Source organism: Lytechinus variegatus, chromosome 13 (genome assembly GCF_018143015.1).
Source record: "Lytechinus variegatus isolate NC3 chromosome 13, Lvar_3.0, whole genome shotgun sequence".
NCBI classification, from domain to species: domain Eukaryota; kingdom Metazoa; phylum Echinodermata; class Echinoidea; order Temnopleuroida; family Toxopneustidae; genus Lytechinus; species Lytechinus variegatus.
In genome coordinates, this window is record NC_054752.1 from 33,959,025 (window position 1) to 34,247,382 (window position 288,358).

General features: G+C 36.4%; 11 protein-coding genes and 1 non-coding gene across 14 annotated transcripts; 5 read left to right on the plus strand and 7 right to left on the minus strand.

The window, feature by feature from the left end:
* Window positions 1-633: 633 nt before the first annotated feature.
* On the plus strand, window positions 634-75,699 carry LOC121426874 (ATP-binding cassette sub-family B member 6, mitochondrial-like). 2 transcript variants are annotated; one of them, XM_041623277.1, is made up of 21 exons: window positions 634-1,031; window positions 10,164-10,338; window positions 10,899-11,396; window positions 12,240-12,435; window positions 15,603-15,689; window positions 19,364-19,466; window positions 23,167-23,256; window positions 25,421-25,542; window positions 33,361-33,470; window positions 34,145-34,210; window positions 34,833-34,958; window positions 37,808-37,884; window positions 38,748-38,811; window positions 41,312-41,397; window positions 42,164-42,221; window positions 44,078-44,182; window positions 44,898-44,971; window positions 46,556-46,656; window positions 68,242-68,354; window positions 70,693-70,856; window positions 73,590-75,699. In XM_041623277.1, exons 2-21 carry the CDS (start codon window positions 10,210-10,212, stop codon window positions 73,657-73,659), a joined length of 2,439 nt encoding a protein of 812 aa, XP_041479211.1. In that variant the 5' UTR covers window positions 634-1,031; window positions 10,164-10,209; the 3' UTR covers window positions 73,660-75,699. The 2 variants fall into 2 exon arrangements, with proteins under 2 accessions (XP_041479211.1, XP_041479212.1); XM_041623278.1 differs by having other exon boundaries at window positions 10,209-10,338.
* LOC121426873 lies at window positions 49,537-61,142 on the plus strand. Its single transcript, XM_041623276.1, has 6 exons — window positions 49,537-50,163; window positions 52,363-52,473; window positions 53,888-53,965; window positions 54,143-54,220; window positions 54,521-54,595; window positions 55,602-61,142. Exons 1-6 carry the CDS (start codon window positions 49,810-49,812, stop codon window positions 57,651-57,653), a joined length of 2,748 nt encoding a protein of 915 aa, XP_041479210.1. The 5' UTR covers window positions 49,537-49,809; the 3' UTR covers window positions 57,654-61,142.
* Window positions 63,155-66,612, minus strand: LOC121426876 (P2X purinoceptor 7-like). The gene is made up of 2 exons (XM_041623279.1): window positions 66,048-66,612; window positions 63,155-64,838 (listed from the first exon to the last, which is right to left on the minus strand). The coding sequence occupies exons 1-2, from the start codon at window positions 66,446-66,448 to the stop codon at window positions 64,640-64,642; spliced, it is 600 nt and encodes a 199-aa protein (XP_041479213.1). The 5' UTR covers window positions 66,449-66,612; the 3' UTR covers window positions 63,155-64,639.
* An 8,555-nt stretch (window positions 75,700-84,254) lies between the features above and the next one.
* TRNAI-UAU lies at window positions 84,255-84,360 on the plus strand. The gene is made up of 2 exons: window positions 84,255-84,292; window positions 84,325-84,360. It is a non-coding gene; the product is annotated as a tRNA-Ile (tRNA).
* A 557-nt stretch (window positions 84,361-84,917) lies between these two features.
* LOC121426905 (2-hydroxyacyl-CoA lyase 1-like) lies at window positions 84,918-129,797 on the plus strand. The gene is made up of 17 exons (XM_041623312.1): window positions 84,918-85,079; window positions 85,923-86,027; window positions 86,767-86,807; window positions 88,122-88,202; window positions 89,145-89,217; window positions 89,698-89,775; window positions 90,703-90,797; window positions 91,509-91,621; window positions 92,993-93,128; window positions 122,236-122,341; window positions 123,649-123,738; window positions 124,447-124,614; window positions 124,924-125,024; window positions 126,980-127,138; window positions 128,392-128,496; window positions 129,097-129,286; window positions 129,696-129,797. The coding sequence occupies exons 1-17, from the start codon at window positions 85,023-85,025 to the stop codon at window positions 129,729-129,731; spliced, it is 1,734 nt and encodes a 577-aa protein (XP_041479246.1). The 5' UTR covers window positions 84,918-85,022; the 3' UTR covers window positions 129,732-129,797.
* On the minus strand, window positions 97,216-107,988 carry LOC121426906. The gene is made up of 5 exons (XM_041623313.1): window positions 106,963-107,988; window positions 103,540-103,716; window positions 101,964-102,110; window positions 100,184-100,255; window positions 97,216-98,426 (listed from the first exon to the last, which is right to left on the minus strand). Exons 1-5 carry the CDS (start codon window positions 107,005-107,007, stop codon window positions 97,440-97,442), a joined length of 1,428 nt encoding a protein of 475 aa, XP_041479247.1. The 5' UTR covers window positions 107,008-107,988; the 3' UTR covers window positions 97,216-97,439.
* Window positions 112,575-119,385, minus strand: LOC121426907 (methylsterol monooxygenase 1-like). Its single transcript, XM_041623314.1, has 7 exons — window positions 119,043-119,385; window positions 117,937-118,014; window positions 117,237-117,385; window positions 116,097-116,223; window positions 115,446-115,494; window positions 114,035-114,190; window positions 112,575-112,993 (listed from the first exon to the last, which is right to left on the minus strand). The coding sequence occupies exons 1-7, from the start codon at window positions 119,190-119,192 to the stop codon at window positions 112,848-112,850; spliced, it is 855 nt and encodes a 284-aa protein (XP_041479248.1). The 5' UTR covers window positions 119,193-119,385; the 3' UTR covers window positions 112,575-112,847.
* Window positions 129,798-135,364: 5,567 nt separating the features above from the next.
* LOC121426486 (coiled-coil domain-containing protein 93-like) lies at window positions 135,365-155,283 on the minus strand. Its single transcript, XM_041622814.1, has 17 exons — window positions 155,147-155,283; window positions 153,325-153,438; window positions 152,591-152,685; window positions 152,099-152,210; window positions 150,451-150,549; window positions 149,127-149,281; window positions 148,516-148,714; window positions 144,063-144,149; window positions 143,659-143,778; window positions 142,685-142,818; window positions 141,597-141,678; window positions 140,422-140,568; window positions 138,851-138,959; window positions 138,110-138,230; window positions 137,661-137,745; window positions 137,078-137,191; window positions 135,365-136,075 (listed from the first exon to the last, which is right to left on the minus strand). Exons 1-17 carry the CDS (start codon window positions 155,237-155,239, stop codon window positions 136,025-136,027), a joined length of 1,917 nt encoding a protein of 638 aa, XP_041478748.1. The 5' UTR covers window positions 155,240-155,283; the 3' UTR covers window positions 135,365-136,024.
* A 5,830-nt stretch (window positions 155,284-161,113) lies between these two features.
* On the minus strand, window positions 161,114-191,924 carry LOC121426949 (sterol regulatory element-binding protein cleavage-activating protein-like). The gene is made up of 24 exons (XM_041623367.1): window positions 191,810-191,924; window positions 186,738-187,019; window positions 185,644-185,797; window positions 184,134-184,291; window positions 183,104-183,297; window positions 182,355-182,469; window positions 177,177-177,282; window positions 176,649-176,727; window positions 176,061-176,187; window positions 174,588-174,700; window positions 173,497-173,591; window positions 172,681-172,779; window positions 171,955-172,161; window positions 170,397-170,872; window positions 169,587-169,742; window positions 168,686-168,884; window positions 168,079-168,194; window positions 167,168-167,795; window positions 166,537-166,702; window positions 165,828-165,976; window positions 165,252-165,332; window positions 164,316-164,528; window positions 163,092-163,154; window positions 161,114-162,691 (listed from the first exon to the last, which is right to left on the minus strand). Exons 2-24 carry the CDS (start codon window positions 186,875-186,877, stop codon window positions 162,512-162,514), a joined length of 4,014 nt encoding a protein of 1,337 aa, XP_041479301.1. The 5' UTR covers window positions 186,878-187,019; window positions 191,810-191,924; the 3' UTR covers window positions 161,114-162,511.
* Window positions 191,925-194,284: 2,360 nt separating this feature from the next.
* LOC121426709 (bifunctional coenzyme A synthase-like) lies at window positions 194,285-204,600 on the plus strand. Of its 2 annotated transcripts, XM_041623082.1 has the most exons (10): window positions 194,285-194,367; window positions 196,491-196,806; window positions 197,491-197,880; window positions 198,627-198,847; window positions 199,686-199,817; window positions 200,472-200,658; window positions 201,626-201,775; window positions 202,433-202,530; window positions 203,105-203,251; window positions 203,923-204,600. In XM_041623082.1, the coding sequence occupies exons 2-10, from the start codon at window positions 196,518-196,520 to the stop codon at window positions 203,992-203,994; spliced, it is 1,686 nt and encodes a 561-aa protein (XP_041479016.1). In that variant the 5' UTR covers window positions 194,285-194,367; window positions 196,491-196,517; the 3' UTR covers window positions 203,995-204,600. The 2 variants fall into 2 exon arrangements, with proteins under 2 accessions (XP_041479016.1, XP_041479017.1); XM_041623083.1 differs by lacking the exon at window positions 203,923-204,600 and having other exon boundaries at window positions 203,033-203,164.
* A 6,365-nt stretch (window positions 204,601-210,965) lies between these two features.
* LOC121426020 (uncharacterized protein C5orf49-like) lies at window positions 210,966-213,973 on the minus strand. Its single transcript, XM_041622149.1, has 4 exons — window positions 213,878-213,973; window positions 212,723-212,857; window positions 212,126-212,236; window positions 210,966-211,185 (listed from the first exon to the last, which is right to left on the minus strand). Exons 1-4 carry the CDS (start codon window positions 213,971-213,973, stop codon window positions 211,012-211,014), a joined length of 516 nt encoding a protein of 171 aa, XP_041478083.1. The 3' UTR covers window positions 210,966-211,011.
* A 17,995-nt stretch (window positions 213,974-231,968) lies between these two features.
* LOC121426527 lies at window positions 231,969-232,982 on the minus strand. Its single transcript, XM_041622868.1, has one exon. The coding sequence runs from the start codon at window positions 232,646-232,648 to the stop codon at window positions 232,187-232,189; it is 462 nt and encodes a 153-aa protein (XP_041478802.1). The 5' UTR covers window positions 232,649-232,982; the 3' UTR covers window positions 231,969-232,186.
* Window positions 232,983-288,358: the final 55,376 nt, after the last annotated feature.

Consider the following 288,358-nt stretch of genomic DNA (forward strand, 5'->3'; position numbering starts at 1 on the left):
AATTAACAGATAGATAGATACTCTAGTTAAAAAATAGATAAATAGATAGAGAAAAATAGAGAAAGACAGACAGATAGATGGATAAAGAGATAGATAGAGAATTTGAGAGATAGATAGATGTCAGATAGATCAAGAATGAGAGAGTAGAGCGACAAATTAACAGATAGATACTGTAGTTACATAGGTAGGTAGAGAGAGAGAAATAGAGAAAGACAGACAGATGGATGGATAGATAGAGAGAGATAGAGAATTTGAGATAGATAGATGTTAGATAAAGAATGAGAGAGACAGAGAAGATTATTAGATAGATAGATACTGCAGTTACATAGATAGATAGAATTTGAGAGATAGATATATAGACAGATAGAGAGAAAGACAGACATCAGCAAATCGGCAAAGGCAAATGATCAAGGCAAACATTCGTTTTGAACCTGGAAAGTATAAGCTCAGCTGTGCACATTTTCAAGTACGGTATGTTCTGCGGATAACTTCGGTGCGGACTTTGGATCGCGCGCCCAGCTGATAATGTAAACAAACGTAGACGTAGACTCTTCACTAGTCGCTTTTTGGCTACTTTTCCGGAAAATGCCTTCGCCAGGGTGTAAAACGGAAACGCGCGGGCGGGGTCGATCTTTGGCGTGAGTGCACATGTGCAGCGCAGAGTGAGATCGTGAAATTTACATCATACATGTATGCCAGTTGTGGTTTTAATTTTGAAGTTTTTGTATTCAGTACATTCAGCTAGTTTGGGTGACAAAATAAACACAGACCTCCATGAATCGATCACGACGACTGACTGGAATGTAATGATTTAATGACGTTTTTGAACATTTTGGAGCGGTTGGATTAAAGCCTAGGCTAAAGGCAAGACCGTAAATTTGTTGAGTTATGTTTACCGGCGATCGAGGGAGTAGCCCTGCCCTGGGCCGCATCGGCAGCAGCCAGGGACCGGAGAGACTGGAGTAGAGCGGGGTAGATGGATTGTGCCTGGAAACTGAGTGAAGACTGCGTGAAGCCAAGCCAAGCCCAAGGTACGTGATATGTTTCCCAAAATTATTATCCCAAATTCAAAATTATTTGAATTATGTTGAGTGTTGACGTTGACGATCCAAAATAGATGTACGGTACCGGTACTGCCCTATAACTTATATAAATATCATGTTCGTGGCATTATTGTAACTGATATTTCAGATCATTTCCCTATTTTTGCTGGAACATCTTTAGTATCAAGGAACTCTGGCGATGCACTCAGTAAAAAGCTAACACGCAATTTTACTCAACATAACATTTCACAATTTAAGAGAGAATTGGAAAAAGCTGAATGGAGTGAAGTCCTTAATGAAACAGATGTTGATAAGTCTTTCAATAAATTCATGGACATGTTTATGTAATGTTATGATAGATGTTTTCCTATAGTGCAGAAATGTAGACAAAAATATAATAAAATACCTCGAATGCCATGGGTTACAAAATCTTTACTTAGGTCAATAAATAAGAAAAATCGTTTGTTTTGTAGGTATAAAGCAAAGCAGACCACTGAATCTAAGTCAAAATATACCCAATACAAAAATGTACTGACCTCTGCTCTGCGCCAAGCAAAGAAAGACTACTATCATTCTCAACTGCAGTCTGCATGTAATGATGTTAAAGGAACATGGAAGGTTATTCGTAATGTTTTGAAATCCAATCCTAGACCACAAACTATTACAAAACTTGTCTAGAAAGATGATTGTACTGAAGATAAGAAACTGATGTGTGAAGCATTTAATGATTATTTTTCTAATATTGGTACTACTCTATCTAGCACTATACCTAATATCCAAGAAACCTTTGATAATTATTTGGACAGTCCAAATGAAAAAAAAAAATTTTTGTTCCTGTTGTCAATACTGAGGTTATAGGTGTTGTAAGTGGCTTGAAAAGGAAGAAGAGCCCAGGTTTCGATGGTATAACTAATGACTTGATAAAAGATGTAATTTCATTTGTAGTTATACCTCTCACTCACATTTTTAACTTGTCTTTAGTGCATGGAAGTGTTCCTGCAAAAATGAAAATAGCTAAAGTTGTGCCCATATATAAAAAAGGAAACCCTGTAGAAATGGGTAATTATAGACCCATTTCTCTACTCTCTGTATTCTCTAAAATCTTGGAAAAACTTGTATACATTCGATTGATTAAGTTTTTGAAGTCTTGTCAAGTTTTCTCAAGTTCCCAATTTGGTTTTCGTGAGAAGCACACAACTTCTCATGCCATTCTATGCCTGTTAGATAAAATATCTTCTGCACTAGATAAACATCTTCAGGGCAATTCCACAGGTTGGTGGACATGAGCTTAAAAATTCAAATTCAATATTTTCTTGAATTTTTTAATACTTTAAGTCCTTCATTCATGATAGTTTCAGGAACAAGAAATAAAAAGTTTATTTTCATATGTATACTTTGGAAAAAAATGGTCAAAAGTTGTGTCTTCTATTTTGTACCAAAATACAAGAAAAATAGTGAAAAATGAAATATGCCTTATTACCATTTTGTTATTGCAACAACATACCACTTTATATATTTCTGAAGTTTAGAAGGGTCAAATTACTTAAAATACACAACAGCTTTTCAAGTAAATCTGTAGTACTCATTCAAAACTGAATATTGCAACCTGTTGAGGTGATGTAACGTGAGTAACCAAAAAAACTGACTTTGTTTTCTGAGAGAAAAATTCTTCACAGTTAATTGGTGGAATTTTAAATTCTCTTCCTTCAAACAATCTTTGACACAGTGATGACTATCAAAATCATTAAAAAGTACAATTTTTTATAAAAATGATGAAGAAAAACTGTAACGTGAGTAACTTTGTAACGTGAGTAACCATCATGTAATGTGAGTAACCAGTAAAAATTATTCAGTTAGGTAACATTTTCTGTGGGATGTCAAGTTTTAAGTCTCATGGTGAGTTGTGAAGTTATTTTTGATTAATTAAAAGCAAAATGAGGGTACACCTCTTTGATGTGACTCTTTGTTCATCAAAATATCAGTAGTCATACAATCACACAAAAAAATGAATATTAGTAGAAGTATTCACAATGCGAGAGTGCATTAGTAAGGCTTGGTTTTGATTAACGAAACTTGCGAGTGTTCGAACAACACAATTGAATGCCCTTTATACCTGTAACCCTATCTAGACCGGGGTATTTTGGGAGTTGATATGGCCCGGGGGGGGGGGCCTCCTAGGCCCTTCTTGAGATCTCGGCCATTGGCCGCACGATCATGCCGAAAATTTGTGTGCAGGTTGTCTTGGACATAATCTACAATACTATACAGTAATTTATTTCATGCAAATTGGTACTAGGCGATTATGCTAATTTATGCATAATTAGTAAGCTAAAATCATACTTTCCCTCCTACACCCTAATAAAGCTCCAATTGTTCCAATATTTGGTATAAAATCTCTTTTTGATGTTCCTAGCAATGAATTTTACACACATTATTGAATTTTTAATGACATGTGTGTTGTTAACCATACATGGACAAAATGTAACGTGAGTAACCGTAACGTGAGTAACCGCATTATCTGCACCCCAAGTAAAAACCATGTGTTCTTTATTTTTTTAATTATATACAAAATTTGTCTCCCTAATATACTTCTTTGAAATGGATATAATCAACTTTCATAAAAGCCTTGCATGAGGAGACTTTTCACTTATGTCGACTTTTCATTTAATGCATGTCCAAATCATGTAACGTGAGTAACCAACACATTCCAAAGATTTGCCAGGAGCATAATAAAATTTCCCAAGTTTTGTTTTTATACAAAGGATAGTCAGACTGTGTACTTTGTTGTGATCAGAAGATGTTTAGTTCCTATCAATAATAATGGAGTTACAGGTCCAAGTATGAGTCAAGGTGTCTCCAAATGTAACATGAGTAACCGTGGAATAGCCCTTCACACGATTGGAATATATTTGAATTATTCCAAAGCTTTTGATACAGTGAACCATGATATTATGTTGCACAAACTCTCCTATTATGGGGTAAGAGGGACTGCACTGGAATGGTTTAGAAGCTATCTTAATAACAGGCAACAATTTGTGCAGCTTAATGAAACATCTTCATCTATGCGACCCGTCACATGCGGAGTACCTCAAGGCTCCCTTCTGGGTCCCTTGCTTTTTATTTTATATGTAAATGATTTTCCTAAATCTTCAGAGATGTTTTCTTTTTTTGTTGTTTGCAGATGACACAAGTGTTTTCTGTTCTCACAGAAAATTAGAAACTCTTTTAGGTGTTGTTAATAGAGAGCTTGGTGTGCTGACGAAATGGATTCACGCAAATAAACTGTCCCTTAACTTATTGAAAACGAAATATATGTTATTCAGTAACAGTAAAACAGTTATGCCCGCTAATGTAATCTTTGATCAGGTAAATATTGAAAAGGTATCATCTATTAAATTTCTAGGTCTTTACATTGATGATAAGTTGTCTTGGAAGGCGCATGCATCCCATTTATGTAAAGTACTCTCCAGAAATGTTGGTGTAATTAACAAGCTGAAGTTTATATTCCCTAGGAGTGTACTTCGCACATTGTACTCTTCCTTAATTTTGCCCTACCTAAATTACGGTGTGCTTGCCTGGGGAACCACAGCCAAATCTTACTTAGAAAAAATCCTGCTCATTCAGAAGAGAGCAGTGAGAATTATCTCGGCGGCTGATATGCGCGCTCACACTGATAAGCTTTTTTACGAAAACAAAATGCTGAAGGTCCAAGATATATATCGTCTATATCTCGGATGCCTCATGTTACAGTTGGAGAAAGGTGGTGTACCCATGGCTATAGCATCTATTTTTGTTAAGAATAACCAAATACACAAATACTCTACGAGGCAAGCTGCTTTATACCATGTATCATCAGTAAGAACTCAGCTCAGAATTAATTCACTTGCATATGCTGGACCAAAATATTGGAACTCTCTAGACAATTCTATCAGGCAGTGTGTCAGCTTATCTGTTTTTAAACATAAACTAAAATTTTGTATATTGTACACCTACATTGAAACGTGACATTTCGTGCTACATGTCGTGTTGCATTATTGATATTTTCATTTTCTTCTGTTTCTATATACTACAAGTATATGAAGTATTTATAGACTGTTTTTTTTTCTTTTCTTGGATTTATATATGTAATGTAAATAATGTATAATTTTAGACTTATATATATAACCTCTGTAGGCCTAAACTCCTCTTCAACTCTTGATTCTGAGTGTCTAACTAAAAAAATCCTCATAGCGATATTTAAGTATTAATGCTAGATCTGTTATGTATTCATTTATACTTACTACAGACAACTGGATTAGTACCCCCCGCCCCTGTTTTGTCGTGTGTACTTACCTTCCTCTACCCTACTCTAGTTAGTTGTTCTTTTTTATGTTACTACTGTATATATATGTATATATATATACTTTTTTTTTCTTGCTTATCTGCTTTTTTTTTCAATGCAGACGTTTAATTATATTGTATCATACATATTTTGTTGTTGTATCAAAGGTGATCTGTGCTTAACAAGCGTTGCTTCTATACAGACCACCTCTTTCCCATATTTTCGATATCTTTTTAGCTCATTGTCCATAAGCTTTTATTCCTCTTGTGTTTTTTCTTTTAACCTTATTGATATCGTACATGTATGCATTGTATTTTGGTTGTGGAAAGAAATAAATGAACTTGAACTTTCCTGAAGTTTGCTGATCAGTCAAAACAAAAGTAAACCTGAGTGAGAGTGAGCAGGGTGATCAGACGTCCCGTATTTCCCGGGATTGTCCCGTATTTTGCTCCTGTGTCCCGGCGTCCCGACAAACCCTTCCCGGGACGCCTATTTGTCCCGTATTTCAGAATATTGAACAAAATGTAGTTTTGAAAGTGACAAATTTTCATTAAATAATCAACAGCTGACGAAGCAGGGAAAACAAATCGATAACTGTAAATTTTTGCAAGTTCTGCAGTGATTTCTTGCTAACCCGATACATTGCAAACGAACTGGCTTCTAGCCTGTGTGGCAGGCTACTAGCTAGGCATGTAGGATCAAAGCAAATTCTTAATGGTGCAAACAATCTCACATGATAAACAGTTTTTCCACCAAAATAATCCCAAAATCGGCGGGAAATTCTTATAATTATACTATGGATTCTCAGATTAATGATTTGGAGATGTAATCGGAGGAACAAGTTATTGACTTTTCAAAGATCTAGTTGTTTCAGCTTTCGTTTTGGGTCTTGGTGGCTATGATGCCGCGATGTTTCACCTAATTTTAAGTTTGACAATATGTTTCACTTTGAAATTTTATTAATTTCTAAAACATTTTATTTTTTAAGTTTTAAAAATACATAAAAAAAACACCAAATAGAATTACGATTTTTATTAGATGATTGGATTTTTTGTTTACTTGAAGTTTGAACTTTTCCCTTTTTCTTTCTTTTATATATACCCTATCTTTTCTGCTTGCCCTTTTTGTTCCATCTATCTTTATTTCCTCTCTTTCTTTCCTAGACATTTTCTTTTCTCTCTCTCTGTTCATTTTTCTTTCTTTCCTTCTTTCTCTTAATACTTTCCTTCTTTATCAAATGTCATTTTTATTTCATTTTTTCTATCCTTATAATTACCGTGGCTTCCTTCTCTCTTTGTCTCCTGTTTCTTTTCGTTCTTTCTCTATTATTTTCTCTTTTTTGCGTTCTCTCCCTTCATTCTTCCCTTCCGCTCTTTCTTCCTTTCTTTATTTTTCCCTTCTTATTCTTTCCCTTATTCTTTCTTTCTTTTGTTTCTCTCTTTCCCTACCTTCGAGTCCTTCCTCCAGTAAAATGAAGGAAACATGTTTATTTCCTTCGTTATTTCTTTCCTCCTTCTTTTTCTTACCTTTTCCCCCTTTAATTCTCTCCTTTATTTTGTCTTTCAGACATGTATTCATCATCGCTTCCTTTCTTTCTTTCTTTTTCTTTCTTTCTTTTTTTTTTTCTTTCTTTTCTTTCTTTCTTTCTATATTAATTTCAAAGAATGACGGAAACCTTATATTTTATCTCTTTTATTATTTCTTTCATCCATTTATTCTAACTTTCGGGTATTTTTTTCTTTTTCCCTTTATTTTCTTTCCTTCTCAATCATTCTATTTTCTTTCTCCTTTATTCTTTCGTTCACCTTCTCTTCCAATTCTTTATATTTTTCACAAGTCTAATACTTTGTGTGGGCTTTGTTGATCTTCGTTTGTCAAATGTCCCGTAGTTCATTTTGTGAAATCTGGTCACCCTGAGAGTGAGAGAGTGTGAAGATTGTTCTAAAATGGGAAAATTAGACTGAGGTAATTAGACTATTACCGTGTTTACACTTAATCGGCATTTGAATTGGCTCGCGTTTCTGAACTGCGAGCCGATGCAGCATCGGCTTTTTTACTTCGTGTAAACAGAAAGCCGATTCTGCATCAGCAATTTGTGCGCATTACATTTACTTTACCATTGTGTTTAAAGCACACTGATCCAGCGTTGTCTTTATTATGACGTATATTGTTGGTGTGCGTATCATTTCAGGTTTTTGCGTCGGCTTGCGGTTCTAAACTGCCAGCTGTAACAATGTGTAAACGCAAACCAAAAGCCGATTCTGCTTCGGCTTTTGGTTCTGAACCAAAAGCCGATCAAGTGTAAACACGGTATTTGTTTAGACCAAAAGCTTCAGTTTCTGTATTTTGGTTGTTCCGCTGAACTACATTACGTTGGCTCCAATGGGGATTAAAGTAAAATGTCAGAAATTGTTGAATAAATCCCCAGAAACGACGGTTATTCCTGTCTAGTATTTGTTATGATGTCTGCACTCTGCAATTACCCTCTCGACTCCATGAAAACTTCATGATGAAGAACTTGTGATATGTTCCAAATTTCTGTGAAATATTAAGGCATATTATTTGAGCCGATCTAACGTTACACAGTAAACAGCTGGCAGCCGTCTGTTTTGAGGAGTTAAAAAAAAAAAAATTTCACCTCGTACACGCAGACAGCTCGCTATCGTGCAGCCACCATTAGGGGATTAACAATGCAAAATCCCCCCAACGGGGCTCATAGATTTCTGTCTTTATTTCATTAAAATATATAAAAAAAACTAAAGATTATTATTTTGTTTTGGCCTGATATGCACCAAAACGGGGAAAAAACAGTGACTTACTTCGGCTGTCGCGCAACTTCACTTCCCTGTTTTATCCAAACTTAATACATAAACATATGGCCATTGAGTCCCCTGTACAGATTGTGCTAGAACTTTGATCTTTGTATTTGGTGAGTGGAAACAGTTCAGCGGAACAACCAACATTAATAGCGACCGAAGCTTTTTGGTCTAACGTTACAGTTACTGTTTAATACTAGACAGCTGGCAGCCGTCTGTTTCGAGAAGTTTAAAATAAAAAAAAATTCTCCTCTTACACAGACGGCTCACGATCGTGCAGCCACCATTAGCAGGGGCCGCGGAAATGTTTTCAAAGTGGGTGGGGGGCTGACCATGCAAAAAAAATCACAATTGTATGGTAATTTTTATGTTTTTGTACATTCCGCGGCCCCTGATTATAGAGGGTTAACAATGCAAAATCGATTTTTGTCGCTATTTTATAGAAATATATTAAAAGAACTGCACCAAAAAAAAAAAAAAAAAAAAAAGATTATTATTCCATTTTGGCCTGAATTGCACCAAAACAGGAAAAAATAAACTTAATAAATAATAGTAAAATAACAGCGACTTACTTCGGCTTTCGCGTAACTCCCACTTCCCTGGTTTTATCCAAATTTGATACATAAACATATGGCCATTGACTCATTGAATTTGCATTTTTGTCTATTTATTCATGTTATTCTTTTAACTTGGCATTCTCTTTGCAGTTATTGACATAGGCCTTTATGGAGGCTACTGTAATTGGGGTTCTCTTTCATAAACTTAGTTGAACCTCATTGAACGTTGAAAATTGACCGCTCAAGCTGAGCCTGAAAAAAAAAACTCATGCAAATGCTTAAATGCGCAAGCAAATGATTCACTTTTTGCTTTTCAGCAATTGCCCAATTCTTAAGCAGTTAGCAAATTTTGCTTTTGCTTTCTAGCAAAAGCATTTGATCACAGGCAAATGCTCATTTTTGTCTCGCCCATCGAGGTGAAGGCGAGACTTGGGCCTGGCTTTAGGGATCCAAATGTCCATCCGTCACAAACCTTATGACACAACCGTAAGTCACTTTTCAAAACCAAACTTGGATGGTAGATGGACATTGGGGGACCTGCATGTAATGCTGCAGTCCGAGGTCAGATGGTAAGGTCAAAGGTCATTTTCAGGTCAATGTTAAAGTTTACATGCAAGACTCTTATGACACCTAACTCCGCAACTGCAAGTCACTTTTCAACCAAACTTGGATGGTAGATGGACTTTGGGGACCTGCATGTTATGCTGCAGTCGGAGGTCACATGGTATGGTCAAAGGACATTTTCAGGTCAACATTAAAGTTTACATGCAAGACTCTCTTGTGACATCTACATGTAACTCTGCAACCGCAAATCACTTTTCAACCAAACTTGGTTGGTAGATTGACTTGGGGGACCTGCATGTTATTGCTGCATTGGGAGGTCACATGGTATGGTCAAAGGACATTTTCAGGTCAACGTTAAAGTTTAGATGCAAGGCTCTCTTATGACACCTAACTCCGCAACCGCAAGTAACTTTTCAAACTTAACTTGGATGGTAGATGTACTTAGGGGACCTGCATGCTATTGTGTTGGGAGGTCACATGTTTTCTATGGTCAAAGTTCATATTAAGCTCAACATTAAAGTTCGAATCCCACCATGGCCTAGCGTCCTTTGGCAAGGCGTTAATCCACACTTTGCCACTCTCCACCCAGGTGTTAAATGGGTACCCGGTAGGAAATGAAAGCCTGTATGTAGTATGCCTAGCAATTGAGTCTTGGAACTCTTGTTGGAATGCTCCCCAGGGAGTGGAGAAGGTGCATACATTGTATGCAGGCATGCACGGATCCGATGACCGGGGTAATGATACATGTATGTCATTAAAGCGCTTAGAGACGTAGTTCCGATGTATTAAGCGCTATATAAATGCGGAATATTATTATTATTGAATGTATTGTATGTACTTTCTCTGCCATGAAATAATACAGATCATCTGGATTTTAAGAAGAACTTCTGTCCTCTGATTGATACAGGATGGGTTTTTGTCCAGGAAATTCTAGTCTGGTTCCAATCTGGATCAACCATGGACTGTCCAGATGCTTCATGGAGACCTTGATATCATCTGTCATGTTCTTTATTGTCGTTGTTCTGGGAGGAATTCAGGTAAGAAGTAGTATTAAACTCTTGAACAAGTAAGTGTGGGTGAAAATAGAATGACAAATGAGAAAATTGGATAAACAAGAAGAAAGTTATGAACATTTAAATGCCAAGAAAGCTAATGCTTAATTATTGTAGATATCTTACCTTTGGGAAAGCAACCAAGACCACACATATTGAAATACTGTAAACGCTTACCTCTGAACAAACCCCCCCCAAAATATATTTTCTTGCTCATGCTTCCAGTAATAATAGGAAGCTCTTTGCCCGTGATGTATTTTGTGAAACCTTTGTTATAGTTCCTTTGTAACATAAAGACCACCAGATTACTGATAGTCTTGTGAAATTTATAATGGGACGTACAGGTACCATATATTTAGTATTGATTCATCATTGAAACTGATTATTTTCATTGCCATTTTAGTGAATAATAGAAGTAAAATATAACACTATGTGTGGATGTGACAGAACTTTTAGCTTCTCCAGAGAGAGACATTAATCATGTAGGTAGGCTCTGACCAACAATTTTTGGTATTCTAAGAATTTTTTGACATTATGTTTCCCAGGTTTTAGTATTCTGGAAACGTGCACTTAGGAGGACACAGCGATTCCGCACCAACCCTTTCTGGTTTCGCCTCCAAATCTTCTTGTCCGTTGCCATGATAACCCAGTACATCCTCCGCATTGTGATGTATGCTGTCTTCTTTGAACCTCTTAGCGGTGACATTGAACTGGCCACCTGTTTCTACATTGCTTCCTACATTGTTTCCTTCTTTGTCATTGCCATCGAGCGTACAAAGTTCCTGGGTAATCAAGTACATGGTCATGGATTCATCCTGCTGCTATTCTGGTCCTTGGCTTTCCTCAGTGAGAACCTGGCATTCGTATCTTGGGGAAGTCCGCACTACTGGTGGAAGTTGGATACCCAGTTTCACCAAGCAATGTTTGGCCTCTGGGTGGTACGCTATGTCATCACGTTCTGTCTGTTTGTTCTTGGTCTTAGAGCACCAGGGCTGCCTCAGAAGAGCTACATGCTTATCATCAATGAGGATGCTGAAGATCCAGTGAGTTCTTTTGATCCTTTTCTTATATTCCTTCCTGAGCATTTTTAAAGGAGAATGAAACCATTGGAACTAGATAGCTTGTGTGAAAACAGAAAAATCAAAGAATAAGAACAAAGAAAGTTTGAGAAAAATCAGACAAATAATGAGAAAGTTATGAGCATTTGAATATTGCGATCACTAATGCTATGGAGATAGCAAATTGGCAATGCGACAAAGATGTGTGATGTCACTTGTGAACAACTCTCCCATTACTTTAGTATATATTTCACTTGAATTGCCTATTTTATCACATCTATCCATAGATCATAATGTTCTTTCTACATGAGGGCATGTAATACATATTTTTTAGAATACATCATGGATAAAGAGTTTGTATCATCATAAGAAAAAGCAAAAAGAGACATTTTGAGGGTATTTTATAATCCACCAAAGGGAAAGTTGTTCATCAGTGACATCACACATCCTTGTCGCATTGCCAATGGGAGGATCTCTATAGCATTAGTGATTGCAATATTCAAATGCTCATAACTTTCTCATTATTTGTCCGATTTTTCTCAAACTTTCTTTATTATTCTTTGATTTTTCTGTTTCTACACAAACCTATTTGTTCCAAAGGTTTCATTCCCCTTAAGGTATTGGCTCAATCACAAAGAAACTACAGGAAGTTATTAAACATCAAAATTTAGAATGACCCTCACCCATTCTGGCCCATTTTGGCCCTGTAAAACATGTTGCCCTCATAAGCTTGTGACAACGTCCATGTATGCTTTATAATCCACCTTATTACACGCGACCAAATGGTTCATCACTGTTCTGTTTCTCATTATTCATTCCTCTGAGTAGATTGAAAAGACACCTCCGACTATTGCAGAAAACCGTTCAACATGGGCCAACATTGTGACGAAGCTTCGCATCCTATGGCCTTATATTTATCCCAAAGGAAGCTTCTTGCCACAGCTCTACTTGCTCATCTGTATCTTAATGATTATCACAGGAAGGGTTATTACTGTGTATATTCCTGTCCTCAGTAAGAACATAGGTAAGACTTGTGTTTTATATTCATTTGGTATGCAAGAAGTTGATCTTCTCTGAGGCTCTTGTTCTGAAGTCAGGTTTAACTTAGACCATGGTCTAACTCTGTGCTAAAATTATGGGAAGCACTTTGAGCTTCCATGGCTCCTCACGCAAGCTTATGAAGTGGTAATTTTCAGCAATATAATTATTAATCCTACAAGAAGCGACCGGGAGTTGCAGGCTCGCTCCTTCTTCCCGTACCAGATGATGATGATGATGAAACATGTCAAAATTTGTATTTAGTTGTATGTTTCTTATGTTTACTGTGCTCTTTCCTGATTCATCGATGGTGAACACAATTTTCTGTTTATACTTCCTAGACAATTTATGAATGATTTGAGAGCCAAATGAGCTGAAATATGATATCTCTAAAAGTGATTTATGTAACAATTGGCTATCCATACTTAAACCACAACTTTAAACCTGAGTTTAAGTTAAACCTGCTATCAGAATACGAGCCAGAAAGTCTAATACCAGTGAGGTACAGTCCGGGGGGGGGGGGGGGTAGGGAGGGGGCACTCAGTATATAATGCATAAAAGGTATGTGAGCAGAGGGGACCCCCATTTTTACACTCAAATTTCCATTCCAAGTAATAACGTTTTTGTCTTATTGAGAAAAAGAACAAAGACAGCCTCTCCAAGGCATAGCATTTTCTTCTTATCAAGAAAAAGAAAGAAATCCGCTCCAAAGCTTCGCATATTTTCTGTTACGCCATTCCAGTTGCAATTTTGGTGAAAGCGGCCGCAGCTCGTGCCGCCGGGTTAGCTGCATGCATAGGGATGCATAAGAACCCGTACCCATATGACCCGTTCCAAGGACCCCGTTTTCACAAACATTTGTAGTTCCGAAGCCCGTTCCGAGGTGCCTCCTTTTTACAATAAGCCCGCTCCAAGGCCCCCGTTTTTTGTCTCTCCCGCTACACATACCTTCTACTTTTTTGGTCGAGTGCCCCACCCCCCGGATACAGTTTACTTTGGTTGTTGGATGGAGAGGGGAGTGGATCAAGCAAGGGGGATTCAAACACTATCTTCAATGTTGTTCTACTGGTGAAGTTGGTGAATGGTGTTATGGACTTTATTCAAATGATTTTGGTCATGTGACCAGTCATTTTATTTTAAAGCTAACATGAAAATGTGCTAATGATTGGTATAATATTGACTGGTTCTGTTGACCAGGGTAATAATATGTAAAGTGATTAAGCTCTATATAAAAGCTGAATATTATTATTATCATTAGGAGTGGGCTATACATGGGTCAAAAATACTTTTTTTGTAATTTCAATATGGGAACAGTTTTTTTTTATTCCTTGTAATGTATCTCAACATGAAATGACAATATTTTTTGTCTTGGGTCCGAGAAAAAAGTGTGCCGGGCCAAAATCCAAAATGGCCGCCAAAACCACCCAAAATCACAGTTTTGGCCACAACTTCTTATTTTGGTGGTCTTTTTCTTTGGTTTTGGTGTCTATTCATATGTATTTGGGGGCAGGCAATTTGTTTTTCCTATAATTAGTACTTTTAAACCATTATTTGTAGAGTTAAAAGGTAATCATACCTAAATTTTTCAATTTTTATAGCCTTTTTTCAGCCAAAAAGTAGATTTTATCGTCCTGGGGTTCTTGGATATTAGATGGTATGAGGTCAACAATAGCAAGCAGCTTCATAGAGCTATATCACTTTTATTCCTCTACTATGGGTTTTACGGATATTTGTGAAATATATCTTAAATTTAAAAAAATGTTAATTATCCATAGGGGCTATACAGTATACAATGTACTGTACATACTGCACTGCATAAATGCATTGGCCACCATGACAAGGCATGTATAAACTATAGTGTTATACATGTACATGTAGAAATGAGCTCTTGGGTTTAGAATTAGATGCCTCAGAAATTGAAGATATGTTTTGTCTCAGAAACTGAGGACATGTTTTGTCAAATATGCTAATTCAGGGGGCGGAGAAAGCTAATTAACCCCACATCATGGCATTTGAACTGTAGATATTCTGGGCCCCGTTGCATAAAAATTTACCATTATGTTAACTTAATGGTAACTTACATGGAATCCTTGGTTCTGATTGGCTGTTGATCAACGTTACCATGATTATATAGTTACCTGACCCCATAAACATAGGCCAGTTAGACACCACAACCAGGTAAAAAAAGCCTCCAAATGAAGAAGATATAGCTACATGTAGATATGTGATATTTTATGTGCAATTTACGTTGCTGGTTTCATCATGTACATCAGCTGACAAGCAATCAAATTCACAAATTACAATCTAATTTTAAACCTTAAGAGCTTATTTCTATGACTTAAGAGCTTATTTCTATGACACTATAGTTTATATACAGGCCTTGTCATATGTCATGGTGGTCAATGCATGGAAATATGCAGTGTAGTGTGTACAGTAACAGTACATTGTATACTGTATTGCCCCAATGGAAAATTAACATTTTTATTTAATAAGATATATTTCACAAATATCCGTAAAACCCATAGTAGAGGAATAAAAGCAATATAGCTCTATAAAGCTGCTTGCTATTGTTGACCTCGTACCATCTAATATCCAAGAACTCCGGGACGATAAAACTTACATTTGGCTGAAAAAAGGCTATAAAAATTGGAAAATTTAGGTATAATTACCTTTTAACTCTACAAATAATGGTTTAAAAGTGCTAATTATAGGAAAAACAAATTGCCTGCCCCCTAAAACATATGAATAGACACCAAAACCACAGAAAAAGACCACCAAATAAAGAAGTTGTGGCCAAAACTGTGATTTTGGGGGGTTTTGGCGGCCATTTTGGATTTTGGCCCGGCACACTTTTTTCTCGGACCCGAGACAAAAAATATTGTCATTTCATGTTGAGATAAGGTAAAAGGGACACAAAAAAACTGTTCCCACAGTAAAACCAAAAATCACCCATTTATAGCCCACTCCTATTATCATTAGATTTCAAAAAGGATTTTTTTTATCAGATATCAGTGATCGAAATTAATATTTATACTTTTATTTTGCCTGGGTATTCAATGTTCGCAGGAACCATGTGTGTTAATTCTTGTTTTTGCCCACTATAATGTGCATTATTAAGTACTGATTTAATAACATTGTCAATTTCATTAACAGTGGAAGCCCTTTCCAGAGATCCTCCATTATTTCCAGTGAGATACATCATGTACTATCTCGGATGTAGGGTTCTTCAAGGAAACGGTGGTAGGTATTCAAACTTTGAACGACAAGTCCACCTCCAAGAAGAAGTTGATTTGAATAAAAAGAGAAAAATCCAAGAAGCACAACACTGAAGATTTCATCAAAATCTGATTAAAGATAAGAAAGTTATCACATTCTAAAATTTCATTAAATTTCACAAAACAGTTATATGCACATCCTGATCGGTATGCAAATGAGGAGACTGATGATGTCATCCACTCACTATTTCTTTTGTATTCTACTTTAGTATGAAATATGAAATATTCTGATTTGCTCCACTTGTCGTATGAAATCGAGTTTTATTCCTCCCTGAACATGTGGAATTAAATGTGTTTAACATTATGTGGTTCAGTCAAGTTTTACATAATTGTCAATTCTGTGAAATTTTATGTATTGTATAATCCAAACAATAAAAAAACAAAAGAAATAGTAAGTGATGGACATCATTGACTCTCTCTTTTGTTTATTACTGAGTTGTGCAAATAAGTGTTTTTTGATGGATATTGACTTATTGTTCAGATGTGTATTGTATGTAAATAGTGTTTGTTGTTCTGCTCTGAAGCGCCTTGAGCATCTAATCAAGATGGAAAGTGTGCTATATAATTCTTATGTTTTATTATCATTATAACTATTTAAAGAAAAATAAGCAAAACTTTAAAATGTCACAGCTTTCTTATTTTACATCCGATTTTGATATTTTCAGCATTATGCTAGTTAGATTTTTCTCTATTGATTCAAATCAACATTTGTCTGGGGTGTACTTGACCTTTAGTAATCAGATCATTTGTTTGTGCCTGGGAGGCGAAAGGAGAACTGAATCACTATGACCTGCAGGTCTCTCCCCACTGTAGTACAAACTTAATATATCATATGGTTCCTAACCATGAACCAATTACTTTAAATACTCTAATCTTTATGTACTAAGTTAAAAATCATATTTTTCCATTGAAGTATTGCAATATGTTTTCACTCAATTCAAATGTTCATTCTTACATGTATGCTACTAGACAAGATAATTTCCATTTTCCGAAAATGAGACTTCTTTAAATTCACTAGCTTTAGTCAGTATAAAAATGTAATCAACTCTCAATTTCACTTAAAGATTGTTCAGCTGTATCCTGTTTCAAAAAAAATGTGTAGGGCCTACTTAATGGAAAATCTATAAAATTACCATGGTTTGTGTGTGTGTGTGTGTGTATGTGTGTATGTTTGTACATTTATGTACATGTATCTGCTGATAAAATTTGTGTTTTCTTAGTTTTCTGTTTGTGATATTATGTGAATGCTATTGTTTTTGGGGCCATTATCTACAAGCAGTTTGCTTTTTTATGGTCCTAGCCATATAAGCCAGTTCACGGTTAGCTCATGATCAACTATTCTCAAATGACCTTTGTGATTTTTCATTAGGATAAGCACTATCATTTTCAAATGTAGATGTTGCGTAAGCTTTACCAGTAGAGTATTCAAATTCTAAGAACAAAAGGCATTGTATAGACCAGGTGACTAGAATAGTACATCAGGGATAAAGTTTGGAAATCTGTTTTATTGTCTGCCTTTGGTATATTTGACTATTTTTAGGCTACTGTATACCAGTGATTATGAAGGCTCTATTTGATTCCTCTTCAGCTTGGATGTGATAAAATGAATATTTTGAAAGGAATACATGAATAATCATCAAATCACAAATGCCTATGTCAGTGAATTTGAAAGCCACCTTCATGGTTTTCTCCAATGACCTTTTTCTGCTCGTGCGCAGTCTACAACCGTGAACAGGCTTATTGTGTACCATTTGTTGCATAATTATGTACACTGTTTGATTTGTATGGTTAAACAAAATTGAATTGAATTGAATGATAGAGCTTGGTTGTACGTCTGAACTCATCTCACAGAGTGTGCGGGGGGGATCTTGGCCATCGGTTGTATTTTTGCAAAAAAAAAATCAGCACGTATATTGACCACCCATTATGTAATCTATGAGTTTTTGTATCTAGACAATTAACTGAAACATTTCGATTTAAAAAAAGAAGTATTAAACTAAGATGTCGTGGGGGGAAAGTAGGCTCATTTTTAACAGGAAGTACTTGCTTGGCTTAGATTGATACAAGGATAAGCTAGTCTGCAGGCACAGACCCTGATTGAAACTTTGATCAACAAGTGGGTCTCCACTCTCCACATAAAGACTAACACATATAAAACTTGTTTCAGAGGGCCTTCAGAACACACAAGGCATTATACAAGTAGGCTGCACATTCAGACCCTTAACTCAAGTGAAGGGTTTGCATAGCAGACTAAGGATAAGCTATGCCAAGTGCCATGATTTATGGGGACTGTCTCATCAATACTTTTGTCTGACAAGTTGTCAGATCTCACATCTTTCCTTGATTCTGATTGGCCAAGAGGCACTGTTACTATATGGTAATTGTCAGATAAATCCTTTCATGAAACACTCCCCAGGTCTATTCTTTCAAATTTTGTGTAATGTGAATTCAATCAAACAGCTGATCATATGGAAAAGTCATGAAAACCTCCGTTTGAGAACACTTTACCCCAGTTTTTCCATGGACCTACTCCATGGTTTTTCTCAATCAATTACTGCCCCAAGTAAGTATCAAAACACCCGTTTCTTGACCTGTTCGAAGATAACATAATAGCCCGAGCGCGGTCCCTGGCAAAGCATGCTGCCATTTTTATTCACTTTCCTTATTTCGAGGTGAATACAATATGCCTTATAAAACGTGATTAAATATCGAATACAATAATTTCATTCCGAAGGTCCTACTACAGGCAGAAGTCTTACGTAATAGCACAGCTGTTGTTTATCATTTCGTCCCTGGCCCAACGCTCATAATCTGGCCTGTGGAGAGAGCGGGGATTACCTGGCCAAGCGGGGTTGATCAGGCGGGTGTTTCATAAAGCTGTTGGTAAGTTAAGAGCGACTGGTGATCCTGTCTTGCGGTAAATGGTACACACCATTGGCGATGATCACCAGTCGTTTTTAAAGTCGCTCTTAACTTACGAACAGCTTTTTGAAATGGCCCCATGATCTTAAACACGATTTGGGTCTAATAACGCAGTTTGCAGTCTGAACTGCGGTCTTCAAACGGGGGTTTGACGTAATGAATAATAAGCAACACTGCCAGACCAAGTAAAGAGTTTGTTATGTAATCGGCGTCAGTATGTCTGGGAAAGTGAAGCGATGGTTTTCAGGAATAAGCATAGACTGACCAGCTAGAAGTAAAAATAATTTTTATACCCCGACCCAACCATAGGTGGTGCGAGGGGGCATGTTTTGGGGGATTAAGGTCAAAGGTCATTTGAATTCCATTCAAAGGTCAAGTCCACTACAGAAAAATATTGATTTGAAATAAATGGAGAAAAATCTAACGAGCATAACACTGAAAATTTCATCGAAATCGGCTGTAAAATAAAGTTAGGACACTTTAAAATTTTGCTTATTTTTCACAAAACAGTGTCGTCCGTCCACAATTTCAAAATGCTTCTTCGCCATTTCAAGTCTGATTTCAATTCTGTCTGCTTTATATGATAGCACTAGGTGGGGCATTCAAAATTTCTACACAGAATTTCGAAATTCATTAAATATGCTAATTTATGCACATTTTTCAAAATTCACAAGTGGGCGAGACACAAAATTGCTTTTGCCTTGTTTTATGTTACAGGTCAATACAGCATGTTTGCTAATGTTCATTTTCTGCTGTGGGTTCGAGTCAGACAATATACTATGAAAGGTCTGAAGGCCAGGCTATTAGATCATCTTCACAAGTAAGTATTATTTTTCAGTTTAAAAGCAATTATGAACCAGGAGCGACCTCAAGTCCTCAACTACTCTACAAGCTGTTATTTTCGCGTATAGAATTTTTTGCATATAGAATTTTTCGCGATCACGGGTGTCCCAACATTTTCGCGGGTTGTTTAATTAGCAATCGGAAGATGTACGAAACACTTCCACACCATTTCAAAGAAGCAAAACTAGTGGAAATCTTGTGCAAAACTATGCTCCTCAAAGTCCCTATGCTGATGTGTGTTTTCTACGTAAATGTGTCCCTGTATAAACAGTTACAAAGTGTGAAAAAAAGTGGCTAAAATTGTTCTTTTTGTACCTTTAGACCTGAAAATTCATCATGTCACAGTTTGATCTTTAAGAGTAATCTTTTGAAGTTTTATGCAAATAGCTGCCAATATGTTTACATATAAAGTGGCTAAAATTGTACTTTTTGTCTCACCTGCATAGCAGAGTGAGACTATAGGCGCCGCTTTTCCGACGGCGGCATCAACACCAAATCTTAACCTAAGGTTAAGTTTTTGAAATGATAGCATAGTTTAATATAGTTTTATTCAATATGTTTAGTACCAAATTAATACCATGTAATGATATATGTAAATTTAATGTTTATTACAATGTAGCACAATACTTAGTTTAATGTAGAATAATTTATTCTTTAATGCAAACCATATTAATGATTTGATCTCTTATGTAATAGATAATTCATTTGTTAAGCGCATAGAGATTACCAATATTATGCGCTATATAAGTACAATATTATTATTAACTAAGAAAGTATGTGGACCTAGTTCATAAAACTTGGCCATTAGGTTAATCAATATTCAGGTCAACATTAAAGTTTGTGGCTTTCATGACAAGTGTTATTCCATCCCAGTCATTTCACAATGAAGTTTCGATATAATTCTGTTGCGTGCTCTCGCAAATCACGATATTTCTGGTTATTTTCATAAGTGGGCGAGACACAAAATTGCTTTTGCCTTGTTTTCTTCAGCAGTGGATTTTTGGAAATATTTTGTTTATTGATATATTTAAGGTACAATAAAAGCCATTTTCATTTTTGTCTCACCTGCGAAGCAAAGTGAGACTATAGGCGCCGCTTTTCCGACGGCGGCGGCGGCGTCAACATCAAATCTTAACCTGAGGTTAAGTTTTTGAAATGACGTCATAACTTAGAAAGTATATGGACCTAGTTAATAAAACTTGGCCATAAGGTTAATCAAGTATTACTGAACATCCTATCAGAGTTTCAAGTCACATGACCAAGGTCAAAGGTCATTTAGGGTCAATGAACTTAGACCATGTTGGAGGAATCAACATCGAAATCTTAACCTGAGGTTAAGTTTTTGAAATGTCATCATAACTTAGAAAATATATGGACCTAGTTCATGAAACTTGGACATAAGGTTAATCAAGTATCACTGAACATCCTGCATGAGTTTCATGTCACATGACCAAGGTCAAAGGTCATTTAGGGTCAATGAACTTTGGCCGAATTGGGGATATCTGTTGAATTCCCATCATAACTTTGAATGTTTATGGATCTGATTCATGAAACTTGGACATAATAGTAATCAAGCATCACTGAACATTTTGTGCAAGTTTCAGGTCTCATGATTAAGGTCAAAGGTCATTTAGGGTCAATGAACTTTGGCCGAATCGGGGGTATCTGTTGAATTACCATCATAACTTTGAAAGTTTATTGGTCTAGTTCATTAAACTTGGACATTAGAGTAATCAAGTATCACTGAACATCCTGTGCGCGTTTCAGGTCACATACCAAGGTCAAAGGTCAATGAACTTTGGCAGAATTGGGTGTATCTGTTGAATTACCATCCTAACTTTGAAAGTTTATGGATCTGATTCATGAAACTTGTACATAAGAGTAATCAAGTATCACTGAACATCCTGTTCGAGTTTCAGGTCACATGATCAAGGTCAAAGGTCATGTAAGGTCAATGAACTTTGGCCATGTTGTTTTTTTTTTGTTGAATAACCATCATATCTCTGTAAGTTTATTGGTCTAGTTCATAAAAAGTGGACATAAGAGTAACCATGTATCACTGAACATCTTGTGCGAGTTAGAGTAGTATTCAAAGTCAGCACTGCTGCTATATTGAACCGCGTGATGCAGGTGAGACGGCCAGAGGCATTCCACTTGTTCCCCTGTCGTCCATCCACAATTTCAAAATGCTACTACTTCGCCATCTCAAGTCTGATTTCAGCTCTGTTTGCTTTATATGATAGCACTAGGTGGGGCATTCAAAATTTCTACACAGAATTTCGAAATTCATTAAATATGCTATTTTATGCGCATTTTTCAAAATTCACAAAAAATGCTACTTCTTTATTAATTGACCGATTGTGATTTTTTTGCTTCCATCTGGTAGAGCTTCATGAGGTTCACCAAACTTCTACACAGAATTTTGAAATTTTTGACCAGAACGATTTTTATGCTAATTTATGCAAAATTAATTTATGCATATTTTTAAAAATTCACATAAAATGCTTCTTCTTTATTTGTTGACCGAGTTTGATTTTTTTTCTTCCATCTGGTAGAGCTTCATGAGGTTCACCAATGTTGTACGCAGAATTTTGAAATTTTGACTAGAATAATTTTTATGCTAATTTATTCGAAATGAATTTTTTCATATTTTTAAAATTTCACATGAAATGCTTTTTCTTCTTTAATTGTTGACCGATTTTTACTTTTTTTCTTCTTCCATCTTGTAGAACTTTATGAGGTTCACCGAACTTCGACACACATTTTTGAAATTTTCAGTAGAAAATGTTAATTTATGCAAAATTTATTCATAAATCACAGAAAATTCCTCTTTTTCTTAATTTGTTGACAGATTTTGATTTTTTTTCTTCCATCTGGTAGAGCTGCATGAGGTTCACCAAACTTTTACACAAAATTTTGAAATTTTGTCTGGAAAATTATTCTAATTTATGCAAAATGTATTCATAAATCACAAAAAATGTTTTTTCTCCTTCAATTGATCATCAATTTCAGTTTTGTTTGCTTTATATGATAGCTTGAGGTGGTGATACAAAATTCAAATATAGAATTTTGAAACTCATTGAATCTGCTATTTATTCATTTATTTTCAAAACTCACAAAAATTGCTTACTTATTTGTTGATTTATTTTGGTTATTTTTGTTCCATCTGAGAGCTACATTAGGTTCACCAAGGTTCTACACAGAGTTAAGAAACTTTGACTAGATAATAATTAAAACTTAATTCATGTGAAATTTATTCATACATCGCAAAAAATGCTTCTATGTCATTTCTTCATCAATTTCAATTCTAAATCCTCAATTTATGTCACCAATATAATTCACTACAGTGTCAACTGGGCTGAAATTAAAATTGTGTTAAATTGTGTTGCGAGATGCCGGATGTGCTCCACATCATTGATGTGCTAGTTAAGATAATGACATTTCTTTTTTTTTAATTAATAATATATGGGAAAGCTGCTTGCATATATGATATCATGAATTTAAAAAAAATTATAATACCTTCTTTAATCTTTGATAGAATTTCCTGAAACCCCTTCTTTCTGCTAGTGCTACAATAAACTTTTTTCCGGGGTGAACTTCCCCCTTTAAAAGTGTTTATTTATGTTCTAAGATTTCATATTCAAAGAGTACTTTCCTTGTGCATCTTTTCCTTGCAGTCTGTCTTATCGCTGGCATCAGAATCGCAACACAGGTGAAGTCCTGAGGATGATGGACAGAGGAACACTAAGCACCAATCAAGTATTTGGGTATAGTATGATTGGCATTGTAACTTCATTTCAATTCATCACAGTAATCCACTTCAGTGCATGTCTTTAGCTTTGGTAATGCACGTATCATTATTCCAATTCATTGCTAGAGTGTGAATGCATATGCCCTATTACAATTGTAGTTTGGAAGATATCAAGTGAACATATAATTTATAGGATAAATATTTGATATTACATGAAATTGTATTTTGATCCAGTGCCCAATCAAAATAAATCATCTCCATTTTTTTTTGCCTCGCCCCACCGGAGACTTAGGGATCCAAATGTTGTCCGTCCGTCACAAACCTAATGACACATAACTCCACAACCGTCAGTCGCTTTTCAACCAAACTTGGATGGTAGATGGACTTGGGGGACCTGCATGTTATGCTGCAGTTGGAGGTCACATGGTAAGGTCAAAGGTCATTTTCAGGTCAACGTTAAAATTTACATGCAAGACTCTCTTATGACACCTAACTCCGCAACCGTAGGTCGCTTTTCAACCAAACTTGAATGGTAGATGGACTTGGGGGACCTGCATGTTATGCTGCAGTCGGAGGTCACATGGTAAGGTCAAAGGTCATTTTCAGGTCAATGTTAAAGTTTACATGCAAGACTCTCTTATGACACCTAACTCCGCAACCATAAGTCGCTTTTCAACCAAACTTGGATGGTAGATGGACTTGGGGACCTGCATGTTATGCTGCAGTTGGAGGTCACATGGTAAGGTCAAAGGTCATTTTCAGGTCAACGTTAAAGTTTACATGCAAGACTCTCTTATGACACCTAACTCCGCAACCGTAAGTCGCTTTTCAACCAAACTTGGATGGTAGATGGATTTAGGGGACCCGCATGTTATGCTACAGTCGGAGGTCACATAGTAAGGTCAAAGGTCATTTTTAGGTCAATGTTAAACTTTACATGCAGGACACCTAACTCCGTAAACGTAAGTCGCTTTTCAACCAAACTTGGATGGTAGATGGACTTGCGGGACCTGCATGTTATGCTGGAGTGGGAGGTCACATGATAAGGTCAAAGGTCACTTTCAGGTCAACATTTAAGATTACATGCAAGGCTCTTATGACAAGTGTTATTCCATCCCAGTCATTTCACAATGAAGTTTCAATATAATTCTCTTTCGTGCCCTCGCAAATCACGACATTTCTGGTTATTTTTCATAAGTGGGCGAGACACAAAATTGCTTTTGCCTTGTATTCAAATAAAGTATTTGTTGAGGTGGACTTGTCCTTTAAACAGATATTACACTTGTCTGTTATGTTGCGGAGTGTGGTATCCAGGGCCCGTTCATAAGGAGTTGCAACTGTTGATACTTTGCCATTCGGGCACTTACAATGGTAACCTTGGTTTTGATTGGCTGCTGAGCCCTGTTGCCATGGTAACAGTTGTGACTCTTTGTGAAGCAGGCTTCAGATCTGTTAAAGGGGAAGTTCACCCTGACAAAAAGTTTATTGTAAAAATAGAAGACAAATTAATGAAAAATATTGCCGAAGGTTTGAGAAAAATTCATCAAATAATCAAAATGTTATTAGAATTTCAATTATTTGATTTGTGACGTCATATGCGAGCAGCATTCCTACATAGCGAATGGTAAAAAATCAATGAAACGTCATTTTCTCAGAAAATTGAAAATGGTTTTCACTGTAACTTTTGTATATCAATAGACAAATCGTTTCACACCCGATCATGAATAGAAAACAAAATTAAGTCATCAGGAACCATAGAAACTTTGAAATTTATGCATTTTATGGGGGATTGGCCTCGATAGGTCTTTGGCCTTTGCCAATCCCCCACATCCACCGCATGTTGGTCTTACTTTTTCTATTTTGTAATTATATTGATTTGTTTATGTATTGTTTTTTATTGTTCATATAATATTGTATGCTGTATATTTTTCTTTTAATGGATGTGAATAAATTGAATTGAATTGTATATTACATAACACATGGGACAGCTGCTCGTTTATGACGTCACATATCCAAAATTTTGAACTCTAATAATTTCCTTACTCTTTAACGGATTTTCCTCAAACCTTCACCAATATTTTTTACTATTTTTTCTGCTATTTTTACAACAAAGTTTTCTTCAGGGTGAACTTCCCCTTTAAGTAGCAATTGATTAGATTTTTCCTCTTACCTTCCAACAGCTACATTCTCTTTGACATCCTTCCAACATTAGCTGATCTCTTTATAGCTGTAGTCTACTTCTACAGTGCATTGAGTGCATTGTTTGGCCTCATCATGTTTCTGGCACTGACCTTGTTCATAAGTAAGCTCAGGTATTTTTATTTGTTGATGGTGCGATCAAATGTGGTATTAACCCATTGAGCTCTATCTCAGGGACCCGTCTTACAAAGGGCTGAAATCGATCCAATCAACCGCGACTATGGAAAGCCAGAAACAACAACATCTAAAATGCATGTTTGTTCAAAATGTTTTCTAGTAATGATGCATTCATACATTCATTGTTTTATTGAAAATTCAGTGTGCTGCTCTTTGATTACAATGTTATGACATTGAGGTATATTCTTAAAGTTGGGTTGATTGGATCGATCGTAACTCATTTTTTTGTTAAGACGGTGCCCTGAAATAAGTGGAGATAGGGTCTAATGGAAACATCTAATGAAGTGAATTCAATTTATGTTAAAGGGATTAACTCTTTGCACGCTGAATTAATTTTTGGGGGATAATAATGATGATTTTTTCCATGTTATTTTCTTAAATTCAAGCCACCCATATTGCACCATTTATACATATTATTATGTAGATGTTGTCAAAGAACTGTTGCATTTTATTAGCTTATCTAATTTGAAGTTAGGGGACAAAACTAATTATTATGATTGTTGAATTTAATTGTACAAATGTGCAAAATTGCAACAGTGCACAAAGGGTTAAGTTATCACAACCAGACTTCTGAGTAAAAAACAATTGCTTGTATCTCATTTTTGTCTCACCTGCATAGCAGAGTGAGACTATAGGCGCCGCTTTTCCGACGGCGGCGGCGGCGGCGGCGTCAACATCAAATCTTAACCTGAGGTTAAGTTTTTGAAATGACATCATAACTTAGAAAGTGTATGGACCTAGTTCATGAAACTTGGCCATAAGGTTAATCAAGTATTACTGAACATCCTATTAGAGTTTCATGTCACATGACCAAGGTCAAAGGTCATTTAGGGTCAATGAACTTTATAGACCATGTTGGAGGAATCAACATCAAAATCTTAACCTGAGGTTAAGTTTTTGAAATGTCATCATAACTTTGAATGTTTATTGGTCTAGTTCATTAAACTTGGACATAAGGTTAATCAAGTATCACTGAACATCCTGTGCGCATTTCAGGTCACATGACCAAGGTCAAAGGTCAATGAACTTTGGCCGAATTGGGTGTATCTGTTGAATTACCATCATAACTTTGAAAGTTTATGGATCTGATTCATGAAACTTGGACATAAGAGTAATCAAGTATCACTGAACATCCTGTGCGAGTTTCAGGTCACATGATCAAGGTCAAAGGTCATGTAAGGTCAATGAACTTTGGCCATGTTGGGGTTTTTGTTGAATAACCATCATATCTCTGTAAGTTTATTGGTCTAGTTCATAAAAAGTGGACATAAGAGTAACCATGTATCAGTGAACATCTTGTGCGAGTTAGAGTAGTTTTCAAGGTCAGCACTGCTGCCATATTGAACTGCGTGATGCAGGTGAGACGGCCAGAGGCATTCCACTTGCTTATGCATAGGGCTCTAAAAATAGACTAAGAAGATGGGGTAGGGGGGATGGCTGAATCAGCCCCCCCCCCACTTTCAGGTCTTAGTAGGGTTAATTATGATACAGTTAATGGTATTAAAGAATGATATGAGGATCGAGGTGAGGGTTACTGTAGTTAAGGGTGTATACATCAGGGGCTGCAGAACCCCCCCCCCCACTTTTTTCCAAAACCGTGTACAAAAATGTGAAAATGACCATATGATTGTGATTTTTAGCACGGTCCGCGGCCCCTGTACATGTGTGTTTGGCACAATATTCAGATTTTCTCTCAGAGAGATAATTGTTGGCAGAGCATACAGGAGGGAATCAATCAAATATTTATCTCTGAAATTGTGTGTACAGGACCAGAAAAACATGTATTGTGAACAATTCAAGGTCTTTCGTCTTTATTTAAGGTCAGATGTGATTTTGATATCATACTGCATTCTTTTCAGAAATTGCACACAAATTCATTGGAAATCTATAAGAATATCAGATGATCTCCCATATGTTTCTGTTTATAATTGACTTATGTGTATGAAATAAAACAATATGTATTAAAATAGATTCTGATCGATATTTTCTTTCTTAATACTGGACACACCAGCTGAACGAGAAGTTGGACGGTAAATTTTGGTAAATTGTAACTTTCCTTTTTTAATAGTTCAACCTTGCATGCCTTGTATCTATGTTGCTTTGCTGTTTAGCTTGTTTTGTTTTGTTTCTTTTTACACTGCATGAAAAGTTTATTCATAGTTTCATCTGAACTTATAAGTTTGACACACTGTCCATAGATTATATGTGACCTGCCATCTCAAGCCAACAATAAATCACTGATAAAGAACATGGGAATTATATTTAGCGTGAAAAAGCACTTTCAAAGCTTAAAATTGGCATTTTCTTGTCAAAATTGATAAACAAGAACCCCAACAATTACTCGATTGAATGTTGAAATATTCAGTGAGAGATTGGTATAATAAGGAGAAAATTTAGGTTTTGAGTTTGTTAAAGTGATTGGTTAACATTGGTTTGACTTTTTAAAAAAATCTGAGGTAGAAGGTCACACTTGTCACCTGTGTCTGTGTGTTACAAAAATGAAGCCCAGAAAAAATTGCATTCGAAAATGATTATTAAGTGCTTCAAAAATTAAAATATGAAGTGACCGGAAACACCATCTTGATTTCATCCCATACACTTATGTGTACTATTTAGGTGTCTATAAGACGCCTATTTACAAAATTGGGGTTTGCCTTGTAGTTTTAGCTTTTCATTCCCAATAATGGTTGTTTTCAGGGTTTATTAGTTCTAATACATACACTTGTACACATGTTTCAACTTGGATTGATAATTTTTAAATCGGCTGCTCACAAAGTTAAACAATACCTTCAAGCATGTGATGTGCCTACTGTGCAATCTTGGTGAAACTTCCAAGCTGTCTGAAAAAGATTGTATCAAAGAAACTCCTGTATCTTTTCTTCTATTCAATTTTAAAACTTCAAATTTTACAGTATGAGGAAGAAGGATGACTCTCTTTTTTTATAAGCCAAATTTCTAAATTTTGCTTTTTGTGGACCAAATGACTAATTTGGTTATTTAAGGCCACCGCACACCTTACAACCCGACCGGTCGCCGACTGGCTTGCGACTGGGTGAGGGGAGATGTGACGTCACAGCTCTTGTCAGCTTGAGCGTCGCAGACCGGTCAGAGACAAGTCGCAAGGAAAATCAGAAGGATTTGACATGTCGAATCCTTATGACTGGATTGCAAGCTCAATCCAACCTCCAGCCAATCAGACAGCAGAGTTGCATAACGCGTATTATGATAAACAACGCGCATACGCAGTAGTAAGCGCAATTTCTCAGATGCTATGCCAAAAAGCAATAAGCGCGTGCGTGAGTCGCAGATCGGATCGCAAGGTGTGCGGTGTCGAGGCTTATGACTGCCTTGCGACTCATCTCCCCTCACCCAGTCGCAAGCTAGTCGCCGACCGGTCGGGTCGTAAAGTGTGCGGTGGCCTTTACAGAGAACTTTCCATGATGCCTTATTGTTGGTTTTGGGGTGGCAGGTTCCTTGTTAGTAGTATACAAATAATGAATGTTCATGAGTGCAATGGACAGAATACTTCATGAGGTGACAGATGAAATGACCAATTGAACAAGGAGTAGCCGAGTTTAATGGATTGTTTGTTTCATCTTTCACCGAATGAACTATTTTTTCCATTACACGAATGACAGAGCTACCAAGTCTCATGCATTATGCGTGAGACTCAAGCATTTTGGACTCTTGTTCATCCCCTCAAATCTCTGTCTCACGCAACTATCACAACTTATCCCCATATACATTGTACACAATGTCTGTGATCTCACTCAGATTCACAGAAAATCTCACGCATAGCTGGTCTTTGAACTTGGCATCTCTGGAATGAAAAGGACGTTGATTATATGACACCTAAAAATGAATTATTTTTCAACTGAAATTTATCATTTTCAATGCAAAGTAATATGATCGTGCATTGCAAGCTCGGTCTTTTTATTGTCGCGTACATACACGCTGAATGCAAACATGAGTGTTTTTACTTGTGGTGCCTGTAGCGGCCTGTAGTCTTTGGCCCGTATTCTGAAGTCGGGTTTAACTTAAACTCAGGGTTAAAGTTGTGGTTTAAGTATGGCCAGCTGATTGTTACATAAATTACTAACAGTAGAGATATCATACTTCAGCTCACTTTGCTCTCAAATCATTCATAATTGTCTAGGAAGTATAAAAAGATTATTGTCTTCACCATCGATGAATCAGGAAAGAGCACAGTAAACATAAGAAACATACACTCTAATAAGAAAAATGATACTTTTGGCTTCCCATACTTAAACCACAACCTTAAACCTGAGTTTAAGTTAAATCCGACTTCAGAATACGGGCCTTTGTGTGCTTGTGCAGTGGACAAATCACATGGATCCAAAATTGCACGGTTGATGACGTCATTGTAAATGTATGATCCATATCAACTAAAGGCCAAGAATCTATCTAGGTGTCATAAAGTGAGTAATGACCTTTATAGAAATAACCAATGATTTATAATGATACGCATTTATGTAGCACCATTTATCTAGAAATAATCCGCTCTGAGGCGTATTTTTATACCCCCGCCAAACGAAGTTTGTAGGGTGTAAATGCATACTGGGTGATTTCAAGTACGGTGTTCGGTGTTGGTGTTGAGAGCGTAGAAAGGCTGCTGAACCGAGCTGGGTTCAGAGGAACGATACCGATTGCGCTATCGATGGCATATGACGTCACGCCTCTGCGCTGCGCTGCTAAATCATCTCAACTTCACGCCAGAAGTCTCAACGACAAAAATGATATCGGAGAGAAATGCATTAAATTCTCATCGTACAGAATACCAATCATTTAATTCAAGCATTCGAAAGAATGAACATTATTCTTCATCAAAATATATAAAGCTCAAATGATTTTTACTCATCGCAACTGTAAAAGCTTATTTTACGTGGAAGATGTTTCATCGTGTTCGCTGCCTGTTCACGAGCTTGAGATTGCCAAAACCAAAACCAAATCCCTGGGTGTTGGTGAATGGGGTAATTGCACGTAGATCGTCAACACCAGCTGCAGTCCTGGGTTCAGCAGACGACATTCAACATTGTACAACGCCTACTTAGCTTGTTGTACGCGATCAAATGGGAGGCTGAATGTCACACATTCGTACCGTTGCACACAAGACGTACTATCCAAAATGTACCGTCCAAAATGTACCATTGCACGGCTGTAGGAGGTGATGTCACAATCGAATAAGGTGACAATGCGCGTACAGCCCGCTGGCTAAATTATGCGCAATGCTGTCCAAGTTTATGTGTGCTTGTGGGATTTTGCTTTTCGCTTTCAATATTTTTGCTCCCTTTTCATAGATTACTGGAGGGAAAAACTTTTTTTCATATTTTTGCTAGATTCCGAGGCGTTGTACAACACAAATAGCGAATATTTGATATATATAATATGACGTATTTCTGGCAGATTGTGTTGAAGGATAGTATACAAATAGCGAATAGGCATTCGTGCAATGGTGCGAGATTTTTCATTCAGTGAAAGAAAGAAACGCTCTATTCAACTCGGCTAATGCCTCGTTGAATAGAGCAACTTTCTTTCACCTCATGCGAAATGTCGCACCATCGCACTCATGCCTATTCGCTATTTGTATACTATCCTTCAACACAATCTGCCAGAAATACGTCATATTTTCCGAGGTCAATTCCAACACCCGCCTGATTAAGTACTTTGTTGTGGCTGGTGTTGTTGTCACAACACCAACACCAGATTTCAACACCGTACTTGAAATCACCCATTGTAGGAATCAGCATACGGTCGGACCCTTGCAAATCTTGCACATCAAACCACTTCCTCAGTTTTAGCGATTTTCATGAAACTTGGTGTTTGGGTGAAAATGTGCAAGTCATATTTTGTGTGTGTCAGAAATCATGTTGCCTTGGTAACAGCATGTATGGCAAAAATTGGGTAAAAAACTTTGTTTGAATTACCACATCAATTTTCAACCAATGCTCAAGAAATTTGGCTCACTTATTGGGTTTAAGGTAAAGGTGTGAGAGACACATATTTTGCATGTGTGTGTCGGACATGGCAACAACATATCATAGGCCCCAAATTGGGTAAAAAATATTAGTTTGAACTACTTGATTAGTTTTCAACCAATCCTCATGAAATTTGACTCACACATTGGTCTCGAGGTAAAGATGTACATGACATATTTTAGCCTATGTCAGAAATTGTGTTGCCATGGTAACAATATATAATATGTCAAAAATTAGGCAAAAATCTTGCAGTTGAAACTACTTCATCAGAAGTTCTCATGTTTTGTTCACACACAAGTGTGAAGTCTTAAGGGTAAAGATGAACAAGAGATATTTTGTCAGCATGTTGGAAACTGTTGCCATGGTAATGGCGTAGGGCAGGGGTATTAATCACCTTCAGTGAAGGTTCTAGTTATTATTATTACCCCGGCTTTAGCTCGAGCTGCCTTTCAGCGCCCGTGCATTCAAGGAATAAATCCTACCAGGTACCCATTCACCTCACCTGGGTTGAGTGCAGCACAATGTGGGTAAATTTCTTGCTGAAGGTGCCATGGCTTGGATTCGAATCCATGTTCCCCTGATTGATAATCATACTATACTACACAAATTACTCATCTTATCAATATTTTTATGATCACCAAACATTGCATGAGAATGTTGTTCACATTTATTTTCTCCAAATTTTCATGTGTTATAGCCAGTAGTGGATCCAGGGGGGGGGGGCATCCAGCCCGTGCTTTTCCCCCTTTTAGGAGCCTTAATCAAATTTTTTTAGATCTATGTAAATATATGCTATTACACAAGTGTGTCCCCCTCCCCTTTAAAAGGCACGACAAATAATTTCAATGGAAATATGTTGTTCATACACAAGTGAGGACTTATTTTGGCTTGTCAGATTTTCTAGGGGAAAATGTGCCCCCGGGCCCCCTTTGCAAAATCCTGGATCCGCCCCTGGTTAAAACTGAAAGATAGTAAATTCATTTTAAGAGCTGGTATTTTTATGCGTCACTGCTCAGCATCCTCAAATCCTAGCTTACATTATTAGCATCTAGAATACTAGCATACTTAGTTATTTGTTTACTTCTGTATTCCCCATTCCTTTGCCTGCCACCCTCCCCAATCTAACCATACCTGAATTGTCTGTATTTTATGAACTTTTCCTCTTTATTTTGTGTTGATTTTTTTATTGTTATTATTTTGATGTGCATGTATTTTACCAATATCTATTGTGTTGTTTCCTTAAGTTGGGACAGACATTGTCTCATGTGTGTCCCTCACATTCCCAATAAGACAATCTGGATTTGTGAAGGTGATTTTGATACTGTTTGATGTTGTATGTTTTTAAAGTGATGTAAATCAAACACTGGCGTAAATCCATGATATCACTCTATGATGCAGTAGTTCTCCCCCCCCCCCCCCCGGAACAAAGGTTTACTGCTTAAATTTATGCCAGAGAAACTAAATGGATTACTGGCGTACAGATGGGGGGGAGGCTTGGGGGGCTCTTGCCCCCCAATTTTTTCATGACCAAGAAAAAAAAGGAAAAGGAAAGAAATGCAAAGGGATAAGGATAAAATATGATTTTTTATGTCACAATCTATCACAAAATTGGATTTTTGTAATAAAAGTGTCAACATTTTTGCTCACTCCCAACTTTTTATTAATTTTACGTGATGTGCCAAATTGTCCCCCCTCATATTTTTAGGCTCATTACGCCAATTAAATGAATTAAATTGATTGTGTTTCAGTCGGTACTGTTGCCGTTACGGAATGGCGGACCAAGTTCAGAAGGAGGATGAATATCAAAGACAATATCGTGTTGCACAGAGCCACAGACTCTTTGCTCAATTTTGAAACTGTGAGTTTAAAAATGTTCTTGTTTTGCACCCATTGGTAGTTTTCATTGCAGACTGACAAGGTCTTGCCGCAGTGTTACATGATAGAATTCTTCTGCTCAGCCAGCGATGTCATTGCATGGCAAACACTTATTTGGCAATATAATAATAATAATAGTAATAGGCATTTATATAGCGCCATCTGTCTAGAAATATTCTATTCCGAGGCGCGTTGTTATTATTATTATTACCCCGGCTTTAGCTCGAGCTGCCTCTCAGCGCTCATGCATTCAAGAATTAATCCTGCCGGGTACCCATTCACCTCACCTGGGTCGAGTGCAGCACAATGTGGATAAATTTCTTGCTGAAGGAAATTACGCCATTCCTGGTATTCGAACCCACGACCCTGTTTCAAAGTCAGAAGACTTATCCACTGGCCCACAACGCTTTACATTATATCAATATTATGCATTGATGGAAAAAGCTGTAAACCACTTTATACTTAAAAAAAATATTCCTGGATTCTGTAAATGTAACTTTTGTATTCTAATGTATCCTATATAAGCTAGTTATCTCAAATATACAATAAATCGGTCATTGACTTTGAAAAGACTTCTACATGTGCAAGCTATACATTGTAAGTCTGTTTAATTTCCAATCTTTATATGTATTTGTACATATGCCCATTGCTTACTAGGTGAAACACTACAACAATCAATCATTTGAGGTGGGCAGGTATCGTGAGAGCATCACAGACTTTCAGGTCAGTTTTCTTTCGTATATGAATAAACAAGTATCGGTAGTAGTAGAAATAGTAGTAGTAGTAGTAGAAATAGTAGTAGTAGTAGAAATAGTAGTAGTAGTAGAAATAGTAGTAGTAGTAGAAGTAGTAGTAGTAGTAGTAGTAGTAGTAGTAGTAGTAGTAGTAGTAGTAGTAGTAGTAGTAGTAGTAGTAGTAGTAGTAGTAGTAGTAGTAGTAGTAGTAGTAGTAGTAGTAGTAGTAGTAGTAGTAGTAGTAGCAATGTCAACTTTTGTGTTCTTTTTTGTTCAGCATTCAATATCTACGATTTAGTAATTTGGGGGAAAATTTATTTTTCTACTGAAAATTCAGTAAAAAAATTGTAGTAATCTCTTTCTTACTCTAAATATGTATTTAAAACATCAAGAGCTTAAATCATACTGTATACACAAAATTGCGTAACTCGTTGGAAAAAACATTTTATTTGTATTTTTTTTTTATTAAAAACATTTTTTATCACAACCCTGAAAAAGTTTTGCATATCATATCATTAGCATGTACTTCAGCATGAGCAGATGAAAACAAAATCTACCTTTCATAAACACCATGTCTTCTAAATATTCTATTTCTCTTTTGTATCGTGAAGTTGAGTGAGTGGCATTTTACAGTAGTTGGTGGCGTACTTGGATTCTTCCACAACTTTGTCGTGAGCGGCTGTCTCCTCATTTGCTCCATGCTCTGTGCTCACTACATCTGTGAAGGAACCCTCAAAGTAAGTCTAAAAATCATAATCAGAATTGGGTTATTTTTAAGGGAGTTTTCTGTGCAGGGGGTTGTACATAAACGGGGCTTTGGGAACAATTTTTGTTTGCTGGGGTGCTGAAGTAAATTTGACAAGCGTCCCCAACCCTCCCCCCCCCCCCCGCAAAAAAAGTTCCCAACCACTAAGTGTTGGTCTTTTTCCCTATACAGTGCGTCCCAGAAAAAAGGAAACCGAGATTTAGTGATCATTTATCATTACTTAATCATAGATGAAATAGACAAATGACCTACCAATTTAAAGCTTAGAATCTCCTCTTTCATCTGATATTACTAGATTGTTTTTCCTTCACGCATGAGTGAGCAAAGACAATTTGAAGAAAGGATATCAAAAATGCATTTGGCGGGGGGTATCTGGGTTTCAAAGAGAAAACCACATTTTTGAAAAGTTCAATATCTGCTCTTTAATTTGATACCTAAATGACAGAAAATGGTGAAGAAATAACAAAGTTCTGGTCATTTGAAATAAGGCTTGAATTTCAATAATTTCATAAAATGAAGAGGTTCTCCATGCTGGCGTTGAAACTCACTTGACACTCCGTTTTGTTGACGATCAGCCATGCATTAAACCTTTTGTTCACCATGCGATAGCTTCTGTGGGAAAATGGTGAAAACACTATATCATGAAATTATGGAAATACAAGCCTTATTTCAAATGACCAGAACTTTTTATTTCTTGACCATTTTCTGTAATTGTGGTATCAAATTAGAGAGCAGATATTGAACTTTTTAGAAATGTGGTTTTCTTTTTAAAACCCAGATATGGCCCGCCAAGTGACTTTTTGGTATCCCCTTTTCAAATTGTTTTTGCTCATTCATGCGTGAATGAGAAATAATCTAAGTAATTCCAAATGAAAGAGAGCAGATTCTAAGCTTTAAAATGGTAGGTCATTTGTTTATTGTATTTGTGATTAAGTTATGATAGATCATCGATAAATCTCGGTTTCTTTTTTGTGGGACGCACTGTATTTCTCAAATTTGCCACGCCTACCAGCATTCCAGAGGGTGCTGCCTATGGATGAATAATACATGCAGCACCCCCTTGGAAATTCCTTGGGGTGCTTCAGCGCCCTCCCTTCCCAAGGCCATGTAGACGAACAGGGGAGCGTTTCATGAAAGGACTTGTCGGACGTTTTATCCGACAAGTCCTGTTTTATCTGACAGTTACTATAGTAACTATAGTTACTATAGTTACTATGTTACTATAGTAACAGTGCTTCTCAACCAATCAGAATCCAGGAAAGCTGTCAGATCTGACAACTTGTCGGACAAAAAATATTGATGAAACACCCCCCTGGTTGTAGACGAAGTCGGATTAGACCATGTGGGAGGAGACGGAATGTTGATGAATCGGCTGTAAACTAATCAACAATGTACCTGTTTAAAGGGGAATCCAACCCAAATAAAAACTTGTTTTTATAAGGAAAAGAAAAATCAGACAAGTTGATAGCTGAAAGTTTGAACAATATTGGACAAACAACATGAAAGTTAAGAATTTTTAAAAGTTGTAACTATTGGTAATCACTATACCCATGGAGACTTCAAATTGGCCACATATGGGATGTCATAGTGATGTAAGGCAAGGACTACTCTTCCATGTACTCCAATACATATTATGGCTAAATTGTCATTTTTCCCAAAAGTTTTATTTCAAATTATATTTTTCTTTCATGAGGACATAAAACAATATACTATCTGGGTTATATTTAGATTACTGCCCCAGGGGAATGGGTACTTAGGAGAAAACCACAAATCCCTGATAATAAAGTACATGGCCTATGGGAAAGATGTCCTTGCCCCTTGTCATAATTTACTTACCCAGTTGCCAATTTGAAATCTACAAAATATTAGTGATCTCAATTTTAAAACAGCAATAACTTTCTTATTGCTTGTCCGATTTCTTTTAAACTTTCACCATTCTGTTTAATTTATTTTTCTCCTTCCCAACACACCATTTTATGGCCAAGGCTGGATTCCCCTTTAATTTGTCTTTTTTATGAAAAGAATTGTTGCAGAATTAACACTATTGTCTTATTGTCTCTGGAGGTTGTGTGTGCGCTCTATAAAGGCTTGTTCTGGAGTGTGTTTCATGAAAAAAAATTGTCAGACAAGATGTCAGATCTGACAGCTTTCCTTGATTTTGATTGGCTAAGAAGCACTGTTACCATGGTAACATGTCAGATAAAATAGGACTTGTCGGTATAAAACGTCTGACAAGTAATTTCGTAAAACTCATCCCAGGGGAGCATTTCATGAAATGATTTTAACCGACAATTACCATAGCAACAGTACCTCACAGCCAATCAGAATCGGGGAAAGTTGTCGGATATGAAAAATTGTTGGACATAAATGTTGATGAAACGCTCCCCAGGTGTTCAGTTGACGAAACTCGGCAAGAAAGCTCTTCAAGATTTTTTTTTTAAGTAATAGACCCAAATAATCTTGTCAGGATAGTGAATTCATTATGACAGATGACAAGCCACGATGTAATATGTTGATTTCATGAGTTTTTTGTACAAGTTCAGACCTTTTTTATGAGACTTGACGTGTACAATACACATTGATTTGCGTTTGTGAAATGCTCTGTTATACCTGTATATACCTCATATAATGTTGTGAGCATATGAAGTGAGGGGCCATAAGGAATTCCTTAATGCCTCCAGTCAACCCGGCATCCTCACACCTCAGTCTTATTCTGGGTTAAACGTAACATGGAAGATCTGATAGAAGACCAACTTTTACTTGTGCATCGTAGGCACAATATGAATTATTCTGACTGATTTTTTGTTCCAATTCTGACAGGTTGGAGACTATGTATTGTTAGCAACGTATTTCACTCAGCTGTACAACCCGCTTTCTAACTTAAGTTTATTCTATGTGTGAGTATTGAGGTTATATTGTGGTAAAAGTAAAGCATTGGGAGATAAATCTGCAACATGAAAAGCTTGCACTGTGATGTTGCATCACTTAACTTTTAGAGTCTCGTGCCACCTTCGAGACCAAATCTGTGGTGCCTTGTTAGCATTTCTGGTGTTGCGCATCATGTAAGCAATTTTCTAAAATGCTTCTCGTTTCAAATGTGTAGGTTTTGTACACGGTGTCAGACAAAAAAATTGTTGCAAAATGTGATTTCACTTTGAAGTCCAATGCAAATTGTGTTGCATAACTGGAAACCCATGTGCAAAACTATTATAAATTTGGTCTCTTTGACTCTGATACTTGAAAGACATTGCAGAAATGTTATGTAAAATGTCGGGCGGGCACATATCTTAGTGTCCATGAGGTTTAAACTTCTTTTGTACAATTTATTTGTTATGTATTTGTCTATTTTGATTCTTATTACATATTGTGTATTTGTATATTTATATGATGTTAGAGAGGAAGACGTACAACGAAAACAGATGCGATGAATAATTTTAACAAACACAATGTAGTATTAAAGAGAAAGGTCAATGTCAGGTTGTATAGAGGTACATGTATCATCCAGCTTTATAGGTTGAGGACTTAGATATCTTGAGAACAAATATTCACCTTTGTTTGAAGTGTAATTTCATTAGGCTAGAGGTACTATCACTTCCTCTTTGATCTATATTATTTTTCATTTTCCTATTTTCTGAGTATACCGTTAGATGATCTGGAAGTTTTGTTAGTCCCATCATGTTCTTATTATTGAGAAGTTGCCAAATTCACTTCAACAATGAATACTGTGATGTTTTCTTATTTGAAACTTTAATTCCTTCAGCAAAATACAAGATATTCTCATCGACATAGAAAATATGATTGATCTATTTGAGGAGAAGCAAGAGGTAAGTAGATATGAAAGCCTATTTCCAAAGGAACGATATTTATATGCATTATTTAAAGCTTATCTTTAGCTTTGGTATGAAAGGATTAGTATAAATGTGAACTATACTTGAGTATCATCAAGTCAAGCACTACAATGTTACAAAAGTGTAGTAGTCATTGAATGCATTTTTCACCAATTATGATATAAATATGTCATCCCCACCCCCCCCCCCCGCCAATATTATTTGAATTTAAATCTAGCGCTCTCTACAGTGCGTATCAAAAACAAGTTTACACTTTGAAAAAATCCTGTAAAATTATGTAATTTCCTGAAGATTTTTCCACACTTTAACATTGGTAGAGATCCATTTAAGCAAATGACGATATAACTGTCGAAAAATATTTCCGCTTGAGTGAGCACCACTCACTTTTGAAAAGATAGTGAAAAATGATTTGCGCAGAACTTTGAAATAGTTATGAGGATAAAAGTAGACCTTCATCATGAAGAACATGTGGAATTTCGCTACAAAAATTGATTTGAAGATATCTTTTACCTTTTTAAACTTGTTTCCTTGCCAAAAACACTTCGAAGGGTGCATTTCGCCTCACCCCACTTCCCCACACACCGAGGCCATTGTGACGATATTTGCTTTACACTGAGCTGTAATTTACATGAAATGGCTAAGGCTTGATTTTCATTTTGATAATCATTTTCAAGCTTGGGAAAAGTGTGGAGAAACAAGTATTAAATGAAAAATGAAATGTAAACCCACTTTATATGATAAAAACTTAGTGAAAAAATGCTAGAGATGTCTGAAATAAACTTTTGTTCAGATTCAGTTATGTCCTAAGATCCAGCTGGCACAAAAAGGTTAAAGGGTATGCTTACTTAGTGTTGAAAGGTCAATTTGGGCGGCAAAATTGTTACAGGATGCTTGAATGTATCCGTTTTATTTCAATTGACTAAAAGTGCAAGGGAAATGTATGAGAAATGTGTCGCAGGGTAAGTTTGATTTCGCCCTTTCCACTTGACACAGCGTGAAAACGAGCATTTCGCACAAAAAGGTTTCTGCGAGCTTTACAAAAATGGACAGTGCTCACTCAAGTGTAACATTCTGTCAAAACTTTTACCATCATTGGATAGATGAGACCCAAACCTAAGATTATATGTGAAAAAAATACCCACATGTTGTATATTTTTTAATTCCCAGGTTTTTTTCAAAGTGTAAACTTTTTTTGATACGCACTGTATAATTATGTTTTCTAGTTCTTTTATATAGCACTTTACATATTTAGTACTTGGATATTAAAACAAATAATGGCAAAGATCATTATCCTGAAATTTTCAGCCCATTCCGTGCTTGAGAAGGTCATTTATATAGTCAAGGCAAAAATACCAAGATACTACATTTTGATTAGATACCTGATTGAATCCAAATCTAATGTAAAATGGGTAAATTTACCCAATAAAATCTATTTTTAGACTATATCATTCACACTGCAACCATTTTCGGGGGTGCATCCATTAATATGATCTACATGTAGTATTGAAATAGAATAGTGACATTCACTTTTGGGAGAATTTACCAATACTTAAGATAGGCTTTATTCCATAGAAGTACTGATTTGCCGCTAATTTGTGCATTTTTGTCCTGTCTGTTGAGATCACAGATGTGCCTGTACAACTATCAAATTCCAATTCCACTAATTTCTGTCCTTAATGTATTATATGACACCCAGTATTTTCATTTGATTGGTTGTTTGATGTCGATCGTTCAGCCCAATTTACAATGATGTCATCATCCATGAAATTTTGGATCCATTCATCATGCAAATTTGGATCCATACGATTTCGTCCATTGTACGATTGCCGATACCATTGGCGCAACACGTAAGGCACTCGTGTTTGCAGTGTGCAAGTTGTATGTATGCGGCAGTCAATAGACCTTGTTCGCTCTATATGCACTTTTGCATTCAAATTTATTATGACAAATGACAAGGATAAATTTTTATGAATCTTTTAAAACTTATAATGAATGTTCCTTTCATGAGTGCTATGGACAAAATACTTAATTTGGTGAAAGATGAAGTGAACAAATCATTCAACTCGGCTACGCCTTGTTGAATGGATCTTTCATCTTTCACCTCATGAAGTATTCTGTCCATAACACTCATTAACATTCATTATTTGTATAAATATCAAATTCAAATCCCATTTGTGGAGCGTTGTGGCCCAGTGGATAAGTCTTCTGACTTTGAAACAGAGGGTCGTGGGTTCGAATCCCAGCCATGGCATAATTTCCTTCAGCAAGAAATTCATCCACACTGCTGCACTCAACCCAGGTGAGGTGAATGGATACCCGGTAGGAAGAAATTCCTTGAATGCTTTGAGCGCCTAGGCAGCCCAGCTTAAGCCGGGGTAATAATAATAGCAGGGCCCGCTGAGAGAACAGTTTTCGGAACTGAAGCGGCTTCCCTGGGTAAATATTCCTATATTATTATTATTTTTCATCCTTGTAGATAAAAGATGAACCAGACGCTTGTGATCTGATTATTAACAACAAAAAGATGGAGTTTGATAACGTCTCCTTCTACTATAACAAAGAGTAAGTGAACTTCAGGGACTCATTTCATAAAGAATTGTTATAATAACAAATTTTACAATCAACCACGAGTTATACTATTTTGCTTTTTTAATCAGTAATTAATTAATTATGCATTTCATATTTTATAAAGATATTCTATTCATATAATTTGTCTATGAAAATTTATGTTTCGTCTATTAAAACTTAATGAAAGTAGTTGCAGTAAAATACTGATTTAGTGAGAAAGTCTGTAAAACCAGGGTTAAGTATTACTATACCACTATGGATCTAGATCTGGTCAGTTACATAAACTGAACTTCGTGAAATAAAAAAAATCTAAGCTGAAAAACCATCATCCTGAAGATCACCAACACAGATAGGCACACGTGGAACAGTGTATATATATTATTACTGCTGGAATAAAGACCCGACTGAAGTGCCTGAATCCGCGCTTATTTTGCTTATTTCTCAGCAATTACACAATTTCTTCCAGAATCATTTGGCACATATCTTTTATTCATACAAGAAGGCACTTGGGTGGTCATTATATTGGATTCTGTAAAAAGTCATTTTGAGATTGTTACTACAACTGGCATTTATCTTTAAGTTATTGTTGAATTTAGTTGTTTGTGTAACTATGAAAAATATGAATGATATGAATAAAATCTTGTACCTTGAACTTGTTAGCGCTAATAACATCCTTTTTTTTAGTCATTGATGTGTTAAATTAAACCTGTCATATACCATGCAACTTGCCCTATTTTCCTTTTCTTTTTTTTTACTCCAGGAAGCCTATCCTCCACAACGTCTCTTTCACAGTTGAGCCAGGACAAACACTTGCTATTGTAAGTTAATGTAGAAAATTTGTAAGTTACACTGGCTCCCTGTAAAACAACATATCATTTTAAAGATTTTGTTAATTTTCCACAGCATGCATAGTTCATCTCTGCAGTACCTCAGTTAAAGGTCAAGTCCACCCCAGAAAATTGTTGATGAGAATACATAGAGAAAAATCAAACTAGCAAAACACTGAAAATTTCATCAAAATAGGATGTGAAATAAGAAAGTTATGACATTTCAAAGTTTCGCTTATTTTTCACAAAACAGTGATGTGCACAACTCAGTGACTTGCAAATGAGACAATCGATGATGTCCATCACTCACTATTTCTTTTGTTTTTTATTGTTTGAATTATACAAAATTTCATTTTTTTTACAGATTTGACAATAAGGACCAACTTGACTGAACCCTATAGTATTAAACAATGCTAACTCCACATGTTCAGAGAGAAATTGATTGTTGACAATGAGGAGAAAATTAGAATATTCTCTATTTCATATATCAAAACACAAAACAAATAGTGAGTGGATGACGTCATCAGTCTCCTCATTTGCACATCGACCAGGATGTTCATATAACTGTTTCGTGAAATTAAGCAAAACTTTAAAATGCCCTAACTTTCTTATTTTACATCCAATTTCAATGAAATTTTCAGTGTTATGCTTGTTGGAATTTTCGCTTTTTGTTCAAATCAAGTTTTTGTTGGGGTGGACTTGTCCTTTAAATTTAAAAATGCTACACCCCTTTATGATAGTTAATAATAATATACCATTTATAAGATGCAGATTATCTAGTTTCTTACTGGAGCGTTGTGGCCTAGTGGATTAGTCTTCGGACTTTGAAACAGAAGGTCGTGGGTTCGAATCCCAGCCATGGCGTAATTTCCTTCAGCAAGAAACTGATCCACGATGTGCTGCACTCAACCCAGGTGAGGTAAATGGGTACCGGTAGGAAGTAATTCCTTAAGAAGCTGTGTGCGCTATGAACGCCTAGCTTAGCCGGGTAATATAGGAGCGCCTTGAGCACCTAACAAGGTGGATATGTGCGCTATATAAATATCCTATATTATTACTCAATGGCGCACTATGAATTACCCAAGCTATAGCTCCAGCTGCTAAAAGCACTTGGTTCATTCAAGGAATTGATCCTGCCAGTTACCCATTCACGTCACCTGGGTTGAGTGCAGCACGATGTGGATGAGTTTCTTGCTGAAGGAAAACACACCGTGGCTGAGATTCAAACCCTGGTCCCTCTGATTGGAAGTCAAGATTCATAACTACTCAACCATGACACCTGCACATTACATTCCTCCACTTCTCGATATTACCTCATTATCTCATTTGAGATAAATGTTAAGGTGGTTTTCAAATTCACTGAAAGAAGCATTTCATAATTTGATGATTATTTCATGTATTCCTTTGAAAATATTCAGTTCATCACATCCAAGCTTAAGAGTAATACAGTCTTCAAAATCATTTATATTGAAGTAGACAATGCAATGACTGTTTGATCTTCTAGCCACCTCGTCTGTACCATGTGTTTCTAGAATTTAAATGCTTTTCCGGGAAAGCTTAGACATCTTCACTTGAAAGTATTAGTGCTCATCTGAATTATAAAAAAGGGAAAGCGAATCCCAGCCATGGCATAAGAAACTTATCCACCTTGTGCTGCACTCGACCCAGGTGAGGTAAATGGATACCTGGCAGGAATTTATTCCTTGAAATGCCACTGCACTGTAAAAGTCTTTTGGGCTAAAGCCAGGGTAATAGTATCCAATAAAGCGCATAGGGATGCATTTGGCAGTGATATGCGCTATATAAGCATGTTGGTAATATTATTATTCTCTATCCTTGGTGAATAGGTTGGTCCTTCTGGATCTGGTAAGAGCACTATTATCAGGTTAATGATGAGGTTCTATGAGCCTACAGATGGTCACATCCGATTAGACGGTCAGGATATCAGTAAGGTAGGATAGAAATCTATTCGTTGATATTAATCTTGTTAACATAAGTTTGACCTAACTCTTTATCCGATTCCGTCGCACAGGCCCGTATTCTGAACTCGTATTTAAATTAAACCCTGGTTTTAAGTAGTGGTTTAACTATGGAGAGCCAATTGGGGTTAAAACCTTTAACTGTACACATCCAATTTATTGACTTGTATGACATTCAAATTGTTCATAATTGTTTAGGAATGACAAATGAAGTATTTTTTCTTTATGAAAACCAAATAATAAACATAAGAAATGTACATTAGAAACAGAATTTTTGAATTTTTGGCTCCCCATAATTTTCATAGAGTTAGACCGTGGTCTAAGTTAAACCTGACTTCAGAATACGGGCCACAGTCTTTAATAGGATATTCCGTATCAGTTTTTCAAAATACTCCATGTCAAGAGACTTGCTTCTTTTGCTATGAGCCACAGTTTCCAAAGACAATTACTAGTTTCTATAAAAGCTTTTCTATCATTTCCAAATCATGTGACCTTTTAGTTTCTGCATTAAAAAATAAACATTTAAGCAACATTAGTTGGAAGAAATACAGCTTCTAGATATCTAAAGCAAGTAATAATTTGATAAGCTTATGTTGAGGGAGGGGGCAAAGACTTTCACATAGTTTTGTACATTTTTATTCTACTATAACACTGATTGATGACATCGCTCATGTTGTTTATTTTGCAGGTAACACAGAGTTCTTTGAGGTGTGCCATCGGAGTAGTTCCACAAGATACAATTCTTTTCAATGATAATATCAGGTTAGAATCAATTAACTTCTTATTACATCTGTAGGTGTCATTCCTACCAAAATAGTAGTAATAATAATAAAAAAAATAAAGCTGTTCGTAAAGTAATGCACATTTTTAAGATAATCAGAGTGTTTTTTGTCTCGCCTGCATCGCAAAGCAAGACTATTGACGCCACTTTTTCGATTCTGGTTGCGATTTCATCAACATTGAAATCTAAACCAAGGTTAACCTTTTGAAATATCATTACTTTAACCTTAATAGTATGGACCTATTTCGTGAAACGTGGACATACATGTAATCAAGTATCGCTGAAAATCTTGCATGAGTTCAGGTCACATGGTCAAGGGCAAAGGTAATTTAGGGTCAATGAACTTTGACCATGTTGTGGTATCAACATTGAAATCTTAACATAAGCTTTTGAAATTTCATCATAACTTTGTAAGTACAAGGAGTTATTTCATGGAACTTTGACATAAAGGCAATCATGTATCACTTACCACTTGACATATGATTTGTTGGTCACATGATCAAGGTCACAGGTCATTTGTTGGTCAACAAACTTTGACCATGCTGTATCATTAATTCCAATCATCTATTTTATAAAGCTTTCCTATGATGGCTAGCCTGTTTCGGCAAATGAAAACTGTAATTTCAGGTCAATGCCCATAGGTCTTTGATAATAGTAATAATTCTAATAATAACGGTATATTTACCCAAGCAAGCCACTGCAATTTCCAAAACTGTTCTCTCCCAGCGGGCCCTGCTATTATTATTACCCTGCTAAGCTAGGCTACCTATTCAGGTGCACACAGCTTTTTGAGGACTTACTTCCTGCCGGTACCCATTTTCCTCCAACCTGGGTCGAGTGCAGCACACTGGATGAATTCCTTGCTGAAGGAAATTATGCCATGGCTGGGATTTGAACTAAGACCCTCTGTTTCAAAGTCCAGAGACTAATCCACTGGGCCATGACGGTGTTAATATTTCGCTTACGAATCCTGTCTGTATTCCTTTATTTCATTTTAAATCAACAAACTTACAAGGATCTTTATATCAATTGACTGTTATTTTTTCCTTGTCTTTTTGAAAAATCATTCATCTTAGTTTTCTCAAAGTCAGCACTGCTGCTACACTGAATTCAGAAATGCAGGTGTGACTGCCAGAAGTGTTCAACTTCTTAGGAGCTAAATTAACAACCTAGGGACATATTAAGTGGCATGAGAAAGGGTCACCGGTCTTTTGTAAACTCATTTGTAACTTTATTTTATGAAACACCAACAAAATATTAATGCCAAATGCCAAACAAATGTGTTATATACCTATTCTATCAAATCAAGCAGATTTCTGTGGCCTCAATTAATTTGACTTGTTTCTGTATTTCACTTCATTATAATGCTGAAAATACTGGAAATTATTGTTATTGCTTAAATAAAAAAACGACTTTACAAAAAATACAGTTTCTTAACTGAAAACTGGCTTTGTTAATGTTTCGCTTACGAATCGTATCTTTATTCCTTTATTTCATGATTATGATAGTATCATATTAAACATGAAAGAGTGGATTAAATATATATTTTGTTGCCCCCACTAAAGGCATAACATCCGATATGGCAACATGCATTGTGCATTAGAAGAGATGGAGGAAGCAGCGAAATCGGCTGATATTCATGTAAAGATCAAGTCTTTTCCTGAAGGTGAGCTCACACATGTTGTCCTCTGCATTTTAAATAGCAAGTTTTTGATTTGCACGTCGACTAGTGGACTGCGACGAAAGTGCGTCATAATAGTCTTTGTGTTTACGGTATACAGAACCGCTGGAGTAAATCACCACGTGGCTTCAATCAATGGGCAAGGATTTGATTGCTTGTTTACTACATTTCGAACGAGCGTGATCTGAGCGAAATCCACGGTCGTCATGAAGTTGACGTGTCAGGAATGGCTTGCACATGCTCAGTGTCTTCCAATCATGTGCTCGACTGACTTTATATACCATCAACACAAAGCAGACTATTATGACACACTTTTCACAGCAGTCCACTAGTCAATGTGCAAATCGAAAACTCCCTACTGTTACAGAGCATGATGGTATTGATAATAAATGGGTTTAGAGATGCAGCTTATTGTGTGTACATACAAGTCACCTTTTCATGCTTTTATCATTGTATGCAACCTCCCAGCCATGCATTTGTTGTGCGGCAGTGTATTTTGCTGCATCATATTATATTACCCACGGCATGGTCCCTGGGGAGGGGGGGTACTCAAATTATGACATGATACATGTGTGCCACACCAAAGGTTAAAATAGGGGGCTCTGGAACTAAATCATGGTGTTAAAATAAGGGGGGGGTCTGCGGAATGGCTCTTGGATCAACAATTGCTAAAAATGCAATGTTACGCAACTAACCACATCAAAATGGGGATCTTTGGAACGAAGCATAGTTGCCGCTAGCGTTAGTGGCTGTGTAAAAGTGTGAATCCCTGACAAAACCACGAAAAACCACAAACAAATTTCATGATCTCTAGAACAGGAATAAATAGGAATTTTGATGGCTATCTGAATATTGGTAATGCTGATTTAGGCTGTAAGTGGGGGTCTCCACCACGGCACATACATGTACGTATCACACATGTATACTAAGTACACCCCCCACCCCATGGCGTGGTACAAACAGAAATACCATCTGAAGTACTTGTCCTATTTTGATCCACTTACCTCTTCACCCTTCTCAACAACAGGCAATATCTTCAAAGCTACTATATAAAAGGATTAAGCTCTACCAGTCTATTCAGAAGTGCTTGATTCTCTCCATTCAAATTATACAAAAGAGAGATTAGATAGACCTTGATAGAATGTGTCTTGCATCAGTAATCAAATTGTGTCTTGATTTCTCTGTCTTCTTGATTTTTACAATGCAATTCTATTTAGTTTACCCCAGAAACTGTTATGTAATCTTTAGAAGCTTCAAATTGCTGCAGCTTGTGTCATCATGCTGTCAAATAAATACTCAAATAATAAAGGGAAATCCAGCCTTGGCCATAAAATGTTGTGTCGGACAGGAGAAAAATAAATTAAACAGAATGGTGACAGTTTGAAAGAAATCGGACAAGCAATAAGAAAGTTATAGCTGTTTTAAAATTGAGATCACTAATACTATGTAGATTTCAAATTGGCAACTGGGTAAGTGAATTATGACAAGGGGCAAGGTCAACTTTCCCATAGACCATGTACTTTATTATCAGGGATTTGTGGTTTTCTCCTAAGTACCCATTCCCCTGGGCAGTAATCTAAATATAACCCCGGTAGTATATTGTTTTATGTCCTCATGAAAGAAAAATACAATTTGAAATAAAACTTCTGGGAAAAATTACATTTTAGCAATGTTATATATTGGAGTACATGGAAGAGTAGTCCTTGCCTTACATCACTGTGACATCACATATGCGGCCAATTTGAAATCTCCATGGGTATAGTGATTACCAATATTTACAACTTTAAAAAATTCATAACTTTCTTGTTTGTCCGATATTGTTCAAACTTTCACCTATCAACTTGTCTGATATTTCTTTTTCCTATAAAAAAAGAGTTTTTATTTGGGTTGGATTTCCCTTTAATCCTATCTGAATGCACACTGCACTGGCTCCCTATCAAGAATATAGTTTTTGTCTCACCTGCGAAGCAGAGTGAGACTATAGGCGCCGCTTTTCCGACGGCGGCGGCGGCAACGGCGGCGTCAACATCAAATCTTTGAAATGACGTCATAACTTAGAAAATATATGGACCTAGTTCATGAAACTTGGACATAAGGTTAATCAAGTATCACTGAACATCCTGCACGAGTTTCACATCACATGACCAAGGTCAAAGGTCATTTAGGGTCAATGAACTTTGGTCGAATTGCGGATATCTGTTGAATTCCCATCATAACTTTGAAAGTTTATGGATCTGACTCATGAAACTTGGACATAATAGTAATCAAGCATCACTGAACATTTTGTGCAAGTTTCAGGTCTCATGATTAAGGTCAAAGGTCATTTAGGGTCAATGAACTTTGGCCGAATTGGGGGTATCTGTTGAATTACCATCATAACTTTGAAAGTTTATTGGTCTAGTTCATTAAACTTGGATATTATAGTAATCAAGTATCTCTGAACATCCTGTGCGCATTTCAGGTCACATGACCAAGGTCAAAGGTCAATGAACTTTGGCCGAACTGGGTGTATCTGTTGAATTACCATCATAACTTTGAAAGTTTATGGATCTGATTCATGAAACTTGTACATAAGAGTAATCAAGTATCACTGAACATCCTGTGCGAGTTTCAGGTCACATGATCAAGGTCACAGGTCATGTAAGGTCAATGAACTTTGGCCATGTTGGGTTTTTTTGTTGAATAACCATCATATCTCTGTAAGTTTATTGGTCTAGTTCATAAAAAGTGGACATAAGAGTAACCATGTATCACTGAACATCTTGTGCGAGTTAGAGTAGTATTCAAAGTCAGCACTGCTGCTATATTGAACCGCGTGGTGCAGGTGAGACGGCCAGAGGCATTCCACTTGTTAAAAGAAAATGAAAGGATAAATTTATTATCTAGTTATAAGCAGATTATATTTCACTGATTAAAATAAAATTAAAATGAGGCAAAACGGTTTCCTATTTCCCATGATATGCCAAGTCAAAGTTATCAATATTTTGATATTCGAAAGACCCGTGGAGGTCGCCATTTTGCTCAAACTCCCCGTATCTTCATGGGGGGTTGTGACGTCAGCGACGTACAACTCGGTTGTCCGACCTTATCGCGCGCTTGTTTGCTAGTGTAGAAACACATGGGCTAAAGCTGATCAGGATGGTTTACTGCCAGGCGTTTGGCTGCCGAAATCGGTCAGGAAAGGGCGCAAAATGCAGCTTTTACCGAATTCCCGATCCGGAGAAGAGGCCAGAAATCTCTAAAAAATGGGTGGCTGCACTAAAGGTAGAGAAATACAACAAGCCTTCCTACAAAATCACGAGATGTGATGTTGTTTGTAGCGAGCACTTTACCGAGGACTGCTTTGAAAAGAACGTGATAGAGTTGCCTGGGAAAGTTACTCCAAAACGTCTGAAATTGGATGCTGTCCCTTCAATTTTCCTCCATCATGCCCCCCAGCCGAAAGTCCGGGAAAGTACGGAGAAGAGATTGGCAAGGATAGAAGCTCAAAAAGTAAGAAAAATGATTTTTTTTCTGTTTTGTCGCTTGTATGTACATATGTATCTTCGCACTGAGGTGGCAAGACGATCGTCTCGAGCAACGTCAGCTGTACAGTGCACCTCTCCCGAGCGGAGGCTGTGCCGGGCGTACCGGCCCAGGTTGCGGACAAGTAGCTTACTATCTCCGATAAAATACATGTAGGCCTACGGTAGTCAAGAAGTAGGATGGAGGGGGGGGGGGGGTCGGGTGTCCGGATACTTTATATTTTTGAAGCCTTCTTTTTTGTCTTTAGATTACACTAAAAGTACAAATTAAATAGTTGTCATCTTCTATTTTGTTCTAGATATATTCCCTGACATTTTGTACTAAAAATTGACAAGACCTCCCTTGTAAATTTTTCGAAATGACTTTCTAAAATTGATTGTCTGGACACACAACCTGTCCGGACACACAACTGGGTACCGGTATAAGACTTTCGGTGTTGGGAAACAGGCCTCAGCCTGGGTACTACTAGCCTACTACTACTAGTTCGGGACAGGGAAGTCTTGCTGCCTAACGGGCAGAATTAGACAAGACTAGAAAAGTAAATGTGAATAATTTTTACTGTTGTGTTGGTAATTTTCAGAAAAATAATACTGATTACAGGTACCAATTAATGGCAAGGTACTACTGATACAGATTTTAAAGAAATTTGTGTGATGCCTGCGTAGCTTTACATTTAGGCCTACTATACCACTCACACTTTTGCAAGGTTAGTTGCACTAATAATGCCAACGAGCCTATACGATTGTAGCAATATAAGTGTTTAGATTTTTTACAACTGAGTTGTTTTTGTTGTATTATTTTAACAATATTATCACCTCCATGTCCATGGTGTTATAAAATAGGTGTGATGATATTATAGCATGTTTTTATTTTTGCAGTAGTAATTGCCTAATTTTAGATTAGCATTTAATTCTTGATGTTATTGGATTTTGTATGGAAAGAATTATATTTAAAAATTCTTTACAGTATTCTGATACATGTAATTTATTTTGCATATTTTTTTTTATATGTTAAGGTATTTTTATTAATTTTCATATTTTTCGATAGAGGGGGAGGCCATTAAGTTAAAATGGGATTTTGATTACACACACACAAAACCCCTAATTCATGTTTATGTTCACTGTAGTTGATGTGAGAGCTAATATGTGTTCGGGTCATTTACTGGTCCGCCCCGCAGTCCACGTCTGCCATGTTTCGATTTTATGATAACTTGTAACTCGACAATCCTTTAACAGATCAACTAACTTCAAAATAGCCTTGAGGACTCCATGTCTGATATTTCTAAATATTTTTATACTTCTTCAGACATGGAGCTTTGAACCTCTGGCCATATACATGTATGTATAAGAGACACATGTGAACAAAGATGGATTTCCCTAGGAAATCCATACATGTAGTTAACTTAGAGGGTGAAATCGGTTTGTAGGGGTGAATGAACCTTCATGCGCCCAATGCTTATAAAGGAATAAAAGTTATTTCACTATTAATGGTAAAAATAAGACGTTTCCTACAAAACCGATCTCCTGTAGATCCCTTGATCCGTTTGTCAACAAAGCAACAGCGTAACCCTTGAACCGCTTTGTTACATGTATGACGTACATGTGATTGGTGATGCTGTTTTGAAGAACAATTAGTATATGAAAATAATTATTTCACAAATACTAAAATTGATTCTAAATTAATTCAGAAAACTTATTAGAATGAAGATAATCATCCTTACATTTTTTTTATGAATTTCATCACGTATTTACTTACACTATAGTACGCAGTCTCCTAAAAAGTGTAAATTTGGTATCAGCAAGTGCAAAAGACTTCATAGTTGGGAATTTCTCAATGCTCTCATTGTGCTCTCTGAAGCATTGGGGGGAGGTAGGCCATCAAGTTTTCTGAGGGCCGTTTCATAAAACTGTTAGTAAGTTAAGAGCTACTTTAAAAACGACTGGTGATCCTTTCCAAAGGACTAAACAATTGCCCAATGAACATTTTGGTGTAAACCATTTACAAGAAAAAGGTTCACCAGTCGTTCTTAAAGTCGCTCTTAACTTAAGAACAGCTTTATGAAACACCCACCTGATGTATGATAGCTTACAAATTGATAACATGCGATAGGGTAACTTGAATACATTGTATATCATAATACTAATAATCTATTATTTTATGTTTCAGTATATCCAAACAGTCTTGGCAGCACCAACCAGTGGAAATGATGACCAAACTTTTCAGAGTAACATCCAATCTACACGTACATGCACCTCTGCTTTTGCATCTCCTGCACCGGTAAGAATATTGCACATTTTGTTGGGGGAAAAATATGGGGAGTTACATGTACATGTACCTTTTGCCCCTAACTTTTAACTTTCATGTATTTTTTATGTCCATGAGTCTTGAAGTTGCCCCACAAAATGGTGGTTTTGTTACACTTTTTTTTTCAATGTTTATTTGGTTTAACATACATGTAGAATATCTCAGTTGAACGTTGAGATCTTGTCATAAAATTGGTATCATTTTAAAGCTAGAAATAAAATGTATAACTCTGTCATGTCTGAAAAACTTGTGTAATAGCACATAAATTCATGACACTGCGATTGATAGAGCAAGACATGGCGAGAGTGGTGGGGGGGGGGGGGTACATGAATAACTTTGGTATCCAGGGGGCTAGAGGCTTTATTTTGGTTTCATTTTAAAGCTTGAAGTGGGTAGTATAATATCTAACACTCTTCACAATTATGTCCATTATTAAAGGTCAAGTCCACCTCAGAAAAAGGGTGATTTGAATCAATAGAGAAAAATCAGACAAGCACAATGCTGAAAATTTCATCAAAATCGGATGTAAAATAAGAAAGTTATGACATTTCAAAGTTTCGCTTATTTTTAACAAAATAGTTATATGAACGAGCCAGTTACAACCAAATGAGAGAGTTGATGATGTCACTCACTATTTTTTTTGTTTTTTATTGTTTGAATTATACAATATTTCAATTTTTACGAATTATTTGACGATTAGGACCTCCTTGCCGGAAGTACAATATATGTTAAAATAATGGAATTCCACGTGTTCAGGGAGGAATGAAACTTCATTTCACATGACAATGATTAGAAAATAAAAATATTTCATATAATAAAATACAAAAGAAATAGTGAGTGATGTCATCAGTTCCCATATTTGCATACTGACCGAGATGTGCATATAACTGTTTTGTGAAATGAAGTGAAACTTTAAAATGTCATAACTTTCTTATTTTACATCCGCTTTTGATGAAATTTTCAGTGTTATACTCGTTGAATTTTTCTCTTTTTATTCAAATCAAGTTTTTGTTGGGGTGGACTTGTCCTTTAAAATGTCATAACTTTCTTATTTTACATGTACATCCAATTTTCATGCAATTTTCAGTGTTATTCTTGTTAGATTTTTCTCTTTTTATTCAAATCAACTTTTAGTTGGAGTGGACTTGTCCTTTAAATGTTTTGACTCGGCTCTAAAGGAAATGCCAAGCTCATGTGATTCCCTTTCTCACACCAGTTTTCCATTTTAATAGGTGATGAAAGATAATCTACAATTATAGTTCTAAGAGAGTTGGGAAGTTGATGCATAATAGCATAAGTACATGCGAATGATTTTTTTCCATGTGTGATTCCAGTGAAATACAATTATTTTATTGAATTTCTTTATTCTCTTTGTTGTTCTATACAGTCAACCCATTCTCATCCAACTAATGATGAGCTTCGAGAGACTGCTGAAAAACTGCACACTCCTTCATTCCTATCAAAGGTTTGTAAAAAAAAATTGTTTCACGATATCATGTTATAGTTGTCAGTATCATATTTCTTTTTTGTTTAGCATATAAAAGATGGGGTTCTTTGCATTGCACCATTACTATTATTAGGAGCCTATCACTTTCACAGTTCATTGTTTATTCATATTTTTTCCACATTTTGAATACTACAGCCAACACAATCTTATCCAGGACGTGGCAAGCGTGAACTTACTAGCGATGAAGAACTCACTCCTTCATTCCCTATAAAGGTAAAATTTCTTGTTTATTTTAACATAATAATCAGTGTACATGCTCTTGAATTAATATAAAGTGGACTAATTCAAAGAAGGGGGGGGGGGTCTTCTGAGGTGAGGTGAGAACATTGAATACTTTATTACCAAATTATAATTGTCGTAAGGGAGAATCAGTTGGGTACCAGAAAGATGCTCCTGTTCTAAAGCTTATTTTAACCAGCTTCATATTAGAAATGTGACACTTTGCAGTGTTGCTGGTCAAAACCAATTTTATAATCGAATGATCTAACATGTACTTCATTGTATTCCTAACAGGGCCAACTTTCGCTGCAATCTCGGCCTCGTAAGAAGCGCAGACGAGGATCTAAAAAGAAGATGTGCTCCGATAAGGTAATATTCCTTTAATTATAATTATGTTAATTTTATACAATGTTTTGATGGAATCACAAGGGAAAATAAACTATTTTTTTCCAGTAATCTCCATATGGAATCATTCAAATTGAAATTCTTGCATGAATGTGTCCGGATTCATTTTCAAAAGTTAGATTCTGGGGTAATATTTTCAATTTGTTTTCAGAGAGCGTAGAATTTGGTTATTATAGTAAGACATTCTGTGTCCAAAAGAGCACTTAGATTTCATGACTCTGCTGAAGTAAGTAGACTTGAATAACTACACATTTAATGAACAACCTTGTTTTTCTGTCAAAAGTGCTGAGCAAATTGTGAGTTTGTCAGGAATGCAACACCATGATTTGAATATTTATATCAAATTTCATTATTGAGGAAGACAGGATTCAAATAAATTGAAGAGAATTTCTGCCATTCACTGCACTTGTACGTGTGCACAAGTGTCCTCCCGTGTTAAAATGATCTGAATGGAGGAACTGTGGGCAATTTGTCTAAAATCTTACCTATGAATTTTGTTGATTCAATAAAAGAACATTGGCGGTGAAAGCCAAAAAAATTAGTGGGGGGTCTAACTGAAATTTTGTGATGGACACGAGTAAAAACTTTGACAAGCAAAAAAAAAGTAAAGGTCATTAGTCTAAATTTTAGGGGGGGGGGCAGAATTTTTAAGGGGGTCAACCTGAATTAAGGGGGGATGCGGGGAAACAAAACTGACAAGCAAAAAAAAAGGTTGTCAACAAACCTATTTAAAAGAATATATCTAATTTAAAAATTGCTATATGTTTTTGTTACTTTATTTTTGTATGATATTAGTAATAGAAGTATTAGCATTGCTGCTGCTACTGTTATTACTATTGGCAGCTATTTTTAATAACATATAAATATCATCATTGTAAATATTGCGTTCCTAGTTTGTGCTATTGTTATCTTGATTATTAGTTTACAAGTTTAGGGAACTAATCTATGCTTCCATTTTCTTACTTTTCAGGAAAGAACCTTCCAATCTTCAGACACAAGCACACAGACATGCCTTGAAGACATTGATGACAATGGGCTGAGGGAGAAGAGCACCCAGTGGCCTCCAGACTTTGATGCTATCAACATTGACCATAATTACCCACAAACACAGTTGCCAGTTGTGTGGCCATGCTGTGCAAAAAGTAAGCTCAACAGCAAGGCTCAAGGGTCATCTCCTTTGACCGAGCCGTCAATGGCTATGCCTCCACCTCCACCACCAAGCCAATCACCATCCAGGACCCCACCCACTGCACCTGGACCACCATTACCCAGCGTGACCGTAACTACCTCTCAAGAATCGGTATCATCTAGACCTCCACCAGAATCAGAATTGCACGCTCAGCCCAGTGAAATATTGACACCTCTTTTGTCTCCCAAGAATTCTTCGATGTCAGATGAATCATCTTCTGATGAACAAACATCGTCGCAAGATAGTTCAAGTTCAACTTCTTTTTACAACACCGGCACATCAAGTGACCCTTCTTACGTACCTTCTGATGAGGAATCCTCCAGCTCAGAACCAGAAGATGAGCCACCACAGCTTCGCTATGTGAAGGAAAAGAAGTTTCTGGTGTTTGAGGAATGTCTTGACACTTTGTTATATTCACAAAAGTGTGCTAAGTGTGGTTCTGGACAGATATGCGAGATAAAGAAGTACTGTGTGGGCACAATGCTTGTGGCAGACCTAACATGCTTTTGTGGAAACATATTCAAATGGTCCTCACAACCGAAGATTGGGAAACAACCAGTTGGCAACCTTCTGACAGCGTCTGCAATACTTCTCAGTGGCAAGACTTATGAACAGGTGCGATTCTTTGCCGAGCTTCTCAACCTCCAGTTTATTTCCCATACCACCTTCAACTCCATCCAAAATGCAGCCCTCCTCCCAACAATTAATCATTTCTACGAAGAAAACATCTCTTCTGTAAAAGAGGAAGTGAAGAATAGAAATGACAAGGTTGTCTTGTGTGGAGATGGGAGGTGTGACAGCCCAGGCTATAACGCCAAGTACTGCACATACACATTTATCGACATGAAGAGCCACAAAATCCTGGACATGTCCGTTGTCCAGGTGACTGAGGCAACAAGCTCGGTTGCTATGGAGAAGATCGGATGTCAGCGGACATTAGAGAAGATAATACAAGACGGGATCGATGTAGCGACAGTAGCAACCGACCGGCATACAGGAATCCGAAAGATGCTCAGGGAACTCTACCCGTACATCATCCACCAATTTGATGTTTGGCATCTCACCAAGTCAATAGGAAAGCGGCTGATAACGAAGTCCAAGCAGAAGGGATGTAGTGAGCTTAGCCAGTGGACCCAGGCCATTAACAATCATATCTGGTGGGCTGCTCAACATTGTAGAGGAGATCCAGAATTGATCATTGAAATGATCCAATCTATCACCCATCACATATGTAATATACACCATTGGAATTCATGTGATCTGTATCATAACTGCGCCCATAGAGAATTCACCGAAGAGGAGATCGAGGCAAGGAAATGGTTTGTTCCGGGATCCAAGGCGCATACAGCTCTCCAGGAAGTCTTATTCGACACCAGGTTGGTCAAGGACATGAGACACCTCACCCAGGCTTGCCATACAGGGTCCATAGAGGCTTACCACAACCTGTATCTCAAATATGCTCCCAAGCGTCTCCACTTCAAGTATCCAGCAATGCTTGGTCGTTCCCAGCTTGCTGTTCTGGATCACAACCACAATGTGGAAGCCAAACAAGCCACTGTCAAGTGCCCAAGGAGAGGTACAGCACCAAAAGGTAGCCTAAGATATCGGTATGTGTTCTCCAAACACACTAAGGAGTGGATACGGAAGAAGGTCCCAGAAGACAAGGACTACACTTACCTCTGGGAAGTTATGGTTGCAGTGCTTGAGATGAAAATGGGCGAATTTCTACCAGAAGATCCCATCATTCCACATCTTCCAGAGAACATTGCGCCAGTACCTCGTCCTCCTCGTGCTGAAATTGACTCTCGCGCAACGACAAGGTTCACCTCTTAGGAAGAATTTAGCTGCAGGTTGGATGAGAGGTCACCATGTAACTCCTGGTGATTGACCCCCAGCCAGTACCTCGTTCTCCTCGTGCTGAAATTCACTCTCGTGCAAAGAAAAGGTTCACCTCTTAGGAAGATGCTACTTAGCTACAGGTTGGATGAGAGGTCACCATGTAACTTCTGGTGATTGAATCCCAGCCAGTACCTCGTTCTCCTCATGCTGAAATTGACTCTCACGCAACGACTAGGATCACCTCTTAGGGAGATGCTACTTAGCTACAGGTTGGATGAGAGGTCACCATATAACTTCTGGTGATTGACCCCCAACCACAAACTTGGTCTCTTCAATGTCACTGATGTAAATACTACCAGTAGTTTTATGTGGACCATTTTGTAAAAAAAAGGAAATATAAAGGTTTTTATCGTACATGTACTTGTATGTCACCACATTACTTCCATAATTGATTCTAAAAGTAGATGTACATGTATGGATTCAAGACGAGAACAAGCGTTAGTTTACCTTGCAGAAAGATGACACGCTTGAGATTGGATGAGAGGTCACTACAGTAACATAACTTATGATGAGCGACTCCTAACAAATACACGCAGTATTTTCGCTTTGAATGTTAAGCATAAAAGTTCACGAAGGAGATGCATTCAACGTAGTTGCTGGATAGTTACCCATGCAAATTCATTTATGTAAATGGGCCTCAGTTGTGAAAATTTCTCTGATGTAGCCAACAGGTTGTTAGTTGTAAACGTCAGCAAGTCATACATTGTGGGATTGAAGATCCAATACATTATTATACAGGAAAGTCATATGTGTTATGGACAAAGTGTTTGGGATTTTCTTTTGAGACAGGAAATGTACATTATTGTATTTTCAGTTATTTTGTGTTCCCATTCACTCCTGGTGTCGATATATCAAGAAGTAAATCTTTGATGTTCAGATGCCAGAATCGCAGAAATAACACTGCCAAAAGATTAAATTGATGCAGTTTATACTCTGATAATTGTAGGTTGTAAATTGAATTACTGATGTAATTTATATTCATATTTTATTATCTATGTGAATAGGACCTCAAAATCCCAAAGTCTTACAACTGGCTATGAGTGGATGACAAAAGTAGGAACACTCATACGAAAGAAGGGCCCATTCTTTGTAATTTGTCTATATTGTGATCCTACATGTAAGTAGCATCCTACATGTACATGTTCTTTTACAACTGCGGGAGTTGGCAATGCAGTTTCTAATATGTGCAGGCACATTAGGGTACACCGGTACACTACTACAATTGTCAGGGTTCCCAGCCCATCAGGGATTTTCTTTTTACTTTTTTTCCATTTGGGAAAAAAATCAGGGAATGTGATCAGACCCAAAAGTTGAAAATTCATGTACATGTACCTCAAATCAGGGAAATTGCCTTAAATGAGGGAAAAATCAGGGAATTTTGATCAGCCCCAAAAGTCGAAATCATGTTAGTAGTTAGTAGACTCGGTTATATTTTGTTGCATATTAACCTCTTGCTGTATAAGGTGAGAAAATGATGGCTGTACGGGGAGAAGGGAGGCCATTACATGCCTGTGTAATAGTACCTACTGAATTTTACATTATTTTTATGCTGAAATACATGTATTTCACGGCAATGACATAGAATACATGCAAACCTTGGAATGGGTATAATTATAAATAACTATCTGAATTTGTTCTATCGAAAAGCTGGGAACCCTGATTGTAATGTTTGTGAGGTTGGACTCCCACATAGCTGTATAGCTATTCATTGCAGCATTTACATGTAGCTACATGTATCTCTTCATTGCATGTCAAAATGGTTTTTACCAAAGTTATTGATGGAAAATAAAGTTTGTCATAAGTTATGTGTAATTTCTACATGTGTTCAATTGATTGCAGTGCACTTAAACTTGGTAGTGAAAAGTGTTACGTGAATGTAAAGTTTGACAGAAAATAGTTTAGTGTGTTCAAAAAAGAAAAATCAGTCACACCACACACTTGAGTGATACATTTTGGTCTGAGATTGCCAAATCCAAGCATTCTTTTCTGTGAATGATATTCTCAAAAAGTGCACTTAGAGAATACACTGGTTCAACATGAAATTTGCAATGGTCACTCAAGTGATTCTAACAGAATGTATTAGAATATAAACCGTTTTCAAATTTAGAATTTGATACTTTGTATTATGATTCCTTCAGAAAGTAATTGCTCAATAATTTGCAGAATAACTCAGTCTGTTTTCTATCAGGCCTTTCCTCTGTTATTTTACAACACAACACCTGGCCATGTTGGTTTACAAACTTATTTCAGCTTTACTGTTACTCGGTTTTCACACATTTTCCTTATTGATTTGCAAATCTTTTTTCTTGAAAATGTTGCTCCCTCTGACTATGCAACTTTGCCTCCAAGTAAGAACCGCATGTTTAATTTGTACATACATTCAGAAGAGTATTTTTTGTAATATATAATGGTTCATGTATTAGTATTTCTGTTCTAAGCCTCAAGGCACACAGAAGAGAACTATTACTCTTGGTTATGTATGTAATCTACATGTATGTTAATTAGAGAGTGCCCTTTTTCCATGAGAGAATAGAATTTGTCATACTTACGTGTTTTTATTGGAAATATTCTACTTTTTATACTTTGTTTTGATGAAAGGACATTTCTTGCTATGGTAAAATGAGATTGACAAGAAGTGATTAATAAATCTGTACAAATAAATGTGCATTTTAGTAGATAAGTGAATTGTAAATTTTAGTTTGGACAACTCAACCATTTGTATTTATTGTGCCTGTAATTTTTAGTTTTACAGATTATCACCAATGCCTTTTCTTTTTGGCCAGTGATTGAATGATAGAAGGCATCTTGCCCAGTCCAACTTCTTATGGGAAGTTGAACTTGGATCATATGTACTTAAACAATTCTTTGATCCTAATTATCCATGTACTTGTACCTGTATGCATAATTACTACAACTTTTCAGAATTTGTAATGCTCTATAATAAACCTGTCAGGGTTTGCTTGAATTCTCATTTGACCGTTTCACTGCATACTGGTATATAAGTGACCGTTGAACATGTAAGGGAGTAACTATTTTTCTCAGTGAATCATTTCAGGCTACTTCAACATTTCAAATCTCAAATTTTGTTCAAAAACATTGTGCTTCTCATGCAGTTTAATTTACCCATCCAAGGTTGAAACTTGTATATTTTTGCTCTGTAAATGTCATTGACCCATGTTTCCCCCCTTTACTGATGAGAGACTGCCACTTTTCCTTCTCCCTATAAAGAATGAAATGTATCTTGCAGGGGGGGGGGTAAATTTAAGTGGAAGATGTATTCCGTAAGATTAAAGGGTGGTGATTGAGGAGTATGTGCATACATGTATATTCTGTCTTTTTGTGGTTTTGATGGGTTTCCCCCAGTTAATATAATTACTGCACTGTTTGTGAATTTTACAAAGTAAAGTTTTTTTTTATATAGCATTGCTCTATGTTCTGCCTTGTTTATTCTTTTTTCTAGTAATGGTTTACATTCATTATCACATTTTAGTGAGGAATAGTGCATAGAAATATAACTTGAAGCATGTCAAAAAGCAATAAAAATTATAACACTAATAACAATATTTTGTGTTGAAAAAAATTCAAGCACCAAACTTTGTGATCAGTACTCAAGGAGAGAGGGCCAAATTAGCTGGAGATGTAAAAGAGAGAAGAGCAGAGTGAGCGAGAGAAGATGAGAGTGAGGGAGAGTAGATGAGAGTGAGGGAGAGTAGATTAGTGTGAGGGAGAGAAGATGAGAGTGAGGGAGAGTAGATTAGTGTGAGGGAGAGAAGATGAGAGAGAGAGAGTAGATTAGTGTGAGGGAGAGAAGATGAGAGTGAGAGAGAGTAGATTAGTGTGAGGGAGAGAAGACGAGAGTGAGGGAGAGTAGATTAGTGTGAGGGAGAGATGAGAGTGAGGGAGAGAAGATGAGAGAGAGTAGATTAGTGTGAGGGAGAGAAGACGAGAGTGTGAGAGAGAGTAGATTAGTGTGAGGTGAGGGAGAGATGAGAGTGAGGGAGAGAGAGGTTATCTGGCGAAGTTGAGATCATCTTGTTGTGGTAATATGGAAATATATACAAGTTGACATAAAAGGTCAATTCCACCCAACATCAAGTTTATTCTATTTGGAACAAAGGGGCCACATGAAGGAGGTCCTGAAAGTCATGCAAAATACATGTACACAAGAATTATATTTCCGATTCATGATGACATTGTACATGTACAGCAGTTTTGGAGAGCAGTTATAAAATGGCATAGTCAAAAAAATTATAAAAAAGAACATAGTAAAAAAAAACTGCTAAAAAGTTTGTCAATGTTACATCCCTTTATGTATAAGTATAAATTTTAAAATTACCTTCAATATTTCTATATACTTATATGCGAAATGTATATCTCGGGATCAACTTGATGTTAGGGTGGATTTACTTTCAAACTGCTCCATTGGAAAGAAAAAAGCACTGCTTACAAGGGATTACCCTGTGATCTGGGGAGCGTTTCATCAACATTTTAGTCCGACAAGTTGTCAGACCTGACAACTTTCCCTGATTCTGATTGGCTGAGAGGCACTGTTACTATGGTAACTCGGATAAAACAGGACTTGTCAGATAAAATACTTTCATGAAACGCTCCCCTGCTTACTCAAATGTTTGTGTATCAGTTTACACATGTACATGTATGTTAACATACATATGAATAGCTTGATTCCCAAAGGGGCTACATGTAAATGCACTTTTGACCAAAATTGGTCTTTGATATAAATTTTCACCCCCAAAATGGGAAGGTTGGTATATTTTTTTGGTCAATTGTTTTGTTCCAAAAACAGCTAAATCCAAAACCGTTTTGTTCCAAAAGGAGTTTACTCCATAACCAGGTCAATTAATTTTCATATAGTCGTGCATTCAAATTTTTAGGTACATGCTGTGGATACAAGTTCACACCACAAGTGCATATTATGTTGAAAATTACAGAATTTTACCATTCTCATGAATATATATTTCTTATTTAGCTGCTTTTGGAATAAAACATCAAAAGGTAACTGTAGAAAGATTTTTAAATTATAAATGGATAAACATCCAAGATGATGTAAAATGTACTCTGATTACAATATATGTGTTGCTTGTTCAATTTCCAATGTTTAAATGGACAAGAATGGGCATTCAACCATTCATAAAGGAGCTAAATGCATGAATTTTTTTTAGTTATTAAAAATTGATATTGAATGATACATGTAGATTTTTTCAAACAAGACTAATTCATCTGAGATGATAGTGCTATATATATATATATATATATATATACATAGCAGTGGATCAGGGAAAACGGTGAATTAAAAATCCTTGATTTACAGTTCATAGCTTCAAAAGTGGATTTAGCTCCTAATGGAATAAAATTCTTCATACATGTATACATGTGTTACCCGACAGTGTACATAATGCACATCAATACGTTTTGAGTCAAGTATTTTTCCAATTTTATTAACATGACACACATAAAATGACACATATATGATAGAAGTAGTAAGTTTGTTCTACAATAATGATTTTAATATAAAACAAATGAAAATGGCACTTCTTACAATATTAATTTATATGTACAGAAACAACTGAAAATAAATTGGTGATTGATAATCCTAGCCCCATGTGTATATAACAGTTCACAAGCACTTTACAAAAAAAGGAAAATGAGCAGTTTTCTCTGTTTAAGTGACTGTTACCACTGCAACTAAATGACTGATACATTCTAAAAGTGTGTCGTGCACCTTTTCATTCAAAGACTAATAATACAGTAATGTGTGCTGCATTTTCAAAACGATACTCCACAGTTAAAAAAATTTGATTCTTATTTTTTACCATAAGCATTGCAATAACAGGTTGCCATTACAAAATACCCATACATGCATAATATATGTTGCATGTATGATGTACATGCACATTCTATTTGAAAATTGCTTACAAAGTAGTACAAGCTACATGTGGTGAACCAACATCTACATTGTATGATGAAATGCAAGGTTTCTTTCCTATTGTAATATATTCCAACTGTACATATATTTGTCATATTTTTTCTGCACAGTCATATCCAATCTGAGAAATGTGCCAAAAATAAATGGAATTACTTCAAAGAAAAAAAAGGGACAGAGTACCTGACTGCATGTCCTTTTATCTGCAAAATAGAATGACTGAGGCAAGGCTGACCACCCCCCATTTCCCCCAAAAAATGCATTAAAATTTGAAAAAAAAATCAATGTACACATGCATGAGAGGTGAGCAAGATTTGCGTGATATGAATTCTTTATGTACAATGTATGAACCACCATTGTCTCTAAAGCTCTAGAGATTCCTGTCTGACCTTAAAATTTTAGAATGGATGCAACAAAAGTTATGTACATGTAATTTCATTTTGAATCCTGGAAAGGTGCACTATTTTGATGTGATTCATTATACATACAAAAATATATATGAAAACTTCAATTACATGTAGACCCATTTACAATAATAAATGAATACCGGTAGGCAAAATTGGAAAATAATGTATGGATATACATTGTACTGTACATGTGTACTGAAGAGTTTCAACATGCACTCATAATCAGAGTGAAATCTCATGAGCTTACAGAATGTTGCTACAAAATGTTTTTGGTCTTATGTAGCATTTGTTTTGTTCTACATACTAGCATTCTGACCATTGATGCGATTTTACTCGTCAAAAAGCTTTAAATACCCCGGTAGTTTGTCAGTTTTTAATACTATTTTCTGAATTACAAAGTGGGAGGAAAACAATCACTTTCTGAGGTCCCATTTGATTCCCAACTTCATCCCATGACAAAATTGTCTCAATATACACATAATAACTGAAAGCAAAAGAAGGCACGAGTTTCATTTGGGAAATAAGAAGGGTCACATAAACTGTTCCTGTATGCTGTAGGCTAGCAAAATGGTTCATATGGCGAAGTGTTCTGGAACCACCTGCTGCTCACCATCATCGCCAATACTAAATCCTGTGTAAACACCGTCCGCTGCTGGGTAGATGGAATGAATTTTCAAGACGGCGCAAGATGGTATCACCTTCCTCACACCCCTTCCCAGAAGACCATGAATCCAATAGGTAAAGAGACGATATGCAGAGTATCTGTAGGATCTGGTGGAAAAAGGTGTCCAAAATAGAAAAAAATTATAAATTGTCATATTTAAAACATTGTCATATTTAAAACATTTGTATAATTAAAAAAAAATTCTAAAGTGCATTGATTTTCTACAGCACATGATAACGAGACCATCATTTCATGTTTCTTTTAATCTCCTTAAAGGACTTAACCCTTGTAATATTTCTTTCACATTGGTCATGCGTGTATTGTGATGTTAATTGTTTGATTACGATATTCAATTTTGACCTTGTGTGACTATAGGTGGACTGGACAAATCCCCAGGCCATACAGGCCCCTATTCTACTGTATGGCAGTGTATCCTATTGCCGGACCAAGAAAAATTATCACTTGTTATTCCAAATACTCTGAAAATTGTAAATATGATGAAATTATTTTATATTTTCCAACCGTTTTCTTTGCATCGTGTGTGACAAATAACATAATTCCGGACGCACGCCGGATGGGTAAAAAATATTCTTGATTATAATGAAGTAAGAAAGAATTGGTGTGATTTTATCGTGATATATCATATCATGAGTAAATTCTAAGTTTTTGTTTACTTTCTTATATCGATTCTGAGCAGATATTTGTAATTTGTGTTTGCTAGCTAATTTTTTTTCAATTGCGCATTCGATATGGCACTTTCCAGTTCATATTGTGATCCTCAGTCATCAAGTTTTTTCGATGCGCTGTCGATGGTCGACGGCTCTCTATCACAAAAAACCTCCTGCGTGCACGGCATGGGTTACCGACTACCTTGAGAACTACCCATCAACAATCTGATCGATGGAGCGGACAAGATTTAAATTCGGCACATCAGGTCCGTATTTCCATCAGAAATTAGATCAATTGTTAATGCAAAACTATGTTATATGATATTTTAAGCATTATCTGTCATTTTAGAGAAAAACAAGGTAAAAGTTCGATTTTTTCGCCTTGTTTTTGCAATCTTGTTCTTTGAATTTATCTGTGAAATTGAGCTAAGGAAGCCTTGCGGTACGAAATTGATTTCGAACGCAGTAATATGCACGTCCAGAAATAGTGTCCAGTAATACAATACGTGACTATATCGTAGTAGGGCCTAGGTACTTTAGTTTTTATATGAAAGTCACAAATGATCGATTGTTGCGATGATTTCTCTCTAGGCTGTGCATAAAATTATTTGGACATAAAATTTTAATAAGAATTTAATGTTATCTTACTCATTTTCTAGGATCCTTGGCAAATTGCCTCTGTGACCTCGCTTGTCCAGGCGGGCAACAAGCGCAGTTCTCAACACCGCACGCTCCAAACAAACTTTTGAAAAATCTTCATAGTCTCGAACACAGTTCACAGATGGAGACAAAAATTGCCGGCAGTTTCCTATCTCGTGGCAACATATGCACTCCATTTGTGTTGGCATCACTGCACAATTTCCACAACTGCACCAGTCATTGTTGTCCAGTCTATCTGGTGGTGGTGGCGGTGGCTCAACATCGCCGGTTCCGTCACTGTCACTCTCGCTGCTGCTGACCGTGCGCAGACGGCGACGTGCCTCTGCTCGTTGAGCGATTTCCTCGGCCGAGTATTGCGGCTCGAAGTCGTAGGGTCTCGGGCCTTCCATTTCAATAAATCATTAACCGTCCGGGATAAGTTTTGTTTTATGTAAAGTCCACGGTAACAATTAATAAATAGAGTTCGATAAATATAAATATAGCACAATCTTACGATAGTCAATCAATCAAAACTTCCAACATTAGGCCTACACGAAAAAAATATTCAGCTGTCCGGCCGTACCGTACCGTATACATAGAGATGTGTTTACGTTTGTAAGCAAGCTAGCTAGGGCTAGTGGCCAATTTGGATATCGTAAGTAAATGTGTAAAAAAATTCATCAAAACTGATTAATTTGTGTTTTTAAACCATAAATAATTAAAATATCTTTTCAATAATATTTTCAAGAGTATGACATGTATATTTTATTAATTTCTGGTAAAAAAAGTATCTATATTATGCAAACTTGGGGCGGTTTCAACCCCTATAGCAATGCACATTGAAAGTACTACCGACACAGGTTGTACGTCGATGACGTCACGATTTTGAACGAACCCCGGAACAATGGCGATCTCCATTCAGAGACTTCGAACCTGAAGAAGCCCAACTTTGAAGAGGTGGTACTCGATACTGGGAAATCGGATTTGGGTATAAGTGGATTCATTTTGATCGTCATGTTCTTATCAATGATACTATGTGGTACTCGATTTTGGGTTTCATTCTCCTTTAAGATATTTTTTGCTCGCTTACATTGTCTTCATTGATCAGTGCCCCAATACAGTCTTCCATTTATCAATTACTTCATACCAACTGGGTCTCTATATTCTTGGACAATTGTTTCCTTTGTGGTTCCAAAACTTTCAAAAACTTTGGGGAAAGGTCCTTTACTTATTCATGCCCCATACCGTTGAATAGACTTCCTAAAGACATCAAAAATTGAATCTCTGTACAGTCCTTCAAATATGTCCCTAAATCTTTTCTATTTTTTGTTATGTTCACTGAGTACTCTACTTTGGATTTGGCTTTTTATAGTACTTACCCCCAAAATTGGCAAACCATGTTGAGATATAATTTTCTAATCGGAGTAAAATTTTATGACACAGGAATTAAGATTCCAATGATACTTATCTTACCATGACCCTTTGTAAAGTCTTCGGTAGAAACTCTGGTCAATATTTTATAGTCTTCGCAGGGATAAAATAATGGAAATTACAAGAAAGATGCAAAGCCTGTAAGGGGATTCCTGATCAGTGTTGTAGTCAAGGCTCAAACCTCCAAGGCCAAGGCTCTAATACCCAAGACCAAGGCTTCAATACCAAAGGCCAAGGCATGGAAACCCAAGGCCATGGCCAAGGCCTGAAAACCTCAAGGCCAAGGCCAAAGCATTTCAATTTAACGATAAAGGCCAAGGCTTGAATGTTCAAGGCCAAGGCTTTGAAAAAGTAGGCCTTAAGGCCAAGGCCGAGCACCAAGGCACTACAACACTGTTCCTGATTAATTGCTTCTAAAAGACATGGCACAGACATTTGATAAGGAGCCTGAAAGAAATATGTTGTTTTTTAATCTAAATAATGAAATTCATTATTCTCATTATTTAACTGAAAAAAACTCTGGTGTTGATTTAACACCAGCCTAGAATCTATATATTCACACCAGAGAAGTGTTAACACCAGTTTGGTCTTGGTCTAACGCCAGATATGTGTTTATACAACACCAATTAGTATTAAAACAGCATCGGTTTGATTCCAAAGTGGTGTTAATACTTCTCTGGTGTGGACAGATATAGATTCCGGGGGGGGGGGGGTGTTAAATCAACACCGGAGTTTTTGCAGTGTACTTACAAAATCCTATTCTCGCCTCTAGGTTATGATACCATTGTAGGGGAGAGAGCAATCAAACTGAGTGGGGGTGAGAAGCAAAGAGTAGCCATCGCTAGAACAATATTAAAAGATCCAGACTTCATGATCCTTGATGAGGTAAGAATATTACCGCTGGAGTGACACAAACTGGGGGGTGTTTCTCAAAGATTTAAGTGTGACTTAGAGTCGCACTTAAATGCTGAGTTGCGTACGGTATGAAAGGCTTGACCGCATTGGTCAGATCGTGCCATGAGGACGCGCACTACTGCGTATCTATCAATAAGATCGCGCGTTGCATATCTTGTACGCGTCTGCATTTAAGTGCGACTTAAGTCATACTTAAATCTTTGTGAAACACCCCCCTGGTATCTAAAAGAAAATGAAAGGAATACTCTGGGATGAAAACAATTAAATCTAAATAAATAGAATAAACTTTATGAAGCAAAATGGTAAAAAAATTCATCAAATTCTGATGGCAAATAACAAAGTTATTGAATTTTCATGTTTAGCAATATTTTTGGAAGCAGTTATATGCACACTGTCGTGAATATGCTATAGAAGGGCTAATGATATTAATTTCCTACTTTCCCTTTTCTTATGTGATTACGTGAAAAATCATTTCATATTTGTAAAAATGTACGTATGCCCTGTCTTCCTTGTAACAAGACAAGTTGCAGTCGTGATTATCACATACATTAAGATCCAATTTTTTCTTGATGGATAAAGGCGCGTTAGCTCAGTCGGTAGAGCGGGGGATTCTTATTCCGGTGACCCGGGTTCGATTCCCACTTGGTGTGCTAGTGCCCTTTGGTAAGGCATTAATCCTCAGTACCAGGTCCGTCGGAGGGGACCTTAAGCCGTCGGCCATTACTGTGTTAATCCTTGTCTGATTTTGATGAAATTTTCAATATTTTGTATGTCTATTTTCTATGCCTAGAATGCTCTTTAAACTTTTGGGACTAGTGAAAAGGCATAACTGCTAAGTTACATAAACCTTGGACCTATTAGAGATGGGCAATCATCAAATTGTTAACAAAGAGCTGGTAGAACTAACTGAGGGTCACCAAAATTTCAACACAGAATTCTGACTAGATAATTATTTTTACTAATTTATGCAAAATTAATTCATAAATCACAAAAAATGCCTTTTCTCCTTTATTTATTGATCAATTTCAATTTTGTTTCCTTTATTTGAAAGCTCTTGGTGGGGATACAAAATTTCAACACAGAATTTTGAAACTCATTAAATATGCAAATTTATGCATGTATTTCAAAGCTCACAAAAATACCTTTTGTTTGACTGATTTTGATTCTTTTTTTGTTCCACATGAGGTTCACCAAGGTTCTACACAGAATTTAGAAATTTTGACCAGAAAATTATTTATGCCAATTTATGCGAAATTTATTGAGAAAGTGCAAAAATGCTTGTTCTATGTCATTTCATCTATTTCAATTCTGTTTCCTCAATTTATGTCACCAATATAATTCATTACAGTGTCAACTTGGCTGAAATTAAAAATTGTGTTAAATTCCATTGCGAGATGCCGGATGAGCCCCACATCATTGATGTGCTAGTTCAAATTATTTGCTTGGCAAAAGACCCAATAGCATGTTTGAATTTCATGCATGTTTTGCTGATTTCTAAGCAATTACAGAATACGTTCCTAAATCGTTTGGCTCATATTTTTTAAATTTAAACATACAGACACTTTGGTTGTCATTAGATTGGATTCTGTACGAACTCATTTTGAAACGGTCAAAAGTACATTGGGGTTAGGTGGATATGCTCAAGAGAGCCATGAAAAAAAAAAAGCCTTGTGAAAATCCCCATTCATCTCAATGTTAAGAACCTATCCAATGCTGCAAATTTCAGTTCAGTTTGAGTTTGGTTTATTTTTCATATCTCATGAAATATCAAATAAATTGTTCAAGGTAACGTCCATCGAAAGACAGTAAATCATTGATAGTAAAATAATACAATACATCACCATAATTCATAATAAATCAGACAAATTTTATACAATTGAACGTTTGGATTGCAGACAGATATATCAATAAGATGAGAATATGAAGGGCAAACTATTTAAAAAGCAGAGCTTGTAATTTATAGTTTCCCTATGAATAAAATTACAAGTAATTGTCAACTTGTTTTAATATCAATATGTTACAAGAAAAAGAAAGAGAAAGAGAAAAATATATATATTTCCTAAAAAATGAGAGAAAGGAGGAATCAAAAAGAAAAAAAAATCAAACAAAACAAAGGGAGGTGGACTGACAATAGTTAAGAGGAACACTTGTCTAGGCAGTGAGTTGGGAAAAGTAGGCTCTGAAAATCAAGAAAGAAAAATGTTTTTCCCGTTTTGAAATAATCATCACAATCGGCATTTACCTTTTAAGTCCAAGCTTATCAATAATGAAACACATTTGATAATGCAGGTTGTAATTTTTCTCACAGGCCACATCCGCCTTGGACCATGAAACTGAAGAAAACGTTCAAAGATCATTATCAAATGTATGTGAAGGCAGGACGACTATCGTGGTTGCTCATCGGCTCTCGACTGTCGTCAACGCTGATAAGATCATCGTTCTAAAGGATGGTATCATTGTACAGCAAGGAAGGTAGGTGGAATCTTTGATCGATGGCCTGTTGCAGAGTTTCTTTCCGAGTGAAAATAATAACATTTGCATGTACATGTATACAGTGCTTCATACTTTGTGTTTTTAAGCAGTTTACATTGTAATTATTATTACCCCAGTCATAGGATCCACCTCTGGGGGCCGTTTCATAAAGCTGTTTATAAGAGCGACTTTAAGAATGACTGGTGATCCTTTCTTACGCGCTTTACTTATCGCCTATGAATATACCATTTACCACAAGGAAGGATCACCAGTGTTTTTAAAGTCGCTCTTAATAACAGCTTTATGAAACACCCACCTGTTCCATACATAAAGTGCCTCATTTCCACTCCCTGGGGAGTATCCTTTCCATTTCTTATTGGTGCAAACATGCCAATCTAATTGGTTTTCACATCCTACCAGGGGGCCGTTTCATAAAGCTGCTCGTAAGATAAGAGCGACTGGTGAACCTTTCTTGCACGCTTAACCATCGCCAATGAAGATACCATTTACCACAAGAAAGGATCACCAGTCGTTCTTAAAGTTGCTCTTAACTTACAAGCAGCTTTATGAAACACTCACCTGGTAAACATTTGAGACAGTGGAGAGTGATAAACGTGGATAAATGCCCTAAAAGGGACGTTAACGCTGGATGGTATTCAAACCCCTGTCCCTTGGGGTAAGAGTCAAATGATTGAACCATCACACCACGACTCCTCCATTTGTTATCACAATCCACCAGTAATCGAAAGCTATATATAAAGGCCACCACACATCATACGACCCAACCGGTCGCCGACTGGTTTGCGACTGGGTGAGGGGAGATGTGACGTCACAGCTCTTGTCAGCTTGAGCGTCGCAGACCGGTCAGAGACAAGTCGCAAGGAAAATCAGAAGGATTTGACATGTCGAATCCTTATGACTGGATCACAAGCTCAATCCAACCTTCAGCCAATCAGACAGCAGAGTTGCATAACGCGTATTATGATAAACAAAGTGCATATGCAGTAGTAAGCGCAATTTCTCAGATGCTATGCCAAAAAGTGCATGCGTGAGTTGCAGATCGGATCGCAAGGTGTGCGGTGTCGAGGCTTATGACTGCCTTGCGATTCATCTCCCCTCACTCAGTCGCAAGCCAGTCACCGACCAGTCGGGTCGTAAGGTGTGCGGTGGCCTTAAGATGCCTTGTCAAAGATTTAGAGCCACATCTTTCCTGGCCCGCAGGGAACACGCAAGGGCTCTTCATTACCATGCCATTATTTCATTATAGACTCAATGGTGAGAATGCTGGAAAGCCAATATGGAAAGAAGCATTAGTACCTTCATAGTGGATTCATGTTTAATCGTGTGGCACAGAATTTTGATAAGGTACCTAAAATCCAATGTGTTCCCAAACAACTGGAACTGGGCCTTGTCTTACAAAGAGTTCCAATCGATCCAATCAATCGTAACTCTATGGAAATCTATTAGTGTCATCATTTTTTCTTCAGGAAATTTGCAAAATGTCCTTGGTAAACAAAGGAGAACACATCGAATTGTCATGAAATAAATAAATTTTTTGATATACATTTATATCTAGAAATTTATTTGAACAAAAATGCATTATATATGTTGACTTTGCTGGCTTTCCATAGTTGTGATTGATTGGGTCGATCACAACTCTTTGTAAGAAAGGCCCCTGGTGTGTTGGCGCAGTTGGTAGAGCATCCATCTCATAATCGGGAGGTCGGGGGTTCAAACCCCGGCTGCATCAGACCAAAAGATATTAAAAGATGGGTGTTGCTGCTACCCTGTTTGGCGATCAAGGATTAAAGGGGTAGAGCCTCATCAATCTAATGCTGCACAGTGGCTGCCGGGCCCACAATGAATTGGGCAAAGCAAATTTTCAGAGTATTTCATTTCATGTCTATTTCAAACAATTAATGAAATATGGACTTTTTTAGATGAATGCATCTAATCTTATGAGAGATCTGTTACAGCCAGTCTGCCATGATATTTAAGATTAAACTGAATGTGCTATTACAGCTGGATATTAAAAAATGTAACTTACTCTCTCTTTATCAAAATTCATGATACCGTGTATGAATTATCAAATTTTGTCTCACTAATGCGCTATTAGACATAAATAGAAAAAAAATTAGCATGTTTGCAATATTCTTAACATGTGATACGAATGCTTACATCCTAATGTGGATGTGCTGACAATTACGTAGACGTTTAGGGGTTAGGTTTCTTTGGTGTTTAGATGTCTTTTTTAAGTTATGGAATTAATTTTAGGTATAAATCAGGGTTTACATAAGCACTTGCCTGATTGCCCGGGGCAAGTAAAAGTTAGAGTCAGGCAAGTGTTTTGAAGTAAAGACCAAAACTACTTGCCCGAATTGGGCAAGCAAAATTCTCACAGTAGAATGACCAAAATTAGGGTCAAAATTATATGATATTGACCATAATTTTGGTCATGACAAGCAAGATAAAATCATTTTGGGAAAATTTATGCAATAACAAGGTAGCTAAGCTCATGTCAAAAGAGAGAAAAAGGTCAATGGTTTATAAAACCACAAAACTTTCTTTTGAAGAGGTAAAACTTTTTTTCGAGGATTTTTTTTTGGCAAGTGAAATAGATTTTTGGGCAAGTATATTAAAAAATCTACTTGCCCGACTGGGCAAGCATTTCTAAAAAGTTATGTAGCACCCTGGATAAGTATTTATTAATATCATTGTTGTTTTATTCAACAGGCATGAAGAGCTTGTGGAAATGGATGGTACTTATGCTGACATGTGGAAACACGAGCTTCGAGAAACATAAATATGAATGGACGCAACAAAAGCCTTACCCAGCCATATTAGACAATGCCATACCAGGGATCCCTGGCCACACCGAGTTTCATTCAGTGTGGCCTCTTGAGAGGGTGATATCTTATACAAAGCTTAACATAGAGGGAGACAAACATTCTTACCAAGCACCATTCGATCCTCCGTCACCCCAGACCATTGAGTTGAATCGTGTGTGTGTGTCCAACTGCAGAATGCTCTCAGATGATGTCACATTGGTGGGAATAGCATTGTGTAGCCTGTGAATTGGACTATGAAATCAATGATTTACCATCATGGTTAGATGTAGAATGATCATTGTTTGCCATCCAACATGTCTGCATCTGGGAATAGCTTTATGAGCTTCAGAAAATAATAACAATAATATCATATTTTACCCAGGGTAGCCACTTCACTTCCGAAATTTGTTCTTCCAGCTGGCCCTTCTTAACATGATGATTGTCAAATCATTAGCACAGCTACTCTGATCCGGCACTTGAGCAGTGAAGAATTTCTTCCTAACTGTTACCCATTCACCTCACCTGGGTTGAGTGCAGCACAATATGGGTGAATTTCTTGCTGAAGGAAAACACACCCTGGCCAGGAATCAACTCCTGTCCTTTGGATTGAAAGACAATAGTCATAACCACTAGATCACAACGCAACCACGACAAAATCCCAGACTGGACTGTATGTAATTCTGCGTAAGGGCAAAATGAAACATTTTTTGTATGTCCGACCTCAATTTGTATCCTTCTTACCTCACTCTAACTGCCCAAGCCACTGCATATTCTCACCTGGGTCCCGTAGTACTAAGATTTGAATGATCGTAGAACATTTTTTGAAGATTGATTACATCGACTACAATGTACAATTGTGAAAATCAAGAGTAGGATTAATCGCTAACTTTTGTGTTACGGGACAGGATGCTGTTTTAACAAATGCAACATTCCTATAACAAATTTACCATTAGCCAATCAGATCGTAGGATTTTAGTAGCTTATAACAAACAGAGACACTCTAAGAATGGGTTGGAAGAACATGTTTATGGAATTGCCCAAGAGAGACTAGAGACATCACGCTTCTTTGATTGAACACCACTCCTCTTGATCACCTCCATACCCAGGACAACGTGTGACTTTATCTCACTGTTGACTTCAGAATCTGACTGGGTGTAATCCATAATTATGTTGCTACAAAGAGCTACATTGGGTGATTTCAATTTCAGTATTGACCTTTTGTTGTTGGTGTTAGGTCAATTTTTTTACACGATTTTAACACCAAACATAGAATGAAGATGGTCCCGAAAAGTCACACACTGGTTGTTGAGATGTCAATAATGCGATCTGGATCAGTTATACAAACTCTGAATAAGTTTTGGGGCTGGGGGAAGCAATCCAAATTTCAACACCAACACCAAGGCCAACACCGTACTTGAAATCACCCAATGTTATTAGACTGGCTTTTCGTGCTGATATCATACAAGGTCATGATCCTGCCATCTTAACATAGCTTTTGTGGTGTTAATCTTTTGTAAGTTCGTATTTGTTACAAAGCTATGGCCTGCATGGATATGAAATAAAAAGGGCAGATATATGAAATGAGTTATGAAAAGTGAGAAGGAAAAAAGGGATAAAATGGAAGCAGGTATTGAATAACATGCTTGTACTCTTATGAGAAAACTTCGTAAATTGGTGAATATTTAACGCCATGAATTCTGAAGTGTAAAATTTATACATGGCATACTGTACATAGATCCTTGACAGCTGATTGGATGAATTCATGTCACATGACATTTCTTTATCTATTTATTCATTTATTTATCAACTCATTACAACCATTTCATTTGGATTATTGACAATGCAAAAATGAAAGTGGTACAATTAAATACACAATTACGTATGAGTTAAATTCTTCAAAACTGGCGAAATAGACATGGTACATTAATATCAAAACAAACAAGGAAATAATCAGTATGAAAAAAGAAAGACCAAATTCAGAGGAATCGGCTGAAATGTAGCACGCCAACATATGACACCCATGCAATAGGCGTCTATTGCATGCTTGAGCAGGCGTGGATACAGGAGGCATGTGTCCCTGCTTGTGAAATTTTTTTGGGTATGAAATATCCTTAATTTGTGGTTGAAAACCTTTTTTTGGCTTGTCAAAATTTTCCTCCGAAGAATTTGCCCACGCCCCTTTTGGCAAATCCTGGATCCGCCCCTGCGCTTGAGTAGGAGAGCCTGCAGTGTGATAGACGCCTATTGCACGCTCCAGCAAGAAAGTACTATTGGCTAGCTGTGCAATAGATTCTAAACTTAATAAAGTGAATGCCATGGCATACGCATGGACCTATCCACGCAGGATTCTTCTATTGTTACTGGGGATGCAGAGCATTGTCATAGCACCCCCCCCCTGTAACAATAGATAATCCTCCATGGATAGGTCCATGGGCATACGCCTAAACAATAAACTCCATGCACGTACCTGCATCACTGCGCTACATACACCGTGCGCACAGGTAAAGTATAATATTTAGCAAAATGGAAGGCTAATGTAAGACCTGAGCGATATGCTTTTACATACTTTTACCAGATCTATAATCTGAGTCCTATTCCTCCATTGGCCTGATGTTTGATTTATTTTTGTAATTTGGTCTAGTTTAGACTGCAAATTGTTTGCGTTGTAAAAAACGATTATTCGTTGTTTTGTCAATTTTGCGAATATTGCATTCGGTGCAAGTTGAAGCAGTCTTATACACTTGTGTTACATTCAGATTGATCACAATCACTAACATTGAATATTTGTATAGTATGGAATGCTTTGATTACCCGGTAATAAAATCTTAGTACTTCTGAAGGGGTGGGGGTATTGAATAACATAACAGGTACTATAATCAGAAAATTTTATGAATTGACATATTTGTTTACCTTGACATTTGAACTGTATACAAATGTATTTAATGCTTTGTGTAATAATTAACTTCTTGGTGCTTTTTAAACACGGGCTGAATAACATACATGTGTAATAGTTGTATAAAGTTTTATGAGTTCATTTTATATTTAATGCTCTTTTAATTATTTAATGGTGCTTTTGAAAAGAGTTGTGAATAACATGATTGGGGGACCTTAAGCTACGCACTTTGTTTACAAACGATAAAAACTGTGCCAATTTTATTATTGGAACAAATTGTCTTTCGCTGATTTGTGGTAAATATTCTAAAGATCTTTAACCAAGAAGAAAATATATTAAAAGACTCACTAATTCGAAAATCCTGCCATGTTTTCTGAACACCTCTTTATTCCACCGCCCTATGTAGAAGGGGTCCAAAAGCTACGCCCTCGATATATCATGCAAAGAAATAGTATTTCCTGTGCCTTCCTTAATTTCTAAAATATGTTCGATATTATTAAAGGAAAATATGAAATTAAAGTAAATATAACTCAAAAATTCCAAACACTTGCTGGTTTCCACTGCCTTTAGTGATTGATTGCAGCCTCTGTAGAAACACTGAACAGGAATCATTTGTCACTCTGCAGTTACAGTTCCATATACAGAGTGCAATGTTTGCCATTGAAATTGCATGCGCGATGTGTGATGCGTAGATTAAGGACCCCGACCATACATGTAATTCATACAGAATTTTTCTGAACGGAAAGATATTTAACTTTGAATTTGGATTTTTTCTTAATTTAATTGTATTATGTCATAGTGGTGCTTTTTTAGGGGGGGTATGGTATCACAGAGCTACAAAGTAGTACTTATTTTCCGTATTTAGTACTGAAAAATGAGAAGAATACTGATGGTTTCATGCAAAATACTGATTTCTGAAGTTTCAGTTTATGTGATGTCCTATTATATTTCTTTGAAAATACTGATTTCCTCACCAAAATACTTATTTTCGCCTTTTAAAATCGTGAAATGTACTTGTTCAGGTTGGCAGCTCTGGTATCAAATAGCATTCATGTAATATTAGAAAATAATATTACATGATTGTGTTACGCTTTCATTTTGAATTGTATTATGTATGTGATTCTTGAGTATTATATATGTCACCATAATAACAAATGTATTATCTTGGATTTCCTGTATCACTGTATTAATTTGGGAATTTCAGTTTGCAAGTCTTTCTTGTCATTCCATTTATTGAAATATATGTGTATTTTTTGTTCTTTTTGTATTCACTGTATCTGTAATTTTTAGCATCCATTGGGTGATTTTATCAATCATTTGATGAGTAACATTAAATTTAACAACAAATGTATTGAAGTATATTTTGAAATTGTATAATTGGAACGAAATGTTGTCTTGGATATTTTGACAATTGGGAAATTAAAACAGTTGAATCTCTGGATGTTGAGTTACTCTAGGCTAAAGAAATCTTGTGTCACACCTAGAAAATGAAAATAACAAAATAAAATAATATATACAAAATTTCATATAATATTAAATTCCAAAGTGCCAAAGAAAGAAATTAGAATATACAAGATATACAGGGAATTAAACAGCAAATAATGCAAAAGTGGAAACATCATTACAACAATTAATTAGATGTACAAATATAGAGATAAAAAGGGGTCAGTATGTGAGTAATTAAAGTAATTCTGATAATCAAGAACATATACTACTAATTGAAGGGTATTTATGTAAATAACAATTATACTCTCATTCTTTTGTATGATTTAAAAAATGACAATTTATTAAAGGGATTATATGGGCTGAAGATGTTTACATCTCAATACAGTAAAATTCACAGTAGAGCAAAATTTTATCAAAATCGGATAACAAATAACAAATTTATTGAATTTTTTAAATTTGCATTATTTCGTGAAAGAGTTCTAGGCATGTCTTCATGAATATTCATAAGGTGGGCTGATGATGTCATATCCCCACTTGTTTTTTGTATTTTAGTATATGAAATTAGGTTTATCAAAAAAAAATCTACCAAGAACTAAAACAATTGAATTGACAACTGATTAAAGGCACTAGTTATGTATTGCTGCAACTTATTTCATTATAATGGAGGCACATTTGCACGTATGAAAAAGGAAACAATCATGATTTCATGTAATGACATAAGAAATAGAAAAGTAGGGATGTGACATCAGCTCACCTAATGAATATTCATTACAACGTGTGTATAACTGTTTTCACAAAATATTGCTCAACTTTAAAAATCAATAACTTTGTTATTTGTCATCCGATTTAGATAAAATTTCAGCATTTTGCTCTGAATTTTTTTTTTTATTTATATATAAATATCTTCAGCCCGGGGCATCCCTCGAGTAATAAATGCTTTACATAATCTGGAGCCCTTGCATAAACTTAACTTTTCCATATAGGCCATCCAGGTGTATCCCCAACGGCCAATCAAGATCAAGGATTTCATGAAAGTTACTAAGGTCTGAAAATAATGCTTCAAAATAGATGATTCTTCAACTTATTGAACTGATACAGACTCTAAAGTACTCAGTTAGAAATAAAAAGAATGTCATATTGCTAATTTGATAATTGTCCCATTTGTAATTAAATAAAATGATTCTCTGACATGAATGTATTCCATTTCTTGATATATTGCTGAATGGAACAGAGTGTATGACCTTCAATGTTAATCAGGGCCTCGTCTTTCAAAAGAGTTGCTATTGATCCAATCAACCACAACTATGGATTGCCTGCAACGTCAACATATAAAAATACACGTTTCATCAAAATATTTTCTAGTTATGATGTATATCCATACATCCATTGTTTTCTTGAAGATTCAGTTTGATTCTCTATACTAAAGAGATTGTGTAAATTTCCTGTAGAAAAAAAATTATGACATTGATGGATTTCCAAACAGTTGAGATTGATTGGATCAATATTTGGTGTAATTTCTCCTTAATTAAAAAGTAGGGGTATTAAAGTAAAAAAAAAAACAGCCCAAACCTCTCTTTTCATGCTCTCATTTCTCCATTTGTCCCTGATTTTTCCTTTTTTTTCTTACTTGAAAAATCATATGGGAAAGGAACAATTCCTGTGGTGTGACCTTACCCCCCCCATCTCGAGCAGAATTCTAATTTTACAACCATATTGATAATTGGTTATTGAAGTTCTCTGAAGCTAAAGGAACTATAGTTTTCCCCGAATGCCCAAATATAGGGAGGGTATACATCTGGCTACATATGATTATTTTTTTAATATTTACTAATCGCTTGTCAATGAAAGGGCAAGTCCACCCATTTGGAATAGCCAGGTGCATTTGGTGAAAAATGACTTGGATTCCACTGAGTCCATCCCAGAAAAAGTTGATTTGAATAACATTAATAATAATAGGCATTTGTATAGCGCCAACAGCTACAAATAATAAGAAAGGGCCGTTTATCTTAAATGGCAAGTCGGCCAAAATAAAAAAGTCAATTTGAATGAAATGAGAACTGTTTTGTGAAAAATCAGTGAAATTTTAAAATGCCATTAAACTCTCTCATTTTACATCCAATTTTGATGAAATTTTAGCACTATCCTTATTTGATTATTCTCTGTTGATTCTGTTGGCGCTATACAAATGCCTTTTATTATTGTTATTCAAATCAACTTTTTTTCTGGGGTGGACTCCATGTCACTTTCACCACATTTTGCACTGTTAGTTTAGCACCGGGCTATGATTCCAATGTGGTCTTCCCTGAGGCCGATTTTTCTCAACTCGCATTTTCTTTTATCCCGGCTTTTATCAGTAACACTAACCCCTACTTGTCTTCATCAATGTTAAAGGTCAAGTCCACCCCAGAAAAATGTTGATTTGAATAAATAGAGAAAATCAAAGTAGCAAAACGCTAAATGTTTCATCAAAATCGGATGTAAAATAAGAAAGTGATGGACATTATCGATTGACTCATTTGCATGTCGCTGAGTTGTGCACATCACTATACTGTGAAAAACAGCGAAACTTTAAAATGCCATAACTTCCTTATTTTAAATCCAATTTTGATGAAATTTTCAGCGTTATGCTAGTTTGACTTTTCTCTATTTATTCAAATCAACATTTTTCTGGGGTGGACTTGACTAAGTCGCAGCTAATAACATCGGCAATAGTGTACGTGTTGAATAAGTTGCGGGCATGAGACAATTTTAGTTGAAATTTCATTTCTTGTTTTTGATGACAAATCCAGATTGGGATTGTATTTAATTTTGTTAAATTGCTTTCTAATGTCAAATAATTTGCAGTGGAATCTTTAAATCATAATCTACAAATCCAGTATTTGGCAAATCAAATGTCATTTATTTATAAGTTCCTGATCGATCTTTATTCAAAATTCAATATTTGACTTTTCGATTTATGATTGTCTATAAATGGAATAAAATGAAAATCTACATAAAAAACAACCGTCAGAAAGAATAATAATGTTTCAAAATAAAGTTTCAAATTAACAAAGAATAAATTACGGCTGAAAAGGGATTCAACGGCGACTGATATTGTTGATTTGAATAAATAGAGAAAAATCAAACTAGCATAGCGCTGCAAAATTTCACTAAAATAAGAAAATTATGACATTTTAAAGTTTCGTTTATTTTTCACAAAACAGTGATATGCACAACTCAGTGACATGCAAATTACAGTCGATGATGTCCCTCACCATTTCTTTTTTTTATTGTTTGAATCATACAATATTTCATTTTTTACAGATTTGACAATAAGGACCAACTTGAATGAACTATCACAAAGCTAATTCCACATGTTCAGGGACTTATAATTGTTTTTCACTTGACAATGAAGAGAAAATGGGAATATTTCATATCATAAAATACAAGACTTCATAAGTTTCCTAATTTGCATACTGACCAGGATATGCATATAACTTTTTTGCGCAATTAAGCAAAACTTTAAAATGTCATAACTTTTATTTTATTTTTCATCCGATTTTGATGAAATTTTAAGTGTTATGCTAGTTGGATATTTCTCTTTTGATTCAAATCCACTTTTTGTTTGGGTGGACTTGTCCTTTAATGATAAGTATCTGACCCGGGGCCACTTCCATTGACGAGTATGCGCGACCCCGACGTAAAAAGGATCTTTTTCAAGATAGGGCACGTTTAAAATACGCCGTAACGTAATAGGGTGTCAAAACACTAAAACAATGAAGAGGAATTATAAGGGAAAACTACGTGTGGTCCAATTTGCAAGGATACAAAAGACTAAAGCTATACTTTATAAAGGACCACAAGGAAGAACAGCAGTATTTTGCAAATGCAGCTGAATTGATGATCCTCTGTTATTGTATGTATCTCTCTTGTATATTGTATATTTTTATCTGATTTCGGAAATAAAACAAACAAACAAAGGATGTACAATTTGTCCCAATATATGTGCTTATCACTGCTTATAGGGTCTGATTTGAGCGATCGAGGTGTGTGAGGGTGGTACTAAACCCAATGAAAGTATACATAAAGGTAAAGCCGACGTCCGTGATCTTGTCTGTGACACAAATTATTCAGGGGCCGCGGAACGGCCGGTTTTCAAAGTGGGGGGGGGGGGCTGAGCCAAAAGTGGGGGGCTGACCATGCAAACTCACAATCATAATGGTCATTTTTACGTTTTTGTACACGGTTTTGGAAAAAAGGTGGGGGCTGAATCCCCCGCCCCCCCCCCCCCCCCGCTTCCGCGCCCCCTGCAATTAAGATATCGTTTGTAATTAAGGTTGAACCAATCAATGCTGTCAATGAAAACCTGAGGCAAGTTAGGACAATATTTCCATCAGACTTTAGAATTTTACATTAGAGATCTTAAATGACATTAATAGAACTTATCAATCTAATAATAATATTCGTTCAAAGTTTTGATTGTTGCATCATCATATAATATAATATCATATAATATAATATATTAAAGATTATTCCAAATCTTTCCTTTCTACAGTCTTTCCCCCATTTTATTCGTATCATTGTGCTATTTCCACGTTTTGAAAGTTTATGTTGTGATGGCTTATAATCATTCATATAATCATCCATTTTCTTCATATGTTATGCGCGCGCGCAAGCTCAAAATGTTTGATTTTTAATATTTTGACGTAAAATTGACATTCTAAGCAATATTTGTAACCATGAACTGGAGCATGGGTATCCGCCCCCCCCCCCCCGCTTTGTCACCTTTCTCTCCTGACTATTCATCCCCGCCCCCCCCCCCCCCCCTCTCCGTCTCTTTCCAGTTCGCCATCATGCATGTACTCATCATGTATCTCCAAGAATGTTTATTTCTTATACTGTGTACCATGAACAGTTTATTAATTTATTGAATTTATCGTACCTATAAATTATGTGTGAACAATATCGTTTTCCCCACTATTCCTAGTGAAGAATTTCAGGTTACCTTCTCTATTTTCATTATGGATGCATCTTGGATGTAAATCATAAGTTGAGCCCTTAAATATAAAAAAAAATGAATGAATACGATAAAGATCTTATACTTGTATTAAAATACAAAAACGAGATGGAATTACAAGAACGTGTTTTTGTATGGAGTGTCAATACTGTATGTCATGACCGAGCGCAGGGGCGGATCAAGGATTTTTCCAGGGGGGGGGGTCATTTCCCGATAAAAATTGACAGCCCCCTCCAATAAAAAGGTCACCTTCACTAAAATTTTAAGGTAATTTCGTCCACGTACAATTTGACAGGCAAAAAAAAGGTGCGGTGTGTACCATTTTAAAGGTTAGATGACTATAGCTATTTTTAAGTTTATGTTTGTATTAGATAAAAGTAAACGGGATTTTGAAATTGAGATAAGGTCATTATTCTGAAATTATAGCTGTTTTCATTTATCGTACATTATATATTCGACTTTCCCTCATATGTTAGTATCATATTTACACAGGTCCAGCAAGATGTGAGAGAGAAAGAGATGGGGGTAAATGAATGGGGATTAGGGAAACATACTTTTAGTGAATATCTAACTTTCTAAAGAAAAATAAAAAAACACTGAGCTTTGCTTCATCGATCATTAATATCAACTCATCGGGTATGGTCCTGGGTTAGGGGTGGCTAATTAAGTTGCACTTCTCTGAAAACGATAATTGTCACCAATTTAGAGAATATTATCACTTTGTTTATTTTCTGAGCTGAAAGTGGTCGACATTTGAAAAAGGGATATGGCACGTCAGAAGGAAATAGAAAATTGATTTATTTTAAAGAAATGTTCACTTAATTCTGAACATATCACAGTCTAAAAACGCTGATTTACAGAATTTTGGGGAGGAATTAGGGGACATGCATGTTTACTGGGTAATTTGATTCCCCCATAATGGGAAGAATACATGTTTTAAGGGTAAATTTCAACGCAATTTGCGTGAAATTTACAAAATATGCGGGATCTGTACTCAATATTGATTGCATACCGTTTTTAGAGGTCATTTACTTCTTCTATGATTTGACTACAAAAAATAATGAAAAAAAAAATGATAATCTCATCCCTAGCTTTTATACTTTTTTCTCTTTCATTCTTTTGTCTTGGTCGAGGAACGTGGAGCTCCAAACTTCCAATATTAACCCCCCTCCCCCGCCCAAGACCTCGTACCGCTATATATATATAATTCTTATTTCCCCACCAATAGTCAACCATCCCCAGTGGCGCAACAGGTTAGCGCGCTGTACTTATAGACAGTACCAAGCACCGTCTGGCTATAGAGCGATGCGGAGGTTGTGAGTTCGAGCCTCACCTGGGGAATATTGGTTTGTTTTTGTGAGCTGGACACCGCTAGTTCTGTCAAGGCTGTCAATGGGATGTACAAAATTTCCCCCACCTAATTGTTACTGTTACCATAATAAAATCCCCATATCACTGAGGCATAATTTCAATCCCGCCGGGAATTAAAAACCCAACTTCCATCAAGAAAATTTAGTTTTGAGTAATTTCGCTATATTATTTAGGTATTCTGTTGCATATGCATTACTTCTTCACAAAAATAAGTAAAAAAAAAGAACACACACGGGTTTTTCATACTTCATATGAAGGCCCTATATGCCAGCTTATTTAAACGAAAACACTTTTTAAAAGTTTTATATAGTTTACAAGTGCCATGAGCACCTGTATGAAGCAAAATATATTCATTCAACCCAGCCCATTCGAAATTGTTTTAAAAAGTTGAGACTTCATATGAATTTCGTTATGGATCCTTTCATTTCTTTTCCTTTATTTTTCTACATTATTTTTTTCTTATTGTTTTTTTTCATCATTACGCCAAGACACTACTTTGGCATACGATAAAAGTGTGTTGTGTATGGAACGCGTAATATTCATGATAAACAAACAAATGCACGCCCATCAATATTTTTTAAACTAAACTTAGCTCTCGTAAACCTCGTAGTTTTCAGATTTAACATTCAAACATGGCTGGTGACTCAATAGATGGTGCAGCAGTTCTTTCCCGTGCTTTAGTCGATCAGGTAATTTAATATTATGTATGTTTTTTGAGGTTAAGAATAGACATCTTGACAAGTCGATGAATTTATTTAGTCTGTGAATTGGCAATGTTCATGATGGAGACAAAAGTTTGTGTGTAGAATGAATAGCATTGCGACGTCGTGTAGGGTCGGAATGCTAAAGTGATGGAAATTATTGGGATCGGATGTCGGTTTACCAATACCATCTTTAGGGCCATTTCCTGAAATGCATGTTGGCATGGTTGGAAACACAGAGATCGAGATATCTTAAGTTAAAAGGGTTATTTTGGCATTAGGTAACCACCATTCACTTCATACAGCAGCGCTTCATTCAGTCGCATCTCGCATGCACGGTTCCCTATTTCCACCTCCATTCACTTTGTACACAAATGCGCGTACACAAATCTATGAGTGGTTTCCAAAACCACGATTTGGCCGTTATTTTTATAAATTACTTTTCGGCCAAATCGTGGTTTTGGAAACCACTCATAGATTTGTGTACGCGCATTTGTGTACAAAGTGAATGGAGGTGGAAATAGGGAACCGTGCGTGCGACTGAATAAAGCGCTGCTGTATGAAGTGAATGGTGGTTACCTATATCACGATAATGCCGACTTTTCCACTTTCAGTTGGCTCCTCTAGGCCTATTCTTTTTTTTTTTGTTGATTTTGTGTAAATTAGATATAGGCCTGTGCTAATTTTGTAATGCAATTCTTAGTTTTACTGAGGCAAGGAAGCCCAGCAAATAAAAGCAGTGCACTACCAGACTTAATAATTAATGATTATAAACTTTTTGAGACAGAGTCAGCTCTTGAATTTTTCATATTCTTTTATGTCACCATCCAGGGTGTGGAGTATGTATTTGGAATCGTTGGGTATCCAGTCATCGAGGTGGGTGTGGCAATGCAGGTTGCAGGGCTCAAGTTTATAGCTATGAGGAATGAGCAAGCTGTGAGTATATGGTATTCTTACATTCTAATATTGTAGGCAATGCAGGTTGCAGGGCTCAAGTTTATAGAGCTCTATGAGGAATGAGCGAGCTGTGAATATAGAATTCAAATTGTATTCCATTTTAATATTTTTGGCAAAGCTTGACATGTAACTGCACAAATTGAAAGAAAAATTAAACACTGATAATTTGAAAATCAGAGGACCTTTTGGGCATTGATTATCGTACATGTAGGCATTCAAGGCCAAGGCATTGGTTGCTTTGATTAATCCAATTCCTCTTTGAATGGATGTATATTCAATGGTGTTGTTGTGGCCATTCAGGTAGCAGTTATCAATTTATTGCCATGAGGAATGTGCAAGAGCTCTAGCTCTCCAAAGTTTGACAGGCAATTTTGTTTGGGAGTTAGTACAGCTTCATTAAAATAATTTGTGAAGTTTGATTTCATTTTAAACAACAATGCAACAGCAGCATGGTTTTATGTAGGCCCAATATTCTCAAAGTAAAATGCTATACTTTGTATCCACGGCCTATTCAATGAATTAAAATGTCTCCCAGAAATGTGAGAGCTTTGATGGATGTCACAGGGTGAAATGGTTACCTAAGCCCTCATAACACACGATACAGTTTGCTCAGTCAACTGTGACTACATATGTTTCATGTCAGGCTCTCAGCTGAGAAGTACGCACCCCACCCTCAATGGTATAGTTCTACTTCCAATTTTTTGTTTGTTTCTTACAGGCCTGCTATGCTGCTCAAGCTATTGGATATCTGACAGGAAGGTATGTTGAATGAATCATAGTTCATTTTGTTTCCTTTAAATATCTTATAGGTCAAGTCCACCTCAGAAAAAATGTTAATTTGAATCAATAGAGAAAAATCAGACAAGCACAATCCTGAAAATTTCATCAAAATCGAATGTAAAATAAGAAAGATATGACATTTCAAAGTTTCGCTTATGTTCAACAAAATAGTTATGTGAACGAGCCAGTTACATCCAAATGAGAGAGTCAATGATGTCACTATTTCTTTTGTTTTTTATTGTTTGAATTATACAATATTTCAATTTTTACGAATTTGACGATTAGGACCTCCTTGCCTGAAGCACAAAATGTTAAAATAATGGAATTCCACGTGTTCAGGGAGGAATGAAACTTCATTTCACATGACAATGATGAGAAAATAAAAATATTTCATATTTCTAATAATAAAAAAGAAATAGTGAGTGAGTGATGTCATCAACTCTCTCATTTGGATGTAACTGGCTCGTTCATATAACTATTTTGTTGAAAATAAGCGAAACTTTAAAATGCCATAACTTTCTTATTTTAAATCCGATTTTGATGAAATTTTCAGTGTTATGCTCGTTGAATTTTTCACTTTTTATTCAAATCAAGTTTTTGTTGGGGTGGACTTGTCCTTTAATATGAACTTTGAAGCTCATTATTATGGATCTTGGTCTCGTACTACTAAGTATGATAATAATATGCAACATTTATATAGCGCTCAGTACAAATGTTTCTAAGTGCTGTGTGCTATTACCTCGGCTTTAGCATGGCTACCCTGATTGGGTGCACGAGCATTCTTGGAATTCTGTGAATTAATAGACCTTTCATAAAATACTAGAAATATTCAAAATATTTTTCCCCAAACACCTTTTAGATTATTATCATTACATGTAAATATGATATCTGAGCCCTGTCAATCACAACTATGGAAAGCCAGCAATGTCAACATCCAAAATGCATGTCCAAAATATTTTCTAGATGTGATATATTATCAAACATTCATCCTTTTCTTGAAAATTCAAGTGTGCTCTCCTTTTTTACAAGGGACATCATGCACATTTCCTAGAGATAAAATTATGACATTGTTGGATTTCCATATAGTCTAAGATGATCAGATCAATGGTATCTCTTTGTAAGAAGGGGCCCAGATAACATAAATACCTAGCTAATTTGTTTGCAAATGATGATTTTGAATCAATTTCAGTATGTATATTTTACCAATTTTCAGATATTTTAATTCATTGTCAATGTCAAAGAAAAACAAGAGTGGAAAGACAAATTGAAATTATCTGTTATTTTTTTTCTTAGACCAGGAGTTGTGTTAGTTGTATCTGGACCTGGGATGTTGCACACTCTGGGTGGCTTGGCTAATGCAACTATCAATGCTTGGTGAGTTTAGTGTCTGTATGTGTGTACAAGATATTGATACTTATAATAATGATATAGAGTATTTCTAAAGCGCCAAATCCACATTGATTATGTGCTCAAGGCACTGAAATATACTTGGTATATCATTATTACCCCGGCTGTAGCTGAGCGGCCATATAGGTGCTAAAGCATTCAAGGAATAAATCCTACCGGGTACCCATTCACCTCACCTGGGTCAAGTGCAGCACAATGTGGATAAATTTCTTGCTGAAGGAAATTACACCATGGCTGGGATTCGAACCCATGACCCTCTTTTTCAAAGTCCGAAGACTAATCCTCTGGGCCATAACGCTCCACGGTTGATAGGAATGAATGAAAAGGGGGAAAAACCTTCTAAAAGGAGAGACCTAACAATGACAATAATAGAAATTTTAAAGTAAGGTTTTAAGGTGTAAAATACCTCCTATTAATGTTACGTCAATTGCAGTACATGAACACGGGTCAGAACCAAAATAGGGGATCCTAGGTATATGAGTTTAGTATCTGACTGTGCTATGAACTACATTTAGTGCTTGGCAAGATGTAGGTTCAAATCCCCAATTCTCCTTGGACACTTATTATACATATGCAGTAACTTAACATCAAAAAACTACAGACAAAAATTGTTTCCTAAAAAAAAACTGCCCATTCTGGCTTGAAAAGTGTTTTTATATTTATAACAAAATAAGAAATAAAATATGCAGATATTTTTTCATTCTCACTTGGCATCAAAACTAATATTTATATAAAATCTCAAAATATATGCAATAAAACACATTTTGATTTCATATCCTCGACATAACTGTTTTAGGTTCCGCTACGTTCATATAATCTATGAATGAATCGGAATGGTGACATACACTTTCGGAGGGATTTAAAACAAAGTAAAATAGGCTTTACTTTGCGCCCTTTTTTTAAATGCAGGCCTGTCATTGTAATTGGAGGATCAAGCGATGAAGACCAAGAAGGAACAGGTGCTTTTCAGGAATGGCCTCAGGTAAATGATTCATGATGTCACTGGTGGACTGAGGGGGGGGGTTGAGTTGCGATCCTCCATTTTTGGGGCTAAGCCCAGGTTATCTTCTACCAAATCACACTAATTTGCTTCTCCACCCTCCTTTGATTTCAAGTAAAAGGGGTGGGCATAGATGTCAAAGCCCCCTCCTTTGGCTTGGGGGCCGTTTCATAAAGCTGTTCGTAGGTTAAGAGCGACTTTAAGAATGGCTGGTGATCCTTTCGGGTGATAAATGGTATACACTAACGTGTTCATTGGTAATGGCCTAGCGCGTAGGAAAGGTTCACCAGTCGTTCTTAAAGTCGCTCTTAACTTACGAACAGCTTTATCAAAAATCCACCAGATTTTTAATAAAATATGGTGATATTCTATCAGGTTATTCAGCATACGCATCTGATATAAGAAGTACAATATTGCCCACGTTTGATGATTTTTTTTTGTATTCATTTGCTCATTTTACAGGTTGAAAGTGCAAGGTTGTATACCAAGTTTTCTGCAAGACCACCATCAATAGAGCATATTCCATTCTTTGTAGAAAAGGTGAGGTTTCAGAAGAAACAGCTTTAGCTATTCTTTTTTTGCTTGGGCTATAGACTTGTCTTAAACGAATACTACAGATATTGAATATGTTATAAATATGTGGGCATTATACTAAGTTAACAATCTGGAAGTGCCTTATTGTCATATCTTCAAGAAATATTTGTAGATTTGTAGAAAGAGAAAATCTTGTCCAATTATTGAAAACAATATTGTCTTGAATTTAATATCCTTATTAATTATGTTTGATTTGTTGAATTCTGAACCAAATATATATCATATGATTAAGGGCTTCCATACTTGTGGCTTATGACTGAATGAGGTAAAACAAGAAATAATAGGTATATGAAATATGACTTTGACCTTTGACATTTCTTGTCATCCTTGGGAGTGTTTTCATGAAGTATCTTGACTGATTTTCAATGACTAAATTGTTCTGAGCAATTCGGATGCAAAGATTACAGTAGCTTATTACAGTTATGCATATAAATCAGTGACAGTGGCCCGAATTCACAAAGGTGGTTGTGAAAACCCACGGCTGAATCCATAGTTTATGCAGATTTCCTGTATAAATTACGCATAATTTAGCGCGTATCGGGCGCATGGATGACAAATGTCCAATGATGGTGCGCGCTTTTGTCAGAGTGCACCAAATTGACACCAGTTACGCTATTCTTATTCTGGACTCATTAATTCAAAACAGTGGACTCATGAAGAAAGTAGCGTGGATATCCAAGGCAACAGGCGTCAATTTGGTGCACTGTGACAAAAGCATACATCAGCATTGGACATTTTTTAAGATATGCGGTAAAATAATTGTAATTTATACAGGAAATCTGCATAAACCATGGACTCAACTGTGGGTTTTCAAAACCACCTTTGTAAATTCAGGCCAATATGTTTAGTGAAATACTTCCCTTGCTCTTACAGGCGGTTCGTATCAGCACCCACGGAAGACCAGGAGCATGCTATCTTGATGTCAACGGTGATATGGTGAATAGAACCGTAGAAGAGAGTAATGTCAGGTTAGTTCTGAGGATCAGTCACAATTATTTTGATGTCAGAGCTATATGAATTATTGCTGTGATTAGAGAATTATTTGAAAGATTTTTAGTAATCTCAACCAGGAGCAAAACAAACGAATATTTGGTACACCGAAAATGTCCACATCCTTATAGCTGTGTAACATCTTTTATGGCAAGTAAATATTTTGTTGTTGGTAAAATTCTGTGATGAAAAAAAAGAGATCATATAATAAGCTATGCTGCTCCACAAAATATTTTTAAAATGATGGCCACCATCTCTTGTGTTTTGTAATGTTGAGCTTGGCCGGAGAATCTCACTGGTATTTCAAGTTTGCTTTGGAGCCTTCAACCAACAAGCTTTGCTTTAACTCTTGGCTCCCTCATATCCACATCTCTCATTTTCTTTCTTTGTCATTAGTTTAGAACCAATTACAAGAATACATTCTACTACTTTTTTTCTATTGTTATATAATGTATACATTCAATGGTTATCTATGAAAATTTTTATTGTGTAATATTATTGAATGTATTTGAAAATGTGAGATGTTGATGTGAATATGAATAAACTTTGAACCTTGAACCTTAACCCCAAAGAAATTATCGGTATCTCCAGTGCTTTCCCTAATGTCTGTGGTCAGCACAGAATAATCCACTGTCCATGAAAGCTAATGCCTATTTTGATTTGAATCATATGTTTTGTGGTTTCTTCAGGTTTTTCCCTAAAGTAGGACCTCCACCCAAGACATTTGCTGAGGCTTTACAAGTCACTAGAGCTCTGGAAGCTCTCTCACAGGCTAAGAATCCTTTGGTGATTGTAGGAAAAGGTATTAATAATAATGATAATATACCAAATTTATAAAGCGCTTTATATTAAAAGTTTCTAAGTGCTGTGAACGAAGGGGGAAAAAGAATATAAGTAGAAGATATATCACTAAAAGAACAATAAAGAAACTAAAAAGTAAAAGTAAAAACACCATTATGAAAAATTGATTATACATACAAATAAAGAGATAATCGGCGAACATACAACTTAAATGTTCCTCTTGATCCTTGTTCATTTTATTGTTTACACCATCAGGGCCCTGGAACACACAGATTAGCAATTAATCTCTTAATGAAATGGCCTATCAAGATCATCGTTGCATTCACATTTTGCTCAGTAGACTGACGAGGAACCAATCAGAATTGTTCTCTAAAATTAGCGATTAATCGCTGACCGTTGGGTTACGGGGCCAGGCCTTAAATTTCAGTTATTTTTAAAGCAGGTCACCTTTTATTATTATTATTATTATATAGTCTTATTTATCCAGGGTAGCCTCATCAGTGACGTACACTGTTCTCCCAGAGGGCCCTGCTACATTTAAACACATACAAAAGAAAAAACAAAGGACAACAAATTAGAACGATACAAACAGAATAAAGTTTAGTGAATTGTGTCTTAAAACCTGGAATAAGATCTTCGGTTTCTCCAATAAGATGATATAAATGATTGCAAGGTTGCCGCCCTTCTTACTGTAGATGAAACATTTTTATATTTCAGCAAAAATGGGAATGTCAACAGGGCTCGAATTAATCCAAGGCCATCCAAGGCCATGGCCTTAGATGCCCTCAGAAATGGCCTTGATGCCCTTTCAAATATTTGTAGACTTAAGGCCAAAATAACTGCCCTTTTTTGATGTGACCTTGGTGCCCTGCGGTAATCCAGTGCATGTGCCCCATTGAAAAGTGCATTTATTATTGATGCCCTTTTTTTGGTGGCCTTGGATGTCCCATAAAGTGAAAACTGCCTCCCCTTTCCCTTAAGTGCCCTTTTAAAAAATGGCCTTGCCCCTTTAAATTCTTAATTCGAGCCCTGTATCAAACTTGGCACAAAACCTATATCCCAGGCAAATAGAGAAAGCACCTATGACCATGGGTGAGTACAGCAAAAACAAATGTACTTGTTTTCTTTTATATGCTGAATGCTGATTCATAATGATAATAATTATACAAATAAAGATAGTCTTAGATTTGTTTTTATAAAGCAGTTAATATTTGCATCTACTCTGAATCTAATGTTGGTGCAAGAATATTCACATCTACTTTCCTAGAAAATCAATTATTCCCTCACTTTAGCTCTTCAAAATTTGATTGAATTTAGTTTGGGATTTGCAAGATGTCTAAAAGCCTGTATAACAAATGAATGTATATTTCAGGAGCAGCATATGCCTGTGCAGAGGAAGAGGTGCGAGCTTTCTTGGAGCAAACCGGTCTTCCTTTTCTCCCCACCCCCATGGGTAAAGGTGTTATGCCTGATGATCACAAGCAGTGTGTTATAGCAGCTCGCTCAAGGTAAATCCTTTATGGTGCTTTTTATTTTTGAACACCAAGATTTATTTGACTGATGATAACGATCATGAACGTCCCCACTTGTATGGGATTTGCATGAAATCAGCAATTTGTCTGGAAGCGAAACATGATGTTTGATTGAAAATGAGATGGGGAATTTGAGAAGGACTGAGAGAGAGCAATGGTGAGAGTGATGCTAGGTGTGGAGCTGGTTGATATGAAGAAGACTGAGGTTTTGATGCAGATGGACAATTCCATTAAATGATCAACCTCTTTGTAAGTCCGACACCCATTTCTCTCAAGTCTTGCTTCACTTCATGAACTGATCAAGTCATGATCAATTAGAGAACATTACAGACTGTTTAAAGAACAAAAGATTAGAGACCAAAAATTTCATGAAGGTCCCACATATAGGGGGTCTGATGTACATATTGTATGGAATTGCCCAGATGTTGGGTTTGGAAGAGATGATGGTTCAAATGACAAAGAGTATGTTTGTATGGGCATGCATAGAGGAGGGATGTGGATCATGTTTTGAGAAGGGTGCTTGAGTTTGAGGTGGCTGGTCAGAGGGGAAGGGGGCGTCTCTAATGAGAGAAGGCTGGATTGAGTCAGCAAGTGAGTTCTGGAACAGGAGAGAGTTGTCTCTCTTGCTCCTGCTATACAGCTCTACACTCAGCCAGCCAACTCAAGCCAGACAGCCCAGACTCCTCTCACTACTCAAGGCTCTCTTCAACTTCTTAAGCCTCTCATCTTGTGAACTTCCTAAGCTTCTCTTCTCTCCGTAGATCAAATTCCTTTTAGTCACTCTAGGACTTCACTCTTTTCTAAAAGATACTATCCTCTAACCTCCACTTTCTCACCTCTCCATTTCACTTTGATATCTCTCCACTTTTCTTAATCCTTTCTAGGACTTATACATGGTGTACCATAAACCACTTCCACAAGTTAAAGAAAGGTTCAAATTTAACCCCTCATTAATCATTAAACGAAAAGATGCAAGTTTGCACTTTGTAGGGTACAGATGTTCATATCCATCGCCAAAAAAAGGGATATTTTTTTTCTCAACTGGATTTTAAAAAACAAATAAAGTTCTTTAAACTGCTTTAGTTTATGAGTGCATCTTTTTTATTTCTACTATTTTTACATCAAAGAAAATGATCCATGTTGGTTAAGAAAAAATAAGTTTTATATCTCTTTCAACGAATAAAAGGATATCATAGATACGTAAAAACTCGCAAATTGACTCTGCTTTTGTGCATATCGGCAAATCTTCCTTTCTCCATGAATACACAAATCATAAAGAACAAGTTACATGTGAATAGATTCACCACAAATATATGTAAAACACTGCATTGGGTGCTGTGTCTATCTGTCTGATGCTATGGTGGAGTTGAATAATCCATAAGCTTGGAGGACACGCTATAGAACAAACATACATCTGAGGATAAGAAAACTTTTGTTATTTGTTGTTGGATAAATGAACTTAACTTTGAATGGATATTTGCTTAGTGAGTGTCCACATGTCTACTGAGGCAGACCTGGGCCCCGTCTTACAAAGAGTTACGATTGATCCAATGAAACCTAACTCTATGGAAATCCATCCATACCATAATTATTTTCTACAAGAACTTTGCATAATCTCCTTAGTAAACAAAAAAAATCACACTAAATATTAAAGAGAACGATGAATGTATGAATATACATCATATCTAGAAATATTTTGAAAAACATGCATTTGAGATGTTGATGTTGCTGGCTTTCCATGGTTGTTGATCGGATCAATCGTGATGTAACTCTTTGTAAGACGGGGCCCAGAAAGCACCAAGAACAATAGAGGGATGTCCAATGATAATGCTCAGTCAGTCAATCAGCTGTGCTTTTCATGTAGTTAACGATGGTTTATGAATATGGATCAGATTTTGATCTCTAGAAAGTAAGTGAAATCAAGGCAGTAGAACACAAAAAATGATTGTCAAAACAACCTCATTTGGAATTGATTGATTTACTTTGGAAAGTTATTATTTTAGAGCTCCACAATGTGTTATTTTGAGTGCCCCAAACCTTGATTAAACTTGTTTTGTCACCATTTTAATGTGAGCAACTCTTTTGCTTCCACCTCAAAAATCTTTAGAGGTACATGTATTATCCTTCTCCATTTCATGCCAGGATGCTTCAATAACCATAACATAAAAATTCACTTGTATAACTTTATTAGAAGAGAATGAAAGTAATTCTGAGTTTGAATCCAAACAATGGTCTTGAAGAAAAATCTAAAAATAAAGAAGCATCAAATAAAATTCTTGCTCAGACTGGACCATAGTCTTGGCTCAATTTTTATTTCCTCAACCCACACAATGGAAGCATTTAATTCATACTGCACATGTAGACTTGGAGTCCCCATTGAATTTCTGGACACTTGCACCAGTTGCTATTTTTTTAAGGATCTGTTAATAACAAAATCAAGTTATCCCCTGTGATACAAAGTGCTGAGTAATTTTAGTTTTTTTTTTAAATAGGAACGATTTTTAACTTCATAAGCTTCCCACCTTAAAAAAAAAGAGTTGGAGATCTCATTGTGTTTGTGACATCATCTGATGACAGTCAGGATCACTAGCAGATTACAATGTTATTCAATGGTATTCCATGCTATCATATAATACGTTTACACTGTCTTTAAAGTTTGCCGATGAAGTTATAGCTTGTCTGATGTTGCACATCATATGTTGATATCAGGGCCTCGTCTTACAAAGAATTGCGATTGATCTGATCAATTGCAACTATGGGAAGCCAGCAATATCAACATCTAAACTACTTTGTTGTTCAAAATATTTTCTAGAAATGATGTACATTCATACATTCACTGTTTTCTTGACAATTCAGTGTGGTTCTCTTAGTTTTCAAAGGACACTGGGCAATTTTCCTAAAGAAAAAATTACGACATTTATGGGTTTCCATATAATTGAGATTGATTGCATCAATTGTAACTCTTTGTAAGATGGGGTCCAGGTGGTCAGCTGTGGCAAAGCTACCTACCACCATTCCTTTGTAATGTTAGCTCACGGACAATCATTCTTTTGTCAATGTAAAAATGACATCTTTGGCCTGTTGCATAAAATTTTTGTCATTAAAAACTGGCAAATAAACAAAACCTCTGATGAACAAAATTGTCTCATTGACAATAATCAGTGAAAAACTGGCCCCCAAAAAATATTCGTGCAACAGGCCCCAGGAGCTATTCTTTCAGAGAAGGGGCTTAGCAAGTTAAAAAGAATCATTGAAAAAATTTCTTAGAAGACCTTTGAAACCTATTTTGCTACTTTAGTTTAATAGAGAAATATCTGAGTTGTATTAAGCTTCGTGCATCAGTAGGAATCAACTTGAATATTGATTTGGAGCTTCATGTTATCAGTGCATTATGAATATTTTTGTTAATTCTAGAATGAACTGACAGTATAAATATATACACTTTTGTAATGGTCCATGATTAACAGTCTGGAAAGCAGAAAGATTTGAAATGTTACATAATGATAAGAGTCAAGATCACTCAATATGACTGAACTACTTTGACCTGTAATCTGGACTTTTTTAACTTGAATGGTCTAAAATTGCTGCCACTAATTTGCTATTCAAAGACTGAAATGCCAACCTTTGAAAATTATTTTGCATCAGTTGACATGTTTAAGAAATATTTAAAAAATCGCTATTTTAACTTAAAAAATGTCAGAAAAAAATATAAAGTATGCATCTCATGCATGTTTTGAAAAATTATGAAAGGTTTGACATATTCAATGATGATACAGGTGGTGATGGTAAACATAAAGAGTTAGGGCTACTTTTCAGAACCGGTTACACTTTGTAATTCCGAAACGTGTAAACTGCCTATACCTCAATGTTCGTTAATCAGAAAACGTGAAAGGGTTCGTTAATCCGAACATTTGTGGCGTTATTCCGAAGGTTCAATAATCCGAAAACGAAATAAGGTTCATTAATCCGAAAACGAAATAAGGTTCGTTAATCATTACATTTTCGGACTAACGAACCTTCGGGAATTATGAACCTCACTTTTTTTTCGGACTAACAAACCTTCGGAATTACGAACCTCATTTCGTTTTCGGACTTACGAACCCTCGGAATAACGAAGCTTCGGAATTACGAATGTATGCGTTCAGAACCCTTACAATAGATGTGGAAGGGTTGGCATCTCTGCAAATATTGCAGTACTCAGTTAAGGATTGATTCAGTTACATACAAATTGTAGCTTCTTGCTGTATTTTCGAAGAATTCAACGTGATGTCTCCTTTAACTGAAAAATTATTCAAAAGTCTCTGAGTCAGTGATTATTTGTGGTGAGCTCTCGTCTTCAAACTTGTGCGAGGTGAATCTAGCTTTCTTCTTCCTTTCATTACGTGCCCTCTCATTGATGGCATTCCTTACAATGCGAGAAAGCAAAGCTTCGTCACTGAATGGAAAGCGTTTCTTCACTTCTCCTCCGATCATCTCCACAACGTCCGGATTCAGTTGCTTGAAGACCTCTCCATCCATGCGGAATCCTCCACCTCTTGTGTTGCCCTCCAACATCTCCCTCGATGTGAAGCACTTCCCAGCCAAGCGATAAGCGAAGCTGGTAGCATTGTTCGTCTTGTACAGAATATCTTCAAGCTCAGTAACGGGCATCATCACCTTAAGAGTGTAGTTTCCGATCTCGACATTGTCACCACGTCGCCAGTTTTTAAATATCTGGTCAAGATACTGCTTCTTGTTGTCTAGGACTGACTGTTCAAATTGATTGTTCTTTTCTTCTGCTGTTACCTTCTCAATATACTGCCCTTTGTTGTCCAGAACTGTCCCTTCAAGATACCGTGGCTTGTCTCCAGCTGTCGAAGGTGTACCTGGGTCCTCCTCCCATCCATGCTCCTGTTCTGGGGACAGTTTGACCACCGAGTACAAACCCTCCTCGAATGACTCACTACCTTGTGAAGGTACAGGTGAACTTCTTGCATGGATCTCAGATTTAATGTTCATTACTTTGCCACCAGTTCCTGCAGCAGTGGACCGAACAGATGATATGACTGGCCCCGAGTCTGTTAACTCCTCCTCCCGATTTCGGACATGAACTACAGACGATGTTGAAGACGACTCTCCCATGTATGTGACTTCTCGTTTCCTGAACACCCCATCAAGGAGATTCATCATCTGGATTTGTCGTTGCTTTATGTGAGCAAGCTCCTTGGATTGCCTTGCGACCTCATTACTTAGCACATTCACAGCTGAATTGACACTTCGGAGCAGGCTCGTCTCCTGTTTGCAATAAAAATAGCACAATGACCATTAAAGGGATGGTCCGGGCTGAAAGCATGCATAGCTTGATAAAAAGAGTAGAATTCACTGAGCAAACTGTTGAAAATTTCATCAAAGTTGGATAACAAATACATGTAACAAAGTAATTGAATTGTAAAGTTTCGCAATATTTTGTTAAAACATACGTCATGAAAATTCATTAGATGAACTGATGATGTCACATCTCCACTTGTTCTTTTGTATTTTATTATATGAAATAAGGTTTATTCCATTTTTTTCCTCCAAGAACTAGAAAAATTGGATTGACAACTGATTTAGTGCATTAGCTATTTATTGCTGTAACTTATTTCATTATAAAGGAGACACATTATTTACACAAGTATGAAATAATGAAAAAAATATGATTTTTATGTAATAACGTAAGAAAACGGAAAGTGGAGATGTGACATCATCAGCCCTCCTAATGAATATTCATGATGACTGTTTTCACAAAATATTGCTCAACTTTAAACTTCAACAACTTTATTATTTGTTATCCGATTTTGATGAAATTTTCGGCATATAAATATTTTCAGCCCGGACCATCCCTTTAAAGATTCTTGTCTGTTCACATTCATTGGCCCATATTCTGATTTTAAGATAATTTTTATACACCATGGTCCAACTCTGTGCTAAAATTATAGAAAGCTAAAAGCATCACAATTTTAATTACATGGTATGCTTATTTTTACTGTCATCTTTCCCAATCCTTCAGTGGTGAGGACATCTATTTTATTTATCCTTCCAGAGAAGTTGAGAATGACTTGAGAGTCAAATGAGCTGATACAATTACATTGAACCTCTACTGTGAAAGGTTTAGGTCACAATTGGCTATCCATAGTTTGAGTCACTTCATTTATGTTATAGGGCACTAACATGGGATGCTATAAAACTATTCAAACAATTTTTGTGGGGAGGGGGCAAAAATACAGGATTTTTCCACACTATTCAATGAAAAAAGGAATAAAAACAGAATTTGGAAAACATTTAATTTCTAGGAAGAGGCCAAGGGGCAACTTCTCTTTGTTAGTGTATGGCCATGTTGCACCTTATGCTTTTTAAAATGACAAGTCCACCCCAACAAAAACTTGATTTGAATAAAAAAAAGAAAAATTTAACAAGCATAACACTGAAAATTTCATCAAAATCGGATGTAAAATTAGAAATTTATGGCATTTTAAAGTTCTGCTTCATTTCACAAAAGAGTTATATGCACATCTCGGTCAGAATGCAAATGAGGAACTGATGACATCACTATTTATTTTGTATTTTATTACATGAAATATGTAATATTTTTATATTCTCATCATTGTCATGTGAAATGAAGATTCATTCCTCCCTGAACATGTGGGAGTCCATGTGAAATGAAGTTTCATTCCTCCCTGAACACGTGGGAGTCCATTATTTTTTAATCGTCATATTCGTAAAAATTGAAATATTGTATAATTCAAACAATAAAAACAAAAGAAACAGTGAGTGACATTGACTCTCTGATTTCGCACGTTCATATAATTATTTTGTTAAAAATAAGCGAAACTTTTAAATGTCATAACTTTCTTATTTTACATCAGATTTTGATGAAGTTTTCAGCATTGTGCTCCTCTGATTTTTCTCTATTGATTCAAACCATCATTTTTCTGAGGTGGACTTGACCTGTAAAGACAATTTCTAACCGGATCCTCCCTAAATGTTCTATTAAAGATAGATAAAAAACCTACTAGTTTGCCTTTCTCATCTTTTGAGTTATCTTGTTCGTCAGACATCTTTCTCCTTTTGTTCGGATTTGGACTCTGCAAAGAAATAGTGATGAAAATGTTACCTTTGAATATTTATACATTTGTGGATGAGAAACTGTATTCCTATCTTGCAGCTTTACCTCCGTTTGAATTTAAACCTACTACCTCTTTTATTAGGTTATATCCCACTATCCCAGTAATTGTCTGGAATATGAGTTCTAATGATAAAATATATATGTAAAAAGTATCATAAGTCACAATGATTTAAAGAGAGGTTTGCAGAAAGTAATTTTTTAACATACAGACCTACACTTAGTGTGTGATTCTGGTTTGTTTGTTTTTCTTGAATCTTGCATGTGAGTTATGCATTTGCTCTTGATTTATTCATGTACCAATGCCACAACCATATGTTACCTAAGTCTCTTCAAGATTATTTTAAAATGAATAATTTATATCACTCATATCAAACTAGAAATTGTAACAGTTATCACCCTCCTTTGCCACACATAGCTTTAACTAGACGATCTGTTTTTTATTTTGGACCACTCTTTTGGAACTCATTACCGAATTCTGTTAAATTATCAAAATCTTTAAATCAATTTAAACGTGCATGTCTTCAAAACAAAACACTTTTAAACACGGCTTTCCATTTATTGTAATGATTTGTTTTCACCCCCCTCCCTTCTCTTAGACGTATTTGTAATTGTGTTATGATCATATTGTTTGTTTACTTTACATGTATTAATATGATTTATACTATACTTTAGGGGCCAATTATACAAGCAGTTATGCTTTCTTTGACCCCTCCACGTGTAATATATCTTTTAATGTCAATGATTTGTATATACTTATATTTCTAATTGTGGAAATAAATTTGAATTTGAATTTAATTTGAATTTAAAACCAGATTTAAACTACCTTTCTAGATCGCAACCTGTGTGATGATGAACTATGGTTCAAATCTTCATATTTGATGTGGAAAAATATTCAATTGTCAATCTTGACCATACTCCTAGATATCAGTAATTCAAATGCAAAACAAATCGTGACCACAATAGCCCTGTACCATATCTTGTAGATCTTTTGAATAAAACTATACCCAATCAATGAGCCCATTACTCTTTTGAAAGTTATATCACAAATACTTGCAATATCAATTTTTAAGCATGAATTAGGAAAGCAACACTCTAATTCAATATCTGTATATATGCATTTTCAATGATCATTCAAAACTTGCATTGTTTTTAACATTCATATTTTACCACTTGTAATCTTTTCGTTGCCTGTAAAACTACTCTTGCCTTATTAACGTCTTATTTCTTGTCTCATGTACAAATGTTGCTGTTTAATGTTTGAAATATGTAATGAGCCTATTTTTTGTTTGTACTTTGTATATATACAACCAGTTCAGTCATTTGGCTGTGACTCATGTTTTTAATAATAATAATAATATAGGATTTGTATAGCGCACGTATCCACCTTGCTAAGTGCTCGAGGCGCTCCTATATTACCCCGGCTAAGCTAGTCTACCGATTCTGGTGCACACAGCTTTTTGAAGAATTACTTCGTGCCAGTACCCATTTGCCTCACTTGGGTTGAGTGCAGCACAATGTGGATGAAAAAAAACACACCATGGCTTTGAATGGAACCTACGTCCTTCAGATTGAAAGACTGGAGTCTTAACCACTAGACCACGACGCCCCCACCCCTGGATTGATTCAGTTATTGATTATTATTACATGTATACATTATAATTACATACTGTTTCTTCTGGCAGTTTGGTTTTGAATTGAGCTGCAATCAGACTCGAGACCATCTCCTGACCCATAACGATGCCTTGTCTGATGGGAGGTCCTTCATTCTTGGCACCAGCCGTCCCACTTCCATTAGAGCCACCTAAATCTATCACCTAATATATATGGTGATTAAAAGAGACAATGGAACATTATGGTATCATAAAAATGAGAAGATTGAAAGGAAATAATTTACTCTAGTGATTGTGGAATCAGATGTTGGCAGATAATTATGTGATTGATAATTTCCCTGATGAGGACCAGGGGCGGATCCAAGATTTTTGAAAATTGAGGGGGGGGGGCACATTTGACAAAGGGTCCTCACATGCTTCAAAAACATATTCCCAAATGCTCCATCTTTTAAAAAGGGGGGGGGGGGAGGCATTCTTGTATTGTATTCACATTAGAGATACTGAAAATCGCTCTAAAGGGGGAGGGGCATATGCGGTGCCCCACCCCCCTGGATCTGCTACTGATGATGACCAAGGTGTTTACAACACTTTAAAAAGTTGGTGTTGCGAATGACAGGACACCCCAAAGATTCTACTCAAGGAGTGTGAAATTAATGGTGTTGATTTGAAAAAGCATTTATGGCATTTCATGTGCAGTGTTATTTGAACATCTTTGGTGGTAACACTGACTTGTATTTAAAACTCCATAGTTTTGAGAGTATATGGAGGAGTCCAATACATACATATATACATATATATATCTAAAGGACAAGCCCACCCCAACAAAAAGTTGGTTTGAATATAAAGAGAAAAACACAATGAGCATAAGACTGAAAATCATTAAAATTTCATCAAAATCGGTAGTAAAATAAGAAAGTTATGACATTTTAAATTTCGATTTGATTTAACCAAATACATGTAGATATATTCACATCCTGATCGTTATGCAAATGAGGACACTAATGAGTCATCAAATCGCTATTTCTTATGTATTTTATTACAAGGAATATCACATATTCTAATTTTTCTTCCGTAAACATGTGTAATCATCATTAAAATTTTGTGGTTTAAACAAGAGGGTTCTTATTGTCAAATCTGTAAAAATTGAAATGTTGTATAATTCAAACAATACAAATAGTGAGTGGGGGACATCATCAACTCCTTCATTTGCATATCACTGAGTTGTGTTTTGGAAAAAATAAGTGAAATTTTAATATGTCATTACTTTCTTATTTTACACCCGATTTTCATGAATTTTTCAGTTTTATGCTTGTTTGACTTTTCTCTTTGTATTCAAATCAACTTTTTGTTGGGGTGGACTTGACCTTTAAAAGGTCAATGATGCCGTGGCAAGATTGAATGAGAAAGTGAGCAAAAATTTTAAAAGAGACTTGACAGTTTTAATTTGAAAAGAAATCGGAATTTATACACACTTCATGAGTTGGGTACTTATTCGTTGTTGCTAAAAAAATTAGAAACATTGGTAAAAAAAATGTGCACTGTTGAAAAGAAGATATTACATTTTACTTGATATTTGTGCATATCGTTTGTATCAAAATGATTTACTTTTAAGGAAGAAAAAAAAAATAATTACCGTAACTGTGTCTCCTGTGTTGATGTCTTCTTGTTGAATCTGATGTCGGCAAACCAACTGGCAGCTTCCATCAAAGGGAGACTGATTACCTTGGTATAGAACACACACTGGTTGAAAACCCGATTTAAACATTTCGGGATTATGATGGAATGCTTGTATCACGAGAATGTTGCCAATCTGAAATATCAATTTGAATATATAATTGTATATAGTTACACATACATAGTTGAGATAATTAGGATATTTAAACCAAAATGAAAGGTGACGGTAAAGGATATTTTTTTAACTAATTGGGATGTCAGGCAAGCAGCTAAGAATAAGAAGTACACATTAGATGGGATTGAAGCATAATCCTTTTTCTTGTGGTGAAGAAAATCTTCGCAAATCTCATCTTTGAGTAACTATGATCTTCCTAATTAAGAAATACATCTGGGTGACAATTTCCTCGGAGAGAATACTCTATTGGGATTTGGGTTGTTATTAGAGATATTTATCCCACACTGTTATCGAGAGTAAAAATGTTTCTAAGCTGCTAATTTGTATTCGGTTTTGTCTATTATCACCAAATTTATTTCCGAATTGTTTACTACTTCATAATTTCATTGATGTGTCTTGTCTTTCCATTAATGCCCACAGTCATGATATTGATTATTATGGCATATGAATGTCAAGATTGACTCGACCTGAATTTTGCCGGGACCGGCAGGTGCAATACTCCCGGTGAACACCCTATACTCTTTGACGAATAGTGTATTGGTTTTAACGTGCATAGGTTGTGATTTGAAATGAATATTAAAAAATATTTGCCCTCGGGTCAATTTTAAAAGCACATTCGGAAGAGTAATGATGAGTTAAACAAGTAGATTGAAATATAAAAATTTCCATCAAAATTTTGATAAAAAATAAGCTTTTATAGCCTTTTGAAGATTACATGGTTTTCAAATAAACCGAGACTTTGTCCAAAAGTATCGAATTAGTGATGAATTCACGAGTCCACTCTGTCTATTAAATTAAGGAATAATAATTATACGATTTTCCCTTTTATATGATTCATCCTTTCAAACTTCTTGTTCCCCCACATTCATTTAAAGTGGAAGTTAAGGTAATATTACTATCGGAATATGCCATGAAGACTTCCTGTGTCAAAATCTTTTTCTTTTCCACCACTAGCTTCATCTCCATCATCATCATATCATCGTCCGATTAATCAGAATAATCACCATCATCATCATCGTCATCAACATTAATCATCATCGTCATCATTAATCAACATCATCATCATCATATCATTTATCAGCATATCATCATTAATCACCATCATCATCATATCATCATTAATCACCATCATCACAATTTTCCCCATTATCATCGTTTTTTCTTATTGATCATGTATTATAAAAAGCGTTTGCTTTTAATAATTTGTTGTCACACATTCTGCTCATTTATTTCCAAATAATGTATTTAATGTTTGATTTGTCATATTCTCAACCATTTTGCTTACTTACAATGACAATTGATTTTCTACAAGTGATTGAATATGTCCAGTGATATACATTTCTTATTTATTCATGTAAGAATGTCTCTTATTCTTATGCAGAAGAAAAAATTATAAAAAAATGTGAAATAAATTGTTTAAGTATTGAGAACAATTTCGCAATGCATAAGTTAGTAAGGCAACGCCTTTCTTGTTTTTCGTTAAACTTCATTCAAGCTTATGCACATGTATCCCATCATGAACGAATTAATTGAATAAATAAATGATATTGTTCACTGTATGAACGCAACTAATGAAAGAGGGAATAATAACCGATCTAGAAGTAAATGAAATTAATCTTATTCAACGGCAAGTATATTTTGTTAAAAACAAGAACAGAAGAAAGCGCATAAATCAAAGTCTGGCGAGAATAGATAGTAATAGGCCACATTATTTTCGAAAAATGTGTCCATTATTGCTACGTACATGTAGTTGGTTATTATGTTCTGGAAATTTCCCCCGTCTTAAGTTAGCTGTGTGAAATTCTCTATAGGTTATACAAGGACCCATTTCACACAGTATATTGTGACTTTCCAGTCTCCAGCTTATATCGCATATGTGGCCAGAAACTTTAAGTAAGGAATACCCAGCTTCTTGTCTGAACAATACGAAGAATCAAGGGAGGAAACGGAGCACAGAGGGCAACTAGACTTGTCTTAATTGTCACACTAAAACTTATCTTTTTTTGTGACAAACCTTGTCTTTATTGTCACAAAAAGGGGATTACAATTACGCAACACCTAAAGCGTTCGGTTATTACTCATACCACCCCCACCCCCCTTGCCCAATGACGTGATAAAGTGGGGTAGTATTTTTTTTCTCCAACGTCCCCATTTAAATCGGACAATAGATTTGATTTGTGAATTGTGAATTTATAATTTTCTCAACCTTACAACTGGTGGCAGCGGTGGGATTCGAACCCACGCCATCGAATGACTGGTGATTAAGTAATAATGGAAGTAGAAACTAAGGAGTCAGGTGAGGGATGGAATGAGTGGAACACCTGAAGAGAATAGAGAAAGAATGAAGATGACAAAAGAGAATCAGGGAAAGGCATTCAGAGTAGAATGAATGAATGACAACTGAATATCATTAAACTCATATAACCTAAGTTCAGACTGCAAGGGCAGTGCTGAAAAGGAATGCAAATGAACATAAGTCTAGACAGAACAGAAATGTAAAACACCTGAAGAAAACACAAATCAAAGGAAATAGCAAAATGACAAAATAACCATCCTACAATAGCTTTTGAACCGAAAAGGAGAGCGTTCCAGAAAGGATATTCGATTTGTCCGACAAGTCTTGATTTATCCGACAGTTACCATAGGAACTGAGCTTCTCAGCCAATTAAAATTGAGGAAAGTTGTCAGACCTGACAACTTGACTGAAATGTTAAACGCTCCCCCTAATACTAACCTCGCAATACGTTTGAGTGCCCTGTCCCTTGCATGCAGAGAACGATGCATGCTAGTGATTTACATGGGCGCAGTTGTGCGCGGTCATGAATCAACAATGCAATTTTAGGTCGATAACTTATACCATTGCCATGGCCCCAATTCTAAAACCTAAAAAATGATAATATTTCAGACTAATATCCACCCATGACAAAGTTGAATCCAAATAGAGCCAAGCAACGAGATTTTATCTAATACACTAAATCTATGTATACTACATGTGTATATTTGCTCAAATCCTACCTCGTCTCAACTTGAACATGCATGTTGAAAATTATAAATGCACGCGGGAAACATATCGACCGCATGGCATCAGTTTATTCACATTCACCTCATATTCAGTTTATTCACATTCATCATGCACGCTATACCGGTATTGCTCTAAAAGTAATGGTGCAAATGACTCAATTTATTACTTTTATAAAATATACTCACGAATAAGTTGGTACTGCACCAGTCAGCCTGTTGGCGGTTGTACATTTACTCGTGTTAGATGTATGGTTGGAGCATAAAGCTTGCATGTACTACTAGTACTGTTGTCTGTGCGATATATTGAGGATTTGTGCTTGTTATTCATTCCGGCTGTGTGTATATTGGAATACATTTACCTAGCCCAGGATAACTGCCAACCGCACACAGCAGTTATGAAGGGGAAGCGATAACGAAGCACCGAAGCTTAGCGGTAAGGAATGCGCCAATCAGAGACCAGAAAGCGGCCCGGGTAAAGGTTACTGGCATGCGGTCGACAAAGGGATCGTCTGCATCATGCGAACGTTACTCGCGGTGTGCGGTGCAGCTGGTTGCATGATAAAAGCAGCAGGGAATTGTGAAAGCTGGGATCGGTCTGTTTTGTAGTGCCTCCATAAAGTTGAGTGCCTCTTACTGTAAGGGACCGTCTCCGCAGTGCAGGAAATTGTACGATACGAGTAATTGTCTCTTTTGTACAAAAGCCTATATAGAAAAAAACAACAACATTGCCATGTCTGCTTGGGAACGGAATTCCATATAGGGCATTGGCTTTATTGTAATAGTATACGATCGAATTAAAGACCGCGCGCGCGTATATCCAAATGCATGAGCAGATTACGGCGGGATTTTACAAGCCAAGCTACACAACTATGGGCCTCTGAGAAATAGACAATAGGCCTGATATGCTGGCCCAATTACTTATTTTGGAATGACAATTCGCTGCATGAACGTCTCATCTTGACAATTTAAAGAATGCCTATCTTGTCTGATAATGCCGGGAATATTTTGTTCGGGTACATATTGATTTTAATTCATAGAGAAATTATAGGCCTATTGTAGTGTTTATGAGATTCCGGAAATAAAACCATAAAAATTCAAATATAAAAAACGGATATTGATTGCTAATTTGTAGTAATACTGTGTATTATAAAAATATTATGGACAGCTAGCTATATCTTATTATTTATGTTGTTGATTTATTGTATACTGCAGGGTAGGCCTGTTCAGTTCTTAAAACTGCTTTACAAAGGCGCCCTGCAGTTTAAAATACATGTCAAGATAAAATATATCATCATAAAAAAACAACGTCAAAAATACAGAATACAAACTATTTAACATCAGAAACAATTAACATAAAAAAAATTAGAGTGGGAAGTGACAATTTAAACATACAAGTACATAGCATTGTAAATCAATGGATTTCGCTCTTCATCAATTCGTATGAATTGAGGGGTTGTTGTCCCCTGAAGAGGCGATATCAGCGCTGGGGCCCGTTGCAGAAAGAGTTGCGTTTAAACGCAAGTCAAAAAATCAATCGCAAGTTTCAAATGCGCGCTGTTGATTGGTTGAAAATCAAGTTGCGCATGATTTTTAAAGTTGCGATTGATTGCAACTTTTTCTGCAACGGGCCCCAGATCGAGGGATCACAAGGGAATAAAAAATAGCCCGAGAGACGAGATTGAAAAATCATTTATTTTAATGGGTTATGAATAATTCATCCAAGCTCGGAATCGTCTGATATTTTGAATCATTTAATTTGATCTATAAGAACAGTACTGGTGTGTTTTGAAATAACTCGAAAGTTGAGCTTTCAATTATTGATTTGTTCTCAACAACAATATCGAATTACAATTTTTCTGTTGGGCAATTCCATAAAAATAATCCAACTTTTTGTACGTCCGGGTCCGGTCCCTTGTTTTCTCAAGTCTTACTTCACTTCATAAACTGACCAAAAGTCATGGTCATTTGAGAACAGTACAGACTGGCAAAATAACAAGAAATCAGAGAGAAAGAATTTCATGAAGGTGTCATGGGGTCGGACGTACATATATTAAGGAATTGCCCTAGCTGTTGTATATACCTATAATTATGACTTTTCGTTTATTTTTTTTGTAATTGTCATCATAACTGTAAGCCTAGTTTAGCTACAGTCTGCATGTTTGTTTTATTTTACACGCGATGCATGCATTCAATTCAATTTTAACATTAACCTTAGTCAGATACTAATAAAATGTCTATGTGGAAAATAAAACGCTTTTGAAAATAACGTTTATAGATGACAAGATTTTTGTCCGTTTGACAAGAAATTTTGCGTTTTGTAGAAATTGATTTAAATGACCCTCTAATAGGCTTGACTAGTTTTCAGAGTATAGAGATCAAATTGAACACCTGAATCATAAACCTTATTGATTGATTATTATGGTTGATATTTACCATTGATCAAATACAATAATCCAACACAATCGTTGTAATCAGAATCATGATACAGGTTTGCTGACAAGGAGAGAGAAATTATTGGTGAATAAATAAAGGACAAGTTCACCCCAACAAAAAGATGAATATAAGAGAAAAATCCGGCAAGCATAAAAATGAAAATTTCATCAAAATCTAGATGTAAAATAAGAAAGTCATGATATTTTAAAATTCCGCTTAATTTCACAAAACAGTTAACATCCTTGTCTGTGTATGCAAATGTTGGAACTGATGACGTCACTCACTCTCGATTATAAAATTACATTTTATAGTTCAGTCAAGTTAGTCCTATTGTCAAATCGGCTGTAAAAGATGAAATATTGGATAATTAAGAAAATAATGATAAAAAAGAGAAAACGGTGAGGGACACCTACTCTCGTTGCATTTCACTGAGTTGTGCATAATAACTGTTTTTGTGAAAAATAAGCGATTTTTTGTCATGACTTTCATATTTTACATTCTTTTTTTTATGAAGTTTTCAACGTTATGCTTGTCTCTTGATGAAAATCAGCATTTTTCTGGAGTAGACCTGACCCTGTTCTCATGCAATCTTAAACTGCTTTAATGGAAACCACCCAAACCAGTTTAAAATGTAGAACGCTCGAATTCGTCTTTGAAAGAACCAGCTTTGACTCACCTCGCGATGTGCCCATCGTTTACTTTAAGAAAGGGTATATAAATGATTCTGTTAATTCGTTTATTAAGCAATCTATTTTATACTGTGAAATAAATTTCATTCTTCTAATATATCTTTGATCAGTGGCGTACCGTGGGTCATGGCATGGGGGGCACCAGCAAAAATTTTGAGTCACTAGTGAGCGCGCGAAGCGCGCCCAGTTGCCAGGTATACTGACCTAATAGAGTCACTTTAAGGACAGTGCCATTAAACGGATATGTATTTCATTGGTCAAATAATGCGAGCGCGAAGCGCGAGCTTAAAATTTTTGATATTCAGACCTAAAAAGGGACACTATAATTAATCTTTTGTAATCATGATACGTACCTGTCTCACTAAATAATGCGAGCGCGAAGCGCGAGCTGAAATTTTTGTAAATATTGACCCCAAACAGGAAGATTTTAAGGACTATATTTTAGGAATCCATTAAGAGTATACACATCTCACCATAGTCATCTAATGCGAGTGCCAATAAGCGCTTGCTGATTTTGTTAGAATTACATCTAAACATGCACATAATGCACTTGTAATCATGATTAACATACCCATCTCACTAATCAAATCTTGCGAGCGCGAAGCGCGAGCTGAAAATTTAGGAAATTCAGACCCGAAGAGGGGCATTGTTTGTAGGAATTCACGAAGACCATACGTAGTTCACTTACCATATGATGCGAGCGCGAAGCGCGAGCTGAAAACATTTGATATTCAGATCAGAAAAAGGGACATTTTAAGGACTGATTCTAGGAATTCATGGAGAGCAGACATATTTCATAAAAAAATTTGATATTCAGATCAGAAAAAGGGACATTTTAAGGACTGATTCTAGGAATTCATGGAGAGCAGACATATTTCACCAATCCACTATACTGCGCAGGAAATGTTTTATATTAAGACCTTAAAATGGGGCAATCACTTTGAGTAGTCATGAAGAAGCATACTATTGTACATAAAACAATAATAACTCGAAGTTCGAGGAAATATATTTGGCAGTATGTTGTATGTTGACTTGAAAACGGGAGGATTTAGTATAACAAGGTTATATATCTCGTTAAACAGACGATGCGAGCACCAGGAACAATGAAGACATAGACCCTGAGCAAATTATGTTTCGTAAAGTTATGAAAAGAATGTTTCTTATGTAATATAACATATAACATATAAAATATGACACTATAATGTACAATAATATCTTTTTTCCAACTACGTTTATCTTCCTTTCTCCCTCTTTTTCTTCTCCCCGTTTTTTTTTTTTTTTTGTCAGCCGATTGGGGGGGGGGGGGCACGTGCCCCCCCCCATGCCCCCCCGTAGTTACGCCACTGTCTTTGATCATACAGTCCACACATCGAGTTGAGCTTTAAAGCTCACTAAACGGTCTCATACGTATTGTCATTCACCTCATTTGAAAGAAATGGCTACAGTACCTATTTCATTACAATCATGTTTATTCAAAAATGATAAATGCAGGAGGCGTTATAAAAGAGAATGCAAATTTACGATTCCAAATCAAACTGGAATGAAATAACCAATAAGTACTCAATATTCAACTTCACTGACACAATGCAGGTACAAACACTTACACTGAATTTCAATCGACAAAATGTTCCTTGATACAAAACAGAACACCACTTGATTGTCCTTATTGTCCTCATTTCTCAGCAATTACACTCTAAAAAATGGAATGTTAAATCAACATTTAAAAGGTTGGAGGAGTGACAATCTTTTCCAAATGTTACATCCAACTTTGTATAAAACTAAATCCAACATTTTAAGTGTTGGGTAGAACCATTTAAAGTGGTAAATGCAACATTTAGAAAATGTTGTCACTCCTCCAACCTTTCAAAATGTTGATTTAACATTCCATTTTTTAGAGTGTACACATATTTTTCCCAATATACCCCAGTAGTCATTTTGGCACATTATCTTTTATTTATACATACAAACACTTTGATGGCCATTTTATTGGATTCTCTTCGAACTCATTTTGAGATTGTTATACCATAATCAAGTGGAGGTGCCGTGGCCGAGTGGTCTAAGGCGCCTGGTTATGCATGGAAAGTCCGGAGTTCGATCCCCGGCCGCGGCTCCTATGCCCGTGAGCAAGGCATTTAATCTACAATGCTCTTTTATCCTGCTTTCAAATAAATGGAAATGCTATTTGCATTATTGGTAACTAGGTGTGCACTTGTTTAAAAAAAAAAAAAAATTATTTGGATTGGAAAAATCAACGGATTGCTTTTCCATGTTCATGGTATTGAAGAATCGTTTGTTTTTTGAACGTCAAACCAAACTTTTTTTATTTCGATTTCCTCGAGGTAAAGATTGATTAACGAGAATTCAATTCTTTAAAATAGCCCTGACTGTCTAAGGTTCTTTGCTTCCTATTTATATTTTAACAGTCATTCACTGACCATTTTCATGAATTTTCATTTAAAATGAAGACCACCCGCGACATATTTCTTTTTATTCAAACTAATATTTTTATTTTTGAAAGTACTTAGGCAGCATGAATATTCATGAATACTTCTGCAATTTTAATTGTTCATCTTTTGTCTGTCAATATTTCTTTCCTTCTGCAGAACATCAAAAAATATATTTCGTAAATATAAAAATCGTATTCACACATTTTTTTTCATTGTACTGTTCATTTCAATTTTTCGATTTTGTTGTCCTCTAGGAGCGTCGCCGTGATATTACGGTGATGCCATTTTATCAATAAAAGAATTTGGGATTATGGGGATATGTATGCGCTACGACCCACTTCTCACTTTACTATTAAACGATTTTCATATTTCTTTCCCTCTTCCTTTCTCCCGTATATTCCCTCTTTATTTTTTTCAACACATGAAAAAAAAATCATATAGAGTGGAGGGGTAGTCGTTCCTCTGCCCCTTCAGAGCCCCCCCCCCATTCGTGGTATCATGATCACTTCTGTTTCTTAGCTTCTATCTCCTTCATCTTATAGTATTCTTTAAACTGAATATCCGTTCCAAATATCTTGTCCCACCAAGTGAACGTCGGGGCGTAGTTTCCGTTGAAGTTCATGTGGTGAAAATCGTGGAACTTGGCACCTGAACAGTGAAAGAGAAAATAATAATAAATAATGATAATATAGGATTTGTATATCGCACCTTGCAAGGTGCTCAAGGCGCTCCTACCCCGGCTAAGGTAGTCTACCGAATCGGGAATAACTTCCTGCCGGTACCCATTTACGTCACCTGGGTTGAGTGCAGCACAGCGTAGATAAATTTCTCGCTGAAGGAAAATACTCCATGGGTAGGATTCGAACCCACAACCCCGTGTTTGAAAGGCGGGATTCAGAACCACTATAAACCAAGACGCACACAATGGGTTCATTATAATATTTCATTTATATTGATGTTTAACCTTTTGAAAATTTTGTCATCCGTGCACCAACACAATAATACTGGGTTTCACTCTTTCATGGGAGTGCCCCCCTTACTCTCCGCTTGTTGCTCTTCTAATAACTATAGTTGAATTCACGAGTTTTATAAATAAATGACTCAATACTTGAATAGTTATTTAGCACATGCAACGAAAATGTCAATAAATGAATGTAAAACTGCATGAATAAAACAATAATTAAGTGCATATAGTTACATACATATAAATAAACGAATAATCAAAATGGACAATGAGAACAAACGTAAATGAAGCAGAGGTGTGAGAGTTCGCCTTTGATTTTCAGATTGCTTGAATTTTTATCAGTATAAAACCATGGGTTTTATTTAATTTTAGCTACACTCTTCAGCCTTTACAGCTCGTTTTTCGGGGGGGGGGGGATCACTCGCATCCATAATGTAAATAAGAGTAAAAACATAAGAAATAGAAAATTAATGTAAGAAAAAAACATGAAGGTGAACTGAAGAGGAGAGAAATACCTACGGATGGAAGAGTTGGAATGAGGCCAGGGGTTGTGCTAGAGACCTCCAAAAATGGAAAGAAAGCGTGGAGGCCTTATATTTGCCACAGGGCACGAATGAGGATAGTAGTAGTATAGTAGATAAATTGATTAATTGATGAAGAATAAATATAAGAAAGGGTAATAAATCAGTTGATAACTAAATGAATAAACAGAATAAACTTCTTACCTCCATAGAATGGGAATAGATGCATTGGGTTGAGTGGAATATCATATCCTGAATGAACATCAATGGTTTCAATGAGTCGAACCCACATCCATACCCATAGAAGGATTAGATGATCACCAAACAACAGAATACCCCACATGGTACCCATACCGAGCACTGAAACATCAATAAAAATAATGATTAGAGAGCGGTGTTGGCTCAGTCGGTAACGCGTCTGCCCGTCGAACCAAAGATTGTGGGTTCGAGTCCACCCCGGGCGGATGACTGAAGCCAGTGCGTTGTGTGTAAACGTCTCTCCCATGTTTCATAGATGCAGGCTATGTTACAATGGAAAACACTCCGTCCCTCGGATAGGACGTTAAATGTTGACCCTGTGTAAAGGAGAGTCACCACCTTTGCACTTAAGAACCCACTGCAGTATTCGTATAAGAGTAGGGGGAAACCCAGGTGTAGTGGTCCACCTGCATTCCCCCCAATCGGTTACATCGAGAGGAGAGACCTGCGGGTCATAGTGATTCAGTTCGCTTTTCATCTTCCAGGCACAGGTGACGCCAAACAAATACTAATAATAAATTTTGAATAATAAAAGTATTAAAAATAATGAAAACTAACCATTTTCCTATGATAGTTGTTTGTGACAGTAAAGTGGTTGTACTTTTTATAATTCCAACTCAGAATGATTTAACCAATGTCTTTGTTCGAAACTTATACTATGAACATTTATCATGTCTAGTGTAATTAATGTCTTCACCATCACTCTTATAATAAGACATTCGGGTAAAATACTTGGTATCACATTTCTTCCTCAAATACTGTGGGAAGAAATGAAATGAAACTGGGTCTATTAATGGCGAAGTCATTCCCATACGGCGGCCGTACGGGGAGTCGAAAATAGCAGTTTTAACATTTTTTGTACCAGCTTCATAGGTGGTTTGAATAAAAATGAATAAAAGTTAAACGGCTGTTTTCGACTCGCCGTATGGGAAATGTATATAACTGCAGAATATAATACAGATCTTCAACGTGAAAAGAAAGATGAAGTCCTTCATCATTATGTCATTGGTATTTCGGATTTCAGTTTATTTCCATAGTCATTTTGATGTTTCAAAATCAAATACAAACTTGAGATCAAGCAAGAGGAATGGATAGGCATATCAAGCATCGGCGAAATAAAACTGTATCCTAAATGGAAGTATGCCTGCATCGTTATTATTTAAAGAATTCTGTGGATTACAGGGGCCCGTTGCAGAAAGAGTTGCAATCAATTGCAACTCTAAAAATCATGCGCAACTTGATTTTCAACCAATCAACAGCGCGCATTTGGGACTTGCGATTGATTTTTTGACTTGCGTTTAAACGCAACTCTTTCTGCAACGGACCCTGATCTATTGTTTGAATAAGACTATCTTACCCATTGTTTCTATTGGATGAGCATACTCGGCCACCATTCCAAAGGGAGACTAACGATAGAGAAACAAACAAAAATATTAAAATTTTGTAAAAGTGAACGCAACGTTGTGACAGACTATATACTTGTATTTACTGGTTACTTCAATTATTGGTTTTGCTGTAGACATTCATCATGCGTATTCTGTGATATTTATTTTTTCCTCACCGTTTCGACAATCAGATAGGCCTAATATTCAGAATTATCAGTCCGTTTGTCCAATCTGGGGAGCATTTCATTAAATGACTTGGCAGATGATTTATCTGACATTTTACTATGGTAACAGTGCAAAATAGCGAATCATAATCAAGAAAAGTTGTCAGACCTTTGACAACTTGTCGGACGAAAATGTTGATGAAACGCTGACCTGATTCTAAGATTTTGATTTTTGGGCTATTTCAGGTATATCGATGCCTTTCAGTGTTCATATTCATCTATAAACTTTTTCTCTTCAATTCTTATTGAAAATGAAGAAAGAAAGGAAGAAAACATCAGAATCTTCGCATAAGAGTTTAGGAGCCTTTTTGTGCTCTAATTCCTTCATTTTCCCCTCTCCCTTTTCACGTCATGATAACACCATGGGGGAGGGGGGGGGGTGTCTCTTCCACTACTCACCTGCCACGTATGATGTAGCTTGTGAATATACTTATAGATGCTCTTATGATGGAGGAGACGGTGGTTGAAATAATGCCAGGTATCTTCTATTACCAGACAGGCGAAACAATGAGCAAGAGTAACGTACCTAGATTGAAGAAAATGAATAATACGTTTGTGAGGACCATTTATGTAAATATATTTTGTTTGTCATTTTTTATGACCCGAGTTACCTTCATTACCCTCTCCCCCCTTTTTTTTTTGGGGGGGGGGGGTTGTCAATTTTTCTCTCCAAACCAACACTCCTCCTAAATCATTCTCATGTCCCTGCTAATAATGTTTCAATTTAGCATAAGGCCTATTTTGCTGATGCCTGGGTGATATTTCGTGTCTTACATGAACTTTTGCCTAATTGTAGTATTGTGAACTTGTTAGTTGAGCATTTTCTTGATGTTTTTTAAAGAAATAATTTATACTTCTGAAAAGGAAGAAAGTCTTCTGCATCAGTGATTTTATTACATAGATTGGCTGATAACAAATCATGTGAAAGAAACAGAAGTTAACCTCTTAATATCAGGCCTACATCCTAAGAAAGCCTACTCTGTTCCAGGTCAGAAAGCAATTACCCTGATTAAACTCCGATGTATTAATGTTTGGGTCAGTTCGATCCTTTCTGCAGTCAATTGGAGTAATTTTTCTTTATTACGTTTTTGTCCCGGAATACATTTATTTCCTAGTCTGGCTAGGCCGCTAGGGATATTTTCGAGATTGTTTGGCCAGGGCGTTTAAGCGAGTTTTTTTTTCTTGGCTGTTTGGAGGGAGGGGGGGGGGGGTTGAGAATAAAAACCGCATGACTTCGAGTATAGATATCTATATTTTTAATTTTTTGCGTGTGGGATGCATGCGGATGTGTTTATTTTCATTTTCTTCTGTATTATATTAATTTCTTTCAGTGATTTCGAAATTGAATGGATTAATTTATGAATTGTGTTTATGTTCACGAAGTATTTATTTACTAGTACCTTGTTGTATTACTGATATCATGAAGTTATTATGACGTATCATTTATGAAGTTATGCAATCTATGAAGTCAGTTTATGTTTGTATTCACTGGCAAAAGGAGTAAAATAATACTGTAAAACAAAAAAAGTATCTACTTACCATTTAGGCATTGTATCGTAGGTGAATGGTAGGTTGACGAGTTCACAGTAGTAATATGCTCCAAGATAGAAGGGGATGTGGATAACAAACTGATTCACAAGAAGTAGCTTTATGCATTCCCATTGACTGGCACCTGTCAGTGGTTTATCCTACAGGTTAAAAAAAAAATATTTCAAGCTCAAAGTGACAATTTTTTTTAGCGAAACTCGGTTGACTTTAAAGCTGCTCATGGTGTGGCATTGGAGTACACTGCATGTCGATCGGAAGTCGCTCTCTGACTTGGTGCGATATATACGACGTTTAACATTTCATGTATCTTTTCACTTATTGATTTTCATTTGTGTTTGCTTGCTTTCGAGTATACATAATGTATTTAGTATAAGACGATCATTGTTTGAAAATGAAAATGTCATTAATGTGACTATGACAATATATATATTTAAATTATGCTGTCTTAAAATAGGACACATTGCCTCCCATAATTCTTCAGGGGAGTGGGGGGGGGGGGGGGTGGCGGGAAAGAACCGACAAACGAGGGATATTATAATCGCTATTTCGTCAATTCACTACCAACATAAAAATGTGTTGTTGATGGTGGGGGTAGGAGCTTGTCCCCGCAATATCATTCGGACTTTTAATTTGTTTTACCAATAAGTACGATCTCGGCTTGTTCTGCGACATTATGAATTTATTAACTTACTTGCTGAATCTTGTAGCGTTGCATATAAGGAATGAACTGGAAGACGACAGATGGTAAGGAAATCAAAATGTACGATAGCTACAATATGGAAAGAAAACAGACAAATGTATTCAGTTAAAATCTGTTACGGAGATCACTGAATTGGTAAACATAATGATAGCCTAACTTTAATATACACCCTAAATCAAAATGGCGTATTTTAGGGGCAGGGTTGAATAATGTTGTATTCAAGGTCGACAGAGTGATGATCGTACTAGTTGATTTTACTTTTCTTTCCTTTCTTAATGTTCTGATGCTGACTAACGGTCGGCGGATGAATCTGTAGGATATTATTCTTATTTGAAGCCCGCCTGATAGCGCAGTCACATTTCCCATACGGCGGACGTAAGGCAAGTCGAAAACGGCTGTTTTCGACTCAACGTAAGGTCCCCTAGTGTGACTGCAGCATAACTCTCTAGCATTTTAATTAACCGGATTATTAAATAAAACCCAGACGCGTTGTTAGCTTCCACAGTGTTGTCAATCGTATATCTTACTACCATGGACTTAAACTACACAATGAAAATAAATGGCAAGAATCATAAAATTCTATACCTCATGGAGGTTCAACCCACGATTTAAAAAAAAATTAGTGAAATTTTGAAAGATGACAGTTCTTTATAACTTCTGAAGGTTTCCATGGCGAAGAAGAATAGTGCATTAGGTTTCACTACACCATATTTCTTTCTTCAGTGGGCAAATGTTGGACCCGAAAAGGACGAAATAAAATGTTGCCTGCGCGATTGTATGTTTGAGTTGACGGACCCGTCTATTTTATCTGGAAAATAATTCTTCCAAGTAATTTGCTCAATTTTTTTTTATTCATAAAACTTGGAATTAGAGGAAGTTAGCCTATGTTGTTTTTATGTCTTGATCAATTCAGTGAACAATCAATTTGACATAATATGGACAGAAAGACAAGACCCAAATCCAGATAAGATTATAATTATCGCTTGAAAGCAAATATAATAGTCCTGGGTAACTGATCAAAGGTCGACAAGGCAGCCAGTCTTTGAGAGGAAACATCTATGTTTCGATAATTACGTGTGATTATTATTGAAACTTACAAAATGAAAGAATCCAGATCCGAAGGCTGCTATCTGAAACCTTGTGTAGTTGTCTGTCATGTATCTCCATGCCTGCTCAAAACCCACTACTGATGAGGCACTGCTTGTGTAGTTATCCCCCACCGGCACAGCACTCAATATGTCCGCCATTATCAATTTTTATTCGTTTGTACAGATGAATGTTAATTGACGCGGTACATGCAACATGCATGGAAGCGCTTACAGTGGATAGACTTATGTTGTGACAAGTGCCTCTTCCTCAGACTTGTTCACTCAACTGTCATAGATAAACTGTAGTTAATAAATCAATAATTAATCAATAGTCTAGAGCTTGCCGGGTACGGGTTTCAACTCTGCTGCTGTCTGATAAATGTTCTTGTTTGTATTATAGAGTTTACCTAGATGTCAAAGTTACGTAACAAATACTGTTATATTTGTTTAGAGATCTTTCATTTGTATTGAGGGTGTTTTTCCTTCTCTGTGACACAAGCTCACTGATTTTGCAGATACGATTTTTTTTCAAAGGAAAATATATTTTGTTAGTTTCAGCGCTGATAGTATTACCCATAAATATATTTCAACATTATGAAACAGATTTCTCACTCATTATTTTCATCATTTTTATTAATATAGTTTCCAAACGGTGGTGCGCCTATCGCCTTCATAAGTTCAAGCCTTGCCCGCAAAGCAAAATTTGCAGTATTTAAATAAGCCGATATGAAAATGAAATGATTTTTGAAAAAAAAAATGAATGTATATAAATGAAAAAGATAGACCTATTAATGTTTTTATTGTCTTTTTAAGACGCGTAACGAATCCAACTTCCACAATAATTATACAGACATTGTTTGCAATGACCAGATGACGTACATTCAGAGAAAAGAAATTGAAAAGAAGTATGTGCATTCATAAATGTGTTTATATTCCATTTGATATTTGAGGGTTTTTTTTTCATTTTTGTTAGCTGCATGGATCTAGAAAACTAAAAGAAAATTTCATAGGAATACCATGGAAGGCCGGTGCGCAATATATACGATTCTCTGTCATATTTCCAAGGAAATTTCAATTAAAAGCTAAATGGATATTTTAATCTCATACAATATACGCAATTCGCCGTCATCATATTTCCAAGGAAATTTCAAAAGCTATTGGTATGGATATTCTAATCCGTGAAAGCGAAATAATTACAGACATTTTGTTTCGCCTGTATAGCAGAGCGACACTAAAGGCGCCGCTTTTCCGACGGCGGCGTCGTCAACTACATCAAATTTTAACCGAAGGTTAAGAGGTTTTGAAATGTCATCATAACTTAGAAAACATTTGGGCGTAATTCATGAAACTTGGACATAATGGTTATCAAGTATGACTGAATATCCTAACAGAGTTTGATGTCACACGACCAAGGTCAAAGGTCATTTAGGGTCAATGAACTTAACCATGTTGGGGGAATCAAGATCAAAATCGTAACAGGTTAAGTTTTGAAATGTCATCATAACATAGAAATTTTATGGGCCTAATTCATGAAACGTGGACATAAGGTTAATCAAGTATCACTGAACATCCTGCCTGAGTTTCATGTCACATGACCTAGGTCAAAGGTCATTTAGGGTCAATGAACTTTGGCCGAATTGGGGGTATCTGTTGAATTACCATCATAACTTTGAAAGTATGTTGGTCTAGTTCATAAGAATTGGACATAAGAGTTATCAAGTATTACCGAATATCTTATGTGCATTTTGGGTCACATGACCAAGGTTAAAGGTCAATGAACCTTGGCCCAATTGGGGGTATCTGTTGAAATACCATCATCGCTGAAAGTTTATGGATCTGATTCATGAAACTTGGACATAATAGTAATCAAGTATCACTGAACATCCTGTGCGAGTTTCAGGTCACATGATCAAGGTCAAAGGTCATGTGAGGTCAATGAACTTTGGCCATGTTGGGGGTATTTGGTGAATTACCATAATATCTCTGTAAGTGTATTGGTGTAGTTCATGAAACGTGGAAATAAGAGTAACCAAGTATCACTGAACATCTTTTGTGAGTTATAGTACTTATCAAAGTCAGCATTGGGGGGGGGGGGCTGAAGCCCCATCCCCCTGCTTCCGTTGTCCCTGGATTTAACAATGAGATCTGTGTTGTTGGTGGCAGCGGTGGGATTATCAGGTGGGCCGGTGGAGGGGGGGGGTATGTCACAAGAAAATGCAAAAGCAATCCTAGGTAAATGCAATTATAAGAACAAACCAAATAAAAACAATAAACGAAAATAAGACAAGACACAAATATACAAGGGAAACTTCATGTCTCCATCCCTGAAAGAACTATGATAGGGCCAGAGTATTTTAATTGGGAACGCAGCTATAGACTGCTCAGAGTAGTTTGATATTCATTGAATATGAATTATAGCATGACCTCCTCTTTTCCATATTTTTCTTTTTCTTTTCTTCCTGTATTTTGTTTTTGTGTTTCTTTTCATTCTTTTTTTCCTGATCCTCTGTGTGAATTGAGGGGTGGGGCCTGGTCAGCTTCCTATCCAGCATCGCACATGTTGGAGGCAATCCCCCTTGACCCCTGTCTTTTGCAAGCTGCATTGCATTTTCTAGTTCATTTATAAAGTAAAATAAAAGTTAAACACCTAAAATCTCTCAAATTTACATAACCTGGTTTACTATATGAATTCATTATCATATTTTAAAAATTTTATAATTAAGTACTTTTTTAATCAATCTTTGAAAAAAAGTCTACAACAATTATCAAATTTTCATTCGGGAAATATTACAATTCATCATTGCTGTATAAATCCATTAATCAATGAATGAATTGATTCATCAATAAAGTGTTTACTGAATTAACCATAGCTGTGTAATTCATTTCTGTGTAAATTTTAAAAAGTCCTTCAAGAATTTCAACAATTCCTGATCAATTAAACCAGCTAGGGGCCTGTTGCATAAAACTTTCTACCTGAGAACACTAAACTAAGGTTAGTCTGATTTCTGCCATTGAGACACGGCAAAAACTCCGGTAAAAACAACTTGAGTATTCTCAGGTAAAAAAGTTTTATGCAACCGGCCCCAGCAGGTTGTATAAAAACTCTTTACTGTGTATGTTGAAGACTGATTTTAATGGACCAAGTTATGGAGATAGATTTTGAATGATAATTGATCGGGTATTTTCTGTTCATGTTTGACAGAGCCCTCTTACAAGCAGATGTGATCCTGTTGTTGGGAGCTCGTCTGAATTGGATCCTTCATTTTGGAAGACCACCACGATTTGGAGAAGGAACAAAGTTTATTCAAGTGAGCCATTGATTATGCCAATACTGTTGTGTTTGGGGGTTGTCCATTAAGGGGGGGGGGGGTAGTCAAATGTATTGCTGTACACATGCGTGACCAAATTATTTTCAAACACCCTCTAAACGATTTTTTTTCTCTGTGTGCAAAATAACCCCTTAAACAAGTTTTTGCGGCCTTAATTACACATTTTGGCCCTGAAACAAGTCGCCAGAATATGACCCTGCATGGGGAAAAAACATACCCTAAACATGTTTGGCTAGTCTTAAAAAAAATTAGCTTTGGAAAAAATACTCTAAATTCTTTTGACTCTGCAACTGACCATTGACCAGCCTTTCAAATCCACCCTTTTTCTTGACAATCTGTGTTTTTGATACCCTTAACGAGTGCACAAGCGGCCCACGTCCAAAACTGGAAAAAAACACCCCTTTAAACACGTTTTTGGGGTCACGCATGTGTACAGCAATATATTTGACTGGTCCCCGGGGTCCATTAGTCCATTCATGTTGTTATTGTTCTCACATTAAGTTTTTAAAGAACCATTTTAGGGTTCAACTTCAGTTTGCATATGTGAATGACAGTGATCTATTAGACGCAACATTTAAACATTAAGTTAAATTAAGTTAAATGTGTGCATATTTGCACATTTTTTTTTTACTTTTTAGAGTAAATATAACCCCATCTAGTTAAGTTTGTTACATGGAAAAATATACTGTTGTATTGTGTGATTTGTAGAAAAATATCTTGTTATCAAAAGTCTCTCTGTGAATTTAAGGTGGTAGACATACTTCAATAATAATTTTACATGGAAAAATTTGAAAACAGATTTGATTTAATATCAGTTGATCCAGTGAACATGAAACTCTATTCTCACAATTCGATTGTCAAATGACTTGACCGAGAATTGAATCTCTAACATTGTGTTCACACTTTCCAATTTTCAGTACCATGTTACTGATCAAATATTGAAGACTGAACACTCCCCAATTCATTTCCCAAGACCATAAAATTGTCAAATCTCTGGCCAAAAATTGAACCCCTAAACTTCAATCACTGTGACGATGGTATATACAAAGCTCCACACTATTGACTTTTTTTCTTGGTGGCCAACTGGTCCACCAAATCATCAATTTCATATTTCAATTTATCAAAACTTTGGTAGCCCACCCGGGTCACCAAGTGTGGGCTTGTACAGAGTTTTGGTGGCCCGACTCTCATTTTTGTTGCGCCCCTGGGCCACTACTAATGTCGAGCCCTTGGTATATACCACTGAGTAAATTGTTTACATGTTTGTGTATTCTTTGATTATACAGGTTGATATTTGTCAAGAGGAATTGGGTAATAACATTAGTAGTGACAATGTGATTGGGTTAGCTGGTGACTTACAAGCTGTTACACAACAGGTACAGTATTTACATAATTTTTTATTAATTAGTTTATTTGGGGGATAAATTGCCTTCAAACATTCAAATTTGGTGAAAAGATTATTCTTTTTAGAATTTATGAGTGTTTGTACAGTTACGTTTTTATCAGTGACATCTTGATATTATTCTGAAAAATAGTACTTCATAAATATAGTGTAGTCAAATGTCAATATGTTTTTCCCATTCTACTTTGAAAATTATAATTGTGATGCCAGTGTTGATTCTTAAAACACTGCTTACCTTATTCAGTAATCTTAATTCACTATTTTGTAATTGTGTTCTTTTGCTGTACATACTTCATTTGTCAAATTCACTCTTTGTGGTGTGCTTCCACTTTTCAGGCCAGAATCAGCGTTTCCAAACGTGATTTGTCCAAAACACCGTTGCGTCCATGCTTACTTTCATTTAAACGCTGTTTCAAAACGCTGACCGTAAACTCACAAAAAGGTGCGTTTGTAAACGTCGTTTGACCAGAATCAGGCTTTCTGGGGAAGTTTACGATCGGCGTTTTGAATCGACGTTTGAAACTCTGATTCTGTCCTCGCAATGCCGAAGCATAAACACACCCTTAGAAGCATGTTTTATATGATAATTGTTATTATTCATATATATCATCACTGTATACAATACATAATTAATATTTGAACATTCAAAGATAACAGACCCCTATGTATCATATCAATTCAGCTTGTAGATGGTGTGAAGGTTTCCACAGCAAGGGGTGTATGGCCGTACCCCTCTAACACCCCTTGGTGGCAGAGCTTGAGGTCAAAGGTCAAAGATAATGAGGAGAAGAGTAAGATCTTGGCCAGTGATATGTCTGTTCCAATGAACTATTATGCAGCCATCTCAAAGGTAATATATGCACCCCAAAGGAAGAAGTTTTTGTTTCAATTAATTATCTTTTTATACAATATCATCATTAAAAACTACTGTAATCAGGTTTTGTGTGTGATGATCTAGTTAATTCTTCTTGTATCATTGAAAATTATGTTAACTTTTATGATAACTTTTTTAGGCCATTAATATGAAAAAAAAGATCTCAAAACAATCTTATTCATTTGATATAAAACTTGTGAATATGAATTTGTCATTGAGATTTTCTTTGACCTGCGGTTAAATGATTTCATTTGATGTTAGAGGGTGTTGATTGTTTCTGTGTAGGTCCAAGCAATGATACCCAAGGATAGTCTGATCGTGAGTGAAGGAGCAAACACGATGGACATAGGAAGAACAATTCTCTTGAACCATTCTCCTAGACACAGGTAGGTTAGAAACATTCACAATCTCATATCTTTTACTTGGTTCCTTATGATCACTGGTAATAGATGGGGCTTGGGAGCACCAGCTGAACCCCCCCAAAAAAAAAAGTAAGCTCCTCAACCAAGGAAAAATGAAGAGAGGAAGAAAGGGAAAGAAAGAAAGAAAGGGAAAAAAGGTGAGATATTTTATATCAGTTCATGAATGTTATGTCAAAATCTATCACAAAATAAATTTTCATTTTAAGAAAGCCAATATATTTCTTTGCTCACAACTTTTTAGAAGTTTCCATAGATGTATCATGTTGTGCTCCTTCAACTTTTGGGGTCAAGCCGCTGCTTATAAATAACTTATGGAGTTAACATTTGTTTCTATTTGGCCTCATTCAAGTAATACATATATAGGCATAAAATTAAGATGGTTGAGAACTTAGCTGAAAGTACAATGCATGATAATAATGATTACAATGATCATAAATGATAAGAAAAATGTTTTGTACAAATTTTTCTTTATATATAGTTTCTCTATTGCTACAGAATAGTGGCTTACCAAACAACATTGCTTCTGTATTTCTCAAGATCTGCACAGTGCACACAGAATACTAGATTATTACACTAATAACTCTCTTACCTTTGTATTATAATCTGTATGTAGAATTGATACTAGCAGGTTTAGAACCATGGGTGTTGGTGCAGTGTCTTTATCCAGTTAAGCCCCTTTCACAATTGACGTACGACCTGTTTACGACCGCCTGCAACAGTTTTTCTTGTTGTTGCATGATCGATCTCTTGGTGTCTTGCGAGCACTCGCAGTCGTTGTAGACGATCGCATGAACTCAAGGTTGTCGGAGGTGGTCGTGACTGGTCGCATCTGAACTTTGAACATGTTCAAAATCCGAACGCGATCAAATACGATCGATTCAATCACATCAGGCCGTACCCGGGGTCGTACCATCGGTCGGGCGATCATTGTGCGAGTGTTGTTCAACGTTGTACGACTTGGTGCGAGAGGTGGCACGACTAAGTAGTCGCATTTACTCGACTGGAGGTCGCACAACACTTGCACATGTGCTAGCCAACTACATGTACAGAGACCTGTCCTGCGACTGGGTGCGATAATATATGGCCATAATACTGTTGCAAGACCGATCGCAACGGCTTACAACATTGCACTACTGTTTCATTCGCATTTATGCGACCGTTCCACTCGCAATCCCTCGTGCAACACTCGCATGTGATCGCAATAAGAGCACATGCGACTAACTCGTACAACGGGTTTACTAGTTGTTTTTGTTGTACGACAGCTGTTGCAACTGTGAAAGCCTCTGTGCGATCTTATGAGATGACTAGCGATTGATGCCTGTTGCAGCCTGTCGCACGATCAAAAGGTCGCAAATTGTCGTACGTCAATTGGGAAAGGGGCTTTATCAACCACATAGCCATTTTTTTCAGTTCTGGAGAAGTGTTTAACTGCACGGTGGGTGATTTCGAGTTCAATGCTGACCTTTTGTTGTTGGTGTTAGGTCAATTTTTACACGAGTATAACACCAAACATAACTGCAGCACTAGCGTCCTTTGGCAAGGCATCTTTCTACATTTGCCTCTCTCCACCCGGTGTAGTAAACGGGTACCCAGTAGGAAGGAATTCTTTGCGTCCGATCAGGATAGCCGTGCTAAAGCCGGGGTAATAGTATGCATCGCTTAGAATCATTTGTATTAAGCGCTATGTTACATATTATTATTATAAAATGAAGGTGGTCCTGAAAAGTCACTCACTAGTTGTTAAGGTGTCAATAATGTGATCTGGATCAGTTTTACAAACTCAGAATAGGTTTTGGAGCTAGGCGAAGCAATCCAAATTCCAACACCAACGCCAACACCGGACTTGAAATCACCCAGTGTTGTACAGACAACAAGACGATTTCATCCAGTGTCTTCTTTTTATTCTATGTTCTGTATAGACTTGATGCAGGTACCTTTGGGACCATGGGTGTGGGTATGGGCTTCAACATAGCTGCAGCCTTGCTAGCCAGGGATCGATGGCCTGATAAACGAGTCGTCTGTCTGGAGGGAGATAGTGCCTTTGGGTTCTCTGGCATGGAGGTGGAAACTATATGCAGGTAGGAAATTTGGATCTCTTTAAACAGTTGACTTGTGAATTTTTGCTTATCTCAGTTTCGTAAACCTTCGTTACTGAAAACTGACATGCTGAAGCTTTACGACATACACTCATCAGAGTAAAATTGCATGTTTCCCAGTAATCCCAGTTTGCAACATTTTTAGATTACATGGGTCTCTGAAAATCTGGAGCCATGAGAGCATATAGAAATTAGGGATACATTATAACCTAACCAACAATGAAATGCAACCACTGTAAAAGAATTTGTTAAATAATAATGATAATAATAATAATGTCATATTTAACCCAGGGAAGCCACTTCAGTTCTGAAAACTGTTCTACCAGTGGGCCCTGCTTAACATGATAGTGTTATCATTAACCCGGCTTTAAAAGCCAGATATAAAAGGAGTTTCCTTGGAAGTTACTTACCATTGATGACAAATTTACAATCAAAACAGAATACCTATGAAATTGTGCATGCAGTCCTGAGTTATTTTCTTTGTCAGATTAAACCCAGATGATGTGTTGCACCACCAAGCGAAAAGTCAGGGTTGCGACTGAATCCTGCAACTGTCTTCTTATCACTAATCATATTAGTCATATTGAGTGGAATATTGACCCTAACGAGTGAAATATTTCATGAAATAAAACCATCCTATTTGAACTATTTCAAAGATATAGTCCTATATAATTGTGGAGTGTTGTGGCCCAGTGGATAAGAACTCCGTGGGTTCAAATCCCAGCCATGGCGTAATTTCCTTCAGCAAGGAATTCATCCACAGTATGCTGCACTCAACCCAGGTGAGGTAAATGGGTACCGGCAGGAATTCCTCAAAAAGCTGTGTGCACCTGAATAGGTAGCCTAGCTTAGCTGGATAATAATAATAGCAGGGTCCGCTGGGAGAACAGTTTTCGGAACTAAAGTGGCTACCCTTGGTAGATATACCGTTATTGTTATTATTATCACTAATCACCACATGTGTCATAGACCGAAAACCAATTTGGAATGTGGAAAAAGTGGAAGATGCCTATCGCCTCAGGATACTGCTATGGAGTTACTTTGCATCCTCCGCAATGGCTTTACAGCATTGAACATTCCAATGATTATTCGATGATGAAACGTGAAGATTAGTAATGAAAAGATACTTGTAGGTGATCTGCATGAACAGTCAGGACTCTTGATAAGGTGTCTAACTCATCGCCATAAAGTACACAACAGAGAAATGTGTGATATTTTTTTGTTTTCAATGACAGATACAATCTACCAATACTAATTGTTGTGATTAATAATAATGGGATCGGCTTTGGAACGGAGAAGTCCATGTGGGAGCTCACTCCACCTGAAGAGCGCCCTCACAGGTAAATATATATTCCTCTTTGATTGTCTATTACTATAGTTTTTTTTAAATGAAACATTTATCCATGAAGGCAATTTATTTATGTTCATGCATTTAACAGGAGACAATTCTTGCAATGTTTTTTAAGAAATTGTTTATGAGTTTGTTTTGAAAATTATTTTTATATTGTAATTGATTACCGGTAATAATTCACTTATTCATGTATTCAGTCATTATTTCATTACATGTATTTCATACCGTGTATTAGTTTTTTATAGCTTGGGCTTTAATATTACATGTTTGAGGATAAATGTATCATGATCTTTGAAGGTTTCCATGGTGGAGAGAATATTGAAGATTTTACGGTAAACACCATGTACGTAGTCCTGAAAAGGAGCGTTTGTTATTCTTCTTTCTTGATCATCCTTCCTGATGACGACCAGAAAATGCTGGTCAAAATGTCGTTAACAGTTCTTTTCAGAGCTAACATACAATCATGCAAGAAAGAATATCAAAGAATCCTTTGACCTTTCCAGGACTACATACTTGGTGTTTACCGTAAAAACCTCCAATATGAAAAATATATCGGGATAAATATATCCTTGTTTACTGATTCCATTAGGCTCATGCCAACTGCCCTCATGCCTGATGCACGTTACGATCAGGTGATGACAGCATTTGGGGGCGTCGGCTTCCACGTGACCACGCCCACTGAGCTGGAGAAGGCGCTCCATCTCAGTCTGAGGGAACACGCCAAGAAACCTGTCCTCATTAATGTAATGGTCAGTCCACAGGCTCAGAGAAAACAACAGGTAATGTCAAGTTGATTAATGCAGGGGTACATGAAAGGGGGAAGGGGGCAAAGGAGAGTAAGATTCATCTTTTTATAGTGAAATATTAATTTATCGTAATGATATATTTTAAGATGGTAGTTCATGGAAGCAACTTTCCTTTTCCAATTAATTTCATATATAATTATCAAAAATGAACATGAATCATGTAAATATCAAATAATAATATTGAAATTTTATCAAAATCTGAATATGAAATTTAGAGAAAGAAAGTTATGGCATTTTAAAGTTAGTTTAAAACCGGTTATATGTAGACCTTGGGTGGTATGCTTATGGGAAACTGGATGATGTCACTATTCTTTTTTTCTTGTGTATTTCATGATATGGAATTCGTTATTAATGTTGATAATATTTCTTTTTAAATTTGCAGGACTTTGATTGGTTAACAAGGTCTAGTAAGCTGTAACTCAGCTCATTGTGGAAAGGGTAAATTACCACTTGGTCTATATTGGCTTTGTCTCATTACTCATGGTCTAATTCTAGTTCGTCAAATAAACATTTGGTCTAATTACCATTTGTCTTATTATGCTATACCCATCCTGTCTAATGTTCATTTGGCCTTATACCACTTAGTCTACATGTATATGATTTGGATAAGTGTTTATGAACCAAATTTTTATTTGATTAAGTGCAGAATAAAATGTAGACAATGTTGGATTCCATAGAGTAAATTACAGTGGTAGTTGGACCAAGCAGATCAAAGATGACATTTGACGTTGGTTTTATAGCCAATGATGTTGTTTATAGATAATCTTAGAATTAGACCATCTGCTTATAGACAAGTGGCCTGGACCAGCAATTCGCATCGTCTTCCAAGATATTGCTTTCTAACACTATTGCCAACGTGATGTCAGTGGCATCACTGCCATGCTATACAAATAATGAGTGTTTATGAATGCAATGGTTAAAAATTGATTCTTTTTCATATGAAATTTATGAATTTTGATGCAAAATATGGTCGTGCAGTTTGAGATCGGTCTGCCGATTATCACATACATACAGCATGCAAGCTACAAACATGAGTGGTGTTGTGGTGTCTACTGACTTGGTGTGCACGTGCAATGGACAAAATCGTATGGATTCCGATTGCACGGTTGATATCATTCTAAAATGGACTGAATGATCGATATCAAACAACCAAAAACACCCGAGAGATATCTAGGTGTCATATAATTTTGAATAAGTCACCATTGATTTGTATGTCATTAATTGTGCAATAATTTTCAAAGCATTGTATCTTTTATTTGTGACAGTATATGGTAATAATCTTTGCATCAAATGATATTCTTTTGAATGCAAGATGATTTTTTTTACTGAAATGTGTAATGTAATTCCCCAACTATTAATTGATGACAATATGAGTTTAAAGATTCAAAACTGACTTGAGAGTTTGAAACAGGATTTGTACAAGATCGTAGTTATGATTAATTCATTTACATTAAGGTAACTTTAGGTTCTTTTTAAGCTTTGTTGCATGCAGAAGTCAACTCTCTCACAATAAGCTGGGTACAAACAAACAAAAACTTGCCTTTACATGAATATTATTTGAAATAATTATAAACTCTTTTATTACATAACATGGATATAAAAAATACATTTCCGATGATTCTGTTGTGTGTATGACACTTTCAATCAAGACATCAATAATCAATGTAGAATATAGGTCATGATTTAATTCACATTCACATTACATGCAAGATGCTTAGGATAAACAGAAATTAAATCTGGTTTTAAGAATGTAGTAACTCTTCATGTTATAAATGTGGAAAAGTATGGTTAAATATCATGCTATATAGTAGCAAGATGTCAAGGATATGCAATATCTATCGTAATAAATAATGAAAGGAAGAATATTGACGTTACTGCATGTACTATGTACCTAGGTGAGTGTCTCTTTTTTTTCTAAGATATCGAAAGAAAACCTTAGAGAACACCTAGTGGAGAGTTTCATTAAAACTGTTCATACAGTTACGAAGGATTGAAACTGGTACAAATATATTTTTTTTCTAAGATATCAAAAGTAGGCTTTGGGTTCTGGTCATTTATAACTTCAAGACTTCATCAAACCCATCCTGTTGATATCAGAACTGCATGTAATGGGTATGTTTTGCTAACTTTAAAAAGCAGAATAAATGAACATTGCATCAGGAATATAAAACATGAAATTGTAAAAAAAACGAAATTACCCCCCCCCCTGGATAGAATGTTGACCTTGTAAATATATACATTGTATATTTGTGACGGGTTTAATCTAGGACTAGAACATTGACAAGATTCAGTCAATACTGCTTGGACCATCTCGTAATAAGTGTGTCTCTTGAGTCAGTGACTGTGTATCTTGTCTCAGTCTCTTCCGATTCTGGTTATAAGAGTCTCTGATACACAGGTCATGTGTATGACAGCTGGCCACACAAAGAGGGGGGGGGGGGGCAAAGGAACCCTGGTGATTTGTCAAGTAGAACAAACAAAATACCAGAAGAAAACTATAAAGATAAGATGTGTTTATCATGTAACATTATATACCACATTATATATGTGGAGCGTTGTGGCCCAGTGGATTAGCCTCCGGACTTTGAAACAGGGGGTTGTGGGTTCGAATCCCAGCCATGGCGTAATTTCCTTCAGCAAGAAATTTATCCACATTGTGCTGCACTCAACCCAGGTGAGGTGAACGGGTACCTGGCAGGAATTTATTCCTTGAAATGCATGTGCGCTGTAATCATAGTAATTACGGCAGCCAAGCTACAGCTGGGGTAATAATATCCAAGTCCTTTGGAAGCGCATAGAGACATTATTCATAATTGTGATATGTGCTATACAAGAACTGTTTATTATTATTATTATTCCCCAGTTATTTGACTGATAGAAAATATGACTTCCCATTAATAGGTAGTCTTTTACCCTCTGCCCCCCCCAAAAAAAACCTGGTGCTGTCTGAGACTGCCACGAACTCCAACACAACTGTGATGTGATTCAAAGGAGAAAATATTCTCTAAGAATGAAAGATAGTTTACAAATTACCCGTCAACAAATTAATTTGATATTCCATTTTCTACCTCATTAAAATTATATTTAAAAGATGTTATTATTAATGTGTTAATGTTATGATGTAAATTTTATTACTTATATTTTAGAGATGTAAATAATTCACTATTTCAGGTATGTCTTGAATCTCATCTTGGCCCTGTATGCAATTAACTACATGTAACATTAAATCTGTGATTATACGAACTGCTCTAAGGAATTCTGAAAGGCATAATAAGGTATGAGCAAATATATGCGAAACTGAGTAATAAATTTGCTTGCAAATAAGCATGTATCCCAATAAATACATTCAGTAAGAAATGGAATGTTCTTTTTAACTTGTTCAGTTATTGTGCATACACATACATTTTTATTATCTTTACTTCTCTCCCTCTAACCAGGAAATTGTACAGGTACTCTACTTTTGGGTGGGTAACTATTCCTCTTCAATCCTCTGTATAGGGGAAGTTCATAAAACAACTTTATGTACAGCCAACCACTATATTTCTCCATTTTGCCTTCACTGAATCCTGAACTACTCAACGATGAAAATTTGAAAGCTTTTCAAAATTCATTTCAGGAAGATTCTGTATATACTAGGTAGGATGTTCATACTTAATTCGTTCAGAGGTATAACCCCCGTCACACATCCCAGTACAGGGTGGTGTTTCATAAAGCTGTTCGTATAGTTATGCACGACTTTACAAATGACTGGAACATGTTCCTATACATAAGTCAGCTACATAGGGATATATCATATAGCACAAGAAAGGATTACCAGTCGTGCGTAAAGACATTCTTATCTTACGAACAGCATTATGAAACGGGCCCCTGGTGTGATTCATGAAGAAAGAGTATGCACCTAAACATAGATACAGAGTCCTCGATGCTTTATACTGGTGAACAAGAACGCAGTAGGATCATCAATTCCTTTGATGCACTAGGTGGTGGAAATGGCACTTCTTACTACTAATATTCATAGTACACCTCTCTCTAGGTTTATATCTAGATACATGGCTCGATGCAGTTTATATCATTTTCAATATTTTCATGATCATTAATGACATTTGAGGTCAAGCCTTTCATGAGGAGTACTATTTTTGTCAATGAACATTCTTTCTGATGTTGATATTATTACCATCCTTTCAAATTCTATTTTGCTAATGTTTTCAATAAAAATGAAATGATCTCGAACAACTTGGACGTTTGTGCATTTTATCCATTCTTTTGGTCAATTTTTCACCATTAGTATGCTAAATATTAACATGTGTGTGTTTTGTTGAATAAGCAGGAAAAGTTTGTATGTTTGTGATGCATACAACTCTCAATTTATATTTACTATATAAAGAATATACAAACATTTCGGTCCAATTTCACAAAACTTATTATTATCAAATAAATACAATAGAAACCTTTGATGAATTTTCCCCTATCCTATCAAGTGACAGTAATTCAATTAGAAACAAAAGGAGCCTGAGAATGGGGTTTAAGTGGAAGTAAAAAAAATCTGAATTCAGATTGTATACCAATATGTTTACCAGTTGATGGCAGAAATGGGAGAAAAGCTTAAGTATTGATCACCAATTTATGCACTTCATAAAACATGCATTGCCAACATTCATTATCATGAAACCTACTCTTCCTTGTGAGTCAACCATTGCTACCTAGCATGCCCCACCAGAGAGAATTTAAAAATTAAAGAAATAAATAACTGAAAGATACATCCCTAATGCATGGAAGAATGAGGATTAATTAGGAGAACGATAAGTTAGATCCGAAGAAAACTGAAGCCTTTAAAATGGTTAAATATCACTCAGAGAGAAATATGTTGAGTATGCTGTTGTAGAACAAGTTTATAGGATTATCACAGACTTTCCTGTGGCCCATTTCATAGAGACATAATTGTAATTCGAATTGATTGTAAATTTGCCACTATTGCAATTACCATGGTAACCTTGATTATAATTGGCTGCTGAGGTCTGTTACCATGGTAGTTGCCATAATGGCAAAGTTACAATAGTTTTAACTAAGAAAAACAGGACCCTTATATACCATTTTGTTCCATTGAATTTTGCGACAGCAGAAACTGCCATCATAAATAATCTGCAATTTATGCCATACATGGAGATGAAACCTAATCCAATCCATACCCTTATTTCTACTGAACCAAAATAACTTTCAAACTGTTACCCAATAAACCCTTATGTTTAGCAAAATTCAGACAAGGACTTACAAGCTACATTTCACTCGTCTGAAAGAGGTGACATAGAGTATCCCTCATACTGTTTAGATGTTGAGTTGCATAGATCAACATTACTGGTTAAAAGCACATCTCGTTTTAATTAACATTCAAAGAGTGACTATTTGAATTTACTATGTAACCATCCTATGGTATTTCAAAGAGTAAATTGCTGATTGGTTTACATACACTTTGTCTACTTTTAGTCCCACATGGTCTCATCCTTGTTTGTCTACTAACCATTTGGCCTAATTTATCCCATTTACCATATTTTGCATAATTTGCATTAAGACTATACCCATTTTGTCTTATGTCCACATGGTCTAAAGCCACTCAGTCTACATGGCTAGATGAACAGTTCATCAACCAAATTTTCTTTTTACAAAATAAAGACGAGTAGATGATCTGGAATATTAGACCAACAGGGCATTAGACTAGATTAACGGGTACATAAACTTGCGTAGCCCATGTGGTAGTAGACTATCTGAGAAGAAGACCAACATTAGACCAGTGCCGGCTACTCAGAAACGTTGTTAGCCTAACAGAGCACTAATAGTAAGCCTAGTCACATCTTTTGGATTGTGAAGTCAAAACAATTATTTCAATGTGTAAGTAATGCATGGTTGAAACATTTGGCATCGCTGTCACCTTACCAATTGTACAGAGATGCCAAGTTCAAAGATCAGCTATGCGTGAGATTTTCTGTGAATCTGAGTGAGATCACAGACATTGTGTACAATATATATGGGGATAGGCTGTGATAGTTGCGTGAGACAGAGATTTGAGGGGATGAACAAGAGTCCAAAATACTTGAGTCTCACGCATAATGCGTGAGACTTGGTAGCTCTGATTGTAAAAGGGCCTCTCTTATTGCTAACAACGTTTCTGTGCGGGCAGTACAGATTGGTAGGCCAAATGGGTTTAGCCCATGTGATATTAGACAATCTAAGAAGTACACCAACTGCTTGTAGACCAAGTGAAACCTGGGTCCCGTAACACAAAACTTAGCAATGATCGTAGAACATTTTTCTATGTTTGATTCCATAGACTACAATGTACAACCGATCGTAAAAATCAAGCACACGATCAATCGCTAACCTTCGTGTTACGAAACCCTGGTCTCTGTAACACAAAGATTTGCGATGAATTGCAAATATGAAAGAACCAGACTGATTGGTCCTTGGTCAGTACTTTAAACCTGATGCGCGTGTAACATCGATATTGAATGGTCAGTTAAGCGATTGATCGCTGATATTTGTGTTACGGAGCCCTGATCTAAAATCTTTTGAAACATGTAGGGGAAGAGAGGGCATTTGCCAAACAAAGGTATTTCTGAATAGGATATTTCCTTGGATGTCTCTTGTCCATTGTACTGATAAGCTACAGAGACTTTGGCAATAACACTGCTGAGCTGGAAGTTGATGACGTCATTTTTCTCAGTTTGCCGCTTGAAGTTTGGACAGTAGGATTTCATTCTTTCGGCATTCCTGTTGGAACAATGAAGGAGAAAGAATAAAGTTAGAGGGTAAAAACGTCCCTCTAATAATGCTCAATGATCATTCCTGATTAAGATATAATACTTTCTCAAAACAATTAACCATTGAAAACATGTTTAATGTTAGGAGTCTCAAGGGACATGCTGTCTACGATTGTCCACTTCAATGACTGCGATATTGATCTTGTTTTAGAATTTTTTTTTATTCTTCTTACAAATCGTTTTTAAAGTCTGCATGGTATTTTCGTTCGTCCATGTTATTTAATTTTTTATTTTTTCTTCAGCTGCAGCTTCCCACAGTCGAATAGAGGAGTGGGGGGGAGGGTCGGATGGGGGACAGATGCTGTCCCCTATTCTGTTTTAGCCTTGTCTGAATAGTGTATTACATGTGGGGTAAAGGGATTGATAATTTGTTTTTGTATTTTTTTTATTTAATCAATCGCTTGTTATTATTGCTTGTATATATTTGTTTCTTTTTAATTGGATGAACGCACCATATTCTATGAGTGCCTCCTATCCAAAGGAGTATGTTCAAATGAATTACATAAATAAAATAAATATAATAACACTTAGTTTTTTTCAATCATTCATTGGGCCATGCTTAACTTAATAAACAACTTCCTGGTCAATGGAATTCAATAGCAAATAGGCTAGAGTACAAATGGTATGAAATCTTTAAGAAAAATGTAACTATGTCTTTTGGTTATTGCAAAATTTTGTACCAGAGAATGAATAGGACAATTCACTACTTGTGTCATAAAAATAATCACTACAAGCAAAAAAAGAAAAAGAAATTGCCCAGCTAGCGATGATTCATGAGCACATCTGTCGCAGCAGTGTACATTTAGTCTGTATGTGAATTGCACCTGCATGGCCGTGCGGTAGTATATTTTGGACCGTACATATGCGATGAAAAGAATATTGCACCTTCAGCCTCTCATCTGCTTGCATACAACAAGCTAACGAGGCATTGTACCATATATCTATGACATACCTCTTGAAATTCTTTGACTGTTTTAAAGTACAATCTCTGTTTTTCAACCAGATCTAGATAGGTATCATTGAGTTGATCTCTCTTCATCTTTTCTTCTTGTTTCTTCTTCTCAACCTATGTAGAAAGAAAACAAAAGATGAGCAATCATCTGGTTTCAGGAAATTGCATGACAATACCACAAGAGCAATGCAAAACCATAACAATTATTTTTAGATTCCATAAGCCTATTTCGTACCTTCCATAACTATTTTTTTTATGAAAGAAGACCTGCAACCACAAAATTTACACCTGCAATGCATAGATATAGGCGGTGGAAGGGGGGGGGGGGTCCTTTCCCCCCTAAAATTTTTGTTGATAAACTTTCGGTTTTTTTCGCTTGTCAAATTTTTTACCTGTCCATCCCAAAATTTCAGGTGGACCCCCCTAATTTTGTTGGCTTTCGCTGCCAATGTACATAGACAGATATCACTTTTTTTCTTTAAACTTAAAAGTTTAATAAAAAAAAGAGCAAACAGTAACAAAATTTGAAAAGTTTAGATTTCAGTATAACTAAGGATATGAAGCAAATTCCCGGAGAGCTCACCTTTGATGAGTTTTGCTTGACTCCATTGACGATTTGATCAAACTGTTTAAGAAACTGATCCTTTCCAGACGATGAAGACATTGCTCTAAAAATAGATGACAAAATTAAGGAGAATGTTTTAAATTAATATTCTAGAAGCTGGAGATTGGCCATCATTAAAGTCCTCACAAAATATGTATTTGTAAATATTTTTATTCAATCTTTGTCTCCCCCTCTGAATAGTTTCACAAACATGTAATTATACAAAGACTTTTGTAACATGCAGGAAATAGCATTTTAGTAAAAAAAATTTTTTCATTTATTCTAATTTTCACTCTGGTGATATGATTTAGATTGTAAGACGAGAGTCGTAACAAGTAGACCACAGCGCCCCCACATTGATATGACATGTGCCTGGTTTTGCTGAACACAGTTATAAACATTCTACCTTGAATGAATTGAATACTTACTGCTCAAAATTATCATAGATTGAGTTAAGTAATGAGACTTCTTTATCTAAGTATAGTTTGGTATCATCCAGTGTATTGTAAAGAGTGTAGAATTGCTTTGTCTCCCTATGGGTGCTGGCAACTGTTAAAGAGAAAAGAAAAAACACAATGCATGAGCAATAATTTTTTCGAGGTGTAAAAGAAAGAGAATTAGCTTAAAGCCCAGTTAAAGCTTTGGTAAATTGTAAATACGAGGCCGCCATCATTTTCAAGCTTAACCGCTCACGATGGTGGTCTCCTGCATTTGCTTTAACTCATTTTTTCTTCTAATTGAATATTTCTTCTTGTTGATATTCATCTTTCATTGCTTTATTATGACTATTGCTTTATTGTTTTGTAAAACTTAAAATGTATCACCTAGATGTTATGTTGCATATTTACCTTGAATGCAGAAATGAAATAAAATCAATCAATCAATCAAAATAATGTGAGTTATACTAGTCTGACTATTCTTTAACACTCCAATGTTATATAATAGTCAATAATATTCTTCATGTAGAAGAGAAAGGGCAGGAAGATTATTATTTTTTCTTAAAGGGGAAGAGGAAGACAGAAAGGTACCAGATAAGAGGTCATGTGCTTGTAAATCTACCTTTTATTACCAATACACCCCTTATTCAATTGAAAAAAAATCAAGTCATTTTGCCCCCTATCCCCCTACTTATCACAATGCTCGATGATATAAAGCATGATTGATCCTACCTTGGTTGTAAAGTTCAACAAATCTCTTCTGATACTGAGTTAGCTCTGCTCTCGTAGGCACTTCATCTATCTTCCTCTGGAGTTGAGAAATCTCACGGTTCTTACGAGCCTGAGGATAGGATCGTCAGATAAAAAAAAAAACAAATGAGTTCACTGAGAGAATAAGTCAGAAGGAAAGTGTAATAAAAACAGTTAAAAGAGAGCAGAAAGTTTATTTCTAATTGGTCTAATGCCAATTCGTCCAATGACCAACTCGTCTAAAATCATTTGGTCTACCATCAGTTCGTCCACTATCCACATGGTCTAATTGCCATTTCGTCCAATAACCAGTTGGTCCAATAGCCATTTAGTCCACATACCACTTGGTCTAATTGGACTAAGTGTTAACTGGGCGACATGATTGAAAAGAAAATGGGTATGAGACGGAATGGTCATAGACAAACTGGTGATTAGACAAAGTGATGATTGGACCAAATGGTTGTTAGACGAAATGCTGATGGACGGAATGGCATTAGACTAAATGAAGGTAGACAATGTGGTGAGTGGACGAGTTGGCAGTAGACGAATCAAGAATTTACCAAGAGAACGTAGATGAAGAAGCAGACAGGGAAGGTTTTTGTTGAATGAAATAAAATGATGAAAGTTATAAATACAATGATAAATTTGATGATGGTCATGATGATATACAATGGTGAGTTGATGAATATGATCGTCATCAGGGGATGAAATAATTTTTTAGGGGCTATTTTTTGCGACAATTGGGGCCATTGCTAAATTTTTGGGGCTATTTATTTCACTTCAAAGGTTCGTTTTTGCTAAATGAGCAATAATGCTGCTAAAACATTTCCCATTATTCTGATGTATGTATAAAATAGATTTTCTGAATATTCTTGTTTGTAGCATATCTCTGGGCATCTCTAAAAAAGGTGGGTCCCCAAGCATTCCAGTCTGCAAATTTTAGGAGCGATTTTAGCTATCGTGAGAGCAAAATCGCTGTATTTCTTGTGCTAATAGAGATGTTGATGGTGATGATAACAAATGAGGAGAAGATAACATAATCATTAGACTTAGCAAGGATTGCTCACGATCTTGAGACAATCACAAATTTCCATCTCTTTAGTATTGCCTCATCTCGTCACACAGTATCAGAAAGCTAATCAATTAAAATGCAGCTGATCAAAAAATAAAATTGGTCAAATTTGTGAAACAACAATGAAAAATACTGAAAACATGAATTTAATTATACTTGCCTATATAGCACTTAATACTTACTTTGTCAGAAGTCTCTAAGCGCTCTACAGTATATGCAGCATAATTACCCTGGCTTTAGCAGTGCAGATGTTGCACTGTTACGCGCGCTGCGTTTCAAGGAATAAATTCCTGCCAGGTACCCATTTACCTCACCTGGCTTGAGTGCAGCACATTGTGGATTAATTTCTTGCTGAAGGAAATTACGCCATGGTTGGGATTCAAACCCACGACCCTCTGTTTCAGAGTCCGGAGACTAATCCACTGGGCCACAACGCTCCACACTGAATACATTACTAAATACGAGAATATTGATATCTTACCAGGAGTAGTCTGATCTTCTGAAGTTTTTCTTTATCTGCTTCATATTGTCTAGCGATAAGTTGATCTCTCTCAGACATTTGTACCTCACCGCTCCCATCCTGACCTCGGAGGTCAGCTATACTCTGCTTCAATCTCTGCATCTCTTCCTATCAAATACACAAGATAATATTTCATTTGGTAGTTACGTGGCAGATTCAGTATGGATAATCCTCATGATTGAATAATGTAATGTATATACATGTACATGTATTGTTATCTTATTTCATTAGAAGCCTTCTACGTGTAGTGGACTAAACATATGACAACAATGATAATGGTATTTTGTTTCAAGGTTGCCTCAATGTTTTGGAACATTTGCTCAATTGTACAAATCTTTTACAAGTAAACTTGAAACATAGCAACACTGAAATTGCCTGCTTCTTGTAAGGATGAATCTTATGTTTGTTCCAAATGGAATTGGGACAGAAAGCCACAGGGTAGAAATGATCAAGTCAACAATTTCTCTTCCTGGCATTCTGGTAGTTGTATTATCTATACCCTCAGGTACAGTGAGTAATTCTCTGGTATTGTATCACAATTTCTTCACCAATATTTGCTCCTCAAAATTTATTTTGTGTAGAATTTTTCTTTCTTTTTTTTACAGAGGACTGTACAAAACTTAATAAAAGCTTTTCTCATACAATCAGAAATGCTAATAAAATTTTAGAAGTAAAATTATTCCCTGATCTAAATCTAAAGGCCACCGCACACCTTACGACCCGACCGGTCGCCGACTGGCTTGCGACTGGGTGAGGGGAGATGAATCGCAAGGCAGTCATAAGCCTCGACACTGCACACCTTGCGATCCGATCTGCGACTCACGCATGCGCTTTTTGCTTTTTGGCATAGCATCTGAGAAATTGCGCTTACTACTGCGTATGCGCGTTGTTTATCATAATATGCAACTCTGCTGTCTGATTGGCTGGAGGTTGGATTGAGCTTGCGATCCAGTCATAAGGATTCGACATGTCAAATCCTTCCGATTTTCCTTGCAACTTGTCTCAGACCGGTCTGCGACTCTGAAGCTGACAAGCGCTGTGACGTCACATCTCCCCTCACCCAGTCGGTGACCGGTCGGGTCGTAAGGTGTGCGGTGGCCTTTCGTGATCCAAATTGATAGTTTTGATCATCTTACCTTACAATGTGCCCTAAATTCTTGTTCTTGTTTCTTCAGGCTTTCATTCATTGCTACCAGACCTCTCAGCTCCTGAAGGACTCTGATGAAGAAGAGAAACCAAAAATACGCAATCAGATAAATAAATAATATGGTATTCAAAATTTATGCACATGGAAATTGCAATGTAGACTTTTCTAATACGCATTAAAAGAGGTGTATCCCCAGTCATCAACTGGACAACCAACCTCTAAGCTTCATGTTAAAGGGAAAGTTCACCCTGAAGAAAACTTTGTTGTAAAATTAGCAGAAAAAATAATAAAAAATATTGGTGAAGGTTTGAGGAAAATCTGTTAAAGAGTAAGAAAGTTATTAGAGTTCAAAATTTTGGATTTGTGATGTAATAAACGAGCAGCTGCCCCATGTGTTATGTAATATAAAATGTATGAATTTCAAATTTTGTATGGTTCCTGATGACTTAAGTTTGTTTTCTTTTCATGATTTGGTGTGAAATGATTTGTCTACTGATATACAAAAGTTACAGTGAAAACCATTTTCAATTTTCTGAGAAAATGACATTTCATTGATTTTCTACCATTCGCTATGTAGGAATGCTGCTCGCATATGACGTCACAAATCAAATAATTGAAATTCTAATAACTTTTTAATTATTTGATGAATTTTTCTGAAACCTTCGGCAATATTTTTTATTATTTTTCTGCTATTTTTACAATAAACTTTTTGTCAGGGTGAACTTCCCCTTTAAGGGTGCCATGGCCCTGTCTTACAAAGAGTTGCGATTGATCTGATCAACCACAACTATGGAAAGCCAGCAATGTCAACATCTAAAATGCATGTTTCTTCAAAATATTCTATAGGTATGATGTATATTCATACATGTGCATGTGCATTCACTGTTTTCTTGACAATTGGTGTGCTTTTTTTTGTTTTCAAAGGACATTGTGCCAAGTTCTTGTAGAAAAAAATTATGACACTGACGGACTTCCATAGTTGCAATTGATCAGATCAATCGCAACTCTTTGTAAGACGGTGCCCTGATCTACAATATAATATTACATCGATTTATGCATTCTGATATAATCACTTACGCTTTGTTCTCTCCTCCGACTTCATCAAGTTTAGCCATCTCATCGTCAATCCTTGATGAGTATGATTCGACTTCCTGCAGCCTCTGTTGGGCTTCGCTATATGCTTGCTGCTGACTCTCTGCAGACACCTTCGACTGAAGATGAAAAACAGAATATAGTTCAAAATTAGTATACTTAACTAGTTTGTACAATGACCAATGACAATTACTATTCTTGATAAGAATGATTCAACATCCTGGAGGCTCTGTTGGGTTTTACTGTATGCTTGCTGCTGACTATCTGCAGACACCTTCCGACTGAAGAGAAAAACCAGAATATAGTTCAAAATAAGTAAACTTAACTCGTCTGTACAATGACCAGTACTATTATCGATAAGAACGATTCAACATCCAGGAGCCCGTAACACAAAGGCTGGTAATTAATCGCTAAATGAAATGGCCTATCAAGATCATCGTTGCATACGAATTTTGTTCATAGACTGACTGGGAACCAATCAGAATCGTTCTTTCAAATTAGCGATTAATCGCTCATCTTCATGTTACTGGGCCCTGGAGGCTCTGTTGGGTTTTACTGTATGCTTGCAGCTGGCTCTCTGCAGATACACTGTTTGAAGTCCTGGTTAATGATTGATAGCCAATTTCAGCAATACAGGTTCAATCTATTAGCTCATTTTTCACTCCAATAATCCATAATTGTCTTAGAATAATTACTAATCTAATTTTATTAATCATCAAAGATCACAGTAAACGTAAGAATTAAACAATGTTAAAACAATTTGGACATTTCCCACTTCCCATGTTAGCAAAGAGTAAGACCATGACTATTTAAACTGGACATACCGGCCTAAGTGTTTCACTGTTGTGGGAAATTATTTGTCATCATCAACTCAAACTCTCATAAATCAACTAATTTGTTTAGTCTACCTTTTCTAGTTCTACTTTCTTTAATAGCAGTAATCTGTATGTTTAGCGTACCTCTTCTACTCTCTTATTAACAGCAGTAATCTGTTTCTGTAATGATGCTACAATCCTCTGATGTTGCTGGGCTCCACTCATTCTCTCTGGTTTATCTTCCATCTGTTGTAACTCAGATTTCTGTACAAAAGAAATTAACATGAGGTCAAAGGTAATATGCATATGTAAAAGCATATGTGGGACAGTGTATTAATATTGCTTCAAAAAAATGCATGACATTTGATGAAATTCTGTGCTTCTTGTGCTTGTTTTTGCTAATTTCTCAGCAATTACGCATTTTCTTCCAGAGCTATTTGGCACATGTTTCACTGAATTCTGTTTGAACACATTTTGACATCGTTGCTGCAAGTCGTATTTATATTTCAAGCAAGGTTTTACATTAAATTTTATCAACATATACATACCCTTTCTGCATATTCCTCAGCTAGTTGGCCGATGACATCTGACTGTAATCCAACAATGCTACCCACCATACTAGCTGTAACTTTACCCTAAAAATCATGAAATAAAAAAAATTCATAAACTCTAATTCATCTTTATTATAGCAATCTGTTCAAAAGACTTTTCAATCAAATGGACAACCATCCTGAACTGCCTTTTAAGCCACTCAGTCACCAATAAAAAATATTTTACATGAAAGCATTCACCAGATTCCTAAACAATTGTTCTAGATGCAATTATTTTCTTATCACACATCGCTACCGGTATCTCTCCCCCAGAACTCTGGGGTGAATGGTGGCCATGTTTCGATCTTCTGCTTACTTTCCCGCTGGAACTATTTTATACGGTAAGGTTTGATGTATTTCAGTGACATTTCATAATGGTATTGCTAACTTGATATTGCTCAATTTCGCACCCCATCCACAAATTACGTAAGCGAATCGAGAATGTATTAGCATAGGCCTAAAAGCCCTAATATAAATACTAGTTTAGGGCTATCTCTAGCCTTTATCTTCCCCCAGGACTCTGGGCATGAATGCAGCCTATGTAGGCACACTGCTTATTTTTCTGACTGAACTTATTCTAAGAAAATTAAATTAAGTAAAATTTCACATTGGTATTGCTGCCTTGATTTCACTAATTTTGACACGTCAGCCACGAATCACGTTGGCGAATTTCTCATATATGAGAGCAAGTGGACCGAAATTTAAAGTTCATGAGACCACTCGCCTCATTTTTCTTGAGTTACATCTGATTTTTTTTCTCTGAGAAATTAATGTACCTTTCATACATTTCCTTGAATATTTAATCAAGCGTTCATGCATTGACGATGCTCATTTTGGCACGCAATACATGCAATGCGGAATCATGTCGTAATTCTTGTGTTAGACCCATGACTGGATATAAATATTCATGTCCTTCAGCACAGGACAGGCCAGGAAATAATTATTGTACATGTTGATATGGCATATTTATTCTTTTTATTCTCGGCTTGCTTCATGTAAACCCTACACTGTAAAAAGTGAGACAGTGCTAACTTGGCACTTGTGGTGCTTGTATAGTGGCTGCGCTATGAGATGCCCCTGCGACGCAAACGGACGTGTCCGTTCGAATTCTGCCAGATACAGACTAAGCAACTAACGCGTCATCTCCGAAATTGTCATGACATGAAAAGGGAAAAGGCTATCAAGGCCTCCCAAAATGAAGGGCAGGGTAGGAGAGGAACCGTAGGCCCCGATCGGCTTTCTTGTCCCTTCCCAAACTGCAATTCCTCAACAGTAAAAACAAAGCTCCATAGACACTTGGTAAAGGTTCACAGGCTAGCTAAGAAAGATAAGTTTCTTGACTGTACTGGCTTTCCATGTTAACTTGTTAACAAACAGTAAACACAATTATAACCAAAATGTATAATCTATGATAATGGATAAAAGTGTGTCGTGGTTGAATTGCCATTATAAATCATATTTAGTATAACTAACCATACAAAGAGAAATAAATATAAAACTTATAATAAATTTTAATGTCTCATTTGTTTTTTAATATTTATAAAGGTAAATTTGTAATTAATTTATTTTCAAGTATTACAAATATAACAATGATCTGAAATAATATATTTTTATGCCTCCGCCCACCGAATGTGGATGCCAGAGGCATTTTGTTTTCCGGTCGTCCGTCCGTCCCACTTTCATTATCGTGATAAAAAAACCAGTCAACCAATCAGCTTCAAACTTGGCTCGAGGATACATATCTAGGTGACGATGAGCTGATTAGTTTTTGAATTTGATATAAAGGTGTATCATGGTAAGAGGAAGAACCATTGTTGTTTCTTGTGGGGTGGTGGTGGTCATCGATATCTTGTAAAGAAATAGTTTTCCAAAAAAAAAGATAAATTGTTCTCATTTCTTTGCATTAATTGTGTCCATACAAGGCATCACTGCAGGTTTGAATAGAACAATCAGACATGCCCCTATCCAAGTGCTCTATTTTTTTTTCATTGTTTTGTCTCTCATTTATCAGAAGCTTCCCACTGCCTGAAATGTCTGAAATATCGAAACCCCATTCCAGTGGAGTATTTCGAGATCTGAAGTGCGGAGGAAGAGCACAAGACAGAAGATGATGTGTCTGCTGAAGAACAAGAGATGCAGAGAGAAGATGATGCGACTGCTGACGAGCAAGAGGTCCAGAGTGCAGATGGTGAATCTACTGAGGAACAAGAGACGCAGAGGGAAGATGATGAATCTACTGAGGAACAAGAGACGCAGAGGGAAGATGATGAATCTACTGAGGAACAAGAGATGCAGAGAAAAGATGATGAGACTACTGACGAGCAAGAGGTCCAGAGGGCAGATGATGAATCAGAGGAACAAGAGATGCAGAGGGCAGATGATGAATCTACTGAGGAACAAGAGACGCAGAGGGAAGATGATGAATCTACTGAGGAACAAGAGATGCAGAGAGAAGATGATGCGACTGCTGACGAGCAAGAGGTCCAGAGTGCAGATGATGAATCTACTGAGGAACAAGAGATGCAGAGGGCAGATGATGAATCTACTGAGGAACAAGAGACGCAGAGGGAAGATGATGAATCTACTGAGGAACAAGAGATGCAGAGAAAAGATGATGAGACTACTGACGAGCAAGAGGTCCAGAGGGCAGATGATGAATCAGAGGAACAAGAAGAGGAATCAGCAGAGGATAAAACCAAAGAACAGGATACTGACTACACACCAACATGTATAAGTCCAAAGAGTGGTAAGTACTGTTCCTCATATACATAAATGATATTACAAATTCTTCAAAATTATTCCATTATTCATTATTTGCTGATGAAACTTGTATTATAAATCCTCACAAGAATATTTATGATTTGATATCTATTACTAATAAAGAAGTTAACAAATTGTATGACTGGTTCTGTTGTAATAAACTTTCTTTGAATTTTGATAAAACTAAATTTATTATTTTCAGAACAAGGAACAGGAGGGTTTCAAGTGACCTCTCAAATCTTACTATTGGTGGTCATGATATATCACGTGTTGAAAATATTCAATTTTTAGGTATTACAGTAAATGAATACCTCTCTTGGAAACCACATATTAATAATGTGTGTAATAAAGTTTTGAGGTCTATAGGAATCGTTTCAAAACTAAAATTCATATTGCCTAAAAATATACTTATTACTTTGTATTATAGCCTAATCTTGCCTCACTTAACATATTGCAACTCAGTTTGGGGTCATACTTTCAAAAGTCATCTATCTAAATTATCAATACTCCATAAACAATCAACAAGACTTATTTCATCATCTCCATATAACTGTCCAAGTATGCCATTGTTCATCAAAATGAATATTTTACCTTTATCTGATCTCATTTCTATGGATTCCCTTATTTTCATGTATAAATACAAATCTGGAATTTTGCCAAAGATATTTGATATGTTTACTCTTAACTCAACAGTATAAGATTATAACACTCGCCAATGTAAATTATTTTATCAACCCAAGGTCTCCTCTTCCATGGTCTTAAATTCATTCCGTGTGCAATATATCAAATTGTGGAATAGCCTTGACCACACTACTCAAAGGAGTTCAACACTTTCCAAATTCAAACTCTCTTTAAAACGACTGTACTTTACTAAAATGAATTCATGCTGAGTTACAACGTATACGATGTTAAATTCTCATTCTCTTTTCTTTAATTGTGAATGGTATTTATCATGACTCTTTCCTTTCTACCTTCCATCTTCACTGTCCCCCCTTTCTTTCTTTCTGTTTCTCTCTCTCCAATTTATGTGTATGCATATGTGTGTGTGTTTTATCAATACATATGTATTTTTAATGTATAATTTGCATTATGTTATGATGTATAATCTGTATTATGTTAACCTCAAATGTATATTGTATGTTGGGACCCTGCTTACAAGCACGGTGCTTAGTAAGGTATCCCTCCATTTTTAAACAATATGTATCTGTATTTTATGTCATATTTTTATGTACACTTATTTTTAAAGATGGTAAATATATTGAAATTGATTTGAATTGACTGTTAAAAGTTGATTTTCTTTTATTTTACTACAGGTAGAGTTGGAGATGTCTTATTCACTTACTCAGATCTATCATGGACAAATCCCTAAAATGAAATGTAATTGTACCAAAAATTTCATGAAGTTAAGTCTATTCTATACGGGACCTTTTCAAAGTTTAGCCGTACAATATATCTGATACTAAAATGTCTAATCTTAGACATACAAGCAGATTGTAGATAAGCAAATCTACACTTTTAGAAATTCATACTCATATTCATCCATCCCTTCATCTATCTTCCCATCCGTCTACCCATCCATCCACCCACCCATCCATCCATCCACCCATCCATCCATCCATTTGTCCTCCATCCATCCATCACTTTGACTCACCTCTTCTACTTCCATAGCAGCCATGCCTTTCATCAAAGCCTGAATCCTTTTCTCTTCCTTTATTCTCTCCTCCTCCGCATCCTCTCCTCCTCCTGCTCCTCCCTTGGTGACCGGTGATAGACCAGCAGCTACTGCTTTCTTCTTAGGGTCCTTCTCAGATTCCTTCTCATTCTGACTGCTTCCTCCAACACCATATCTCCTAAACAGACACAAAGAGGGTTAGATGTTTATCAAAGTCTAATTTTCCAACACAATTAGGGTATATAATGCGAAAATTACTACTAGTCGATCAAGAGTGTATTAGAAAATTAGTCAACTCACTGTACCATCACTAATAATCTGAATCTATTTTGTTCTGCAATTCTACTCCCCTGATTTAGTTCAATGACGACCTGTTAATTCTTGGAAACAGACAAATATGTATAAGATTTAAATGATTCTGCTTAAACTAATGTACATTTATGACTTCAAATCTGTGTCCAACAAGAATAATGATAAGCAAGGCATAACATTCAACTGTTAGGGGCTGAATTTACAATTTTGTCTGTAAATTGGATATGTAAATCCTTTAAAATTGATTTGATAATGTATGTTTGAGTTCCATTATTTACCTTCCGTACTCAAGTAAAGTTGATTGAACTCTGAGCTCTTCATCCCTCAGCTTGTGAGCATCAGATCGGCGGTATTTCCTCTGAGCTTTGTAGGAATCCTTGATCTCCCCTACGGTTGAAATGGAAGTGTCCTTCCTGTTATCAAAATCAACATCCTGCGGGACAAACCATTAATAATCCAGGTATTATGGTTATTTCATACAATACATAGGTAATCTATCTTATCCTATCCTAAAAATCTTAAATGGTATTACTGATCATTTGTAATGATAATAATAATAATAATAATAGCTGGATTTATTTAGCGCTTTTTGCCTGAGGATACAAAGCGCTTGCTATTATTACCCTGGCTTTATCTCAAGCTACCATCACCAGCGCTCAGTGCATGCAAGAAATTAATCCTTCCGGGTACCCATTCACCTCACCTCACATCTTCTCTTGGAATTCACCAACAAATGTGATACCAACTAGAGAAATCCCATCAGAATGGAAGACCCAGTTTCTAATATGTATCACCATCCTTTTGATTTCTACTGTGTGGTTTGGGCCTTCATGTCGTTAGATTATGGAATACGTGTGAAAAGAGTTGCCAGAGATGTGCCAGCCGCAGATCATCAATGCATTTAAGGTCTATCTTTAGGCCCCCATTTTACACAGGGGAGACCTCTGAAAGACCAAAAATTTGCAAGGTCTTACAGCAGTCTCCAAGATAACTGAAATTTGTAATCTCTGTGGAATGGCTCAGAAAGACCCCTCAATGAACTTTGAAAGACTGATGGATATTTCTTGTCTTTACTGGTCTTAGACTAGTCCTATAGAGATGTTTCAGAGATCTTTTATGCAACAAGTGATCTTTCAGAATTCTTTCCATGGACTTTGCCTGGTCTTTCACTGACCTTTCAATGGTCTCTCATTTGTCTTACAGTGATCTCCCAAAAATCTTGAGACTGTCGAAAGATCATGCAAAGACTAGTTAGAACCTTGAAATTTTACTGAAAGACCACAGAAAGACTCCTGAAAGGCCATCAAACGATAATTTTCCTGTAAGCCCACTGAAAGACTGTTTTGAACTGTTTCAAAAAGTTTTGGAGATTATGGAATCTACGAAGACCACTGAAAGATCCATCAAGAATTGTGTAAGACCTCGGATATCTTGGAAAAGTTCGTTGAAAAACCCTTGAAATATAAAGCAAGATCCATGAAAGATCCATGGTCTTACAGCAGTCTTTCAGAGGTTTTGCTTCCTGTGGAATGGGGGTTTATCACAACCTCTTGTCAGAAGGAATCACAAAGGATATTCATAGAATGAAGCATTAAGACCTACCTCTGGTGTTTTGTGATGTTTGCTGAACTGTGAGATTGAAAATGCTCTGATCTGATCACCCATCTCTTCCCTTGTCTCTATTGCTCTCTTCACCAACCACTGTAAGAAAATAACAAATCATTTTATAGGGTGCATGTCGCTTAAATATTCACAAGGTGTAATAAAATAACAAATCAATCATTTTCAAAGTGTATTTTATCTTCAAAATTTACAAGGTACGGGAGGGTACAAGATGGTAACGAATAAAATCAATTATACTGAATCTTCAAAACCTTAAGGTGTAAGAAAAGGAGCGAATAAATCATTTCATAGTGTACATGAATCTGAAAAATTCACTAAAGAGAATATTAGAGAACTCAATAATCTAATGCCTGAGCTACAGCTGAGGTAAAATGGGATACGGTAATTTGGTACATTACGGTACTCTACAAGTATATAATATTAGCTATCAAAGTGGACTTATTATTAGAGCAACAAAGAATAAAAAACTACAATCACTAGAAATAACACTAAAGGTGATTATTACCCCCTCCCAGAGAATTTACTTTAATTTATTCCCTAACATGCCATTACCACTTCAGCTGTTAGAAAACGTTCTCCCAATGAGCTATGCATATCATTTCATTATTACCCTTCTACATTCTAAAAATGCTGACAGAAAGAAGCAAGCCACCATTAGAAATGGTAGAAGACAGTATTATAAAATTATATGACACCTAGATAGATCCTTGTCATTTGATTGGTCGTTTGATATCAATCATTTGGCCCATTTTACAATGACGTCATCAACCGTGCAAGTTTGGATCCATTCATTGTGCAATATTGGATCCATGCGATTTTGTCCATTGCATACGTGCACCAAGACCACAGCCACCGTAAGTAAAACCACACTTGTGTTAGTATGCAGCGCATATGTTGTATGTACGGGACAATAAATAGACCGAGCGCGCACTGCGTGATCATATTTTGTATGAAAAAGAATCTATTTTAGGTGTCATATAATAATAATAAATTGGTACTTATATAGCGCATAATCAATTAAAATTGCTCTATGCACTTTGTACAAATTAACCTTTGACCGTGGTCATGTGACATAAACTCACGCAGGATGTTCAGTGATAAATGATTAACCTTATGTCCAAGTTTCATGAGCTAGGTCCATATATTTTCTAAGTTATGATGACATTTCAAAAACTTAACCTCAGGTTAAGATTTCGATGATGATTCCTCCAACATGGTCTAAGTTCATTGACCCTAAATGACCTTTGACCTTGGTCATGTGACATGAAACTCTAAAAGGATGTTCAGTAATACTTGATTAACCTTATGGCCAAGTTTCATGAACTAGGTCCATATACTTTCTAAGTTATGATGTCATTTCAAAAACTTAACCTCAGGTTAAGATTTGATGTTGACGCCGCCGCTGCCGTCGGAAAAGCGGCGCCTATAGTCTCACTCTGCTATGCAGGTGAGACAAAAATCAAATATTAACCAAATAATGAATTTTTTTCATTTGTGCAGTGGACAGAATACTTAATTCGATGAAATGAATGATCCGTTCAGCTCGGCTTCATCTTTCACCCCATGAGGTATTCTGCCCATTGCATTCATGAAATTCATTATTTGTATAATGTTTTAGGGTTCATACCTGAACAACGGGATAGATGTGAATGAAATCCAGACCCTGGATCTGATGAGGCTCAATCCGATGAGGACATTTCATCCTTGGTAGGACAGCTACAATCTTTTCAGTAAGAGCACTACAGAAATTCAATATTATAAGTAATACACATTCATTGGGTTCATGGCAAATTTGTTTTCTGTAAAGTCAAGTGCAATTTCGGCAAGTTAATTCGTACTTTCTGTTACAGACAAGGGAGGTGTTTCACAATGAATTAATTCCGAAAAGTCCTTAAATTCCTAAAATGTACATGATATTCCACAAGCTCACTGATCAACACACGGTAGGCCGCATCAAATGTGCAATTAGTAGAGTGATGCATTTTAATACATAATGCACACACAATTTTTCTCTACATACACTTCAGTTTTAAAATAGTAGGCCTATGTCAACTATTCTTTAATTCATGTAGTTTGTAAATGAAGTAGTTTTTTTAGTATCGTGAAAAAGATTTCTTACATTTTCTGGCCAATAGTGGAGTTTTCTTGGAAGAGTAGATCAACATCAATATCAAAATTGCAGGTCGTAATACACCAAGTCATACCGCCGACAACCTTGGAGTAAGAAAAATAAAAGTTTACAGAAAAAAAGTGAAAAATTACAAAATGTTAAAAAACAGTTACTTACTTTTGCATTAACAGCCTTTTGATACTATATTGATTCTTAACAGTGCTTTAAGAACTTAGAACCACAAAAAATGATATATACATTGTAGAAATTAAAAATGGGAAATTATGAAAAGGTGTGCATCAAAGTATGACAAATTTTTAAATGACAAATTCTCCATTCCCTAGCAAGTAATTCAGCCAGGCACAAAAAATATATAAAAATTGTTTAGCTACTCTTTTTCCTATTTCTAATAATCCAAAACTTTTCATTCTTTGCAGAATTTCAGAATTTTATAAAATCCAATAAAGTAATCTGTGGAATTTCAGGTTCATTTTGGGCATGGGGGAGGGGGGAGGAAGGGAAATATTTCAGTTTGCCTTTTATTTTCTTGATCTGTTCCTAACAATGCTGAGCAAGTAACACTAATTTCAATTTCATTTTCTTTAATTTAATTTTCATTGATGATTAGAAGGCAGTGATTGACAAAGAGTAACATTTTGACAGACATCAGTGACTTGGGTGGGATTTGAACTTTGAGGTTCACAGTCTGAAGACCTAACCACTGGACCTCTACAACTACTAACCTTATCAAAGGGAGAAAGACCCTTGATCCTGGCCCTGAAATAACCAGCAGCAACAAGCAGCTCAATCGTTTCTCCCAGCTTGATATTCTGTTCCTCATCTTCTCTAGTTTCAACCTGCAAAAAGTTGGGGAAAAATAAGCCCCTCTTTGATATAATAGTTTTCCATATTTTAATTCAACATACAGGTAATAATCTTCCTGGATTAATATTGCAATACAAAATTATAATGATGTCGATGATGATGACAATAACAATGATGATGATAATAGTAATAGTAATGAAAATAATAATAACAGAGTAATTAAGAGGAATACACAAATTGCAGTAGTAATTGAAAATGCATAAATCTATCCTGATTTTTTCGTTAAATTATTAAACAAGGTGGTTTACGAACGAATCTTGCCTGATACTGCCAAAGATAAAATATGCAATATGATATTTTGACCTTATCATCCTCATGGACACACGTGTGGTATCGCCCAATGGTTATTTGTAACAAATATAAACATAATTGATGCAAAAATAAAGAAATGAGAGCACTTTGAACAAAAACTTAACCTTTTGACCCTTAGATGACCTTTGAACCCATCACATTCATGGACACACATGTGGTATTACCCAAGGATCATATTAAGCAAGTGTCAACATAATTGATGCAGAAATAAAGAAATGTGAGCAAGTTGAACAAAAAGTTTAACGTTTTCATTTTGGAACAGACTAATTGGACTAACTACAGACTAACATACCAACAGGAAAAGTGATTGCCAGGTCTCTACCAAACTTTGTTCAGGAGAGACAAAAATTTCAATAAAAACAAATCAGTAACATTCATAATCTAAATAATATAATTATATAAAACTGAAATATAAATCAAATAATAAAAAAATCAAATAACAAAAATTATGAAAACATATTTTTTTCAAAAAATAGACCAAGTAAATGAATAAGAATACATGAATGGCTGAAGAAAATGAGCCAATAAAATATGAATACGAAAGCCCTGCTCCCGGAAGTGAGCCAGCCATCTTGAGGAGGAAAAACCTAGAACTGTATACAGAGGAATAACATGCCTACATTCAGAAACTTCCCGAGGTAATACTTCGTAGTCTAGATCTAGTAATAAAGAGATGAATTAACATAACAAATTAATGAATGAATTAACAAACTTATCATTCAACAATAGCACTAGATCTACTTTTAACACATCCAGCAAGTATAGCGCTAGCACGATCAGGATCATCAGCAGGCAAATTAAATTGCGCCATCCGATGATCCATTTCTGACATGCAACAATCGAATTCGCACCTGACCTAGGCACATGCCTGGAGCCATTAGCATTCGCCGTGCTACCGTGCTACCTCAGGTTGTGCTACCTGAAACATTTTCCAAAAAAAAATCAAAATCAAATGGCTCCGACAAAAGGCTACATTTCAAGCCCAAGAATGTAATTCAGAAACACACCAAAAAAAAAAATTGTGTGACCTTCACTGGAAAAGCCAAAATCGATTTTCATTTCATAAATCAGGCAAAATCAATTCCAAAATTAGCAATGAATTATTTGTCCAAGTTACAAGATTTTTGTGAGAAAATCACTGCTTGCTGTACACAAAGCCTTACTTGATGATGTTCAGGACTGAGTTTGGCCGTCTTTTTATTTCTTTTGACTTTTTTGTTCCGATTGGAAAATCATTGACATTACCCGTCACCAATACAGACGTGTGGGACTGTGTCAGCAGTTCCCGCAACAATAATTCGGTTATAATACAGCTTTTTTATTGAAATAGAAAGAGTTTCTTATCGAAAACACAACTGCTATGATTACCTCAACTTCGTTGCCATCAGCATCATATAAAACACTCTTTTTTGAGCTACTTCGAGGCCTGGAAGGTCTTCGGAATACACTGGACGTCGCCATTTTCACCTTTTTTTCGGCTTAACTTAAGCCAAGGAACTGCCCACTTCCGGAGCGCGGTGATCGATGATATGATCGCAATTCAGTCCTTCTTTGTAAAATGTTGACAGCGGGACCCCTTCATCTTTCCTTTTCACTGGCCCTCTTACCTCCTTTATCCGAAATATTCAAGTTTTCTCTTGGTTATTCTCTTTCTATTTTTTCTTTCATTTTTTTTTTCATTCATTCATTCCTTAGTTTTCCGTTGTCTAGAAAATGAAAGAAAATTATTCTTTCTTTTCATTTTTTAAATCTGCGTTCTAATTGCTCCCCGTCTCTCTCCCTGTATTATTTCTTTCTATTCAAAATGCACCTTTTTTTTTTGGGGGGGGGGGCAGGATATTAAGCCTACACTGATATGTACATTAAAACACCAAATTTGGCAAGCAATAGTCCGTTTCAAGTACCTCTCTCACTCAATCCCACACGGCAGCATGCATCATCAACATCATCATCATGTCATCAACATCACCATCATCATATCATCATCATCACCACCATCATCGTATCATCACCATCATCGTATCATCACCATCACAATCATCATCATCATCCTCATTATCCTCATCATCATATCATCATCACCATCATAGTATCATCACCATCATCATCGTCATCATCACCACCATCACCATCATCGTATCATCACCATCACCATCACCACCATCATCGTATCATCATCACCACCATCACCATCATCATCATCATGGTCATCATCATCATCACCATCCTCATCATCATCATCTTTGTCACCATCATCACCACCTTCATCCTAATCATCATCATTATCATCATCATCATCACCACCACCACCACATACCACAATCCACCGACACCACCACCACCATCATTAATCAATATCATAATCATCCTCATAATGTGGGGGTAAAAGTTTGCATTCACAAACACAAACATAAAAAAGGAAATAATTAAAAAGAATAAAATAAATGCTGATATTACTTTTTTTATAGACATAAATAAATAATCAATTTATTACTTAATCTTCAAAAGTATTTACAATTAGCAAGTATATCTCTTAAATCGGAACTTCATATGGCACATACAAAATGACCTCCCAAGTTTCTTTGCACCAATAAAGTATTTGGTCATTTCACATATATTTCAAAGGAAATTGTTGACAGACTTGACATAGGGTCAACTTAATCTCCAGTTTAGAATTGTGGAAGCTTAAAGATAAATTCCAGTTCTGGTAACGATCTCAAAATGACTTTTTACAGAATCTTATATAATGATCACCCAAGTGTCTGTTTGTATGAATAAAAAATATGTGCCAAAGGATTCTGCAAGAAATTGTGTAATTGCTGAGAAATAAGCAAAATAAGCGCGGATTAGGTCACTTCCGTCGGGTCTTTATTCCAGCAACAATAATACACTGTCCCACGTGAAGCTATCTGTGTTGGTGATCTTCAGTTTGAACATTTTCAGCGTAGATTTCAAGATTTCACAAAGCTCAGTTTATGTGACTGTACCAGATCTAGATCCTCGATGATATTCTGACAATTTAAAGCCTGGTTTTACAGACTTTCTCATGAAATCAGTGTTTACTGCAACTACTGACATTTCCACTGTTCCATTTCTCACCCTAGAAAAAAAAACCCATCAAAGTTTTGATTGAATGCAATTTTCAGTACATTCTTTGCTGCCATAGATTTAGAATCTTGTTTTTAGAAAAGGTAAATTGGAATTGTGTACTTTTAAAAGGTGTTAACAAATCATAATCAATATTTGTAGAGATTCAATAACATATTGTTCTTCACATTTTGAACATAATAAACACAATGGTACATGTTAAACTTCTGCTTACAATTTCAATCACAAATACATTAAAACATAAATGCACTGTTATTATTGTAAATTTATATCTCTATTAATAATGGGAGTTTGATGCACATGCTTACCCAATAAATCTAAAATCACAGCAGCAATTTGTCACCACAAACAGGGCTTTGAAAGAACTAAAGATATTGTGCACATTGCAGCATATGAATATTCTAGAATGCGAATGATGCAAACATTCACCTAAACAGAGAACTCCAAAAGAGGAAAGCCTGGAAGAAGAAATATAGCTTAAAAGATAGATATACTCATACTCTTACTCACAGACAGAAATATAGAATGGGGAAAGAGTGAAAACACTTTTACAGATACGGTTGGGTTTTAATTTGGTTGTGATGTTTATTACTGAATGGTGTATGGTTATCTCCCTATCACCCAGTATACATATTACAGTGAATGAAAGAAGTAGCCACCTCAACAAGTAGATTTTTAATAGAAAGAGCAAAATAAGCATAATGCTGAAAATTTCATCAAAGTCAGATGTGAATTTAGAAAAATTATGACATTTAAAAAATATTACTCATTTCTCAAAAACAAATAAATGGACAACATGGTGTTATGCAAATGAGAGAGTGGATGATGTCATACACTGTTTCTTTTTACTTGATTGTATGATTTATAAATAATACAATTTTTTATAGATTTGACAAGAAGAAAACTCTTCAATGACTCACAAAGAATTACAACAATTTCAGTCCCGAATGATGAGAGAGTGATCAAACTTTGTTTCGCATTACAAGGAACAATAAAAACATTTCATACTTCATAATAAAAACAAAAACAAGTAAATAAATGGATGACATCACCATTACCCTCATTTGCATATCAACAAGGATGTGTATGTAACTCTTTTGTGAAAGAAAGAAAATCTTAAAATGTCACCACTTTCTTACTGATTCTGATGAAATCTTCAGCATTGTGCAATTGATTTTCTCATTTTATACAAACAGACTGTTTCTTTTTTTTGGGGGGGGGGAGGAGGACATTCTCTTTAATAAATCCTGGGGCAAGAAAGATTAAAAGAAGCTTTATCAACATGCTTACAGCATCTAGAGAAAAACTTATCCCTTACTGTCTTGAAATTGATTTACAAAGGCTCCACCAAACATGCTTTTATACAAATGAACAATTGTCAGATTAAAAAAAAAAGAACTCTCAAATTTAAAGGAAGGTCAATTGTCAATACTTCACCATTTGTGAGGGTTATGACAGAGCAAGTACAAACAATAGAAAAACAAAAACAATACAAAACAGTTGACAAAGATTTTTTTCCTCCAAAATATACAAAATCTTCTAGCATTGCATCAAGCTCCCTGAAAAGGCACATAAATAATTTGCATATTGAAGAAAACACAAAGCACTCCTGGGGAAGGGTGTTTCAAAAAGACGTATGGGGTTTTGCAAGAAACTTACATATTTGATACCAATTACAAATGATAAATACATAGATGTAAGTAATTACACATATAAAATTGAAAGATCACCATTTCCTGTTGCAAGCGACAGTCTAGCAACTAATCATACATGTCCATTTATTTCACGACTTGCATTCGATTTATTATTTATGGTAGGCCATTAATGCTAATGCTGCTTTGACTTTAGGCCTTTCATGGAACACACAGTTTGCATCCTCTGAAGGTTTACATCTTCTTCCAGTAAACCCAATGTTCAAGCAATTGTCCAAATACAACGTTCAAGAAGAAAATTGAAAAAGTTCTTGGAAAAAGAGAACAGATCCAATGATGGAGGTCAATTTAGTAACACAGAGGTTTCTGTATAATGAGAATTGAGAAGTTGTTTTAAGCTATTGAGATGAAATGAAAATATGTATCATTAGAATATTTCAGTAGATTTTGCAAAACCACATTAAGGCATAGGTTCAGAAGGATAAATTTATTGATATCCTGTAGAACTAGGACCATTATTTATAATCCCTAATGTCCAACATCCATTATGAATGTGAGTGAATTCTACACACCCAGTTGAAACTGACGTATTCAGGTGATGGATAACTTTGATGAATATTGAATATTCTCATCACGTAAACTGATGCGTGGCCTTTGTTTCAATTACCGACATGAATGAAATGAAAACACAAACAGATATTTTGGTTCAATAGATGTATAGTTATTTACGCAAGGAATATGTGCTTGCTATTACACAATTTGTGCATGAATGTGTTAAGACTGCTACACAGATCTTTTAAAAATGGGAGGGGTGCATCCCTTGTAAGAGAAAGTAAAGTATTCAAAACATGGCAAGGTTTCATTTGTATACTACTGACAAACATGGAATGGACATGATAGAAAAGTATTGCATATATCAGTTGTTCTTTATACTTTAAGGTAACAAATAGTTATTCAACCTACTTTGTTCCCATAATTCCATCAAAAATCATTACACTTCATATTTCACTATTTCTAACTATATTACAGACAATAGCGCAGATTGACAGCTCACGCCTGCACTTTGGCAAAACCATAATATATTCAAAGCTCAGGAGTCAGGAATATCAAATAACAAAAGATTTGACATACATTTCTGATATAACTGATTTCCCCATCCTTATACAAGCAAGCTCCTTTCCTTGTTCTGTGTGCATTCCTTATAAGACATGGCTGTTTGAACCTCTTAACTACCCTCTCCCCCATAAATATATGCTATTAATGTCCATGTCATATTTTCTACTGCATAATTCACGTTTAATAAGCCATGAAAGAATGCAAATCTTGTAATCTGCAATTCAAGAATACCTAGGGTGCTAATCAATTCCATCCTGTTTAGTATGTGACCTCACCTCAAATGTAATGCACATCTGTCCAGGGGTCTGTCTTACAAAGAGTTGTGATTGATCCAATCAATTACAACTAATGAAAGCCAGTAACATCAACATATAAATGTATGTTTGATCAAAAGATTTTCTAGATATTAATGAATACCCATGAATTCATTGATTTCATGACAATTTGGTGTGTTCTCAAAGGACATTCTGCAAATTTCCTGTAGAAAATTGAATGGCACTGATGGATTTCCGTAGTTACGATTGATTGGATCAATTGTAACTCTTTGTAAGATGGGGCCCTGGTGTAAAGTCAAAATTTGCATTTCAAAATACTGCATCGTGAAATAATTACACAAAACAGTACAAAAACTAACAGTGACATGTTTTTTTCCAAACAAAATGAAATTACATTCTGGTTTGCACAGGTCTAGTAACTTGAAACAATATCCTTTTTTTGTTATTATCAAATATGAGATCTATCAGATGCAACGACAATCAATTTCTTTTCAAGATGATAGGGTAACTCATTAATTTATTGCACTAGGATGAATACACAGCATAGATTATTATTTACACTCTATGTCGTTTCAATCCACAATGTTTAGACATCAGTGTCGTTATTTCAATTCAGTCAATGTCAAATCTCCCTTGTGATTGAAAACCTTCACACTGGCATGACAACATTGATTCTATTGTCCCTTTATTCCCTTGTTCATTATATTTACATCAAAATGATTTATCATAAAGATATCCCCTAACTCTTCCATAAAATAATAGCACCACAATTAAAGGAAGAAAATGATATGCAAAGAATATGTTTGCCTTTGGTGGGATGGGTAAAACCTACATGTAGATTTTTGTTGAATATACTCAATGTATGTTAATACAAAAAATTTATTAGCAAAAAAATTATACAAAAAAATTATTAGCAAAAAAACAAACAAACACGCCTTTCATCAATGAAAACTTGTCAGCGATTCAATAAGATATAGAACAATTGTTTCACTCTTCCGATCTTTCAAAGACGTAGGGACCATTAAATCTCTTTTCAAGGATGATTCTTTATGAAAACGTGAAATTAAGCCCCCTTTCTAAAAAAAAGTCATTATTTTTCTGAATGATTCGACAGAAAGTAGAGACAAATATTATTTCCTAATATTCCCCCTCCCTACATCCATGTTTAACATTTTTCCTTACAATTTAGGCATCCTAATTTAGATTTCACCCCACATACTGGATATTCAATATTTCATCTTTCAAACATATGTTTCATGTTATATTCTTTTATTTCATCTAACACTGGATTCAAACTTTGAAAACAATAGATTTACCAACCTTTGTACCTATAGGATTAAAATAAAAAGCAGGAAAACCAAACTTATTGTTCATGCGAATGTCAAATTGTTCTCAAATGCTTTGAAACTTCTTCACAAAACTAAGATGCTAATGACATTTGTTAATTATTCTGCCTACAATTACTCATTCATTTCCTAACCTTTTAATCTTGTCAGTCTACATTTCATAGTAGAATATATTGTCTGTGCTGTATTTTGTTTCTCTGACAATAATTTATCTCTCCTCCTCGTCTGCTTGAGAAAGGGACCCACTTTTCTCCACAATTTTATCTATTCACAGTTGTTACCTCATCGTTCGTCTTCTTGCACTATAGTTTCTTCCTTTGTTTCCCCTTCCTCTTACAATTTTTTTCCAAGTAAAAGACCCAAAAAAATTGCAAATACAGCTTTCTAATATCTTCATTACATCCCTTATATCTTGCAGACACAAAGGAAGAAGTAAGAAGACATCTTACTTGCATCCTTAACCTGACCTGGTACTTTTTACACATTTTATCTATCTCTATTCTAAACTCTTCAGTCTATCCTTCAACTCTCCTTTCCCTAATGTACTCACTCTGCAGATGTAGGAAGGTATGCAGTAGATATTGACTCAAACACGACACCATAAAGAGTGGTGTGGAGAAATTGTCTCCCCTGAGTCCACTCCTCCTTTATTTCAATCTCAATCTTCATTCTTTCATGGATCTTATCAGAATAAACATGGATCAGAAAAACAGAAGATAGGATATAGATCTTCTGATTTCAGTTCTGTCCATCTGTTTGTTGCTGGATGACAGCTGCACCACTCTCAGTATAGACAGAGATGGAAATTACATCAGCTGACCAAGCTCCTTGGTTCTTCCTCTCTTCAGTGAAGTTGTCTCGACTTTTCATCTATCTTCTTTATCTTCTTCTCCTTTAAGTTCTCCAAGTTCCTCTCTCCTGTTTTGTGAAAACAGGATCCCTCTCATTATAAACTAAGATGTTGTCGTCTTTGGCCCATCTTTGACTCTCCAGCAAGACTTGCTACAAGAACACAGGACCATAGATCAAGACCTTGCATCTATCTTCTTCGTTTTTTTATCTTCTCAGTTCTTCAATACTCTCCTTCATGCTTGGAATGAAGTGGACAACACTCAGTATAGACCAAGATGTTGCCTTCATCCGCTTTTGACTCTTCAGCAAGACTTGCCACAAGAACACAAGATCCATCTATCAAGACCTACCATCTATCTTCTTCTTCATCTTCCTTCTGCTTCTTCAGTCGATCTTCTCCAGACTTGGTGGGAACTGAATCAGTCTAAGCTCGCTGCCAAAGTCACAGACAATCGTAGGTGAGTTTTCGATGGAAAGAATGTTCTTCACACGGACGTGCCTGTCGCCGAGGTTGAGCTCTCGGATCGGTTCACCATTTACAATGTCCCAGACAACCAGATATCCCTAAAAAATCAAAGATTTTAATGAATGAAAATATATGATTCAATGAATGCTGAAATTTCCATGACAGGTTGAATCATTTCCTTGAACATTCTAAATGACAATACAATGGAATATTAAAAAATTACACAGTAACGTTAAAAAGATCAGAATAACAATTAGTTACAGAATTTAGCATCTTTTTGGTTGAAACACTATTTCATATAAGCAAAACTTGCATGTAAAAAAAGTAAAATGTTCTATACAGGAAGAAGTAGAATATTGAAAAAATAAGATGTTGCAGTTGCAATAATTCTAAAATACAGCTTTTTCTGCGAAGTCTTCAAAGTATTGTTAACTGCGAGATGCAAGGTTTTAAAAGGATGTAGACAATATAGTATTTATTTCATTTATTAGTTCTTACCTGAGCACCAGTAATCATGAGTTTATCATTCAAAGTAGCAACACTACTACTGCATCCACCATCCTATGAAAAAAAGAAAAGAAAACAGTAATTGCAATAATAATATTGGCATTTTAACACACTATTAGAAAAAATACAAATGAAATATTATCCACAGTGATTTCTTGTACAATATTTTTCATGAGATTTTTCCTATGTAATCAAACAAAGGCCACTATTCAGGCATAAGCTAGGAGGCCTTACTTGTTTGAATTTAAGAACACAGACAATTCAAATGTCAGGTTCTTTTGAAATCCAGCTCATGAAAGATTGTGGAGGTCTTTTGTCAAAATCATCTGCTTATTACTGTCAGCGCTGGCTGAATTTAAGATTGAATATTGGCTGAAAAAACACTGAGCTCCGACTATTACAGTAACTGTGACTACTCTCAGAGAATATTTTTTTTGTTGATGCTGATTACTAAAATAAAATGCTCCCAAAAAGAACATTTCATGAAAGGACTTATCGGATGTTATGTCTGACAAAGTATGTTTGATAGAAACTGTACTTCTCAGCCAATCAACATCAAGAAAAGTTGATCACATCTTAAAAACGTTGATGATTTAAATGCTCTCCAGGATTCCGTAACACTAAGGTTAGTGATTAATCGTACGCTTTGATTTTTACAATGGATTGTATATTGTAGTCAATGCAAGCAATCATAGAACATTTTCTATGATCATTGCTAAGCTTTGAGTTACACAGGCCTAATTTAATGAATTTCACCCATTCCATAACATATAGCATCATATAGCATGAGAAGCCTCCCTGCCATCCTACACCATCTTAATCCCCTCAACCCCCCATTAATCCAGTCATCCCCATGAACTCACCAGTTGTATAACATGTAACATCCATCTCTGCAATCTAGTCCACACACACAGCTTACTGTCCAATACATGCTGAGACGTACAGGTAATACTTAAAACAGTCCCACTAGGTCATCCCTGCCCCCCAAACATCCTAATCCCCTCAACCCCCTTTAATACAGTCATCCCAATGGACTCACCAGTTGTATAACATGTAACATCCATCTCTGCAATCTAGTCCACACACACAGCTTACTGTCCAATACATGCTGAGACGTACAGGTAATACTTAAAACAGTCCCACTAGGTCATCCCTGCCCCCCAAACATCCTAATCCCCTCAACCCCTTTTAATCCAGTCATCCCAATGAACTCACCAGTTGTATAACATGTAACATCCATCCTTGTAATCTAGTCCATACACACAGCTTACTATCCAAGCTAACACACAATACATGCTGAGGCGTACAGGTAATACTAAGAACTGTGCTAGTTGGGCCTTTGAGAGCCTTCAACATATCGCCCCGCGATGTGTCCCAAAGTCTCACCAAACCATCTGTTGAACCACTTGCAATGCTATTGAATGGATCCTACAGAAAAAGAAAAATGAAGTGAAAAATCAATTTAGGCAAATCAGTCACTTTGTCATTATTGCTTGATTTACCTCACTTAGTAGCTAGCATCACCTTACTTCACTGCATGCAGCTGCAACTACCAAATTATTTGCTGGGTAATAACACTATGTTAGGTTACGACTTTACTGCTTTTAGCTAATGCAGCAATGCACAGCAAAAATCACAAAAGCCCACAAATAAAGGCCACCGCACACCTTATGACTGTTCGTGATCCAATTTTGGAACAAATCGCATTTTGCTCATTTTCTGAAAATGTGACTGGAACATATCATTTTATTTGAGGTTAAAATTAATTAAAAGAATACTAATATAACCATTTTGAAAGATTGCAAAACTTTATTTTGGAGTAAAGGCCTAATTAGTTTCAAATCGTAACCAATCGTACGACTGCTATGACGTCAATATGACTAGATATTAAATTTGCTTTTATTCTAAGAAGGATGATAGCATAGTCACAGATTTGAACATATGTATTCGTACAAAGATTTAGAACATTACACAGTAAGATATTTCAAATCTCAATATTAGCAACAAATTATACTACATTTTATTCTGAAATCGGGTCGCCTTAAATGTAGCACAGGTGTTATTCTGTTAAGTTGTAAACATTCATAACGATATCATCATTTTAAGAACTGTCATTGTAATGGTTTTCTTTATGAGAATGAATGTTCTTACCTTATCTACATAAAGTGATGTGACACTACCAGCGTGTCCTCTCAAAGTGAATTTACAATTAAGATCATCTAGAGAATACACCTGGAAATAAAAACACACAAAAAGAGAGGTGTCAGGTACTGTCAAAGGAACTGCCAATTTCTTGAAAATATACAGGGTCCACATTATTAAGCCATTGATTACTAAAAGTTGCAATTCGCATAGGCCGTCCATAGTTGTGAATGATCGGATCAAGCGTAACTCTTTGTAAGGCGGGGCCCTAATTTGTGTTGATTTCCGTCTGTACTGCGAGACATGTTGTTTTCAATAAAATCCATTCATCTTATCATACCTATCTTATCTTTAAGCTTTGGATGTGTTTTTTTCAAGCTGAATAAAAATCTCGCATTTGATATTGATGACCTATTGTTGGTTTACGGTGGCAGGTCAGATACATGCTTATTATCATATGTGGAGCATGGTGGCCCCGTGGATTAGTCTTCTGACTTTGAAACAGAGGGTCATGGGTTCGAATCCCAGCCATGGCGTAATTTCCTTCACTTTACAATGGAATTCATTTAGTTCTCTTTAACTTACCTTGAGTGTATAATCTTGACTAGCTGTAATGAGTTGTGCCTCATTGGCTTGTATAGTGTTAATAGGTTGCTGATGCGCCTGCACAGTCTTTAATAAACTCAAGTGAACCACAGGGGGATACTGGTAATAACTGTCGTAGCTTACTGTAACTGGGGAAGCAAATGTGATATTGGAAAATCCAGAATTATTACAAATGACAAATATGCATAGACACAAAGAAACTCACGATTGATGGGAGCAATATTGAAATGCACTTTTTTGTTCTTTAATTTATAGATGACCAAAATAAGAATCATATGACATCATTCTGAAAGCTGAATTATCAAGCACCGAGGTCCAGTTTCATCAAATATTTAGGATTACGCTCACTTTATCATTATCTTGACAACCATGGTAACAGCTTTCAACAAGTCAAGGTTTCCATGGTTATTAGCATAATGTCAAATTTGTTACATTTTTAGTCTTTATGAAATAGGCCCGAAGAGTGCCAAGACTTCCAGACATGACCAATGCACAAGAAACTACTGTACTTCAAGACGTAGCCATCATGAATTATGAAAAGTCTGCTGATATTCTAAATGGTGCACTAACAGGACCACTTCTCATCAGAGTTGAAAATGAAATCCTTGATCTTGACTGGTTGGAAAAATGTTCACTGCACTGCAATTTGTTGGTGATAGCAAATTTTGTGAAACAGTCTTTGACTCACCTCCTACACTTTGAAATCCTGAGAGCTGCAAGAAGTCTAGACTCCCACCTAATCTTGCAATGACCAGGAGATTGCGAGTGAAGCATACACCTGTTATACCAGGTTGGGATTGGTCACCTTTGTAAGACGACCAAGCTAATAATTGACCATTCTCACTGCTCCATAACTGTAAGTAAGATAAACAGGGAAAACATTAAATCAATTTTCCCCCGACTGAACTTATCTACATGAGTGTGTAAGCCACAAAAATAAAAGTAATATTTATTGTACATTTCTCTTCAAGCAGGTAAACATAAACTGTCCAATATAACTTAAGTGTTATAACAGAGTGCATCAGATATCAAGTCACAAACTACCTATGGAGATCACATGTTTTACAGGTAGGTGTAGAATCGATAAGAAGAATGATTGCTACAAGTCTCGTGTAAACGTGTCATTGCATGATTTTAGACTTCTTCTAATTCCTCCAAACTGAAACCTCAGACTAGATAATGAGGCTAAACAGTATTCAAAGTTATCTTTTCTTACAAAACCTGATCTGCATTACAATTTTTCGTCTAACAGTGATTACAGTACTGCATTCTACGTGTACAATTAACACCAATCTTGCTCATAGCATTAATCAGCTTACCTCAATGCTTCCATCACTACATCCAGCAGCAACCACTTCATCTTTACATGCCAGACACCACACTGTAGAACACTCACTGGAACCATCACCCCCTGCTCCTACAAGGGGTGCAGACTGTACCCCTCCTGCACCTGTTGGGTCGACCACGCCCTCCCTCTCTGACGGACTTCCAAACATATCCACCTGTGAGAAGTCAGCGGATACTGTACTATGAGTCCTTGACTTGGTGAGCTGATGCTGCTGGAGGTAGGGATCATCATCGCAGCTAGCCACCCCAGAGCTTCGGCTGGAAGATTGTGAAGGATGCCTTGCTGCTGAGTACATCTGCTCTCCGTTCCCGTAGTACCCGTCCATGCTGAACTGCATGCCAGCTAGATCTTTTGAGCTTCCTGGTCGAGGCATGCCGCCTCCATTGCCTTCCTGCGGCATGCTGAAGTGTGACGACAGGTCTTTAGAGCTTCCAGGACGTGGCATGACAACCTCTGAGCTGTTTGGTGAAGCGCCCTCTGTTGTCTCAAGAGGGCTGAATGGACTTGAAGGAACGCTGCAATGGTTGGGGGTCTTCAAGGGCTGTGTAGGTGAGGTTGGTTGCCGGGGTAGACTGTTGCTTGGGCTACTAAGGCGATATCTGAAAGTACCAATGAACATATCCATATCAACAGAATTCAGTCTCAGAGACATGCTAATTCATGCTAAATTCTTTGACCTCTTTTTTATCAGGAAGAATCACACCCTGGAAAACCATATTTTCTGTGTGGGATCAGCAAAATAAAAACAAGAGAGTCTGAATCGGTGTCTCCTTCTAAGCTAAGAATCTATAGGACTCTAAATATTTTCTCAATTCTGCTTTCAGATTCTGAAGTAAATGATAGGCTGACGGTTTACCACAACAATGAGATAACTTCTCTTACCTTGTTCTTGGGATGAAGTGTTCACACCTTCCTTCGTATGGATCCCAGATTCGTATATCACCCTGAATACAAGCACTCACTACCCATCGTCCTCCTGTCACAAAACACTCCACTTCCTGATTGAAGAAATAACATGATTAAAAAAATATATATTCTTTAGGCCAAATCTACGCTTAAAGTTTATTTGAACAGAAAATTCAAACCAGCACAGCGCAAAAAAAATAAGTCTCATCAAATTTGATAAAAAACCATCAAAGTAATGCTATTTTTATCTTTGCATATTTCATTTTAAAATTTTAAAATTAAATTACAAAATAAAAAGTAGGTGTGTGACACCAATAGTTCCCTCACTGGCATGCAGCTCATCATCATCATCCTCGTCATCATCACCATCATCATAATCTTCATCATCATCATCACTATCACCATCATTATCATCCTCCTCATCCTTATTACAATCATCATTATCACCATTATCACTATCATCATCATCAAAATCATCACCATCATCTTCATCATCACCGTCACCTTTGCCATCATCCTCATCCTCCTCATCATCACAATCATCATCCTCCTCATCACCACTATCATCTTCATTGTCAGATACCTGCTCATGTCCAGCCAAGTGCTGAGGCACAGCTTCACACGGCCCTTGTACTCTCTTGATGATATCCGCCCTTCGTCCTGGTTTGTACCTGGCCTGACGACTACGCACCAAGGTAGCACACTTACACAGCAGCATGATCAGGATTACAGAAGAAGCACCACTGATGATCCCTAACATCATAGTCACATAGTAGTCCCACCTGTTGTCAATGAAAGTTTATTTCCAGATATATGTGTCCCTAGAATAGTTTGAGAGTCTATTTTTTCATGTTACAAGGACCTTGCTTTTTAAAGTTTTTCATCAAAGCAAATGCTACAGAAAATATTAGATATAAGACAAATTTTGCTAGCTTGCAACAAGCCACCAAATACAAGCTTTATGAAACAAGACCCAGCCACGATTATTTTTTCCTTCACAGCTGAAGATCATGAAGGAAAAAGTTATGGTCACATCACTATGACTTTGGTACTTCCGAGTAGAAAGGGTAAATCCACAATGGATTCCAAGACAAGAAGTAGCAGAAGTTCCCTCAAACATGGAAATACCAAAGATGCCAGAAGATGCTTAAACTAGAGTTATAGCTCATTTATGCATCATCATTGCCATCATCTTTGTCATTGGTTTCATCCTATTCTTTGTCCCCCTCTTTCTCATCATCATCATCATCAGCGTCGTAGTCATCATCATTACACTATCATCGCTTTATCATCCTTTCTTCCCATTTAGTGGAGTTAGATGTAGAAAGATTGGACAGCAATATTCTACTACTAGTACAAGACTTTCCAGGCTCCTGGTCATGAAATATTTCCCCATTCAATCTCAACACACTTACATGTATCTCCTATGAGATTTTTATCAGGCATATGTTTTATTGTGAAGAGAAAATCAAAGGGTCACTCACCGGTCAGCTTCATGAAGACCTTCATAGCTACCAATAATCTGACCAACACCAGGAGATGACCCATATCTCTTGGTTTCAGAATCCTTCCTCAGAGCAACAGCCTCCTCTGGTCTGATATGAATGTTCAGTTTGATCGGCGGAAGGATACTCACATATCTACAATGGAAATGAGGGATAGGAGATTAAAACATGATTAAAGGATGACCAACAACATTTTAATCAAATATTTTATTCTTCACAAACTGACCTGTACATAAATTACATTGAGCCCTTACTGATCATTTGTAAGAGTTCTGTACAGGTCTCTACACTATGTAGGCCAGCGAATGAACGCCTTCAATAATGTAAGCAAATTGACAACTTTGTTTGTTATAAGAAATATTACACACAAAAAAAGACAAACAGGAAATTCCCCTTAATTTTTTTTATTATTTTCACAAGATTCTCTGGATTCTTTTAAGCCAGCTTAGACATCAGATTATCATGAACTGATCATTACATACCCAGTTGGTATTCAGTTTAGGGGTCCATCATGAAATATTCATTTTGTTTGTAGTCTGGTTGTAGTTGACATATTGAAGATTTGATTGTTCATTTAAGTTCTTGACTTACCATGTCACATCGTATATTTTGTATGTAAGGGGTCACTGTTTATAGCAAGACATAGGCTTTTGTTGTGATTCCCATACACATTTTACTGTATATAACTGCTTTGCATTTTATGAATTATTAATAAATTGCATTGAATTAAATATTCATGCAATTGCTTATAAGTTGATGGCTTGATACGAAGCTCTATAAGATTCTCACCTGTCTGCTAGGCTCATGTTGTACATATTAAAGAGAGCTGGCCAGTGCCAAGCTGACAGCTTCCACAGTCCTCTCTGCCTCACCCATAGGGATAGCTTATCACTGCAATCACTTCCATGACAGGGCTTCAGGTCAGAGGAACCACTGCTTCCATCACTCTTTATCCTATCCTTCATCTTGTCCTTGTCATCTTGGTGCCCAGGCTTAGGGAGATCCCCAGATACCGGATCAGGGCGGGACCGGTCACTGACTTCATCAGAAGGGTCAGGATTGGGCACTGGCATAGCTTTGTCTGGGAGTCGGTGGAGATCGGCTAGAGGAGGTACTGGGGGTAGCTTGGGGTCTGATGGAGTAGGTAATGTTGGGGCAGCGGGTTCTAGAGGACTTCCGTAGCTATTGCTGACCAGGAAGAAGTTGATGATACCAGCTTTGTAGATGAAGAGACAGGTGACGATGATCCATAGTGCTAGGGTGAACTGCAGAAAGCAACAAATCCATGACAATTGAAAGACAACACTAAATGACAAATACTACATTAAAGGCTTAAAAGGGAAGCTAGCATTATGTTAAGACATTTCTGGATCTCACCCAGAAAATTATATCACATATTTGATATAGATTGAATTATGGAAATTGTGGAATTCGAAAACAGTTCTTGAAGTTCATTATTTTCATGGCAAGGCTGCTTTTCTACAGGGCACATGGCCTTGATTGAACTTAAACCCTACCTATATAAACCCCTCAAAAAAGTTCTGCAACTCAAGTTTGAGTGCTAATAAATTTCTTAGTGTGCCATCATCATATGTTAAAGTGGTATCAATGGAAAGCATGATTATTCCTCTTTACAATCATGTGTCATTTGTGATGCTAGTGTTATCATGAAATACACAGACATGATAATACGCAGCAATGTTAGAAATGAAATGTTGCAAAATGCGTCGTTTCCAATAGCGAATTTCCAATTGTTTCGAGGATGGACCGAGTGCATTCACTGTCACCTGCATGGTGGAAATTCTATAGAAATGGAGACTCTTGTTAGAAATCAATGCATTTTGCAACATTTCACTTTTCTCAATGTTCAGGGTGATTGCATATTCCATGATTACATAATCACAGCAAATGGCATGTCACTGTAAAGAGGAATAATTCAGCTTTCCAATGATACCAGTTTCATCTTTTATACTTCTGTAACCAAAAAGATATCATCCCCAAAACTGAGTTGCAAAACTTTTTTTGAGGGGTTTAGTTTCCAATTAATATCATATGTTCGTAACTTTTATTTATGATGAATGTTTACCTTTAAATGTTCACCTAAAACTCGGAATATTTGCAATATGATACAAAATATAATATAGAAATATTCACTCAAGATTTAAAGATCCTTGAAAATACTAGTATAACTTCTCCATGTCCGAGGTGAGCCCATGCTCTTTTCACTCATAATAATCTTTTGAATAATCCTAACGCTTGCTAGGAAGTTAAAGACCCTAAGTCTCACCTTAATAATCTTTTGAATAATCCTAATGCTTGCTAGGAAGTAAAAGACCCCGAGTCTCACCTTAATAATCTTTTGAATAATCCTAACGCTTGCTAGGAAGTTGAAGACCCTGAGCCTGCGAGGAATCCTTGGTCTTGGGGTAGGTTGTTCTATGGGTTGACCCCAGAAGGGTGAGAGGAATGACCGGTGGTGAGTACGAGATGGACGCACCCCATCAGGAGAGTCTTGGATAGACTGCATCATTCCTGATTTATACAGGTCTGAAATCTGGAAGAACGAGGGATAAGGGATGTTCCACAAAGATTGTTATGTGTGACTTCAAGTCATACCGATATGCATGATAATCAACACAAAATCAAATTGATTTATAAGCAGTAGTGTGTTTCTTGAGAATGGTCTAACCAATGCAGTGCTGAGTTTTCTACATCAAGCAACTTGGAATTAAGTATCAATTTTGTTGAAAGATTCTTTATGAAGCGCATCCCGTGCCGATTAGAGATAATGATGATACGTGTATATATCTTTTATTAGCCCAGAGGTACAGTAAATCCTTTAGAAGATTTGAAGTTTCTCTTTATCTACATAGGATGTGAGGCCATATTCACTGCAGTACGTGATGCAATTCCTGAATATAATCCATGTAATTTGAGCTAATCATTACATATTAGAAATTGGCAATGTACTGAAAATGAATAGAATATTAATAATCACTTCTATGAAAGAGGCTCACATAATATCATCATGCACTTGAGAAATTAAGTCTTAAAAAAGAAAGAAGATAAATACCTCTAATCTCCTGAAATCAAGAGCCAGGATTGACACAAAGAACATCATCTGAAGAAAGAGATCCGAGAACATAGCCACCAGGGCTAGAAGACAAAACTCCTAAACAGATTGGAAAAAATAGATTGGTAAATATTAGATCTGTTAATATCAGTTTATCATCAACATCATTTTTATCATTGTCATCACCACCACCATCATCATCATAGCCATAAGCATCATTGTCATTGTTATCTCAGCTATAATCAACAAACTTTTTCACTATCAAACTTTGTCATTATCAACATTATCAACGTAATCAGCATTAATTTTATCTTCACCATCATCATCATCATACTCATCATTATCATTATCATCATCATCCTCATCATCATCATTATCACCACCACCACCACCACCATCTTCATCATCATCATCACCATCATCATCATCATCATCATCACCATCGCCATCATCATCATCATCATCATTATCATCATCATCACCACCACCACCACCACCACCATCATCATCATCATCATCATCATCATCATCATCACCATCACCACCACCACCATCATCATCATCATCACCACCACCACCACCATCATCGCCATCACCATCATCATCATCATCATCCTACTCCTCATCATCACCCCTACCAACAAACACCACTCGCATACACCATTATATTTTCAATTTTTTATTCATATTAATTTTTGTTGTTGGATCTACTACAAAAACACATAAAAACTACTCTCCACAAAATACCTTCACTATCATCATCACAGGAAAATTCATATCTCATATATCATAATCATCCTACCAAGAAGAGCTCACCTGTACAGCTGAAACAAAGGTAAAGAGTCCAATCAGAACAATCAGGATCTCAGTCCACATATTCTTTGTGATGGACCAACCTTCTTTGCTTAAACCTAAAAAAAAGGTTAAAAAAATGACCTCAAATATCTACTCGCATCATGTCCTAATCCTAACAGCAGATTAGCAACCAAGTGAAATTTAAAATGAATTACATCCTATTGAGATTAAGGACAATTATACCGTGTTTCAAAGAAGACATACTGATAATGGTTCAATGATACAAAACCCCGGTTATTGAATGTTCTTGTGATCAAATGGCATGAATTCTCCTCTTCACCACTCTAATGGAAGATGAAAGGAAAAACAGTGACCACCTTCAAGGGCAACAAAGTGACCACCTTCAAGGGCAACCTTAAAACTTACCTGTTTAAGAGTGCTTTTTTATTGACATTGACTTATTGTTCAGACATGTATGATATGTGAATAGTTTTGTGGTTCTGCTCTCAACCACCTCGAGCATGTAATTAAGGTGGAAAGTGCGCTATACGAATCTCATGTATTACTATTATTATTATAAGACAAAGAAAATAACGTGTGCCCCCAACACCTTTTGAAGCCATTGCTTTTATTTTGCTTTATTTATGGACTCTTTGGCCCGTATTCTGAAGTCAGGTTTAACTTAGACCATGGTCTAACTCTGTGCTAAAATTATGGCAAGCCAAAAGTGTCAAAATTTTTATTACGTTGTATTGTTTCTTATGTTTACTGTGCTCTTTCCTTATCCATAGATGGTGAAGACAATCGTCTATTTACACTTTCTAGACAATTCTGAATGATTTGAGAGCCAAATGAGTTGAAAAATGATATCTCTACTATTACTGATTTATGTAACAATTGGCTATCCATACTAATACCACAACTTTAAACCTGAGTTTAAGTTAAACCCGACTTCAGAATACGGGCCTTTTAATCTGTGGTTGTTCTTCAAGTATGTTTAAGGGACTCTTGAACTGTTTCTTTTGCTTTCTTTTGTGACCTCACAAAGTAGCAACATGGGAAACGCCCGCCCCCCCTCTTCCTTTGTCATATACACTCTAGAACTCACTTACCTTGTGCTATTCTGAGTTCTACTGGTAAATCCATGGGTGTTGACGTCACTGATTTGATCAGAACTAGAATGTTTTCAAGACCGATCAGGATGATGATGTACGGAAACACCTCTCTGAAACAAAAAGCAGATGTGGGAGAAAAATAAGACCTCAAGTTCTATTGACTATTAAAAATTCACTGTATTAAAGGGGTAGTGAACTGTGTGTTGCCTCTCATTGATTGTGTGTTATGAATACATAGTCCTGAAATATGTTTTCAGATATCTAGTAATACTACAGTGAATAAATTGTCCTATAATTGTATTTGTATATAGGGAAACTAAAATGTTTCGAGAGGAAAAGTATTGTTTTGCTACTTGGTAACTTAATAATTGTGGTATAAATGTATTGAGTAGTTAATTCAAGTGGATCTATATTACTAGACTACATCAGCAGTATGGGTCAGGAAACTGGCCAGGTATGATTAGTTGAGGACTCGAGATGGCGCTTTTGGTTCGTATCTGCTTTAATAGAAAAGAGATGTGGGATAAAAACAAGACCTCAACTGTATTAATAGAAAACACAACCACAAAATCATATAGAGAGGGAACAGCAGCATAAATAAAAGAATGAAGTGAAACATGAAAAACAAGAAAATATTCACATTATACTAAGTTCAAACTTAAATGGATCGAACTAAGGAAAGACAATTTACGTGCAAGATTTCTCAAATTTCTTGCTTGGATTTATTGGCTTTGAACGGGACTGACATCCAACGTTAAGGCAGCCATATTTCTATACAACATTGCACCCCACCCCCAGATGACACTGTATCTAAGTGTGACCATGATGACCCATCATGCATATATAAATAACACATCATTGTTGGCATTAGTAAGAATTAATGCACAATGTACTTTGGAACAATTCTAACATGCCCAAGTCATAGCCTGGAGCATTTCAAAGGTAACAAGTGTGTGTAATTTATTCTAAAGTGATGTGTATGATATTCTAAAGTGATGTGTATTATAATTTCCAATCCATTTATATTTTATTGTTCCAATTGGACATGAAAAACTCTGAAAATTTGCTTGTGGGCCTGGCAACCACTGTGCAACTCCAGATTAACTTAGCTCTATCCCTTTGATTTTCAAACGCCAAAAAGGGTAGCAGCAACTCCCATCTTTTAACGTCTTTTGGTCTTACGAACCTCCCGGTTGTGAAACGGACGCTCTATTAACTGAGCCAAAACACCGGTTATATTATATGTTTATTATTATCATTATATGTTTTGTGAGATAGCAATGTAGACCCCTGTTATACGCTACACCATCCTCATATCAAAACCACAACCAGTCAATAGGATTAGTCATTCATACCAGTCATTAGCAACATTTTCTATTAGCTAGAATAGATAACTGGTCATGCGACAGACTTCACCTAATCGTTTGATTATGATCCATATCACCATTTATTGACTGCACTGTGACTCACCCTTCATTCAATGTTGGTTCAACCCCATACTGGATACACAGACCAGCTGACATAGTACAGGAGAGGACTAACATCACTGTAGCACTCAATGCTAAGCCCCACTTTGATTTCACCATCTCAATCTTACCTGCAAAAATAGAGAAAATTCATGATTTTATGTTGATGATTCATACAAAATAAATCTACAACTGTTTTGGTCACAGGCAAGCGAACTAGTGCCCTGTACATACCTTGCAATATCACAAATCAGAATATTGCTTTGTAAGAGTTTTTACAGTATATTCAAAATCTTAGTGTTTTGGAACCATGGTAGTCATTGTTCCATGCTGTTTATTGTTAAATATACCGGTAACCGCTACTAAAAAAAAACGATCAAGACATTATATTTTGAAATACAGTACGTATACACAATATTACAAAACTTGGTATTATGGAGCCCAGGTATTTGTAATAAATATGGGCCATGTCTGTAGTTATGAGAAATAGTAAATTACCATTTACATCATTTACTTTCTCATCTAAAAAATGAACTAAACATATGTAGCCCTGCCTGTTTCACAGATATACATAAATGAAGTGTATACTCACGAACTGAGAAGTAGATGTAGAACATCAGAAGAGAATATATGATGGATACAGGAATCAGATCATGAGAGTTAATCAGGCTCTAAAAGAAAATAAAGAAAGTAAATTTCCATATTGCAAAACAATAATCTCTTTCACATCTTTATTGGTAATTTTGAAATTTAGTATTCTTTCCTAAAGTGACTTTGTAACAATAGGCCTCACCACTTTTGGGTGGGGGGGAGGGGGGTCTTTAAATAATTCTCATTAATTATATCTTTGCATGATGTGTTTCTATAATTGACAAGTTACATTATGTTTGTTCAATCTGTCTAGAAACCAAAATGTTGTCTTTGTTTGTTTGCGGATCATATCAGCCATACATGGACAATTTTCCTTTACAGATCAAAACTGGAGTTAGATTTGTAAAACATTCTGGCAAACCCTTAAACCCTAAAATTTAGGAGAATTGTTAATTCATTAGACCATATTAATTAGTTAATTTATTAGACCATATTCAGAATATGAAAGTTGGTTGGTGATCTGACATACCTTGTAGTAGATGTGTAGGATAAGAAACTCTCCAGTATTCCAATCAAGAGGAGGTGATCCCATGTTGAACTTCTCTTCTAGATGTGATTTCAGCTCTTCAATGAAACTAAAAACAACAAAACCCACAACATCACAAGGCTACTATCCCTTTACTAAACAAATAAATTCGTGACAAGGGGCCCGCTGCATAAAAGTTAAACGGGTCGTGTGGTCCAGTGGTTAGAGCATTGGACGCATAATCACAAGGTTGTGAGTTCAAATCCCTACTCTGCCATTGTCTCTACTTTGATAAAAAGGCTCTAGAGTAATATCTGTCATCTATAAGGTCAGCCACTATGACTGATTAACCTAGACGTAAAATGTTTCCTAGGTAATTGGTTATATACCAGCTTGGCGTTTACCAGCAAAAATGCTGTCCTGCCGAGTTACTATGGGAGTTACCATAAACAGAAACAGAAACCATTATGGTTACTTTGCCATCTAATTGTAACTTGCATGGAATCCTTGATTCTGATTGGCTGTTGATCAGCGTTACCATGGTAGTTACCATTGAATGGCAAAGTTACATAATGTCCAGGGTCATATTTAACAATTGTTTTAATAAAAAATTTCTGACAAATTTCCATCCAGCCAATTAAAAGTTGGCATTACAGTAGCTTTTAACAGTAATACGACAGAGATGTTTCTCAAAGAGTATGACTAAAGGTCATGCGTAAGTGCCAATTGATGTGCACATGATACTTTACTCAAAACATATACTGTATGGAGTAGTGTACATGAACCATCAGAACATGATCTTTGGTCAATTAACTGTAATACAAGGAACTAATTACATGCAGGAATTTAATTGTTAAGTTTAATAATGATAGTCACAATTAATTCTGTGTGACTCACCAGCCCCACCCCCTCTCCAGGGCACTGTACCATTCGGAAGTACAGTGTAATGTCTGGACAGTGTAAATACTGTCTATCTAGACATGGTTTACCAATAGGATTGTTCAAATTGGTTTGGATACATAGTATGTACCCTTGTGATTTGAAGGAGAATCTTGTGAATATTTGACTAGACTGAATTCAAAGGGGATAAAAAAAATATTTAAGTTTTGAAATCCAGACCTTGCAACTGCTGTGAAAGTAACAGTGAAAAGTTTTCAGATCCTGGAGGCCTTTTCATACATTATGTGAAAGCTGTTTGTAAGTTGAGTGACTTTAACTTAAGAACGACTGGTGATCCTTTCTTGCGGTAAACTACATGTATAGCAACCATTAAGTGTTGATTAATGGTTATTTAGCGCGTAAGAAAACTTCACCGTCTTTCTTAAAGTCGCACTTAAATGTAACTTACGAACAGCTTTATGAAACACCCACCTGGTTAGTATTAATCATACAAGCAATTGACAAAACTGTACTTGACATGAACGGTGTCACACATTACCAGAAAAAAAATCTTTAAAGCTTTATAAAACAATCTACCTTTACAGTAATTTACACAATACATGTAGGTGCTTGCAGTTTACATATTAACCCACCCACCCCCCACACACATGTACTGTGTAGAATTTCCAGTTGTAACAAACAATCTCTATTACACCTGCACATACAAGTTGTTATTATACTCGGAGTCATTGCTAAATATAGAATAGAAATGCAAGCTGGTTGTGGTTTAATTGGATGCTCTATCAATCATAAACCTAATGGCTCTTTTACCATCTCAATAAACCACAGCCCACATCCTCTATAATGCTTAATTAAAACATGTGTGCATCTACTGCATAATAAATACAAAATCCCAGTACACTTCAAGTAAAATGTGTTTTTAACAGGGTATAATTTTCCTGGCATCGTGTCATGATTTGCTATGCACTATTGTATTTTGCTTCACAATATTTACATGTATTTCATACAACAGGATTTTTTTTTTACATAGGATAGTATTGTATAGAGATTTCTTTGGAATAATTTGATAAATTGATGATTCGCATATTTTCGTTCCCACAAGTAAATTTTCGTATATACTTTTCACATTGAGTAGCAATCATATTGATTTACCTGAATTTAAATAATTGAAATGTAGGGGGGGGGTTCCTGTATTGTAATACTGATTGATATCTAGATGAATTAACGTTACTTCCCTACATGGCACCTATGTACCATCATCTTTTTTTCCCATGTATTCACTTCTGATTATTTTGCATGTTCTGTTTTTTTTTTCCTTGTGTAATTTGCTTGTCTGTTATATTGTAAATATTTGTTTACAGGGCCCCCTGGAAAACAGTACAAGACTACTGATGGGGTTACCCTGTATAAATAAAACGAAATAAATAAATAAATAAATAATTTTCTTATCAAATTCGAGATATAAAAATCCTATTCAATATTGAATTATAACACAAAGAAACAATACAGACTCTGGCAATTGAAAATATATGTCAACATTATTATTACATGTATGTTATCATAATATATCAACTCTAAATGCTGGTGTCCAATAGGTAAACATTGAATCTTATTATAAACATGACAAGGTAATGTCCCCACTGGAAAGAAACATGAAGGCAACATGTGTCATGCATGTGCAGTGTGTAGCTCTACATGTACTTGTACACAGAGGCGGATCCAGGATTTTCCAAAAGGGGAGCCCCCCCCCCCCCCCCCCGATCTGCCACTGTTTGTACATCCGATTTGCCTTGGAAATAGTTTGTTCCATCACTCTCACCAACAAAAAATTATATGCTTACTAACACAAAGAATTAGTAAATTAGCATATATAACCATTATTTTCTACAGGTTAGGCCTTAAATAAAGCTCAATTTCATGTCACCAAGATGGAGTTACCTTAATTAAAGAGCACACTTATACTACAGTGCGTATCAAAAATATTCAATGCTAAAGATAACATACTTAAATGAAAACACAAAACAATGCAAGTAAATTAATGCTTTGTGAATGGATTTTCAAAGCATGATTTAAAAATTATGGCAAAAGATAATCAAACGCCTAGGAGGAATTCTGCTGATTAGCAACATGTCTGATCGTCAATATTTACTCATTTTCTGCCATTCATCAAAAGTCTTTTCTAAAAACCCCTGAAAAAAAACGTTCCGTGTTCGCTCAAGCATGGACGAAACTTATTTTTGTCAACAGCATTTGAAAGAAAAGACTTCAGAGCATCTATTGACATCAAAATATAGACATCATAATTTGAAAAAAAAATTGATAGACTTTTCAAAACTGTCCCACTCTTTAGCCTTGGATGCCATATTGGTTGGCTTTGATGCTCCTTGCATTGGCCTTGGATATTTTGCATGCAATTTCTGATGTTTCCCACTTGTGCTGTAATATAAAAATGTGCCCTTTAGAATAGGGCATTGTCCTATTGATATTGAAATTTAGGTCCTGTCAAGAGATTTGAACATATATGTACAATGTACAGTACACAAAACAGATACAAGGACACCGACATTGCTTCAATGTACGCATGACAGCAACATTTCAAAATAAAGGAATAAACGTAGACCATTTAGTTATAATTGCTTGACTTAAATACGTGCAAGGTTAAATCAGATTGCAAAGTTATCAATAGTTCACTATATTTACCAACTGTCTGATAAAATGCACCTTACAAGATCATTGTGACCTTCAAGTCTAGTCTGGTGAATTATAGCTGACAGCTGGGGGCAGTGTGCAAATGGGGGTTTCCCCTAATGTCAATATGCAAATAAGAATATTAGGCACCATGCCAAAAGCTTTTTTTTCAAAATATACATGCAGGTATACCACAAGTTATATCTTATTGAATCCTTAAATTCCTGGGCCTGTCTTACAGAGTTATGATTGATCCAATTAATCATAACTCTATGGAAATCCATCAATGTCATAATTTTTTCTACACGAAATTTGCAAAATGTCCTTTGTAAACAAAGGAAAACAAGCCAAATTGTCAAGAAATCAATGAATTTACGGATATATATTCATATCTAGAGTTTTCATTTGAACAAACATGCATTTTACATGACATTGCTGGCTTTCCATAGTTGCGATTGATTGGATCAATCACAACTCTTTATAAGATGAGCCCCAGATTAGTTAATTCAAGGAATGCTGCAAAGTCAATGTGAAAGAGATAGAGCTGCTATGAATCAGAACTGCTGTATGATTCTATGGCCCAAATTCACAAAGGTGGTTTTTGAAACCATCTGTTGAACCCATGGTGTATGTAGATTTCCTGTATAAATTACGCTTAATTTAGCGCATATCGGGTGCGTGTATAAAAAATGTTCGATGCTGGTGCACACTTTTGTCAGTGCGCCAAATTGACGCCTGTTACAATGGATAGATTATTCATGAGTCCATGTTTGATGAGTGGACTCTTTAATTCAAACAGTGGACTCCTGAATAAAATAACGTGGATAACCACGGCAATAAGGCATCAATTTGGCGCACTGTGACAAAACTGCGCATCAGCATTGGACATTTTCTGATATATGCAATAAATAGGCGTCATTCATACAGGAAATCTGCATAAACCATGGACTCGACCATGGGTTTTCAAAACCACCATTGTGAATTCGGGCAAATGGGTCTTTCAAAGCCACTTTCATTCAATGATAAAGAGTACATTTAACTAAAGTAATTGACAAATTTTATCCACACCGAAATCATGTGAACTATTTCAAAAATGGCAAGTCATCAGTATTGAGTAGCAGGCCTTCAAAAAAAAAAATCTGGGGCTACTTATCACAATCAATTGCCTAAATCTGCAACACTGGATAAGCTTGAACACTGCAATGCATGGGATTAAGGGGGGGGGGGCTCCTTTTTATATTCCAGGGCTCTTTTGAGCATTTCGGGGGCTAAATCGCCCTGTTCCCCTGTGTAGTTTTTATTAAGTAGTCTAGTAGGTATGTCCTTGAATTAGAGATCACAAGGTTTGGGGTTCAATACCCATCTTGGCACTAACATCCTCTGGCAAGCGTTCATCTACATTTATACTTGATATTTGATGCGATTATTCCTCTTGCAGCTCCAAAATACTAAATTTGCCACACTCTACCAAGCTTACATGTAGGTCACATACCTGGCAGGAACTGATTCCTTTAGTTTCATTTCTAAGATTCTAAACATCATATTGGCAGCGATTACTATCAATATGTTGTGATTATTACTGTGATAACTCACCTTTCATTGTAAGTATGGAATACAACTGTTACAGCGAAGGAAATCTGCTCAGATACAGAATGAATGTTGTACTTCTGTAATCCAGTGTACTTTGCTTGGACACCCAGTAAAAGATCTGGAAAAGAAAGATGGTGATAGACTTTCTTTTCATTTCTTATTCAAAACACAATTAAGCTATGATATAAAATACAAACTAATAATCAGTACATATTGAATATGAAATAAAGGAGCCAACAAATACAAAGGAATTCACGATGTGTAATGAAATATTTTGGAACCATGCAAGTTTACAAAGGAGAATTTAAATATGGTTTTATACATAAACAGCCCACTTTTAGGAAGTTAGAAAACACTGCTGTGGTAATTTTGGTAGTCTTGCATAAAAATGAATTACCTCACCCACACATAATCACAAAAAAACAATGTGAATACAACAATAAATTTGCCAATAAGTTAGCAATAACTACAACTCTTCTAATACTTGTTTCACAGTAGAAATTTGAGAGTATACAAATATCAAATTGTGAATAGCAGCACTCAACAAACAAAATGGTTAATGTTTACAAATTCATAATAAATGACCAATTACTTCATTTAGAATATTCGTGGACAGAAGACTTCAAACAGAGAAAAGGGGTGGAGTGCACGAAGTCACTTAATATTCATAAAGTATTGCAGTTTGTAAAGCAAATCTCCGTTCCCTTTTAAACAATAATATTAACAGAAATAATGATGTATCATAGACTTGCCATGTAATGCTGGTTTATCATAGAAGTTCCCCATGAACACAGATCTACCAGGGTAAGGGTCTTCTTGAAAGAGATCAAAGCTGCCTTTCCATACATTAGCAGGTGATACCACAAGGCAGCTATGTTCAGGCATTACTCCTTTCACTCGGTCCACAGTATCAGATACATACAGGCATGATGATCGCAGTAATACTCTACAAATGAAACAAGAATGAAATGGTGATAAGAGGATGCCCTATCCTTCTATGGGCTAAGAACAAAAGAAAATATGTGTTATACTGTCAAAATAAAAATTTAAAACTGTTATTTCAGGTACTTGTACCAATATCTAAGGGTGATTGAATGCTACTTCCCTGTACTTACATTCTCACAAATACAGAAACAAACACCATTACATCTCTGGGGTGGGGATACAGCACATAATAATAATTATTATTATTATTAATATGAAGAATATTGTAATCTTTTCATTATTATAACTAAATGAGTTCATGAATTTCTCATTATTTCTTCTTATTATTCAATAATAATTTGCATTTATTTGAGCTAACTTCTCATTATCTATTCCACAGTGCACTATTATCACCTGGGCAGCTTATACAGGTGGCTCAAGCTGCCAGGGGAAGTTTCTTTGAAACATCAGAAGAACTAAATCTTTTCTAAACACCATCTAAAATGTGTTAGGAACTTGTTGAGCATCGAAATAGGTTAAAAAAATAATACCACCACATAATTATGCTTGTGCAAACATGAATACATTTAAGTTCTGAATATACATGTATACTAATAATATAGCTATGCACATACACTGGAATGACTCACAGCAATTCAGAGTTACTAATGACAATGAATGAGTATTAATACATACTTGACATCATAGGAATGATTACTATAAATACAAAAAGCATCATTAAACACTCAAGGAAGTGACTAGGCAAGGGAGAAATAGAGCGCTTTATTAGACTTAGCTATCCTGACAAAATTATCACAGAATAATTCAAATAGAATCAAGATTTTCTGAGAAACTTACTTTGATTTTGAACTAAAACTCTTTATCTCTTTGTCCAGCTCGAAGGCCTTCGACAATGGACCTCTGACATCATCACCGTAGGTCAGTCCTGGTTGCCATGGTGATACAGATGCATTGACAACAACCTGCAGCACATAGCCCACTGGTGGTCTTGAAAACTGGGATGAGAAGAAGTAAAATATTTGACTATTTTTGGACCAGTGGAATTCATGTTGGTTTTGTTTATGTTTCAAAATAGGGGAGGGTAAAGTAAAGGGAAAGGAATGTATCACAATTTTCACTGTACATCAAATAAGCAAGCCACATTCCAGAACACCATATATTGTAAATAAAGTTAACCCCATAATGATCTTTCCATTTCAATTATGTTGACATAAAAAGAAATAGAAGATGTTGCGCACCATAGCTCAACAAGACTGAACTTGGAAAAACAGAATTAAAAAACATACAGAAATATTTTGAGAAAAGGAATTCATGGCAGTTTTGTTCAAATGTTTCACAATAGGGAGGGGGAAGGGATGTATCACAATTTGTACTGTTAACAAATAAAACAAACATTACTATAACATCCTTATTGTAAATAAAGGACTTTTATTACATTATACTACTCTGAAACCCTATAATACACATGATCTTTCAATTTCAAATTCAATTTTATCATGATAATAAAAGAAACATTAGAAAATCTAGGTAGCCATTTCAATGAATGAATCCACTCACGGAGTAGTCATAACAAAATAAATATTTGAATATTACTGTAAACAAATTCAGATCTAAAGTCCAATCCTTTTTGGAAGGAAGGGCAAGAATTGTTGATATAAATAGATCGAAGATCATCGACTTCCGAAGCAGGATGATTTTTTTTTTTAGACATTGACTTATTGTTCAGACATTTATTATATGTAAATAGTATTTGTTGTTATGCTCTGAAGCGCCTTGAGCATCTAATCAAGATGGAAAGTGCGCTATATAAATCTTATGTATTATCATTATTATTATTTATCTTTTCAAACTGAACAAATTCAGGTGATTTCATCTTTCTCTAGCCAGGCAAACAAGGTCACTCTACAACATTTATTGATGCCTACTATAATGACCTATTCACAGAATATTTTGAGCTTTGAAAACATTCTTCCAGGATTCTTACCCACTGTGGTCTTTTACTGTGATCAATAGCAGTCTTATTATCAGGCTGCTGTTTGGTGTAATACTTCCTTGCAGTGTCAGGGAAACCATTCAAAGGTGTAGTGTACTGACACCCTACTTACCCACTGTGGTCTTTTACTGTGATCAATAGCAGTCTTATTATCAGGCTGCTGTTTGGTGTAATACTTCCTTGCAGTGTCAGGGAAACCATTCAAAGGTGTAGTGTACTGACACCCTACTTACCCACTGTGGTCTTTTACTGTGATCAATAGCAGTCTTATTATCAGGCTGCTGTTTGGTGTAATACTTCCTTGCAGTGTCAGGGAAACCATTCAAAGGTGTAGTGTACTGACACCCTACTTACCCACTGTGGTCTTTTACTGTGATCAATAGCAGTCTTATTATCAGGCTGCTGTTTGGTGTAATACTTCCTTGCAGTGTCAGGGAAACCATTCAAAGGTGTTGTGTACTGGTACGGTGCCGTCAGGGTCAGCGGCACAGCAAAGAAGCATGGAAGACTGTACATAAATAGATAAATATGATAATATCTCAATGAATCCTGATTATTCTGACCAGCTTTCTTCTAATTCTCATTTTTTTTTCTTATTCTTTTTTATAAATAAATGCAGTCAGCGAGAGCAAGATATACTTTTAGAGGTGGCAACCTTGGGCATAATTTTGGCAAGTGTATATTACACACATCCATTACATGTGTATATAAAAACGTAGATTTCAAAACACAAATCAAGATTTTATGTGATTTTCCTAATACCCAGCCCTCTTTTCTTTTCCTTCTCATTTTTTCCTTAAATATCTCCCTTCATCCCTGGCCCACAATCTACCATAGATGAATGTAATCTTTACAGATGTAGGCCTATTGTTCTTATCTTAAACTGTTCACCTTTTTGAAAACCTCTTGTTTTCTAATATTAAAAAAGGGGCTAAGAATAAATGGTGCTCCCTTATATTGCCTGTTCGGATCCAGGCAGGACTTTGAGAGGAGTGTACTTAAAAAGAAAAAGAATCAGGGTGGTGTTTCATAAAACTGTTCGTAAAGTTACGCACGACTGGAATATGTTCTTAGGTCATAACTCAATTACATAGGGATATCGCATAGCACAAGAAAGGTTCACCAGTCGTGCGTAAAGTCATTCATATTTTATGAACAGCTTTATGAAACATCCACCAGAAGGTCATTTCATAAAGCTGTTGCAAGTTAAGAGCGACTTAAAGAACGACTAGTGAACCTTTCTTAAGTGCTAAACCATTGCCAATGGTGTATACCATTTACCAAAAGAAAGGATCACCAGTCGTTCTTAAAGTAGCTCATATCTTATGAACAGCTTTATGAAACGGCCCGCAGGAATGAAATACATACAAACACAACATGATCTAGAGATTATACAATTTCAATCTGTGATCATTTTTATTGAAATGCTGATTCCCCCAAAAGCTCACCTGCAGAGCACAGCGATGACTGATGAAAACACAATCAGAGCTATCGGGTAGTTGGAGCAGAAGAGGCCATAATTATAGAAGACCCTTGACACCATCTCCCTCATTTTACTGACAATCTCATACTCTCCAGCTTCCCCCATGATGGATGAATCCTCTGCTTACGCTGACCCTTGATCTATGGAGTGCCAAATGGGTCTGAAGATTTCCTTGCAAAAGTGTTAATCACTTTTATCTTCAGGATCGGGTTGATCTACTGTCAGAGAGTACTCATGCTGAAGAAAGCTGCAAGTTAAGATTAAGAATACAGAAATTACAGTGCCTCATATGGGTATACAATGGACTAAGACAAGTATTCTGCTTTTGCTCCAGAGATTGGCAACAATTATTCATTTTAATCCATTCTCGATTGTTTGAAAATATATCAATATGAGTCAAAATGGAACAATGGCTGGAATTCGAACTTAGCCTGTATTTTGGTGTCATCTACCTACACACCAAACATTTTTAAAATCCACTGAATATTTGTCGAGTTATTGCGCGAAAACCAAGTGGGAGGAAGGACGGACAGGGGCAACGCTTAATGCCCCCTCAGGACTTCTTCTGCGGGGGCATAAAGACCACACAATCAATGGTATTCATGTGTTTTGAGCACTTTTCAACCATGGAAATTTCGAACCATCACTTATTCTTATAGTTCAGCAGTTTATTCAGTCACATACTTGGCCCCTACATGTACATGTACTTCCCAATGTAGCACAAGTCCAGTTGTGTCCAGAGAAGACAGTAATTTCATGAAGTTTGTAATCAATATTTCATAAACAAAGTGAAACTAAACGAATTCTAACATTATGGCAGTGAGTAAAAACTTTGCACATATCCATACGTCGCAGATGGCCATGATCTAAAAAACCTATTCAATATCTTCAAAATCTGACATTAAAAACATGAAAAACAACCTGAAATTACCCTCTAGCCTAAGTTTCTTTGGGATGAGGTCAATATTGATGAAAATAATGACAAAAGATCAGCATATCTGTCACCACTGGCGCCGTTCCGAAAAAAATTCTCAACAATCATCAGATCACGATATCATCACTTTTAAAGCAGATATCATAAAAGATGGTACTGTACAATACATGTCAAAAATACTGACCGATTCTATAGAATCGGTAGAATCCTGACATCGATGCACAGACTGGAACCTCAAAAGAACGAAAAGTTCTCTCCTTTTACCCCAGTCTCGATCGGCCATTTTGTTATGATTCACAACAAAAACGGCCGATCGAGAATGGGGAGGAGAGAACTTTTCAGTTTTTTGAGGTTTAAGTCTGTGCCTCGACGTCAGGATTCTTTTCTACCACTCATTAGACCTTCATCCATATAATCGTGGTAAGTGCATAATTTCTGTTTTCACAATTTATCTTGCTAGATATTTTGACCATAATTTACCCTTGTTCCGTGAGTATGGGAAAATACACGGTGAGCTCCTGGGAGCCGGCCCGCATTGGCCGGCGCTCCCTGGGACTGGGTTAGACTTTACCAAGATTCGACCTCCAGTAGAGGTGCACGGCCAATATTGGAGACTGTCTCCCATGAGAGAGATTATCTCCAATAATAGAGACTTTTGTAAAGAATTTGGGTATCCATTTTCAGAGACAGTCTCCAGTTTGGGAGACCAATTTCCTTTGTTTACATTTGCTTTAAAAGGATTACCTTGGCGACAAAAATAAAAATGTGATAAGCAGATTCCTCATGTCATGAAAAATTACCCCTTTTCACCGTCTACTTTAAAAATTCACTGTCTACTTTTGTTTTGATCATGTTGATAAAGATTTTTGTTGTCATCCACACACAAAACAAATGGGCTTCTGACCTCAGTGAGACAAAACTTTGGGTGGAAAAAAATATGCTTTTGTTGGTGTTGTTTCTAAAGTTTTGTTCTTTAGTTTTGTAAAGCAAGTCTCGATGCGAGATTATCTCCCACTTTGGAGAGCTAGTCTCCCATATTGGCCGTGCGCCTCTGCTGACCTCAAATTAAATAGATAGTAGATAACCAATATTCATAACATGAACAAGATCATATATGGTAAAAAAATTTACTTGAAACCCATTTGCTTTTCTTTGCTTTAGTTCATTTTGTCGGCCAAATCGTGGTTTTGGGAACCACTCGTAGATTTGTGTACGCGCACTTGTGTACAAATACAAAGTGAATGGAGGTGGAAATAGGGAACCGTGCGTGTGACTGAATAAAGCGCTGCTGTATGAAGTGAACGGTGGTTTGTTGATAGGAACTGTCTATAAGCACAAACACGATGATAAAGATACAGTCAATGAACTGGAACAATCCTTTGGGAAAATAAGTAGGAAGGGTAAGCCTTATAACATATTGCTTTCAGGGGACTTTAACCAACCAAATGTGAATTGGGAAGAGTCAACGATTTTGGCAAATCATGCTGCCTCCAAGGAGACAGCCCAGGCTCTCCTTGAAACTACAACTGGATTTGATCTGACACAAGTTGTTAAGGAACCGACAAGGAAAAAAAATATACTTGATTTAATCTTCACAAACAACACTGGTCTTGTCAGTGATGTCAAGGTTATTGCTGGGGTAAGTGACCATGACATTGTTATAGCTGACTTGAATTTGCAAGCGAGACGGAAGAGGCAACCTAGGAAGAGTTATTTCGTACGGAAGAAAGCAAACGTGGAACAAATCAACTCCAGCATAGATGATTTAGGGAGAACTTACTCTTTATTGCGAGAAGCTTCAGTGCAAGAGAAATGGGATTTGATAGAAGGGGGACTGAAAAGAATCATGAAGGCTCACATACCACAAAAGAAGGCCGCCAAGGTAAACAGCCTCCCATGGTTTAACATACAGCATCACCGATTGAGACGAAGAAAACAAAGACAGTACAACAGAGCTAAACGTTCAGGGAGAGCTTCAGATTGGGATAACTTTGTCTTGACTCAGAAGGCCTTGCGAAAGTCGCTAAACTCAGCAGAGCGTGAGTTTGTGTCTAATAGACTTTCGGATGCACTGAGGGATAATGTCAAGCAGTTTTGGTCTTACATGAAACGACTTGGCAATAGTGAGACAGGTGTAGCAGATCTGATAGTTAACAACAAAATAATTAGTGATGGAAGAGAAAAGGCAGAAGTCCTTAACGCTCAGTTTGCTGGAGTTTGCTGGGAACAAGCAACATCCCAGCCATTCCAGATTTGAAAATCTATGAAGAGGGTGTGCTCAAACAACTTCGGAACCTCGGTCCCAACAAAGCTCCAGGACCAGATCAGATTCCTCCTTGGTTCCTGCAGATGTTCGCGGATAAGTTGACACCTATTCTCACCGATCTGTTCCAAACATCAGTGGATACTGGCACCCTTCCCCGCCAATGGAAGGAGGCAAATATCTGTGCTGTGTTCAAGAAAGGAAATAAGCAATCACCAGATAACTATAGACCGGTTTCTCTGACATGTGTTCTGAGTAAAGTCCTGGAACACATTGTCCACTCCCACATTATGGACCACTTTGAAGACTACGGGATTCTGGTGGACTCTCAACATGGGTTCAGAGCGAGGCGTTCTACAGAAACACAGTTGATTTTAACAGTTAATGATGTGGCAAAAGCTCTTGATAGAGGAGATTCCATTCACATGGCAATATTGGACTTCACAAAGGCCTTTGATAAGGTTCCGCACGAACGCCTCCTTGGTAAACTTAATTATTATGGAATAAAAGGAAATCTCCTAAACTGGATTCGGGGTTTCTTGACTGGAAGGTCACAGAGGGTAATATGTGAAGGGAGCACGTCATCCTCCAAAGATGTTGTATCAGGCGTTCCGCAAGGAACAGTTCTCGGACCATTGATGTTCCTGACATATATCAACGACATGCCTGACAAGTTAAAATGTCAGGCTAGATTGTTCGCGGACGACTGTTTGTTGTATACCCCAGTCGCAAAAGAGGAAGACATGTGCAACTTGCAAGATGATCTTCGGTTGCTGGAAAAATGGCAAAGTACATGGAAAATGAGCTTCAATCCTTCAAAGTGCACCGTCTTGGCAGTATCTAAGAAGAAATCGCCTCCTCTCAGGGACTATATTTTTTGTGGACAGGTGCTAGAAAAGGCAACGTCCCATCCTTATCTGGGGGTTCAGCTGGACAATAAACTAACATGGAGGGAACAAGTGGATAAAACAGCTAACAAAGCCCACAAAACCCTTGGCTTTCTACGAAGAAATCTATGGTTCTGTCCAAGGGATGTCAAAGTCATAGCCTATAAATCGTTAGTCAGACCAGTATTAGAGTACGCCACTTGTGCATGGGATCCTTATAAAGCTGATCAAATCAGAACTCTTGAAGGGGTTCAACGAAAGGCAGCCCGTTTTTGCTGTGGTGATTATAGCCGTGAAAGTAGCGTTAGTGGAATGTTAAAAGACCTCCAACTCGATACGCTGGAAAGTAGAAGGGAAAAGAACAGACTGGCAATGATGTACAAAATCCAGAATAATAATGTTGATATAAACAAAGAGGAATACATTAACTTGATCTCGACAAGAGAGACAAGGAATAATAGTGGTACTCGCATAGAAGTGCCATTTGCCCGGACAGATACTTACAAAAACTCATTCTTTCCAAGAACAATCAGAGCTTGGAATGACTTGAATCCTGATATAAAAAACAAAACATCAGTAGAAAGTTTTAGAGCAACACTCTAACCCACACGTGAGCAGCACGCTGGCGATTTGCAGACTACTGCCCTGCCGGTGTAAACTTCAGAAGGTTCAGAAGATCCCAATATCATGATAATGCCATTTTGTCTGGGATACGAAAGTGTATTCCGCCCAATCGACTCCGCCTGCTATTCTCAATAGACGCTCATACTGTATACGGCGCGCGGAGGCGAATGACATCATTAGGCTAGCGACAAACGCGAGTCGGTAACGGGTAAGGACTGGGCGCTAACCTTACTCCCAACTCTCTTGACTGAAAAACAACAACTCTCTAATCACATACTCAAGTGTACACCAAGTTACAGTTTACTTATAAATCGATTTAATATACTTACGACTTAATAATACAGATAAAGCGAATTATAGTGCTCACGATAACTCCTTTTCTCTCAGAAAAATTCACTGCTAAATTTGCGAAAGACTCGACGACAGTGGAAAACATCAACAGCGCCAACTATCGACAGATTAATGAAAACAATAAATGAAACGAAGGGTAGATTGTTTCATTGGCATTATTAATTTAAAGCGAGTTATTATAGAGCTTAGCGTTACAGGCTGGGGGGCAGGGTCGATGGCACCTAAGATTTTCAAGTAATGAACTAGAATTCATATTTCGATGAGAAAGCGAAAAATAGGAAGATGGAAGAGCATGAAACGAGAGGAAATGGTCGTGAATCTTTTTGGAGAAATTGTCTTGCCCGTGGACATTAATTGCCCCCCCCCATAAAATACTCAAGTCATTCGTAAAAATCGTATACGATTTTGTGTAGGGATTAAAACTTGCACTGCCCCCTTCGTCTGTCACGTCTGCTTGAAAAGTTTTACCTCAACGAGCCTCAATGATATATATTCAGGGCCATTTAAAACTGAATGCATGAGGCACCGATTGATTAAAAAAAATCCTCAATAACCACGAAAAAAGCAAATGGAGATCAACTTTTTTTTTCTGTAGCGTTATAAAAACTGAAAAATAGAGGTCTATAGATAATAAGTGAATATTAATTTCTAAAAAAGGGTATCCATATTAAAGGCAACTGGGTGAGGTGTCTTCATTTCCGCCCCCGGGATTCTTTTTATTGGCTGATCCAGGGGACCGGATCAATCACCAGGCTCACCCTATTGGCGACAAAAAAAGAGGAAAATCAATGTAAAAAAAATAAACAATTGAAGGAAAAAGTGGGAAGAAAGAAAAAAAATAAAGATAAGAGGAGAAAGAAAAATTATAATAAAGACGTGAGGCGAAAATTTGAAAATAGAAAAGCATAGGACAGTCCACCCCAACAAAATGTTGATGTGAATAAAAAGATAAAATCCAACAAGCATAAGACTGAAAATTTGAAATCGGATGTAAAATGACATTTTAAAGTTTCGCTTCATATCTCACAAAACAGCTATGATGTAGTCCTATACATCCCGGTCAGTATGCAAATGAGGAGACTGATGACGTCATCCACTCACTGTTTCTTTTATATGAAATAATATTCTATTTTTCTCCTAGTTGTCAAGTGAAACAACGATTAATTCCTCTTTGAACATTGAAATTATCGTTGCTTTAAATGCATGACGTAGGCCTACAGTAAATTTGGTCCTTAAGTCGCATTATTGTCAAATCTGTGAAATAGGCCCATTGTATAATTCAAACAATAAAACAAAAGAAATATAGTGAGTGAGGGACCATAGGCGGCGGAAGCGGAGGGGGGGGGACCTTTCCCCCTACATTGGAGGTGGGGGGGGGGCGGTCCCCCTAAATTTGTTGTTGATATAACCTTTTTTTGCTTGTCAATTTTGTTTCCTGCGTGCTGCGTCCCCGGCCCTAAATTCACGTGAACCCCCCCCCTGAAGTGTTTGTGGTCCTCCCTAATATTTAGGGTTATGACTTTTTTTTGTTTTTTGCTTGTCAAAAAAGTTTTGTGATCCACTGCTCAAATTTAGGTTGATAACCTTTTTTTTGGGGGGGGGGGCTTGTCTTTTATCAGGTGGATCTCCTCATGGGATCTCCCCTTCATTTTTTGGCTTCTGCAGCCAATATAATGTGAAGGACATCATCAACTGTCTCACTTGCATGTCTGAGGTTCGCATATTATTGTTTTGTGAAAAATAATCGAAACTGTCAAGTGTCATTACTTTCTTATTGTACATCAGATTTTGAAGAAACTTTCAGCATTATGCTAGAACTTTTGATTTTATTTATTAAAATCAATTTTTTTTCTGGGGAGGACTTAATTGACTTTTAATTTCATCTTATAGATTTTTGCTCGCCCTAAGACGCGCTATAGGCCTACGTCCTCACATGGCTTGTTTATACATGCATACCAAAAAACAATATAGGCCTATTCTCATGCAGTCATCGAACTTTCATAGATTCTTAATTTGATTTACAGTTACACAGCATGTTTTTTTGTAATAAAACGAACTTGTTATACATAAAATGATCAAATCTCTTTAAAATTCTGATAGAAATACTGTAAATAAAAACAAAAACAGATAACATGCAAAAAATAACATCTACATTAATGAAGCAATCATAATTGTAAAACCTTTAGTGTATTTTGATCCGGGATTTTGATTATAATTACTATGAGTGCTACTACTTCACTCACCACATATTTTCGACGGCATATTAAAGAAAGTGACAAAGCAAAACAATCTTCGGCAGAAATAGTGATCGAAAACTTGTGTACATGTATGATGATCTTTTATGCATGTTCACTCAAGCTTGACTTGACGAGGGATGTGTATTTTTATAAGGAAGTTAAATTATTTTATGTAGAAACAAAAAGAGGGGCGGGTCCAGTGGTCGAGATAATAACATCCTTTTCCCCCTTTTCATTTTTTGTTTGAAGGTTGGAAAATACGGTAAATCAAAGACGTGAAAGTCGGCCTAATTCGTGAGGTAACTATTTCCTTATTAACATTGTTTACTGAAGAATCTGCTGAAAATAATAATCAATTCAAATAGAATGACAAACTATGAGATATTTGGAAAATTGTTGGTTGGCTATTGATGACGGTTTTGGTCTGGAAACTGAATTATAACTGTTTAGTTTGTGTGTGTGTGATCGCTGCAACGCCCAACTCCAGGGCAGTGGTACCGGTACCGTAGTTGGTACTGTGGCGCGGCAGTGCCAGGCAGTGTGGAACTGCAACTGTAGACGGGGGCGCAGACCCGACCCGGGCGCCTTGGGCCGGCCGCAGCTGGCTCTCAGTCTCAATGCGCTGGGCATCTCCTTGCTAGGCCTAGGCTAGGGCCCAGTACAGGCATAACCTTGTTCATGATTGAATGAGTGAGTACAGGTGCACTTGAGTCTTGTCTTGGGCTTGGCATGAGCTGGAGGGGGGGGGGGGGCACTTACATTGACGAGTGGAATGTGGATACCATGCGCGACCCCCAATTCAAGATAGGGCATGTTTATGTCATGTTACGTACATAAATGTCAAAAACACAAAAATAAAGAAAAAAGGGTCTCTATTTCGCTAGGAAAGATACAACTTTAGGTTCAGATTTGTGGGGGTGATAAAAAAAATTAAAATGTTTTATAAAGGATGCCCTTTTTCCTCCAACATCTAGATCTAGGTCTAGGTGTTTAGAAATAAGAGTCCGATTTGCGCAAGCTGGGGAAGGTTGGGGCGTGGAATTATAATTTTGTAATTAATCCACCTACTATGTTAGTCCTAGTTCTACTGCCCCACATTTCCCTGCTCTTGAAAACCACTCTGCCACTTTCACAACATTAAAAATTTTATTACAAAATCAGTTCACTAATACTAGATCACAAACAAACAATCACAAACACCAGTACAACATTACACCAGACGGTGGCCTGTACTATTTCCAGAAGAATTAGAAAAACAAAGTATACATGGAGATGAATCATTTTAACAAACTTATGTCTACTTGTGAAAATTGGAACCAGCTATTAAAAATTCTCCAGAATTTAATTGTATGCAGGTTCCCATTTTCACAAGTTAGATATAAAGACAGTTCACTAGTGAAATTTTGTCAGAATCATCACTGATAAAGTAAATCTCATTTAAAGTGATTGGTTTGACTTTAAAAAAATCTGAGCTAGAAGGTCACACTTGTCACCTGTGTCTGTGATATGTTACAAAAATGAAGCCCAGAAAAAAATGCGTTCGAAAATAATTATTTAGTGCTTCAAAAATTGAAATATAAAGTGACCGGAACACCATCTTAATTTCATCCCATACAATTATGTGTACTATTTAGGCATCTGTAAGATGCCTATTTACAAAATCGGGTTTGCCTTGTAGTTTTAGCTTTTCATTCTCAATAATGGTTGTTTTCATGCATCATTAGTTCTAATACATGCACTTGTACACATGTTTCATCTTGGTTTGAGAATTTTTTAAAATCGGCTGCTCAAAGTTAAACAATACCTTTAATCTGTCTTTATACCTACTCTTCAAAATGGGGACCAGCTATATATGGAAAATTCTCCTGAATTATATATGCAAGATCCCATTTCCATGGGTAAAATAAATAAAACAGCTCTTACTGGTGAGAGTCATCTCTCAGAATCATCACTGACAAAATAAATCTCATTAGTAAACTAGGTTACTCTACTCTTCAAAATGGGAACCAGCTTGAACTCTGGATAATTTTCCACGCTGGTTCCCATTCAACGAGTAAAGAAAAGACAGCTATTAAATCAATCTTTTTGATCCAAGCTCTGTAAAGGATTTAGAATCAGCGCGCCAGCTTGAAGTCAACATGTAGATCGGGCAGAGATTAAAACAAGAGCTGGTCCCAATGCCCGATGTGGCTGAAATTCAAATGTTCGATTAATTAGATAATATTTGGAGATTATTCTGCTTATGATGGCATAGACTTGAACAATGTCATGACTCTGCCTTTACATCACTAAGTCTATTTTCATGAATGACCTGAATTATATAACACGGTCACCCTCATTTCATTTAACCTGTTGAAATTTTATGATATTGATGAACTGAAGAAATGATTGGAATGATATTTCATTTTTTGTTTATCTTAAGGTTACTTGGCAGTGCTGAGTTAAGAAAATGGCTCAGACAGGCATTCTTCTTCTTACTGCTCCGTTAAATCAGCTCCGTCAACGCATTCAGATCATCCTATCTAGTGCAGCAAAGAGCATACAACGAGTCCTGTATGTCCAAATTCAACCTGGACTAGAAATCACAGAGAATGGTTCCTCTCTGCCGTTCCCTGTCTCAAAGGAGCTTGCCAGTTTCATCACACAGGTTTACTCCTACTCTGGGAACTCACACCATTCTCTTGATGTCAGGATCTTACTCAGTAATATCTCAAGCAACTTGGCCGTCACTCCTTCAGGTGAATGATTTAATTCCCTACATTTTTAAAGATACAATATGATTCAATCAATTCATTTTGACACATTCTAGTGGTTTCACAGGGCTATAATTTTTTTTAAGTACATAGCATAAAAACACTTTTGAAGAGAATAGGTGTCAGATTCTTTTGAAAATTGTTCAATGAATGAGAAAGCCAGACAAGTTGTAGGAGTTCAAAAGATTTGGCTGGATTAAGAAGAGAGAGAGAGAGAGAGGGGGGGGGTCATGTGGCCTGTTTATTTTTTTCTATTGTAGATCAGATCTTACCTAGCAGTAGATTTACATACAGTCAGGCAGCATATGTCATCTACTTCGACAAATTGGCTAAATCTGATTTTAATCCACACTTTGCCACTTCTCGACCCAGGTGCTAAATGGGTACCCGGTAGGATGCGAAAGATATTGTATGTTTGATTTTGCCAGCGCCATAACGAGGCTGCGATGAATGCAAGGAATGCTCCCCAGGGAGTGGAAATTGTGAACTTTTCGTGCGGGATTGAAATGAATCCAATGACCGGGGTAGTAATATGCTGTAACTTGCTTTGAGCCATTCTGGGAAAAGCGCTTTATAAAAATTGGCTATTATTATTATGATTATTATTCTGAAAGTTGACAATGTGTTGGACATGTGTTTTATTGAGATATTCCATTCCTTAATTCACAGTACCGAGCCGCCCTCAGCTTCTCAGCTCGTCCCCCCAGCTGGTGATGACAGATAGTCTTCTGCCATCAGATCAGATTCTGAGACATCTATCACAATGGATCGTTATACCGCCAGAACCTCCAGTGGAAAAACTCTTTACCTCACCTTCTACTGATGAGACAAGTTCCAACACAGCTGGATCAACTGCAAGACTGGCCACATCCTCAGGGACAGAAGCAACAATGGCAATACAAGGTCAAGGAGACAGTGTTTTCAAGACGTACCGCCATGTTTGTCTTGGTGGAACCTTCGACAGGCTGCATGCAGGCCACAAGATACTGTTATCGGAGTCAGCGTTAAGGGCAACAGAGAAGATCACAGTTGGGGTTACCGATGGTCCGATGCTTGAAAGTGAGCAACATTTCAATGTTTTTATTAACAGCCACTCTTAATTGTCACAATACATTACATTGCACTGTTTCTGTGATTGTTGCTAATGCAAGAAACTTTAGGAGTATACTTGCCCAAATTGAGTGCCTTTTCAGTGTCTTGCAGATGTCTTGGCCACAGTCACATGAAATGGAGCCCAAGACATTAAGACCAAGACAGAGATCAGACATAAATGTGGCCTTACACAATGGGAGGGGTAGTGATGGGCAGTTGCCCCCCCCCATTAAAAAATTTTTTTTGGAGAGCTTTACACTTTTTTTTAACTTAAATTGTTCATAAAATTCACCAAAAGTGTGCCCAAAATCATTCATGATCACTTTTGAAAATGCAAAGGCACCCCTTTGACAAGCTTGATCGCATTGCTCCCCGTCCTCCCCCCCCCCGGCGGACAAAATGTCTGTGTACGGCCATGGACACAAGACACAATCACTGCCGTCTTAAGACACTCAACACTGATAGGCATTTTTCACTCTCTGCCCAGGAAAAAATGAAGTGATGGGCCAGAAAGAAGGAAGTACTCTGAATCTTTCGAGTGATGTAAAAATGTCAATATGAGTATATTAAATTGTATCTTGTCTTTGAAGACACTAGGATCATAAAAACATATGAAGTCTTGTTAACTTTACAATTAACTACAAGTATTAGTCACTGTTAATACGTACTGAAATATCCAATATTGAATAATATTTTTTTTTTTTCATTAATAGAGAAAACCTTAATGGAGCTTATCCTACCTCTCAAACAACGTTTGGAAGATGTCACTGGTTTCATCAAAGATGTGAAGCCTTGTTTACTACACAGTGAAGCAGTCGTACCAATCACAGATCCATACGGTCCTAGTATCACGGTCCCTGATATAGAATGCATTGTTGTTAGTGAGGAAACTAGGAAGGGAGGAGACAGTGTCAATAAACGTAGGGTTGAAAAGGTATATTTCCTCTTTCGTTTGTCGTCTTCAGTTATGTGTCGTTAGATTCCATGAAAGAAGTTATGACTCTCTTATAGTGTAGTAGGTTTCACGGTACACTATGTATCTTTCTTTGGCAAGTGTTGGTCCTGAAAAGGACCACCCAATCTCAACATTTCGCCGAGTGTGTTCTTGTCGTCTTCAGGAGAATGAGCAAAGTTAGTAAAAGCAGGCCTTATATACTCTGTCAAAGTTTTCAGGACCAACACTTGCCCAAGAAAGATACATGATGGTGTATCGTGAAACCTACTACACTGTTCTTCTTCGCCATGGAAACCTTCAGAAGTGATGACTCTCTTCTACAGTATATACACAAATGCCTGCATTTTCTTTTTCTATGTTGGTGAAGAATCGTCTACTCTTTCCAAGGCAGTCAAAATTGTGGAATTTCCAAATGTGTTTTGCCGGGATGGTGTATGGTGTGTAGTGCTCATAATGAAAATACTTGCGTATGAAACGCTATTGCAAATGTTATGCATGCTTTAGAGTAAAGGAACTCTGCTTAGTGTTGTTGCTGCTTTGCTTTAATACTCACCCAGGGAGTGGAATATGTGCAAATATCATTGCAGTGATGTCAATTTTTAAAGGAGGTGACGAGGCATTATAATGAGTGATAATTCTTAATCAGCAAGTTTATGTAAGTATGCAATATAATAGAAGAAAAAAAGGAAAAAAGAAATAAGAAGCTGCATCAATTGAATACATGTTCCTTATATCTGAAGAATGAAAGACTACCTTTTCTTCAATTAAGTGTTGATTATGAATGTAAATTTCAGGTCTTTCTATCTTTCCTTTGCAGAATATGTCTGAACTTGCCATCCATTCAATTGATATTGTACCAGACCAGAACCATGCTGAACACGAAGAAGCCAAAGTTAGTTCATCTTCCACCAGAGCTAGACTGCTTGGCAAGCTACTAAAACCAACAAAGGTTTGTAAATCCATTTCCTATAAATTAGTATGATATCGATCGATGGTGTTGATGTTGAGGCAATACAATTTCATGGAAGGCTTTTGTTTGGATTAATATCACCAGGGTTTAAACTAATCTCGGGCCAATCATTTTGTCAGGCATCAGTGTCCCTTATGCCGGCCTTCTTGAATATTGTATATGTGCTGTTAGTTTCTTGATTTTGTGCTGTGGTTTAAAATGTGCTCATTGGAAATGTTGCCTTGCCTCCCAAATATAAAACTTTAATGCCTGTGTCTCTCAGTATTGCATGTATGCTATCAAGGAAGTAAAAAGTATCATGCATAACTTAAAATGAGTTTTAGAGCCTATTGAAGAAGGCTGATTTGATCTTTCAAAACTTTCATAGCCTTCAAAATTTCTTTGCAACATTGCCATGTTGAGTGACAAAATAGTGTGGGGTGTGCATGAAATTATTCATTTATTTCAGCTCTTCATCCATTTCCAGAAACTATGAATAAATGGAGCCTGTGTTTGTTGTTTTACAGTTCAGTTTATTTGGTCAGTTGGGACAATAGTCAGAGTTTTGAGTGAGGTATCAATGAAGAGCTGAGGAAGAAGGGAGCAACCCTCTTGCCGATATGCACTGTATAACCTTTTCTTTTTACTTTGCAGATCGTAGGGGAGAAACCCATTCCATACATCATTGGTCTAACTGGTGGTATTGCCAGTGGGAAGTCATCGGTGTGTAGAAGACTTGAGGGCCTTGGTGCAGCCATCATAGACTGTGATAAATTAGGTCATCGAGCTTACGAGCCAGGGACACTAGCACATCAACAGATCATTGAAGAGTTTGGACAAGGTAAGTTAGGTTATTAAGCATACGAACCAGGGACACTAGCACATCAACAGATCATTGAAGAGTTTGGTCAAGGTAAGTTAAGTCATCGGGCATACGAACCAGGGATGCTAGCACATGAACAGATCATTGAAGAGTTTGGTCAAGGTAAGTTAAGTCATCGGGCATACGAACCAGGGATGCTGGCACATCAACAGATCATTGAAGAGTTTGGTCAAGGTAAGTTAGGTCATCGGGCATACGAACCAGGGATGCTAGCACATCAACAGATCATAGAAGAGTTTGGTCAAGGTAAGTTAAGTCATCGGGCATACGAACCAGGGATGCTAGCACATCAACAGATCATGGAAGAGTTTGGTCATCGGGCATATGAGCCAGGGATGCTAGCACATCAACAGGTCATTGAAGAGTTTGGTCAAGGTAAACCCAACTTCACTTGGCTTTCACATTGCTTCCATGAATTCCTGAGCAATTTAGTGTGTATGTTAAGCTTCGACCCTACATTTGTTCCTGCCTATCTGAAGATGATATGTGTATTTGGCTAAGACTAAGGGTTGTTATAGGAATCTTGGTTCAGAATAGAGGGAGGATTAGGAAGGAATGGAGAAAATGCATGCATTGTGGTAGGCATGTCAGGATCCCATGACCAAGGTAATAAGAACACTTAAAGGGGAATGAAACCCTTGGAACAAGTGGGTTTGTGTGGAAAGAGAAAAATCTAAGAATAAGATCAAAGAAAGTTTGAGAAAGATCGGACAAATGATGAGAAAGTTATGAGCATTTCAATATTGCGATCACTAATGCTATTGAGATCCTCATATTGGCAATGCGACAGATATGTGTGATGTCACCTGTGAACAACTTTCCTTTTGATGGACTATAAAGATGTTGTTGTATTGATGTATTAAATAATCATTATTGAAATCAAATTATTAAAATTTCTGTCTGTAAACCTTCTTTTTTTTTGCAGATGTACTTGGTGAAGATGGTAGAATAAACAGAGCAGTACTTGGACCAAAAGTATTCTCTAACCCTGCTAGACTACAGGCTCTTAATAAAATAGTTTGGCCCTCAATCCAAAGACTAGCTCAAACTCAGATTGATGAGTATACTACACAGGGTAAGATTAATCATTATCCTCAAACTTTGACATACACTTAATTTCATAAAATCTGTTGAAAAGAATATAGCAAAAGCATGTTTGAATTTAACCAAATTTGAGCCATGACCATTACAATAACATAAAAATGTACAGTTAATTGAGATGTTTCACCAGCAAAGTATACAGCATTATTTTGCACACTAGCACAAATCTGAATCGGGGAGGGTAATATATTCTGTATTGCCCTTGTTTGGTTTTCCACATAAACAACTACAGAAATATTGTGGGCAACATTGATCCATTATCTCATCCTGTGCTAGCAGGTTTTTCAAATGTGCAGAACTGTAGGCATGAAGTGACATGTGTCACAGTCGTTGAGCCTGGATTAAATACCTGTCTGAATAAATGAACAGATGAAACCAACATACAAAGAGGCATTATTTGAATCACACATTATACCTACATTATATGTTGCTATAGGTAATTGTAATATTGCTTGGGGCTAATTTGAGGAATGTCAAAAATAAAGCCCTTAAAACGATAATTACCTACGTCTAAAGAATTTGGACATTTTTATACTACTGCTGGCTTAATTTTGTTGTTCCCCTCAATATCTTGTTGAACTTTATTAATTTTACAAATGTATCATATTCTCTACCATTTTTGTTTCTGCAGGTAAATCAATATGCATTCTAGATGCTGCAGTACTATTAGAAGCAGACTGGGATCAATTCACTCATGAAGTATGGACATGTATTATTCCAAAGACAGAGGTAAATATTTATCTATTCATTCAAAGGAAGGGAAGGAATGAAGGATCCAAAATCATAAATATAAGATTTTTCTTGTTGTGACATTAAAATGTCAAAGAAACTGGCTTACAGCAATTAAGATTTGTGGATTATTATGTACCCAAGCATGAGTATGGGGTGTAGGATTTTGGAATTTTGTAAAGAATAATGAGAAATAGACTTCATTTTTAAGAGTCTCGTGTATTGCATGCTAGAATTCATGTGGAGGCCTAGCACTGACGTCAAATTTTGGTACGTTGGTGGTGATTTTTTCCCTGATTGCTGAGGAAACATGAATGCTTTTAAGCAAGTAACCAGAGGACCGATGGCTTAAGGTCCTCTCTGAGGGACCTGGTGATGAGGATTAATGCCTTACCAAAGGGCACTAGCACACCAAGTGAGAAACGAACCTGGGTTACCGGAATCCGAAACCCCACAGAGTGAGCTATTGTGACTTGGTGATGACTGAAGACTTTTATTTTAGTATCTTGGCAGTTGGATGAAATAAATGAGCTTCATTGAACCAAGTGCACATATCTGTTGCTATGTCTGGCAGGCAGTACAGCGGATCATGGATCGGGATGGTCTGGTTGAAGAGCGGGCTCTACAGAGGATAGAATCTCAGATGACCAATGAAGAAAGAATCGCTAGGAGCAATGTAGTCCTATGTACTATCTGGGAACCAGAAATCACACAGAAACAGGTAAACACCTTAACACCTAGATTAGTAAGTCTTTAGTCCAAGATTTTAGATTTGTTTTAATCTCTGTTGAATGGGGGTGGCCGGATTCTCCTCACACTCTTGGCTATCACCTTCATATCCTCTGTCCACTCTGCATGATTTATTGCATCTTCCATCCTCGACCCAAACTTCATACTCCCTTCCTCCACTTCTCCTTCCTTTTGTCTCTGGCCGTCCCCTCCTCGAACCACCCACCCTGATCTCAAAAGCCCTTCTCAACACATGTCCACCATCCCTCATCAGCACATGCCCATATCAACATACCCTATTTTGATTCGCCCACCACTTCTTCCAAAGCCAACATCTGCATAAAGTTTCAACTTCCATGGATCGTTATGTCACAGAGTGGACACAGGCAGGGAAGAGTAGACATTAAGAAAAAAAAATTATCCTTCCAATTAAGCATCAGGTACCTTTCTCTACTCCAATAAGTATCTGTAACATTAAACATCCATTCAACCAAAAAAAACAACAACAAATGATTGCAATTGTAGGTCTATGGCAAACCCTGTAATAAAAATCATTATCAATCCTAAATATTGATTTTATATCTTGTCATTTTAAAGGCCCCATCCAGTTTTCACTTTTGTTATAAGTCTTATCTATAACATCAAGCTATGTTGTTCTTTCAGGTTGAGAGAGCTTGGTCGGGTCTCCAGTCACGTATTCAGGAATCTAGTAAACCTGAGCAACCTAAGCTATGAAACAAGCCTTTTTAAACTCCTTCTGTAGAGCTGAGGTTAAAGAAAGTTTCATCCTTACTTTAGGGGAGCTCCTTTTATCAAGGGACCAAAGAGGGTAAACAATTGATGTGGAAACGAATGAAGGAAACTCAACAATGTTCATGATGTAACAAGGTAATATTTGTGGTTCAAACTCTTGATGAAGATGATGATATTTTAGATCATGTTAACATTCAAAGGTGCAGACTGGGTCAGAGGCAACTTCTTTAACATTCAAAGGTCTGATTGGAATTATCGGAAATTTCTCTGTTGTAATACTACTAAAATCTGTTTATTGCACCCAACATCTCACTTAAACACAGTTAAGGCCGCATAATTTGACTTTCTGCATAAATCGCCATAGTCAAGCCAATTTTACAGACCTGGATCTCATAACACAAAGGTTAGGAATTAATAGTACACTTGATTTTCACGATTAATTGTACATTTTAGTCAGTGGAATCGATCGTAGAAAAATGTTCTACGATCATTACTAAGATTTGTGGGTAACTTTGCCAATTCGTCCACTCACCACATGGTCTACCTTCATTTTGTCTAATGCCATTCTGTCCATCAACATTTCGTCTAACAACCATTTGGTCCTATAACCATTTGGTCCAATCTTCACTTCGTCTGATCACCATTTCGTCTATTACCATTTCATCTAATAGCCAGTTGGTCTAATACCCATTTTCTTTTCATTCATTTTGCACAATTAACACTTACGTTTAATTAGACCAAATGGTATTTGGACTAAATGGCTATTGGACCAACTGGTTATTAGACGGAATGGCATAAGACTAAATGAAAGTAGATCATGTGGTTAGAAGATGAACTATTGATAGAACAAATGGTAGTAGACAAATTCAAAATAAATCATTTTGTGTTATGGGTCCCAGACTATGCAAAACATGTCATTGTCCATTTTAAAGTAAAATATCTCTATGATCTCACGATAGTTGACTATCAAACACAATCATCCGACCTGTACTTCCAGAGAGCTATTTGGTGTTAATTTCTTTAGAGAATTTTCTTGTAACAAATCACAATGCCAGTATTCCTAACACACATTTGAAAATGAATAATACTATATGATGCTGTAATAAGTACTAGTAATGAAATTACCATGGAGCTCCATGTAAAACATGCAATAAGTCAGTGCGATGATGTATGTATTTCACCGACACCACTTTAAACATTGTCATGTGGAAAAGAATCCACATGACTATGAATGTCATGTTCACGATGCATAAGAAGTGCACTTCTCTACAACTTTTGAAAGTATATGTAAAAATTATTGAATGAATTTGCTGAAAGTTAATTGTGTCTGATAAACTTGGAAAGAAATTCTGTAAATTTTTAATAATGGTGCTTCAAAACTGAATATTGTATCTGTAACAGCTGGAATTATCCATGTATATTAGTTTCGTAATATGTGGAATAGTTGGTGTCATATTCATGCCATGTTTAATGGTTGTCCAAAAATGAATGTAGAGAAATTTATACATGTATATATGGTGATGGGAAATATTATATTTAATGTGCCTTTATTTTATGCAATGCATATATTGCTGCTAGAGTGACAAAACTATGTGTAAATCTCAAATACAAATGCTCAAGACTTAAAGAACATAATAATCATAATTATATTCACGATAATCATAACTGCATTGGTATCAGGCAGTTTAAGAAACAAATATTTCTGAGCACTGCATGTTTCTACTTTGACTTTACAGTGTAGCGCAATTACTAAACTTAAACTCTACCAATTTCAAGTTAATTGATATTCATGCTGCTGTAAAATTGGGGTTCCTAACTGTAGTGTTATAGCTTATAATTCATGTACATGTAGTAGGAGTATTCACTAGTTAAATTGAGGGTTAAGACCCTTGCTAATAAATAGAGTCTCATTTGATCCAACATGCATCTGATGAATTTGTGATTAATACCTCCTTCAAATTTCATGATGAACTATTGACTCACATAGGGATAGATTACCAGAGTTACCTTATCCAGACAAGTGGATGGTTAAATGTTTATTTGGCTAGTAGTTTTAATTTATTGTGTTACAACACTATGAAATGGTGGGAGATAAAAAAAAGGGGCTTGATTTTCCACTGGAAAAAAAACGTGGAACTTAAAGGTGTGTATGTAAGAGGTTTTATAGACAATACTTTCCATTTAGACAATGTAATATCAGGGCGCCGTTTCATAAAGCTGTTCGTAAGTTAAGAGCGACTTTAAGAACGACTGGTGATCCTTTCTTATACGCGCCCATTGCCAATGAATACATCATTTATCACAAGAACAGCTTTATGAAACACCCACCTGGTATATGTAGCTACGTACATGTAATGATGATGGAAATTGGTGCATGTACATAGTATGTTTTGTTATTAATGAAAATTAGTACTGTACCTGCAAGTTTTGTTTCCCCTATGCCTAATAAGTTATAGGGAAGCGATGAATAGTGGATTGTGTTAAAAGAACGATACAACTCATTTGCCTAACTACTCGTGCATTCCAAAATTTAATGAACTTTTTATTAGTACCAGGATCTGATATTCCTTGAGTTGTATAGGTGTATTGGAAATTTGATGACTTAAAAAAAATGTAGGTAAGAGAGTTTTTGCGATGAGCTTGGTCCTATGCAATGTTTCAGCTTGTGACAGTCTACCATAAGTTTTTTTTAAACATGATTTACTAGCACTTGTAGGTTGTTTAAAGGAAGGAGTTGCTCCTGTGAATATGTCACCTATTTCTCCTTCAGATACCCTGCTTATTGGGGAGCTCTAGATTTGTCATTGATGAGGCAGAATCTTGTGATTTTGAGTAAATCATCTTTACTGTGCATGAATAAGAAATAGAGCTCACCGTTACTTGGAGAAAAGATTAATTCCTCATCATGGACTGGGTTGTGAAATCTTAAGCCCAGCAGACACTACACGATCTGCTGGGATGTGATTTTCAAAGAAATTGTAATAGCATTTCTTATGAACATTCCACCCTATGATATCTAAATGATCAAAGTTATGAATAGTGGTATGAATACTAAATTTGAAATTCCAGTCTATAGTGAGGAATAAATGCAAAGTAAATTTCAAATCGTATTGACATCATTATCGGATGTGACTTGAAGCAGATTTGTACTTTACCTTGACCACAATGCTTGCAGCAAAGCAAAATTCTGATTTCAGTGTTCCTAGCATAATACTGTTCACAAATCGCATCGTAGTCGGATTGTGTAGTTTATTCGGACTTGAAGCTCTCTACATTGAACTCGGTAGAGAACTTCGTATTAAGGCTTATTTTGTTATTCGGTGATGAATTATACAATGTATGAATGCTTCATCCTTGTTTATTTGAATGGTAGTTTTTTACAAGGTCTGTCCTATGCAAGGAAATATTAATGTATTCAGTACTTTGACTAAGTCAAGCAAGTATGTCCCACCTATCTATTGGTATGTTTAGATTTCAAATGTGAGATGGTCAGCTTCAAATTTCTGTTGCGTATGTTTTTCATATTTGTAAGTGAAAGAAAACTGCACAAATTCCTGGACTTTCACACCTAAGTCATCTTGATAAATTACAGTGGCTCCCCTTTGACTTTGTGGCATACGCCTGTAATTCTAGCTACACTGTACATTGGGCCCGGGGGGGGGGGGCACTTCCATTCACGAGTGGATACCATGCGCGACCATAAGGTCTCGAAAAGCACCCTAAACACGTAATTTCCATATTCTGAAAATGCACCCCTTAACAAGTATTGGCGTGTGAAACCCTACCCTTAACAAGTATTGGAAGCAAACTGATACTCTTGGCAAATATTCACTGAAATGAACCCCTAAACAAGTATAGGAGTGTTTATTTTACCTTATTTGGTTTAGTACGACCCAACCTTCTACATGTACACCTCGCGCAAATCGGACTCTAAACACGAAGTGTTGGGGCAAAAAGGACATGCTTTATAAAACATTTTAATTTTGTTTTATCATCCCCGCAAATTCGACCCTAAACACGTAATTTTCGTAGCAAAATAGATTCCCTTTTTTCATTATTTTTGTGTTTTCGACACCCTTATCACGTTACGTACGTAACGTGTCCTATCGTGAAAAAGACATCCCTTTTACGTGTTTTTTGGGTCGCGCATGGTATCCACTCGTCAATGTAAGTGGCCCCCCCCCTCCCCCGGGACATTGGGGAAGTTACAAATTGATGCAGAGGTTCGAGCACTGATAATGTCTCTTCAATAGTGATGTTAAATGTTGGTTCCAGATGTAAATGATCATATCTGATTGATACACGTCTGTTAAAGTTCAAACACACGATCTTGTCACGTTTGAGTGAATGCTAGGATATTTAAAAACTTGTTTCTCTAGTTTTGTTACTTGTTTATTAAACTAGTTTCTCAACTTGTTTTTTTTACCTTTTACTTGTTTATGCCATAATTTTGAGCCTATGTTTCAACTAAAATCAGGGTTTAATTATGATATTTGTTTTATTGTTAATTCTGTTCTATTCTGTTGTATCGACTAGGCTTCTACAAATATAAGAAAATATTGACTACTGAGGTCATATTGCACTCATATTTTGACTCATTCAATATGATCTTGGGCCCGTTGCGGAAAGAGTTGCAATCATCGCAACTCTAGAAAACATGGGCAACTTGGTTTTCAACCAATCTAAAGCGCGCATTTAGGACTTGCGATTGATTTTTTGGCTTGCGTTTAAACGCAACTCTTTCTGCAACGGGCCCCTTGAGGTTTTGCAATCTTTGAATTTGTCATTATTTCTGTCTTCTTAATCCTAGTCAGTATAATATACTTTCTTTTTCATTATAGTATACTTTCTTAAGAATTGATTTTTTTTTATTCTACGCATTTTGCAGTCTGTTATCTTCTGTGAAAACAAGAATGATGAAACTCACAATTTGATTGTCAGGTATTAAAGGTCAAGTCCACCTAAGAAAAATGTTGATTGAATCAAAAGAGAAAAATCAGACAAGCATAATGCGGAAAATTTCATCAAAATCGGATTTATAATAAGAAAAATATGACGATTTAAAGTGTTGCTTATTTTTCGCAAAGTAGTTGTATTCACAATTTAGTCCCATGCAAATGAGAGAATCGATGGTGTCCCTCGCTCACTGTTTCTTTTGTTTTTTGTTTTTTGAATTGTACATTATTTCAATTTTTGCGGATTTGACGATTTGGACGAACTTGACTGGACCATAAAATGTTGAGCAATGGTAATTCATCATGTTTGATGATCCGATTTTGATGAAATTTTCAGTGTTATGCTTGTTGGATTTTTCTCTTTTTATTCAAATCAACTTTTTGTTGGGGTGAACTTGTTCTGTAAAGAATTAGAAAACAAAATGCAAATTAACATCTTGAAAGCACAACCATTAGTGCAGCAGCATAATGTTATTCAATGCCATTTATTTTTTCTTGTTATTATCATTTTGATTATGAGTTTCAAACCAAATGTGCAATATGATCTTCATCAGTGTGATAACCTACTTCAGATATAAAGTGTAGTTTCACTTTTCAACTTGCAACTTGTTTTCCTTTGCAATAATCTTTTTGATGAAGAATGTAAAATATATCTCCCAAGGCATTTCAGCCTTCAGTTTCATCAATACATAGAGCAAGGAAAGACATGTACATTTTTCTTGAAATCCTTTATAGCATTTTTTTTATTGTGGTATGAAACTTAATAAGGCTATTACTAGTTGGATTGCAAATTACATGTAGCCGAGACATATTTTTGCAAATTGCTACATTATCTCTCAGCATTTTTAATATCTAATGCTGACATCCTAGTATTCATAAAAATTTAATATTTCTAAAGTTTGATATTTGTTCTCAAAGAGAATTTGGAATGGTTGTATGTTGTAAGCCAAATTATTAAAAATGATTATTCTAAAGATGATAAAATGAAATATATATATGAATATAATCAATTGAAAATAAACCTAATTTGTTTGTGTATGATTTCTCACACTCTCTCAATTGGTCATTTGTTTTAGTCATTGATTTTAGAAGTTTGTAGCAGACAGTAGCCTTACAGATGCAATTACTTGATGTGTCATTTTATTTTCATTTTCTATCCCCGTACCCACTTCATGCTTCTCCAGGAAACATTTATATTCCAGGGGCCCATGTCATAAATACATTGTTACTATGGAAACTACCATGGTAACAGGGCTCAGCAGCCAATCACAATCGAGGTTTCCATGGTAGTAACAATAATGGCAAAGTCACCATAGTTCTAATTCTTTATGGGAATGGGCCCCAGGAATATAAAAATGATTGCATGTGTTGCATACAATTTACCATTTTTCCCAAAATAAATCAAACCGAATTAATTTTATTGGTTTTATCAAGGCATGTCAGCCCATCCCAGTTTACAGTATTCAATGATATAATAGATTATCTGAATATATAACGTTTATTGTTGGTTTCACAATGTCTATAATTTAAGTCCAGACTGTACAGCAAGAATACCTGCCCCCATCAAAGCTTACATTATTATACATTATTATAGAAAGAAATGTTTGATCTCTTGTTTGTCCGAAATGAAATCTGTTCCATCAATTGCTTCAAAAGCTTTTGTTTGCAATCTTGATTACGATAATTATTTTTTTAATTAATAAGTCATTATTTTAAAAGGTTTGGAGATGTGAAAGCAATGGGGAACGCATCGTCCTCTAATTTTGCTGGATAGTGATCTCCTTTTCTTACCATTGTCCTCCAGACTTCACTGAGACTTCTATATATCAATTTGTTTATTTTGAGGGAGGGGATGGCCAGGTTACATTTCTTTTTCTTTTAAAGAAAATGTATTTCTCTCCTCCATTTTGTTACGAGGAGAACATATCCCATTCTATTTTTGTGAAAAAGAAGTTTATGATTCGTCATAGAAAGAGAGACCTTAATTAATTGCTATCCATTCCTCAATCTTCAATCTCCATGTGTGTGTTATAACCATTTGGTTTTAATGATGTTCATGTTCGGCCTCCGTTGCATATTCGGGTAGATTTGTTCCGCGGTGACGGTAAAATCCTTTCATTACCCTCTCGATGCGGGCGTGCTTGCGTGTCGTCTTCTCAAACGGGGGTCGATGGCCGTATGCTGAAGAGGAGAGAGCTGGAACAGCTTTGGCGGATTCCTAAGATTAAGATGGAGATTACATGAAGATGAAACAATACTTTTACGTAAACATATGACAGGTTGATGTATTGATTTGTTGAAGAGACGGTTGAATGAATCGCTTTCAGTAAAACCATGTACCTTTTCCTTCTGTCTTTTTCCCCCTTTAGTTAATATCAATTCAGTTTGGGGTAATGGTTAGCAAGATTTATCAAAACTCTAACCCCAACCTCTATTCACTGATGACATCAGCATCATCATCATCATCACCACCAACATCATCATCACCACCATCCTCCTCCTCATCATAATCACCATCATCATCATCACCAACACCATCATCATCACCATTATCATCATCATCATCATCGTCATAAATCATCATCATCATCACCATTATGATCATCATTATTATCATCACCATCATCATCATCACCATCATCATTATCATCATCACCATTATCATCATCTTCATCATAATCATCATCATCACCACTAACATCATCATCATCATCATCATCACCACTAACATCATCATCATCATCACCATTATCATCATCATCATCACCATTATTATCATCATCATCACCATCATCACCACCATCATCATCATCATCATCATCATCATCACCACCATCATTGTCATCATCATCACCACCATCATCATCATCACCATTATCACCACCACCATCATTACCATCATCATCATCATCATCATCATCATCATCATCATCATCATCACCACCACCACCACCACCACCATCATCATCATCACCAACGTCATCACCATCACAACCAACATCACCATCATCTCCAACATCATCATCATTATCATTATCAGCAGCATCAATCATCCTCCTCATCGCCACCACAACCATCATAAACTCGTTTTTTATATCTTCATAATCAGTCGCATTCATCGTCATCGTCATCTTATTTCTCTTCATAAGATTGTATACCTCGTCATGTACATTGAGTCCTCGTGTATGTTCACGATCGTCTCTATGTATCTTACTCTGGTAGCCATGCTTCACGTGGAAAAGACGATCGTAAGTTGAGTTTGGTTCGTGCTGGAGAAAATTTAAGATATAGAAATTAGCACAAAGGGCCTCAAAGTCAGTATCAAGACCTTGGTCTTGTTCTAGCGCACAAGTCAATCCTCTACAAAGCACCCCCTCCATGCCTCCAGAAAGAAATTAATTGATAGATATTGATAAACTAAAAAGGGAAGTTATTGTAATCTTTACTTCATTAGTTTCCACGGGCCATTGTGCTCATCCGTTTTTCCACCCCCCCTCCTCCATTAGAAAGTGGATGATGCAGGTCATGAGTTTTCTTGTTATTAGTAACGAATGGGAATTTTATATCAAATAATCTTTAGGCATGTTAGGGATGAGATGTCCTTTAACAAAGTACGGAAAACTCGTACATTATGTACTGTACTTTCAGGTATAAAACATGCAACTGAATCATGGAGTTCATTCGACATCCGAACAGAATGATAAGAAACCTATGATACAGCATGATAGCGAGAATAAATAATTTTACTATCTTACCTTTTTATGATTGTTGAAGTAAGTGATTTCTTCCTCTCCTTTCTCATTGGATGTTTTATGATTTCCGCTTCCTTTCCATATCCCTGATTTATCTCCTTTGATAGCTATATGACTCTTCTTTATTCGCTGCTCTCTCTACGATAAGAATTTTACAAAAGCAAATGTCAATTTTGTACAATATGTATAATCATGGCAGCAACATAAGAAAATATATATTTATAATATGGCACGATGATATACATAGTCCGACTAGATTCCCCTTCCATGGCCCGACAGATGGTAAGAAAGCCATTCAGCCAATGAAAATCAAGGAAAATTGTCAGATCCAACAGGTTGTCAGACAAACATGTTGATACGATTTGTGATTTTTTTCATTCGAATGTAAGCCCTGTTGAAGCACGTTAAAAGAGGATTACGGGGGAGTGTTTCATCAATACTTTTGTCCGACAAGTTTTATTGGTTTTGTTGTTGGAGCGTTTTGGCCCAGTGGATTAGTCTTCGGACTTTGAAACAGAGGGTCGTGGGTTCGAATCCCAGCCATGGCGTAATTTCCTTCAGCAAGAAAATGATCCACAATGTGCTGCACTCAACCCAGGTGAGGTAAATGGGTACCGGTAGGAAGTAATTCCTTAAAAAGCTGTGTGCGCTATGAACGCCTAGCTCAGCTGGGTAATACAGGAGCGCCTTGAGCACCTAACAAGGTGGATATGTGCGCAAAATAAAAACCCTATTGGCTGAGAGGCAATGTTACCATGGTAACTGTCGGATAAAACGGGAATTGTCGAATCAATCTTTCAAGAAGTCCTTTCATGAAACGCTCCCCGGAATTTCACACATCGGTGATTCAACTGAATTTATTTATTTTATTTATATTTGAAAATAAAGAAGGCATAAGGCAAACAAGAAAACGAGTCTATAATAATTGTATAACAGGAACGTATATAAATATCAACGACAAAGAATACATGCGTAAGTTTATTTGAATAAAAAAAAAAGCAAAAAACAAAGCAAAACGTAAACAATGAAATAGTCTTCTAAAAGTAATAAATTATAATAATGCACACGTACGAGACCGACAATGAAATTCTGGAAAAAATACTAAAAAGAAAAAAATTAAAAAGAGATAGTTTTTAGAAAGGTTGAGTGATGACTCACTCCAACTATTTCGACCCAAAGGAGTTTTTGTTGCTCTGGGGTCTGGTGGCTTAGTCCGTAATTTGACATTCCCTTTCCTTCACCAGGGTAAGACATCTTCGCAAATCGCTTATTCAACCACTGTTTCAACCTCAAAATATCATGTACAATGCTGATTTGTCGTAAATCGGCTGCTATCCCGTTTATTTTTGCTTTTTAAATTTGTATTGTTATAGGTCCTATATATGAATTTGTCTTGGGTTAATTTGTAAATCCATGGTTGCGCGGGAGATATTTACGTCACAATGCAGTGCGCGAAATATGCAGCCATTTGCAGACTCCTATGGTCTTTGTTTCGTCACAGCATATTTTTTACGCATGCGCAGTACATGAGACTTGTCTTGTGAATACATACACATCAAATAAGTTCATCCAATGAAGAAAAACAAAACATTAGAATCGAAGGGGAAGAGAATAAAGAAGAAATAGAAAAAGGAAACAACCCATCAGCAATTTCAGTCTATGTCATAAAGCTTTACCTATTAAGCATGCATTCAACACTGGTCAAGACAAAGTTTTATATAATTTATATAAGATTAAATAAAACCCCAACACAATAATCTAAAAAAATGATGTACCCAATGAGACAAATTAATAGAGGCCTAAATAATTATAGCCCTACTAAATTACCCTCCCCCCAAAAAAATGCAATTCGAAAGCAGGGGGTTCAGCCATTACCATGGGCGGAAATCTTTCCCCAAAGGCATTGGCGGCGGAAGCCAAAAATTTTAGGAGGGGACAACCAAAAATTTTTTGAGAAGCCAAAAAAAAAAAAAGGTTCTCAACCCAAAAATTTTAGGGGGGACGTAGGAAAATAAATTGACAAGCAAAAAAAAAAAAAAAAAAAAAAAGTCATCAACAACAAATTTAGGGGGGGGACCGTCCCCCCCCCCCGCTTCCGCCGCCTATGCCCAAAGGTAGGGGGGAACAAGGGCCTGGAAAATTTGACAAGCAAAAAAAAAAAAAGGTTTCACCAAAAATGTAAGGTCATCTAGTCCAAAATACATGTATTATTTGGATTGTGATCATTAAAGACCAAAAATAGTAGGGGATTGTGTCCCCCTACTATTTTTGGTAGGGGGACACGTCCCCCTGTCCCCCCTGGGATTTACGCCTATGGCCATTACCCCGCCCCCCCCCCCACCAGGGGCAACGGTTGACAATGACAGAAAACTAATTGTGATACTTTACTCATCTTATATACAGATCAATCGGTTTAACACTAAGCAAGCTGAAAATGATTGGTTCATAAATTGACCACCGATCCATTTATTGCAACATTTTCATGGGTTTGACTCGAAACGTCAAACACAGCTGTACTTAATAAGCAGATGCAAAAATTAATAAATATAATGAATAAAATAATAAATAGATAAGAATTTTAGGAACTGGGTCAAGATATTGAATAGATTGGTGTAAGGGTGTCCTTATGATATTCAAGGAGTAGAAAAAAAAGACAGAGGAGAAAATATGGGAAAATGTAGGATAAAGAAAGAAAGGGCACAAAAGAGACGTAATGCCATGTACACTGTAAAAACTGTGGTGTTAAAACTGACACCAATTGGTGTTAATAGAGGACCACACCCTGAGGTGTTAAAATAACACCCTAGAGATTGAACATAACACAAAAGAGTGTAAATGTAACAACCATAGTTGTTGTATAATAACACCTATAGGTGTTAGTCTAACACCACCAATTTAACACTGGTGTAAAATAACTGGTGTGGTCCTCTATGTACACCGGTTAACACCACAGTGTTTGCTGTGTACGTCCTTGATTTTTCCCGTGTAATTCAATAAAACAAAAGGGGCTAGATCACTCCTATTCGGTAGAATAACAAAAATTGTTAGTTTAAGGAGAAGAAAAAGAAGAAGAAAAAAAAAAAACGACGAAGAAGAAGGGGGACGAGGAGGGGGAGAAAAGGTTGCTTTTCCGACCCGACACTTAATATCATCCCACCTATTCATTGTCATAATGTCCACTAGATGCCCGGAATAAATATTCATAACGTCCTTGTCTAATACTCTCATAGGAATGCTCGCTCACTTTATCATGTTCATGGTAAGGCTTAATGCTCGCCGTAAGCAGGACTAATTGGTGATATTCTTTTATCCCATATCAAAAGACGGGAGAAACAGGGAGGGAGGGGGAGGGGGGGGGGGCTAAGGAGGATGATGAAGACGGAACGAGGATGGTAGGGAGGGTGGGAGGAGAAGGAGAGAGGTAGAGTTAGAAAGGGAGAGAGGGAGAGAAAATTGGGTACATAGAGGGAGACTAAAAGAAACTGAGTGTAAGACGAATGAATAAAATTGTACGAAAATGACAAAAAAATAAGACGTTATTTCCCCGTTATTTCTTTCGGTGTACCTAACACTATCTCACTTGTCCATCAAACAAATACCCCCCTCGCCTTCCGATATCACACCCACAATAATACTTGAGTTGATCCCCTTTTAACTTTTAAGCCAGTGGTTGAAGGTCTTAATTTGAAATTGATAGATGAACAAAATGAAAATGTTTTATTCATTGTCTGCGCTACTTGACAGTTGTACAAGAAATCATTTCTCTCATCTATCATGCCTTCATCGATGAATTTGCCTAGAATTTCGAATTCGATAAATATATTTTTTTCACATGATCATGGAATGAAACCTCACCTTATTTTTTAGGCAATCCTTACAGCCAGAGTTATAAGATCGGGAACGTCCTAAACAGCCTTTGTCTAAAAATAATCGGAAGTGAATGCAAGAGCATGGCTAAGGATGATTTTACAGATAGTATTCAAACAGGTTATTATATTCGACCTCTCATTAAAACAGGTACACGTTTTAAAATGTTGACCTCATTTTGATAACTATCGAACTGCAGTTAGTTAAACATTATCCTTTATAATAGAATTCTGAATGCACATCTGAGAGACTGTACAAAATCAAATATACCTCATAAAAAATAGTTACAATGATATATACTGCGTCCATTCTTTCCTTAAAAGTGCACATAAACCTTTATAATGAATTAATTAGAAGTAAGTGCATCGTGTTCATTAGGCTTCATTAGAATAATCACGTCTGTGATATTATATGCGCTAATTGACATCCACTTGTGATCAAGAGCATTAAGGCTAGCCCGCCTTAAAGTGCAATGGAGAAAATTTCTTGAAAGCCGCAATGCCATTGGTTCCCACAGCCATGAAAACTCTTTCGCTAAATATAAATAAGAAGGGCTTACAACCTTGGGTGAAAGGAAAAGCAAGGGATATATTTATAGCAGTAGGCTTAAACTAACTTATAAGCAAAAAAAAAAAATTAACACGATTTACTACCCCCACAGGACATTCTGTAAATTTCATTACTATTTTGCCATTCATCGGAAAACTAATTATTTTGAACCACACCATTTTATTTTAGATTCTACGAGATATGCCATTAACAAAGATAATAATAATAACGGTATATTTACCGAGGGTAGCCACTTCAGTTCCGAAAACTGTTCTCCCAGCGGGCCCTGCTATCATTATTACCCGGGCTAAGCTAAGCTACCTATATTCGGTGCACACAGCTTTTTGAGGAATTATTTCCTGCATGCCGGTACCGATTTACCTCACCTGGGTCGAGTGCAGCACACTGTGGATGAATTCCTTGCTGAAGGAAATTACGCCATGACTGGGATTTGAAGTGTAGAGTGTAGATAATAGATGTAGGTAGATGAACTGATGAAATTATTTTCATGGAACTCTTCATCTTCACATGACAAACTAAAATAAAATGAAAAGGTAAAGGAGTCAGCTAACCCTTTGTCACGTGACATGCTGGATCTCCTTAAAGGTCAAGTCCACCCCAGACAATGTTGATTTGAATAAATAGAGAGAAATCAAACAAGCAGAACGCTGCAAATTTCATCAAAATCGGATGTTGAATAAGAAAGTTATGGCATTTTAAAGTTTCCCTTATTTTTTCACAAAAAAGTGATATGCACAACTCATTGACATGCAGATGAGTCGGTCGATGTCCATCCCTCTCTATTTCTTTTGTTTTTTATTGTTTGAATATTTTATTTTTTTTACAGATTTGACAATAAGGACCAACTTGACTGAACCATATATAGTATTAATCAATGCTAATTCTACATGTTCAGGGAGGAATTAATCGTTGTTTCACTTGACAATGAGGGCAAATCAGAATATTTCATATAATAAAATGCAAAAGAAATAGTGAGTGGATAACGTCATCAGTCTCCTCATTTGGATACCGACCAGGATATGCATATAACTGTTTTGTGAAATTAAGCGAGACTTTAAAATGTCATAACTTTGTTATTTTACATCCGATTTTGATGTAATTTTCAGTGTTATGCTTTTGTTGGATTTTTTCTTTTTATTCAAATCAACTTTTTGGTGGGGTGGACTTGTCCTTTAATAAATATGTTCATCTTTAAAAACAACGGACACCTCCCCCAGCCCCGCAATATACCACTGACCCAATAAAACGCACTTCTTCATACATCCTCCTCCTTGAAGCTAAGTGGATGTTGTTAGACCACAGTCAGACCAAATGAATGGCACTCTAATTACTACTTTGATGTCAAGTAAAGAGATATCTAATGCACTTTATTACAGATGTGGGAGTGGTTCTCTATGTACACTAGGAAAGGTTAATGGAACACCGCTCAGGAGGTGGCCTATATTTACCAAGAGGTACACCCCCGTAACCCTGAATTCGACGAAGAGTAACGTATACAGTCATGTACTTGGTAAACGTATTTTTGGGGTACGTTTTACATTTTGTTAACGAAATCCTGTCGTCTGCCTTCTCGTATCTGATGTCGGGGATGGGGGGGGGGGGATCTCTCGCAAGTCATATAAAGTCATATACAACGGACATCTGTGAATTTATATTTTTGCAATATTTTCTCTTGCATTAGTGATTGGTAAACGCATTAGTACGAAATTTACCCCTTTTCGATTAATAAGCTAATATATAAAAAGAATAACTATTGCATTTCATCAACATAAACATGTTGACTATGATATTTTGGTGTTCAGTTTAATAAGCGTATTTTTTTTCTCACATAAGTTGCTTTTTTATGGAAATGAAACAAACAAATTAGAACTAATAGAATACCACAATAATTAATGTCACCCATCGCCACGAAACATTAGTTTGTCAAGAATATCATCACTTAATTTGAAATTTTAATCACGTAATTCCTCAGGTTAATTTATTTTTATTGAAACTTTAATAAAATTGTTACTTCTTCTTAATTTCATCATCGAATTAAACGAAATTATGTACTAATGGACATACCTCATGTTTCTGAGTTAGATTAATTAAAATGAGACCTTTGATATTATATTTCATTAGCAACAACTAATTACAGTTATGTTTAGTTCGAAGATGAATTCAAAACAAAATGCTTGCTGTATGTGACACATCATAGCGAAGGTTGTTGAATGTGAACCGTCATGCCCATCTCTGCATGGAACAGTAATTCGATGCATTCTCGCAAGCTTGCATGTCGACTTGTAAATATTGTGACATGCTGTGTAATGTATGTGCATGATATTTACGTAAAAGAAAACACCATTAGCCAGCTTGTCTCCCGCCTGTTTTGAGATGTAACGCTGTGGAGTGACGTGTTAAATTAGCGGAAACTACTCGTGTGTGTTCGAGCCTTTTCTCTAAACCTCACTATGTTTGATCCAATTAATTTACTCTATTTCTTTTCTTCTCTACCTCCATCATTGTTTATTAAACCCCTTCCACAGCGGGACCTCCTTTCCCTAAAAAAGGAAATAAATATATAAAGAAAAAAGTGAAAGGAAAGAAATAAGAACTAAATACAAAGATGTTTCTTCACGTTCAAGCAAGAGCTTCATATGCTTGTCTGTTTTTAATCATTTATGCTTCCGTTTTAGTTTTTTTATTATTTTTTTCGAATGTGATTCACCCCATTCTTTTCAACATTTTCTTAATTTGAAAAGTTCCCGTTTAAGCCGACCACCATTCCTCCCTCCTGTCTCGTTTTTCATCATCCTCTCTACCTTCTATCCTTTCCCCTCCCCCTTTTCTTTCATTCCGGTGTTCTTTCTAATGTTCGCTTCAAAGAATTTCTATCAAGAAGGGGCGCGCCCGGGTGGTGCTACAGGGGACTCGGGGCAAGGGTCGACAACCCCTATGATTTTTCGAGAAGCGAAGGGAAAAACCTTGAAAAGGGAAGAACAATGAACATAAATGATAGATGGGAATCAGTGGGGTATAGGTGCTGCAATTCTATTATCTAGTTATAGTTAAAGGACAAGTCCACCCCCAACAAAAACTTGATTTGAATAAAAAGAGAAAAATTCAACAAGCATAACACTGAAAATTTCATCAAAATCGGATGTAAAATAAGAAAGTTATGGCATTTTAAAGTTTCGCTTATTTTCAACAAAATAGTTATATGAACGAGCCAGTTGATAGAGTTGATGACATCACTCACTCACTATTTCTTTTGTAAATTATTATATGAAATATCTTTATTTTCTTCTCATTATCATGTGAAATGAAGCTTCATTCCTCCCTGAACATATGGAATTCCATTATTCTAACATTTTGTGCTTCAGGCAAGGAGGTCCTAATCGTCAAATTCGTAAAAATTGGAATATTGTATAATTCAAACAATAAAAAACAAAAGAAATAGTGAGTGAGTGACATCATCGACTCTCTCATTTGGATGTAACTGGCTCGTTCATATAACTATTTTGTTGAAAATAAGCGAAACTTTGAAATGTCATAACTTTCTTAATTTACATCCGATTTTGATGAAATTTTCAGCATTGTGCTTATCTGATTTTTCTCTATTGATTCAAATCAACATTTTTTGGGGTGGACTTGACCTTTAACAATGGAGTATGATTGCCCCCGTTTTTATGAAAATGCATTTGCCCATGCATCCCTGGTCTATAAATCCTCGTTTCCGCTCTTGATAACAAATGAAAGTTGTATAAGAGATTTGCAAACATATAAAAATAGAGCATCCGCTTGTATGACTATTATCATTAAAAGAAGTTAACATGGTTAATGTGCAGTCATTTTAATAATTAGTCACACTGCTGAAAAATGCTCTTGAACGAAAGTGGTTTACGAATCGTTAAATCAATAAGAAGTTATATTTGGAACAAAACGAAGTCAAAGTACTAGCTTCTTGACGCCACTAAATCGAAATATCTCAATACCTTTTAGGCTAACAACTAACAAATTAAAACCTCTGATTCCTTTATCGACTTCAAGACAGTAAAAATCGGCTAAGAAAATAAAAGGGTATCTTTTCTTTCTTCCCGAATTCCATAGTACGCTCCATGGGTCGTTCGAACTGTTTGTTCATGGTATTTATATTGCCTAGTTCTTTAGCCTATATCTCTCATGTTAGCTGAAGGCTAAGTATTGGCTTTTGAAGGAAACTGAACCCACGAGTGGTTCAGAGGAGGAGGGATGAATGAGGATCGAGTTTCTGGCTGGTTACCGGGAGGGAAGAGGGTTAGCGTTTGCTTTCTCCGCCAGTTATTGTGTTAAGGTGAATGGTCACGTCTGTTTGAAGTTTGGCGCCGTGTTTAAAACGTCTTAGCTGCATCATGTGCCTCAGTCACATCAGTAGACCCGATTGCAGACTGAGCAAATCTATTACGTTATTACCGATGGCAATAGCATCGGTCGGTTTGGCGTCGGTTACGCCTGTTGTGACTGCAGCATCACCGTGAGCATCACCGTGAACATGAGTGAGAGGGAGATTCCATCACAGTGCATCATGGTCGTCAAGATATTGAGATACCTAGAAACAAATATTTATTTTACCTTCATAATTTCATTTTGGATTTTTTTACGTCAATATTCATTCATAGATTTTATTTTAGTTATTCTCATTACCATTTATATTTTAGTGTTATTACTATAACTTATTATCACTAATATTATTGTCATTATTTATTATTTTTATTATTTATTTTGTTATCATCATTATTATTATTACCGATAATTCTACCACAGGGTAGGATAGTAAAGTTTTATAGACTGCCTTACAAAGATTAATTGCATTTTAACAAACTTCATTCTTAGAAAATATGAATAAATTGACCATGTACCTTCAATGAACAAATAAGTCCTTTATTTTGACAATTCCTTGCAGAAATCAACGAAGAAAAGATATCCTTAAATCAGTAAAATAAAAAAAATATAATGAAGTTACATCCCACTTTGATAATGTATATGTAGATAATAATTATTATCATAATGATAATTTCATCATTGAAGAAAAATAATTAAATATATTTCTTTTCCTGTAGGAAGAAAAAAATTAAGGTATTCCTTATTTTGAAGAAAACAAAATTGACTTATAACGCTATCTTATATAAGTTTCATGGGTCGACCTTTTTTTAAAGGAGCTATGAAGGATATGCTATGATAGTGTTTTTTGTGTTCTCCACGGGGCTTATTTGTACTACCATGAATAGGGCCTCCATCTTGTCACTAAAATAACAATTTGGCCTGGAACTGTTTCTTTTCAAAATAAGCAACAAGCCATGAACTACAAAAGTGCTCTCTTCTTCGGCAACACGATACCACCAAAACAAATAAAAGTGATATACATGTTTTTTGTAAAATTTAACACTATGGATGAGGTTCATATTTCTGATCCTTAAGATAATGACGTCACTAAGTCATCGAGGTTGCGCCAACATGCTAAGAGGATGCTTGTTGGCTTGTTAAATATACTATTGCTGAAAATGAGAGCAAATGCTCTCGACGCCTTCTGATCTTCACTTCTTCTAAAACTATAGGGAAATTCAGCTCTAATAACATGTAATATCAACCATTGGAGCTCATTAAGGCATGACTCTTGTACAAGTGGGAGGCCTGCATCATGGGGTATCTATGGGGGTGCCGCGGTGGGATATGGCCATGAAAATCTGTCAAGACGATGGGTTGGACGCCAGAGAGAAAAAAAACATGTTAAGTGTTTAAAGATATACTTGATCCAATCTGACTTCGTTTGGATGTAAGAGAACAAAATACTATATGGATTTGAAATACTGAATATTGAATTATTGCCAAATTCCGAAACTTATCGCGCGGGAAGATATTCAGTCCAATCCTTTCCTCAAGCAGTGCTATTTCTTCTTGTCCACCCCCGTTTTTTGTGACTTTTCTCATTTGACTTATTGAATTAGAGGATACTTGAGTATAAATGAATATTCTGAATTGGTATCAGAATGGATATTTGAAATTTGAAATACCGAATTTCTTTGTTTTGAAATATTTTGGGCACATTTTCAAGCGATTTGTGTACACTTCTCCCTTCTATAGCAAAATATAGATGTGAGGAAAATAATGGAGGGAATGTCTTTAATTGTCACACTTGCCATTTGCTAGATGTGCATGCATGTCGAATTTCTTGGAGAAAATTAAATGAACTGACTCAATGCTTTTACGTTTACATCTGGCGCAAAATTGAACAGATCTTAAGAAAAGCTGAAATTATGTATTTGCTAGATACAATTTGGTAATTTTTCAAATTTTTATCTTCCCCTATAAGTCTTATATCATCAATATTGATTTTAGGTATGATTAATCTCCTGCTCGGTCATTTCGCTTCCTCGCTTGTGTGTAAATATGATTTTAAGCACACCCTCGCCCAATCTTTCTAGGGGAAAAAACTTGTTTGGGGCACTAGAAGATGTTTGAGGACCTCCTTGAAGGGAAACCTTAGCCAGTGTATTTAGTTGCATTCATTTTGAATTCCGTTTTCTCTGAACTTTAACCAGCACTATGAAATATTAACCTCATCTTATGATGCATAATTCAAACATGAAGAGGAAGGAGATTTTGTTTCACTGCTAGGAAATGAAATTCAAAATTTACTCTAGTTATGAGAAGTATATAAGAGAGAGAATTATATTCAGATGTATTGATGCCTTTTTATTGTGTTGGGAAAGACTTTTATGATTATGAAAAAGGATAAAAAAACATTGTGTATAAATATTCTATATGGGCAAACAAATGCTGTGATTTTAATTATTCATGTTTTAACGGTGCATGTATGAGGATGTGGGTGTTGAAAAAAATTATGTGTGTGTGTGGGGGGGGGGGGGGGCGGGGTGGCTCGTATAGATCTTCTACTGGGTTTAACCGACTAACCATGCTAACCGGGACGCCGGACAATTGAAGATGCCCTAGATTCAGAGAACCCTGCAAATTAATGCCTTTCACATGCTAGCTGTTTTATAACAAAACTAAAAAGCTTAGCCGGAGTAATAATAATAGCAGGGCCCGCTGGAAGAAGTTTTCGGAACTGAAGTGGCTACCCTTGGTAAATATACCGTTATTATTATTGATATTATTACTATAATTAGTATTATTATTAAATCGCAAACGTCCCTTATGACCAGTTAAGCCCCAATTTTATGTGTAAGCAGGGGGAGGGGGAGGGTGCATGTAGGAAGTGTCCTCAATTTGCGGATTATAAGATGAGCCCAGTTAATGGAACCTTCTTGATTAAATAACAAAAATGTCTAGTGTATAACACCTCGCACACAGACGTCCCCACTTTGAGGGTAACATAAATAATTTGTCCCCATTTGAATGTGCCTATATTCATTATGTTCATGTGTGCTATAAGGGAGAAATGTCTTAGTATCTACAATTTTAAAAATCAATAAAAAATATTTTTGGGAGGGTGAATTGTTCATTCAGGAGTATGACATTGAATTAGAAAATAACATGATTGGATACTACAATGAGGAAATGAGAAACACTGTCGAAACAAGTAATGGTTTTATCAAATAAATTATTTTCATTTATTAAAATCAAGAAATGTTTCTAATATTGTTCGTTATTACTAAAAAAATGTCCACAGAATTAAACAATCATATAAATCCACAAAGGTAAAATACTTCTCAGTACAAATTCAATATTATATATAAAAATCATCGTTAAAAATGTACCTACGAATTAATATCTATTTTCAAAACCGCAACATGAGAAACAATACAATTGCAATCGTAAATCTCAAATGCATTTCATAATGCAAAAGAGTAATGTACTAAAGAAATAAAAAAAAACAATATATTGTAAATCAGATAAATATAAGACGGGAAATAGGGGGACAAAGAGAGACAGAAAGAGAAAGAGACGGGGGAAGGGACAAGGACGTGAAGTAAACGCCTACATAGACTTGAAGTCAGAGGCCTCATACATACGATCCGACAACGACCCGATTTTTTTAAAACAAATGTGATTAAAAATGAGATTTCAAGCAAGTGAAATATATGATTTAAGTATGGAATGAAACTAAACTTGAAATAATAAATCATGCTTTGTTGCAAGCTTTGGGGGTAGGAGTAAATTCAAATCCTCTTCAAAATAATCGTAGTAGATGCCAGATGTCACTACGAGCTACATGGTAGTCTGTAATTTCTATTTCATTAGTGATACCACATTCGTAAAATTTTGGGTTGGGCTTTCTTACTAAATCATACTCTCATTTTTCCTCATAAACAGAAAAGTAACAGAGTGTAATATGCTTCGGGCTGAACCCCAATTTCTCTGTAGTGGCCATGCGCACACTTTTTTTACGTGTAGACATGGTAGATGTGCGTTCTTTGTGTGTGCCAAAAATCATTATCCAGGCAGCGAGTAAGTGAGAAGGGAAAAGATGTAGGGACTATATGAGATGTGTGGAAGAGTGTTTCGGAGAAAGAAAATAAATGTAAAACTGTCAGGGTTTTGAAACTAAGTTTGAAATTTCATTTATACTTAGAAAATCCTCAAAATACCAATGACAAATAGGCCTATACATGTTCATCCCTTATTTGCTCAAATATATGTATTCACACAATATACACACAATTTAAATCAATAAAACTCAAGCGAAGTTACATTGACCGATTCACAAAATACAAATACTATCTGGTGAGGAATTTATGCCGTTTTTCACAGATGAAATCCCTTTTTTAGTTGTCGGTCAAACCATGGTCAAACTGATACCTGATTACAGATTACAGACCGACCCTAGAATTCAAATCGGAATTTTTTGACACTCATCCAACAGTTTGATTTAAATAATGTAATAATTTCATTCCTTTTTCAAGTTAAGTACCACTGTTATCTAAGTAAACAACGAGTTTCTTTTCGGCTTATACTCAGCACTTGAGCGGTTACTTCGTTTCATGGCGTCTATCTTTCCTACGGCAAATGGACGAGTACAAGAAGATTGATATTATTACTGGCATGGGACGGCGTTCATCTAGGAAGCCACAAGGCCGATACGTTACACGTTCATTAAGAATCCATTTGCGCAATAAGAACATATCAGATTATATGGTTTCTGAATGATTGGAGATTTGATAAAAAAACTAGGTCCTGACTTAATTTTGAGCTTGACAAGATTTGACATTGGACAAACAGAACAATCAACTCTTCAATGAATGATTGTGTCTTTAAGATGGTCGTCCGACAAATCTTTGCTAAATCTGCAAAAGAGCCGCCGCTATACGACTAAAAATTCTCGTGTGTAGACCAAAAGGGATGTTTCTTCTGGGGCCCGTTGCAGAAAGAGTTGCAATCAATCGCAACTCTAAAATTCACGCGCAACGTGATTTTTAACCAATCAACAGCGCGCATTAGGGACTTGCGATTGATTTTTTGACTTGCGTTTAAACGCAACTCTTTCTGCAACGGACCCCTGAACCGGGGGGGGGGGGGCACTTCCATTCACGAGTGGATACCATGCGCAACCATTGGGTCTCGAAAAGCACCCTAAACACGTAATTTCCATATTCTGAAAATGCACCCCTTAACAAGTATTGGCATGTGAATTTATGTTACAAGTAAGTCTGCAGAGTGTAATGGGTGTGTGTGTGTGTGGGTTTGGGTGCTTCTGTGTGTTTGTGTGTTCCTGATGAGGATTGGGACTTTTAAAGGTTTATTTCTTGTATATTTTAAATATTATGCATTTTATAATGTGTATGTATTTTGATTAACAGGGCCCAATTGCAAACCAGCTTTTTATCTTTGTTAATGTTTTTATCGTGTACAGCTGAATTGGTCACCCTGTATAAAGATGTGAAATAAATAAATAAATAATAAATAAAATAATAAAACCTACCCTTAACAAGTATTGGAAACAAAACGATACTCTTGGCCAGAGGCGTCGATCATGGGGGGGGGGGCGATCGCCCCACCAATGAAAATATTGGGGGGGCAAACATATAGTTTTGCCCCCCCCCCCCCCAATAATTCCGCATGTGCAAAAAAATAAAATAAGATTGCAATGTTACACAGAAATCAGCAAGCGAGACTGAGATACACAACTCATTCTTTATTTAAACTCGTGCTTAAAATGTCCGATTTTCATATTGGAATATATTTAAAATTTTCAGCTCGCGCTTCGCGCTCGCATCATTTCTATAGCAAAATCCTTATTTTTCATGATTAAATAGATGAACAGAATGACCCGTTTTCAGTTTTAAACCCCAAAAGAGTTCCCGCTTCGATTTGCAATAATCTTTTGTTGGATCGTATTTTATTTATCTTGTTCTTTATTAAAAACTCAATATTTTCAGATCGAAATACCCATCTTAATCATTGGTACCAAAAATGCTTAGACTATCAAGCCTTCAGGTCTCAGCTCGGTCTTTGCACTCGCATTATCTGTGTAGTGAGACATGTATTCTCATGAATTACTGCAAACAGTCCTAAACAGGCACCTTTTGTCTGTTAGCAGGTCAGTATATCAAAAAATTTCAGCTCGCGCTTCGCGCTCGCATTAATCTGTTGCTGAGATATGTACCTCTCTCTCTCTATATATATATATGTATGTATGTACATGTATGTATGTCTGAATATATTGCCTTTGGAAAGTTGATGATTTTTGCCCCCCCCCAATCTGAAAAATGGATTGACGCCCCTGCTCTTGGCAAATATTCCCTGAAATGAACCCCTAAACAAGTACAGGAATGTTTCATTGTTACGGGTCCTTCGGTCGTCTGCTTTACTTATTGGTTTAGTACGACCCCACATTATACACCTCGCGCAAATCGGACTCTAAACACGAAGTGTTGGGGGAAAAAGGACATCCTTTATAAAACATTTTAATTTTGTTTTATCATCCCCGCAAATTCGACCCTAAACACGTAATTTTCCTAGCGAAATAGATACCCTTTTTTCATTATTTTTGTGTTTTTGACACCCTTATCACGTTACGTACGTAACGTGCCCTATCGTGAAAAAGACATCCTTTTTACGTGTTTTTTTGGTCGCGCATGGTATCCACTCGTCAATGTAAGTGGCCCCCGGGCCCCTGAACTCTTTGCAATTACTACGGAGAAACTCTACAACGCACCCATTCCTTTGAAAATCTATGTCAAATCGCAATGGACAATGATGGAGAGCTGAGAGGCTTTTTCTGAAGTTGGGGGACTGGGACTGGGATACCAGTCCACCTACTTTCGACAAAAGCCTCTCAGCTCTCCATTGTGATTTTAAATGCATAAGTCCCGAATACGCACACTTGATCGGTTAAAATCAAGTGATAATATAGATTTGCCTATGATTGCAGCTTTCTACAACGGAACCCAGGACCCCGTAACACAAAGGTTAGCGATTAATCGCCAAAATTAATTTGGAAGAACAATTCCGATTGGTTCCTAGTCAGTCTATTCAGCGAAATGCGCATGCAACGATAATCTTGATAGGCCATTTCATTTAACCATTGATCGTTAGCCTTTGAGTTACGGATCCCATTTTTTTTTAATATCAAAAGACCGATGAAAAAGTATACGGTACACCCTTACCACGGTTCCAGCAAAATGTGACAGACTACATGTCTGTGCGTTGCTTTTTCTACCCCCCTTACATCTGGATGGTCTTGTCCCATCTCCACAATCTCATTACAATGTTCAGTAGCGCATGAATATATAAGAATGTCTCCTGCATAAAATATATACACTGTAAACTGTTCCATCTTAACCAAAATAACTAGTTTTATGCATAGGTGGCAATGGAATTCAAATGTATATCAAATCCTATTTACATAAAATTATATAAGTATTCATAGGCGAAGAAGTCATTGGAGTATGCTATCTTTGCCTTTCAACCATACTGTACTCATACTTAAGCCCCCATCACACTATTCTGAATCAGCAGGAATCAAACAGAAGCTGGAACGAAAAAAATATTTTAAAAAATCTAGAAATTTTTCGGAGGAACTTATGAATTCACCAAACTGGAGTTGAAATTCAGTAAATTGACCAGGTGAATCATCATACACTAGTCAAAATGAACAGCAATGGAGTCAGATTGATAATTTGTGCTACATTCTTAGACATTCTAGGCGCATTCTAAATATTCTGACTGCATTCTAAGTGCATTCGAAATATTAATTTTTTGTCATTTCTTTTGGCCGTCCCGAAGGTCATATTCAAAACATTCGAGGGGTAATTTCGAACGGTATTCGAAGAAGATTTAAATGACCAACTGGTGGTCGATAATAGTCATTTCATTCCGGCCAATTCTGCTTGATTCGGAATAAGTGTGATGGGGCTTATAAGGATTTATAAACTAGAAGACCGAACCCGATCGGCTCACTATGCTTAGGAATGGAAAGGATTTTAAGGTCTTAAATTTGTCATTTATAAAGATACAAATGAAATTGTCACAATTATAACAAAGCTTTCGTTCGACGTAAAACTGGTGCTGATCTCAAATCCTAAATGTAAAGGAGCATTTATGGATTTTTTTTGTACCTAGAAGGCATCCTAAATTGTTTAACCTTGCACCTATTAGGGTGCATTCATGTTTGGTGTTCAGGAGGTGCATTTTGACTTATTAAAAAATAGTACAAATATTCTGCACAACGAAAAATGTATACTTAGACTGGGAATTCCATAGTTTACTGTACAACCATGAGAAAACACTCTAAGAAACAAAAAATTATGTGCCATTTCAAACCCTTCAAACGCAATTCTTGTACTGCTCCCTCAACACGGATGCACCATTGCACCCTTTGACGCTTTTTGTGGTGTTGCATTTGTAGGGATGGTGGACAATTTGGGACCTTTCGCAATCATCACGGACGCTAGTATTAGGGTCCCCTAACACAAAAGTTAACGCTTAATCATACACTGGATTTTTTAAGATTGATTGTGCATTACAGTCAATAGAATCAAACGTAGAAAACTGCTCTACGATCAATTGCTAAGCTTTGTGTAACAGGGGGGTTACAGGCCTTACAAATCTGCTTTTCGTGTGCAAAATCCCTTTCCGCGACACCCGTAGCGCATACATGCATGTATATTTTACGACTGATGGCTGGAGATATTCAAATTGCAGGAACTAAAATACATTTATGACATGGAGAATAAAGTGGTTTTTCAAACAAATTGAGAACATATTGAGTGAGAAAAAACTTACTGAATGAAGGCTTAAATATAGATCATTACAGTCCATCGAATCGATATTACATTTAATGTGGATTATTGGTGGATCACTGGCAATTGATTTCATGGATAAGATCAACCTCTCCAGCCGAACATTTCGCATGCGTTGATAATGTACACATCATATGCGATACCTTTGAATTCGTTTCCTTTTGTTTCTTTTGTTTCTTTGTTTCTTTTGTTTACTCCTTATACACAAACGATATGCCTTTCGCACACGATGTGGGGCATTATGTTTAACATTCCCAGAAATGGGGATTAGATTCAAATTCCGGGGGGACCACTTCATTGATGAGTGGATACCAGGCACGACCATGGGGTTTCGAAAAGTACCCTAAACATGCTAAACAAGGAAGCAATTCTTTTCCAGATTATGAAAATGCATCTCTTAACAAGTATTTGGCTTGTGAAACCCTACAAGTATTGAATATATATTCCTTATTTCAGCATTTTTAAACATCGTTTTGACACCCTTATAACGTTACATAGGCCTATATACGTAACGTACCTGCCCACTCTGTCCCCTTTTACGGGTGGTCGCTACTGGTATCCACTAATCAATGGAAGTGGGCCCCCCGGGCGCCTCTCGAGCTCTAGGAGGAGTCAAATGTGGCTTTGGAAAGTCGTCCTCAATCGGATAAATCGCTGTTACCATAGTAGCAACCAGAATTTTGCACACGAAACGCATATTGAATGTTTCCGTCGCAGATGAGAAACGAAAAAAAAATCTCATGTCACACAATTTGCATTGCAGGACTGAGTTTTACGACCATTATGATGACGGGCCCAAAAAAGTCCCTTCCAAGTCAACTACCGTTGTAAATAGCGTCCGCGTCCTCAAACGAAAGGTCGGGAATGTGTACCTTTTGGACGCAAAATAAAATTGTTTCCTAAAACGAGCAAAATCGTACTTTTGAGGAATAAACTGGTATTTCTAGGTGTGAAGAGGAACAAAAAATACACTTTGCACCTTTTACCACTCCGGTTGCAAACTTTCTCTGACTTTTAATGCTTCTTCTTTGAAGATGGAATTCAAAAATGACAGCGCCAATCACCTATACAATGCCATAAACTTACTATACTGGTAAACTGCGTTCGGTTCTAATGAAATCATTGAGTGTTCTGAATAACATAGGCATCAAATTACCAACGTTTTAATATTTTTTCTTCTGGATGTTCTCAAATGAGACTCTAGAATGGTTTATTACCAAAGGGAAAATTCCAAAGGGAATTTACGTGTACGTATCACATTTCACAGTTGGTAACCATGAGTATAGCTTATCGTATTAATAATTTCTGATTCTGAGACCCCTATACGCTTCAGATGTGGAAGGTAAAATCCCAGTACTCCATATCCGTCAAGTGTTATATTTTTCTAAGCATTCTCACATCTATTGTTCTCATTACTAATACACTGTAAAAACTGTGGTGTTAAAACTAACACCAATTTGTGGTAATAGAGGACCACACCCTGAGGTGTTAAAATTACACCCTAAAGATTGAACATAACACCAAAGAGTGTAAATGTAACAACCAAAGGTGTTGTAATAACACCTATAGGTGTAAAAGTAACACCACCAATTTAACACCGGTGTAAAATAACTGGTGTGGTCCTCTATGTTCACCGGTTAACACCACAGTTTTTGCTGTGTACTCTCTAACATCTCTAATAATTCAGACTTTGCCTCAACAATGGAATCCGCAGCAACACATTACTCATTGTATCAATGGGCTTCTTCGCCAATACGTAGTTAGTGTTCGTGGTACAATAGCCACACACAAAATGGCGACACACCACTCATTACCGCTTTTCTCGTTTGGATGATTTTATGATATATTGCATAGTCACTTTGCAGCTTACGACTAGGAGAATGGCGAGGATAACGATGAGGACGAGAGCCTTGATGACCGCGAACGATGACACTGGCCAAGCTTCGTCTGATGTCACGTGACCGTCTGGGGTTGGCGTGAGGTCATGTGACGCACCGTCCGTGAACAAGGTGAAGTTTTCCGCGAAGCTGGAGTTTAGCGTCGACATATCCCAGTCGTTATTGCTACCTGGCGCACCTGCTGCGCCGGCAGGAGCGTCACTGACTGGAGGTTGATTCGCTGCAGCGGCGGCGAGGTACTGGACGGAAGGCGTAGGTAGCGGTTGCATGTCTGGAGAGCTGTGGGACGCTGATGCAGCGGCGGCTGAACTTCCGCGGGCAGCATGGCGGGCTAGCCGTCGTAAGAAGCGATCCATTGTTTGATGTAATGACATCCAAAACTGACAATTTGACTTCCCCTACCCCGATAAAACAACGTTACAACAATTTCAAAATCTGGACGTCGATTTCTTCCTTGTATTTCATTCAGTAACCTCAATCAAATTGTCTTTGATTGGGATAAAAGTTGACAAGAAATGAGCTGCTGAGCAACAGCTCTATTTTGAAGTGACACTTTGCAGAGGACCCTCCTTTGACTAAACGGTGTAGAGAAGAAAGAATTTGTCCTTTTCAACAGGGCTGAAAAAAAAGGAATCCCCTCTCAAACTCAAAGAGTGATGCTCTCAGGCTTGCATCGATATCTACCTAGGTGAGTCGTTGGTGGCAGTTCTGGTGAATCCTCAAATCATTGGTTCAATCTGAAATGAAAGAAAATAAAATAAGAAAAATAAATGACATATCCCAGCACATAATATATTAAGAAGATCAATAAAAGACATTCTCGAACTTCCAAGAACTTGTGATTTCAAATCTTGTCGGATTTGTCCTTGTAGGCCTACCGTTAAATCAAGCATGATGTTATATTCACAGTTTTCAATGCTAATGACTAAACGCGTCCTAACCAAGCGCCTACTCTTTGCGACGCCTAAGGATTAATAACTTAAAGAAGGTCCATTAAGTTTATCGAGTTTTATCCCATTTATCAACTTAAAAAAGGAAAGTTCGCATTGAAACTAGAATTGACAACCACTTGATTAAAGATGTCCGACCATAATTAATGAGAAACCATCACGGACATTATTTGCAACGACACATTGTTAGTAGAATTGTGATGAAGTCACAAATTGATGTTTTCATCATCTCGCAAAAACGACATCGCTCTTCTGGGTGACATTAGAGCCAACAAGCTCTTAATTAATTGAGGGGAGGATGTAGGTGATTTATCAGAGTCATACGTGAAAGAGGGTTTGTTTTACGTGACTTGGTGGTAATTAAGAGCAGAAAGGTGAAAACAACTTATGGGTGAAATAACGAGGGTCGTAGAATGTAAGTATCATTACTTGTTTGGTCTTGGTTTAAAAAAGAAATTGTGTAGGCTGTCGACTTTCTAGGTCAAACATTAAATCCCCTAGTATTGAGCAAACATAGAAGGAATTTTCAAACCCTTTTCAATTCCACTTTTTGATAACCTTAACATACACAACTTATGGAATTTAATTGACTTAAGTACCAGATCTCACCGCCAAGTAGGCATGCATTCATATGAATCAGTTTATCACATATGAAAAACAAAATGGTAAATTGGAGCCAACATAGTTGTTATTCCATTAAATATACCAATACACTACGATTTTTAGTTATACGTATTCAGTATGTTGTTTAATCTTTGAAATGATTTTCAACTTTACTGATTCATGAATGTGTTATGTTATGAATTATTGATTAAAGACACATTGAGGTGACAGAGGAATCGGTCTCAGGTGTACTTGTTAATGATTCGTCCTTCACAGTCGTGAAAAGCGATAGACTGGATCATCGTCCCACCTGCTTCTACCAACATGTCAGGTTTGTCAGGTTTGATGGATTCTTAGGATTATGCCCCAGTCACATTAACGAACCGACTCCAATCCGATCGATGGTATGTCATTGGTAATAACGTAATAGCTTTCGTCGGTTTGGAGTCAGTTTGTTGATGTGACTGTTTAGAGTTAAGGTCTGTAAACCAGATAGAAAGGTAAGTGACACTCGCTTTCGTGTGTAGAGATTAAAGCGTATAAAGTACATTATTTTTCTCTAGAGTGCATGTGAAGCATGATTTGACTTCTCACGAACTGTGTAAGCTCATCATTAAATCTTAATGTGATACAAGGGGGACGTTTTTATTCACATCTGAGGGAAAGGAGAAAACTAATGCGCACTATATCAAAAGTTGAAATAGAAGTGTGCGTTCCTCAGCTCCATCGATAATTTTGCAGAAAGCTCGGCTACAAGAAACAATACAGAACTTTAATTTAGTCCATCTAATCTAATCAAATGGTAAACGGAATTTCATTGTGGTTACAAACCGCTTTACAATTTGCACATTAGATATGCATGCTGGGAAATAAACATGCAAAAGAGACCATTTAGGAAATAAAATCAGTCAGGGTCCCTTAATAAAATAAGTACGCCTTCAAAAACTTCTTGAACTTGACCACGGATGTAGCAATCTCCATGAAGGCTTTGCAACAACAACCAGGACGAAAGTGATAGAAATGTCCATCGCATGCTGCTATGTTCTGCTCTCATTTTTCACAAGGACTTTTGATATTTTGGGTGTGCCACTTCAATCGACAGATCTGATATAAATGACATTTCTTTTATACCGAAAGATCCTCTGTGATTACTGTTGAAAATGAAAGTAATACAAACAGAACTAGTTATGACAATTTTTAATAGCGAAATAGCCAAAAGATTGTCAGGTTGAAAATGCTAAAAAGAGCTGAAAGAAGGGAACCGACTAATTCTAAAAGCCTTACTTTGCCATGATGGTTTTTATAATAATTATACAAATCTCTAATTCTGGACGGCACCTCTTTTATCTACTATAGTTTTCCCCAGTATTACCAACCTGTTGCGTGTAGAAATTGAAATTTAAGCCAGCCTTTATCTCAAAATGCGACATGAATAAAACATAAACCATTTAAGCTGTCTTCTTTGAAAGGCACAGTAAGAAAAAAAAAATCCCACTTAATATTCTCTAATCTTTCTTGAGCAGGATATAACACTACTTCATCAACCACGCCAAACGAGTTGCAAATTCTCTTTTAAAGCTTCATTTAGTTTGTACTTTTCTCGCCAAACTTTCCCTCAGACGCATAATGAGAGTCTAATGGATATTTTCTGTACAGCGAACACGTCTAAGTGGCGGCACTAAGTATAAATGACGTGGTAAGGACTTGAGTTGTCGAGAAATTACCAATGTCTCTACAATTCCTTTCCATGATGACAACCACAACGAGAAACACCTAGCTTCAGAACTTCTTTTCCTCTCACTGTCTTCGGAAACAATTTAGAACTTCTTGATTGAAAAGAAATGCAAAGTACGACGTATTAGTACAATGCCTTCTATCCTTTTCAAATACTCTTCTTCCGATGATTGCGTTTTATGAAGAACTATTTGGGTATCGTTGCAGTTGCATCGTCCTTTTCTATGCAGGTGTTTTGTTTTCTAAAAATGTATCCCTGGGTATACAGCTGTCAGGAAGTTTCTGTAGACTTCCGTTCAATGTATCAAAACGGTCAAAATACCTTTACACAAAGGAACGTCGATGTGAGATCTATAGCACTTTATCAGTATATTGGATATCACCAGAATTGTCAATTAATGATGTTGAATATTTTGAGACAAATTATCAATACCAATATTGTTCATCGATATGTTATCAATTATCTAATTAATTTATACAATTTTATAAATCTCTGAGTTGCAGACTAAACTAAATGAAAACATGCATGCACTAACACGACTGTTTAACGTGAATACACAAATATACTTGATGTCATATTATATTGACATCAGATATATTTGATATCAATGTATTATTGACATCAAAGTAGTCAAGAAAATAAGTCCATTCAAATAAAGCAAAATGGAATGAAATTCTACAACAATATCAAATGACTTCGAATCTCTTTTATCAATATCACACCACATTGAATTAAATCAGTCACGTGAAAACATTTAACGATTAGCCTATCATGTTTAAATTTACGGTAAACGTGGTAAAGCTACACAATGAATGGCCAATGAACATGATGGAGGTGATGCTTTGGTAATACCTATTAATAGGTATGGCGTAATTTCCTTCAGCAAGATACTGATCCACAATGTGCTGCACTCAACCCAGGTGAGGTAAATGGGTACCGGTAGGAAGTAATTCCTTAAGAAGCTGTGTGCGCTATGAACGCCTAGCTTAGCCGGGTAATATAGGAGCGCCTTGAGCACCTAACAAGGTGGATATGTGCGCAATATAAATATCCTATATTATTAATAAAAAAGGACTGTTCTTGTATGAAGCTCGGAGCATATTGAAGCGATAGGTAGGTACAGGAGAGTGAACAATAAATCTGACCTTATGAATTGAAAATAAACATATTCATTCATTAAAAAAATAACATTTCTGGAATCAGTCTCTCTAGCAATCGCCGTTGTAGCTACTAAATTTGTATATGTTTCTCTTCAGTTTAGGGCTGGTATTTTGCAGCGACGACCTATATGCCTAATAAGTCGAAAGATTTTGAATGCATTGAAAGAACAAGATGAAAACGTCCATGTTTTCATTGTTGGGGCTGGCAAATGTGAACCAAAAACATCAACAAAAACACCTTTTCTGTAACTGGTGAATGAAATCGATAAAAGTCACGCGGAACACAAAATTGGCAATAACTGGTGTTTCCATCCTACAAATAAAAATCGATGCACATCCACGAGCGAACAGGTGGGTGCTATGGAATGCTGCTACATCAGAAGATGCTCAAGGTATTCCTTTCTTCCACATCAGGTGCATTGGATTCAGGAAACACTAGACACCAAGGAAATCAAATGTGTATGAAGTGCTGGAGGGATAGACTAAAATAAACAGTCGGGTAAGTTCATCTTTCACAGGGGTATGGGCGCCTGCCCGCACTGATGCTGATGATAGATGGGGAGTGAACAAGGAAAGGGAGAGAGAGAGAGAGAGGGAGGGAGTGAGAGAGAGAATGAGTACAGTCAAACGTGTATCAGAGGCTACCTCCCTATAGCAGCCACCTGCCAATAGTGGCCACTAAAACCGATTCCCATGGAAGCAGACTGTGTGTGTGTGTGTGTGTATTTGAGCTTTGTCAGACGTGTATTAATCAGATATGATCATTTACGTCTGGACCGACCTTTAACGTCACCATCTGAAAGACGCGACCAGGGCTCGAACGTCGAACCTGTGCATCAATATGTAACTACCCCACAGCTTGGATTGCAGGTGCACGCCACAACGCCCAGTGAAATACAGATCTGTCTATAAAGGCCACATTATGCTTCCTTGGTTGGTTACTATAGACAAGGATATGGTGTATAATCATTAATTCTCTGTTTATTGAGTTAAAGAAAATCTCCGGTATTAAAAAAAATGGGCATTTGTTATTTTTGATGAGCGATGTTTTTTGGGTTGTTTTAGGAGAGGGAAAATAGCTGAGTAAGTTCTGTTGTTTGTTAGAACGAGTAACAAGATTAACGAGATTCAGATATTTATCCCCTTGACCCAATATTCCCGATACGACTAGATACATCAAACACCTTGAACAGCCATCCAACACTTTAATGCATACATCATCAGTCTTACCCCTCAATCCAACTACGATCCACTTGTTTTGCATGCTGTAATAGACATGATCGACACGACGAACTATGCATGAAAAATGTATTCCAGTCAATAATTTGGTATTTTTCTTTTGTGTTGAACTCATGATACTTAATCTTTAATGGTCAAAAGGAAATAAGCAGAACTCAGAGGTACCAAAAATGTACCCCGTTTTGCACCGTGACACAATTTCTGGGAAAAACATTTCGTTCTCCATGACCGACTTTTAGAGCTAAACGCAGTAAGTGACGTGCCTTTGAATGAAGAAATTGATTTTTCTTCACAATGTACAGCCGAGTTGTTTATAAACGCTAAACAAGTCTTGAAACAAATCAAATCGCCATCACAACAACAAAATCACATTAAAGGTCGATTTTTCTCATCTCGGGGAGTCTTTGGTGAAAAACAAGATTATTGACTATTTGTTTCGTAAAAAACAACCCCAGCATTGCCGAATAGCTTCTCCCTTTATTCATGTTTGGGGGTATGGTAGAAAAGATGCAATGGGTTGCAGCTGAACTGTGGTCCTAGAATCTAGGGGTCCGTTGCAGAAAGAGTTGCGTTTAAACACAAGTCAAAAAATCAATCGCAAGTCCAAAATGCCCGCTGTTGATGAGTTGAAAATCAAGTTACGCATGATTTTTAGGGTTGCGATTGATTGCATCTCTTTTTGCAACGGGGCCCAGGATTTCCAAGACAAGTTAGTGCAGAAGACAGCAAACCTCTTATAGTGTACAAGAATGGTACTGCGTCATTCGTGCTGAGCTTCCCTCTAAGTTGTCCCACCAATGATAAAAAACCCTATTAAGACTTTGTTTCCCTTTTCAACACATTCAAACCGGTAATGGTGATTAATGGTGTAACATTTAACGAAAGAGCGTGCCATAAAAAATACTTATTCTAGAATCCATACGTGACTGAAATGAAACATCACGGCACATTCTTGGTCATGGTTTTGCACGATTCTGCCGAAACCCAAAGAGATTTACGTCATCATAATATCATCAGCGAGTCCCCGTCTCATTAGTCAGGATATGATCATTTTCTCAGACATCATTAAACCTAAATATTTTGGTTCATTAGAGTCTTTTGGCCTTGTATGCTCTATTAAGTGACACCATTTCTCATTTGATCATCTGCTATCGAGAGTCATGTGAGAAGAGGTTTATTGTGGAAGATATTATCAATCTAGTCTGTCATGTATTTCCAGATCCTTTCTTAACACCTCCCTATAGTGTCTTATCGCCAAACAGAATAACATTCATCTATATTTCATGGCTAGTCTCAGAAATTATAATTTCTATTTTCAAAACTACAAAATGCATTTATTACTCTCTTCCTGAGCATTCTGCAGAGTATCTTTTGAATTACAGACGTGGATCCTTTTTACAATCTGATCTCTATCTAATCTTTGAAGATAAGCAATTACTTGAAACGCTGAACTAAAGGCTGGTATTTGAAGAAAACCCCTCTGAAATCTCACTATTTCGTACCAAAGGATGAAGTTATTTTATTTTCTGTTATCACTATGGTGAAAATGATTATGTATTCACTGTATGTCTGACAATCTGACAAATTTCATCTAGAATGTATCAATACACGATATAAATTAAAAGCTGATGTAGCAGATTTTTTTATTTTTCACTTTCTGATGAGGCACACAATTACAGTTTCTTTACATATACTGTAGATCATAGTGAATATACTTATCCTCGCATTTTAAAAGAACATTTATTTATTCATTTATTATCAGTTGTATTGATTATTTTATATGAAATGAAAGCATAAACAAACGAAGGGTATGAAGGTTGAAAAGAATAAGTGAGAAGTGATTCATAATTCCACGTAGGCACCCTTTTAGAGTAACTTCCAATCTACCGTAGATCATGGCACGTGAGCTAAGTCTACACCGCATAGACGTTTGTATGAATATTTGTTACTGCCACGAGCAAAAAAACAAACCTAATAAAACCACTGTAAACAGAACTACCTAGCAAATGACTCCATGAAAGGACTTGATATCGGAGCCGCCCTGCCTGAGCTCATGCTGACATATCACTCCACATTGCACGTACAATGAACACGTGCATTATGAAGTATTAGATTTCTTACACACATTATCCTTGCCGGTTTTTATCAAAGACAAGATTGATGTCGTATTACGGGTTGATATCTCCGTCTGGTTAGCATCTTCCTCCCATTTTCGTCTCCCTTCTTAAACTCCAAGACGCCTAACCAAGAGCCCTACTTACATACAAGTGGTCATGGCGGTTGTTCTTTAAAACCTTGCCCCAAGCAAGTTGTACAACGAGAAATCTTAACTACTCTTAGCGTTATGTTGCACGGATTATACGCCGATGATGCCGACATGAATTCCTGTACCTGGGGCTACGATCAATTAGCAAATCTTATTACGCTATATCGGTCATCTCCTGTTGTTGCTGCCCTCTACATGGCGAAGGGTAATATTCAAGGGAAGGAGATATTTCAGAGATATTATTCGCCTCGATGAAAGATGATGGGAAGAAGGTCACTGAATTCGGATGAGTCATAAGAACACTGAATACAAGATGCTGGTTTGAATTAATAGAACAGGGGAATATATCGTGCATCTCTCATGTCTGTGTTCAATGAAAAATTGACTGAATTCTCCTGGAAGTGCTGCTAGATTTGATTAAAAAAAATACGTATTACAGAATATAAACAAGCAAGTAGATGTAAAAAAAAACAGCATGAGCTAAAGGCATCCTACCAATGTAAATCAATTATCCACATTTGTATGTTTTACCTTTTTATGTCAAGAGCGGCATGAAAACAGAGCAACGAATGAAAAATTTATTAACAACAACAGTGTAATTAACCGAATCCCAATTCAAAATTCCACATATATTACTTAACAATATAAAATTACACAGAAACACTTATTCAAACACAAGTAAAAAATCTCACACTCCTTTGCATGAACCCCGTATGTGAACTACGAGCATAAATACTTTTAACAACATTTAACAAGAACAAACTAGGAATTGTAGTCTATTCATATAAATTTGAAAAGAAGGTATACACATATGACGTATTCTATGCTTTACCAGGTTCGGTGGTTCATAAACCCAAATAAGGCCACCAGATATTACTATGTGATATTAATAAAAATGAATTTAACAGTGGCAGCAAAGATTCGCTTCGAAGATCATGAAATAATGACAAGTATGTATGGAAATGATCTCGGACAATCCCTGGCGGTGCGTTCCCCGTGGAATAAAGTGTTTATTCCGTGTTGAAATGTCACCGACGATTATTCTCCAAATAAAGCACAAGCAAGCGTTAATTTTCCTGATTTACATTTACGAATGCGACAGGGCAGTATGGAACTCAAGCAAACTCTACCCGACACGTGAAAATATGTAAATGCATCGAGTTCCTTTTACGGTATGTTTGGTCCTTTGTGAATACCATAAGATGTTAAAGGGGTACAAGTCAGGATGTCGAACTGCACCGATAGCCTGCAGCAAAACAGCATTGGCCTCTTATATCTCTGAAAAATTGTCGGCTAGCTTCAGGCAATGCGGCCATTACTCTTTGGCATTAGCCAAGCTCCGAAGATTTGGGGCTTTGGTTTTCAAACGGAAATAAGCTTCGTTTTCATGCTAAATTACCCAGACAAGCGTAGTTCGAAACCTTGGCTTCACTGTAGGTGATCAATGGTACGTATAACTGGATCAAATGGTCGGATGACTCAACTTGGGCCAACGCCGATTTTCAGACGATCCCAACCACCAAATTAGCATTGATCGAGGCTAAAATTAAGTATGGAAAAGGGTATTCTGTGATTGGCTAATGACCTACAATACTTGTTTCCCTATGAAGATATAGAGTGATTCAATTCTAAATATAGTTTCAAGAAACTTTGTATAATAATAGAATGACCACCAGTGCTGAAAAAGAATAACATACATGTTAAAAATTACAGGCGACCATATGTATACGTCACAATTGTTTATATAGGAGATATACGTCTACAAGCACCATGACCTACTATGAAATGAAAAAATATATAGAATTATTTGGCGAACGAATGAAGAGAATTATCAAATTAATTTTTGATAAAATATTGGGAGCACCATTTTTTGGAACAATGGAAATATCGATCGCAAATATCACTGATGAATTCTAAAGGAAAGAGCAAGTGACTGATTGGATTGTGATAAATATGCTCAAAAGGAAAATCGCACACATTAAGCATGGAATTATTTGCCTTATCATTTTCAACATTACGAGAAATCGTAAATGTAAAAGGGCGTTTTATCATAATGGAGTAAAAGTTGTCACAACCAACTATGTTCGAAACCTTTTCTTATCCATTTCTCGCCTTATTGTAAATAAAAGCATCGGTGGTACATGATAATGAAACATTGTTGCACCAGTCAAAATTAGACATCATCTTTGCTGTAATCATTTTCTTTCTTATCCTCTTTCTTTAATCTCAAAAATATATATATTGGCTATTAACAGGAGCTGCAAACTGCAACAATATTAAACAGACCAAAGGAGGCGATAAAGATTTTAAAATATATATCCCATGCATACAACAAGCTAGAAAGTATGAAATCAGTTTTGTTGAGAATAATAATAATAATAATAATAGGCATTTATATAGCGCCATCTATCTAGAAGTATTCTATTCCGAGGCGCGTTGTTATTATTACCCCTGCTTTAGTCGAGCTGCCTTTCAGCGCTCATGCATTCAAGGAATTAATCCTGCCGGGTACCCATTCACCTCACCTGGGTCGAGTGCAGCACAACGTGGATAAATTTCTTGCTGAAGGAAATTACGCCATGGCTGTGATTCGAACCCACGACCCTCTGTTTCAAAGTCAGAAGGCTTATCCACTGGGCCACAACGCTCCACTGGAAAATGGATAGTTGCATTACTTTACGATTAAGGGGTACGTAAACTTATGAATATACGATCATCAAGTATACAAGAGGGCCAGTCTTAAGCCCCTTTCACAATTGACGTACGACCTGTTTACGACCGCCTGCAACAGTGTTTTCTTGTTGTTGCACGATCGATCTCTTGGTGTCTTGCGAATACTCGCAGTGGTTGTAGACGAACGCACGAATTTGAAGTGGTCGGAGGTGGTCGTGACTGGTCGCATCTGAATTTGAACATGTTCAAAATCCAAATCGTGTGAGTGTTGTTCAACGTTGTGCGACTTGGTGCGAGAGGTGACACAACTTCGTATAGTCGCATTTAGTCGACTGGAGGTCGTACAACACTTGCACATGTGCTAGAGACCTACAGAGACCAGTCTTGCGACTGGTTGCGATAATATAAGACTGTTGCAAGACCGATCGAAATTACGGCTTACAACATTCCACTACCGTTGCATTCGCATGTATGCGACCGTACAGCCCCTTTCACAATTGACATCCGACCAGTTTACGACCGCCTGTAACAGTTTTTTCCTGCTGTTGCACGATCGATCTCTTGGTGACTTGCGAGCACTCGCAGTCGTTGTAGACGGTCGCACGAACCATCGGTCAGGCGATCATCGTGCGAGTGTTGTTCAACGTTGCACGACTTGGTGCGAGAGGTAGCACAACGAAGTAGTCGCATTTACTCGACTGGAGGTCGTACAACACTTGCACATGTGCTAGCGACCTACATGTACAAAGACCTTTCTTGCGACTGGGTGCGACAATATGATGGGCCATAAGACTGTTGCAAGACCGATCGCAACGGCTTACAACATTGCACTACCGTTGTATGCGACCGTTCCCCTCGCAATCCCTCATGCAACACTCGCATGTGATCGCACGAGCATAATAGGATCATAAGCGACTTACTCGTGCAACGGGTTTTACTGGTTGTTTTTGTTGTACGACAGCTGTTGCAACTGTGAAAGCCTCTGTGCGATCTTATGAGATGACTTGCGATTGATGCCTGTTGCAGCCTGTCGCACGACCAAAAGGTCGCAATTGGTCGTACGTCAATTGTAAAAGGGGCTTTACATGGAGCTCGCAACTATGAAAAGCCAGCAACGCCAACATCTAAAATACACGTTTGTTCAAACTATTTTATAGCAATGACGTATATTCATACATTCACTGTTTTTTACAATTCAGTATGCTTCTTATTGTTTTCAAAGGACTTTGAGCCAATTTCCAAAAGAAAACAATTATGACATACTTGAGACAGATCGGATCAATCGTAACTATTCGTAAATCGTAAGACAGGGCCCTGATGTGCAAAGAAGAAAGAAATCGACTCTGGATATTTGAAAGAGCAACTATACTTTGTTCTACTGCTGTGTGGCGTCAGATTTAAAAGATTTTATTTGACTTATTTATGTCTGAAAGTAGCCAACTTATGCTTATAGAGAAATGATGCTCTCCTAGAATCAGTGGCTCATCATGTCATAAAATAAGCGTTAAGTGTAATTCCTTTACCATATTTACAACACCTAGGGCCCGTTGCAGAAAGAGTTGCAATCAATCGCAACTCTAAAAATCATATGCAACTTCATTTTCAATCAATCAACAGCGCGCATTTGGGACTTGCGATTGATTTTTGGACTTGCGTTTAAACGCAACTCTTTCTGCAACGGACCCCTAACGTGTTAAACAAAGATTTCACACAAACACACACAAACTAAGAGCAGTGGAGCACACTGAAAGGTTCGATATACATTCTAGAAAGTGACCAATAAACTTTAACAAACTAAATTCCCATCTATCACCATGATTACAGGCACAGGGTGCCGATTTTGTGTCGTCGAAAATCAAAGGAAAAACGACCTCCAGGTTATGTCTTTCCAGGAGGGGCGTGGCGGGGGCGTGAGAGCACCTCTTTCATGATCCAGAGGACTCTTGACTTATCGTGACATTAAACGTACTATTCCCATTCATCCCCGTCATGTACTTCTACCGTACATCACTGGAATGCATTGGCCCGTATTCTGATAGCAGGTTTAACTTAAACCCAGGTTCAAAGTTGTGGTTTAAGTATGGATAGCCAATTGTTACATAAATCACTAACAGTAGGGATGTCATATTTCAGCTCATTTGGCTCTCAAATCATTCTTAATTGTCTAGGAATCATAAATAGATGATTGTCTTCACCATCGATGAATCAGGAAGAGCAAAGTAAACGTAAGAAACATACAACTTAATAAAAATTTTGATACTTTGGCTTCCCATACTTTAACTACAACTTTAAACCTGAGTCTAAGTTAAACCTGCTATCAGAATACGGGCCAAAGAGTTAATACCTAGAGAGGCAGCATGAATATTGATCCCATTACTTCAGGTAATTCAGTCAGGTAAACATCCCTCTGATTTCACTTTGAAATCAGTCAATACAGCCTAATATGTAAAGGGTGTAACTCGTTGTACATGCATGACAGAACTGTCCTCTCTTCCCTTTTCTCTTGAATATACTTATCGCCTTGTTGAATCAATTTGCCAGTCATTTGGAAATCCTGTTTTTGTTTTTCATTACCATGCCTATAGATGTAAAGTGTAGTGTTAAATGAACGTATATATGGTTATAAGACAGACTAGGGGCTTCGTTGTATCGTTGAACTTACAATGTATTGATTGAGTGCAGGAAGGCTTTTCATAAGTGGTACCCGGTGTGAATCCTGTGTTAACACTAGCATTTAATATATAAATATCAATTAACCAAGTTTACCACGTTTTCCACACTTAACCCTGAAAAGTGCAGTGATACAAATTTCTACAGTTATGTTTGAGGTGATGGGAACGATAGTTGTATAGAAATATTTTGTATACACTGAAATTTGAAAGAAAAAATATTAAGAACTTCCAAATGTTGTCTAATTGCTTTCTATGAATATCTATATTGCTATGGCAAGTATGGATTCAGTTTGCCGTGTGCAATGTCTTGTGCTGTCGGCATTGAAGGGAAGGTTTACTGTCCAAGTGAAAAGCCGTCGTACCTTGCGGAGTACGTTATTTATCGTTCGGCAAACATCTCTCTCTCAAATTTCATATTTAGCAATCGATCACGGAATGCCTTCTGTATTGAATGCACTCCAGAGACTAAGAAATAGTTTACAGTGGCGAGTGGGAAGGATCGAGCCACGCCACTTTACCCCTTAGCACATCTGTCACGTCATAACATTTCAACAATGGTGTGCACGAAGTCTGCGAAAAACAAAAAGCTGAAGCAAATGTGCACATTGAAGCATCAGGTAAAATGGCAAATTAGAATCATAATTTTATATTTTGCTTGAAGATTGACTTTCTGGAAATGAATATTACGTTAAACGATGTGTTGGAGACCAAGGAACCTATAACATTGACAATATGAAATCAAGGGTCACTTTTGTCCAGCGGAATTAAGGTGCCATAGCAAAATGCCTGTGATATAAGTAGAGACTGAACCACCCAAACCGGGAAAATCATCGAGTGATTGCATCATTCAGTTATCATGGCTATATAATATCTCGGCTCATGAAGCTTGATCAAACACATCCAGGTACAAATATCATGCGCTCATGTATCACCCACGCACACTCACCCTCACACACACACCCACACACCCATAAACCCAACCATACCTACCGATCACATCGACTCCTATACGATCTTACAAACCCAAACCCACGTCCGCCAACACAACCTAAACCTATAAAGTTCATATCTCATGATTCTTCTTCATATGAACATAAGGGATACTCCTTTGTTGGTATCACGAAGTGAATGATATGATAGGTCGTGGTCGATGGAGATGCTTTGCGACACGAATAGTAGTCCTCAATGAGATAGATTTAGAACACAATGAGATAAAATGATATCTGAGAGATTCTTCTTAAAGGTTCGTCGACTCCTTAATCCCAGGAAAATACTGTCACGGTGAGAGAATGAACTCTTCGTGTACTATCATTAAATGAATGGCCTATGTCACATGACCACTCTACATTCGAAATCAAGAATTCGACGACGAAATGAAATCGAGTCGAGGAGTGAAGGGGAAGTGAAATACGATTTTGAAATAATGACTGACTCAATCGGTAAGCTCAAGAAGAAAGAAGATTCTAAATAATCCTTCCTGTGACATCTAGCAATCCACCATCAGGGAGGCTTGCATAAAAAAAAATGAAATTCGCAATGACTTCGAGGAGTACTAGAATGACATGAGGTCTTGAAACCAAGACTACAATTCTCAAATCGTAAATCTGGCTAACACACTTGTGGTGAGAATGAACTCTGCGTGTACTATGATAAGATGAATGCCCGACGCACGTGTGATGGTTCTTAATAATTGTACCAACATCCTATATGACAGAGATTTATTTCGCAGCTATACGAGATGGGCAATGGCGTCAAGAAAGAAAGAAACCAAAGAAAAAAAACATATACACATATTCGTTCAGTAAAAATGAGTAACATCATGTTTCCCATTTTTCACAAAAAATGGTTGCTCATGCAATGTGTGCATCCTTAGACAAAGGTTGTCAATGGTTAGGAGTGGTAAGTTTATGGACAGGTGGGATTGTCTCTGCAAGGATAACCACTCCTACCCCCTTCCTATCTATTCTGAAAGTGGGTCGACGGCCTGGCAGGTTATTGTAGCGCCAGTCCAGACACAATTAAACGGATGAGGCTTCGAGATCTATACTCCCTTTCCATTCAGAATGCTCCAGAAACTGGACATATATAGAGTATGTCAGGAAGCAGGCCTCTTATCAATCCCGAACCACATGCAGCATGCCATTCATGTTACCCACGTTGAGTAAACATACGAACTCTCAAGAATACCATCAACTCGTCTAAATTTCGTTTCTAATAAACCATACGACCGCGACGCCGTGTTTAGCCTCGTTCACACACGTGGAAAAAAGATTCTCTTAAGATATCAATTAGACATGATTTTTCTTCATATTTGTCGTGAGTTTAACAAAGCTGGAAAGCGAAGGGAAAGTACTGACTATTGCACTACCGTACACTGTTAAAAACAAATTGCAGAATTTTTCTGCCAATTAACAGAACATGTCTGTTTAAAAAAGGGAAAAGGTTTTATTCATTAAAGTATATTTATAAGGTTCCATACACCAAATACCAATTTTATGTAAGATTACGCAATCTGGTCAGATTACGGATGTTCTCGAGACTCTGCTGCAGAAACTTCTTTTATTTTAAGGATAAATTTTCTAACATATTATATACAAAGAGATATTTTTTTTCTTTAACACCTTTTCATGTTCCAAGTATCATCAGTGAACCAAGCTATAGTTTAGCTACTCCTTGATAATGATGATGATGATGATAATTATAATAATGAAAGAGCATTTATATGGCACAGCTACTATAATAATGTATTATGCTGCGCATAACAAATATATATGCTACATATTACAGAGTATTACTGAACGGATAAGTCTTAAGATGCATTTTAAACATACTAACTGTGAGTGATTCCCTTATAGAGCGTGGGAAGATGTTCCATCATTTGGGAGCTGCATATGCAAATGCTCTCTACATCACCAAGGGTAGGTTTTGATCTTCTAGAATATTTCAAGAGTGTGTTATCTTTTGAACTACAGAGGCTGTAAGACGCATGAGCTGATGACTTCAATCGTAAGAGATCCTGACTGTAGACTGGTGCCTTACCGTGGAGAGGTTTGAACACAACCAGCAATGTCTTAGAGAGGGTGCTTTGCTTCACAGGCAACCCCGTGCGATTCAAGAAATAATGGACTGCAATGAGAGAAACGAGAATTGCAAACTGACAAGGCACATGCATTCTGCACCCTATGGAGTTTAGCTAATTGGTTATCCTATGAAAGTATTACTAACATCGCACCACGTGTTAAAGGGTCTTTAAGCAGTTAAGTTGGGACGGTTCTTTCAGCACTTTATGGAAGCAAAAATAGGTTCACCGGTAGATCCCCGGGGCATTCATCCCGTCACTCGATAAATTGTACACTGGGGACAGTAAGGGGAGAGGATGGGGCGTCGTCGTCATGGTAATACAGGAACATCTTTGAACCTAATCATCTGACGGGGGAAAGTTAATTAAAACGGTTCAGAACATTTTACAAACACCCTGGCAATAGAAGTAACTGAGAAGAGTAACAAATAAGAAGAGAAAATAAGAAAAACATTATGATTTTGATATTTATTATGAAGGTAATGGCGGTAGATATGATAGAAGAAGGGAAGAAAGATAAAAAGGAGGAGGAGAAGAAGAAGAAGAAAAAAAAAAGAGGAGGAGAAAGAAGTTCAGACATAGAAAGAAGCTGAGGCTTTGCTAGCAACCACGGTAACAAGGGAGATTGAAATGATATGACACAAGTAAATCGGATCACCCCTCTCGAAGCTAAGGCAGAAAAATGAGAACTACAGCAGATTTTCATATTTCGTCTACACCCCCCAAAAAAACTTGGAGTTATATCGATGATAGATTATAACGTGTAATTCGGGTAAGCCATATTTCTAGGCTAGTAGGTCACTCCAGACATGTCAGGTCGGAATGATGAAATGGTGATCAATCAAACTATCTTCACGAACAGAAAGATCGTGTTAAGAAAGCAAAGTATAGGTAGAAGATATCTGGCTTATGGACCTCTGAAAAATAGAGGATGTCGTGATGGTACTCTAAGACTACTACGCTAATCTTAACCCCATGAACATACTAAGAGACGTATTCCGGTTTTGAAATAAATCCCTAAACTTAAGAAAAATTGTACCTAAATTGGGGAACATGGTAAGGTATCTTGAACATTTCATGAGGAACTAATTAAAACCTATATAGTTTGAAAAAAGCATTTCCCCGCTGAATTTGCCCTGATACTACCTATTGACAATGATAAATCTGTGTACAGCAGGGTAGTTGATTTGCAATCAGTGCACGAGAATGGTACCCACTTTCCACCTTGTGTAAACCCTGCAAAAACCATATCATATATTGACAGGCGCCAAAGAGGTTTACAGAAGGGTCCTTGAAACAGATTCCAACCGCATGTGGTCAAACTTTGTTTAATGGTTGTTGAGGGTGTGTTTGGGTGTGTAAGTGAGGGTGTCTGCAGGGGTGTATGTAAATGTGTGGGGGAATGTGGTGCGTTTGCATTTGTGCGCGTGAGGAAAGAAAGCCCGTAGATAATTTAGACGCGGACACACAATCTCACAAAAAAATTAAATCACATGCGATAGAAACAAAACGCTCATGTCGATCATGTTTACAGAAATAGAATCAGCGCTCCAATTTTAGCAACTATCATTAGGAAATGCTATATTTCGACATCAGGGGCCCGTTTCATAAAGAGTTTAACTTTACCATTATGGAAACTACCATACAGGGTTCATCAGCCAATCAAAATCAAGGTTACCATGGTAGTTGTCATAATGGCAAAGTTTCAATAGTTGCAGCTCTTTTTTTTAAATGCAGTTTTGCAACTCTTCATGAAACGGACACAACTGTGAAAGAACTTGTAACCTTTTTCCTATAAAGTATGATAAATCAAATTCAAGCCATGTCATAGAACCCCTTTTTACCAAGCACCCTATTCATCATTCGTGATTTCGTATTCTACAACCGAGTCTGCTTTCGTCATCCAGTCCCCCTCGTCCACCTTCTTATCCTCCTCACGGATCCCCTTCAGCCAATTTTAACAACTTTCAAATCCACTGACGATATTTTTTTCACCCATCTCCCTTACTCGGATATCAGTATCATGGTAACCCTTGGCCCCATATCCTTTTCAAGTGCCGCCAAAGTTGAGGAGATTGTGTCTCTTGGTGCAACTATCTTATCCTTCATTGAGGGGGAGATCAATGCAGCAGAGACCACACTGCAAAAACTCCGGTGTTGATTTAACACCAGCCCGGAATCTATATATGTCCACACCAGAGAAGTATTGAAACAACACCAGTTTGGAATCAAACAGATGCTGTTTTATTACTAAATTGGTGTTGTATAAACACCTATCTGGTGTTAGACTAATACCGAAACCGGTGTTAACACTTCTCTGGTGTAGACATATATAGATTCTGGGCTGGTGTTAAATCAACACCGGAGTTTTTTTGCAGTGCATTGCGCATTTTATTACTGATGAATGGATAATATCCAGCATTACACCCCTTCCGCTTTCTTCTTTAGTACCGAATGGTAAGAAAGCCGCTCAACTGTCTACAGTCTACTGTGAACAATGCAATTACTTTATTTTTTTGCTGAAATTCCTTCTCTCTTTTTATTTTTTCCTAAGCGATTAGAGACATGTTTTGTGATAAGCGCTGTACAAATAATGTTGATGTTATAATGTTACTATTATCATTATTTTTTTATTGTTAGGCCCACAGCCTAAATACCAATCTTCAAAGAAAATTGTTTTGTGACACCCCAACCCAGTGACGCGGGAACCTCCACAGCACACGGCGCAATGGGGGTGGGGGAGCAAGAATTAACGCACTTGACCATAACCTTCTGGCCCCACCTCTGTATACACCCTATTCACGCCCTTACCCCAAGCGAGCTCTCTAACTCACTATACCTCTCTGATCCATGCCTGTCATTTACCAATGCATATGCTTAATCTGATTTAACTTAGCTCTACCCACTCGCTATGTCCTCCTTCCCTCGGCCTCTTCATATAGTTTTAACTGGTTGTCTACAACAGACAGTGGTCTCTACGTATTCTATGCACACGGTAACCTCTCATAAGTTAGAAAAAAGTGTCATCCCCATTGGTAGGGTTGAGGAGGAGGAGGGCGATGACTGTTCCTTGCTTGCAACTCTGTATCTCACTCTGGTGTTAATTTAACACCAACCTGGTATCTATATCGGTCCACACCAGGGAGGTGTGAGGATATTGGTTTAACAAAATTGGTGTTGCTTAAATGCCACACTGGTGTTAGCCTAACGCCAAACCGGTGTTGTTTCAACACCTCTCTGGTGTGTAACGATAGATACCAGGCTGGTGTTAAATTAACACCGGTGTATTTGCAATAAGGCGAAATGAAGAATCCTAATGACGGAAATGGATACCATTGCTCTTCCATGCAGCCATCAATATTCCATGCCGTCTGCCAATAGTCCAAAAACCTCGCACTAATTGGGACGACGTTTACGGCCATTAACACGATGAAACATGAACCAATGGGCATGTCATGCTTTTCGCCTCGCTTCCTCATTGCAACGACTTTTCCAGATGTTTCTTGTCTAAAAATACATGTTCTCATTAGTATATATCCTACAGAAGATTCCGCATTCGGGCTTCATGGCAATCCATGACTGTTACGGTGATAATGTTCATCCACGAGGCTTGAAAAACAACTCTATGGTTGATTTATCTCTTCATGAAATACACAGCCATTATTAAAGAGAAACACCGAAAGAAACAGATGAAAAAACAACAAATGAAACGGCAGACTCAAAACTTTTTGTACGGGCCGATTCTATTTTTTTTTAAATGTCTCGATTAAAAACAAAATAAACCGACGAAATGACAATTAAAAACGTATGGCCTATTTTTTAAAGTTGAGTTGTTTGTAATAACTTCATAAACTTGGTCCCAACTTTCTACATGTCTTTAAAAATATACAGTCATCACAACGCAAACCATGTTAACTGTCATATTTTGATTTCACAGTAGGTAAGACCGAGTAATTGATATTGAAATTAGACATGTAAGATTCTATTCTAATTATGTTTAGTTTCACGTTTGATAGTAATATTAATTTCGCCATTGAACGTAATAGTTCATAAAATTCTGATATGAAAATCTTCAACACACATCGCTTCGTCTGCATTCTTTTTTATATCAAATTCTGGAACTGCTGGTGACTCGACTCGCAAGAAGTTCAGGGGCCCGTAACACAAAGCTTAGCAATGATCGTAAAACATTTATCTACGATTGATTCCATTTACTACAATGTACAATCGATCGTAAAAATCAAGTGTGTGATTAATCGCTAACCTTTGTGTTACGAGACCCTGGTGAAGGGATCGAAGAGGAATCTGTATTTCTACACCATGAGATCATCCCTTGATTCATCCATATGAGACCGCTACTCCTCATAGGGGGCACAACTCTCACAAAAGTGCAATGCTGTGAGATTTTTAAGAGCGCCTATTGCAAGGCTGGTGATAATTATGCATGGTGTCTCTAAAGGGCAAATGATAAGTAACGGTAATCATTTGACCTGTATGTAGTAACTTAATGAATGAGTTAAAGTAATATTCTCGCGGACCCTCAGTTTCATGGAAAGACGCCGCGGTAAAATCCTTTGATAGCATGATGGAGACGACACTCGGTGTCATTCTGTAAAAAAGACCTATTACTGATTTCTTCTTATCCCAATAATAGTTAAAACTATTTTAAATACACCAACGCGCTCTTTAATTCATTTATTTTAAATCTTTAAAACTTTGGCTTTAGTATAACTGCTATACATATATTTAATTTTACTTCGTCTGTTCTTTACTATGTGTTGTTATAACAAAATGCACTACTCACAAACGCACAACACACCCTCATACCCACGCATCCACCTTCACACATTTACACACACACACACACACACACACAGACTTGGATCCATTACACTAAACAAGCAATTATTATGCACCCGGATATTAATTCATTAACATTGATATTAAAACAAAACGAAAACCATAATAATCGTCGAACGAGAGCATATCTAGAGTAGATGTGAATCTATTATACACGAGTTGAACGAACTCGATAGATTTACTATTTGAGAAAGATAGTCATTAGACCGAGAGTGATATGGTGAAACTAATCACAGGTTTGCCAAAATTGTGGGTTGTTCAATGAATGTGCAATAGGCCTAAAGATGGGAGGGGGGGATAGATAAATATAACCATGAAACCAGATTCACCGAGTCACAAAGCGAAGTTGTTAAATTTAACCACAGTTTCATAAATGTATAAGAATGGGATAAAATGTTGTCTGATTGAAATATTGACGAATTTCGTCCCACTGGTTGAAACAATGATATTGTATTTCATTGTGAGATATATGGATTAATACATTAACAAGGATAATCTGGAATTCAATCCATACTTGGTATAGGGGTTCAATATACAAACATGCACCAGCGCATACACATCAAACAAAAAAAAATACACGGAATCAATAATAAAGTTCTGGGGCAAGTACCACAAAGGTCAGCGATTAATCTCTTAATTTGAAAGAACCATTATGATTGGTTTGTCATCAGTCTAATCAGCAAAATGCGCATGCAATGATGATCTTGATTGGCCATTTCATTTAGTGATTAATCGCTAATCTTTGTGTGAGGGGACCCTGGTCAACGTTCTGAACCCCCAGCCCCCCCCAGGGTGATTTTGGTTTCATAGCATAAGATTTGACAAACCTGTCATTTACATTTCTTTTCAGTAGCGTGACAGTGATGTACATGTCATATCTTGCTCATAACCATCTACGCGCTTTATAGATACATTAGAGAAGGTGCATACAATGTATGTATCTCCTCCACTCCCTGGGGAGCATTTCAACAAGAGTTTAAAGACTCAATCGCTAGGCATACTACATATGCTTTCGCATCCTACTGGATACACATTTTACGCCTGTGTACAGACTGGCAAATTGTAGATTGACGCCTCGCCAAAGGACGATAGGCCATGGTGGGATTCGAACACACGACCCTCTGATTATAAGGCGAGAGTCAGAACCGCTACACCACGGCGCTTCCAAATACCGATAAAATGTGCCATTTCAAGAGACAAAACTGGTTGTTTTGACTCGGTTTGATCTGATAGATAGGTTTAATGATCATGACCTTTGCTTGATGAATTCATTAGTGGTTGTAATGACAGGCAATTTAGCAAAATTAGGAGGATTGCGTATATTGGATATTGAAATTGACTTTAAGCGGCGAATCCCTGGAAATTGCGAACAATCGGACGATAATGTCTACGCACGTATCAAATGGGTATCGCTGTTTGTTTACATGTATGTTTGTTTTGAACGAAGTACATCGTTAGATTTGACCTTTTGCATTTGTACTTGATTTCAAAGATTCGATGATACTTTTTACCTTTACTTAAACCACACTCTTACTCTGATCATATTAAATGATTTGATCTGATAGTTATTAAGGTTTCTTCTCATTGACATTCGTTCTAATGTTACGGCTATTAGTTTTTTGGCTAATTCTTAAGATATGAGAAATGACAAATAATGAATTAAAAATGTTTGCAATAGCTAATATCATAAAAGAATTTTGAATCATATTATCCTACTATCATCAAGTTTAACGATATTATGTTTGATGTAATAAAACAGGATGACTAATCTCCGAATATATTGAAAACGGGCGATTCCTGAATTCAGGTATACATGTATAAAGCATGGTATAAAGTAGAGACAGAAATAGAGAGCGAGCAAGGGGGGGGGGGATAGTTAAAGGGTAAGGATGAGAAGGGAGAGAGATCATCTGTAAATAAAAAGGCAGACGGTCGGTCAGTTCTATCGTCTTGTGATCGATCCATCTGTATACTTGCCGTGCTTTTCGCCTTCTTTTGGCGGCTAATTATCAAAGCGACAGACCAACTTGGGATGTAATAGTAACTGAAAAACGTGAGCTTTTTATCAACATTGGCGACCCTATGACCGACTCTCAGTATCGTGACGTATGTTTAGACAGAGTATATATATAGCACTCTAAACAATGAGCGGTTATATCTATTTCAAATTATATTTATCTCTTTGTTACTCTAATTGAGACTGATTACACCAATTCAACCCTGTAATCCTTTCATTTTTACTGCAATTATATGTTATTTTCAATTCAATTCTTTTATTATTTCAACCATTTTTTAAAAACAAGATCAATTTACAGTAATATTCAAACATCAATACATCAAAACAATACAAAGTAAAAAATGGTAAGGAAGTCCAACTATTCTAACTTGATTTTCTCGTAGCAAATGAAATAATTCCTTTAAATTTCTCAAAATCGCACTCAATGTTTATTTTTAGATAATTATGATTGTACAATGTTGACCAATTTTTGACCAATGGTTGCCCAAATTGTCCTTTATCATCAGCCGTCATGCTCATCACTGGTGATCTATCAACACTCCCCATCAAATGTGTGCTATGGATTAGAAGTTGTAATAACGTATGAATGACATGCTATTGATTGCCTTTTGAAAAAAGGGTAATTGGTGATAATGTCTGAGTGACATATTACTGATCACCACTTTTGATTGATAGCGCTATCGAGTATCGATCGGGAGTGATGATGTCTTTAACCAGAAAGTTCGAAAGTGTTATAATTTCAGCAGAATAGACATAAACATGTAACCTGTATAACCTGTAAATTCAGGAAATCTCCATAAATTCATTAAGCTAAAAGATACTCATAGGTAAAAACAAAATAATGGTCCGAAGTTATGCTTTACATCGTTCACATACATCATCATGGTCGTTGGTAGAAAGTAATATCCATACGAAACATCAGACATCACATTTACATCGTGTACCAGCCTCCAATTTAAAGCATATGTTTATATGGTAACCGTAATCGCCAATATTATAATCCGTCATCTGATCACATACACCTAGCCCGACACCTAGCCACTCCATACTACTCTAGACATGTCGTTTTCGATAGTTTGCATCATCTCTTATCTCGACCTATTTCGATGTCGAAAAATGGGTCAATACTTCATGAGAAAAGGGTCAAATGTAAAACCCATGATCCTCTTTGTATCCCTTAGCACCTTTGAGTTTCTGGAGTGTTCTAGTCTATTTAGGCTCTCTCGGCCGTGACTCCGTTGAAATGGAGTGATCCTTGGGTTTTACACTCTTTGTTAAATATCCCATGAGAGAGGAGGGGGAAGAAGAGATCGAGATGTAGTGTATGCGTGATCGCGTGTGTATGTGTGTGTGTGTTTGAGGGTTTGTGTGTGGGGAGAGAAAGAGAGAGAGATCAAAAGAGAGGGAGAGAGAGAGAGATGATTTCATTGATCTGTGGCAATACTTCGGCCGAAATATTAATCAACATCTGCGTAAGAAGCTATTATTTTTAGCATTTTAATGGACTTGTTAATTACGATTTAAAATTACTTGAATAAAATATATTTATCCGTTACTTATTGCAGGGAACTTATATAAACAAGTTGTGCTTTTCGGGGGGTATTTCTTTAATTTCTCTGTTTTATATTTTTCTTTACATTGTAAATTATGTTGAAGTGAAAAAGAATACAATCAATCAATCTGCATTCTTTCGGTGAAACTTATGATTGAAAACTTAACTTTATTTATTAATCCATAACTATACCAAAGGCTTCACAGAAACACTCTGCAATGAACATGGATCAATCCAAAGTTGAAATCAGACACTCCATAAATCATGGAAGGTCAAGGGCGCCGGAAGCGGGGGGGCACTTGCCCCCCCCAAATAATTTTTTTGGGGGGGCAAAACGAGATTTTGCCCCCCCCCATGTGCCCCCCTGAAAGTAGAAAAATGATAAATTATTAAAGGACAAAAGTAAACGATGAAGGCACTTTTCTGCCTAAAAATTGTCATTTCCATTGTCAAAAATGAAAAAATTTTGCCCCTGACGGGGCAATTACATTATCATAGTAAGCCTCACGTCTTTTGACGAACAGTTCCTCTGTGAAACATACCTTTTATAAGCCCCTTTTCCATCTTATTACAGTGTGATAACGTTTAACCTTTTGATGAATACATTTCAGACTAAAACCGAATGGCAAGCTAATATTTTTTAGTATCTAAACCTACAAATTTGAAAAAGATGGATATCTCTTTAGATAAATGATTTGATTTGTTATATTTCGATCTAAAAAGTGAAAAAAAATCAAGCACGTTTTGAAATAAAAAGATGGCTGTGTATTTTATGCAAAGCGCGAGCGATTTTTTTATTTTTATACTATGACCTGAAAGCTTTCTTTTTTTCCCCAATTATTCCCCTCCCTTCCATCATTCAACTGTCTTCCCGGTCCTATCTTTCTTCTTATTTTTAGCCTCACCTTCCGCCGCTTCGCCCCCTTGATCTACCTATGATGACCCCTCCCACGGCAGGAATTTTGTGTAAAAAAGAAATATAAGTCTCGTTAATAGAGTGTTTAAAAACAATTTTTGGGGATTAAACATAGTTAAAGTTCACTGTGAAGGATTAATCATAACTCATGAAAACTATTCTTTATACTGAGTACGCGAACAATGAAAATATTCTTATATTCCAAGTAAATTTGGAATAAAGGGAAAGTGTTTTGGCTTAACAAAGGTATGATTTTACTGGGAATGGAGCATTCTCGTCTAACCGTCTATGCACTAAATTTACTTATAAGTATCCAGAGGCGATTTTCTTTTTTCGTCATTTTTATTAGTTATGAAATTGACAGTGGCCATCGATGTCATCAATGTCATCACTCTTTGGCTGGCATATAGGGCTAGATGCGAGTTTGAGAATATATATTTATATATATTTCGAAATTCGAGGATACATGTGTATAATTTCGATTTTAAATTATGTATTTTTTCCATAATAAAAGAGCACAAATAGTAGGGGGACATTTGATATTATGTACCCCCTTTCCAAAATGGTAGGGGGACGCATCCCCCCTGTCCCCCCTGGGATTTCCGCCCATGGTGATGGGGGAGCTTTTGCATTTTATAGAATAAAATTGAAAGATTTCGTGCACACTTTTGGTGAATTTTACCCTCTCGATCGGCGGCCCCCGGATGCGTACGGTCATGTTTGTCATCTTAAAGTCTTTAAAAGGCCTATATTACATTGGTTTGAAACAATTGAGTTTGCAATAAGGCTCGTAATTTGCTGGAACTGCGACCCTGATCATGAAGAAATACCAGTCTGGGTCAGAAGGGAGGAAACAGAAGGAGCAAAAAGAACTCCAAGACTGTTTAATTCTCAAGAAATTTATTTTTGAATGCTCTTAGAAACGCAACTTTTACACTCAATTTTTACACAAAGTTCTTACCGTGGGGGGGGGGGGGGGGGGGGGGGTCCCACACCCTCTCCCGCTCGATCGCTTCCGTATCTCACGCTTTCAAAAATATTGTGCCCCCTTCGGGATTTTGCCCCCCCAAAACTGAAAGTGTTCCGGCGCGCCTGTAAGGCAGGTACCTCAAACAAAGGTACAAAATTTGTTAGTTTAATTATAACATAAACTAAATTTCTCAGGAAAATTGGACTAGAAATACACAGTGGTTGAAAGTTATTACACCAAAACTGCCAGTTAGATGCTGACCAACTGTTTTCATAGCTTTACCATTTTATTTCTCAAAGATTGATTGCATCCATCAAGAACCAGGTTTGTAATCTTACAAACCTAGATGGATCAGCTAAAATGAGATAAAATGTATCTCGCTAATCACGCTTAAATCTTTGTTGAAGGAATAGGCTAGTCACCCACTCTGACAACTCCTTCTCGCAAGGTCTTTCTCATCTATGGAGACTGTCTTGCTCAATCAAGGGTATTCACTCTAATCAGTTTCCTGAAGATAATCTGTTTGAATCGCTTTATAACGATATCAAACTCGCGTGTGAAAACAATAAGAGTTTCAAATCAGTAGAGGGAAGAGTAAGACGGGATTTAAAATCTAGGTTACAAAATTAAGCCCTGATATATTGAACTAGATTTTCGTCTTTGAAAAACGCATTTGGAAGTTGAACGCACTTCGCAGACTTCTAGGATATTACTCAGGGTTGACTTGACTTTGCCACGCTTTCTTTACATCTCAAGTGATTCTATGCATGATTAATGATGATGTCGACGACGACGATTATGATAATAAAAAGAAGAAAAGGAAACGATAAAAGTAGGGGAATAAGTAGAACAAGAACGAACAAAAATGAAAAGAAGACAAACAAGAAAGGAAATGAGGAAAAAATAAGAGGAAGAGGAGAAGGAAGAACAAGAAGACGAAGATGATATGACAGAGATGGTAAGAACAAAAGTTTGAAAAGAGAAAAAGGAGAAGAATAAGAAGGTGAAGTAGAAAATAACTACAAAACAGAAGTATAATAATGAAAAAAAAATTGAGGAAAGAGAACAAAGAAAATGCCTTTAAACGATTGAAAACAAGAATATAACACGTTCAGCCATCTGCAGCCCATGACAGGTGTTAAAAACACGATAGTATGTTATCTGACAGGGTTGACAGTGACCAACCACCTGTGGTTGTCAACAGTCTCGTTTTAATTTCTTCCAAATTCCATGAAACAAAAATTGATTGCCTCATCACATTCCGTCGTCAAAGTGCGATACTGATATCACGTCTTCAGTGTGGAAATAGCCTCATTTATGAGCAACAGTTATGGGATATGGGCGAAATACCATCTAATTAAATTTTCGGGAACTTAATTCCTTGTACCACTTTTTTCATTTGCACGTCAATCGAATATCATAAAAGTATTATGAGTAGGATCACCGGGCTGATAAACCGGACAAAAAATGAATCAGGTGGTTATAGGATTTGGAAATGTTACATTACTCTCTCTCAAACATGCAAGCAAACCCCTAATATGCCATTGTTTAATGCTTTGTCATAGATTTTGCATGTAACTAAGTCATATCGACCAGAAATAAAACTATGAAATTCCTCACACTGAAATATAAAAAGAATTATAGTGAAAAAAATATTTTACACCATTGACTGTCCTTTTATTTTGCTTCTCTTTACTTGAAAGCATTAATTAAGTAGGAATAGTACTATCTCATTTAGTATATAGCCATGAATTGCTCACAATGAAGAAGCATTTATCCTATAGCACGAAATATTTCAAATGTGAATTCGGGTATCTCAAGCTGCAGAAATTGGAGAAGCTATGGCGCTGAAAAAATTCAATCTCTTTCAAAAGGGTAAAAGACGAGGAGGTAAAGGAAATAGTTTAAGAAACCCCCGTGCTGGGGAACCCTAATTAATAAGTTTCCCAAGAAGGATGAGTTATCAGACAAAATGATAAGACGATCTAACGGAAATTCCATCAACAGAATTAAATCTATACAGATCGGTCGCTCGCTCTCCTATTTATTCCCAGCGTCTTAAAAAGATGCAGAGGCGAATAGAAAAATAAGATAAGGTACGATTCTTGATTTGTTTTAAGTCTTATCGGGTTGGAAGAAGTTGAGAAATTGATGAGTGGATTTAAGACTTAATCCACCACTTTCCCGCATCCAAAAGGTTGAATAATTTGACCTTTACTCAATGGAGTCTCAATGTGTAGCTTCGTCATCCATATAGAGACGAGATATCCAGAAAATGAAATGTTTATTCACAACATTTTAACATACATGTATTATGTAGAGATACAATTTCAGTGTGCATGGAAATTGAATTGAACTATTACAAGGGAGAATGAATATGATAGATAAGATAAATTTCAAAATTAATATGTTACACAGACGAAGAGAGCAGACTTTGATATAATTAAGATATCTGTCTGTCGGGACTGTATCGAAATACGCCCTGCCATTTTTTCTCAATTAAACAGCTCCAGACATTTGTAAACGTATGCAATTTTTCCACTTTATGTTGTTGTATTTAACTCCCTTCTAAAGTAGATTGTAATTGAAAAAAAACAAGTGCACACCAAGTTACCAATAATACATATAGCATTTTCATTTATTTGAACGCAGGATAAAAGAGCATTGTAGATTAAATGCCTTGCTCACAGGCATAGGTGCCGCGGTCGGGAATCGTACCCCGGACTTTTTATATACAACCAGTCGCCTTAGACCACTCGGCCACTTCACCTTCGTTAATAATCACGGGATGTCGATAACAATTCCCTGTGTATGATATCATTCTAACTTTGATTTTTCTTTCGCAAAGAAAGAAAATATTTTACATCATTAAATCAAATTTAAGAAATGCATCCTGCTCCTTTATTTCCGAATTTAGAAATCTTTTACTTTCAAACGTTCCTTGATGTTGCGCTAAACCTCTTGCGATCCCCTACAGACGTAAGAATTAGAATGGGATAACTAGACCATTCGAAACATCCTATTAATTCACCAATGCTCGCTGTACTTATTCATCGGGCAATCAATATTATTTCAGTCAAGTCACTGTTGACTTCATATCCACACACACACACGGCGGATCATCTTGAATTCCCCTGAGACAAATAATTCATTTTACGTTTCACATCGCCAGTCAATGTGTCATTATTGTTATTCATCATATTTTCCACGGTTTCTGACGACGGGCCTGGATTTAATCTTCCTCTCGCAGATGATACCAAGAACTTCATTCGACAAACTCCGAGCGCAAGCGCCAGGCTTGAGGTGATTTATAGATCTTCTTCTGCGAAAATCATGTCAAGTTCCTATTTCCGTTGGCTTCCTGCAAGAAGGGACTTATCGACATTTTCTTTTAATAAAATCTTATTTTTTATTGCTGAAATGGAAAAGAGCATGTCATGAATTCTTTTCTGGTACAATTCTCGAACCTAAAAATGACGTCATTATGACGTGATAAGCAAAAACATTCCAATGTGCTTTACGCACACAGATGCGTCCTTTATCTGGAAACTGGATCGTACATTTTGTTCCCGGAAAAAAGACACTTCTAGTTCAACGTGCTTACGCGCGTACACCGAATCGCGCAAGCGGCCTTTTTCCGGTGACTGGATTGCGCATTCGCGTTAGCGTCTTTTTTCACCCGGGAATCGATCAGATCAAAAATTAATGTTAGCATATTTTTATTCTCGGAAAAAAAGGGTATTCATTCTTAAGATTAGAGTGCGTTTCAAGTGTTTTAAATGAAATCACAAAGCACTAAGTCCCTTCTTGCGGGAAGCCGACGTTTCATTATCAATGGTATACCCTTTGGTACGCTGGTTGTTGAACTGACCGCGATAATTTCACACGATTGGCTCGGTTTAAATTCTTCATCGAATCGATACGGAGTTGTTTCCCGAAGGCAATATCAATACTATACCACGAGAATGGATTCATTAGATACTATTCTCCTGTAATTCTCTTTCAAGAGGATCTCACAAAAGTTGCTAATAATAAATATTGCGTACCGTTTAAGTAGAAGTGGAAATATATTCCTTTGTAAATATTTGTGTATAATTTCATATCTGACGATTCTTGTGAGCAATTAATGATGGTCTCCGTGCTTCATTAGTGCTCTTAATATGAACTTATTTGTAAAGTGATTAACTTATTGATATGATGTAAATTTTGCAGAGTTCATTCATTACATATTTTTCTTTTTTAACTTGTAAAATATGTTATTTAAGTCCCTTGTTCAATCCGATAATAACGATATTTAGACCTGCATCAGATATAAAATTTCATTTCTCGAGGAGATAAAAGCTGTTTTTAACATCACTGAGGCTGAATAAGCTCTCGTGAGTATTGAGTGGTACATATGGTGTAAAATATATATCAAACATTAACGATGTAGCTGATATTTCAATACTATAGCTAGATGCTTGTACGACCATATATTGTTTTTTTTTTTCCTGATTATCTTTGCAACTTAATTGCTTCTGGGAAGATAAACCCATCATATCATAATCTAATATTGACTTGTGGAATATGGCTTATCAAATTGACAAAAGGTCACTGTACTATAAATCGCATGCAAAGAGAAATTATGTTTATAGATCAGAGCTCGGTTACACCGAACATCGTCTCATCTGAGATAATTGTCAATTGAAAACCGTAGTAAGTTAAGTTATGCTAATGATTTCAATAATAATTTTTCACTCAGTCTGGTGATAATTATCTGTCAATTCATTTTCAATTTTGATCACGGCTGGCTTGATGGATTATTTTTATCATCCTGCGTGTGTGACCAGTCTACTGTCTACTGGTGGAGTGCACACTGTTAAAAATGATTTAGACAACGCTCTTTACTATGTGAATCGCAGTTGTTTAAACATTTTGAACAAGTGTTTAAATCTTAAACAACGAAGTTTAAATTAGAATATTTCATTATCAATAATGTTAGCATGGTTGTTTAAAATTTTAAACACTTGTTTAAACTGTTTAAACAACCACTGTGTGGTACACGTAGTAAATAACGTTGTTTAACTCATTTGTCTATCATTTAAACAATAAATAATTACAGGAATGTGTTGATGTATGGATGGAATAAAAACAAATCCTATATGGACAGTTAAATTTTGGGGAAATTCTATTTTTGACTGCTTCTTAAACTTTTCTTACTGCGTGGTCCTAGTGCAAAGACGAATATGTTTGTATGTGATACTCCGTTTCTTGTTATATCAAACAACTATATATTTTGCACAGTAAACTTAAAAGCCCAAACAAATTAATGATAGAAAATGATCAAGCACAACCAGATAGGTCTAAGTAAATCAATCAATTAATAAGTAAATTAAAGTATGTACACTCTAAAAAATATTGGGTAAAAGTGCTCCATGAAGATAATTCTTATTTATTTTGGGCATTTTTATTGATCCTGTGTGATGAAAATTTTGCCCATCTAACGTAATTGCTACTTCTTTGTTAACCTTACTGGACAATATGCTTCCAAAATTGGGTAAAATACTGCCAAAAATTTGTTGGACACATAATTACCCTCGTGGTGGTAAACAAATTTTACCCAATATTTTCAACAGTGTAAGGAGAGCAAAATCAGCACTAGATGATGAATAAGACCCCATAATAATTCTTCGTTTATCTAACATCTTTTCAAAGCAAACCAAAAACAGAATACAGATACAAATCATAGTATAATATCCCAATGTGATTTATCGCACACACTGTTCCAGTAGTCAAACTTGATCACTCCTTACTTCTTCGTCAAATCGCAATGCAATTGAAATGGCGGCTTTCTCATTGCAATCAATTCCTATCCAATACAGTTGAATAGAGATACTTGCATTATAAGCAATCCAATAATGATTTAACGTGATACATAAAATGCCACTATCCAATCTCTTCACTTTAATCTCATCCAGAATTCCCATAATTCATTTCGGAACTCTTATCACTTAACTACGATAGATACAGTCTGTAAATACTCTCTTGTCTTTTACAAAGGCGGTGCATGTATTTTGCGAAAAGGGTGGAGAATTTACGCACATGTGTGACAATCATTATTTCAAAGTTAAAAAATGAATGAATTGATAACTGATGGAATAATTTTTGAAGTGGTACGTTTAAAGTCAAAATCAAAACAAAAAAAACAACAACAAAAGGTTGTCTGTATGTGCACTGTATATCTGTATGTGCACTGCAAAAACTGTGGTGTTAACCGGTGTACATAGAGAACCACACCAGTTATTTTACACCGGTTTTAATTTGGTGTTAGTTTTACACCTATAGGTGTTATTACAACACCTATGGTTCTTACATTTACACTCTTTGGTATTATGTTCAATCTCTAGGGTGTTATTTTAACACCTCAGGGTGTGGTCCTCTATTAACACCAACTAGTATCAGTTTTAACACCACAGTTTTTACAGTGTGATGTTGTTGTGTTTAGCTGTGGGAGGAGTTGTAACTCAATTACCCCCCTCCCCACTCAGGATCCGCTACTACTCATCGAATAGAATTGGATTTGAAAAGATAAACCTGCAAGGAAGAAATCAGAACGGTGCCGAATCCATTTCGTCTTAAATTTAATTAATTACTACCGTATCATTCCTATGATATTCTCAAGTGTATTTTTGCAAGAATATGTGAATCTTTCTTGTTACTTCGGTATGTTTTAAACTGAGAAAGAATAACCTTCTCCACGTCATAAACTACACCATGCAAACCTATAAATAAAGATCATCTGAGAAAGAATAGTTCAATATCATCAGAAATAACCTGATGTTTTCTTTAGTGTATCGGTCTTCCACTATTCCCATTTCTAAATCCTAAGCATAATTGTGATCAAAGTTTAATCGAATTCTTGATTGGGTGATTCGGACACCAGCAATACACGAAATCCGACCATAAAATATTTTTGGAGGCGTATTAGGGAGTATTCTATATTTGTAGATTTACGTAAAATACGAAATCAGGGAATTCATGTTAAAGCAGTGAAGACGAACACAACAATATAAACTATTGATCTCAACACAAACACGAATACAAATGCACCAACTAATAATAACCCCAACAAGTCCGAAAATAGTAATTGAATAGGCTGATATTAATAGACAAGTTATTCAAAACTGATTATTTCCTTTACATACTATTTCGAAAATTGAGGTGCAACTTTATTTGAAAAAAACCCCCAAACATATTATATAACCTTGTTTGGTACTATCTCTGCCAAGCAGCATTGAAAAATAGAAAGTTTAGGTTTTCGGAGCAATTCTTAATTAAATTGAAATCGAATTTTCGCTTCGGGAGTACTAAACGCATCGAACGCGCCCCTTTATCTGCTTTTTATAAAGCTCATAAGTGAAAGTTTTTTAAAATTAAAATAAAAATCAATTTTTTATTGCTCGAAATAGATATTTGAAATAGAAACACTTCGAAAATTCATTTTTGCCGGCGGCCACTGTGCATCGCCAGATCGAATGAATATTAAGATCAGACAAACGTTCTGCAGAGAATACTCTTGTATATTTAATTGAAATTTACTAGTATTCATTAGTATCTTTACATGAATTCAATTTTTTATTAATGGAGATCTTCAGTTTTTATAATGATGATCATATTCATCTCAGTGAACATGCTTATTGTCTTCCCGATCATGAAATCAGAGACAGATCACCTAATTCGGCCTCATGACGAATTAAAATTCTAGTTTCTTTTTCATTTTGTTACTTTAACAAACAGCGATATGTCTGAAAACTTCTTCATTCTCATAAACTTCTTTATTTATTTCGTTCTCTCTCCTTATCTCTTTCTCTCTCATAACCTCCCTCTCTTCCTCTCTAAATGTCATGATACAATCACTGACCATTCATATCACACATATCACATACCTCTGTCCCCGGTAACCCAACAACCTATTACCCTACATTCCCAACCTCTCCCTCCGTCTCTCCTTACAAAGAATCTGGTAAATGAAGATGATCATGCCTCCAAGACAAATGTCTTTAACGCTCCAATAATAAGATTTTATCAGCATTACACCAGCGTGAATGAAGTTATGGCTTGGCCGAAATGCAATAGAAGTACCATAATCATGTCGCAGCCTTTCATGGCTTCTGAATATGAAAAGCCATAGCTGCATATTTTTTCCTTTAAGAGGAATAAGTGGTTTTCACCCGTTTCCACGCCATGACTGGTGTTGAATAACAGCTAAACGTATGGTGAAGGCAAAAGCCAGCGATGTCGAATTATCAGGATTACAAAGTTCCTTTGGCTACAAAAACATGACGTTTGGGGGACTTGACGGAAATTGCTTTTGAAATATAATACTGGCTGATAATGAGAGAAGCTTTTGAAACTGCACTTGAACTACAGTCTAGCCACAATCTAGGTCGATTCCTTATAAGTACCATTCTAAAAAAATTGAGTAATGGATAAAACTAAAGCTGGGTATAAAGGGTCTTCGTGTTGAATACTGCGGGGTGGTATTAATGATCGTGACTTATACACTGACCGAAGTGATTCGATGACTTAAAGTATAAAGAAATTGAATTTACCTATTTCAAGCTGTTTCATCTCTTCTGAAATGTTGCAGTCTCCTCCGGTAAAACGTCAGTATCGGAAGTCGTGGATTAAATCTGCCGTGTGTGAACTGAATCGGCTTTCCTAATTCCTGCAAAGGGTAGAATGGGAATAGGAAAACAAAAATAGTTTTTGACATAAATAAGGTTCTGATGCTTACAATTTTAGTTAATATTTACAAAAGCTGACATGATCGAGGCCAATCTAACAAAGATTTGAGATTATTATCAAACTCAAATTGGAAGTGATCAAAATTTGCATAGTTAAGATGAATAACAATATATTCAAATCTATCACATCTATTTGTAAGATGGGCCCAGATGACATCAAAAGGAAACATTGAGATTTTCTCAAGTTCTTAAAATTTTGAAACTGTTTAAAGCTTTTGTGAATATTCGATCATAAAAATTAAAAGATAAATTGAATTGTTATCTAGCACTCAACAGGTTACCATCTCGCAAAAGGTCTAGTGACCATTAAATATGTCCTCTTCCATTAATTATTCGTAAATATGTGAATTTTTAATTTCAAGATATTTCGCACCGTTTCTAGTAAAAAAAAGCACTTTCAAACATCTGTCTTATAAATCCATTGGTAATATTGATTTGGTATCAGAAAAATAACGACAAATAGCCCTATGCTATTCTTGATACATGATTTTCACCCCCTCCCCCATAGCTGTCTTTTAGTTTGGCATCAGGATCAAGATGATTTGCGCCAATATGAGAGATACAAAATACATAATTTCATATTGATAGCCAAATCATAAGAGTTCTAGGACAAACACATCTATTCATACCATGTATTAATAAGCCTGACTGGGAACCAACACTTTTGGAAGGATTTGCCAAAAGCATGAGGGTTTCAACCCTTTCGCTTGGTTAATGAAGCGCCGCAAATACATCGGAAAATATATAGAACTTGACTTGATTATGAAGTATTCACTGTTTGCTGGTAATAATATTTATTTTATTGGCACAAATAAAAGCATAGGAGTTTGAAAACTGCTCATGGGATTGCTTTTCCTCCTCAATTCTCCGTTTGAGTTTTCTTTGTATTTCTATTTTCTAAATGAAGAACGTGCCATTTGAATCTTAAATAAACATCATAGGCAAGAGTCCTTGCCCTATCACAGCACTCATGCCATGAGAGTTAGTCGATGACAATAAACTTTAAGAATAATTTTGTATATGTGTGTTTGTTCCTTGTCTTCCATCGAACGTATTACACTAACATTCAGGAAGAAAAAAAAAGAAAATAGAAAATCGATGATATCACTCGAAGTAAAATGCACCGTCACAGCTCCTGGGGCGTGTCGTCAACACACACAGTACACTGCCAATTAACTGGTGTTGCGATATAATAGTAGGTGCGAAAGTTTCTTTAACGGAAAAAGGAGGAACAGTAAATCTCGATAGAAACATCTGCGGTGTGATAATAAAAAATCGATTGCCTTATCCAAGGAAATTGAGTTTCATGATTTTGATTGCCCTAAAGATTGGGTAACTTTAGTGTTTGGATGAAAGAAGAATTAGATAAGTATCAAAGGCGAAATTTAAATGAGGAAGATAATGTACATAAGAAGCATTTTTACCCCCCCCCAAAAAAAAAAGAATGAGGAGAGATAGATGGCGGAGGTGGGGTATAATGCTAAAACATACTGGCAAAGTGCGAGATAAGGATACATATTTTAGATGTACGCCTCGAAAGGTGGTTGGAACATGTTTCATACAATTTATCTTCCAAGTGGCCTCATTAGTCTGTCTCGCTTATAAATTTCAATGTTCTTCGCCTCCCCCTCTCTCTCACTAGCTCCCCTTTAATACACGTTATTGGGCAATTTTACTTTTCTAATCTCAACAGTACCACTGAAGAAGCTGTATTTTACAGTATTTTCCAAACATTTTGCCCTTTTTAACTCTCATTTTCCTTACACCTAGATCAATGTTCCTTCATTATCGGGCCATCGTCACTTTATAAGCTCCTCACCTTCGGGAAATATAGATCCAAACCAGCAGAGGTATTTAGTCTTTTCTCACTTTTCTCACGTTGACCTCCCTCCCCGACAAATAAACACACATACCCTCACCCACATACAGACACGCGCACGCACGCACACCCTCTTTTACATTCGCTCCCCTCCCTTTCACTCTCCCTCTCTCTTCCCCTCCCCTCTCCTCATTTCAGCAAGACAAACGATGGGTGACCGTGTTTACATAGCTACAGTTGTCTTCGTGTTTTCATAGCACGACATTAACCTTCAGAGGATATAGTTTAGAGTAGTCAGTATCACACCTTCCACTCTTTCCCACCTCCGTTCTTATTATAGCAGATCGAGTTCAATACACTGGGAAACGTTTATCAAAATGATGGTACATCAATATTCTGTAGAAAAAAGTGCTAGGTTTTAGGACAATATTTCATCAAATCAATGAAAACATTGATTTGAAAAATAATTAATTTCATTGATTTTTCTTTCGTGTTAATTAGTATAGTTCATTTGAAACTGGATATGGTTCGAAAGATAACATAACACGTAAGGTAAAAATATCTGGAGGAATTGAGAGAAGAATTATAAAGCAATAAAAGCCGGGGATCATTATGAAGAAATTAATGCCACCATTAAGATAGCGAGACGATACAACAATTGTAAAAGTTTTGCATAAAGGCTTTACAGCTTTTGAACAAAATAACGAAAAGCAACGGTGCACATTATTAATGGGGGACTTTATGTCGGGTACAAAAAACCTTATCATAAATCAAGTTTATATAGTTTACAGATTGCAATATAGTCCTTTACTTTGCATCATAAAAAATTATTTCATTATCATTAAGAGAAAGATGTCTGGCATGTGTCACTTTAACAGACCAACATGACCATGTTAGATCATATACTGTATGTGTGCAATTTCAAAAATGGCAGTAAAAGGCACACTAAATTTCATGGCATGTGTATTGATTTTCGTACATCACTTATAATATGCTTCAACCATGAAAAAATAAACATTAACGAGACAGGGGTATGAAAAATGAATCAATATGTCTCAAATTTATTGGGATCAGTTGGGAGAAGAGTTGAGGCAGCCCTAGGAAAATGGCGGGTCGATTTCGTCCGAAAATTAAGGATTGTGTTCTTTGAAGGGCGCACTATCGTCTGCACAGCTGCGGGAGCTCATTTCCCGAGAGCGCGGGAATTAAAGAGTGACGATGATGATCGAGAAGGCAAGACAGATGATAAAAACTTGAGGAAGCCTGAAAAGGCACAAGAAAGAGAGAGAGAGATGGAGAAGGAGAGGAAGAGTGAGAGATACAGATGGGGGGGGGAAGGAAAAAGATGGGTAGGATAAACGCTATACCTTAAGAATTCTCATTAAAATTGTGACCTTTTTGACACCATACTTTGTTAGTGGTAATGAGGAAATATACAGCACCGTCTTGTTCGCTTATATGTATATGGTGTAAGCGAGCGAGCACTATGATATAACAAACGCATGTCTTAAGAATGGTACATTCTTAAGAAAGAAAGGCAAACGCCTTTTTATACTAAAATGACTTTTTGCTGCTACTTTGTAAATATGAATGAAATGAACCGAGAAATGAAATCTATCATCTTTGGTCAATTAAGAAACAGATTAATCGCAGTTATAGTTGAAATGATCTCTAAGATTATAAAATAAAACATGCTTCGATAAATGGACCGAAGGAGGATTAGTATTTTTAATGTTCTATTTTTCATATTCATTCTGATATGCTCATTATTCTAGGTTGAATTATAGGTGTATTATTATTCCTAATTTACAAACAGACGTACATTGTAATTATGTATTCATTGAAAATACTGGACTCAAATGCTACAAAAGTCCAAATAACTTAGTTCTGAGGTACAGTGATGTGCTTACATTTCTAACAATGGATGATGTCAAATAAAATGCTACTTACGACAGTAAGCAAAATTTCGGACGTGCGTCACTTAGCTAATATTAATGGATCAATTTTGTCTTTATCATCATTACTGCAGCATGCAAGGCTATTCATATGTCGTTAGTGCTACTATTGTCACCAGGAAAAATAATTAAATTTATCAATTGTAGGACACAAATGATTGCTTTCACCTTCAATTAAAATTTTCCTTGATCTAATTCTGACCAGATGTAGATAAATTATTAACACAATTATCGAGTCATCAGCCTAATTCACGATGATCAAGGCTTAAATTCAATAACCTTTTTGATACTAGTTATTTTCATATTACATTATTTCATTACATTATATTATTATATTATTAAGTTTTTTAAACTAAAAATGAGCAGTGATGTACTTCAACAAATATCTACAGTAATATTTATTTATATTTAGTGTCGAATAATATGTTGTAGATATAGACCTATATCAAGCATGAAAATCAATGATAAATAGGGAATAAGAGATGATAGTGATATCAAAGAAATACTATTCTCGATCATGTAGATTGAAGGGTATGGCACTTTACACTAAGAAATAAGTAATGCTACACTGAAAGCATTTTTCCATGTAAATCATTGTCAAAATACTTGAAAATATTATTTCAAGCTTTAAAAAACACCTTTAGAAAATAGACAACCAATTGTAAAGACCGATGATAGCCAGAATGAATTGAATCATTAAAAAAGTAAAAGAATACCAATCATAGGACTGAAACCTCACCATCTTGAACTTCTTTTATCTAGATGAAAAAAATACATATTTACCTTCTTCGATTAGAAATCACCACCTGGCTTAATTGTTTCATAGAAACAAGTAGATATGTTTATAAGACTGGTCTAAAAGCTCACACCCATTTGCTGTATAAGTACAGAATCCGCCAAAAAGTTTGTCCCGTTTCGCTCCTTGTAAAAGCTGCCGATGCAATTCTTGCAGATAATCGTTGTTTCATAGACATACACAGATTCACTCCCACTGGCCAGGGAACTAGATATAAACTGAGAGATAAGGGCAACTCATCGCAAAGACCGCGTGGAGTAAACTGAGTACCCGACTCTGACTCACCGGTTATCAAAGCTGGTCAATCGAAGAAGAGTCGTTTGATCTCCGCTCCGTAACGTCAGCTGTGTGTTGTGATAGCCCCCGATAAAAACACGCCATTATATACCCAGGTCCGCGCTGACTTTGGGTAGTCTTAGATACCAGACAATTTACTTTCACTTTCAAAAGATGAGATGTAGCTGTCACATTGTAATGATTGCATACGTTGTATGGACAGCTGTAAAAACTCACATTCCATTGCTCTGCAATTTAATAGCGCCACATTCTTCTGTATGAGTTAGATATATATTGAACTATCTGTTATTCTAAGGGACCTATTGTTAGTATCCTTTTCAATTTCTCGCCGACATCAATACTCCGAACACCTCCCTCTATTATACTGGTGTCGAGGGCGTTTTCTATTGATCTAGTATGTGCTCTGACTTAAAGATGGTTTGAAAGATTGGTATCGGTCTATCGATCGATATTTTTGCAGGTGCCGTGGCCGAATGGTCGAAGGCGCCTGGCTGCACATGGAAAGTCCGGGGTTCGATCTCTGGCCACGGCACCCATGTTCTTTTATCCTGCATTAAAATAAATGAAAATGCTTTAAGCATGATTCGTAACTAAATGTGCTTTTGTTAAAAAAATGTCTCAATATGAGGATTTTTATCTATTTTGGGTGACAATTCGACTATTTGGTTATTGCAAATATAAATTACGCATCTTTTGTTGGAAATTTGACATTAATATAGCAACCATATTGTGCCATCACCAGGCATCCTATGTGCATGAATTTTTCAATAGAAGGCATAAGCGATCTCATAGGAATTCGAAACATGTGGCTTGTGATTCACCTCCGTACGGCTATTCCACTAAGAAAACAACCAAAACTTTACACATAAAATGACATTTTAGCTGTAGCTATATATGCAACATTACAACGCAGGTTAAATTCAGTGTTTATTACGGCCATTCTATCGGGTTTCCATTACTCCTGGGCGGCGAGTTGCAAATGAAGATGAATACCGCGACAAATGGCACGGCTGCTGATGTCGGATTGAACCTCGAACTTTGTGGTTCAAAGCCGAGACACAATTCCACTGAGTCTATCTATCTATGCTAATATATTTCTACAATTTCAAAAAGTTGTCCCACACGGAGACTACACCATAGAAAGATTATTATGCGTGGAAGGGGATGAAACAGTATCAAAGCAATCTATCATATTATTTCAATAAACGGCCATTGACTCTTTATATTTGAACGCAGACCACCGAGGCAATCATCGCTCACAGTCATATGTCATCTTCTTCAATACATGGATTTACAGATACATTTTCTATTTGAGTGTACTGGTACAGTCATAACTAAGGTCCCAACTTCGAACCGACCGATTGTATGTCATTTGAAATAACGTAATAGTTTTGATCGGTCTGGAGTCGGTTTCGTTGGTGTGACTGTAACCGAACCAACTCAAACCGTCCGATGGTATGTCATTGGTAATAACGTAATAGATTTGATCGGTCTGGAGTCGGTTTTTCGTTGGTGTGACTGTTTTGAGCACGATGTGAATGTACCTGTATAATAGTTATACACAGCTCTATTGATGCATCGCGCCCCTTGCCGTTTTACGATACATATAAATGTTATTTTGGATGGTCTTTTTAGGTTTGCATGGTGGAGTTTATAACGTGGAGTAGGTTTATGGTTCACCATGTGTAATGTAAAGAAGGGAATGAAACAGTTACAGGGAGAACAATATCACTTTTCATCCTATCTCGCCTTTCCATTTCAATCTTTCTTCCTGTATTTCCTTCCCTTCTTCATATTCCACATGGTGAACCGTAAACCTTTTGTTACATCGATCTATTATCAAACAACTATAATTGGTTTGCTTTCAGATTTCTTTGCATAAACATGATATGGATATCCGAGAATAAGAAATAGTTTTCGACAATAAGTATTTGGTGCATTTTGGATAGAGATGTTCCATTCATTCATTCATTCATTCGTTCGTTCGTTCATTCGTTCGTTCATTCATTCATTCATTCATTCATTCATTTATTCATTTTGTTCATTTATTCACTCATTCATTCATTCATTCAATCATTCATTCATTCATTCATTCATTCATTCATTCTTTGACTGATTAATCAATTAATTCAATCATCCATAAATGCATTCATTTTTTAGTAATTCAATTACTCCCCTTTTGACTCTTTGCATTTTATTCATATTCTTTATTCATGTATTAGTTCAATGGTTCATTTATTCATTTATTGAAACATTGCTTTATTTAATTTCTTTAAGTTTGTTACCTTTTTCTTCTTCATTTCATATTTTCAAGAGTACACCGTAGGGGATACTAGAGTACATCACGAAATAAATGGATTTATTACTAACGTTCTCAACGCAAAGGATGTTATATGCTATATACTCTGAATACCCGTGATTAAATGAAGTCGTTAAAATTGAATTAATAGTTAGGACGATGAGAGAAGGGTATGAAAGAATAAACAGCGATGCGTGTAATTACAACATGGATAGACAGATGAGTGACGAAAATGAAAATTATTTTAAGAAACAACAGAAAAAGAGGCCAGGGTCCCGTCTTACACAGAGTTGCCATTGATCAAATCAATCGTAACTCTATGGAAATCCATCAATGTCATAATTTTTTTCTACAGGAAATTTGCAAAATGTCCTTTGTAAACAAAGAACAACACACCAAATTGTCAAGAAATCAATTAATTTATTGATACATATTCATATCAAGATTTTTTTAAAACAAACATGCATACTGGATGTTGACGTTGCTGGCCATCCATTGTTGCGATTGATCGGATCAATCGCAACTCTTACGACTGATTGTTCATTGTAGTTAATGCAATCAATTGCAGAAAAAATGTTTTACGATCAATGCTGAGCTTTGTGTTGCGGACCTCATAAATAACGTATACATGAATAGGACTATTGAGCATCATCTTGACAAGTGTGTTTCACTGATACACCGTATTCTTTCCAGCACTGAAAGTGGTTTCACCCTAAAAAATGATGCTCGTATTTATTACCTTATCCTATTCGATTGTAATCACCATTGAAAAATGTACCGTTAACATGGTTAAATGTGAATACATTTTGCACATTACACATTCCCCACGTTAAAAATCTTGCTAATCCTTTGCTACTAATGGGGCGTTGGAAGAAACTTGGGATCAATTGCAAGTCTATTTCCGTTCCCGAAACCAAGCATATGGCGTGCAATTAATGGTAAATTTGCAATTGATTGCTAATCTGCTCCATGAAAAAAGGTGTATAACCTCATTTGTTACAGTTAAAAGTGAACAATCAATTGTAAAATTGCAACGGAATATTTGCGATTGATTGCAAATATTTTCTTGCAACAACCGCAAAGAATCGTTAACTCCTCAGGCATTGCCTTTTCATAGTGAAGTCGCATTCTATCGGAAAGATAAATTACTCATCTGGTTCTTAGCGATTGATTTGATGGTGACGATAAATTTATGCAGTGGACCTAGTTTATTTACATCTTCTTGTATCATTTATGCATCGAATCAATACTTTAGATTGAACATATATTGTATTGTATAGTCAGCAAATGATTAATTGTAATATTACAGGTAATCGTGGTAGCATTTAATACACTCTGACTGGAGGGCATTATCATACAATGTGATGGAGGCGTTGTGTTTAAAAATGTTTTGAAAAAGAGTGAAGTTGTTTGTTTGTGTTTTTTCTATTATGTTGGTTATTATGATGATAAAGGACATGACTAAAAAGATAAGGAAAAGGAAAAGATGAAGAAGAAGAAGGATAAAAATCAAGCTCACTGATTTGTGAATTGTTACGTTCACAATGCCAATTAAGGATAAGTGATACAAGTGACACGATCATGATAAATAGCACACCAGACACTCTCCGACAACAAACAATGTGGTAATAATTAACATAGATTCTAAACCCTTCCAATTAATGTTAATAAAGGAATCGAACCAAAACACTCGATCAGACAGAATGCACTCCTTACAAAGAGGTGACTTGCAGTTTTGTTTTACAGTCCCCATGCATTTCATAACTTTTTTTATAGGATTATATGAAATTCATTAATATTTCTTTAACAAGTTAAATTGTCGTTGATCAATATATTACTAACAGAACAAGATAAACAAAGTGAACCCTGTAAATTATTAACTTGCTTGTTAAAGCTCAATGGTACGCTGATTGTAACAGTCTGCAATGATTTTTATTTTATTTTCTATTCAACTAAATTTTTTCAAGTATGGTGATGAAAAAGAGATCATGTTAATAAAGAAGCACTCATGAAAATATACAATCATATTACACCAAATGCATCGAGGAGAGAGTTTGGAAGGCCTGAGGATAATCTTGAACCCCCTTAAATAGGAGCCCCTACAGTAGTTTTATCATTGACCCCATGAACCGTTACAATTACCAATACTAATCATGATCCATCAGATACCACAACTGACCATAATGACACTGCACGCTATCTCAATCTGTGCTGGATAGATCTATCAACAAGGGGGAGATATATCATTAGCGCGATACCACGATACCGACAGGTGCATGCCTGACATACCGACACGGTATCGCCTCTTCATGTTTGCTTATGATGTTTCTCGAAAAGTGTGATAATCAAACCGGGAAGAGATTTCTCCGGAACGCTTTTATTGTTTATTTCCCCGCACCCCCTCCGTCTTGTGCCCCCTGTGATCCGCCAGTACCAAGGGACTCACAACCACCTCATTTTTTTTTGCTGAAAGCCTTGGAGTATTTCTTGAAGAAGAAAATAGTTTTTGCTGAGATACAGACTATACTTTTAGATCATCAGAATAATTCAAAGCAAAAAAGGGGAATAGTGGACAAAGGAGAATAAATCGATAAGACGCTAAATCGAGCTATAATTTTTTTCTCTCAAATGGCAACGGGTCGGTAGCCTGTCCAAATATAAGTTTAGATTTTTCTTTTCGATGCGGCCGTTGCTTTTAATCAAATGTTGACACTTGAATGAAGAGGGCTCTTTCTTTTCATCACGTTGAATATCTTCACACACTTCAACGCGTTGACGTGACCGGAAACACCCTTCGTAATAGCACCGACGTGCTCATACACACCTCAATCCCACCTCACAGACACACCCGCTCACATCGCACGCACGCACACACGCGCCACAAGACGGTTGTCAAACAGACGGGAGTGTACTCTTTGAATTATGAGGGATAGAGTAACTCAATTACCAACTATAATCGATAGGTGCACCCATGGGTCTTTTGATATATTATCCAGGTGCATCATGGGAAGGCCCCCCTCATCACACCTCGTCCCAGGCTGGGAAAACAATAATTGCTAGGGTGGCCGGGGAAGAAGCATTAAAGGCAGCCGCTCTCGAGTTTGCTTTAAATTAAACTGATATCAATGGTGTCGGGAAAGCGAAATCAATGAAAACAAAAGTTATAGCCCTTTCGTGATTTTCCTTCAAAAGAACCGTCAAGGTATGTGGTTGGGCCTATTTGACAATATCATGAGACTTTTGAAAACGAAAACAATAACAATGAATCTAAGAAATGAAATTTGTTTGATATCGCTTCGAGAGAAAACTTTTGGTTCATCATGTTTTGATCGCATTTTTCTATTGTACGGAAGTTTTAAGAAAGTTGGAAATGTAAATGTTGATAACAATGTTGATATTATTTTACCTTACCTTTTATCGTTAAACACTTTAATTATTATTTCATATTGCCTAAATAGTTGAAGAAAAGTTTTAATCGGAGTTTAAGTATATGTCCTTGGAATGGCGATATATCGAGGGAGTACTTCAGGGTCATTTGAAGTCGATTACCATGCATGCCCCAACGAGAAGCACATAACAGGATGTGGGGGTTATCCTCAAAGCTAGCAATCAAAACTGTATGGATAAAAAAATCAGAAAGGTGGTGCCGAATAAATCTACAGAAAAATGGACAACGATTTCCTAAGATATTCTGGACACAAAGTGTAAACAGAATAGAATGAATATAAACCGTATTAGGTAGTGAAGCTTAATTGTCAATCGGATAAGGACAACAAAGAGAAATTAAATATTTTGAGAAATTCTATGTTCTCTCCACTTTAAGTTGTCTTAACTTTGTTACCAATTGATATTAATTAACTTACAACACTCTCTCAAAGCATTTGCAGACATACATTACATTGTATATTAAAATTCCTATTTCATAGGTTGAAAATTAACTTTCGTTACATGAGTTTGATGTTAAGTCCTTCTACTCAGACATGCAATATCTTAGGTAGATGGTGACATATCGATGTTGACATGTTTACCAATGATACGATGGCGGTATTCGTTTACAGCTGGGTTATTAGTGTGGATATGATGAACTTGTTGATGATCATGTAGGTGATATCGTTTGTCCCGTGGGGATAGGGATCGCCTCAGGCCATGGAAAGTACGTCGTGAAATTAATATATTCTCTAGAATCATGATTATGATGACGTCATAGTGCATCCGGGTCATGTCAAAACAATTACATTCCGCCTCAATAATAGGTAATCTGGTTGGCTGGTTGGTGTGTGTTTTAATGGTGTTTGCATTCTAAAAGAACATTTTAGAATATCTCTCAACCTACAGATTGATCTTACATGTACATAGTTCATGAAGACTTGCTTTTGCAAAGGAAACTGGTTTAGATTTCCAACTGTTGGAATAAAATTCTAAAATTCGCTTATGATTTTTCATTGTTTCTGAATAAGTTGACTTACATTGGTGAGCTCAGGTATTTTTTTTCTAGAATTTCCAAGGTATCAGGGCTCGACCATTCCAAAATAAGCACATATCAGAAAATGTATTTGAACATCAAATTTAAAGTGGGATTTTTCGTTCTTATACATTTTGTTTTTTACTCAGTTTTAGAAGAGGGCACATTTCTGGAGCATTGATATGTTAAAAAGGAATTCATGTTGTTAGCTTTGGCAAATATTCTGTATTAAATGTGATTTATTCTGGAATAACCTCTAAAACTCAAATTTTTTTATCGAAGTGTGGTCATATTTATTTACGTTTGAAAAAAAAATTTTCAAGCGGCCCCTCATGGCATTTTTTCGCTTTTATTCACAGGGAATAAATATGTAGCAGGCTCGAAAATGCATGTACATTTGCTTTCTTAAATCTCCATTAAAAACGGTGATAACTTAGGAGAGCTTTAACACAGAATGCTCCAAATTTGGCAATAGCAAAAACAGAGCCTCCATGTAATTAGAAACTAGAGATATGCTTACAAATCGAATAGGGAGATTTGAGAAGGATTTAGATCAACGCCAAATATTCAAATCCCTCACTTTCGACTGACCTACAATGTTGAACATGGCTTATCTTGGAGAGGATGAATCACTCTTAGGTCAAAAATAACAAGAAACACGAGAGAAATTGTTACAAAAGTCCGTTCCGCTCTTAGCATCCTTTTCCCCGAGAGAATTACGAGTGCGTCGAGTGTCCTCAAACGAAAGCATAATCAGTTATCATTTTTGTAGCGCTGCAAATCCCGCCAAGACCTCTTTAATGCATGCCCTCGAAGATCGTCTGTTCCCTCTTCCATAAAACCTCAACATGCTCAGCATGATTAATGTAGGATGGGTAGTATCAAGTAGGTCTACACTGTATGCCTATCTCATTTAACATCTTCCCCAACTACGTCAGCAAAACCCAACCTTGGATTAAGTGCATTATGACGTCATACGATCAAGGGCTGCATATTTTCCATCACCCAGTCCGGCGGTGAAACATTAATATACACTTGCCACTCTCCACCCAAGTGTAATAAACGAGGACCAGTCACGTTGGTGGGGGAGGAATTCCTCGAAAGGTGTGATCTGTGAACGAGGCACCAATTTCAATTAAGCCAAAATCAGTTTCCGATTTGCTTAAGTTACTCCAATAAAAAGTATGTATAAGAGCTACCGTTGATTCGAAAATGACATCACGTATAATTAAGCGTATTAAAATACAAATAAAAGTTGGTCGATTTATTGGTTTATAACATTTGACTTAATTCTAAAAATATGTCTGAGTGTATTTGTAAAATTGAATAAGCTAAGCCTTATCGCTACATTGAATATCACAGCTCACTACGAAGGGTCCACTTAATACTTTTCAACATTTTAACGGTGATAATAAATAAAAAGAAAAAATCTCTCAGCTGATATGGACGGCATTCATTTAACATATCTACATTCATAACCTTATAAAAGAGAAACATTATAAGGAGAAAATGACATTGTAAATTGGTTGGTTTGATTCAAGGTGTTTAATGTCGATGAATATTATCAATGACATCTTTTATGACAAGCACTTTACTTATTATCGGAAACGCTACAAAAAAGAAGTAATTTATATTGTTTCGATTTTCAATCGCTTGCACTCCGAGGAAGTAAATGGTCAGGACATATTCACCAAGTGTGAACGACCCCCTAGATATGTGCACATGTGAATGACCCCCCGAGAGACATAGCTGGAGTAACACGGTGGGTCTGGTCACGGTGTGAGAAAAAAAACAGATTTAACATTATATCATATTCATACCACCGTGAAATGGCGAAGCTGTGTGGGGGAAAACATGATCACACATTTTTATTGGAATTTGATAGCCATGATATAGCAGTGTGAGGTACAGATGAGCTCGGATGTATTGTAATGTGTTATAGTATATGGCTTTTAAAATGGGCTTAGAAGACAATTTAAAAAAAAAAAACCGGTCTTCTGTTGATACTCTGTCGTATTCCCCATCCGAAGATATATGTCTTGATTTTGATACATTTATATACCAACCATATATGTGAATTGAAATTGCAAAAAAAAATGGTAATGAATATCTGGTAGTCTGCATGGGAATAAGAAATTCGATCGAATGCGTTGAAAAATGTTATACAAAATAAAATCATAATCACAATTATGTCGCAAACAAATACATAATCCACATTCCGTCATGAAGTAAATAGGGAAGAAGTTATCGATATTCTCAACATTAGAAGAAAGAAAAAATAATGACATTGTAGAATGAAAAGCCAACTTATTTCAAGAAAGAACACCAAACTCATACTGTGCATTGAACTTTTGAAAGTGAAAGAACTTTTCATCCTTGAAAAGTTTCATGAGAGTGACGGGTATTAGTGCAATTTGTGGTAAAATGACGGAGTGGATTTCAATCTAAATTATTCTCGCTTGTTCGGAAGAGTGCAAAATAATACCGCAAATGCAATATCTGTCAATATTTTCCTTTTTTATACAATCACTTCAAGACTAACGAATTTGTAATAAGTCTCATCAACCCATATCTCTCTCTTCATGATTTCTGAAGTTTTCAAACAATATACAGAGTAAACAAAAAAAAAAGTATTTTTGTTTTCTTGTATTTGCTCTTCCATCACCCGGATATCTTATACATGGATTTGATTGACTCTAATAAATCGTTAGTATTTTCTTAACTGAATTGCATAGATATTATTTTGCCCATACTCCTTTTTACACTTTTATTCTTTCTATCTACATTCCTTCCTGCGTTCCTTCTTCCTTTCCTTCCTTCATTGTTTCTCACTTTCTTGTTTCCTTTTTTTCTTTCCCTTTTCCCTCTTTTCCGCCTCTTTTTATCTTTAAAATCCACAGGGAAAGGGTAAGGAAGGGGCATTCGCCCCCTGTCCCCATGCGCCGCTGCCTCTAAATCTCAGACATGTTATATCAAGATATTAAGTTCGTTAAAATGAATAAAATAAATATAAACATAGTATGATATAATTTTTAAAAAGCCAACTGATCGTGGTCAGATGATAAACCTGTGAACACTAAGAACAAAGTTTGGGAGGAAGTAATCACCAAGTTGTAACTTTATAAAAAAAATACCCTAAGGAAATTCAAGGGTAAACGTCCAAAGAAAACTGAAAAAATAAGAGTCCAGTTATACATGTGAAGTATTGCTTAATTCTACACAGCAAAAACTGTGGTGTTAATCGGTGTACATAGAGGACCACACCAGTTATTTTACACCGGTGTTAAATTGGTGGTGTTAGTTTTTCACCTATAGGTGCTATTACAACAACTATGGTTGTTACATTTACACTCTTTGGTGTTATGTTCAATCTCTAGGGTGTTATTTTAACACCTGAGGGTGTGGTCCTCTATTAACACCAATTGATGTCAGTTTTAACACCACAGTTTTTACAGTGTAGCAAAAAAAAAGTTGTTTCAAAAGATGTACCAAAATGATTGTACGTGCATTTTTTATTTTGATAGACTAACATTCCTTTTTCCTGAAAATGTACGAAGAACAAGACATGGGTTGGATTTCTGTCTTGCCGTTGCCAAGACATTTCACATCAGCACACGGGAAACAAGGTTCTTTTAGTGTTTTAGAGAAACATAAATAAGTCAGTTTCTTCTGGGGCAGCTACTAAATGCAACGGGTCTTTCGGTTGATATGATGACACTTGTTTTGCGAGGTTTGTGCTTGGGGCCGGAGGGTCTTTTTAAATGCTCAAAAGGTGAACATATGCGATTGAGGATGTGCAAAGAATGTTTGCATGAAAATCAGAGGGAGATAGGGACGGGGAGTAGAGAAGAGTATAGAGGGACCAAGTCAGTGTCAGAAAGGGAGACAGAGAGAGAGAAGGGGGGGGGGAGAGGCAGAAAAACATACAGAGGGAGGGGTTATCCGAATTAGTAGGTAAAAGGATGAATTCAAACAAGAATAGATTCTTGGATTTACACTGTCACACATATATACACTGTTAGAAAATTTATCCTTAAAATAAAAGAAGCTCCTGCAGCAGAGTCTCGAGAACACCTGTAATCTTACCAGATTGCGTAATCTTACAGGAAATTGGTATTTGGTGTATGGCATCTTACAAATTTCCTTAAATAGAGCAGCCTTTTTCCCTTTTTAAACAGACCTGTTCTGTAAAATTGCAGAAAAAAATCCTGTTTAATGAATTTACAGAATGATTCTGTTATTGCTTTATGCAAAATCCTCTTTTTTCTGTAAAATCAGGGTTTTCTTTAACAGTGTATACACAGTAGACAAACAACACACTCCCAAATGCCATTCCCTCACACATAAACCTCCTTTCTTTGCTTACTATCCCATTTTCTTCCTGTATCATGCATTTACATTTTTTTTTAATAAAAAAATGTTTAGGCCGGCTTACAAGATGAAAAATATGTGTATAAATCCTATTTGTTCTCAATGCACACATAGGCACCGGAAGTAGGAGGGGAAGGGGGGGACCTGTCCCCCCTATCCCCCCTAAAATTGAGGTGGGGGAGGGGACGGTTCCCAATAGTTTTTCTGTTGAGAACAATTTTTTTTTGCTTGTCAAATTTTTTACCTGTGTCCATCCAAAATTTCAGGTGGACCCCCCAACTTTTTTTTGACTTCCGCCGCCAATGAATGCACATGCTTCATTCAGTCAATTTGTTGGTCTGGCTGAACTCAATTCAATGAAACCCACTAGAAGGAGCATACTTTCGTATCCCAGAAAAAAAAACCTTGTGGAAAAAACCCGTGTCAACCAATGCTTTCATCGCAGAAACATTCGTGGTTTTATGCATGAAGGAAGTGATTATGCCCGAGGCATATTCGCCATCCATTCTACCGCAAATACTTCCATTAAAATGTCATTTTTCATTCTTACAAATGTACACCTACGAATCGAAGAAAAAAAATAGACAGAAATGGCAAAATTCCTTTCATGTGACTTTACTATGAGTGATTTGTGAACTTTTAGTTACTGACGTAATATGCTGCATCCTTGTTTATATTTGATATGTTTACCAGTATTTCCAAGTTCTGCTTTTAAGATTAACTATAATTTATATAATAAACTGCTATAGACAGCTTTTCAATTTTTCATATTAATAAGGTTCGAAAAGTTTTTTTCCACGAAAGGATCACTCTTGGTGCCTGATATGAAGAGCACTTTTTGAATCCGAATTTTATTTTGCTTTCGATTTTTTATGCCTTAACATGAACACTTTTGGTGAAAGTGCATACAGGGCCTTTCTAGCAATCTGGAAATGATATAGGCATGGCTGACCATGCAATGGAAGAATAATTCCTTACCCTTCGACGCGAGGATAGAAATTTCCCCCCAAAAGCGTTGCGTTCAAAGCGGGAAAGGAGAAAATTTGCCGAGATTGGGGATCGATAAAGTGGCATTTCGAGGCGTTTGACTTCACGCGAACGGAAAATCATTTTCTTCTGGTTTCGGTTACATTGAATATTTTATGTTTGGTTGGCGGTTTTCAAGGCTATAGCTAGAGAATATGTCCGTACAGACATTTACATCACATTTTGAATACATAAATCATATCTTTATCTTTAAAACAGGCTAGTCCTCAATCTCAGGGATTTACACGTTGTACTCCATATCGAGTAAAGTTCAGGGGATATTTGTGTAGAGATCCTCTTAAAGTAATTTTACAAAACAACTGGAATTAACATATTCAAACTAAACTTTATGTTGCTTACTAACAATACGCAATGATATAAGATTAACACACAATGTAAATGCATGCAAGGAAAAAAATCATCTGAAAAAATATTATTTAATTTAGCTCAATTAAGTTCAACTCGATTCTTTAATCCATGCGAAGCAAGGAGACTCTTTCTAATGGCCTGGCTGCAGGTTGTTCAAAATTCTAAATTGGGGGGGGGGGGGTGTTCCCCAGCGCCGCCAATGCTATATTCCAGTTCGAGATTTGTTTTGATCACATCAACTTTCATATCAAAATCATTTTCTCAATGAATGATAAAGAATTATACATTCTTTAAAAAAAATCAACTTTGCAACTTAAGAAATGCCTACACTGTGTCACCCTTTACAGGACTAGTACTTTAACACCTTACCCTATCATGGACCTATCCACGGAGGATTATCTATTGTTACTGGGGGTGCTGTGACAATGCTCAGCACCCCCTGTAACAGTAGAATAATCCTCCGTGGATAGGTCCATGTACCCTATATGTTTCTTACATCAGGTGGGTGTTTCATGAAAGTTGTCAGCACTGACGAAATTGTCAGTGTTGACAATTTCAGTGAAATCCTTGGTTTTGATTGGCTGAAAAGCGCTGGCCGCTGACTGTTACTATGGTAACTGTCGGAGAAAGACAACTTGTCAGTGCTGATAACTTTCATGAAACGGTCCCCTGTTCTGTATGTTACGCATGATTTGACAAACCGCATGGATATAAAGTCAGGAATATGTCTACACAAAGTACACTCTAATCAAATTTGAATAAGTACTGCACATTACATTTCTGTTGAATTGAATAGGTTCTGTTAAAAACCTGAATGTTCTTACAATAAATCATACAAATCGTTTTTTTTTTAATTTCGAGTCGAATCTAGTCATTGACTGACAAGGGATTTATTTCAAATTTTATAGATTTTATGTACAATCAGTTGGTTTTAACGTTTACTTTATTATCGTATCCATAAACAGAAAAGAAATCATCACATCTAAGGTCATCATGAAATCAGCACTTTCAATTCAATTTTTTTCAATTCACTTCAATTCTTTTTTCCATTTCCATTAAAACATAATACAAAGTAATATAAAGTAGTACAAATCAAGCACAATTTTACAGACGAGCATTTTTACTTCGTAAAACAAAACAAAAAAGTATAATATTGAGCATAAATAGAAATGAGGGGGGGGGGGTCCACTATCAATCATTCGCTTGAGAGGAATGCATAGTCCGGGGAATTAATTTGATATTCTCGAAATAACATTTTAAAGTACCACACTACGGTTTCCAATATTGCCATGGTTACCAACATGTATCGCTACACAGCATCACATTAAGCGATATTTGATAAAAGGCTGTCTATGTAGCTGAGGTATCTAATTTGATCAAATTCTTTATAAAACATTTGCTATAATAAAGAAATCCTGTCAAGCCTGAATGTTATTGAATTGCTTCAATCAACACCTGCTTCGATAAGCCCAGCGCAAATTATGCGATCCGATGCGATTTTTAAAATTATAAATCACATTTTGCATTACATGTGTTTTAAGTTTTAAGTAGTATATAAAATTATTTCATTGAAGTTTGGCATAATGTTAGTAATAAGAAATCATAATTTTGCTTTGCGGCAAGTCCTGTGGTCGGAGTAAAGTCCAAATCGGCTTCAAGTCGCAGCCGGTGATGACGTCATTACGATTAATTTTCTTTTATTCCTACATGGAGGCTCTAGCTTCACTGATTTTTATTTCCTTGGTCCTACCACTATTCTGAGCTCTGATCACTGATATCTATTGGTTCGAATGTTCATAGCAGATGTAATTACAATTTCTTTGAAATTCGGATTTCAACAAATCGCATAGTGTACGCCGGCCTTAACAGGAAATAAAAGCTACAGACATTAGCGTACAATGCAATAACATCTCAGTTACTTACTTTTACTTTACTTTACTCCACTGATGTTGTAGGTCTATCAAACTAAAGATGTCCAATGCTACCCTCCTTCAGGTAAAATACACAAACGCACTACACTTGTGTTTGGCGGGGAGGCGTTGCAGTGGTATCGTGGACAGCATATAAAGCAACAACTCGGAAATACTTGAAAACACTCGAAATCATAGGCAATCAACTCCCAATGCCTATCAAGTCTATTCTCAATTGCAGTCACTGCACAAGTAGTAATACCAGTATCATCTTTTCCATCAACCTGTATACTCTACAACAGACTAGTTAAACAAGAAAAAAAAAAGAAAATCAGTCGGCTGATTGCTACAGATATTATATCCTCACATTTCTTACCATTTTTAAATTAGAATGCACACTCGTTCTATTCAATATGATATGACTAAGATGATAACTGTTATACACACAGCTGAACCTTTCTTCTATTCATTGTTTGATATTAGAGCGCGTTTAGCATGTAAAGTTAACAACTGTTGGGTACAATAAACTTTTACATAAGAATGACAAGGTTTTCCCCTATCAAAAATGCTGGTGTGTGTGTCTTCATGTACTCACCCGCATTATAAGATGTGAAAAATACCAAGAGTATATTTATTTCCATATTAAATACTTTGCATTGAAAATAATGAAGGTCCGTCACAAATAGCTGAAACAGCAAAATGCTTTCTATAAAGAGTCTCTTACTCTTTTACTCTGAGTAAATTGTAGAGGAAAAGTGCTTGGTTTGGAGATGGAATTCCCATCAAACGTACTTGAGCGTTGATTGTAGATTCTGTGTTTATACAGGTTACCCTGGCTCCTTGGTAACACCATGAAACTCACATAGAATGTCAAAGTCTTATGGGAGTCTGATGGTATTTTATTGATAGGTGAGATGCACCGCAAGCGCTTAATAATTGTAATTAAGTGTCTATCAAACTAAAGAGGAGTTTGTCACAGTCACACTCTCTTGAAAAGTTGTTAATGGAAGGCTGTCTTGAGACACAAGTCTCAACGGACCGTAGACGGATTGGTATAAAAAAAAAGATGCATACTAGTGGTTGGATTAACTTGTTTTATTTTTCATTCATGTAAGTAAATGTAAAACGTAAGCGCTAAGTGAAATGGGAGTGTTTGCGTGGTGGGGGATTGTGCGTGTGTGTGTGTGTCTGTCTGTGGGAGTGGTTGGGAGCATGAGAGAGTGAGCTCGGTGTGTGTGGGTGTATGAGTGTGAGTGTGCGCGAGAGCTAGTTTGTGTGGATTGGTGTCTTTTGGATGTATCT

Excerpts from the sequence above, each read along its gene's own strand:
- LOC121426873 (XM_041623276.1), top strand. The coding sequence starts at position 49,810 with ATGGTTTACTGCCAGGCGTTTGGCTGCCGAAATCGGTCAGGAAAGGGC. Across the intron at positions 50,164-52,362 it reads CAAGGATAGAAGCTCAAAAA|TATATCCAAACAGTCTTGGC; the intron begins GTAAGAAAAATG and ends TTTATGTTTCAG. Across the intron at positions 52,474-53,887 it reads CTTTTGCATCTCCTGCACCG|TCAACCCATTCTCATCCAAC; the intron begins GTAAGAATATTG and ends TGTTCTATACAG.
- LOC121426949 (XM_041623367.1), bottom strand. The coding sequence starts at position 186,877 with ATGGGGGAAGCTGGAGAGTATGAGATTGTCAGTAAAATGAGGGAGATG. Across the intron at positions 176,728-177,176 it reads TCCTACACATCTACTACAAG|AGCCTGATTAACTCTCATGA; the intron begins GTATGTCAGATC and ends ATTTTCTTTTAG. Across the intron at positions 166,703-167,167 it reads GTAGTGATGGAAGCATTGAG|TTATGGAGCAGTGAGAATGG; the intron begins GTAAGCTGATTA and ends TCTTACTTACAG.
- LOC121426905 (XM_041623312.1), top strand. The coding sequence starts at position 85,023 with ATGGCTGGTGACTCAATAGATGGTGCAGCAGTTCTTTCCCGTGCTTTA. Across the intron at positions 122,342-123,648 it reads AAGGAACAAAGTTTATTCAA|GTTGATATTTGTCAAGAGGA; the intron begins GTGAGCCATTGA and ends TTGATTATACAG. Across the intron at positions 123,739-124,446 it reads TACAAGCTGTTACACAACAG|CTTGTAGATGGTGTGAAGGT; the intron begins GTACAGTATTTA and ends ATATCAATTCAG.
- LOC121426874 (XM_041623277.1), top strand. The coding sequence starts at position 10,210 with ATGGGTTTTTGTCCAGGAAATTCTAGTCTGGTTCCAATCTGGATCAAC. Across the intron at positions 11,397-12,239 it reads ATGAGGATGCTGAAGATCCA|ATTGAAAAGACACCTCCGAC; the intron begins GTGAGTTCTTTT and ends TCCTCTGAGTAG. Across the intron at positions 37,885-38,747 it reads AACTTAAGTTTATTCTATGT|CAAAATACAAGATATTCTCA; the intron begins GTGAGTATTGAG and ends TAATTCCTTCAG.
- LOC121426486 (XM_041622814.1), bottom strand. The coding sequence starts at position 155,239 with ATGGCGACGTCCAGTGTATTCCGAAGACCTTCCAGGCCTCGAAGTAGC. Across the intron at positions 152,211-152,590 it reads TCCACTATTGGCCAGAAAAT|TGCTCTTACTGAAAAGATTG; the intron begins GTAAGAAATCTT and ends GAATTTCTGTAG. Across the intron at positions 144,150-148,515 it reads CTGCTATGGAAGTAGAAGAG|GGTAAAGTTACAGCTAGTAT; the intron begins GTGAGTCAAAGT and ends CATGATTTTTAG.
- LOC121426876 (XM_041623279.1), bottom strand. The coding sequence starts at position 66,448 with ATGGAAGGCCCGAGACCCTACGACTTCGAGCCGCAATACTCGGCCGAG. Across the intron at positions 64,839-66,047 it reads CCAAGGATCCTAGAAAATGA|ATCCTACAGATACTCTGCAT; the intron begins GTAAGATAACAT and ends TTTTTCCACCAG.
- LOC121426709 (XM_041623082.1), top strand. The coding sequence starts at position 196,518 with ATGGCTCAGACAGGCATTCTTCTTCTTACTGCTCCGTTAAATCAGCTC. Across the intron at positions 198,848-199,685 it reads ATAAACGTAGGGTTGAAAAG|AATATGTCTGAACTTGCCAT; the intron begins GTATATTTCCTC and ends TTTCCTTTGCAG. Across the intron at positions 199,818-200,471 it reads AGCTACTAAAACCAACAAAG|ATCGTAGGGGAGAAACCCAT; the intron begins GTTTGTAAATCC and ends TTTACTTTGCAG.
- LOC121426020 (XM_041622149.1), bottom strand. The coding sequence starts at position 213,973 with ATGTCTTACCCTGGTGAAGGAAAGGGAATGTCAAATTACGGACTAAGC. Across the intron at positions 212,237-212,722 it reads ACTTCAACAATCATAAAAAG|CACGAACCAAACTCAACTTA; the intron begins GTAAGATAGTAA and ends AATTTTCTCCAG. Across the intron at positions 211,186-212,125 it reads GACTCAATGTACATGACGAG|GAATCCGCCAAAGCTGTTCC; the intron begins GTATACAATCTT and ends TCTTAATCTTAG.
- LOC121426907 (XM_041623314.1), bottom strand. The coding sequence starts at position 119,192 with ATGGCGGACATATTGAGTGCTGTGCCGGTGGGGGATAACTACACAAGC. Across the intron at positions 118,015-119,042 it reads GATCTGGATTCTTTCATTTT|CTATCGTACATTTTGATTTC; the intron begins GTAAGTTTCAAT and ends TCCATATTGTAG. Across the intron at positions 115,495-116,096 it reads AGCTACATCATACGTGGCAG|TCTCCCTTTGGAATGGTGGC; the intron begins GTGAGTAGTGGA and ends CTCTATCGTTAG.
- LOC121426527 (XM_041622868.1), bottom strand. The coding sequence starts at position 232,648 with ATGTCATTACATCAAACAATGGATCGCTTCTTACGACGGCTAGCCCGC.
- LOC121426906 (XM_041623313.1), bottom strand. The coding sequence starts at position 107,007 with ATGTACAACCGCCAACAGGCTGACTGGTGCAGTACCAACTTATTC. Across the intron at positions 103,717-106,962 it reads GGTGCAGTACCAACTTATTC|ATTGGCAACATTCTCGTGAT; the intron begins GTGAGTATATTT and ends TTGATATTTCAG. Across the intron at positions 100,256-101,963 it reads CCAAACTGCCAGAAGAAACA|AGTCCAAATCCGAACAAAAG; the intron begins GTATGTAATTAT and ends ATTTCTTTGCAG.